We start from the raw sequence: 273098 nt of genomic DNA, 5'->3' as shown, positions 1-273098 counted from the left end.
TCACGTGATTTCTGGATTTTGCAGCGAACCTGACAGCAGTCAGGTCTAAAAGAGTTGAGTCAGATTAAAGTAAACTTTCCTATTAATGTGTTTATTTGTTGTCGTCTGGGGTTAATATAATGCAGGCAATTTCAATTTATATCAAGGGCTGAGTCTTTTTTCCTCTAATACACAACTACTCAAATCTTCATTTACATACACATTTAGCCATTAATCAGTCGAAATCCGAAGTTAATTTGTGCACAAAAAAGTTTAAAAACAGGACACCAAATGCAGTGAAAACCTTGAAAAAAAACCTTCATAAAATCCTTCTTTGCTATTTTCCCCCAGTATTTGTTAAAACACTAAAACGTGTACCATTAACAACATTAAAGAGTTCCCTCCCTCTGCTCATGTGATGTAATTTCATAATTAAATAAGACTTACTAATTTTTTACATGTAGTTTATATTTTTAAATGTGTAAAAATCACCAGGCAAGTATCGGGATTTTTATATAAATAATCACAAATGTTTTTCTCTGATAGCGCAGATGTTTTTATTAAAAATACTCATATTTAGATCACTAAGCAATCTTTAGGTGTATTGTGCAGAATAATTATATAATATAATAAAATTTAATATAACGTAATATAACATAATATATTACAATATAATATAATATAATATAATATAATATAATATACTGTAATATTACATTTTCATGCTGCCGAAATATAAAACATTAGGGATTTGAAATGTTTGCTTACATTTTCCTGAAATTACACAGAAACTGAGGAAGACTCACAACGTTAAGAATATGCACACAAGTGCATCAGTCTGCAAAAAAAAAACAATTCCTTCACTTCTCTGTGCCTGAAGCCAGTGTTGGCATGGCTGTAAACCTTGATTGCTGTTTCTTGAGGAATTTTAGTGAAGACTTTCTGACCCAAGTGTTCGTACAAACATTTTAAAGGCTCTGATAATGTGTTGGATTGGACTGAGTTTTACAATATATCACGCGCTGTAGCTGATTGTTAAACAGCCTTATGAGCCAATATAGTGTCATTCAAATGACCAAACTGGTGTAAAACAGTAAATTGTGTCAAAAAGCTTTAGTTCGATGTTAGAGAGGAGTAAATGAGTGTGGATATTGACCTTGTGCATCACATGTTAGGAAGGGTTTGTTTTAAAAACTGCCCATTTATCTACTTCCTGTGCTTTTGTTCTTTCTTATGCAGCAAAGATGAAACCTCCCTATCTGCCTACAGGCTGACAGCATCAAAGCTCAGAAAGGCTTTAACTTGAAGTGGATCTGTGTGTCTGTTTGCTGCTGTGTTGTCAAGCATTTAAAGGGCCTGTGTCAGCTTCAAGTGTCTTCTAAACAGGCAAGGTCAGAAAGTCACAGTAAGTGTCTGAGTGAGAGTGTGGATCTATTTTTAAATTCTGAGGAGGAGAGCATGAGCCTTGACTAATGCGTGGAGCAGCAGATCCTTTTCCGCACAAAACTGCTCATTTCATGTCATGTTACCCTAAATAACGTTGCCAAAAAAATTGAAAAAGTCAATTGTAAAACCTTTAACAGAATTAGCAAACACTCGTCTTTGAAAGGATGGGCTCCTTTCAAAGACGACTTTTGAAAACAGAAATGCAAAGCCAATCTAAGTTTTGGATTCTTTTCTCAGGTTTTCTGATTAGGTACAAGGTAAATTCCATACTATTGGAAAGAGTAAAGTATCACTGCGTTGTGAGAACAGGTTTCATTGACCTGTGTGATAAAGTGACCCTTTTCTTCAAAGGCTCTTTCGCAACGTCCCACTGAGGACTTCAGCAGCCGTGTCATCTGGAGAGGGACCGTGTTTATTTGTCAGTGGCGGCTGAGGTGTTAGGTCAATACGGCTGCAGTCGATTGATAGAAAGAGTGGAAAGCACGGGAGTTGCGCTTTCCCACACAACCAGGTAAAAAGACTTTGAAATAGGAGCAGCCTCTGAAGGTTTGTCAAACACTGATCACCTGATAAACCTGCCAGAAGCCACTCTCTATCTGTAGAAACTTGGTATTTTTCGTGCGTGCTTTATAACAAATCTTTGAAAGACTTTAATCCTCCTTCTGTGTTCCATCAGCAGCGAAAGGAAGACTTAGATCAAGGAGTTCCTCCCAAATCTGTTTAGGATGACACATTAGAGTGATGGATGAGTAAAGCGTGGCAGAGGAAAAGATGTTTGTCTTTCAGTCTTTGTGTTTTAGGACCGGCCTACCCCCTGGGGCTACTGTGACATGCACATAGACACCTATCAGCGTTGCCATCTCTTTACAGTACATCTGCGTCAGCAGTGAGCTGAGGCAGGTGCATGAGAAATGGAGGCGAGCTGGGTCCTCAGCCTCAGAGATAGGGGCTGCGGAGCCGGAGGTAAACAGCTCCCGCATGGACGCGTGAGAGTCTCTATTTCCATCTGTTTTTATCACCTCTGGAAGGTGGAACGTTGAGTCTTCCCACACTTTCCCCCTGTCCTCACTTTACCTGATGACACAGTTGACAGTTAGCCAGAGAGCAAAGGCAGCCAATTATCAGCTAAAAATGAAAAGTCGACTTTTAGAAGAAGCAAACAACAACTAAACTTCTGCTTCTTTCTTTTAAAACAATAAATCACCTGTCTGGTCTCCAGCTGGAAGATTGACAAGTTGTGCCACATGCACACCGGACATGTGATCGCTACGTTCAAGAACGCTCCAAAAAAGCATCCTTTGCGACACGATACTAGCGCATGTACTCATTTTTTTTTCTTTCACAGCTCTATTCCCATTTATGACAGACTTGGTGTCATATAAATCCGGCTGGGCACAAACCACAGATATTAATTTCTCCTTCCATCCATTCATCCATTTTTTTCCGCTCATCCGGTACCAGATCGAGGGGTCAGCGGTGTAAGCATAGATGCCCAGACTTCCCTCTCCCCGGCCACTTACTCCAGCTCTTCTGGGTGGAGGGGAGGGTAGTCTCCAGCGTGTCCTTGGTCTTCCCCAGGGCCTCTGTCCACTGGGACATGTTCAGAACACCTACCCAGGGAGGTGTCCAGAAGGCATCCCGGCCACCTTAACTGGCTCCTCTCAATGTGGAGAAGCGGCTCTACTCCAAGCTCTCTCCAAATGACCACCCTATCTCAGAGGGGGGCCTAGACACCCTACAGAAGAAGCTCATTTCGGTCGCTTGTATGAAATATTTAGGCTTGTGTATTTTGGTCAAGACCCAAAACTCTTAATCATAGATGAATATTGGATTGAAGAACGACCGGTAAATTGAGAGCTTTGCTTTCTGGCTCAGCTCTCTCTTCACCACAACGGACCTGTGCAGTGACCTCATAACTGCCTGTAAATCTGATCTTCCCTCACTCGTGAACAAGACCTCAAGATACTGAAACTCCTCCACCAGGGGGGAGGAGCACTCCACCCACCCAGAGATTACACACTACCTTTCTCCAGTCAAGAAACAGACTTAGCGATGCTGACCACTATTCCAGCCGCTTCACACTCGCAAACTGCCCCAATGCATGCTGGAGGTCCTGGCTCTATGTAGCCACCAGGACTACACCAATTTCAACATGAATTTTTTCTTCATGATCAATTTTCTAACAGTTGGCACTTCAGTGTTTTGAAAAGTGAACTACCCACACGTCGCAACCAAATCTGAGTCCCTGATCGGTCAAAGTTCAACTGATTTAACTGATGCCGCGTTCAATAGCTATTTTGTACGTAGTGCCCGGAAATGGCCTTAAAAACTTGCGTAGGGATGTGTGAACATGGACATTTTGAATGCGCGAGTTTTGAAAGCGGTAGTCTGAAATGCTCATTAAGAAGCATTTATATAGGCGTTTCTGAGCCCGGTGTGAACGATGAATGCCAACGAGTTAGCAACGTCTGAATTTGGTTTGTACGTTGACATTTATTTGTAAGCTTTCCTGCTTACATGAATTTTGACACTTTTGCTTTAGTTTGACTGTTAAAGGTTCAGAAATGATGCAAACGCTGTGACATCACCATAGAGGTGATACCTTCGCTCCATAGTACAGCCACTATTACAATGAGAGGTTGACCTTGCCTTTGGCCTCTTGGCTGTCTGACAAAGCAATCCCCATGCTGTAGTGCAGTGCAGCTGTCCTCTAAATGAAAGTAGCTGAGAGGCGAAGGGCAAAGAAGCCTATGGAATATCAATGTGTGATGCTCTCAATTAAGATTAAAGCTTTGAATGGAATCCTATGGAGCTGCTTCACTAAGAAATGCTTGACATTTTACCCTTGCTGACTAGATAAAAAAAGCATCATGCACTACCAGTACCACTACCGCCACCTCCGTCACTAACTAGCTGCCCCTCCACTCCACAAAAACACCCTCAGCTATCCATTCTTTCTCTGAAGCCTTTCTGTAGATACTGAATAAGGCTGAAGTCACACTTCTGAGAAGTAAGTGAAATGGATCATCTAACTGCTGGTGGATGATAAGAATACTGAAATATGAAAAAGAGCCAGGATCAGCAAAATGACAAACCCACAGGCTGGGAGTAGGGTGTATGTGAGGCAGTCATGATAAACCCTCAGAGACAAATTCCCTACAGCTACAGACACAGAAATGAGCAGAGGAAAGAGTGTGGCAGAGAGGGAAGCACAAGAAATGCCTGCCCATTTTTAAACGGATGTTTAAAATAGAGCCTGTTCGTTTGCATACATCCACTCTGTTCTAAATAAAGAGGGGACTGGCTGTGCTATAGTGATGTGTTCAAAAATAAAACATTTTTTTATTCCAAAAGTCCTTCAGTATCTAGTTGGAGAACGTACAAACAAAGCTGGGGGACTTGTTCCTGGCTCACAGTTCCTTTTATCACATTCTGAGCTGAGATCCGAGAAGCATTTTGCAACGATTCAGCAGATATTTGAATATGAAACACATGCTGGTGTTTACTTTGAATGTGTTGCACATTTCTCGCTGATTTACGCAGATGATGTTGTTGCTTGCATCCAATATTGTGAATGACGGTGCCATCACATCCGAGTATAACAGGCTACACCTTTTGGGGGGAAAATACAAGTTATTTAAAGTCCCACTCCGATGTAAATTGTGTTTTTGGTGTTTTTAACATGTTCTTAAAAAATTAACCCGTAAAAACCCTAAACTATATATATATATATATACTGTATTTGACCACAACCCAAGTGCAGCACAGAATCCATATCTGATCTGTATCTTTTACAATAATGTCAGCATGGGTTCTTATGGGTTAACTGTGTTTCTGAGTATTTCTTTATTAAAACGTTGGGAATCGGGAGCAGATGATAAAAATGCTGTTTGAAAAAGCTTGTAGCTGTTGCGCACAAGCCACAATCGATGGGCCACAAGCTCCCCGCTCCACTCCATTCTGATGCATCCACTTGCAGACAACTAGATCCATAACGTCTTCATTTTCCTTGTCTGTGCTGAGATCTAGCTACGACAGCTGAGATATTTCTCACCATTTTTGTGAATGTTTGGTTGGAAGATAGTGGTAGAGAGTGTAAATAAAGGGATGATGGGAAATGAGAGCAGGCTTACTCCACACCAATCGTCCGAATTACTGATGAATTCCTGCTCGCTGCAGAAACAATTTCCTAGAAAAAGACACCGTTTTTGTTGGGGGTTTTTTGCGAAAAACGGCATAATCATAATTAAAAGACCACTGGAAACACTTACAATCGATCAAAAGATGATTGCAGTGGGAGTTTAAAATGAGTATTTAATCCCGGACTCCACGACAGCGAGGAACACAAACCTTAGTAGAAAACAATGACATAGCCACTCCAGGTGTAGCTGAGCAGCTCATATAGGGCTGATTTAATGTTCTGCTGCTAAAAGTAAGAAAGCAGGGACCTGCTATGAATACGGCGTGGAAAATGAGATCAAAATGGAGCTGAGCGTGTAAACTCCACCCTTGATAAACAGAATTCCACATCACGCTCCAACTCTGCAGTTAACTGAATCAATGCAATTCCACTTGTGCTGATCTTGCAGACTGAGCCCCTTCCCCCCATTCTCTAGATTCTCTATCTCTCTTACACAGTGTTACACACACACACACACACACACAAACACACACACACATCTGTCTCCCTCCCCACACAGGTCTACCCATCGTAACACATTAGCAACAGAAGCCATCACACAATCAAGACAAGGCAGCGTATGAGACGTCAGGCCAATTTGTTTCTTTCTTGGAGCTACATCACATTAGCCGAGTGGGTATACCCTTGAGCCTCATCCAAGTTCACGCAGCTGAAGCTCGCTCCAGGACAGAAGGGCAGCGATGTCAGCACTTTGCAGACAGCCGCTGACATGTATCCAGCAGACTGACATGTATGAAAAAAAGCCTGATGGTTCAAATACACATTTCTTTGATTTTCACAGAGTAAAGCGGGGTGTTTGCCGAGGTCGGAAACAAAGGAGTTCCCTTCAGTCAGAGGTCAAAACATGGAACAAAAGGCAATAAAAAGAGGTTATAGTAATTATGCTCCTTAACAAATTTGAAACGGCTCCCTCCTTATCCCCCTAGATTAGAAGACAAATGTGACCGAGAAATATCCGTCGATATTTCAATTATCTGCCGTCTGTCTTCCCTAATTAAACATATAAGTGGCCGTCAGAGCACTAATGATAGCTATCATTTTACCCATATATTCATCGGTTTCTGCACAACCACCACTTGACCCTTGGGTGGGTTGACCTGGCTTTTGTACCTCCAATCTGGATGTCGCTCCTCTCCGGATGTGTCTCTCAGCTCTGCCAAAAACAGTTGGAGGGAAAAATGCAATTATTACAAGATTATCATACTGCTTCCGTTTGACTTTTCTGACTGAATTCATGAATACATATGAATCCATCTTGGAACTCAATCTGAACTCCCCCCTGCCCGAACACCCCACCTCTGTGTTTGGCTGGTGGCAGTTTCTTTGCTCCTTTAAAGTGTGTTCTTACAGAGGGAGTTAGGAGTTTCTCCCCCTAAAAAACTAGACCATATTTCACAAATCTCTTTGCATAATTTGTCTGGTGTGGGGGGAAAAATAACCAATCTAAAATTACAGAATTTCACAGCAGACCTGTGTGACAGATCTGCTTTTCCTGATGTCAGGTGAAAAACTTTGAAATGTCAGAGGAAACACAACTTTTGTTTTGGTTGATGATGGGGCTTTTTGGAAGCAATATTTTTGTAAAAATACATTCTGTGGAAAAATTGGAAAAAAGGGCAAACCATACAAAATTCAAACTCTTTGTTATGATTTCTTCTGTGTAATCATTACTGATAAAAAGGGTTAATTTAACTATTTGCTGGATAAATGATGAACATTTAAAACTTACAGGTAGCAATGATTGAACCTTTAAAGATCCACTCTAATGAAAATTGTGTTTTTGGTGTTTTTAACATGTTCTTGTAGCATTTTCTTCATGATGGAGGTCATATATTAAGGAAATTAGGCTAAAAATTGCAATTCTTAAAATGTCTTCGTTGTGAATCGGGAGCATACAAAAATATGCTTTTTGATAAACAGCTTATTTGTGACATAGCAAATACTTTGAGTGGGCCACAAGCTCCCTACTGAGCACCATTCTGATGCATCCACTTGCAGATGTAAAGATCCATGTTTGTCTTCGTTGTTCTCGTCTGAGCTGGCATCTGACACAGAACTATACAGCTGGATAGTTCCAATATTGCCCACTATTTTTGTTGCACTGGTTACGTTACGTTGGGGTTGTAAGGTACCGTAAGCTAGCAGAAGCACGAGAGAGCTCTCAGCAACAGGAAGAGGGGTGGGATTGTTCTGATGTACCCATCCCGCCCACAACTCACACATTTTTATTGAACTATGACCCAGGCTTTTTTATTTTGGGGGAAAAAAAGCATTAAAAAGACCAAGAGGGACACTTGAAATAGCTCAAAAGATGATTGGAGTGGGACACAAACTTATAAGAAAGTACAGACATATCAACAATAACAGTGAATTTTTATTGCATGTTAGTAGTACAGACTTCTAACATAGTGTAACCAAAAATGTATTATGTTCCATGGTGAAACATGTACACTCCTGTGACATTTAGACAGCCAGAATGTCAGTTTCCTCTTCTTGCCTCAATTCCCAGCAAGAATAACTAAATCTACCTTCTCTTCACCCATGTCTCCCAGCTCCTCAGGAATCTACCAGCGTAAATATTGAACCAGGAGGTCTGAATTCTCCATGATTTCTCCATAGTTTCTGCCAGGCTTTCTCCCTCCCATACACGTGGTACTGCCTCGCTAGGAGGATTTCTGGGTGACATGCTTTTAGCTGCTAAAGAAATCATATTGTTGTCTAGTATTTGGCAAAGAAATGACAAACTGATACAACAACAAAACAAGTATTACTGCCAGAAATAAGGGAGGTCTCAATCATAGAGTTTGCGGACTCAAAAAACATGCACTTGTGCTTGTACTTCACCTGACTGTGGCAGCTCACAAACCAAATGTAACAAGTCTATAGTTTAGAACATTTTCAGAGTTCTTCTGTTTTCTGGAATGAGTCACAGGAGCTTATCTGTCTTCCTACCTTCAAAACAAAACTCAAAACCTATATGTTCAAACTATCAATGTTTCCACCACCGCTTTACTTTCTTTCTCTGTTAATTGCTTTTAAATGTTTAGGAACTTGTCTTTTTGTACATTGTCCTTGAGGACCATGAAAGACCCTTTAAAAAATATTATCATTATTGATTTTTTTTAAATATCCTTTTGTTGAAAGCCTTAAAAAACTTTTAAAGCATAATATTGTCATAAAGTGGTCACAGAATAATCATAGATATCTCAAAAGCTTTCCTCACCATTCTTGATTTGAGTTCCTTGAGTCAAAAAAAAGAAAGGTAAGAAAACTGTCCTACTCTTCTGATCAATGACCTGGTCCTTAAAGATGCGAAAACTGGCATGTTTGGTCCTCATTTGAACTTCAGCATAGTTTGTTTCCACGGAAAGTCAGGTTTGTTTGACAGCTCCAGGCTAACCTAAGCTCTGTTGTTTACTGCAAAACAGAACAGAGGTTTTTCTTCTTCGTGTTCTTTTTTTCCTGTCCTAGTATCAGTTTCTTCAGGGATTTTCTTTCTAACCTTTTTTTGCTCTCCTTGAGTGTTGTGTTCTCTTGAGAGTGCTGTGTGTGAACACCTACCCAACCAAATGAAGATTCATCTGCTCCCTGCCAGCAAGGCCAAGTGGGCCTCATATGGTTTAAAAGTGGGCAGAAAACGTACCCCTAATTGGGTTTGTCTGTAGTTTCCGTGGGGCCCCACATTGGCCAAAGTGGGCACTCAGTGGGCTGGCTGCAGCCAGTACTGAACTTTTTTCTTGTCTGCACGAACCCAGAGGTGGACAGCGTAGAGCTCTGCTGTCCACCAGGCTGATTTAAATCACGGAAACTGCAGACAAACCCACTTGGGGCCCACATTTAAACCATATGGGGCCACTTGGACTTGCTGGCTGGGCTCTCACAGCACATTCAAGCCTGCAGGACCATCCTACTGTGGAAGCAACCTAAATCGTGAGGAACTGCAGACAAAAACAAGGAAGGCTGTCGGTTATTTTGCTGAATATCCACCATGTCACTGTTAAACTTTGTGGATCACTAGAGTAATCTGTTGAACTGACTTGAGATAACTCTTAACCCTTGTGCTATCTTAGATGACCCCACCCTTACATTGACGTGTTATCCCTACCATGACAAAGGTGGATAAAGGTGGAAAGATTTCATGTAATCATGGACACCAGTGAAGATCACGAATCATTGAAAAAAAAGGTTCAGCGCACTGTCTAGAGGGTTTAGATGACCCAACTCCCAATGTTAAAGTGCCTAGGATAGTACAAGGGTTACATGAAGGATTGTGCTGTGACTCTCACCTGTTAGGTCACACTGACAGGATCAGAATAGCATTGTTCTAGTGTGTGCTTCCAAACATGAAGTGCAGACATGTTATGGCTAGATCCCCCTGTTGTCCAAATGTTTACCTGTTAGAGGAGGAGTTTCTGTTTCAGCTTATTTTTTGATACTTTTTGATTCTTTGAAGTCCCCCTCCGATGAAAATCATGTTTTAGCAAAGTTTTTGACATGTTTATGTGGCATTTTTCTTACAAAAGAGGAAAAATATAATTAGAAATCAATTCATTTTTGCCTTTCTGAGCATTTCTCCTTTTAAATCGCTGTCAATCAAACTGTCGCAAAGACGCTCGGTTTGAATTAATGAGCATTTGAGATGTCACAACGGCCCAGGAGCACGGGCGCATGCGCATTGCACAAGTTCCCTGATCTGCTCCATCCAGCTTGCACATCAGCTCAGGTGCGGGAGAAGAGAAGATGGCACATTGCTGCTTTCCCTGCATGCATTTTAGGTGCGACCAAGGCCGTACAGGTTTGAGCCAGATGCCAGCTCAGCCGAGGAAGACAAAGACGTACATTTGTCTGGAAGTGGATGCTTTGGACTGAGCAGTACAGGGAGCTTGTGGCTCGCTGACAGTGGCACTTCTGTCACAGCTACAGGTTATTTTCAACATAATTTTGTCGTCTGCTCCTGATTCATAACGATTTCAATAAAGAGATCCTCAGAAAAACAAATTGAATCTTAATTTTGATTTTAATGCTAGAAGAACACGTTAGAAATACCAAAACATTACTTTAATTGGAGTGGGTCTTTAAGGAGTTTTATCAATCATGGAACTAATAAATGTATTCATAAGTATTTTTTGTATGGAAATATACTATAATTTTATGACAATTGAAATGTAAAGTTAGTTTTACGTTTTGGTAAATTTATGTTTATAGAACCGATAGACGTTTGTTGTTTACAAGGACCTAAAATAGTGACCACCATGTTGATGAATAAGCTTTTTTAAAGTTTGGGGATTTCTGTTCAGGCTTATTCCATTTATGAGTCCAAATTTAAAGGACTTTTCAGGATTTTTTATGTTGATCCAAATGCTGACTATCAGTACCAATTCAATAGCCAGTTTATACTTTTCGTCAGTGTCCTTTTTGGACACTTGTCATTTTTTTTACGATTGTGTGTCTGAAAAAAAGAAAATGAAAGTAAGAACACAACTAGTATAACCAGGAAGTTTTCTTTATTCATTTTATCTAAGACATGTAGGTATTTTTCACAAATAATATTATTTTCATATGGATAAAGAATGCTTCTGGCTTGTTTTGACTTCTGTGATTTGTGAATATGGTTTGGTTGGTGTTAATGAACTTCTTCATTACAGTGTAGTGACTAACAAACAGATTTCTAATGCTTTGTGCTGCAGAACCATTGAAGTTGAAGCCAATAATATTTTTGTGATTATGGTGCATGCACTCAGTAGTATAGTTCCTTAGATTACATAAGATAGTGTAGCATACTTCCAAAGGTCCAACAACACCTGTTACCATTCCCCAATTGCCCGCAAAGCACCCTTTGGATTTCACCGCTACTTCCCTTAATAGCCCATGCTGATGGATCATTTAAAAGCCAGCTGAAACAGACAGATGGGTAATGGATTGCAAGGCAAATCATTGCTTCAATCGATGGAGGACATACATCAATAAATGGATGGAGAGCAGATGAAACAGACACCACAGCTAAAGTGGAACAGCAGAGAGCATTAGAGTGTTGTGCACACAGAGGAGAAGGCTTAATACAAGCCTCCTCTGGCTGATAAGGTGTCCTTTTGAATAATGCAGACCACAAACTGAGAGTGATAAGCTAAACTTCAGCTTTGCTGCTCAAGAGGCTGAAAGATTTGCTCATTTAGTGCCCACAACACACCCTCCATCTGCCATACACTTGAATCCAATCGATCCATGGACACAAACATGTGACAACCTCCAAAAAAACAAAACACAAAGTCCCAGAAATCCTTTCTGTACTCCGAGATGACACGTACAAGAAAACACCAGGACCAGGATGTCTTTTGCTCTGCTAAACAAACTGTATCATTATTGATATGAGGGAGTCTTACATTCTGAGCTAATGTGTTGGGACACATGGTGTTATGGGGGAGCAGCTCACCACAAGTGCTGAACTTGAGCTGGACTCAGGTGGCGCTATGACTGAACTCTGACTCATCTCTGCAGCACCGGACGCTCCGGACCTGTGGTTGAAAGCCTCCCCCTCCTGTGACATCCACATTTGCAGCTGCGAGACTGCACTTGGAAAAAACGAAGAAATAAAACGTATCTGACGTGGTGGGAAATCACAGTAGTTTCACTTGTGTAGTAAATTTCTAAAGAATGCTTAAGGATGGTCACTAAGTAGCAGCTGCACACATCTAAAAATAGCACCCAGGCTGCTGCTGGACACTGACTCAAAGCTGAACATGCAGCTTAGAACAGAGAGCCCATCAACAAACAATACCTTCCACCTGCATTAGTCTGAGTGTGCCCTCGCATCAGCATTACAAAACAGGAAGTTGTGCAAGCGGCGCATCTGCACAAGTCACTGCTTCTGATTCACTCGGCCAAACAACGGCCGAAACCCGACCACAACATTTTATTCTCAACAACTGAACTTTTCATTATCACTGAGTGGTGGCCTGAGGCAGAACTCTCCCTCCTGATGGAAACAAAGCTGAGGTGGCACCAAGAACATTTACTCATTATGACAGGCAGAGTTCAGCAGAGTGGGGCTCAGCACATTTTATCTGTGTTTGCTGTTAGTCAGGATTGCTCCAACTTAGAGAACAGACTGAAATTCCTTCATCCAGCCTGTTCGTGGTGATAACAAACCAACCACAGATGTGTGCATCTGGTTCCGCACACCTGCTTGGGTGTTCCACAGGGTCAAGGCAATAGCTTAATTTGAGGTTTGGAAACATTTCGAGATGCCAAACGACACCTCTGGGAGTCAGCTCTGACTAATGAAGGCCGTGTGATCAAGCCTCATAGCCGTCAGCCATGTTTGCCGTAATAACAAGCTTTTTGTCCAAACTGAAGGAGCCGTCCAGCAAGATCCGATGTGTGTGTCCTGTGCCAGATGACAAACTGCTCATGTATTTCAAAGCTTTTGCACATACGCTGATCATAGTGGCAGAAGTCTGCATCTCTAGCAGAGCTCCAAAGGGGCGTACGGAAACACACACATGATGATGGATGTAAATCCAATAATCAATTGTGTGGCGAGTGCTGTCTGTCTGCATCATCCTGATCCGTTTTGTCCCGTGAGACACTGCGGGCTGGTGAGGTGAATGATAGGGAGGCTGGTCATAAAAACTACTGTCTTCCTGCAAAGATTCAGGCCTCACAATCCCATGATTGATTGAAGAAACGAAAGTGAATTTGACACCACTTTCACAGACACATTTTCACACAAACATATGCAACTGTTCGTGCAAAAGCTCCATTCAGGACATTTGAAAGGAGGCATACAGGAAAAGAGGGTGGGAACACCCCATGGAATTCGGGCAACGTCACACCTGCTGTCAGGGTTACGGACATCCACAAAGATATTACCCAGCATGCCACAGAAAACTTGGCACAGTTATCCACTAATCATAAACGATCTGATGAGAAACAACAAAAAAATTCAATGTGCACATTTTGATAATGTGAAACACAGATAAAAGCTATGTTGTCGATGCAAAGAAAACCAAATATGACAGATTTATGTTGAAATGGATGTGGAAAATACTCTTATGTTACAGCAGGAGCATCAACACTCCTCATTGGGAGGAACAGGCTTGTTAGCTGAGGGCAGGGCTCTCTCTGGTGGCTACTCTCAGCAAGTGATGAAAAATGTTCATCTCAACTTGGATCTCAGTGCACGTGCTGTAAAAAAGGCTTTTTTAATTAAGAGAAAGAGTTAATCGCAGCTTTCGCTTTTCTAATTGTACCATCTATTCCCTGAGGTGGAATATCCCTGTGTCTGTGCTCCACTGAGCTGAGTTAAGGCTGAGGAGCAGGCCTGTGCTGCTGAACGCCCAGCACTTCCTTGATTACCGTCTGCAGCAGCCAATTAAAATCAAATACCATTCTCTCCCATATTACCGCCATTGTGCTTACTGGAGATCAATTCCCCTCAGCTGCACCATTTTACATATTGAAAGCGGCGCTTTTGATGTTTGCTTGGGTGGAGACGCCCTGCTGTTCCTTCTTCATTGACATGTTACAATTCTAAGACTGTTTAGGTTTGAATGCTGTATTTTTCACAAAAATGGGTTTTATTCAACCATTAAATACGTGTTTAGCTGTAATTATTTATCATGGTGTTTCGGTGGATTATTCTACAATAATCTCAAATGTAGCATTTGAGGGTTTTTATTACACAAAATATGCATAGTTGTCACTATATTTCCAACAGTAAAACTGATATAAACTCAGCTTTTCAACTTAAATATTACATCTTTTGAGTAAAAGTACAAACTCAAATACAGAGAATATTGCAATTAAAAAAAAATTCATTTTAGTCTCAATCAACACTGGCATTTTTCTATTGCAATTTTTATTATTATTCTTATTCTAGATATTTAACAACCCTTTAACCCTTGTGCTATCCTAGGCACTTTAACATTGGGAGTGGGGTCATCTAGACCCCACAAGACAGTGCGCTGAACCTTTTTTCTTCAATGATTTGTGATCTTCACTGGTTTCCACGGATGACATGAAATCATCTCCACCTTTATCCACCTTTGTCATGATAGCAATAAAACGCCAATGTTTATCTTGACTCCATAGGATAACACAAGGGTTAAAGCTGCAGTTAATATAATATTAGCAGAAAATCATTAAAACGTCAAATGATTTTGTTCTTTAAAGACCCACTCTGGTGAAAATGGTGTTTCTGGTGTTTTTCATATGTTCTTGTGACTTTTTTTTTTTAACTTGTCCCGTCTAACAGCTGAACACAAAGATATAAGCTGAAGGCCTCTTGTGTTGGACATAGTTCACTGTTACAAGGGGGGGTTCTGGATTTTCCATTTCTGGATTGTGTATTTGGATTTTGTAATTTAGGCTAAACTTTATTTATATTCATTATATTTGTCTCCTTTTTTTGTTGTTGGACCGGACAGAAAAGAGGAAGAGGGAAGAAGGGAGGGATGTTAGAGATGGGGGGTAAGGGCACAGAAGAAAGGGGGAAAAGGGGGGTTAAGGAGATCTGGAGGATGATTACAGAGGTGGTGCTTGGGGGGTAAAATCATTAAGCAACAAGATGTTGGAGGATTATCATCATTACTGTCTGGTGTAAGTGTTAGTTAAAAGGGGCGGGGCCTCTGTTACAAACATACCTGTCGGCTCCAAAAATCTTCACAAACAAATGCATTCAAACCAACACATGTGAAGGATTTAATTCTGTCAAACCTACTATTCGTGCAAAGGTGAGCTGACACTGTGCTCAGGTGGCTGTTTATGTTCTGATCGTGGAATGCCAAAAGAGGGAGAGTGTCTGGCCGTCCCCAAACCAAGACCCCCCCTGAAGCGGTAGCCAGGGCCCCCTGACACCGGCATTGTATGGCAGGTAGAGGGAATCCGCCGACCGGGCAGTCCAGCCAGACACATGGACCAAAACCCACACCACAGGGACACGGACACCCCCTTGGCTCAGTTGTGATATGATCCCCGATTCATAGTCCCACCAGAGAACTCAGGGATCCTTGTCCCTGTGTGGAGAAGGGTCTGCCCGGCCCAGAAGGCCAGTATCAAAGGGACAAGTCAAGAAATGTTTTCAATAATTTTAAATAAACTCTTCTGCACTACTTTTGAATCAAATTGTTTTGTTTCAGGCGGCAAATTAGGAAAAGAAACAGTTTGAATTTGTTTGAGCTTCACATTTGAAAAATCAGTTTCAAATTAGTAACAACTGTGCAATAAACACATTTCACAGCCATACCTTGTACTAAAAATTTTGACAAAGTTAGTCAATATTGTTTGTTGTATATAAATGTATATTTTTAAATATACAATGTCGTATATTTATGAAAAACTTCCAAAGATTTATCCCAAAACCTCTATTGATAACCTGTCTCCTAATACAAACAGATCTTTTTTTTAATCTTTATTCATAAATTATTAACCTAAATTTTAACCAGCAAGACTCCTGAGATTTGCTGAGAGCAGCTTGCTTTATTTAGATCACAAATTAACCAAACAAGGGGGATGTTTAGTCTTCCAATCATCTTCTGTAACAGTCTATGGTTCTGCCAAACTCTATAAATATTCAGTGGATTTTAGACTCGATGCCAGAAGAGTGATCTTTTATTCAACACAATGACTGGGAGAAAAGAAAAACTCTGAAGGGGCAGCAGGGCAGTTATTGAAAGGGTTCTTCTTTGTCCAGTAAAAGCTGTGGGACTCACAAACAGACATGTTGGAGGTGGACCTCAGTGAAGCTAAATCCTGCCATCGTTCACCGACTCCTGCTCCATCTTCGTGAACTGAAACCACATCCACACATTTGGTCTTCTCTGGTTAAGCATTACTCACATAAAACTTACTGAGTGACACATTTATAAGCAAATGCTTTCTAAGCATACCTTTAGTTTTTATTATCTACAGCAGGACCTGAGCTTGAAAGTCCTTTTTTTTTCCCCCCAGCTCTTTCTTCTCTGCCAGTGTTTGTTTAAATTAATCTGCAGACCGTGAATATAAAGAGTAGTAGAAAAGCGAGCGCTGATCATTTAGAAAAGCCATCTGTGTGTGTGTTTAGCACTTATTCTAATCTTTGCTGGTAATCCACGGCGCAGCTCGTTCTCCGGATTCAGAACGAGCAGAAACTGTTTGAGGACAAAACTATGTGACGGCATCTTTTTTGCTTCAGCACAAAAATCATCTGTGCTGTTTATCACAGGTTTGACGGCACTACATGTTAAAAAAAAGTGAAGATAATGCAGAGAAATACTGTTTTATTTTTCTAAGGCACAGTGGTTCTCAGGTGAGTTAAAGAAAGCATCTTGGTACATTCTCTCAGTACAGCAGATTCTAAATAGTGTCATCACTGCTACAAAAAAGACAGCTTTGTCTTTGGCCACTCTCAGTAGGATTGTAACATTAAATGTCATCAGGACATTAGATAGAAAGGAAAAGTTTGGAAAGTCTGATAAAAAAGAATTTGACTTCAGAAACCGAAAACGTTCCTCTAAAAAGGCAGGAATGTTGCAACAGCTATTCCCTCGCCACGCTGCAGCTCCCAAATCCCTGAAGACCAGCTAGTGTGCACATCTGGCTCTTGGCCACGTGCCCGTGCCCATGCTGTCAACAGGCAGTCTGGGATTTGGCTCCTGCAGACGCTCTTTGTGTATCCTCTGCCTGCGGCCTTCGAGCCCCTGAGTCAGATTGGTGACATCGGCCAGCTCTGGCCTCTGCGACAGGGCGGTCACCATGTGTTCCAGTTTGGAGCGGATGGCAGAGTAGCGGTACCGGCGCTCTTTGGTCAGCTCCAGGAAGCAGTCCTTTAAAGTGGTGTCTGGAGCTGCCTGGGTGGCCGAGACCGGCCCGGAGGAGGTGTCCTGGACCGGTGCTGTGCTCGCTGACGTCTGCTGCGTGAGCTGCAGGTCAGTCTGGGTGTCGCTGTCGGTCACTGACTGGCTGGTCTGCGTCGAGGCGTGGCAAGAGATCCCCTCGTTTCCGGAGAGCAGATCTGCAGGGCAATGCAGCGTCGTGCAGCCAGCAAGGATCTTCTCCTGCATCTGCTGCTGCTTCAAGTCTCCATCCATAGAGTCGGAGGCGGGGCCGGCCTTACGACAATTTACAGATGCGCCGTCAAACTGAGGCTGCAGTGCCAGTGTTCGGGCCTTACGGGAGGGCGTGCTGGTGACGCAGACTGGTTCGGCGTGTCTATCTCTAACCACGTGTGGGGATGAGGCCACTGACGGTTTGATGAGGAGGGGCTCGGAGAGGCTGCTGCCACAGAAACTTAAAGGTCCACGATTATTTACAGGCAAAGACTGGGCGTAAAGAATGCGAAATTCCTCATCAAACTTCTCAGAGATCTGACCAGAGAGTTCAATCAGGTTACTGCTGTTCAGTTTGCCATCAGACCAGTTAAACCTGCATCAAATGTAAACAGAAAAAGAGCAGTGAGAACAAAGATTACCCAAATAAAACACGCAGAAATCAGGTAAATAATTCACATTGAGCAAGGATGGTATCATTCCCATAAAGGCTATTCATAGTTTATAGAAACTTTTGATTTTTTTTTAAAGATTTTAAACCAGAGTGTTAACTTAAAGACCCACTTCGATGAGAACATGTTCCTGTACACATATTTAAAGAAAATTAAGATTAAAACTGCACGTCTAAGTCTTTATTTAATCAAATCATTGTACATCAGGAGCAGATGAAAACATTTAGTTTGTAAAAGATCATAGTGTTTGTGATTTAGAAACTATAACGGGTGGGGCACAAGCTCCCCGCTCCGCTACTTTCTGATGCATCCACTTGTAAACAAATAGATCCTTGTACGTCTGTTTCCCTCCTCTGAGCTGGAATCTGGATCAAAACTGAACGGCTGGACAGTTTCAATATCGCTCGTTGTTTTTGTTGCACCGATAATGGGGTTGAGAGGGGCCCTACGCTTGCGGGAAGAGTGTGTAAACAGAGAGCTCTCAACAACGGGGAGGTAAAGGGGGGCGGGGTTGCTTTCTATCGAGGCAAAAAATGGCATAATCATAATTAACAGCGTCCACTGAGAACACGCTTAACCCATTAATGCAAATAAGTATCAAACAACCAGAACCTACTTTTAAGCAAAAAAAGGAGATTTCTTTTTTCATAGCTGGAGATAAATTCAGGCATCAAGGAGTTAAAATAATGATCAGTGAGAGTCTTTAAGGAAAAGAAAAAAATCATATTACTTGTTTTTTTTTTAATTAAAATAATAATTTCTCTCATTTATAAATCTGAATTCTTACATTAGTGAGATAAAACATAATTATTTTTTTGCAAGAAGAAAGGGGAACAAAACTGCTTTAGAGAAAAAGCAGTTCTTGGATTTAATCCGTTTATTATGTGTTCTCAGTTAAAAAGTTGATTGGATTAACTGTTTGTTTTTTTTTAAACTGTGACACTTACGGCAAAAAACCCCAGCAAATGAATTAGTAATAATTGAGCTGAAAAGCTTAAACTCTTGCCTGTAGGAACCTGTAGCCACTCTGTTCCCATCGATCAGCATGAACCTCTCATGAACCTCCCCGGTAATCCTGGCTCCAGATCTCATGTAATAAGTTGTTCCAGTGATGGTTCGCACTCTCATTAGCTGCAGGGATTCAGAAACATTTTTAATTGGTTGCCATCTGATTCTCGCGCTGCGCTCCACAGAGCCACACCCCGTCTAACCATGACAACCACTCACATGAAGGTCGTCCAAGCGAATGCCGAGGTTCCTGCACATCTTCAGGAAAGCTGGAGTGCATGATTGGTCGAGCAGGATGTAGACGGGGACCCTGCGGGCTGTGCAGGCCTCCTGAAGGTCCCTGAAGATGTCCAGGTCTGTCAGGGCGTCTGTCACGACGGCTATCACCTGCAGTGGAAAATTTGGAAGTAATATAATCAAATTGGTGTTCAGGCTGCGGCGCAGCACATGACTGCGCTTTTGTGGTTATTAAACACAGGGCCTTATTCAAACAGAGTTGTGAATCTCAGTCAGACACACTCCCTGTAATGTGTGCGTGCTGATGAGCTTTCTATTGACTGGGGCCTGTTGCCATGGAAATTGGCCGCAATGCTAGGTTAGCAAACAAATGACTTTTTTTTGGTTGTTGAAGAAAAAGTAGATGCACTGAAGGGATTTTTGCTCTTTTATTCTTCCCAAATCCCCCGATTTGCTTTTTCACAGGGAGGAGTGGAATTTCCCAGAATGCCACAAAGAGAGCACACCAAGTTATCTTTGATTTACTGCCTCAGTCAAGTGTCATCCACATGCTGCTGTCAGGAGAACCCACATTTTTGTGGATGATTTTATGGTTTCTTATACTGCTAAAGACCCACTCTGACCATCTTTTGATTCATTTTCAAAGCGTTCCTTGCGGTCTTTTAATGATGATTGTGGTTTTTTTTTTTTTTTTTTAGCCTAAATCAAAAAACCTGTGTCGTTCTCAAGGACATAGTTTCTGCAGCAAGGTAGAAGTTCATTAAAAATTCATGTCTCCGTTGGTGCAGAATAAGCCTGCCTCTGCTTCCCATCATCCATCTGTTGTGGTCTCCCGCTAGCTTAAAGACATTCACGACCCCAATAGGGTTGTGCCGATGGACGATATCATCGTCCATCGTGATGGGTGACTGACATCCCGATGGAGAGACCACCATCGTGATGCCACGCCCCCGCCACGTTGCGCGTCGACACCATAAGCCGCGGTTACACGTACAAAATATCTTGATGGGATCAATGGTCGGATTAGAATCCAACCGTGTACATGGGCCCAGAAAAATGTTTTCAGAATATAAAAACGTTCACTAAGGTCACAATTTCGGTCGGAATAAATCATTCGCACACGCGCAGTATTCACACATGCGCAGTTTGAAAACCGGAAGAGGATACAACTTCCGCCGAGCGGCTTTTTTTCCAAACTTTATTGAATGTAACGATTCAATACAAAACAATAACAGCGCCGAGCGGCTATATACATTGACATGTCAGCTCGGTAAAATACGAGACGATCTTCTAAACGTGCTTTTAATAATGTTACGGTTATTATGAAACACCTCTTCGCTCATCATTTGAATTTTAATCCGTGTGGTCAGTGCTTTTTCTGAACGTAGCCAGGATTAGCAGTATGCTAACACACGGGCTAACAACATTAGCTTTGGAGCTGCGGGACGGATCGCAGTCTTAAATCTCCCACACATACCGCTCATGTACCCCCCCCCCCCCCCCCCCTTCCCATCAAACATAAAGCTGTAAATCTGCCCTCCGCCGGTCCACTTCGCTAGTTTAAGTGCAGGAGCGGACCACTTCTTTTCTATTTTGTTTGTTACTTTTTCTGTTAAAGTCACTTCCCTCAGTTTATACTGGATCATCGCGGATTAACTATTAGTTGGGAAATAAAATGAAAAAAGCAAAATAACGAATAGCAGTTATATAAGAACGAAAAATGTAAAAATACCCCCCCCGACGATGTCATCGTCCATCCCGATGGTTGACAGCAAACATCGTCAACGGCCAAATTAGGGGACATCGCCCAACCCTAGACCCCAACCTAACATTACCGGGGCAACGAAGATGGGGGCCAATATTGGAGCTATGTAGACGTCCGGTTGGGATCCAGATACCAGCTCAGACGTGAAAAACAAAGACGTACGTGGATCTATTTGTCTGCAGGTGGATTCATCAGAATGGAGCGGAGCAGAGAGCTTTTCTGGCTCGCCATAGTAGCTTCGACGTCACTCCTACAAGCTTTTTCCAGCTGCTTTTTCACAATTTAAAAATAATTAAGAGAAAAATGCTTTAAAAACATGTTGAAATCACAGTTTTCGTCGAAGTGGGTCTTTCATGGAAATAAACGGTGTACTTTTGTGTTTTTTTAGTGGAAGCGTGGGACGTTTGAGGCGAAGCTTAGTGTTAATTATGGCGGAATATTTACACAATCACACACAGACATGGAGTAAAGTCATGATGTAAACAATAAAATACACAGACATTCATACAGAGAGAATGCACAGTTTGATGTAGGGGAGCAAAAGCAAGTCAAGGCACATCTGGCACGCAGGTTCCTCGCAGGCCTAAGGTGCAGTTAAAGCTGCAAATCACATTCAAGTGCCTCTTTCAGAAATCATTCTTTTCCAAACATGACTTGTTTAAAAACAATGGAGGCGAAGTTTGCTTTTTCCCTGCAGTTTTTTTTAACCCCGTTGTTGTTGAACTACCATAGCCAAGGTCTGAGGAAAACCACAACAGCTTTGGGATTTAGGGAAAAAAAAGGTGTAACGATTCATTTTACCAATGATTTCATTCATATAATTTGTGGTTGATGATCTGATTCATAGTCGGTATTGGTCTATTTTGATCCGATTCATTGACCTAAAATGGATCCAGGACATCTTTAGTCAAAACTTCCACCAGTGTGACTCGGAGATAAATTCCTACTGAACAGTCCAGGTGAAATTTTTCTTGCAATATGATCAAGTGTAAGTTAAGTATGTGTACGAACAAACAAGACTCAATGGCAAATCCATTCACATCTTAGTTTCCTAAAGTTCAGTCCACTGCTGTTTTTCCACATCAAAATAATACAAATGGAACATTATTAGAACATCCTAACACCTCAAAGTGTTTCTACACATGATGATCTTTTGCTGCCATCACGTGTGTGTTGTCCGCTGTGATGTACTGTACAGTAAAATGAACCTACTGTACCTCAATCCAAATGCTATTTTCCTATGGGGACATAATCGATTTATTTCATTATGAAACTGCGTTTAATGCTATGGGCCGGTTAGATTAACAACTTGCCTCAGACAGATGGATCTGGGTGGATCAATCGATCAGTTTATCCATTATTCGATTGATCATTACATCCCTAAATATCCAGGTATTTATTTCTGAGTGATTCACAATAATTTTTGGCTAAAGATGTCCTGGATCGATTTTAGGTCAGTGAATCGGATCCACTAAATCGTATTGTCAACCACACGATGATTAGGGATCGAGTCGTTGATCAAATGAATTGTTACACCCCCACTGTAGATAGATGAATAAATCATCATTATTTAAATGCAGTTTGATCAAAGACTGTGGGTTGCTTTTACCTCTTTGGCGCTTCTGATCATGCGCCTCGCAGCCTCCTTGCAGCTGTAAATGCTCTCTCCGTAGCTGGGCTGGAAGTGCGCCACGGCCCTCGTGACTCCCCGGTAAGACCCCGCGGTGAAGGCGGGCCATCCGATCTCCAGCAGCGGCGGCTCCACGTCAGACACGTCGGGGAAATACGTGACAGAGGAGCAGTCCATCGAGCTGCAGAGCGACTGCTCCAGCGCCGGGTCGTCCCCGTGGAGCGACACGCACCGCGGGGGCACGGCGGCGCTCCCGATCGCCTGGATTTCATTATCCGACAGAAAGTTGGGAATCCTCTCCCGCTTCAGGAAGTCCAGAAAGTTGTCGATCCCTCCTGAAAGTAACTCCTCCAGAGCCAGCCGGTGCCGCTCGTTGTACAGCTCCTGTAGGTTCGGCCCGTCGTTCTTGGCGTGGTTTGGACCCAGCCTCAGTGGAGAATCATCTATAATCTGCGACAGCGCCATCACACCTTCTTCTTCTTCTTCCTGACAGGTAACGTTTTGACCTACGGGGAGAACATTTTTGTATTTTTACGTTTCCCTCCGTTCCCTCTCGTCCTGAATTCCTATTGGACGTTTAGATGTTGTCAAACCAGAATAGCGTCTTTGGATTGGCTGAAATAGTTGTCAGTCACGCGGGACTCATCTCTCATTGGCTCATTCGGAGGCAAACAAGTCTCCGCTCTGCTCCAGTCAGGTAATTCATGAGTAGCAAAGAAGGAAGAGCTCTCACTCTGACGTTTTTTTGGTAATCTCAAGAACTAATCCAGTCACCTCCTACCTGTCTTTGTGTGGAAAAACAAGCTACGAAAGGTGTTTAATTTAAAACGTCTGCTTTAGAAAATCCAGCTAAATTATTAATAATTGAAATACGTTCAATAAGACTTTTCCACAAGTTATTACAAAAAATAATTAAAAGCAATTATGAATGAGATAACAAATGAATCTGTCTGAGCAATTTTATCCAAGTTCTCAAATCAGTAGATTCACATTGTTGTTGTAAAGGAGAAACCTTTTCACCACTTTGTAAATTAATGGTTTGAAAAACAGCCACGGTTAAGTTAAAGACCCTCTCCACTGAAAATCGTGTTGTTGGTTTTTTTCCATGTTCTTGTGGCATTTTTCTGATGACGGAGGACATATATTAAGAAAGGTCATCTTAAAATTGCATTTATACGTATTTTTTTTTATTCAACTTGTTGTGAATCAGGGAAAGACAAAAAATGCAGTTGGAAAAAGCTTGTAAGTGTGACGTAGAACTCCCTAAAGCAACCCAAAAGCTCCTTACTCTGCTCAAGTCTGATTCATTGTAGAGGACTAGATCCATTTGCATCCTCGTTTTCCATGTCTAATCTGGCAAATGGTCCTAACTGTACAGCTGGATAGTCCCAATATTGCCCACCATTTTTGTTGCACTGGGAATATTAGGCTGGGGTTGTGAGGGGCTGTAAACTAGTGGGAGAACATATTAAACAGATGGATGATGGAAAATGAACTGAGGCGTACTCCCCACCAACAGTCCCGCCCGAGACGAGGTAAATTCCTAATCAACTATTACTGCTCTGCAGAAACTATGTCCTAGAAAACGACACAGGATTTTGATTTTGCCTAAAAACATCATAATCCTGATTAAAAGACCACTGGAAACGATTTAAAAACGGCTCAAAAGATCATTAGAGTGAGACTTTAAACAATCTCATTCAAAAGACTTGTTAGATTGGTCAGTAAAAAGATTTTATTCGGTTAAGGCTAGCTTCTGCTTGGATGGTTATGTTTGCTCCATTTGGCCACAGATGGCAAACAATTTCATATGTATAACTAGACTTTGCCCTCACTGATTTACATGTACTCCACTGAAGGTCAAAAGCATGGGCTTAGTTTTTGTTCTGCTGGTAGGTGACTCATTCTCTTCATGGATAATCTCTCCTTGTACAGCTACAGGCAACGTCTGAATTCAGCCAGGAGGATCAACTGAGAGGGAAGAGCAGATCCACCTTCCCTAAATATACGAGGCACGTAATGTTCCTGCACGTTCATCCAACCCAGAAGACATTAACGTTATATTGAGGATGAAAGTAGAGTGGGTTGTTCTCTCCACCCACCTGTTACACTCATCACAGCCTGATGCACACATGCCAAAATTATTCACAAAGGTGGTTGATTGGTGATGTCTGTAACAACTAGAGGGGAATTAATTTTGTTTTTTTTAATCAAAATAAAAAAAATGTTTGTCTTTTTAATAGCAAGTATAGTGTTGATTATTTTCCCTATAGCGCTTCTGTTTGTGCGCTTTTACGCACGGCAGGCCTACGAGGTCACGAGGGTTGCGGACGCAAAGTCGCACTTCTTTCATACAAAACAAGCATCAACTTAGAATTTATATTTCTTTTAAGAGAATCTGTTATCCTGCGCTGAACTCAGAGTCTGGCAATAAATTACGCTACAGCTGCGGCGCATCTGTCCAACTCACCCTGCCATTATGAGCCTGTGCGTAAACGGCTGTTTTAAAACGTGTCGGCTGACAGGCCTGAGCCTAAAATGAATATTTCCCCATAACCATAGTAACGCATCAGGGAATTGTTTGGACTCTGGATACGGCGACCATTTACAGAAAAAGTAAAATAATTGGTTGAGCATTTTTTGGGTGGGCGGCGCTGCAGTTTTCTGACGCGCAGCGATGTACCCAAATGTGCACTGAGATCAGCCTATACCTTCCTCTTTTTTGTGATAACACACACTCACGCACACCATCCCCGCCCCTCTCCAATTTTTTAGATGAAAGGGCTTTTGGATTTTGGATGACGCTCCGCATCACGTGTTCATAGGAAATACACTCGCTATGATTTTTTTGGAGCTCCCTCGTCCTGCACTGTCGACCATAGTTTCTTTTTTCTTCTTCTTCTTTTTGCCGTCTCCGTACAGCTGAGAGGTGGAAAGGTAATGTTACCTTACCGTGGTCACTGACGGGTTCACGCCAGTTCACCGGGTTCACTTAAGGAGAGCTCCCACCTCCTGTTCGACTTCTTCCAAAAGCGAAACGATCGGCGCTTGCCCAGAATAATTCATTTATAGATTAATGTCGGATTCCATTTTTCCCCACCGACCGCTGAGGTAAGAACACATCCACTCTTCCCAAAAGAAAAATGCCAAAAACCCTCAAACCGCCCGGTAACCACGAGGTGCGATCCCAAAAGTTGTTTACTGAAATTGTATATCGCTGTTGCGTTTTCATCTGGCGCTGTGGTGGAAGCAGTTTATATGAAGTCGCCAATGTATAAAATGGCGACAGTAGGTGGAGGAAGGGGGGTGGAGGTTTTTTTTGGGGGGGGGATATAAGGTTATGTGTGGAGTGCCCGATCGCTTTGGGCTCCGCGCGTGTTTCCCTGACAGCCTCGTGAACGGAGCCAAACGGGTTAACTCGTCAGTTGGTCCACAGCGGCGGATCCTCCGCCGGGCTGGACGTGCGCTCCTCTCGCGCTATACTATGTGGCGTATCTGCCAATTTTTATTGCACAACACGCGGCATTTCCACACTGCGCTCGCGCGTGAGCGCTTTTTAGTTGAGAAAGACTTTTTTAAACTGTTCAAAAAATACACTTTACCAAAAATACACTACCAAGTTGTTGGTGCAAAAATAGACAACTATCAATTTCCATCTAGTGATCGCTCACAGATTTCTTCCTCGTGCCAGAGCGATAATAAGGTAGGCCCGTGTCTCTGCGCGCAGGATTCATTTCCCCCCCAAAATTTCCTTGTGTTCCATCCAACATGCGCCGCTGCCACACGCGCGCAGGAGCTCGCGCGCCTGCAACAGAGAAGCTGCACCTTTTGTAGAATTTATATTTTTTAGCAGCTAGTGTGATGGTGTGGCACATTCTCTATCTGTTCGTAAATATTGACCCAGCTTGATTGCCATGTGTCTCCCTCTCCCTTCCGGGGGGGGGGGGGGGGGGGGGGGGGGGGGGCTCTGCTGCTGACTAATGCTGCCTGAGTGAATCATTTGTGGGTCCAGTGTCCAAAAACACAAAGCCTGCTCCAAATCATCCAAGCAGGCAGCTTGAATCACTGCTAAATTTAGGATTTTTTAATGGCTTAACCATGTAATCTTGTTTAGGAGAACTTGGGTCACAGAAATGACTTTGGAACTGTTCTACTACCATGATCCACAGAGAATTGGTGTTTTGGACCGTGGGTTCCCATAGCATAGAAAGCACAGTCCAGGCTTCATTCCTACGATTTCATATGTAAAGTGCAGGCAAAAGACAAAAAAAAAGCTTTTTCCAGACCAGGTTGGCCCGTGGAGGTTTTCAGCAGGATGCTCACACCGGGGGAATGTGAACTCCCTTTTTGTGGATCCCTGGGAACGGTCCCTTCTCGGAACTGCTCTAATGAGGCCAGACATATTGCCTTTCATCCTGCACTCCTGCAATTAGACGCAGCTCATAGTTTTTGCTATGGCCAAAGCAAAGTGTTGGTAAATGGGGACACAAATGGTCAGCAGAATCCACTCCCTGTCCACAAACATGCCAGACGTACCTGGAAAACAGTTCTGTCCCGGTTTTGTTGTGATTTCCCTGTTGTTGTGTGACTCCCACAGCTCATAATGAGTTTGGTGCCAGAACACGGCCAAAAAAGGTCATACGGTCATGATTTGGAGATTTAACTGACACAGACTAAAACATTCCTTGAGTTCAGAGGAGAAAAGGAGCTGTCCAATAATATCCAGATCTGCTTTAGAGCTGTTTTATGCAAACATGATCCCTGGTGGCGAAAAACCTCTTGATCCTCACTGAAAATTCTCCCCAAACAACAGCGAGTCCTACTTTTCCTCTCAAAGAGCTCGGCGTTCCACACAGGTTTACTTTTATTCTGGTCTTTCATCCTTTTTTATTATTGTTGCTTTTGTCATCGGACCATATTGAAGCTCGGTAGCTGAAAAGCTCTGCTACACCAGCATATTTGCACAGTTCCAGCCAAAAGAAAAGTCTGTTCACTGTAAAAAAAAAAATAAGCAGAGAAAGAAAAAAACCTCAGGGCTACTGGAGGGTTGTGGGGGGGCTGCCTCTTTTTCTGTCCCATGCAAGAAAGGTTTGGTCAGCAGGAGCTGGCATTTGGCAGTCTAAAAAGGCTGTAATGTCAGCCATTTTAGAATGGACAGTACCATGTGCCGCATGCCGCCATCTTTCCTCCTTTTCTTCTCAAGTTGCTTAATGAAAGCCTGTTGTCTTAGCTTCAGAATGGAACAAAGTTATTCATCCAAATGACCGTGAAAGGATGCACGGCTCAGACTTTTTTCCCCCTGCATAAACAGTTTGAAGTCATTCGTTCTTGCAGATAGAAGGTTAGAAGAACCATGTGAGATGTCAACAGTGACCAAAAGCGCTGATGTTCAACAGAGTTGCCCCGACAGACAGAGTGCTGTAGATGTGCTGTGAGATGGTTTAGCTCCGAGGCCTCGTCTCGCCTTAAACACAGCTGACTGGAGGTCACTCGTAGCCCGTTGAGCTCCATTATTATGCTGCGCCTCCATAGTACAACCATGAGAGAAGGAAAAATGGTCAGAGAGAAGCTCAAAGATCGCTTCGTTGGGGTGGGGTGTTGCAGATTAAGTTTGTTCAAGAAATTGCGTGTGTTTTACAAGGTTCTGTGCAAGTGACTGTGCCGCGTGGTGGGCAAGGGGAAGAGAGGGGTTGCCATGGCAATGTTAACACATGAGTGGCACCACCAACCAGTCTCCCGGTGGACGAGGCTGCATTCGTGGAGGTAAGGGGGGAGAGCGTGTTTTTGTGTGTTATGGGGAGAAGGGCAAACCAGCAGGCAACACCTGCGTCTCAGACGGTGGGACTCACACAAGCACGCCCCCTTGAAGGAAACAATGAAGACAACACCCGAAATGTCCGAGATTGTCCTGAGCTGGTCAGACGTGAGGGCCCATCGAGCTCTGCAGCGATGACCCCGATCATCCTGAATTGTTTTTTTTCAGCACCACCGGAGCTCGCCACTTATTCAACGCTCCTGAAAGGAACCGCAGGATGGGGCAGGAGGCACCCAAAAATGAAACAGTCCGTCATCAAGAACCTCGCAGCTCCACATCACGTTTTCCCTCATAGACGTGGCGCCATTGTTCCCAATCTCCCCCATGCATGGGGCGGTAATTGTTCCCTTTTTTTCGCTCATATGTGGTGTCCAGCTGATCCACTCACATGACGTTAATCTGTGTAATGGACTTGGATTTGGCACAAAATGATACAAAGAAACAGATTTTTTGATCATTCAAATCCATTTGCCAGGAGTTTTCCCCAAAATGCCCAACGCCTTCATTTTTCTCTAAAAAAATTTTTTTAAGAATACAGCCACAGATCAATGTCAGAGCAGATTACATACAAAACAAATGTTGTCATCAGTCAGAGGATTTCTGCTTTTATTTATTTTTCAGCTCTTCCGTCACTGTCACACTCTCCTTGCCAGTTACCCAGTTCAAAGGGAGCGATTTCAGAGCGGTGCAGGTGCTAAATGTTGTCGAGGTGAGGAGGGAGAGTGTGTGGTAGGGTGTGTGCGCCCGTGCGGTGTCAGCGGGGAGGAATATTGGAGCGGCACAGCCTGTCATTATCATCAGTCATTCTCTCACTTCAGTACAGAACATCTGAGTTTTGTCTTCCTTTGTCCTCCCTCCTCCCGCAGCCTTCACGTTCTCATTCATGTGACAGGCGGCACAACAAAAACACCAATCTCTGTTTGTTAATGTCAGCTGTAGGTGACCCAGCTATCTTGCAGCGCCTGAATTGGTGGACTGTTTTGAATTAAATTTTAATGTCTAGCAGCCACTTTGCAGCCTCGCCTTCCTATTCTGCTGGTAGCAGCTCACTGGAGATTGGGCTTGTTTTTTATGTTGTATTATTGTAATTACTGCAGCAGCTTATGAGGTGATGAGGGGAGGGAAGCATGCTGCTTTCTCTTAATTGATTTGGTCAAATGGGAACAACACACTCAAGAAGAAAAGTATAGAAACCTTAATTAAATATTAATGATATGTTAATATCATTTTTTCTAAGAAACAGAAAGAGGGGGCACTGGAAAATCAAAAACCTGTTAATAAATTAGGTGGAACCCCATCAGAATTTACACAAAACCTAATCCCATTTGTTCTGAAACGCTTGTTTTGAAGAAGTTGACTGGCTGAAGCTTGGTTTGCGTCCAGAGAAAAAGGTTCTCCCTGCTCCCGCTGAGCGTGGGTGTTCAGAAGGCTCGTCTGAGAGCTGAGCCACTTCTCCGTCACTTCAGATGCTGTGCGGCTCCTCCGCTCGACTCTGCTGGGATGAAAAGACTTTCTTCCCTGTGTGTCACAGAGCCACGGCGAGGACATACGACACACCAGGGCGGCGATTATTTGAGCGTTGTCTACCTTGTAGCTGAAACACAAGGCCTGGCCTTTCAGAGGAAACCATTCAGAGGCTCTCTGTCTGGGAAGCTTTTGTTTTGTGTCTCATCGCACGTCGCTCTGGCCAGATAAAGCCAGCTATTCTTTTCATAGGTGACCTGATTCCTTACATAACCTCGCCCAACGTTTGGCTCATATAGGGACTTCTCATGCGGAAAGTGGTGTTTCGTGGTTTCTTTACTGAGACATTATTGTCAGTAAATAACAGATTTGTCATTATCTGTATTTCGGACACGCAAGTTTTCATTTCTCTCATTCACCAGAACGAACTCGGGGACCCCTTGTCCTCAGCAGGGGTTAACAGGCTGAGCTGTCAGACGATATCATGACCTCTCTGGCGGCTAAACGTACAGCACATGCCTGCGTCTGGATGTAGTGAACCAGGATTACTGCATAAGATGCCGATGACCCAGTTATTTTTTTTAGTTTCGTTGGTTTTTTTTCCCTGTCACAAAGCAGCATCAGTCAGTAGAAATTAAAAGAAGGCAGCTAACGGGAGGGCATCGCAGTTTGTTTTGGATCATTGTGTACCACTGGGCAGTCATTTGACGGTTTTAATTCTGGAACAGGTTCATCTTTAATTTACTATCCAGCTGGCCATGGTGAACACACACACGTGGATGCAGTAAAACGAGTGTTTGTTAAAGTGTTACTCAGAGTCCATAGACATTGTGGCCAAAAGGAAATTTTTAAAAAATGGTCAGAAAGTATGTGAAAGGATTTTCTTTTTGACCAGGACGCCGGGGAGCAAGATAGCGAAGAATGCTGAATTTCAACACAGAGCAGGTTTGTAGTGGTGTTTTTGTTGAATTTAAGCGGTAGAAGATTTTCCCAGGGTTGTAAGCTTGCAGGGTGGTGTGGAGAGATGCAGGGATGAGAGTCTTCAGCGCCACACCATACAGCAATGCATCCCCTGACTCTGAAATGAGGACGAGAGTGAAATACCGAGGCTGAGCAAGAGTGCAAGTGTGTGTCAAAGGTTCACGCAAAGGGCACTGGCTGCACAGCTCTGTCTCCACTCGTTTTGCTTTTCCACCCTCGTTAGTTTTACACCCTTTCCAGTATTGAACAACTGAAATCTTCACCTCGGCGTAACCAGACAGAAAGAGTTTTTTTTAAACAATAATGTCAAAAAGGTGATCTATAAGACTGCAGCGGCGATCCACATCGGCCCTCAGCGTAGCAGAAAAAGCTTGTAGAAGCTGTTTGCCAATGGGTTTGCTCCCTCATTGATCCGCATGTTTTGTTTGTATGAATGCATCTCCATGCTGCTTGCTGAACAAATGTGCGATGACGCCGACAAAGCCGGCAGCTTGTTCGTGGCTTCAGATGTGTTTGTAATGTCTTTATGAGGAAATCAAATCCTAAACTGCGCTGTTGTCCCTCCAGCTGCAGCAGTAACGCACACCCGGCACTACAGCCATCCAGCTGCCGTCTCCAACTCTTTCTCCAGTAGATGCAGAGCATCTTCTGTAGAGTGAAATGCTCATTTACAGTCATGCATCTTTTGTGCGCCTACTTCAGAGCAGAGGAAATCAATATCCAGTGCTGCACTGCCTGCTTTAAGACAAACATAACAGTCAGGTTCTTGTAGGCAAACCCTGGCGCATATTTCCCATGCATGTGAGTTGTTAAGACTAAAGGCATTTGGCACGATGATGGAGAACATCACGCTCGATAGGTGTGAAATCTCAGAGCGACTCTGTGAAATGCATTTATTTACTAGCATTAAGCCTTTCCAGAGGACGGACTGGGCATCACCTGATCCTTTACTTCTGAGCAGCATTTAAATGATTTTATGGCTGCAATGAAGCTAAAAATAATTCTGATGTCACATATCATTAGAAACTAGAGAGGAGAGTCCTTTGGCTCCAGGGAAAAAAACAAATATCACAGCCTGTCATTTCTGGCTCTGCGTGATTGGTACAGTCTTTTTTTTGTGTGCGAATTCATAAAAAGTGACGGCTAAACAAAAGTCAAAGCTTCACGTAGATCGGCAGGCAAAACAACTCGGAGCCAGACCAAAAATGAATTTTATTTCAAAGGAGCTTTGTGTAGATTACCTTGACATGTTTAATTAGAAATTTTAAAAGCGGAGCTTTGTGTCGTTTTAGTGTAGAAATAACCTTGTGCAAAAATTGTGGCTTGTTTTATTTTTTGAAAATGAGAGTGAGTTTTATTCAACCTTCTTTTGTGCAGGCATTGGTGACCTTACTTTTTTAATTAACTTCAAAATACTTGTTTTAAAGAAAAGGACTAAATTCTTTTAGTTTGATGCTTTCATTACAGTTTCATTTAAGATTTCCACCCACACACAGATCGCTGTTTGTGTGTGTCCACGTGTGTGAAGAAACTCACTTCCTCCACATCTGGCTCAGTGTAATATCTTCAAAAATGCTTTTTTGAAAAATCTACTTTTAACATGTTAGGTTCAAAAAACATAGCTACTTAGAAATTAATTTATAAATTAGCATTTTTGTGCACTGATGAAACTAAGATGTACCGAGCCACTTTTATCTAACAGCTAGAACAAGCTTTAATTACTTCTCATTGCATTTTATGTCATTTAAAGCTTGCTTTTAATGACAGCCTAAATAAAGTAACAGTGTTCTCAAACATCCATCTGTTATCACTCAAGGTTTCGAGGTTGAGTCAGAATCTATGGGTTTTTAGAATTTGAGCTAAGTCTTGATATTACTTTGAGGTGAGAATCTGTATATAAAAACTGGACTGAGTGACCCCTCCCCCTGGCGTTCCAAACAGAAAGTACCACGAAAGTTAGTGGCGCCTGCTGGTCCCCACATCCAACGTTCAAAACGGTTGATTGACATATTTTGTGTAGCTCGCTCTCAAGTGGTAGGGGATGTGGACTTCCAACAAGCTCACCCTTGATTTGTGTGATTGGTTGCCATAGAAACAATGACTCAGACCGACTCGAACCAATAATTTCTTACTGAAGTCGTTTAGCTCCAAAAAAATTTGGTTGTAGGTCATTTTATATGGTTGACTTCAAACTCACACAATCCAGTTCTCAAATACAGTCAATGGTGAGAATTTGCAGCATTTCTAGTGAGTCCGATTCTCTGAAGATGTAATGTTTCTACGTAGATCTTTAGTACATCCACATCTCTGACTGCAGAGATTAACATAAACCTTTAAAACTCAAGACATATAGTTCTGAAATCTTATCTCTTTTCCTGCCAAAGATTTAACCAAAAATACAACTTCAATGTGGACCTTTTGTCTTTTATTGCTCCAGATTTGTATCCTTTAAGACAAACTTCACTTCCATCTGGTTCCTTTCACCCATGCATTGAGCCCAAAACAGATGAGTTGTAAATCGAGTCTAAATGTTTCCCCTCAAAAATGAGCTGAGTCTGCAGATCTGGAATCATTGGGTGGGAAAGACCAACATGTTACACTAAGACTAATTAAAATAGGCACCATAGCCCTAATTTAAAACCCTGGAAAGAATTGGCTTATTAGTTTAAACTGTGGAGATCTATTTAGGTGCTCTAGTTACAAAACACTGCATCATCTGTATATGGCTTTAATTTTGCTCTAAGGTTAGAGATCAATATCAAGCATCTCTTGAATTCATTTGTTGGACTTTTAGTCTCTCTCTGCTTTTTTCACCAGTTTTAGATGCTTTTAGAGCTTTGGTTTTTATCATTGAGTGCAATTAATTAGTCTAACAACTACACAGGTTACCTTTTTCCACTTCTACAGCATATGCACATTAATGTGAGGACTGATCTAATTTGGCAGCACAAGGCAAATATGAGGCTCCCCATGGGAGCCAACAAACCACTTACCTGTTCTGGGTGAAACCAGAAGTAGCCATCCTTTGCCAGAACTAAAGCTTTTACAGACTGACAAATAGGTATGTGCATTTCTATTAGAGTGCTTTTTTTTTAAAGATCTTCATTTGAATTCAATTTGTTTTAAAGTAATTTGCTGAAATAATTCATTAATCCACAGAGACAAATTATATTATAATAAAGTCAGATGATCATTTATGATCTAATACATGAATCTTTGTCTAACTTGTAGGAAAAAAAAGGGTAAATGACTCAAGTTATCACCTCCAGGAGATCAGAGGAGACATTTCTGTTTTGTTGATCCCTGAACTACTAACATGAACATTTTGAAGCACTGTTGAGGCCACGCCTCCAGGTAGCCATAACAGGTGGAGTTTAATTAGTCTTATTTATAACTGAACTAGAAAAACAACATCAACGGGGGACCTTTCTGTGTGGAGTTTGCATGTTCTCCCCGTGTATGCAAGGGTTTTCTCCAGGGTCTCCGGCTTCCTCCCACCATCCAAAAACATGCTTCATAGGTTAATTGGTCACTCTAAACTGTCCATAGGTATGAGTGTGAGAGTGAATGAGTGTGTTTGTGGGCATTCTACCCTGCGACAGACTGGCGACCTGTCCAGGTTGTCCCCTGCCTTCGCCCACAAGTGGCTGGGATAGGCTCCGGCAGCCCCGTGACCCAGAAAGGGAAAAACGGTACAGAAAATGAATGAATGGATATAACTGAACTAAAGCGAAACAAAAATTATGTTTGTGTTAAAAATGGCATAATAGTATATGTTTGCTAACATGTTTGTTTGCGGTTGCTGCACCTACACTGTTAATGTAAATAATAAGATTTGCAATTAGGATTTGACTGATGTTTTATTAGACAGCATGTGGGATTTTTATGATGTAATTTTTCAGAAGACGAATTTACTATCTGGATGAAAGAGCAGTTTTATTATATTTATTTAACAAAGCATGACTTAAAGCATTCAAAGACACACTCCAATGAAAATTGTGGTTTAGGTGATTAAAAAAAATACATAAAGAAAATGAAGCTTAAAATTGCATTTCTAAGTCAAATCATTGGGAATCAGGAGCAGACTAAAAAAGTGCAGTTGAAAAAACCCTGTAGAAGTGACATAGGTGCTACGACCGGAAGGCCACAAGCTCCCTGCTCTGTTTGATTCAGATGCATCCACTTGCAGACAAATAGATTCATGTACGTCTTTGTTTTCCTTGTCTAAGCTGGCATCTGGCTCAAAACTGTACGACTGGATAGCTCCAATATTGCTCACTATTTTTCTTGCACTGGTAATTTTGAGTTGGGGGTGTGAGGGCCTTTAAGCTGGCAAGAGAAGGTCTAAACAAAGGGATGATGGGAAAATAAGACAGGCTGGCTCCATGGCAGTCCCGCCCACAATTTAGAGGGGGATTACTGAAGAACTCCTGCTGCTCTGCGGAAACTATGTCCTAGAAAACAACACAGGTTTTTCAATTTTAGCGAAAAATGTCATCTTTATAGTTAAAATACCACTGGGAACGCTTTTGCAATAGATCAAAAGATGATTGGAGTGGGACTTTAAGTGTTTGTGATGCTTGTATTCCAAACCTTCTGCAATTGATTCACTGAGCAATAATGTAATTCACACAGAGTTTTGGGTGAAAAGATTTGAATTTTTGTGTATGTTAAGTAGCCCAAAGGGGGCAAAGTTTAAGAATAAGCAATGCTGATAATCCTTTGTTAATGAGAAAAATCTGTTTAAAAAAAGGAAACATTTTAAATCTTTCCTTAGAGGATGTCTTTGTTAGTTTTTGCAGCTTTGCATGGAGATAATTAAATGTTTTGTGCACTCTTGACTTATTTGTTTCAGCTGTCTCTTTGTAACAGAAAATCTCAAAAGATTTTAATTGTTTTCTTTTGAAAGTCACATTTAAAAAAAGAAAAATCTCTTCAAACAAAGCAACAGTATTTGAGATACTTTGACATTGTTTCAAGAGATTTTGTTGCATTTTGTAGTTATTTTAAGCAAGCATATAATTAGGAGTATGTAAAAAGTATAAAGGTACAATAAACGCAAACAAAACCCATCAATCCTAAATGAAATTGAGCCTTAAATGCTCTAAAACTAGGCAAACGAAGGTAAACATCTGCAGTATGGAGGCATGTTCACCATGATGTTTAATTATAGCAGGTATGAGGGGAAAAATGGTTTTACACTTTCAAAATCTGACTTTCTGGTTAGATATGGGTAAAATAAAGCTTATATAAAATATTTTTTCTGTAATTGTTGTCCTACTGTGTATCTCCAGCTGTCACAGTGTGGGTGTGCTGACAGTTACATGCTCCCTTTTTGTGCTTGTTTCTTGCAGGTTTACACGGAGCTACCGATCCATGTGACAGCAATCTAGACGTGAGAGCAGGCATGAGGAAACACTGTGATATCATAGTGGCCGGTCCATGACGCTAAGCTTCATTCAGCCCTCTCCACAATCCACCCACCCTCTGTTCTCATCCCACCAGGCAACCAATCGCTGGCAGTCCCATTCACAAAAAGCTGCACTATGGCCAGCAAGAGGAAATCCACTGTGCCCTGCATGATACCATCCAAATCCAAACATTTGCGTGAGGAAATCATTCTGGGCTCACTTCCAGAACTCCTACCAACAATCCCAGAGGACAGCATACTGAGCATCTCCGGAGAGGAGACAAGCCACGTCTCGAGCTCCTCCAGATCAGAAAGTGGCAGTGAAACACAGAAAGGAGGTACATACAGCTGTGTGACCTGCAGGTTTGAATCCAGAGATCTGAACTACTTTCTGGATCACATGCACAACTGCCACTTAGACTTCAGGGCCCAGCCTACCTTCTACTGCCTAAACTGTAGAGTGTCAGTTGTGCGCTTTGAGGCTCTTGCGCTACACAATGCCAACTCCCATCCTAAGATAATGGAGGGCTTAATTACTGCTTCTCTTAGTGTCAACAAGAGAGATGGAGTCACAACTGTGGAGCAAAGTCTGTTCACGGACAGCGGAGAAGACTACAGAGAGTCTGGGATCTCCCTTACCAAAACACCAATTGCAAAGATGATGAAAGGCAAGGGGGAGCACAAAAAGATTGTGATTTCTCACACTGTGGAGGTACTAAAGATAGACATGGGAAAGGATGTAGATACTAATGTGCCTGAACTCCAAAATGGGGCTCTCAGTTTTTCTGGTGCCCCAGCTATGCCGAGGAATGCCGTCAATCACGTGGTTACCTCGACCGCGCCCGACCAAATCTTTCACCAGCACAGTCCCTCCCTTTACTCCTCGCTTTCTTCTGACTCCATTAAAGATCTTCCAAAGGTGATGATCCCTCTCAGCAGCATCCCCACCTATGATGCCGCCATGGACACCAGCAGCTTTCTCAAGACATCCTTTGGCAAGTTCCCCTACCCGACCAAAGCTGAGCTTTGCTACTTAACTGTGGTTTCAGAGTTCCCTGAGGAGCAAATCAAACTGTGGTTTACGGCCCAAAGGCTAAAGCAGGGCATCAGTTGGTCTCCTGAAGAGATTGAAGAAGCCAGGAGGAAGATGTTCAATACTGTGTTCCAAGGGGGCGCGCCTCAAAAGCAACCTGCTGCACCACGACAGGGCAATCACATTGTAACCCACCACACTGCTCATCCAGGCTCCAAAGGACCAAATTTCCAGGTGACCAAACTTCCATTCGGTAATGTAAAAGCAAGACCCGTCGGAGCCACGCAAGCCAGCAGTTCAACCAACGCCCATGTTACGCGGGTCTCCTACTCTGCCCCAGTGGCACCAGCCATGTTCCCGTCTATCATCCGAACAGCACAGGTACAAAGCAAGAGTACTGAACCCACCGTGGAGCCTGACAAGAGCAACGGCCTGGAGGCGGCTGGAAACAGCGGTTGTGTCAGTAGCACCAGCAGCAGTCGAAGCAGCAGCAGCTGCAGTAGCAGCAGCAGCATCAGCAGCTATTCCGGCATCAACGGTAATGAGGCCATCGCCAAGAAGTGCACGCACAGCAGCAGCCCAGCCGACGGTGCGAACTGCATGGCCCCCAGCAATAACTATGAGCACTGTGTCTATGACAACAACAGCAAGCCAAACATCAAAAGCAACAGCTCACTGCTCGGATCCAGCAGTTCTAACGGTGCCACGAGTGAAGCGAACAGTACAACCACCAGCAAGCCCAATCCTAGCTGCAACAATGAAGACAGCGGACCAGAGCGGGCTGACAGCAAACCCAACAATGATCCAACAAAGACCAACCACAACAGTATTAGCACCAAATCAACAAATGACAGCATCTCTAACCAGAACCACACAAATGAAAGCCTGACTGAAAGCACCAGCACCAAGGTTATCACCAAAAGTAACTCATCCATCACGGATGAAAGTAAAAACAAAGATTTTTCCACAAAAGGCATGTCAATCTTACAGCAGCTCATTAAGGAGGACGACCAGTTTATTGGAGACAAAAGCCTTTCAGAGCTCAAAGGTGACCCAGTGAAGATCAACTTCAAAAGGCTGAAAATGAATAAACCAGAGGCTACATCGGACATCAATCATCAAGAACACAAGGCTGATGTTGAGGTTTCGGCTTGTCATTCCTCCTTCTCCCCCCCTTGGAGCAACAAGACTCCCCAGCAGCTGCACGTCCTCCGACAAGCTTTCTCCAGCACCCGTTGGCCCAGCAGTCTGCAGTACGAGGAGCTGAGCATTCAGACAGGCCTACCCAAGTCCGAGGTGGTGCGCTGGTTCAGCGACAGCCGATATAGCTACAAGAACGGACAGCTGAAGTGGCTGGAGACCTATCAGCGTCCACCTTCGGAGTCAGAAGATACAAGTGGCCACAGGGAAACCGAGGCTGAAAAGGGCTCGGCGGCAGCTTGCAAGGAAGTCATAGGTGAAGACGCACAGCTAGAGGCGGAGCCAAACGCTGGGCAGAGGGCCGTGTGGCAGGATTCGTACTCCCCATTGCCGGTTCTTACAAGGTCAGAGGGCAGCAGTGCACGAGCTGAGCATTCCGCACAGCTGGGAGTCCCACAGGATCCCTGGGCAGACAGAGGGGAGGATCTCCAGCAGCAAATGGCAAATGAGTCGCTCATCGAACCCCAGCGTGACACCAATCAAGACAGGTACTTGAGTTGTGGCATTTTACAAGCTTGGTGAGGTGGAGCAGTCAGCTCTGAATGTGAGCCAGGTGGAGCAGCAAAAGCATGGCATGTTTGTCGAGTTGCTATGAGATGTACATTAGGAAAGGAAGCAGAAGTACAGGTACCCATGCTGAGGAGCTTATTCAAGCAATCAGAGGTCTCTGTTTAGGAGGCTATTTTTAGAGAAGCAGGAGTTGGAGCCACTGAATTATAGAATGAGAACTTGTGCTAATACGTGTGAATAAATCTCTCTTGTGTTTAGTAAAATAAAGAGCCCAGGCAACACACACAGGCCTGATTGAGTACAGCAATACTAAACAACCAGATTCCTCCTGCTGCTTCCTCACAATTTGCATATTGCTTGTTTGTGTATTTTATCAGAGAGCACCTAAGGATGGAGCTGCTGGAGGTGTGACGAAGAACAACTGAGCAACGTGATGCCGGAAAACTGGTTTTGGCCTCGGGGTCCTAAAAACAAAAAAACAAAAAAGAACAAAGTGTGTTTGTAATGACAGCAAATGTGATTGTAGCTGGACCGTTTAACTCTGACTGTAACTGTGAATACCCCCACCCTTCCTCCTCTTCTTCCACCTGCCATCACTTCCAGCCATCGTCAAAAGAAAGAACTTTTCACCTTCAAGTCCTGTGATGTTTAAGGCTTTTACGCTTTTTTTTGTGGTCGTGTGGGGAGGGTGCACAATGAGGTCAGCGCGAGGGATCAAAGAAAAAGACAGAAAAGACGCACACTGTCTTGAAAACTGACTTGAATGAAAGAAGACAGCTTAGGATGGGGCAGAGAGGGATTGTTTTTAGGCAATAGGGAGAAATTATTATAATATATATAAAAGTGTATGTGTGTGATGGAAAATGCACTATAGATAATGGTTTGTACTGACTGGACAAACACGCGATGTGTCAAAAATGTTATTGTTAGAATTGTAATATTTTTTACTTTTATTTTTTTTTTTTTAGCAAAAAGTGTTTCAGCACTGCCTTGAATGACTTTTTCTGTTTGGTTTTCAAACTATCTACTCTTCTATAGTCACTGTTAAGTCCAGATGCAATCAAACATGTTTTTGGATCTGTATACAGTAAATGTTGATCACTTTGCAGTTCAGCTACATGCAAGAGGCTATATACAATGCACTAATGAAGACAGTGATGCTAAAAAAAAATAAATAAAAAAAAATCCTGCTTTACTATTGACTGCTCAGTCAAAATCAATACACTACACTGCCCTGCAAACTGAACAGACAAGCCTGTCACGCTAATGTTGCCTTACTCAGCTCCATCTGTGTGTTTCTATGACCTGTTTGTCCATAACCTTGCTTTTCAGCTACTGTGCAGTCCAGATATGTAGGAGGATGAAAAAGAAAAAAAAAAGTACATGCGAGTTTATTGGTGGTTATTGTTAGTCTATTTCTGTGAAAAGAAAAGAAAAAAAGCATAAAATTTGTGCTGCTTTTGTACAGTTGGAGATGTTTAAGCTGTAATCATTTGTAATGGTGATGCTGGGAAGAAAAATCCTCAAAAGCAAAATTCTCAATTTGAACCCAAGACACAGAGAGTGAGACATTGTGCTAGCTAGAGAGCCAAATGAGCAGATCTTTACACTCCTCTGAATTTTCTTGTTTATATAAACATACATCCACTACATGAATCCTATTAAGCTGCATCTTTGTCAAGCTGCTAATAGCGAAGAACGGTGCTATACCATCCAAAGTGAAATTGGAGTCTGATCTCCTACCAGCAGTGTATGCACTTGTGTCGAATGTTGAAAATTTATTTTGGTTTGACGTCAATGGAATCTGGACTTGCGGTGTAAATGATCACAAAAAGTTTTTATGGAAGTAGTCTGATCGTAGAACACTGTTGTGTCGTCCTTTCTACAGCTCTGAATCTTTACAGAATAAACTAAATTCTCACCAACCACTAATGTCTTATTCATTTGGGAGCTGGAATAAATATGGTCAATAAAGTGTTTGGGAACCTGATGGTGTGTAGCCCCATCTGCTGGTGAAAATGTGTCATTACATTCGCTCTTGTTTCCATGGGAGACAAAATTTTAAGGTTTTACACCTCAGTGTTAATTATGCAGTCAGCAAAAACCCAGCTTTAGACTAATGAAGCTCAAAATTCTCAGGCAGGAATTTTTCTGAGGAAGAAGAACACACAACATTTACCTCTAAGAATTTATTCATTGTTTTCAACCGACCGCAGAAACTCAAAAACATAATCAAAGGCTATGACAAAAAAGATAAAACAGGAGTAGGATGTTGACTTTACAGCTACTTACATCAACTTTCCTATAAGAAGTGGAACAGAGTGGAATAAAATGAACCTGTAATTCACATTAAATGTTAAATTATTCAATCATAACACAATTAAAACCTGCCAGCTCTGTAACAGTTTGGTGAACTTTTTTTTTTTTTGGCAAAGTTAATATCCCTCACACCCTCCCACCAGGAGGCAAAACACTTCCCATTTACTCACCTTAAATACATTTTGACAACATGACTTTCAAGTAACCTACGGGAGTCGTATTGTTCTCTGATCATTAAATTACCTTAAAAAACCCGATGATGGGAGATTCAAAGAGTGTTTGCAACTCAAGGGATGAACATGATTGGTTCACATTTTCCGTGAATGAAGTCCCTGATAATAAAAAGCGGTAAAATGAAATATTCACATTCTGCTTGCTTAAGAAAAAAAAAAAAGAAATCTTGAAATGGTTGCATTAATTTCCCCTTTGCCTGCCCAGACATCCTCTTTCATGCCCAACAATTTCAACAATGTCCAGTTTAAAGTATTGACCCAGACAGAAAGCGTTTATGGCAGAGCGTCTGATACACACATACACATACTCATGCATACACAAACGCACAAAAAAAGCTCACATTTACATTTCCTTGAAAGGCGTGTGGGTGAAGTTAAAGAAGTTTTTTTGATTTTCACTTCATCTATCAAAATATAGAATTCATTAATAATACATGGGAGGGCTAAAATACAGAGCAAGTGATTGAAGGAAAAATAAAAAGGTTAAAAAGCATTTTATTTTTGCTTGATAAAGCAGTTATAGGACCACAGAGTTCAAATCTCAGGCTTTGTCCCTGAGAAGGGACAGAGACTAATGTCAAGGAGTCTTAGAATTATACCGATTCGCAGCGGCAGACATAGCTTAGCCTTGTTACCCGAGCTCCAACCAGATATTTAGACTATCCACCAAACCACTCTCATGTTATAATGACCAGATCCTGCTCGTCGTGTCACTTCAGGTCTTTTTTTTTTCTTGAACAAACTTCAAAATGTTTTCTGGGATTTGGCTATCAAGTAAATCCATCCATGTAAGCTAAAAACATGTATTCAATAATAAAAAAAAAATCATCAGTTAAACTGGGGTTTAAAACTCATAGTCTTCATCTGCCATGTCAATGGCCCAGGCAAACTTCTCACGCTGGGTTTTGTTGTAAATCTTCTCAACGGGTATACCCCACTTCTTGCACCTACAAGACCCAATGACATTCATATTAAAAAGGCAAAGTGTCCCACTGTGGTTCACAAAAGTCAATTGTAGCAGATCTTACCATGCCACAGATATGCGTGGATCCAAATAATTGAGTTTGGACGTTCCCAGGGCAATCTGCTTGTTCTCTTCGCGATCGGTCGCCTGCACTTCCAGCTTCATGAGCTGCTCCTCTATCCTCTGAACTGCCTTCCTCTTGCTCTCTACCGCTCTGCAACAGAATACAACTCAGCAACCATCCAAGTATAATGCAAGAATAAATTTTAAAAAAAAGAGGTACAGATGACTCACTTTTTTGTTTTTTCATCTTTTCGTACTTTAGCATCAGCCTTGGCGCTCTTCAGTTCTCTCTTGGCATCAGAGAGCTGGTCCTTTTTAGCATCAATCTAACAGTCAAAACAGTTTAGTCTTAGAGACGTTTCTGAATGTAAAAAATCAGCTGTGTTCCAATTCAACACATGTTCTTTAGGAGAAGTTCAGCTTTCTAGCTAGACAATTAGCAAACGCACGCCAACCCGTTGTTAAATTAGACAAAACAAAGACAGAATTTTTTTTAACCAACAAACAAATCCTCCTTTCACTACTTACAATTTACAAATAAGTTATATGTTTTGGTATGCATCCCAACCTTTTCCAGACTAAAAAAAAAAAAGACGGCTAGCTCTTCACCTTTGCTTGCAGATTCTGCATGGATTTCTCAAACGTCTTGGGTGGAGCCCTCTGATGGTTACACAGGATGGCCACGGCTCTGTTGGCCCTGTTGTAGGACAAGATCTTGGCTGGAATGTTTTCATCCGCTGCATCAAACAGGATCAGGTTTCAGGTTTAGAGAATTGTTGAAAAGGGGGTGAAATTAAGTTGAAAAAAACAATTAGTGTTGCACAGCCATTGTTAGAGAAAAAAAAACAACTCTGGTGAGAACATACCAGTTGTGAGCTCCTTCAGCTGTTGCTGCAGGGTGATGGATGCGTTGTATGTACGGAAGACTTTAGCGGTCAAACCGTCCATCAGCTCCTGAAGATGCTTGTTCAGAATAGAAGTCTGCAGGAAAACATGCGTGTTATTACCTGTAATCTTTCTAAAAGAAAACAGGAGCATAAAAAAGAGTTGTTTTTGTGTTGGGACGTACGTTCAGCCGATCGAACAGGTCGTCATCCGGTTCTTTGTTTTCCATGAACAACTGCAGATTCTTAAACACCTAGGGAAAAAACAAAACAAAAAAGCAAATGATGCATAAATGTAAAGTAGTGACAGTGATGATGTTCCAAAAAAGAAAATTAAATTCTCACCCTTTTCTCTACTGGAACTTTGTTGTAGTAACGGATGGAGTCTTTACCCAGGAAGTCGAACTCCACGACGTACTCTTGACCTTCATTTTCTGGATAAAGGTTGATGTGTTCAACTCTCAGCGAGCAGCAGCCGACTGTGTCTGCAGTCTCCCCCTCCTCCTTCTCATTACCCGCTCTCAGAGCCAGCTAGTAAACAGAAGAACAGAAGGCGTTAACTTTCACTGAGCCCAGTGATGAGGCCCCTACTAAAGTCAAAAGAAAGGAATCAGTCTGACATTTTTTGTGTGGATTTAAAGCTTCATACACACATTTGATGGAAACTTTCAAATCAGAAACTCGTGTCTTCACCTTGTCAATGAAGTAGAGTGCCACAGCCCGCTGTCGGACCCTCATCTCCTTGGACTTCCAGTCTTCTCGGTATTGAGCTCTGATGCGGTCCACACATTTCTTCAGCCTGCGAGCCGTTTCATACTTCTGCCAGTCCTTCTCTCCCTGCACACAGAACAAGCATGAGGGAACACGATGAGAACAGAGCTTTTGTTTTTAAACTCTGTAAAAACAAGTTACACAAATCTAAACAATAAAAAGTAGCATTTTAAATTACAGTAGAGCACATAGTTTAGAAATTAAATACACGAATGTGACACCAGATAAGAAAATTACACCAAATGGTACAAACATAGAGCCTAACAGCATTCTAAAAATCAGACGAGAACATTGATTTTCCTACCTTTATTCTAGAGCTGGGGTTCAGCATAATGTATTTGATAGAACCTTGAATGTTTTCTGTCCAGGAGACCAGCCAAGTCACTTTGTTGTCATGGCGAACTTCTTTCCATTTAGTACCAGGGGGTGGTTCGGGGCACTTTGAGTCCCTTTTTTGAACAAAAATGATAAACATGCAAACGTTATTGTTGCGGAGAGCTTGACAGTTTATCTGTACTTGCTCTTAATGCTCACTTGCTGCAGTTGATTATGATGTCTTCGGGCCTAATACGACGTTTCAGCATTCCCATTTTCGGATGGTCTCCCCGACCACGAAACAATCCAGGGGGCTCAATACGGAAGTTAGCGATGCGTTCTTTGTGATTGTCCATAATACAATAACCATACTTTTGCAAGAGGCGCTCATTTTCTTCTTTTATTTTCTATGGGGGAAAGAAAGCACTTTAAACATTACCTGAATAAATTAACAGGACACTTTTTTTTTTTAACCAAAATGAATAAAAAAAACATTTATAAGAACCAAAAATGCCAGAGATTTTGTTTTTATGGTTTAAAATACGGGCAAATAAGAAAAAAAGGATTTCTTTTTCTCTGCTAAAGACATTTTCATTTCTAGTTTTCAAATAAATAAAATATCTAGATTGTGGTTACTTAAGTAGCAGGACTATCCTGTTTCGTATCACCAAAAAGTTGGTATAGCCTTCCATTTTTTGATTTGTGAACCGTGTATTGAGATCATGTATGAATCATGTAAGAGGCAAAGATACAAAACCCTAATGGACACAAATACAGGAACCAGCAGTTTGAAAGGCATAGCTGTCTTTGTCAACTGTGTAAACATACTACTACTAGAGAGTCGGAGTCCCTTCTTGTTTTTAAACTATCCCAATTCTTGATTACACCTGGTCCAGGTAATCAGCAGTACGTGGAGCAAAAACAGGCCTGCAGTTTGACACTCCTGCCGTAGAGCACGGCGTCCTTACACAGATTTTACTGACCTGTTTCTCTTCTTTTGACATTGCTTTTCTGGCTTCAGACTGTGCTTTGAAATACTCGCTCATCTCCGTGAAGTTGCACTTCTTTAAATCTGTGATTGTGGCTTTTTCCTCTGCTGTCATTTCCTGTGAGGCAAAAAGAAAAACAAAGAAAAAGGTATTAGGACATCTTTATAGCATCAACTGCACCAGTATTCACACAGACGCAGGATTTTCCCTACCTTTCGCCAATCTTTGAAGAAATTTTTGCGAAAAATATCTTTTGTTGTGTACTCATGATCTAGCATTTTGGCAAAAAAGGTAGCCACTTCTTCAGCTTCTGGACTGAGCCTCATGGGTTTACCTAAGAGCAAAACAAATAAACCGAAGCAAACAACATCAGATGTTGTAGGGCAGTTGGATATTTAATACTTTACACAAAACTAGTTACCATCATAATAAAATTTAACACGACTAGGAAGGGGCTCGTAGGGGGGAGCAAACACTGGGCCTTTGTGTTCGAGAAACTTCCACTTGACACCGTCTGTGTATCTCTCCTCCTCCCACCTGTAATAAAACAACAATCAATTTGAACACAATAACGACACAATTTTCTCTCTAAAATGTGAAAAACAAACCAACAAAATGGGGAATTTAAACTCACCATTTCCACTTCTCCTCTGGTTCTTTCTTTGCTTTCTTTTTCCCATCTGTTACTTCTTTCTGAGTTTTTGTTTTTTTAGGCTTGATGTCCTAAAACAAGAAGGACAAAGTAATCAGGTTGTTTACTCCAAAAGTGTAAATATGAATAATAAACTGAAGCATTCGCTTACCCCCTCATCTCCTGGTTTTCTTTTCTTGACCTTTTTGTCGTTTTCAGTCTTTATTTTCTTGGGTTTGAATTCAGAGCTGAAAATGTAAGATTGTGTTACAGCTCTAAGAAACAAAGTTGTTGGCTTGGGTGATTAAACAGATGTTAGTTTATAAAACCAACAAGAATCAGACAGTCTGGGTAACTTACTCGTAATCCTCATCTCGCTCTCTCTTTAGGGACTTTTCGTGTTTGGGAGAGTGGTAGAAATCCTCCTCCGGCTCAGACTTCACATGCAAAGGGCTGAAAATCATTCAAAAAGTTCAAATGTGGTACAGTCACGTGATCCGCCATAATTACAAAAAACAAAACAAATAAATACCAACCTGACAAATCCATTTTCTTTTTCTTTTTTGACTTTATCATTCAGCAATTTGATCTGAAATCAAAAGAATACGACAAGAAACTCTCAAGAGTCGTAGTCACTACAAAGCCAAATACTGACGTTAGTTTCCTATCTTCAACTTTTATGACCCAACGTTGCTGTTGGTACATGATAAAATACAGCTGCAATGAATTACTGACAAAAGACCAGAGCCGTTCAGATAACATTCCACACAGTCATTACCGTGTGTTGCGCAATGACTTCTGTCCGCTGGGTAGAAATCACTTCAAACACGTGCTGCATTTTAAAAAATCACTTGACAACCCCTCAAGTTATGAAATTCTGTTTTTACTGTTATTACAATACAACCAAATGTCTAGCTGCATTTTCCCTAGAATACGGAAGTGTCTGATCGCTCCAGCTTGACTTACCTTGTCTTCTTTCCTCTTCTCCTTGTGCTTGTCTTTGTTTTTCTCTGTACTCCCATCTTTGTGCTTCATTTTCTCCTTGTCTTTGTATTTTTTGTCTGATGGGTCTTTGTAATCGCTGCAGAGATGCACAGTGTTATTCTTCAGACACACACCCACACCCACACCTATGAGGTGGACATCCTACCTGTTGCCATGCTTGGATTTTTCTTTATCCCTCTTGTAGTCCTTGTGTTTATGTTCTTTGTACTTGTCTTTATGCTTGTGAGAGTCTGAAAGAAGGAAACAAGATAAAAACATTTGTACTGGCCCGATCAAACAATATGGTTTCCAACTTATTCATATTAAAGGAGGAACCACTGATATCACTCTTAATCAAGTCTGTGTACAGAAGCTACTCTGACTCATAGCACAGAGGGATGTTTCACTTCTGATTGCACTTTAAGTTGCAAAACTATGCTAATGTCATAAAACTATTAATATCTAATCATGATCCTAACTCAGCCAATGCAAACCTTAAAAGGTGTTTCTGTCTTATTTATGTCAGTTAATTTAATTAGTATCACTGTTCTCGACCATAAAACACCATTTATGTGGTATGAAGTGTGTGGCGACCGCTAACAGATGTTTGGAGCTACGAATACCTCATTAATTATTAGTAAAACAAATTTATTTGGGTTTTTTTTAATAAAAGGGACCTTAATGTTCTCTAAATTTTAGAAACAAAGAGGTTTTATTGGATAATGTAGGATCTTTTAGTTATTTTGATCATAAAGACTTTAAAATAGCTTCTAAATCATCAGTTGAAATATATTTTTTAAAGGTTATACCTATCCATGACAGCTTTACAAAAAAAAAAAACAAGGTTGGCTTATGATTTAGAATAAGGAATTCATTTTTAAACAAAAGATTCAATGCAAAAGCCACAATGTGTCACGCTAGCATCACGCTAGCAGCGCTTTTATAAAGTTGTACTAAAGCATGTCCTCCTGCCTTCCTTTGAGTCTTTACAAAATTTTGAGCCACAAGGCAAGTTCAAACATGCGAGCGAACAATATATGCATCAACTTAAAGACTGAGCAGAAGAATACATGGATCTCCTCAAGAACAAGCAATTCCTCTCAGTAAATAAAGAGCAGAATCTACCCAAATTAAAAGCTTGAGATCAGCACACCATCCTAAAACGTTAAGGGGGTCAAAGCTTCATTTTGTGGTACAAGCAGTTATCACTAATACCAACCTTAAGCCTTAACAACAGGGTTTAAGTAGTAATAACCCATATTTTACCACAACATGCTGCAGTACAAAGTCAAAATATTTAAATGAATGCAAGTCATTCAGTCTCAGAATGAATGAAGCCAAAAACTTAAAATCTTGGAAGTGGACTGCGTTGGTTAAGTTTTTTATTGTTGTTTATTCCTCAAAACTGTAAAAAAAAATTGAGTGAGGTACTCATGTCAGAATAAATTTAAATGTCTTCTATTAAAAAAAATGTATTTGCATTTTGTTTACAATATGGCCAGTAACTGATTTGTTCCAGTGTTGGCCAACCTTCAAACATTTAAAGCAGTTTTTTATGTAAAAAAGAAAGAAAAAAATAAATTAAAAATTAAAAAAGAAAGAAAATATGTTAGAATATTTAAAGCCACAAGTTTTCTCACATCTGCTCATATTGCCAGTTTTTATTCAATGCTCCTGATCTTTCCTGCGAGCAAGAGCGAATATAATGCAGTTTCTATATTAAAACTGTGCATTTCTAACATTGATAAAGGTTTTTGGCTGCACTAGTAAGGGTTTGTTTTGAATTCATGGGCATGGATCTTAAAACTATCAACTTTCTTCAAGGATGGGGGCTGTTAACTTTGTAGTTAATAAAAGAGTGGACTAATCATTGAATTAACCTTATGGATCAAATGCACGGAGAGCTCATGCTATCGCCACACCGCACCGAGCCTTTGCACTCATTCCCACAGCTGTCTCCGGCTCACAGACTCGGTTTAGGTTGAAGAAGAGTCGGGCCGCTACACCGAAAAAGAAAATGGCGCAGAGACTAAGTCCTCAACCCCCAAACCCTCACTTTCAGCTGGAAAATGAGCCGCTTCAAACGCATCAACAACAACTTCCGTTGGGGCGAACTAATAAAACACGTCGAGTTGTGCGGCATTGTTGATTAAAAGAGAAAAATTAAGATAAGGAAATGATTTTACAGGGCCTCGCTTTTGAACAATAGGCGCTTGTGAGTGAGACACAGGACTTAGTCTCTGGACGCCATTTCGCTCTACTACGGAGAACTGACATGATGTTCCGTTAAGTCCGTTTAAACGTCAACATTTTTCGTGTTTATACGTCGGCAGAATGTCAAACTTACCATTGATCCGGGAGCCACCCATAATCTGGAAATCAAAAACAGACGAATGTTACATTTAGTAGTGTGTTAGCTTACTAGCCGGCTACCTAACTTTGAACTTGCTGAATGGCAAAGCGACAGTTTGCTAGCTTCCCTGCTAGCAAAGCTACATCGCTACGCCGCTTGATAACATGGCTTAAAGGCTAATTTGGAAGCCGCTAAGGCTAACATTGCTTTGAGCTAAAGCCTCAAGAGTACGTTGCGTTATCTCAACATCTCTGTATAACAAGACTCAGCAAAACGTTCAGTGGTAGTACTTTTGTCTTCTCATTCCCCCCAACAAGGGACACAACTTTTCAAGACGTTCTAAACGCTGAAATAGGCAGATTTCCCATGACAGCCGGCTACCGTGCTAGCTGCTATATGCCGTTAGCCGAGGTACCTCTCTCTGTCAAACCTGATCAAATACATGGTGAAAAGCCTGGTGGTACACTACCAGATTTGACACAATGAGATACACCACAAATTACCTGGTCTTCGTTGTGGGAATGGTCCCCACTCATTTTCTGAACCTTGTTTGGATAAAAACAAAAAACTAAATAAAAACCACGTATGTTCTCACACACCGGTGAGTAGATGAAGGCAGAATGAAGAAAAGATGGGGTTGTGCAATCGGCTAAGTTCTCATTGTATACCAGTGCGCATGCGTGGTAATTTAAATGGTGTGGAAAGGTGTAGCTCCTCCTCTTTTTTAAAACACATTGCTCTAAACAGCATCTGGCCGACAAGTCGGTACATCAGCGTGGTCCACGTCAGGCTATCCACCGTCCCACGAGGGATAATAAGGAGCACGGATGGAAAAAAAACTAAAAACAAATAAGGAGCACGGAAATAGGACAACTACAAACTTCTAGCAATGGTCTTGACTGGTAAATTTGATTTATTTACATTTAAGATGCTCACTAAAAACCAGTTTGTCCCTTATAATCCTTCTTGTTTAAAATATTTACAGTTGAGTTTCGTACGATTTATAGTTTATAGTCACATTTAGATAAATACAGGCCTATATGCTTTAATTAAATATAAATACATCAAAGTATGTGCACTCAAAAACATAGAGTACAATCCAAAACAGCCACCAACATGAAAGTATCTGTCAATTTCAATTTATTTCTTTTCCTTTTACAAAAACAAAAGATTTTGTACAAATTATTTTGCAAAGGAAATGAAAGGGAACAAAATGGTCAGTTTTTTTTCTGTCCCAATGACATTATTAAGAGAAGTAAATTTAAAGTAAAAAGAAAATATTGTACATGTCTGCAAACATACAAAAAGAAGATAATGGTAAAAGGTACTGTACCTAAAAACACATTTCTCCTTTAGGATTGTTTATCGTTTACATCACGGTATTCTGTACGGAATGACCCTTACAGTGGCAAGTTTATGCCACTATGCCACGTACTTGGAATTTAGCTACATGGTTTATTGTTGTATTTTTTAAGCAATTTTTTCCCCAAGTTTTTTTAAAGGTGATTTGGTTTCTTTAATCAAGTGGTTTAGGTTGTTCTGTATCTTGACTTCTTGAAATATAACCTATGGTAAAGCTTATGAAAACCCCAAATTCACCATATCAGAAAACAAGAAAAATACAGTCTGGGAGATTTATTGTTTAGAAATCTCTGTGTGACATTGTAACTAACTCAGCAACTGCAAAGGTCTGCTCGGCTTCTTAATGATTAGTTATATGAAGTACGTTTTGGGCATGAAAATTTAAAGTTACCTGAACACAATGTACAGTTTTAAAATGACAGCCTCCTAAGTTACAAATGAAAACAATAAATGTCATAAATAGCATAGGGATGCGGCAAGACTGTAGATTTGATAAATCCCAAGATGAGGAGAGAATGGTACAGGAAAAAGAATTTATTAAAGAAAAACTGAATGCTCTTCAAGAATAAAACTTCACCTTTGAGGTAGATTCGCACATATTTGGCTGGTGTTGAAGTCAGAGCTAATGCCACTGTTAAGTGACAGAGAATGGCTTTTCTTGAATTACCAGGTTTTTCCACTAGAGGGCGCCATTTCACATTAAAATACAACATTCATTTTAACCTGAGCTTTCACCACCAAGTCTCCGATTTGTGCTGAAGTCCATAAAACTAAAGACAAAAAGGATTAATAATTGGAATTAAATCCTAGTCCCTACATATTTATCCAAATAAAATCAAAACTTTATTTGTATAGCACTTTCCACTCGTGCTACTCACAGTGCTTTACATAAAAACATTATGTAAATTCTTTAAAAAAAAAGAGGCAAATATTTTGTACACACACAAACACACGATGGTAAAATGATGCAATGTAGAAATCTGGCTTTGTACTGAAGTGGGAAACGATAATTTTGGGACATGTTTACATCAGCGACGCCCCACTCAAGGTCACAGAATACACTACCACAGGACCCCCTCAGATCTAACCATAGGAGCCAGACCTGGGAGATCCCTTTGCAGTGACCCCATTCACTGAGAAGGATCAGTCACTGATGTTAAGGATTCATCTGAGGAAAACACTGGAGTTACAAACAAAATGAAAAAGGAATTTAAAAAAAAAAGTTAACAACATATAAATGACCAGATAAGTAAATAAATATACCTTAATAGACAGATTTACATGAGTAAATGTGAATATAATTAGTAAAATGAGAACATACATTAATTAACATATCAAATTAATGTCTAAATTTAAAGCTAGACTAAAAGGGCCATCCTTTAAAACCATGAACAGCCTCTCTGCAGCCATGAGGCTCTCTGGGAGTCTGTTCCACAAGTGAGCTCCATAAAAGCTGATAAGGGCTTGCCGTATGTTTTAGTTCTGACTTTTGGAATAACCAAAAGGCCAGGACCTCAGGGTCTGCAAGGGTTCATACATTAAATCATATCAGATAAATATGAAGGCCCAAGATCCTAAAACATTTATAAACCAACAAAATAACTTAAAAATCGATTCTATTTACATATCCTTTAGAAAAATAGTACTACCAAAGGGAAGATGGCAAAAAATATAGCCTTCTGCAAAAAAGAAAACAATCCATCTTTAATCTGCCACATTTGCTGAACAAATATTAAACAAAGCTTTTGAGTATTTTTACATTGAGTTAGAGGGATTTTTTTTTTTTTTTTTTTTTTTTTATTTATTTGTTCCTTTCATGAAAATTAATGTTCAAATGTTTACATGTTTGTCTTACATATTGAACATTTTCATGATTGGAAGGGAGCAGAATTGAAGAACACAATTCTTATAATTATCTGCTCCCTTTTAAACATTACATTTACATTTCTCACACCATCACCTGTGCTCAGATTTCACAATGTACAGTTCCACTACACAGTAAATACATTCCATTCATTTAATACATACATTCCAAAAATTGCATTCAACAGTCAAGTTTGTACAAACTAATTTGTTTAGCTTTATACATGCGTTTAAATTTAATAATATTTTGACAACTTTTTAACTGATTCTCCTGGGAATTCCACATTTTTACCCCTGCTATAGACAAACACTTTTGCTTTAATGTTGTTCGAGCAATCTGTTGTTTGAAATCATATTTTCTCCTATGATTTTCATCTCCTGTGGTAAAAATAAAAAGCTTTTGTAGGTCTTCTGGTAAATCTCTGTTTCTGGCTTTAAACATAACTAATAAGGTCTGCAATTCAATTAAATTTTTAAGTTTTAATAAGCCTGACTTAATAAAAAGATCATTTGTGTGGTCTCTAAAATTAGCTTTGTGAATAATTCGAATAGCTCTCTTCTGTAGTAGAATTAAGGGCATTATATTAGTTTCATATGTATTTCCCCACACTTCAATACAATATGTGAAATAAGGTAAAACCAAAGAGCAATATAACATGTGCATAATATGACATGGTAAAACATATTTAGATTTGTTCAGAACAAAAAGGCTCTTGGCTACTTTATTTTTTACATAAAATATATGAGATTTCCATGTTAATTTGTCGTCCAACATAACCCCTAAAAATTTAAATTCAGACACCTGTTCTATTTTTATATTGTCAATGGACAAAGTCACTTCTGTTCTGTTTTTATTACCAAATACCATAAACTTTGTTTTTGTTAGATTCAAAGATAGTTTATTGTAGTCAAACCACATTTTGAGTTTTATCATTTCCATTTCAATACTTTTAGCTAAGGTTTTCAGATTATCCCCAGAACAGAAAAAATTAGTATCATCAGCAAATAAAACAAACTGTAACAACTTAGAAATATCACAGATATCATTTATATATAAAATAAAAAGTTTAGGTCCTACAATTGAGCCTTGTGGGAGTCCACAAATAATATTCATAAGATCAGACTTCTTACCTCCAAACTGTACATATTGTTGTCTGTTTTTTAAATAACTGGTGATCCAGTTCAGGGATAAAACAGGTCTACCCTTAGCTGCAGCTTTGAACCTTTCCAAAGAAATGTCACAATATCAGTCAGATAGGTGCCAAACATTTTCTACAGCTGAAATAATATAGCCTTACGCCATAGAAAATACATTAGTTTAAATTTGATTGGAGTTAAAGTAAATTTGCATTCATACAGACCAACACAACACAAATATAATCTGCCATTGCATTTATTGAAGAGATTTTTACAAATAACCACAAGGCATGAAATTCAAAATATAAACACCATCATTCGTACACTGTGGGTAAACAACAGCTCAGAGTTTAACTCAAGCAAACAAAAGACTTTGTACTGCAAAATGTACTATATTTTTATACTATACTAAATATTGTATAATATGTAAATCCTCTTTCTTGTGTAATAGTGTCACCATCCATTCAGTTACTGGTGTCTGGATGTAATAAAGTGCATGAAGTGAACACACATATTTAGTTAAAGACTGTTATGGAACATAGTGTCCTCGTCCTTAAGTGCCTTTAAGATTCTTGGTTGTTTGGCTTTGAAGGTGGTGCGTCAGTGCTCTGGTATAATAACATGTAAGAATCACACAGCAGCCTTCGCACTAACTCTGGAGCCTGAAGAGGATTGGATCGGGCCTGCTCTTCTTCTGACTGACACAAGAAGTCTCCGAGCTCAGGACAGGCTCGGATCTCGGGAATGTTGTAGCCACTTTGATCATCACCTACAAGAAATAGTGGCCTTAAAATTAGAGATCAGCTCCGAAGGAGATAATAGTCACAAGACGTCAGAGCTGATCTCAACAGAGCCTCTATTGGAGTCTGTCAAGGTTGAACATCAGTATGAACTTCAGTTGAGCAAAATTATTTTTGCGTGAACGTCTTCAGGTAATTGTGAAAGGCAGAAATATTACTTACCACATCTGTCGGCCATGCTGTCGAAGAATACCCACGAGTGAGGTTCAGGGCCATATTTGACAAAGGACACATAGTGGCTGGTCTGAATGCAGAGCACAGCAAACAGCTGCATGGTGTGCCTAGGCACAGGTGTGTCTGCATCTGCTGGAACTGTTACTGCACGGGGAAAGTGACTGCACCGAGACGGATGGCTGTGCACCTAAAACCAAAACATTATAAATGTTTCACTGAAAACTCCTGGTATCTCAAACAGTTTTTATGCACACCTGTGTGTTGCAGGTAAGGCAGTATTGTTTGATCCTCCCTGGTTGCAGCTTGCGATCTGGGAGACATTGAGGACACTCAAATTCTGCCAAATGTCCACAGATGAAGCATTCCCGTGGAGCTGTAGGTAGAAACCACAATTTTATAAAACAGCTGTCCAAAAGTCCTCTTTTAAACATGTGTGGATTGCAGGAGTTCCTCACAATTGTGTAGAAGATCTGTGATGTCCAGCTCCATAGAAGGAATGATGTGGGAAAACATCTTGTACTTATTTCCAAATCTTGGCATCTGAATTATCAGACAGGATGGCACCTGGGGGCAAAAAACATGGGCATGTTGGTATATCTACAAAGAGAAAATAAAGATAAACTCATTCCAACTTATTTTCCATAGAAGAGAAAGACTTACCATTTCAAATTTAAGGTCCTCTGACATGCATGATGTATCCAATAACTGCTGGACTGTTGGAATATGCTGAAGCTGCTCTTTTTCAAGGAAGATCTGGAGGGTGTTGGCCCCCTGAGAGGTTTCACCTTCTGACCTAAGGTGACAAAAACATTTAAAAACCTAAATAAAAGCAGTAGGCTGCATTCATGGTGGATAAACACATACCTGAGCTTGAGTAGTGGCTCTATGCACAGCACCTTCTGAAAGAGAACGCTGATGAACTCCTCTGGGTCTGTTGGGAAGCAAGACAGAAGTAAGACCTTCATCCTTTACTGCATGAAGAAGCCTCACAATTTCTGTTCACCTTTTTCGTCTGTCCTGAAAGTGTCACAGCCAAGCTGTTTTCGAAAATTCATGACACACTCTGCAGGCACAAAGCCTTGTCTGCAATGAATGCATCAGTTATCATTTAGCAGACATACTGGTCATTATGAAAAAGCATCAACGTTACAAAGTTCTTACCTGCGTAAACGATTGACTATAGTTCTCAGAGTGCAGTTTAGAGGTTGCTGTGGTTCAGCAGGCTTCTGGCAGATCCGATCCACAACCACAGACGAACTGAACAAACTGTGAAAGTAATAGTAGAAAGTGCGTTTTACTATTAGACAGATTTATGTGAATGTTCACCTGAATACGGTTAATTTCAAAATATGATAGTTTTCCAACATGTATGAAAAACAGGGCTTTGCACCATGTGGCCTGAATGTTGATGAACTGGTTTTACCTGAAGAGTGTCGCATCCAGGTAACAAGAATTTATGTGGCCCTGTATGCCCTTCATTCTACCCAAAAACAACGACAGTGCTTTGGATTCTGGAACTGGTGGTGCGTCTTCCTCCAAGTCCTCATTTAGAGGAACTGAAAAGTACAAATAGAAAAGTAAAATTTCAAGAATTGACGGACAAACTTTAGTAACACAACAAGCCTTACAGAGTGACGACTAACCAGCTTTTCCAATTAAATCAGGCTTTTAAACATGTTTTTATTAATTTAAAAAAAGGTTTGTGCCACTGATGTCACTTTCTCGGTCAGAATTTTCATATTGCATAACTGTAAATGATACAGTAATAGAACGAGATGCTGTCCTTAACCTGAGCTTTAAGTAAGGATTATCCACAATACTAGCACCCTCATAAAATCTACTACATCCATTCTTGAGGTGGAGAGGAACATTTTTCAAAGTTCTCCAACATGATGTTTGGTTTTTTAATGGACTAACATTAAAAAGCTAAACTTTCAACAATCAGGAGCATTTTGTGCGGTGACACTGAACTTTTTTTAAAAAGGACACAGCGGTGGCTAACCTGGAGGGATTTCGGTGACTTTGTGTTTCTCTGTTGAGCAGAAGAAGCGGCTGTCAGGGCTGCACTTTGAGATGGGAAGAAACAAAGCTTTATTGCTCTCACAGGTGAAAAATCTCTGGCCTCCGTACTTTCCATCAGAGCAGCCATCGACCTCGTAGTCCTGTTGAAAAAATGAATGCAAAGTCATCTTCCCACTTGAAGTTGACAGTCAGTGTTTATGAGTAAAATTCCAGTCAATCACCAGTTCAATCCCAGCCCACTCTTCTGTCATCTCTTCTGGGATCCCGAGCCACCGGATGACTCCATAAGCTGTGATCCCACCGTCGGAAATAACCTCTACCATGGATCCCACCTCCAGGCGCATCTGAGAGGAATCTGTTTGCTGGTTCTGAACATCCCTCTGCTCTCCGTGGTTCCACACATCTTGCTTTGTACAGGTTTCCACGTTTGGCATGGACTGGATGCGAGTCAATGTTTTTCTGCTTAAACCTGAGAACAGGTGGGTGACGTGAGATGACTTGCACTTTGAAAGTCATTGACATTTGGTTTTAGTCCCATCGCATGTTGCTAATCTCCTGTTAAACACTGCATGTCTAAAAATGGAGATTTACAGATTGCCCTAAAGCTTCTTATGAGCAAAAATGTCAAAACATAGAAGAATCTTCAGTCACATTCCAGGACAGCAGGACTTGTTTTTCAAGCACTCTCTCAAATCACGAGTTTTCATGTTTTCAAAGCTCAACTTGCTGTTTGTGGAAAAAGGAAGGGATCAGACCCTCTTGTGGTGAAAAATGTACTGAATTTTACGCAATAAAGGGAGTTAGTTAGATAATTTTTAAAACATTTCTAACTAACACCTGTCTGGTCCAACAAGAAATGTATGGTAATATTAATCAAGTTTAGCCTCAAATACAAATAGGGGTTTATACAAATAAACAACCTGGTGTGTCTGAACATCCATATCACCCTATAGTAACATCTGTCCAACACAAGAGGCCTTCAGCTCTCATCTGCCGCTAAGCTGCTGGACAGGACAAGTTAGAAAAAGAAAAATCCTCCAACTTACTTCCAAAACTGCTATCACTCAAGTGAAGTTCAAGGGGGTTGGAGTTGGATGGAATCACTTGACTGATGTCTGCCGCACTGAAAAGTTGCACCATAGCAGCTTTCTTGGATGACAAATTATAAACATTGTTCTGTAGGGAGGAAAAGTGGGGGTGGGCTGTTATTATATTGTAGTTTGAAACGATAATGTAAGAAGAATTGCAGGAATAAAACTGTGCATTTTTAAACTAGCCAATCAAAAAGGCATCAAATGTTTCTTATTTATTTTGTACTCTAAATCCAATTCTTAACGGGGTCTTTGGAGATGACAGCAGATATTTCCTTTATACATAATGGAGCTCAGTTAATATTTAAGTGCAATATTATTGTTTTACATTTGACACAAGGGGTGTAAAGATTAATCGACCTAATGAATTTATTTATATTCCTACGTTCCAACCAGATTGATCTCGGTGAGATGAGTTGTTAATCTAATCGACCTTTACCATTAGAAAATTGTTTCTAAAAATATTATTTGATTATATCGATATTGGAAAGTACCATTTGAATGAAGGTACCGTTTAGGTTTAATTTACTTTATTATAAAAACGATCAAGGCGGACAACACACGCAATGCAGCAAAAAAAACATGGAGCCATCATTCCAGTCCAATGTGTGGAAACACATGGAATTTTGCAGAAATATGACCATACAGTGTGGTAGAATCTAAAAATGTTCCGTTTGTGTTATTTTGAAACTAAAATTTGAGTGGATTTCTCATTTATTCGTATTTGTTTGTACACTTATTAATTTGACACTTCTTGGAAGAAATCCTACAAATCTAGACAACTTCACCTGCACTGTTCAGTACCCAGACATTTATTTATTTCTGAGTCACACTGGTTGAGGTTTTGGCTAAAGATGTCCTGGGTTGATTTTAGGTCAGTGAATCGGATCGTTGAAATCGACTATCGTATCGTAAACCAAAATTATGATATGATATGAATGAAATTGTTGGTAAACTGAATCGTTACACCGCTGCACATTCATCCTGAAAGGGAGAAGTAAACAACAACACCCACCACAAATTCCACCTGAAAGCCAAGCATGTGCAGGTCAGCTTTGCTCTCCTTCTTTCCAATTTGCATCAGGTTCTTCACCATCCCCGGCAGGTTTCCCTTTCTGTGCCTGACCACCACCAGGTCGTTCTGGGTAAGAGCGCAGATGGCGGAGAAGAGCCGGACGTTGCATACGAGCTCGTAACGTTTACCCGCACTGGAGATGTAGAGCAGCAGCTGGGCCTGGTGGCGCGTCAGTGCGCATGTGTCCTCCCTGTTCAGGACGCCTCTGTTCTTGGGAGTCCCCGAGTTGCTGCCGCATCCATACAGGAGAACCGTCATCTCCCCGCGCGGGGTCTCGGACTCCACGCGACCAATACATCCTCGAGAAAAACCTTTCCTGGACTTTCCACGAACAACAATAAAAAAATTCTCATTTGCCATGGCTTTGGGCTCCATGCTGGTCTCACCGCCTCCAACTCTTGAGCTCTAATAAATGCCGAGGAGATCTTGTTGGAGCTTTGGAGATACCAGTGAGGCTTTTCGTTACCGTCTGGTGCGTCATGCGCCACAAAGATTGAAACTGGCGCTTGTGTTTTTTCTAAAGATCATGAAGAAACCTGTTTGACATCAGGATATAACAGAACTCCACTCCCTCGAGAAATACACCGCCAATATCTGCTCCTTACAACTTTCCAGTAAAAAAACAAACTACTTTATAATGAAACTAAAACGCTTACTTGCTGTCGGATGCGATAAATGTGAAATAAAAAGTACCAGTATGACTTAATTGCAGCCAAACCAGGTGACTGTCAGCGCAGCACTTCCTGCTGAGACTTTTACTTGGAGGAGGAGGGAGAAGCCACGGACTCAACGCCCACCGCTCCGGGTCCCCGCCCCGAGGAGCGCCTCTGACGGGGGACTGGCCCCGAGCCAGACTGCTGCCCCGCGGCGGAGACATCACCGTTCAATGCGATTCCTCCTGTCTTCGCGGCGTTATCAGGTTCCTCGAGGTCTCCTGATAATCAGCTGAGCGCGTGGCCCGCAGATACTTCCTCGCGCATTCTAAACTTCAGTTAGAGTGGAACGGAGAGATGTCTGGGTTTTTCTGTACATTTCCTACGTCATCATCTGACGGATTTTAGGCCTACTTCTTTGTGGCAATCCAAGAATTTAAAACAGGCTAAACATCTACATTTAACAGCTCAAGGCCAGAGATTTGTAAATTCACACATTTGAGTAGAATTTGCCAAACAAATGAAAAATGCTGAAAATATTTTATGAGTAGGCCTGTAGTACGTTTTGAGTTTGGAAGCAGAAGAGAGTTCATTAAAAAAAAAATCTCACATTTAAGCTTATTTTTCAATATACATAACTGTATACTTTATACAGTTATACTTTGTCTTAAAGGTTATCAAGTAACAAAAACTACACGAAAAACATCTCAAAGCAGGAAATAAATTCCAAGTTTACAGATTTCCCCATGAACAGAGAAACTGGGAGCAAAGAGCTCAAATCAAACCAGGATTATGGAGAAAATGCTTTAAGTAAACCCTGCAGACTATATAAAGCAAAATATAGCAAGTATACTCTAACTTTCATTTTCTGATTTTTGACGGCTGCCTGCTGGACAATATTCACAACATGTAATATGAAGCACACCTTTATTTTAATTTTTTTAAATTAAATTGCAGTCATTTAGTTTTTGGTTCAGTTGCATTTCAAGATGGACTTAGCTGGTTGAGTTTTAGTTACATTTGCTAATGCCCCTGATCAGTCCTTCAGGTTAGTTCCTGCAGTGAATAGTTTGTTCAATTGATTGTTTAAACTCTCCAGTTTTGACTGATAACTTTATTATGCCAAGTTCCAGATTTACCATTGGCACCATAGATCTGTTTTTAAAACATTCATGACAAGTCTGTCGTGCTTTTCTTAAGTCCTACATTATGGAATAAGTTCTTTGCCTCCAATTGTTTTATTGTATGAATGTTTTATTGTATGAAACACTTCTCATTAAATGTTAATTATTAGCTGCAGCACAAATACAGAGGCTGATGTTTACAGTCACTGATACTTAACTGGAATGTCCACACAGTCCCTGTCACCCATGCAGAGTCAACATGTGTGTGAATATAGCTTATCTGCAGTTCTTCCTTATATAACAGCCCTTGTGTTATTGTTCACAGGTCATATCCTACAAACAGACACCAAAATCTCAACAACAGGGACCATTTAGAGTTAGCTCATACACATTGGGGGTTTGGTTTTAATTAAATGAGAACAATCCTAAAATTTACACACAAAAAAAAAAAAAAAAAAAAAGTAAAAAAAGCTTGAGGTCATATCATTACGTTTTATTCATTGGACTCTGCTTGTAGAAATTGTCTGCAACTCAAGGGTCACGTAGTCTGTGGTTTGAGAAACTACACGTCTGTTGTAAATGTAGCTGAGAAAAGGAGAATTTGGAAAGCATTACTCATAATTTTTTGGAAATGACGGCAGAAGTCAGCCACCAAGAAGGATGTCACACTTACAGTCAATACGGCTCACGTTGAGTGTGGAGTCTTCTTAAAGGGAGGCTGTCGTTTTTCTCTTTATGGAGGAACAGTACATTCACCAGCATCTGAAGAGCACAGCCCACATGTGGATCAGTCATCGTTTCATTCCTTCAAACCTAAAACTAGTTGAGGTCACACCTGTGTGATTTTATTCAGGTGGCTTCGTCCACCTGAACTGCTCAGAGCCATGTAGGTCCCACATACATCCCAGGAAGGCACGAGCATTGCAGGCATTAGAAGAGTCAGAGGCCTCTTTCTTGCTCCAACACGGTTTTCCTGAAACTACATTGAAGATGTATATGAATATTTTATGGATTAAGATCTGCAGTCGTTCCCACCTGTTCAGTTGGAGGTTTTACTGAGGTTTTATTTGGCCAGAAAAAGTCAAGAATTAGGCTGTTGAGAAGAATCCCTGATGGAGTCAGGATCCTGCTTCCAAATGGTCCATTTAAGGAACTGTTATAAAAAATAAAAATAAAAAGTCAAAAGATCTCGTATGAGAGAACAGCACTCTGCCTGGCTGTGCATGCCGTGCATGACCTGCTAGCATGAACAGTAGACTATCGGCAGATGCACAATCACCTTGCAACAGATACCATGAGGTTATCTGGTCCCATGACAACAACTTGTGCAGTCAGCAGTTCTGCTGGGAAGGAGTAGCTGGTGGAGTTGCGGAGCGACTGCAAGTGAATCATCTTGTTGCGTAGGATTTCGGCCTGACTTTTACTGAAAAAAGATTAAAAAAAACAAAAAATATCAATTAAAAGAAGTTCAAGTGCCTATCTAGGATTTAAGGTTGCAATATATATTTAATGTATGGGATATGAGATGTTAAAAGTACGGAAAAGTGTAGCTACGGTGATTGGAGTAATGCAGTGTTTTACTTGAGCATTGAGGAGAGAAGATCATCTGTCAAGTTGTTCCTATGGTCACCTAGTCCAGCAGCCACAGTGAACGCTGTTGTCAGAGCCTTGATTAGGAGGTGAAACAATTTCAATTATCAAAACCATTTTGTCCGTACTGTCTAAACTCAAAATTGAAACCATGTGGATTTAAGTCAGCTATTCAGCAGAAAGCTTTTAAGTAAATATTGGCACGACTCAAGGATGCAACAACCATTGCAAACGCATTTCTATGAACTCACACTTTAAGTGCAAAAATTTCTTCATGTCAGAAATATTGGTGGACCTTTCACTGAACGGCTCACCTCCTCAATCCAGTGGTATACTTGTTTCTCCTTGACACCATTTTCTTTAAAATGGAAACCTTCTAGGAGATTGAGAGCTCCGATCAACAATGCACCAGCAGAAGGTGGAGGAGGGACTTGAATGATGAAGTCTGAAAGTAAAGCGATACAGTTTGTGTTGAAGATGAATTTGAAGTTTGCCATTCAAGTGTCAGTTTTACCCCTGAATCCACCCTCCAGGGCCTGTTGTATCTCTGCAGTGTAGTTGCCCAGATCCTCTCTACTCAGGACCCCTCCGTGTTTTCGCACCTTTGTGAGGAAAAAACCAAAACAAAAACACTGTTTCCTGCCATTAAATGGAACGCCCCCAAAGTGCGTTAGTCACCTCATTCTCCATCTCCTGTGAGAAAGTTCCGCTGTAGAAATTCCAGACGCCAGCCTCCAGGACATCCGCCAGCTCTGGCATCCTCACATAAGAACCAGGACTCAGACCACGGCCTTCTGGGAGGAATACGTCCCGGAAATGCTTGGGAAGCTCTGTACCTTCCATTTTTGATACTGCATCAGCTGCACATGAAGATCATCAAGTCCTAGCATGTCAAACTATTATAAAAAACCCTCATAAAAATTTAACAGATCTACTTTATTTTATTCATGGTTGTGCTGCAGTCCTTTTGCCATTTTTTGCAGACAACTCAAAATGCAAATTTCACTGATCGTCTTGAGAGAGAGAAAAAAAAAAGTTTTATTTTTAAGTTTGCAGGTTAATCTTGCCAAAAACAAGACAAGGGCATTTTCTTTTACTCACCCAGACTATGTGACACATTGAACCCTTCTCTGGCCACACTTGCAGCTCTGCCGACAACATCCTCCCAGAGCAAACTGCAATATTCATGTGGAAATCCATCTTTGACCAAAACAATATGAATTATTGTTTCCATTTTCCTTACCTTCCATACAGCCGATGAGCACGGTGAAACCCCATTAGCATTCCCGGCACTCCCACAAGGAGACCTGCCTACAAATACACTATTCTATGAATGGATATATACAATATTGATAACAAAAATCCAGAACTTCAAGAGGCAGTTTCACGTACTGGTTTGTTACCTTCATCTCTGAAGGATTTTGCAGCATCTCGTCTCTTAATAATTCAGGTGTAGATCCTTGAAAATTTATCACCCTGGTTTCATTCCTTTTGATGTCATGAACCAACATCACCCCCCCTCTACAGACAAACACCAATGAGGATTGGAACAGCTTTGCATATTAGTCTGAAAACAGGCAGGCTGCATACCCCCCTACACTGGACACATGCTGATGAACAATGCCCAAGCAAAGGGCACCGGCGATGGCTGCATCTACACTGGACCCACCATCGCGGAGCACTCCTTCACTGAGCACGGTGCAGCGGTCGTGATCCGATAGCACGCCTTTTATCGTGACCTGCAATGCAGCTGTAAGGACTACGAGGAATGCAATCAGTTCAGATGCACGAGTCACACAGCATACCAAGCTTGCATCCAGATGAATCTGCAGAAACAAAGCAATGGTTACGCCAACTGCAATGACGATGGCCACACTGTATATTTGCACAGGAGTTTCCGGGCTACAGCATTCCTCGTCTGTCTCTTTGAGCTTGGAGAAGCTTTGGTCCGACATCTCTGAGCTTCCAGAGGACATGTCTTTCAACTGGATGGGATCTGTGACAGCAGTAAAAGCATTTGAAAGCATTTGGACTGAAATCTACAAAGGGAAGCATTCTTAATTAACCTCTTAAGACATTAGCTCTTGTTTGATATGCCTTTTTTTTTCTTTTCTACAGGGCCCCAGCCAAGTTTTGGTAATATAAACCAAAACGTGATGTCCACACAAGTGGACGCCAGGTTTCAAGAGGTTAAATTACGCACACCTGCTATTTTCCAAAGACAAGAAAACCTACAGCCTCTTGTTTGACAAGATTAGTCAGTGTACTCTCTTCCCGCTCACCATATTTGCGCTTCAAATCCTGTTTACTGTCATTTGACGGCGATTCATCAGTAAACTCAGACGGACTCTCAAAACTCCTGTAGCTAAAAGCTGTGTGCTTGTTCAGTTTGGTTCCAGCACAGCTCTCCATCCCGTCCAAATCACCTCAAATACAACAATCTCACTTCCACATTAAATGCACTCAGCGGAAATTGAACACAGCAGGCGCAATCACCTCAAAACCAATTAAATCAGCCCGTTTGAGACAATATCATTTTTTCTTTCAAGTCCAGAATGTACAGACAATTTAAAATATATTGGCAACATACTTTATTCAAAACGTTTCAAAATAGCTTACATTTTTTTATTGATAAAAAACACAAACAATACTTTATCGCATCATACAGAGAAATTCATTCCTAATTCAGTCACAAGTTAGAACAATTTCATCAAATTATTTTTGCTCATTTAAATGTATGTGGTTGGACAATAACTTCATGCAAATAATGCCACCAGTTTAGCCTAGTTCCTGATCTCCGACGGCCGTTTAGCGGCTCAGACTGCGAAGTACCGGCTGCTGCAGGTGGAAAGAGGCAGGCCGGACACTTTGGCGAATGCGGTTTTGGCGCTGAATAGTGTTGCGGGACGCACACTGTCTGTCTGCCCTAGCCCTCTGGAGACAGGTTAGGCGTGTCAGCTCCACCAAAGCTTTAGGCTGAAGGAATAATCCAGACACAGCTGTTGCATCCGACACCCTGAAGGGGGGGGGGGGGGGGGGGGGGGGGGGGGGCACATTATGTGAGAAACATAATGGAAATTGCAGGCAATCATGGAAACAATGCCTGGTCATAACATTTGAAATTGTTGCAATATTTTGACAAATAACTCCTTGACACCTCACCTGTCATGTTCTGTGTTTGCAGATGGGTCTTTGAGAAGAGTGGAGGTGGATTCTTGAATGTCAGGTGTCAAAGCATCCTGGATTTCAGCAGAAACTGCCTCTAAAAACACACACAGATCCCTTCTTTGCAACAACTAGTTGGTATTTGTCAAGTAAATAAAGAGTTTTTCTGCAGTAAAACAAATATGACGTCAGGGTATTCCCTAAAACAACTTCACAGCTGAGGGAAATGCAAACACTGCTCAGCATCCACTGGGGATGTTTTTTTGAAAATGTTTCTTCTTTCTTTTTTATTTCTCTCACAATCTTTTCCGCAATAATAAACGAAACGTCTACGTTTACTGCTCCGATGCTCATTACCTTGATGTGTGATGACAAGCCAGTCCTCCTCCTTTCCTTCTCCAGACTTCCCATCTTCAGACTCCTCTTCCTCTCCAAAAAGCAGACGTGCGATTGCTCTTAACATAACTGCTCCTCTTCTAAAAAAATGAGCGGAAAATCTTGAGATTTTAACAAACTTAAGCAGCAGAAGACAAATATGATCACAGATCACCTCCCTCTAGATCCAAGTTAAGTTTGATCACTTTGTTTATGATCCCATGTGAGCCTTTCTTTATTGTTTTTCAAAGTTCAGCAGCATTGAGTCAGCTGACTGAATTGTCCAATGATATTCCTGTAGGATAGAGGAAGGAGGTCAACTCCTCCTTTATTTCACGGTATCGGATCCATCTGTTTCTATTCGGCGAGGAGGCGGAGCTTCTGTGGTATAACATATTCCTAAAAAGGCTATCAACTCTCCATGAAATATTTTAGTTTTACATTGCATCACACTTTATTGTTCGTCAAATGTGTAAAATAAATAAAAAAATGTAACGGTAACTTTTTTCGGCGAAATTACAGACAAATCAACTAAAAACCCAACAAAAGTATCTGACATATTTCAATTTATAAACTGTTGTCTTTTACGATCAAATTGATCGAAAGCAGCAACTGTTGTTTTTCAGTCTATTAAAGCCAACAACACTCACCTGCGATTAAAGATGTGTAGTTTTACTCACAAAATGTGTAGTTTCAGACTGAAAATCTATTTCAGATGCAAAAAAGAAATATAACAAAAGGGACTATATGATAAATTAAAGTGACTTTGTCGGCGTTTATTTCAAATTTTCAACTCCAACCCACCCACGCAGTGGCTCCGCCCACAACAACAAAGCACCAATCAGAGCGCGTTGTTTGGTTTGATTCTTTCAGAGATTAAGCGTGTTTGATAGCAGTGATTCTTTATGTTGCTTTTGCGTTATTTGCGAGTGTTGGCCCGGGAAAGTCCGTTTAGTAGACAGGTTAGGGGTTTGTGTCACCTTTGTGGAGACATCTGAAGACAAAGCAGCAGGAACTGAGAGATTCTGACGCTTTCAGCGACTGTTTAGCTGCTTTGCCTGCGTTTACTCTGTAAATTATGTGATCTCTTCTGGCAAAAAAATATTTTCTTTCCAAGTTGTTTTTCTTTTAAAAAAAAAGTCAAGATCAAGGTCTTTTCCTGGCACCAACTTTCACGTTTCTGATAAGAAACATGAAAACATTTGGAATGAGATATTTCATTTATGATTTTTCTTTACAGACAAATTCTTAAGTAGGCCTAACAAGTCCTTCAGCATTCAGTCTATTTTAAAGGGCTATGTCTTTGATTTAAAACTAGTAGTACCCTGTTACCTTTTCTAAACTTATAGGTTTTAAGAAGAAAAAGGCAGAACGTAGCCCTAAAGATAATTGGTCAATGGGTTCATTAAAAAAAATTTCCATGTTCGACTAACGTTTGAGGTTTTTGGCTGACGTCCTATTGACTGGAAATCCCAAAGTGAAAATGGGAAACGCCTCTGAAAACGGCATTCATTCATTCATTTTCTTAACCGTTTTATCCCTTTCTGGGTCATGGGGCTGCCGGAGCCTATCCCGGCCACTTGTGGGCACAGGCAGGGGGGACACCCTGAACAAGTCGCCAGTTTGTTGCAGGGTAGAATGTCTTCACTCACACACCCATTCACTCCTGCACTCACACCTATGGTCAATTTAGAGTTGCCAATTAACCTAACCTATGAAGCATGTTTTTGGATGGTGGGAGGAAGCTGGAGACCCTGGAGAGAACCCACGCATGCAGAGAACATGCAAACTCCACACAGAAAGGTCCCCCATTGATGTTCTGTTTTTCACATCCCCCAGCTGGGACTTGAACCAGGGGCCTTCTTGCTGTGAGGCAAGAGCGCTAACCACTGCGCCACGGTGCAGCCCTTTTGTCTGAAAACGGCAGAGAATGAAAAAGTAAAGATCCTGTGGGACTTCCAGATACAAACGGACTGGGTGGTAATGGCGAACCACTTGAAAATACCAAGTGATGGCAACGTCAGGAAGAAGGAACATGAGAAACTGAAGAAATTCCAGGGACTTGGGGGAAAAACTTGAGAAGTGCCTGTAGTAACACCTAAACTAGAAGAGTGGATCCCTGTAAAGACCTCAGACATCCTAGTTCGGAAAAGTGCATAGCTAGGAACAGCAGACACTGCGCCAGACACTTAAGCTCCCAGGCTTCTGGTAGAGAACCCGATCACTCATGAACAGCAAGAAGGGATTTACTTGTTGCCTCGTCAGTTCAGCAAATCATTATTGTTGTTGTCTTAGCAAATTATTTTCTATTTTGTATCTTTTTTTGTGTCCCACAAACCCCATAGTTTTCATGCTGTCAGCGGTGTTTATAATGTTTATGTCTCAAGAAGCAAAAAACTAAATATAAATATAAGTTTGACTTGCTGCAAAACACCTTATAACATTAGTTGTCTTTAAACCTGTAAAATGACCTTTTCCAAGTTTGTTTAATGCACTGAAATGTTTATTTTTCTTTCCATTGAAGCACAAATGTAAAAAAATTGATAAAAGGTTTCCTTTGATGTGAGCTGCAGCAAAGAACAATATAATATATTTGATACAATTCTGTGGTGTATTTCTAAAAAAAAAAAATCTTAAGAAAGGAAGGGTTTTTATCTAATAATAACATTTAAATTCCCCAAGAAACAGCTGGAAAACACTAACACTATTACATTAAAAAAATATCTAAAAACAGAATATTTGACTAATACAACTAATTAGGACAAAGTCAAATAAGTAAAAGTAAAACGGGTTAAGTAGGGATGAAAGAGTGCATTTGGGAAGATGTAATGTTATTATTGTTGTTGCCATTGTTTTGTGCTTGTGTAGAAGGAACAGATTACATAAGAATATTTTTTTCTTCAACTGTTCCTCTTGTCCAAAGCATAAAAGAAGGGTTAATGACATTGAACACTTTGTCAACTAGCACAAACAAACAATAAATAAATGAATAAAGTTTGTCCAGATATCTTAATTATTCTGAAAACATATGAAGTAATGTGTTTTCTATATATAATATAAAAATTAAGAGATAATTTATCATCTTTTTATAATGGTTTAGGCTGTTTGTTGATGCATTTCTTTCATTTGTTAAATTGGATGAGGGAGTATTTTTTTAAAATCAATTTTTAAGTTTCTTCATAAACAGGGAAATGTTAGATTCAGATTAAATCACGACATTTTTTTATTGCTTATCTTGGTGGCATCCTTCTGTATTTTCTGATTTAAGTCGAACAACTCATTACTCATTTTCTCCAGGAGGTGGCGCCACAACTCCATAGACGCTGCTGAGATTGATGAACTCAATATTTAAGGTTTCGTTCGGAACAGAATGTGGGAGAATTAGATGACCATGGGAATGAAGTTATAAATATCACTGTGAGGGGTAAAAATAGAGTATATTAATACACATTTATAATGCACAATTTGTGATTTATTTAAAAAAAAGAGCATTAAGGCAGCCTATGTAATCCGAGCAATGACGATTGATTTCTTCTTATGAACTTCTTTCTTTCCAAACTCCCCAATTGCGCACTTTTTTCAGTTTGGTGTTTTTGCAGCAAACATTATAATCTCGTCATGTCAGCTCTGTCTCTTTACATAGAAAATCTGAGTTTTCTTCAGAGCCCTGTTGGATTCCACCGTGAAAACGCTGAGAAGCTCCTGTTTCCCCCCTAAGAAGAGTGTGACGGCTTCTTCCTAAACACTTGTGCAGCGAAATGCGGGGTGGGGAGGGCCCTCGGGGCGAGCACACCCCTACTGCCTGTGTAAGAGCATTTCAGAACAGAGACCAGCATTTAGTAACTCTGCACTAAAGCTATCACTCCGTTGCTGAAGTCCAACCCAGACTCTTAGTTGGACCACAAGAGGATATTTCTGGGATTCTCCAGGACGCGCGGAAAACGACTGGATCTGCTCTTTTCCACCGTGCGTCTTGGCCACGGGTTGTTTTTACGCACGGAGAAATTCCCCTTCCACAAGGACAATGCCTCGATCTTTCTTAGTCAAAAAATACTTTGCTAAACAAAAGCCAAACTACAGTGAACTGGAATGTCAGAATGGTAAGTAGTTCGTTAATACTACTAATAATAGTTAATACTTTTTTTGCCTAAAAAACTGTCCTTGCCTAAGTGAAGCAAACTTCACGGCAAAGCACCTGTTGTGTTATTTTAAGGCGAGTGGAAGAGCATTTTTGAAAGCAGGCGACTCCCAAATCAAGTCGGGGCCCGTTAGATGCACTTTACCCCCTTTCTGCGCGCACACAGAGCTCTATTCATGTTACAAGCCCTCGTGAATACGTGGGAGGAAACAGCCCGTGGAACTTTCCCATATGGCTTTTATTTTATGCTCAGTCAAATCTGAGGAAAAGACATGGATCAGTATGCCGAATAAGTACTGAACAGAGGTTGGCCAGATGTTGGAGGTTTATAAAATGTATTTACATGTTGTTACTGTATTATTTTAAAATTCAGATTTAAATAAGTTGATTTTATATTTATCCAGCTGCTGACTGTGGCCACTGACTGTCCCCCCCTCTTTCAGACTCTTCACCCAAGAGGTATCCTGTTGCCGAGCTTTCATCAGCAGACGGCTCTGCCACCTGCTTCACCACAGGTCTCCTGTGGGACCTGAGTGTCATCCCGGCCCTCTACCTGCCCACCTCTGAATCAGAGCTCTCTGCAACCTCAGCCCCCCTGGACCTCAGCTCCCCATGCAGCCTCAGTAGCAGTGCCAGCAGCAGTGGGGAGGAGGATGAAGGACGCTCCTCAGACCCTCCCAGCCCTGAACCGGTGCACACATACACCCCTCGACAACGGATGAAATGTACTGGTGTCATGGCTCATATCAATCCCCCAGAGGAGGAAGAGAGAGAGACCCACGTCACGGCAGCCAGACCCGCTTTCCTTTGCAAACACTGTCCCAAAGAGTACACCAGCTTGGGCGCTCTGAAGATGCACATCCGCTCACACACCCTGCCCTGCGTTTGCACCACCTGTGGAAAGGCTTTCTCCCGGCCGTGGCTGCTGCGTGGCCACATCCGCACACACACAGGTAAGATCTGAAGCATTACTTATCTCCACACAGTAGAAAACCCCCCCCCCCCCCCCCCCCCCCACATTTTTGTGTTCCACATCTCTCTGCAGTTGTTGTGAGTCAGCAGGTCATTCTCTCATCATTGGAGCATGACAATCAATCTGAAGAACTCTACTCTCAATCAGTAGACATTATCACACAGGGAAGCCCTGTGTAGACTTAGTACTCATTGATCACTCATTGTGTTTAATGTCCCAGCAACAATGACTGCTTGGCTAATTATCTTATCATGGCTGCTGAAGAATGGGGACAGAGGAGGGACAATAAAGCTGCAAAGAATGTCTGAACGCTTGCTGCTATCACTGAGCTCTTGGAGCCTGCAGCAACTTGTTAGCGTGCTAATCTCATTTGGCTCTGATTGAATCATGCTAATTCAGTCAGGTCCTCAGCCCCCACCATCACCACACAGCCATGTGTTTCTTCATTATCTTCTCAATGTGTATGCATGTGTGTGAGGTGTTAATGGGGAGCTTGTGTGAAGACCCTATCACTGCATGAGAATGACCACTGCAGTCAGACGCAAAGAGATCTGCACTCAAGTCAGGTTAATTTTTTTTTTCATCCACTTCTGTACAGGAGAGCGACCATTTTCCTGCCCCCACTGCAACCGGGCCTTTGCTGACCGCTCCAACCTGCGAGCTCACCTACAGACCCATGCAGAGGTGAAGAAATACCAATGTGGTGTCTGCTCTCGCACCTTCAGCCGCATGTCGCTGCTGCAGAAACACAGCTCATCGGGCTGCTGCTCCACCTCAGTGTGAGACCCCACGAGTGAGGAGGAGGAGACTTAACGAGAGCTCAGAGCAGAGGAGGACTCTTGGATGAAGAGATGAGGTCTGCACAGGCCCACTTAGGCTGTTTTGGACCTGAAAAGCCCAATTTTAACAGACCTAGAGGGAACTAAACCCCATTTATGGATCTGACTTTACAAGCCTTTCTGCTTCTCTTTGCCATTATTTTACAGCTGAGAAGCAACATTCATTTTTTACTTCCAGTCTTCCATAAGGGCTTGCGGGAGGACCAAATCTGATCAGAACAATGCAGAAACTCACTTGTTATCAGTCTTTTTTGTTGGTATTGTTTCCATTCCGAGCAGCAAGTATGTTGTGAACTTTTTATGGTAAGAGGGGCCTTTTCCTGTCTCAGTCTTGGTGCCGGTCAGCTCCGGCCGGATCATGGCTTAGACACAGCTGCTCAGAGGTAGGGGTGCGTGGGTGGAATAACTCTCTTGGCGTGTCACAAAAGCAAATGCACACACAGCTGTCTCTGGTAGTGCGGCGCAGATAGATGAGGTGCTAACAGGTGCTGAAGCCATGACCTTCGCTGGTCCAGAGCAGGTGACTTCCACTGCCCTTGGTTTGCTTAAGAGAAAAAGAGGAAGTATGTCATAACAGAAGAATGGCACCAGTTTATGCTTTTTTCACCAGTGAGGATGACTCTAAGCCTCTGTTATGACTACACTCAAACCTTCAATTTAAACTGATGAATTTCAGAGATATAGGAAAATCTGCTCTGCTATTTTCCAAAGAAGATTTAACATGAAATGAAAACAAAAGCCATGCACTCCAGGTTACCACAGTGTTAATAATACCAGCCATATAAAAGCCATATATTTGTGATGAATGTTCCTATGAAATTGTAATGCATTTTCAGCCAAAATGTGCCTTATTTTACCTCATTTGGTAGCTGTGGCTTTAAATTTCTATCACAGTATTAGCAGAAATCCACTCTATTTGTTTTTTTGAACCATAAGAAGGCTGGGACCAAAGAATTTTACAGTTTACACCACAGAAATGTGGTTGAAATGTGATGAAAGCCTTGTAAGATGGACAATACAACAATGAACTTTAAAACTTTCCTAATTATTCTCTGTTGGTTTTTTTTTGTGCAATGATGTGTTATTTCATCAGTTTTTTTGTACCATGCTTGTGTGTTCACTTGTAAAACATGTATGTTGTAACTGACAACTTTTGATTCAATAAAGTAATTTATGTTTATTAAAACGACTTTAGACACTTGTGTAACCCTTGTGCCATCCTAGGCACTTTAACATTGCTGCGCTGCGCTGAACCTTTTTTCTTCAATGATTTGTGAACCTCACCGGTGTCCATGGATTACATGAAATCTTTCCTCCTTTATCCACCTTTGTCATGGTAGGGAGAACACGTCAATGCAAGGGTGGGGTCTTCTAAGATAGCGCAAGGGTTAAGCAACACAACAGTTTGATTTCTGCTATGATATGAGTTTGATCATTAACTGGGAATTTTCTTTTTTCCATCCTATAATTAAAGAAGTTGAAGTGTCCGTTGTTTGGTGAGTAAACTGTAGACGTGCAGGTGAACACAGGGTGTGATGGGCAACCGAATGCACCTGCTTCCAGTTTCCACCTGCCGTCGACTTCACACCGTCACTGAGCAAACATGGAGGGATGTGCCGACGTGAGAGACCTCTGAATTGACATAACAGTTTGAGTGAATTTGCATGTGCTCATTCTATGATTTTATCTGCAGATCTATTTGAGCTGCTTGTGTGTATTTTCTCCTCTTGCTAGACAGTGAGTCAGAGTCTTTCCAGACTGGGGCTTTTAGATTCCCATGGCTCCTCTGCTGTAAGTCAGTAAGGCAAACTACTAGTCAGTTTCCTGCCAGTCCCTCAGTCGGCGTGTGGGGGCCGAGGCTCGGTGAAGAGTGAGGTAAGCTGTTCCACTAACCCTTCCTGATTTTGAGTCAGGGAAATGTGCTCGAGGCAACTGCGGCATCTTCTGCAGCGGGTTGCACCGACTAACCTCAATGCCTAAATGATTCTGGAGCACAAACCAGGCTCTTCAGACAAAGTAGGTTTCACGTAAGCCTAATGATGGAGGTTGGCTTGTGATTGTTGAAGGGGACCTACTGTTCGCAACAAGCAGGTCAAGCTCTGGGCTAAAAGAAATATTTTTCTAAATATTTTTCGATTTAATTCCGCCTTCCAGTGTGGTGTTTGTTTTACCACCAGCTGCGTAGTCTTGTTCAGTCCATAGAAGTTTACATTTGTCTGAGATGAAACTGCAGCTCTTCAGGCGTCTTCTACAGAACCAAAAACACAACACGCTCCCTTTCTTGTTCCTTGGGGAGAGCAGAGGCCTGGATGTGAAATCTGAGAGCATTTTCCTGCTGTGTGCTTTACAGTGCCAGAGCACTCACTGTAATTTACCAAAAGTGGCTGCTATTTATGCCATAAAGCATGTGTTTAACATTCCTGAACCCCGCTGTGTTTGTGTATTCCTTGCTCTCTCCCACTCACTCTCTCGGCTGTATTTCTGTTTATATGTGTGTGTCTGTGTGTGTATTAAGTGGAAACGGTCCCTTCAGAGCGGCAGGCCTTTCCCTCCTCACAGAAGGATCATCTCTTTCTCTCGGAGACAAGGCCAACAGGAAGTGGGAGTTTACATTGGCCTACTTTACCACCACCCCCCACCCCAAAAAAAAGCTGCCTTTTAGGATGAAAAGCTGCAAAGATCAAGTGCTTCATGAGCTGCACTTTGCCACCACCAGCGACACATCCCATCCCCCCCTTTCAGCTGTCCCACCCATGGCTGGTGTCTTACCAAGCTTTCGGGGTGGAGTTGGGTGACCGAGAACTTAAAAGTGGCCTTCGCTGGAGCAGGAGTCTGTGCTCAAGGTTTGTGAGGCAGGAAGGAGCTGTCAGCATCTCCTAAACACAACTCATACTGCACTTATGACACACAGAACCTGGAGAAAACGCTCCCAGGAAAAGCTCTCTTTCCCTCATTGTGGCTCAGTGGCAGACGTACCAGTTTGGGGAACCGCAGGCGTACAATAACATGGGGCCGTCTGCAGCATTTGTATTACGGTAATAATTTTTCTAAGAAAAAAAATCCTTACAGAGGGTAAAACCTCCTTTTAACAACTTCTTCACTAGTCAATCAATAAAATTTTATTAATGAAACAATTTTCACATAAAAGCACAACACAAACTCTACTTTTAAGGTGCGTTCAGGATAAGATTTCAATGTTAGATCAATGTACAGACGTGATCAGAGGTCCAGTGGCATGATTTAAGTCAAAAAATCTGAACTTTGGCAAAGAAGACGCGTCACATCAACCAGTCAGGGATTCAGCTTTGGCACCTAACATGTTGATGATGGGATCAGCGGGTGGAGTCCAAAACCAACACTGAGGAAAATCAGATCTTTCTACTTCTGAAGTTTGGAATGTTTTTCTTTTTTCCACTGAGACAACAGTAAAAAGATTGTCTAATTTTATTCTTGTGCTTGTTTTTCCCTCCCCGGACAAATGTGGGACACCACGTCATCAAACTGGGTCACAAAGAGAGGCTGAAGTACCGCTGAAAGCATCCGTCATTCAGACGCAGCTCCTGCGTTAGATGATGAAGATGGGAGAATCTCTGAATGATCTCATGAACCCAGACATGGAGTCGTGATTACCAATGCTTTTGTAGAGCTCTTCAAAATAAATAAACCGGATCTCTCGACATCATCTGTGTCTTCTATGCGTTGTAAATGAGATATAGTCAATGCCTTTCGTGTAGTGATGAGGCTAAAAAGTGTACGGTAGCTCCTCCCACATTTGGCTGAAGCATATAGTTTATTAACATGTTTTTGGACGAGCACCCAGCAGAGAATTTGACACAAGTTGAAAAGAGGCAGTGGACGCAAATTTGACGCGTGAATCCCATTTGGTGTGAACGCAGCATTACACCGGGCTTGGCGAATTTGTTCAGAATCGTCACACTTTTCTTCCGAAAGTGCTACTTTCACTCTGGGGCGACTTGTATATGTTTATTTCTTCTTTATCACGGATTTTCTGGCTCCTGTGAGTTTTACTCTGGAAAATATATTACTTGAATGATGTAACAAGACAGTAGGCCTACACCATGAAGTGGCATCATTTAAAAAAAAATTCAACCAATTTACCATTTTCTATTTCCACAAATATAGCCAATTTACTATCTTTGCCTTTCCTCTCTCTCTCTCTCCCTCTCTGTCCCTTTTCTTGTTACAGTTGGTTAAGAAAATGAATGGATGGATAGTTTTCTTTTGTTTCCTTTTCTTTTATTGCATCAACAATATAATGATCATTTTCACCGCTTCATCTCACCACTTTTAAACTCTTCAAAAAAGCCTCTTTCTGCTGGCTGGACCAGCAGCAACCTTGCCTATGGTAACTAGCTGTTGAAGGAATAGTCCATTGCTTCACATGGGTGGGGGAGGACAAACACTTTCAAATGAGCAGTATCAATTTACGTCAGCAATTTGTGCTCTTTATGATTTTGATAATAATGCAAGTCAAAATTAGACATGTTTTTTTTTTAAGTGTTCGGCTAGGGGTCTCAAAAGTGTTATTCAGCAACGTTTGCCTAATGGTAAGTCCGCCCCTGTTTTGACAGACTCAATGCAGCTCACATTGACCTGCATACATTTTGACACTGATCTTGTAACTTCCACCTAAGGTTGTTTTTTGCCCCTCTATGCAAGTGGACAAGTCCAATGAAGCACTTAGATGTGTTATGGAACCTGAACAATAGTATCTGTGTGTGGAAAGGGGACTGTCTGGGTGAAAATGAGACAGTTATCCTCAAGCTTTATGCTTAAAAATAAACATATTTCTTAGTTTTAAGAGGTTTACTCCTTGATCACCTCTAACCTGATCCATTACTCCCCCAGCCTCATTCAGCAAGATTATCACCTCTCTGTGTCCATCACCTCACTCCAGTGTTCTGGGTTAAGGCTTTTCCCTCAGTAAGCACATCAGTGAGATCCTCCCGGGTGTTGTCTCACGGTCAAGCACTACAGCACTGATACAAATGTGAGACTGCTGAGCGAAAAACCTTTCTGCTGAGCTGCAAACAGAAACAACAAGAAGCAACCGCAGCATCAACTAAATAATGCCAACGATGGTAACACCGCAAATATGCTTAATGATGGATTTGATCAGGCTGTGGAGTTGCCCCAAGGCTGCATGGGAGAAGTGGTTGGGGTGGGTTGAGTATGGGGGTAAGGGTGCATATTAAAGAGTAATGAATCACACACTCAGTCACAGGGTCGCCGGCTATGAATGTGTTCTCTGTTGGTTTTCCTGGAGCCTGGAGTTTACTAACTGATGACGCAGGCTGGACTTGATCAGAGACATGTGTTGCAGTCTGGACTCCATGCCGGTGAGAGCATAGAGAAAAAGAGGAGGAAAATTGGGGGGGGGGGGTCACAAAGATGGATGGCGCCTGAGTTCTCTGCTTTTCCTGATGGTCCTGGGCATTGCCTCACACTGATGCGATGGGAGGGGAGATGCAGGAATAAAACAAACCCAAACTTTAGCCCGAAGCAGGAAACGAGAGATTGTCAGAGAGTAGCCTGACCCAGCTATTTTAGACTACCATCACTCCCAAATTCTTATGTGACACTGAGGGAGATGATGAGTGATGGTGAGGACAAAACTAAAACAGACTATACTGGAAATTAAAGATGACTTCTAACATGGTCTTCAAAGTTTAAATTATTTCCATTTTGGGTGCATTCTGGCTTATTTGGCACACCTCAAACAAGCCAGTCAAGGTGGGACCAATGCACCTCGCCGTTTCGAGTCACTTCTGATTAACAGTAGTTTGCTAATTCAGATTCACTTTTTTTTCAATAGGTCTCAGTACAAATCTTGCCTCGAGTGACTCTGAAATTAAATGTAACGCTGTTGAAACCAGAACTGGTTTATTTAACGCTGAAGTCAGTCCCTGCCTCCTCTGCTACAGCTGAGAGGCTTTTTAGCAGCTGTGGCGTTGTGCCACCAAACAATGCAATCGCTCATGGTGCTCAAATGAGATCAAACTCTTCTTTAAACAATTTCCATTTGAGGACATGCAAGCATTTCATGTGTCTGCTAATGACAGGACTGTGTAAAAGTTTCAGCTCTTGTTTCTTACACGTCCCTTTCAAGATGCCAGATGTTTTTGTGATCTTTTTTCATGCTTAGTCATTCAAGGGTCAGCGGCTGAACGGGAAGACAACAGCAACAAAAATATAAAGAGAAAGAAAACAGCAAAGAGCTGGACTATGAGTGACAGGAAAAGCGCTTTCAAAAAGCTTAGAGAGCTATTGATTTAGACAACAAGATAAAAAAACAGCCTCTGAAGCAAAAAAGAAACAAAAAAAAAGAGGGATGAGTGGTGACGGAGACTTTTGCACTGTGTGGCTGGGCTCATTGATTTCTGTTGTGTTTTTTCACAAACAGAAAATAAACTGAAATATATGTGTTGCAATTTCTCAGGTTTTCTAAATGGAGCCAAACTGCTGAGTGTTTTTTTCTCTTTGTGCTCATTTTACTGCCTTGTCTTAGTCTTTCCTAGTCTTTCCAAACTGTGGTCAGGTGACTATAGCAAAGAGGTCAAAGTTTACACCTTCGGATGCTTCAGACATCAGGCTAAATGAGAGAACCTTTTGGACTAATCAGATCACATTCAAGTCATAAGAACAACTTTAAGTGAAATTAATTCATCAAATGTTCCAAAAATTTACTAGATGGCAAAAGTCAAAGAGTTTACTTGGTTTGAAAGTTCACTGAAGCATATAGACTCCTTGAAAATCCATATTACAAGCTAAGTTTAAACACATTAGGAGCTTTTTCCAGCCCAACACCTGACACCAGAGCACCTGTTTTTCACCTGAGCATATTTTCCCAGACAAGGTGCAATATGACGTTGAACTGCAGCCTGAGGCTTTGGAATAGAGTTATGAAATAGATCATGTAGATTGGTGCGCACCTGTCAGAACATGTCACAGTGTAACCGTGTGTAAACAGCATCAGTCAGAGTGCTGGGAAACAACACTTGCTCCTTTTTTCTAGGCTTTGATTTGCTGAAACTTCGAAAGCTCTGTGTGAAAAAGCAACTGATTGTTTTAGGCAAGTTGGATCACGCGGAGGATGAACACGCTGCACATGAACATGTCACTAACAGGAAGGGGATTGGTAATTATGATGGAGACCTTAGGTGTGCCACTTCCCATGAACAGCCTCATATGTTCACTTTTGAAACCAAAAAGGGGTTGGAGCTGGACTTGGTGTTTGGCTTAAAGACCCTCTCCAATGAAAATCGAGGTTTTGTTTATTTTTTCACGAAGAGGGATATATATATACATATATAAAGAAAAATAGGCTTAAAATTACGTTTCTGTATATTTCTTTATTTAAATCGTTATAAACCAGAAGCAGACGAAAAAAAATTCCATTTGGAAAAGATTGCAGCAGTGATGTACATGTGTTACTGTCAGCGGACCACAAGCTCTGCTCCACTCCATTCTGATGCTTCTACTTGTAGATAAATAGATTCATGTCTGTCTTCGGTTTCCTCATTATTTATCTAAAAACTGTACGCCTGGTTAGCCCCAGTAATTCTTTCCATTACGTTGCACAGGTAATGTTGTGTTGGGGTTGTAAAGGGCCGTATGCTAGTGGGAGAGCGTGTGAATGGGAACTGGGGATGCTCTTACTCTAGCCAACGTTTCCACCCACAACTCAGAAGTGATATTCTAATGAACTCCTGCCTCCTGCTAAGGAACTTTTTTAATTTAGTCAAAAAATGTCATGAGCATAATTAAAAAACACAACAACACTAGGAACGCTGTGAACTTGACATTAGAGGCTTTCCATTTAGTTGACGAGAGATAAAATAATTACAATACAGGAAATGATTACCTAAGAAAACATTTGTGTGGCTTTAAAGCACTGGTCAAAACGCTAAATGATAAAAATGTGACATTCTCAAAGACACACACACACATGCAGCAGCTGCCATGTTATGAATCCATCCTCCACATCCTCAGATACAAACAGATCTAGGTGAACACGCAGGCTGGAAAGCTGTCGCCTGTGTGGGAGGCCTAAGCAACAGCTGCTTCTGATGGAAAACACCCGATCCAGCACCCCACAGGCCGAGCCGTCATGGTGACACACCGAGGGCTTCCAGCTCCCAAACAGCTCAGAGTCTCCAGAGCCAACCAGTTTTCAAACAACCAAACAGAAATCGATTCTGTACAGCCGAACAATAGACGCTCACAAGCCAGCAAGCAAAGCATTTTTTGCATTCGAAACAGCACACATGCACAGAGACACATGCACACATTGCTGCACATGTTGAAGCCATTATCTCAATGCTTGTTAAGTCATTACTCTGGAGCTTGTTATTTTCTCAAGCAAGAGAAAGCAATCTATCCACAAAGGAGTGCTGAGAGATTTGCCACCCGCCTGAGCCCTGGGATATGGGAAGTTAACCTGAAATTTGAGGAATGTGTTGAGGTCTGAAACCCAAGGAATATAGAAAATGATCATCTTCTGGACTGGAGAAGCTTCTTTCCCAGAGTCTGAAGGCCTTAGCTGCAGCCAAGGCTGCATCAGACGTCCGCTGGGAGAGAGTATTACAGACATTACTGATGACAGCGCAGAAAAGTTTCTGTCCACCAATGGGAAGCAGAGGAACTAACATAGTCTTAGAGCTTTGACATATTCACGCTGGATCTCAGACATCTGGTTTCCATTTCCCTCCTCTCCCAGGACAGTGAATGCTGGCAGTGGAGCTTTTCACTGAGATCGTCTCCTCCACTTCCTGTGCTATCAGTTTAGCATAAATGCGTGCAGTGCAAAGAGCAACAGAAACAATGCTCCGCACACAGAGGCACTTATTAAAGCAAGCAGTGTTCTCTCCTTCGCGGTTTATTTTTAGCTCTCCAACTTCCCACCAGACCTCGACACTACCCTCAGGATTTATAGCAGGAGCACCCTGTGAGCCGCCATTTTCACAGCATCATCTCCGCTCTCCTCTAAAAGAAAAATGAGGCTAGTTGACACACTCTCACCACGCTGCTAATGAGTGACACATGCCCCCCAGCTCTGCTGCTGACACTTCTAGATCAAAGCCCTGGAAGGACTTTTATGCCCCCACATCCTTCATCCACCTCCTTTTTGGCACCAGTGAGACACGTCTGGGAGCTGCCAAATGGAGACACACCTGTCCTTGCCACAGTGAGTGTCTTTTAAAGCCTCTCAGCTGGAGGTGTAATGATTAATCGATGAATCGATTTATATTCCTATGGTCCAACCAGATCACTCTGTCTGAGGTGAGTTGTTAATCGAATAGACCTAAACCATTAGAACATAGGTGTCAAACTCCAGGTCTCAAGGGCCGGCCTTCTCCTGCTAGTTAAAAAAAAAAAATACTGCCTTATCTGCTGCTGATTACCTGGATCAGATATGTTAAGTCAATAAGGAGCTTCAATAGCAGGTTGATTGGAAACCATGTAGGCCCTTGATGCCTGGATTACGACACCAGTGCATTCAAATTTTTTTCTTACACGAAACAATTGATATTGGAAAATACCATTTGGATTGAGGCACAGTAGGTTTTTTTTTAATAAAATGACCAAGTGCATCACAGCAGACAACACATGTGATGGCAGCATAAATGATTGTTACAGTGTGAAAAACAATTTGAATTTAGCACAGACATGTGACCGTACAGTGTGATAGAATGTTCTAATAATGTTATGAAACTAAAAGGTGAATGGATTTGACATTAATTCTTGTTTACTTGTTTGTTCGTACACACGTCTAATTTAAATTTGATTATCTTGCAAGAAAGACTAGAAATCTGGAAAACTTTACCTGCACTGTTCAGTACCAGGTATTTATCTCTGAGTCACAAGTTTTGGCTAAAGATATTCTGAATCCATTTTAAGTCAATGAATCGGATCATTCAAAAGAACCCATATTGACTATGAATCGCACCGTCAACTACAAACTATGATACAAATCGAATCGTTGTTAAGATTAATCATTACACCCCTACTCTTAGTGCCCACTACAGCCATAGATGATGCAAGTACAAACCACTTAAAGTATGTGGATGCACAGATCAAGAGAGGAAATGAAGGCTCACACCAAAAGTCTGGATCAATGATGAATCTGTCACCCCACAAACCCTGAGGCCCTTACTATAAGCTGGACCACTGTTAAAACCTTCTTTTGCAGTGTTTCAGTCCCATCTCACCAATACTAGAGTGGATAGACAGGCTAAAGAGGTGTGGGTGAGGGTGGGGGGTAGCCTAGGCAAAGACAGGAAATCCCAATGCAGCATGAACTGTTTTCCTCCATAGTTCCACCAGAACAGCTCTTTGTAACAGCCCCCCCCCCCGTCCAGCTCTATTGGGCCTCTGTTTCTGACAACCATCCACCACCGCTCTACGAGGCAACCGCACCACCACCAGCGCCGCTGGAAAAGGGAAAAAAGGCCAAAATCTCTGTCTCTCTCTCTCTCTCTCACACACACACACACACACACACACACACCCACACACACACACACACACACACACACACACAGATGCTTGCAGTTCACTCATGGCCTGTTACTCAGCAGAGCCTGGGATTGAGGAGTGAGGATCAAAAGCTTGGGGTTCCCCTCCATCTCAGTCCAGAGTCCCACTGTGGTTAGACCATAGACTGAGAGGCACCTAACTTTACACAGAGCCCCTGAATGTTAAAAACACACGCCTGTGCAAAAGAATAGGCACAGGAATGGACTGAAAATCCAAAATAAAAAAATTAAAATTATCCGACCACCCCCCTCCCCCTTCTTGTCATACATTCCTTGGCAATAAGGCTCAATATCCTTGCAGTATCACTTGATCATTGAGGACGCACATGCTCTTCATGTGACTCCCATGAAGAGACGGCTCTGTTGACTCTCCCTTCTCACTGTGACACACACTCCAAATCATTAGGACGCAAAAACATTTAGAGGAAGGAGAAAATATTAAGTGGTGAGAAAAACAAAAGAGAAAAATATCAGTATTTGAAAGCCAGCCAGAGGACTATACAATGTGGGACAACATCAGATCCAGACACGGCTCTGATTTGTTGCAGAGCAGAACCCAGGATTGTGATTGACTTGGATTTATTTTATGGACCAGTGAGACCCAACGCAAAGGCTGAGGGGCCCAAAAAAATCCCACAGCCTGGCTCTTTTCCTCCCTGAGCCTGACTAACTCAGGCCTGCAGAGGAGGCAAGTGTGAGTCTGCATTGGGTGGGAGTAGGCACGGCACCTTGCAACAGCTGGTCTGAATTATCCGTGGGGTTGGGGGTGGGCGGTCAGAGGGGGTGGAGGGGAGGCGTGGAGACTCCTGGCGCCAGGATCGGGCCAGCAGGTCAGAGAGGATGACGATTACCAAAATACTAGCAGGCAGCCACGGACCAGCGAAACGGGGGTGTTCCTGGCTCACAAAGGTCCCAGCTACAGGATGGGTAGGCAAATGGAAGACCATGGAGGGCGGGTGTGCATGAGCACGACAGAGGGACGCTCCTACTTCCACTTCCTCTGAGATAACCTCTTCCTGTCATTCAGAAACAGGCAGAAATGTCATATTTATACCTGTTAGGTGAAACAGTGAAGCCGTGCAACTAAAGGAAAAGTTTCCAACTTCCAGAGGAAAATAAAGGAAGTACATTTTTTTAAACACCTTTGTTTTCCTGCTGTGGAATACCTAGCAGCTGCCTGCAAGGTGCAGCTCAGTCCTGAAGTTCCTTGTGAGCTTCCCCTCCAGCTGAAAGGAAATTCAAAAACCAGTCAGTGCAGAAACAGGGGTACGGTTCCCCCTAGTGGTAAAAGGTGTAACTTCGGAGTGGAGACATTTCTGAATGAATATCTTAAAGACCCACTCCAATCATCTTTGGATCTATTGTAAAAGCACCCGGGGGTCTTTTAATTATGCCGAATTTAGCCAAAAAAATAAAATAAAATATAAATAAATAAAAGCTTGTGTTGATTTCTAGGACATAGTTTCTGTAGAGTAGATCATTCGAAATATGCAATTTCGTTGATTTTACCGTATTTGAAGTCTATTAATGCCTACTGTTATTTAATTTCTAATTTATTAAAGTACACATTTTTAATTCATATACCTTTGTGAAAAGGGTTCCTAAGATTGTTCTACCTTTGATAGTCATCAGATTTTATTTGTCACCCTCTTGTGGTTATTTCTTTGTGTTATTTTATATTGGGACCCCGGAGAAACCACGCATGCACGGGGAGAACATGCAAACTCCACACAGGAAGGTCCCCCATTGTTGTTCTGCTTAGGGTCCCCAGACGGGACTTGAACCAGAAAGCGCCACTAAACTATATTAAATGATACATGGATTTAATCCAGTGACAAATATGCATCATAATTCTTGCTGTACTTTTTTAATCCAAAATTTTCAACGCTACAAACCTCTTTGAAATCTTCACATTAAATTTTGAACAAAAACTATACAAATGTTGGGGCCAATGTCATAAAATATTGTAAACTGTTGAAGTGCTTGGCAAACAGCTGAGTTCAGAGACTATAAGGGTTAAGATTTTTTTTTCTTCTGTGAGCCTCAATCTGCTTCTGTATCACGATTTTTACAGCAGACAACATAAACAGCAGAAGCAGTATTCTATATTCTCAGTGGTATCTAAATATTAATTATCATTTAGGTTGCTTTACTCAACTTTGCTGTGCTGCCAGCTTGGTTATAGTGGTTTTATGTCTGCTGAGACTTCACCTTTTGTTTGTTTTTTTGCACTAAACCATCATTTTCAGAGACCTGCACCTAGATTTTCTCATGAACAAACTTGTCAAATAGGTGGTCCATCTCTCCTGCGTTTTTTGCCTTTTAACCAGGTCATGAACTTGACTCTACATAACGGAACAGAACCTGGCAACTTGTTTATTGAATTGTTTCCAATAGAAACATGTCGGCAGGACTTTTTTAAGAGAGGCTTTTCAGTCTGAATGAAGGTGTTGGTCATGTTTCTGGAGAGACCTTTTTTTTCAGGCTTGTGATTGATGCTCTGTGACAGCAGAGGGTGGCATCAAGCAGGATCCACACTGTTGGAAGGCACACACTGGCTTTATGCGTCAGTCTCTATTTAACAGACATAACTCATTTGTTTTGGGTGACGTTCAGGTTTTCCTGCCCTCCTTACATAACATCACAGACTCCAGTTTCAGGGGTTCACACTGTTCTGCGGCCTCTTAAAACAGTGCGTGGATTTGTGTGGATGGCGTTTACGCATAAATCAGAAAAGGATGGTTTTCATATTTAAAGAAAGGTGCGATGCGTGCCTTCACGCATGGGTTACAAATACCAACCTGCAGGATGCCCCCACTCCCCATGAAAGGTGAAAGATTTTAAGAAATTGGAATGCAAACATTAAAAAGCAGCTTTGTTGAAGCTCTGCTAAAATCTGAAAATGTTTTTCTTAGAGTTTTAAAAACTGGATCTCGGCACAGCGCGTGGATTTCTGTGTGAGTGTGTTGCAGAAATTTGTCACAATTTGGGGAAACAATTTTGTCTAAAATTCCAGAAACCTAGAGTAACAAAACAACATAAGGCAGAAGTGTTTGATGCCATTCTCGTGTATCATCATTTAATGGAGAAACACATCTGATCTTCTTTATTTGGTGTCCTTTAGCTCTCTGGCGACAGTCAACTGAGTGGGGTGGGGGTAAGGGGGTTGTGAGGACGCTGGAGGGGCAAATCGCTCCATCTTCAGCCCCATGGAGCGGAGCGATCAGTGCGCTTTTAGAAAATGTGTGGTCCCGTTCTTTCATATTAATAAATGACCTCTCAAAGGGTGCAGAACATTAACACATTAGAATAGTTGGAACGCCCTTTTCTGTGAGTCATTTCCCATTTTTGTCACAAAAAGTTTTTAGTTTAGTGCTGCTTCACGCACAGTTAAAATTAAAAACGTGTGCGTCTTCCCCCCATATTCTTTCAAAGTAAAAGTTTTGGGTGCGCACCTTTCCACCTGCTTTACGCAAATTTCTGTGCGCAGAAAGGACTTTGTAAATGAGACCCTTGGCGTCACTGAATCTTACAGTAATTCGGGAGCAATTACTTCACATTTGTGTAATAGCAAGTACAACACCTTTTATTGTGTTAAAGAAAACTTTCAAGACTGATGTGTGGTTTTTTTAAACTGCAATAATGTTTATTTCACAGACATAAATGTGATAAAAATCAATTAAATTGAGTTGAATTCATAAGTAACGTGTTGTTTCAAATAGATTTTAGATTTAAAATTCAATGAAGCTGCTTTATTTTAGGGCTTCGGTAGGGCTTTGACCCCAAGTGAAGTAAACAGAATGTTAAGATCGCACAAAGGTTAATGCAAAAGAGGATGATGGAAAGTCAACCGGGCTGCCAGAGAGGAACATGACTCTCTGCAGAGCTGGTCCTCCTCCTGCTTGTCAGAGTGAAGCAGATGTTTTTCTCAAGACTTCCTTCTTGTTGCTCTGCAGGCTCCACTCATGATGAGCTACATGTTAATGCCTGAGGAGAAAGCTGCTGCTGGGACTGACGTTTAGAAGGAAAAACTATAAGACATGTACATCACAAACATAAGACAATGCATAGAAACTGCAGATTATTTGAATCGTGTACAGAGTGACAGAAACTCATGATTTATTTTTACTGAAAGGAATTATTTTCTTTCTTTGCCCCCCCCGTGAGGATTTGTGCCTTTCTAATTTAGGATTTCTTGCTTTCTAATGGTTCTATTTTCCCCTCAGTCACCGTCACACCAGGTTCCATTTGTCAACTCACCACAGCTGTTTTTGTCGATAGACCCCCAGGTTATTCAAGGCTTTTTTGTTTGTTATTTGATTTGTCTTCATCAGTTTATTCTCTCCTCTTGTTTCAACAGCCAGTTAGTTGAGTTTGGTTTAGTTGTTTTTCTCTTCTTTAAGTTTTAGTTTGTTTGTCTCTAGCACTTGGTTTCTTTAACATAACTAATGAAAAGACGTGGATGTGGCTGCTCTCAGTCATCAAGAAATGTACACATGAAGAAATTAATGTTTTCCTAAAGAAACTTCTATTTAAATTTGTAATTTATTTAGATTTCCCAATGTTCTAAAGTTTTAGAAAAGTTGTTTGTTAAACTGTGCTGCACGGTGGCGCAGTGGTTAGCGCTCTTGCCTCACAGCAAGAAGGCCCCTGGTTCAAGTCCCGGCTGGGGGACATAAAAAACAGAACATCAATGGGGGACCTTTCTGTGTGGAGTTTGCATGTTCTCCCCGTGTATGCGTGGGTTTTCTCCGGGATCTCCGGCTTCCTCCCACTGTCCAAAAACATGCTTCATAGGTTGATTGGCAACTCTAAATTGTCCATAGGTGTGAGTGTGAGAGTGAATGGGTGTGTGAGTGAGGACATTCTACCCTGCGACAGACTGGCGACCAGTCCAGGGCATCCCTTGCCTACGCCCAAGTGGCCGGGATAGGCTCCGGCAACCCCGTGACCCCAAAAGGGAATAAACGGTAAAGAAAATGAATGAATGAATGAATGTTTGTTAAACTAGACAGCTTTATTGAAAAAAATTAATTGTTAAGTAAGAATCAGTTTGGGTTTCGTTCTAATAGGTCTACAGATTTGGCTATAATGAAAATAGTTGAAGAAATTTCAACAGCAATTGACAAAAAGAAATACACAATAGGAGTTTTCATTGACTTAAAGAAGGCTTTTGACACTATAGATCATTCTATCTTGATTTCTAAATTATGTGCATCTGGGGTTAAAGGAATCGCCCTGAACTGGATCACCAGTTATTTACAAAACAGAAAACAATACGTACAGTTTGTAGGTAAAAAGTCTGGTCTCATGAATATTATTTGTGGACTTCCACAAGGCTCAATTCTAGGACCTAAACTTTTTTATTTTATATATAAATGATATTTGTGATATCTCTAAGTTGTTACAGTTTGTTTTATTTGCCGATGATACTAACTTTTTCTGTTCTGGGGATAATCTGAAAACCTTAGCTAAAAGTATTGAAATGGAAATGATAAAACTCAAAATGTGGTTTGACTACAATAAATTATCTTTGAATCTAACAAAAACTAGGTTTATGGTATTTGGTAATAAAGAAAAAACAGAAGTGATTTTTTCCATTGACAACATAAACATAGAACAGGTGTCTGAACTTAAATTTTTAGGGATTATGTTGGACGACAAATTAACATGGAAAATCTCATATATTTTATGTAGAAAATAAAGTAGCCAAGAGCCTTTTTGTTCTGAACAAATCCAAATTTATTATGCCATGTCATCTTATGCACATGTTATATTGCTTTTTGGTTTTACCTTATTTTACATATTGTATTGAAGTGTGGGGAAATACATATGAAACTAATACAATGCCCTTAATTCTATTACAGAAGAGAGCTATTCGTATTATTCATAAAGCTAAATTTAGAGATCACACAAATTAACTTTTCATTAAGTCAGGTTTATTAAAACTTAAAGATTTAATAAAATGGCAGACCTCATTAGTTATGTTTAAAGCCAGAAAAAGATATTTACCTGAAGACTTACAAAAGCTTTTTATTTTTACCACAGGAGATGAAAATCATAGGAGAAAATTTGATTTCAAACAACAAATTGCCGCAAACAACACTAAAGCAAAAGTGTTTGTCTATAGCAGGGGTAAAAATGTGGAATTCCCAGGAGAATCAGTTAAAAAGCTGAAAAATATTATTCAATTTAAACGGATGTATAAAGCTAAACAAATTAGTTTGTACAAACTTGACTGTTTAATAGAATGTTTGGAAAGTGTGTACTAAATGAATGGAATGTATTTACTGTTTATTTGAACTGTATGTGGTGAAATCTGAACAACAGGTGAAAGTGTGAGAAATGTAAATATGATGCAATGTTTAAAAGGGAGCAGACAATTATAAGAATTGTATTCTTCAATTCTGCTCCCTTCCAATCATGAAAATGTTGAATATGTAAGAGAAACATTTAAACATGTAAACTTATTCGACATCAATAATTTTCATGAAAGGAACAAATAAATAAATGAAAAAATGTAATTTTACATTTTTTTAAATCAAATTAACCGGTGCATTTAAAAAAAAAAATTCACATCACTAGGTTTCTTCAGATTAAGTCAAATGAGACCATAATAGACTTGATTTAAATCTATTTAATGTTCTTTTCATTTCTCACACTTTACTAAACAATTTCTAAAGAATATTTGATTTGATAAACAATTGAAAATGTATTTTATATATCCAGACAGTTCTGGACTGTTTCCGACACTGTTTGCTGATGTTACAGTTATTTAGAAGACCATCAATAAGATCTAATAGAGAACAAAAAACTTGGATGAATATTTGGAGATGTGAGTCACAAAAATAAACATAAAAAACAGAAAATGTAGTACTAAAATAACTAAAGTCTAAAAACTAAAAGTAAAATAAAGACGCAGGGCAGATTGAAAGGATTACAATAATACATTCTTTGGGGTAAGTAAAAGCTGAAAATCAGATTTAAGGCGAAAACAAAACAATTGTATTAATTATTAACTAATTACTAATTATCTCCTAATCTTTAGTTTTGTTTTTGCTGTTACGAAGGTTGCTAAAAAGACAATTTTCATGTCAAAAATAACAAAAACGAAGATTTCCCGAGGCAGCTACAAATGAAAACGTTCTATTTATGTTGGAAACATTATTTGTTACACTTAACGGTACGTTACATTTCCAGCTGTCGTCAAACTGACATAAAGACATGTTGAGCCAGCAGCAATCATCAGCTGGTTCCTTTAAATGCTGCGTCTACTGAGAGGGCAGATGAAAATCTGATTTTTAAAAATCATTGGAGCATCAGGACAATCCGACAGAGAATCACATATGTACTAATCCCCAGCAAAACGGAGAAACTACATTTTCCACTTCAGATGTGCTGAATCTTTAGCCGGGAAAGAAAATACTGAAGCGAAATTGCAATTCTTTCATCTGATCCAGGATTTTTGGGGGGCAAATTTATCCCAGCGATTTTAGACATATGAGAGACAGCTGTTTTAAATCTAGAAAATCCGGGTTCTCACAGGAAAAGAGAATTAAATTATCCAGATAAAAAGGTTTAAATGGATCCAAAATAATCTAATAATACACAGCAAAAACAGGCCCCTTTGAAATAGGTCAACAGTTCTTGGAAAATGTCTTTAAATTAGCAAACAAACAAAAAAACAAAAAGAATCTGTAAGAAAATGGTCTTATCAAGAATTCTAATTTTAAGAATTAAAATGTAGTGGCTAAGATGCATTTTTTTTAACTTGTTCTGTCCAACAGCTGAGCAAACAGATTAGAGCTGAAGGCTTTTTGTGTTGGACAGGTTTTACTATCACAAAAAGAGGTTATATAGCTTCGAGAAACTAGAGTGTAGATTTGTATAAACGCCTTTTTGTTGTATGTAAGATAAGATACATTTTCTTAAACTAAATTTATTTTACATCGAAAAACTTTCTTGATGAGAGTTTTTTTCTTGCATGACAGAAAATAAGACAATTCTTCTTGAGAGAAGAGTATTTCTTCAATAAGGCTTTATTAGTCGTCTTGGTCTAAAATAACCCTTTTGGCAGGACTTTTAATGACCTAATTAGATTCAAAGTCTTTTTATGTGGTTCTGCTGAGTCCGTTTGTTGAGACTCTGCCTGATGACAAAGTAACAGTAGTATCAGAGCCTACAATGTGAGTGTGAAACACTTGTGCTCTGCAGTTGCCGCAGGCGACAGTGGGCCGTGGCCGAGGTGACGATGGGGTTGGTGTGCATGTAGGCACTTTGATGCACATGTAGAACTCTGAGCCTGTGTAAAGTGTGAAGGAACAGCCATCTGACTCAACGAAATGCTTCTCATTGTGACAGCAGCTCTGCTAAAACAGCAATTAGTGCAAAGAGACAGAGCGCCGCCGCCGCCACATGCATTTCTGGATGTCTTAAACAACCCCTTCAATGGGACTGGCAGTAAATCAGGAGAAGCCATGACGGATTTTGACAGGGAGTTTACAGAGTCAAGGTCTTTCATGGACAAGTGCCTTTCAAAGTCCTTTTGCTCAAGTAGGATCGCCATTTAGAAACTGCAGACTGGAAGGACGAGACATCAACAAGCAAATTCAACACAAAACAGAACCCAGAAGAGTTGAGGAACACTAAAAACTAACTTTCATCTCACTTTCTTTTTACAAAAATGTGAATATCAGGTTTATAAGTGATTTTCAAATCACTGTGGCCGTTTTTCTTTACCCCAGGTGACCTGCTGGAAGTCCACCCCACTCCTCACGTACTAACAGCCACACGATATAATGGGTGCAGAAAACAGAAAACGACCTTTTTATTTCAGAAAGATAGGGAGACTGTGATTTTACCAAATATTTAGAATTATTTTAATGAGAAGATGAAAGTCTCCATTGCCTCCATACTGTTGCAGCTCAGGAGGGATGTGTAACACTGCCTGTGCGGCCTTGTTAACCCTTTCTGTCAGCTTCATTGAGGAGGAGGAGGGGGCTCCAAAGAGGCTGTCAGTGGGATGCTGGAGTGCGTCAGATTGTCTGCGTTTGGATAAGGCAGTTTGCCCATTGTTTCTGATGCCCCAGCTGGGCCCAGGAATGCCTCCACCATCCCGAAATAGAAAGACAGCTGAGAGCTTCCATGCATACTGAGGGCAGGGCTGGTCAGCGGGGCCCAGGTCCTCTGACCCACGCCATAACTAAGTACAATGAGAGATGGGCTATTGTCTGGAGCGCAGAGGAATTACACTGATGGCTAAAAGACTAATAAGTGGCTCTGCTGTGCTGCATGTATGCGTGCGGGTAAATGACAGGGGGAGTAGCAGAGCAGGGCGTGGAGGGGTAATTGGGGCTTTGGAGTGCAATTCTGCCACGCGCCTGCCTGACTCCACGCCGATGAACCCATGGCTAAGACCTGAGCCCACACAGTTGCTGCAAGGTATTGTGGGCAAGGCGATTACAGAAATATCCACCAGCGATGAATGCTTTGATCCAGAGTGAATCACAGCTTCAGCGCTCAGGTTTAGGTCACTGCTGAAGCTCAGAGCAGGCAACTTCATAAACAGCCAAGAGTGAAGAAAACAGCTGCACATCTAAGAAGACGAAAAACAAGTATCGATCTAACCATAAACCATAATTTAAATTAAAGTACTTCTTAAAATTATAAATTCACACTTTTTTAGCCTTTGATACATTTCTGCGTCTGACACTATTCAAGAGAAAGAGTTTTGGCAGAAAAAACTAAAATTCTTGCTAAAAAAAAGCCAAACAGTTTCACATTCATTGTTTAAAAATTTGGAACGTTTGTTGTCGATAAAGTTTTACACCAGACATGGAGAGTTGTGTGTATGGTGAAAGGCGATGGCTGCTGTCATAATTCCCCATCCCTCTCCATCTTCCTACTTAAGTCTGTTGGCATTCAGTGCACGATGATCTAAAGCAACTGTGACTGACCCCCAGATCAAGCATTCGTGCCCAAAATGTCAGCTTCTTGGTTGTACATCACCAAACTGCCAGCAGACAAATCCCCAGCAGAACAGAACAATCAGATCAGCCGCTCCTTCAATTTCTTTTTTAGTTGTTTCTTTTTTTATATATATAAAAAGGGGAAAAAAAGAATTTGCACTTTAGTTTCAAAACATGAGTAGTAGCCACATCAGGCTCTAAATGATTTTGAGGAACACAGCAAGGAGAGCCTGAGAAGTCAGCTGTTGCTCGGGCTGCAGAGAAATGTGCCGGGACGCCGGCTTTGCACGTCCCGGACTGTGGGGTCTGTCAGGGTGTGTGTGTGTGTGTTTGAGCCGCAGTTTGTGAACTTATTTAAAGCCGAGCAGCTCTGGGGACTTTCGGGATTCATCTCCTCCTCATGTGTTATCAGCATTCCAGCTTTTCAAATAGTGCACCAAGTGACATGGGACATAAACCAGCCTGTGCCTCTGTGAAGTGACTCTTGTCCCAGAATAGCCCGGCCCGCTCTATCAGACTGAAAGTTTCAGCCATCACAGCGGCACCTCTGCGCTCGCCACAGATAACGCTGTCAACAAAGATGGCTGACTCTCAAGTCAAAAAACATCCCTGATAGGAATTTGTTTCCTTGATGAAGCGAAGAGAAAGCCCTTTCTGGAGCGTTTGGAACCAGGCCTTTTGCTAAATTTGGCACAACGGTTTAACGCTCAATTTCCCCATCAGTAATACTGGCTTTGTCTATTCTGAGAAACTGTGGTCCACTCTCCCTCCCCCACTTCCCCGAGCAGCACTGTCACCCTGCTCCCATACCAGCCACCAACCTCTCCCATGAGCTCTGAAGGTCAGACTGGCTGGGGCAGGAGCGTGGACCGTGAGCAGCGCAGAGCTCGCGAGACAATGAGAGGACGGTCCAACATGCAGTGGCATCCGAGTTCATCCACCATCATCTGGCTCTAAAGACCAAGAGCTTCAAAGGAGAAACACGCTCGTGTTCTTCAAAGGCTGCTTGGTTTTTCTTAAACCTTGGGAGACGCTGGACTGTGAAGCCACACTGCCTCTTGCCATCTTCCTCTCTAAAAATAAAATGATGTCTATTTATAGTGGCAAGTTTAATGCCACACAGATCCTGAAATAATCTCTTCTAAAGTTGCCTCATCTGTGGTAGCACACAATAGCAAACATCCTGGCTGCAGCCTGTTAGGCTGGAGGGCAACCTGAGTGCATGGCATCAATGTCATTCTGAGATTCTCAGTCTGTGATCAGGAGCTCTGTGGTTGAAAGAGATGATTAGACTCCTTCTATGAAATCTAAATATATATTTGACCCCTTTCTTTAATTTCTGCTCTAATATTTTATTTTCCTTGTATCAATCCTAACTTTCAGATTACGTCTTAGCTACAACTCGTGACTTAAAGTTCTGTCTATCAAGTTTCAAAGAAAGTAAGGAATTCCTCCACGCTGGGATGCTCCCAGTACAAGGCTCTTCCACTCCCTGACAGTGTGAACGCTGCATGAAATAAGTGGGATACAAAAATAGTCTGCTGGAGTTTAGCGCTATGACAAAAACGCTGCTTTCCTTTTGTGTCAATTGAGACAGGCGCTCAGCAGCCAATGGGCTTCTGAGGAGGTGGCACATGCTAATGAGGGACAAATGTCCACTGACCGTGACCTTGGGGAACGCGCTATAAATGTGTGCACACCTCGGAGGGGCGCATTTCGTTGTGCTTTCTCTCAGATCAACGAACAACGTGTTGTCTCAGTCTGGCCTTCTCTCAAGAGACTCTTCCACGCTCTAGAATTTCCTCCAAGCTACTTATTTCTGTTGCGTCATTTTCGTGTGGTGCCATGATGTTTACGCAGAAGCGGCCTCCTCTGGCCCCTCGTAGTTTCAGAGAAAAGCCTCCAGAAAACAAACTACTAATGGCTTCGTATCTTCTTACCAGAGGAGTCGGTTCTGCGTACAGTCTTGGGGGGAGTTGTCTCCGTGTTTGGACGAGAAGAGTTTGGAGACTCCATAAAACTAAAGAGGACCTGCGCCGCGGGGCGCGCGGGCAGGACGACTCCTGCAAGGTAACAGTGCGCATGTTTCTGAAACGTTTTTTAATATGATGCCTGTCTGTCTTTATGCTTGTTTTTTTTTTTTTTTTACTTTCTATAACCGTTTAGTATTTTTTAAGGAATTCTTATTCTCAATTTATATGTATATTGAAAAACACTTAAAACATTTAACTTGTGAATTTTGAGAAAAATAAAACAAGATCCTTTGAAAAGATTAATACAGTTATGTCACTGGATGAAAATAGTTTTATTTGATCCAGATTTAATCAAAAAAGTTTACAACTGAGTTTGAGTCTAGTGTGAATCTCTGAATGAAGAACAGATTAGCAAGAAAAGGAAAAAAATCACAAAGCAGGAAGGGAGGAAAAGCTTCATCCTGCTACAGACGCTTCTGCTTCACTGTGCATGACCTCGTCCTCCTGTGTGCCATCAGTCTGCCTCAACTGCCTCTGTCCTTTTGAACCTGAGCAGATGCCACTCTGCCACTCCACTCTGGAGACACTGTGAAGAAAATATCTCGTCACTGTTTGTATTTGTCCCCATTAAAGGGATTTTTTTATTTTGTGCATGCAGATCCAAAGTCACTCAGCTCCTTCATGACCACTAAGACCAAGCACTTAGTTTTTTCTGCTTTAATCCGATTTTCACATGTTCTTGTTGTCCTTTTTTGGAAAATTTGTTCTTAAAGAACTGTCAAAATAAAAACGAGGCTCAGTGTTTTGATTGTGTGAGCTCCTAGAGTAACATCTACTGGAAGAAACTGTTATTTCCTCTGTTCTCCAAGCTTCTCTTTTCCTTTAGTTGTCTCTTTTTTCTTTACATTTTTAAAATTTCGTCTATTTCTTTTTTTTCAAACATTTATATCAAAAAGGATGAAGTGACATTGGATTACACTTAATTTAATTTGTCTCCATGAGTTTTTTCAGTCCAGCTCACTCCTGCCACTTTCCTCTTGTTCTGACCATTCTTTTTTTATGCAGATGCTTTTATGAGATAGTTAATTGTTTATTTGTGGTTTTTCAATGTTAAACCACTATAGATATATGAATGTTGAGGTTTGAGGTTCATTTAAAATATCTACTTTCCCTCCTACTTGTTTGTTCACAGGGACGATTTAAAGGCAAAGCGAGAAGTTTGGTGGAAAGTAAATGGGAAAAAAAGTCACTCTAGGCGAGTGAATCTCATGTGTAGGTGAGAAAAAAATCCCACTAAAGTTTCATGTGCTGTATTATTTGTAAAAGCTAACATAAACATGCGGTATACATGCCAATCACATGTGACATATGACATTCATAAATGTACATTTCATACATTCATAATGAAAAATAAGGCCTTTTTTTAATTAAAGGAAATAAAACAAGAAACTTTGATTGTACATAAAAATGACATTAGGAGAAAAATGTGCAAAAGAGGCAAATGAATCTTTGTCTTGTGCAGCAAGGGATGTTGGGATTACTGTCATACTCAGAAAATATTGGTCAAGGGGTCATTTTGGGTTCTTGGGTGGACTAGACCTTTTCATGCAGTTTGTTAAACAAATACGCTTAGTTTTTCTTTTCTACACTGGTTGGTTGAAGTTCTTCCATCTTCAGAGTAAATGAAACTAACCCTGGACCATCCAGGTATTCTGGAATCTTTTTAATCTCTTGTTTTACTAAACATTTGCTTTGTTGTGCAATGACTTTGTTTTTGTCCAAATCTGTACAGTGATTTACCAGAACTTTGTGTTGGATATGAAAATCAATCAGAGCATCACTCACTTTAGTAATCCAAGAAGCTGCAGGAGGAGCTGCGTCAGGAGCTTTTAAAAAAAAAAAAAATCCCTTTCATGATGTTTGTGCGGTCAGGTGCGCACCTGTCCTTGTGTCTGAAGCTTTCTGTGTGAATGACAGGCCCCGTTTCTTCCATGTGTGTATTTTTGTGTGGGTGCTAAAGGTCGCCTATGCTGTGGGAGCACTGGCCAAAGCCACATGTGACTGTATGTTCAAACCGAACGGTGTGCCCCCCCCCCCGGCTTGCCAGGATTCCATATGAGCTCTGAACATCCGTGTGTGTCTGCGATCTATGAGGTGGGTTATTTTTCGCACTATAACAAAAATTAAAAAAAGTCTAGATCTATTGTTAAAGGACTCTTCTAGTTGTTACATTTCTTTTTGAATGCTGCTTGATTTGTCAGCTGTTCTGTTGCTTCTGCATTCCCATCATCACAGTTCAAAGGCGGACGTACCGCTGCCTCTACTCAACAAATACACAGATTTGTTCTGCTCTTCTTGCAGTTTGACCATCTGGTCCAACGCTGAAGCTGTTCATCAAAACTGTGTGAAAATCAGCATAGAAAGTCTCTCATTTTAGGAATTTCTTTGAGAAAATGTGAGTTTCACTTTTTACAACATTGGGATCATGTTATAAAAAAAAATAAATATTTTTTTTTTTAAATGATCAGAACAGGATCTGATAAATACCCGTTTTGCAACATCAGAGACCGACTGTAGAGAAGAAGCTTCAGGTAAAGGTCATTTAGGTACCGGACCTGAATGTGGTCGCTTTCTGACCATCAGTCAGCGCACAGAGAGCCGTCAGAGGACAGCTGGGGCTGAGACAGTTAAGACTTGCAGTGATGTTTAGGGCAATGATGACATGAACATCACTTTAAGTCTGTGCTGACTCTTCTCTTTTTCACGACGGGATTTTCTGCATGCGAGAGAGCCATGGCCGAGCAGAGGGTTTCTGTGGGCATTTACCTCCATAAATAAAATGTACCTGATGCACCCCTGTTATCTTTTCCATCCAGGTAAAAAACAGCCATCAGATACCAGAGAGGACACAGGCAGGCCGCGCTGATGTGCGAAAGCTTCTCTGCGGCTCTTTGGTCAGAATCTGCAGAGAACGCAGGTGACACTCAAAATTTATCTCTACATATTCAGTGTTTTTTATTCTGCTGTTTAGTTTTGTTACTCTAAACATATGACACATTTCAACAGCCAGAATTACCAGCATGGAAAAAAATCATTTTAATCCTCAGAGAATCAATTAATATTTTCCCTTTTTAAAATTGTCATTTCATCTTTCTGAAAGTAAACCTTTTACTTATCAAATATAATTCTAGTTTGGGTTTCTTTGAATTAAAAGACACATGTGGCAAGCAGCTTGATTTTAAAATTTGAAATATTTTTTTTGCATAACTGCTGAGCCTGTTTTGTATTTTTACCTCTCTCATCTTCTTCACAGCAGATTGTTGCCAGCAGCTTCACCAGACAGGTTTACGAGGATGTATCTGCTGAAGATGATGGAGAAGAGGTATGAACAAAGTAAAGAGGAAGACGTTTCCTCCTTTTGCTGTTTTTTGTGGTGTTGAAAGAGTGGAAAATGTGGGGTTGGGTGCAGGAAAGTCCTTGAGCTCTCAGAAGGTCCTCCTGCACCAGTTGCTTCTCCCAACAGGTTTAATCCCACGCTCAGCCTTCCGGGCCTCTGATACACTATAGCTTTGCATTTACTGCCCTACCGGAACACGAGTGGCATGCAAGGGTAATGTTATCGGCGTGTGTGAGGCGTGTGCTTGCCCTTGTTTGGTTAGCGGGCATGTGTGTGGCCCTGCCGTTAATAAGGCCTCAGTTTCTGCCGTGCACACATATCCCATTCGCAGGTCTCTGGCCATTCTCTCTCTACGCTCTTTCTAATTTCAACAATGCAGACGGTGTCCTCAGAGCCAGGTGGCGACATGTGTCAAGTGGCAGCTGCTCAGCCCACCCTAAAAATACAACTTCCCCCCCCTCCCTGGACACTGATGGCCCCTGGCCTCTTTTGTCCGCGGCGCCTATACTTCTAGGCAAATGCATTGATGGGATGCGTGGCGGGTGACAGAGGATTAAAGCCAGTGGGCTCAAAGGGGGCTTCAGTTCACAAATAAAACAAAAATGCTCACCTTTTTAGGGGCACCTGGTGTGGACTGAAGAAAAAATGTGATGAGGCCCCAACACAGAGGCGGGCTCTCCTTTAAGTCCTTGACCATACTGTCCAAGGGTCCCTATTTACATCTGTGAGACCCCGTCCTCGCTGGGACTAAACCAACCTGGCAAGCCTGTGTGGCTGCAGCCATGAAACATCAAAAGCAGCGTTTGGTGTTTGATTTCATGTGATTAAATATAATAGGACTGGTAGCTGCAGAAGAAGTGCCAAAAATTAAGCAGCAAGGAAAAGTCAATAAATAAACGGGGAAAGTCCCACTTTCACCTCCATGACCCACTTTCAGTGAAGGTCCTGTCCTCATCGGAGAGCCGGTACAGCAAAAGTGGAAACGCTTGTTTTTACTTTTATCGAGGTTTCCTTCTGCCTGCTAATCATAAGCAGGAAATTGTATCCATTTTTCTCAACAGAAATTATTCTTTTCCTTTAGAACAGAAGTTATGAAGAAGCAACAGAAATGTATAAAAAAAAACCACTTTTAAAGTCATAAAAATCACAGAAAAAAAATTCTTACAGTCCTTTTTCATTTGACCATTTTCAGAGAATCTTACAGTGAAAGAAATGCAGCTAAAGTGATTGATTCAATATGTCATCCCTCAGCTCCTACCAACTACTGGAAAATAAAACCATACAGAGAATTTATCTACAGAGGGGACTGTTCATGTCAAAAACATTTTCAGGCATGAAGTAGTCTAAGAGTACTACAAGTATACTTAGTCCACACTAAAAAGTTTATTTTCATATACTATCTATATATATTTAAAATCTTCCAATTCAGAATGAAGATTCTGTTATACGTACACAGTCTATAGTAAACTTACTATAGTTATACTCTAGTAAACTTAATAAAACAAAGTTCAAGTGTACTATTTTTTGCTAAGGACCCTTGAAGAAGACAAAACCTTAGACACTAAAAGATGTGAAAACTGGGTAAGATGGAAGTGTAGGGACAGTAACCGAGGAGCTTTTGAGCCAGGCAGTGCTGTGATTCAGCGATTCCATAAAATGAGGTGTGGTGGAGTCAGAGGCCAGGCTTTGCTGGAGTGAAACACCAAAGAGAGGATTTTGGGGGGGGAATATAACTAACCCACAAACATCCAATCTCTGTAGTCTTTCATATTTCAGGTTAAAGTCATATTAATGAGGCACCTTTCAGACACTAAAGGTCTTTGTACGTCGAGGATAACTAGTCATTAACAGACAAGTTCAGGGTTCAGTTTGAAATGGGGGGGAGAGAGGGGGATCGGACTCAGGGGAGCAGAGTCTAAAATGAAAGCTCCTTCCACCACAGTCACAGACCTTCAGAGGTAACAGTGGGATGGTCAGATGAAAAGAAGTGTGCAGGCAAGTGCAGTGACCCCACATCTGTGGGGGAGTGATGGATCAGAAATGAGTGGAGCAGCTGGAGAACAGGTGGATGTTTTCCAGAGGGACACCAAACAGCAGAAAAACGCAGTGAGAACCTTGCTGAGATGAATGAGAAGTTGAGGATTCTGTGAGGGGACAGCACATGAATGTCAACAACCACCCAAACTCTTTACATGGAGGAACTTTAAAGTGAAGTTCATTTGGGGCCAACAAGTAGCCTATCCGTTTAAAGAGGATGTCAGTAAGGTGTGAAGGAGGACAGAGGGGAACTTTGTGTTATTAAAAATGGACGCATCTGTTAAAAAGAAAAAAATGTTATCGTGATTAAAGCTAAAAAGCGTTGGTCCCAGGAGAGAACCCTGAGGAACACTAAAGTTACCGGGATTGTGGGGAAGGCTTCTCACTACATGATCAGGGTTATAAATTCCTGTTTTAAAACCGATTCAACCCGCAGTGGAACATCTACCTCACTTAAACTATTTAAAAATCTAAATGTAACTGTAATTAATCCTCTTTGGAATCCTCTGTAATGTCTGATGTTTTTACGGCAGGGAGCACAGAAACGCTAAGCTGACCAAGTCGGTTCCAGCAGGACCCCCGTGCTGCAAACGGACCTGTTGGTGGAGCACAGGTCCACGGCTGGAACCAAGGAAGTCACCCTAGAGGACATCCGGCATCCACGTCCAGATCCACGTCCAGTCGTGTTCATGGACCCGATTGGATGACCTTTAAAGGAAGCAACCTGCAGGCTTCTAGAAACTCTTATTTCACAGAAAATGTCATCTTGGATGCTAAACTCTCATAGTTCAGAGTCTCTCTTACAGCTGGTTTGTAGATTACGAGAAAGAAAAGTTACAGAAGTACATGCTGTAACATGCTGACCTTTGACACCAAAATAAAACATTTCATCTTTAACTATGACTCTGTTTATTTCATTTTACAGAGAACAGCTGTTAGAACAGAAGAATTCGTTTTTTTTACCCGCATGAGTTTAGTGTAAATGAAGTTTTGCCAAAGGATGTCATGTAAAAGCCGAAGAAACTAATCAGAGATTCACACGAAAACACAATTAAGCTGCAGATTTAAATCTTTCAAGTGACTCAAACAAAATATAGAAAATAATTCTGGAACGACAAAGTCGCTTCATCTTTTAGAAAAACTCATCCAGAGATGCTGAGTTTGAATTTGGATGCGGTGATGATTTGATTTTTGTTGCATTGTAGCAGATTTCTTTTTCTTTTCTAAGATCAACACATTCATGCAGAGGACACGACCCAAAACCGTCCCCAGAACTCTGGCAGAAAATGACTGAGCAGAGTCTTATTTTAGAGTAACACCTGCATAGTTTATTTTATCCTATTGCATTTCTTACAACATCGGAACTTTTGTTACAGAGTGAAAATATTTTTAATTAACAAATGAAATAACATATTTAACAATAAAAGTCATTGCTCTGTGCTAATGTTTCACTTCACGCTTTTTCCAGAGTTAAAATCCATCATTTTAAACAAACCAGCAAAGTAACTTGGAAAAAGCTATAAATGATTCCCTGGGTAAAGCTTTTAAAGCCACAACAGAACGAATGGTTTTTTGGCGCGAGGAACACTGTAAGCTGGGCCTCGAGTTACCTACATGTGCCGAGTGGAGCCAATCAACTACAGCCACCTGCAAAACCAAGCTTCAATGAAGGGGCCCTGCAATTCTAATATGATTCTGTTTTCCACATGTGAAGAAATGGAGTCAGCACAGAGGATGAGGGTAGTGTGAGAGGGAGGCTGGTGGCTCCCAGCAGCCCTGTGATACACCACCATCCAGCACATCTGAATCATGATCAGGTTTCACAACTGGTTCTTATTTCTGATTCTTCTATTTTTGGACATGTTATATAAATTTTCGTAAATTTTCCTAAAGCAGAAGACCAACGCACGTCAGAACCGTTTAACCATGTGACCGATCCAAGCAGCTTTGCTCCTCTTCTTTTCAAAATCAGGGCGTAAATTAGTGAGAAAACCTTTTTTTTTTCCGGCGAATTCCACATCTGCGTCGACAGCCTCCATGCGAAGGTACGGATATCAAGAAGGTGAGGTTTTACAACCACGGCGCGGTCACGGAGCGCCCACAGGGCCGTCACCGCTTCTAGGTGTCCAAGCTCCCCGCAACCGTCTGCTCCGTCCCATTCCTGGAGCACAGAGTTCACAGGCTGGAGCTCAATCCTCCAGCAGGTCCCTGTCCAAATCCTCAAAGGGCTCATCGATGTAGCGGACTATAGCGCACAGAGAAGTCCTGTCCAAGCCCAGAAGAACTGACACCGTCTCCTTCCAGTAGCTGAAGGGGATGCAGGAGCTCTGGGGGGAGAAAGCAGGGGTTTCACAACAGCACCAGTATTATCTGTCAGTATTAGACAGAACAAATATAAACTGTTCTAAAATGGAACATAGAACATAGATGTGTTGCACTACGTGAGGCAAAGCGAGGTCACACCAGACACAGACTGGTTTTCTGAGTCTAAATCACAGATTTAGGCACATTTGGAGAAACGGTTATTTTATGTATGCAGAAAACATCTCAGATTTTTCAGTTCATCTCCTGACAAAAGAACAAAGACATAAGTATTGCGTCTATATTTTTGTTCAGTGTAGATTAGGAAAACTGTTTTTCAGCTTAAACCTGTTTATAGTCTAATCTTCTTCCTCTTTCGGCTTTTCCCATCGGGGGTCGCCACAGCGAACAAGTCGCATGGTAAACTTGGCAATGTTTTACGCCGGATGCCCTTCCTGGCGCAACCTTCTCAAAGCAACCGGGCTCGGGACCGGCACAGAGGTAGAGAATGGAACAGGGAACAGCCCGGATTCGAACCCTGGTTTCACGGACGGAAGGCGCCGCAAACCAGCGCGAGCTAAACCGACTACCATAAACCGGCTCCCATAAACCTGTTTATAGTCTAATAATTGTGGAAAATGTACATAAAAACTGTCAAACTTCCTGATTAAAAAAATAAAATGACTGGAACATTTAACAGCCAACGGAAAGAATAAAAAGAAGAACTCAGACGGCAACACAAAATGTAAAATATATTTTTAGCAAATACTTGAAAAGCTTCTCGGCCTAAGCAAATTTAAACAGTGAATTGAATTTAAAGCAGCTGATTGGGAGGGTGGTTGAGAGGTCGCCTGGAGACAGGTGGAGTGTGGGTTTGACTCCACAGTTGGGTCAAACAAATGGGACTTAAAGCCCCCCAGCTGGACTGTCAACAATAAAAGTAGGATTGGGGGTTTTAAAATCAACAAACAGTCCCTGAGTACAGCAGTGACTGCAGCTTCCTGCTCCCCCTAGAGAGGGGGAGTTTTAATGTAGATTTGATCTCAAAGCTGTAGCTGTCACATTCTTACTGCAATGCTTAAAGCCTCTTAAAGTGTTAAAAATGTTCACCATTAAACAAAAATGCAGCTCGACTGCCTGTTTAGAGTGCTCAAAGTGCCGCTCAATGTGATCACCTGACACTGAAAAATACGACGCTCCTGCTTGCCGCTTTGCAAGTCCTAAACAAAAACGTTGACAGTGGAATGCAGAAATCCAGGTCGGCGACTCACGTTTTCCAGACAGGTGCTGTCTTTGTCCTTGTTGAGGTAGTGGTGCTGCCAGAAGCGCAGCAGGTTGTGAAAGTTGTTGAGCATACAGCCCGGGTACTTCTCAGCGTACTCCTTCTCCCGCAGAGCGTTGAGGTAGAAGGGGAGCTTTGCTTTTCTCCTGGCCAGCATTAAAATAACCAAACTGGTGTTTAAGCAGCTCACGTTTTCCTGCAGACAGATGAGAGGAAGTCAGACGAGCTGCTCGGTCACACTAACCTGCTGAGCTGTGGCTGCAATCATTTAAAACTTAATTAAAAAGTATTATAAGGCAGAAGTTATTTCACACAAAAGCATACATTTTAAACATAATATGTAGAATTTTATTTTTACTGTTTAAAATTTAGAAATTTACAACAGTCTCTGCTAAAACATGTTTGGAGAGAAATTTAAAATTATATTATATTGTAAAAATCTAGTAGTTTGTTTTACTTTTTTGGTGATTTTTAGTAGAATTCATAACTTAACACAAGGATAGCATGAAAACGTGATTTTTTTGTACTGCATTCTATTCTACATGCTAACAATGAGCACTTATTGGGATTTCTGTCCAAAAAATCTCCATGAATACAGAGGAGGATGGAGAAAAGTCCATGACACTGATTTTTTACTACATAAAATAAAGTCCAATTAAATAAAAGCTGTTATATTCAAGTTGAAGGGACTCAAGAGTCACTGCACTGGGATATTTTTAAAACTTGCCATAGATTTCCTGCTGGCATTTGAAGTTTGTGTGACACTTTTCCCAACACGACAACAACGAAGCACATTTCTTTGTAAAGACGTCACAAAAACGAAAGGGAAACTAGACCTGCGTGAGCGTCTGTACGTTGATGATGTTGATGAGTCTGAAGAGGAAGGACAGTCTGTTCTCAACCCGGGCCATATACGACAGCAGCGAGCACTCTGAAAGTACTTCCACCACTGAATGAGGAAGAACGACCCGTCAGACCTCGCTTACACAAAACCCAAACTGAAAGGTTGTTTCGATAAATTTACCTTTGACGTCTTCAGTCTGACTCTCAAAGCGGTCCAACGACAGAACGATGCAGCGCACCAGCATGTTGGAGTCCACCAGAGAGCTGTTGATTTGAGTCAGGAAAGCCTGGAACTAATAAAGGAAGTAAAGGTTACTACTATTTACAACACCTTTCTGAATGAGAAACAAGAAAACACAAGCCCACAAAATACTTTGTGACATAAACAAGAAAAAAAAAACTTTTTGCAGAGTAAAACACACCAAACAGTTCTAAGCTGCAGCACAGATTTAGCAGATGTCTTCATAATGTAATCAGGAAACATAATATTGTATGATGAAAATGAACGTAATACCTAAAAAAACGTATATTATGATTTTAAAATAAAAGCAATGGTTCCCTTAAGACTGAACTGTTTCTAACAAAACGGAGTACTTTCTCATTTGGAACAATAAAGCAGTGACCACAGACCAGATTCATGCTAGACCATCACAAACTGCTGTCTAGGAGGCTGAAGTTGGTGTCTTGATTTTTTTCTGGTTTCACTTAACTTTGAGGAAAATTTTGATCTTTATCCTCTATCAAATTTGAATCTTTTTTACAACAGATTAAAATGCGATAAAGATTTTCTCTTAAACCGACCCTTTACTGTAGAAAGTGTAAACAAAAAAAGGGACACCAACGTCAGCCTCATCCGACTTTTAAGCTGTGGGGCAAAAAACAAAAACAAAAATAACAAAAGCAGCACAAAAACTTGTATTTTCTAAATATGAAAATAGACTCAAATCCTCCCAGTTTACAACTTTATTAGCAAAATTCTTGAAACATTAGAGTCTATGGCTGCACATTATGCAGAGAGGACCCGGTGTGTTTAAAAACTGTCTTAAGTCTATATTTTGGGTAGAACTCCTGGTTTTGTCGGTTAAAGTGTCGGGGCTTTCAACTTAGCTTTTCGGAAGGTAGTTAACATATTTAAGACGTGATCGAGCTGAACGACTTGACATGCTTCATAAGTGATTTACCAACACGTGGAGGACAGAATCTGGCAGTTTAACAAAATAAAACATCCCTCAGAACTAGAGAGCAATGAAAATTAAAATAATCTAAGAAATGCCTTTTTACCGGTCAGTGACTGGGGGTGCTGGTGATTGGATTCAAGGTTGTAAGTAACACAGTAAAAAATACATTTTTTAAAATTACTTTCCAGCAATTTTAACAAAGTAAAAAAAGTCAGTTTTTTAATTTTGAGAAGGAGTTGATTGATACCTTTTCTGGAGTGTTGACATATTTGTTGAATCTTTTGAAGGCGTCGATGTTGAACTTCATGAGCTCTCCCAGCAGGTCAAAGTAGCTCTGAAGGACATCTCGAGAGGTGCAACCGCTGTCTATGATGCAGAACAGGATGTGCTGCCGATAGGATGCAGGCAGACAGTAAGAAGCTGCTCATTCAAAGAGACACTGAGCCCATCGATGCATGTCTTTAATTAAAAAACGGGTTGTTTTACCTCCAACAGCCCTCTCTTCAGGAGAAACATTTGATCTGCATAAGAAGTGGCTCCTCTGAGAAAACTTTCCACAGCCCTCGCTTGCCAGAATCTACACGAAGAGACAAAATACAAAGCGTGAGGCTGGAATGCATGGGTGCTTTCTTGTTACAAACGAAAAAAAGCTAAATGAGGCGGTTCCCACCTGAAGGATGAGTCAGGAGGCTCCCTCTTCATGACAGCAAGGAGCCGTGTGAGGAGGCCCTTTTTGCCGTCACAAACCAAGCTCCTGTCGGTGTTGACCAGAGCCTCCACCTCTGGAATGTTGGCCTTCATGGATATGGCACTCAGTTCATTAAGCTCTTGGCTGTTCAGGAGGAGATACTTATTCCTAGAAGAAAAATAATGTTGGATTAAAACAAAAAGCAAACCGAGCAGAAACATACATAAGAGGGGAAAAAATAAGAGAAAGGGATTGTTACTCGTGGTGATCACTGAAACTTTGAAGAAGTCGCAAGAACTGGATTTTGAAGGATATTTCCTGCATGATAAAAACAAACAGTGTTAGTCATCCCTGTGATCTGCAAGACTCTTCCAAGGTGCAATAAGAGCAAATTTGCTCCATGGAAGGAAAAAAAATTCTACTAGTAGAAAAGTTCGTACTGGACTACAGTCACAGTTCTCATTCTGGCCATGCACAACGTGGTTTGAAGATGTGTATTTCCTCCAGATGAGCTTGTCAAACAGGTTGTTGAGTCCTGGGATGAGCCGAAACTCAGCCAGCATCTTATGAACCTGTGAAGACGCAGAACATCAGTGGGAAACGTAACTCAACTTTGCTTAGATTTGATCATTTTAAACCCTGCGTGATAAAGAAACGTACCTGGTTCCTTTGCCGGCCCATAAGAAGAACGCAGAGCACATACAGAACTTCTACTTTATACATAATTTCATGAACAATCTTCATGGATTGAGGCAGTCTGTGTCTCAGGGGGCTGGTGGCCAAAGAACTTTCATCTGATGACTCTAAAAGAAGTCAAACAAGGAAGGCCACGGTGAATCTCCAGACTTAAATAAAGATGGAGGCTCCATTACGAGTGGCTGCTGCTTCACCTGTACTGCTTTGTTCAGTCTCCTCAGTAGCCATCTGCATGAGGGCATCCAGCACCAGAGCATTGTCCAGCCACGTGTACCAGTCCTCCAGCTCCTGCAGGAAGTTCAGCCCCGTGGCTTCCGACACCTTTCTAGTTGCCAGCTTGCAGAGACGCTCAATAAACCCGGGGATGCTTAAGAGAGTCACTGTGGGGAAAATAATTCTATCTTGTAAAAACCTTTACAAAGTTTTCTTTACAAACACCCATGTGACCATAGCACTTCTTAAATGCCCTACCCTGGTTGATCTCTGCACGTGAAGGGCTGGCGGTCTTCTTTTGGTGTGCATTCTTGGCCAAAAGAGTGTGCTTGTCATCATTTCCAGCATCTGGCTCAGAGATGGTCACAGACAGGATGCGGCAGAAGTTGGCTAGCTGTTGCTGGTCGAAGCTTTGGACCAAACCCGACAGATTAGGAATGCCTTCCAAGGGAATCATCTCCTTCAAATGCAAACAGATACACTTGTCACCAAACTGGGAATTCCATTACAATCATTAAACAGCCACATTAAAAACAGCTAAATTCCCCAATAACCGCGGAAAACAAAATCTTCATTAGGTTACACGAGGTTTAAATGATCAAAATGTTTAGCAGAAAATGCAAAATATCAGAAAATGACAACAGGAACACAATTTGCTTTCTCTCTGAAGAACTCTTCATGGACTGAACGGCAAAAATAAGAAATTTCCTTCACTTGTCATAACTACAGATTGTTTCATCCATACTTAAAGCAATGAGGTAATGTGTTGAGCAGAATGTAAAGATAAAAAGGATGTTTGTGGCTGAAAAGCAAATAACTGTAAAAGGTTTGGTTCTAAAACTGTCAGGCCCTTTGAGGTTGGAGAGACAGAGGATGTGGGATTACTCCCAGGTGTTCCCACCTTTAGGCCAAAATCACCAGAGAATGACAAATTCAACAACTTTGTTACCATAGTAATTTGTATTTTGTACAGCTACCTCAATGTTAAAACAAGTGTTAGCTGAAATTACAATATAAGCACATAAGAATTATTTACACTTAAATATAAGAACATATGATTGCTTGTAATTGAATCTTAGATTTCTGAGTATAAAAGGAGATCGCTGTGCCTAATGTGTATTAAATGTAAACAGCAGACACACTACACCTTCAGGCACCAATGTGGCAGATGTACTTATGGCTACATTTAGTCCTGTCAATTGATTTGATCTTTTTACCTTTAAAACACTCAAGGTTACTGAAACACGAGGAAGATATTAGTTTATGGAAGTGTGCTGCACAGTGCTGGACTTCATCAGTGAGGCATCAAAGCAGCAGATGCACTAACTGCACTAACTCCACTGTATATGAATGTGACTTGAAATAAAAATTAAGATTCATATTAATCTATTGCATCTAAAAAGTGGAATATGATCAAGTTTTGCTATTTGCTATTAGAAGCGCGAGTCTGAGGAAAACTGGGTCATGGATTTAGTGAAGTTACACATTTGAAGATCATTTATGTTTATACATTTTTTAATTGCACCTCTAAGAAAAATGAGCAAGAACGTTGTCAAGCAAGAATGGCTTAAAGAGTAAAGTGACTAAATCCCTAACAGTTTAAAGGGCAATGGTCTACATATATATATATATTTTTTAATAATTCAAAAATAAAACACACACTGACCTTTTTGACTCCTAGAATATCTTCAATTAAGGTAGCAGTCTGCAGAAAGGTCTTTTTGTTTGTCATCAAGGTGAAGAGGAACAGAACAAAGTCATCCCTCGCTGCCAGGTTCTTGGTCACGCCCTCGATCTACAAATTAAGAGTAAACATTTTTCTCAATCACTACATCTGTCAACTTTGCACACTAATTTTGGCACTCTTCATTACAGTTTATATTTGCACACTTGTATATACTGTTTGTTGATATTGTATTACGATGTTTCTTCCTTGCTATTCTTGCACTGATGGCGATGCTTCAACCTCATTGTACAACGGACAATGACAATAAAGCAAATCTAATGTAATCTAATCTTGAACATATAATTTCCATTAAGGTTTTATATTTGCTGCTGCAGATAAAACAAAAACATCCAATGAACATTGATTATGTAACACATTTTACAGTTGGGATGTCTCGATCTGATCACGTGATTGGAAATCAGGCCGGAGGATATAATTAATATATATAGTTAATGTAGGATATTTATCTTATTTTTTCATTATTGTGATCAGCGCTAAATAGTTTGAGCAGGAAACACAAAAACAGTTCAGTTCATAAAGTTAGCAAAATATTCACAGATGCAGATTTCTAGGCCCAATAACTTTCAATAAACATTTACAACTTGTTTTGTCCTAATGCAAACGAGGACCATCAAAACCATTTAAAGTAAAAAAAAATGTTTTTAATGAGAATTAAACAGACAGCTGCAAAGGGAGATATATGATGAAAAATGTTCAATAGCTCTGGAAATACATAAGTCAAACATTCTCTAATGACTAATGATCACATTTTTCTAGTTGATAGCTGCACTATTTTTGCTTAATTGTTCACAGAGGTGCTCTGTCTCAGTGTTGCGTAATAAAAGAAGGTTAATACAATTTTAAAAAAGGGGGAAAACTGGATCTATTTATTATGTTTGTTCATTTTTTATGGTATTAAAGTATCAGATTGGGAGTCTGTTTCAGCAGATACTCAAAATCAAATGACTGAATCAGATCGGGGCCAAAAATACCCGAGCGGGACATCCCTAAAAAAAAGCGAGTACTTACACATATACCGCAGTTGTATAGAACACTTAGACAGTCTTTAACCAAGTCCTCATTCACTGTTGAGGTACAAGCACAGATGTGTCAGCGTCAAGGTAGATTTGGATAAAAATTACATAATTTCCTAAGAGCAAACAAAGAAAAGGTGACAATTCTTCTTACTTTTGGGGGTTTTCTTCTGCATCGATAGTGTGGGTCTCATCAAGATCTCCACAAGCAGCTTAAAGGAAACAAGGTTTGTGGTTATTAGAAATTTGTACAGGCGTTCCGTATAAAACGGGCACACCAGACATCCTGAATGTCTCCAGCATCAACAACAACAAACCACTGAACTGAAAAACCACAAAACTTACATCAACTCCACCAAAAAGGTCAAAAGTGTACATGTTGGGGAAGGTGGATTCCTGAGCAGTTTTTCTGTCCTCTGTAACACAGGTCATCGCTTCAAAGGAGAGCCTTGATGACAATATCTAAAAAAAAAAAAAAAAAATAGATGACTATTAGCCAGTTACTAGGAGTGCAACGATATGCTAAAATCTCAATGTGGTTCGATTCAGAGTTTCTTAGGGCTCGGTTCGATATGTTTCAGTTCGGTACGGCTGTTTAACAAATCTGCCTGACATGAACTACTATTTTATTAACTATTATTTTATTGTTATTTACTGTGTGTGTTTTGCTGTCGGACACCTGAATTTCTCCCTTGGGATATTAATAAAGTTTTTATCCATCTATTTTCTGTATTTTTTCGGTACAAAAAAGGCAGAAAAAAATTACTTGCAAAATGCATTTATTGGTTTTACATAACAATAAATAAAATTGACCTATGATGGTGATCTGCTTACTAAAATAATTAAAACTATTATCTGCCAGGAACCAAAACCTTTGGAAAATCAACACTGGCCTGAAAAATTAACTTGCACATTTATTTTCTGGTAGACCTGATTGTTCCATGCTGATCCTGTGGACATGCGCACTGTCACCTCCGTCACCTAACAGCCGTTGAACCTGAACTGCAATGACGTTTCTGACCGTGGAAGGCGGATCTTCCTTCGGAGTTCACTTCCCCGTTCGGACCCTCCATAACTGAGCAACACAAACTGAGCATGTGTTCACACACACACACACACACACACTTGTACTCTGCGCTAACTCTTTTATCTGTAAAAGCAAAAACAACCTGAGTGCAGAAACCATTGAAAGTCCCGGCGGAATACCGCGAATAACATTCCGCCTCGGCGCAAAGTTAATACATTTGGGGAGAAAAAAATAAACAAACCGAAAAGGTACAAGAGTGAACTGAACCGAAAGTGCCGTACCGAAAGGGTTCGGTCCAACTACGTGTACCGTTACACCCATACCATTTACATTTCTAGATACAAAAAGAAGTGATCAAAAAACAGGAAAGTGCACAGCTCCAGAGGGAAAACAGACACAATCATAAGCATTGTTAACATATGCAGTTTAATGTGTATAAAATTGTAATTTATGAGTCATTCAAATGTTGTGTGTGCTGCTGTTTTTTGGGACATGGTTCAAAATGTCCAGATTAGTGCCATGTGCTTGCCTTGAGAAAGCTGTGGGCTTGTAGAAGGTCACTGTTGGGATGGCTGCTATCATAGAGCTTTTGGAGGAGAACAGGGATGCCATACCACTTGTTGTGTTTATCCGACTCCTGGAGCAGACCGGCTGGAAGCTGCAACACAAAGTTAAGCATTTTTTAAACACTACAGCACAGATATTTTAATAGCATCTGTTTAACTCTTTCTTAAAGACCTGTAAAGCTTTTTTTTTAAATTATGATCAACTTTCGCCCATTTTCACTTCAGTTTTAATAGACCAAATTGTGTTTTAACATGTTACAACCTTCAAAAGCAGTCAATATGTAAAATTGCTACATTTTTCTCAACACGTTTGAGGCGCTACGTCTTGATTTCAAACATGAAATCCAAACTGGTTAATTGACACTGCCCCTTCCAAACAATTTATCACAATTACTTGCAATCAAATGTAAAAAAGGGTCTAGTGTTGTAATAAAAAGGACAGTATTGTTCCAAAGCTGTACAGTGGAGAGTGATGACAAGAAGATAAAAGAAAAGAAAAAGAAAATAGTTACAGATGCACAAAAAAGCAAAAGGGGCATTTTGTATATCTGTATATCTAACAAAATGATCAAACATATTTAAATATGTTTGATATATAGAGCACAAGTGTTTGGGTGTTTCAAAAGTAATTAAGTCAATTAATTTAATTTCTTAGCACATAAATGGTTTAATTTACTTTACTGTGAAACCAGAGTTTAGTTATTTACAAATTTTATTTAACATGACAAATTTTCAGAAACATACATTACTTTTTGTGATACAATAAAAGAACTGACCAGGACAGAAATTTCCTTGGGCTCAGATCCTTGTGCAACAAATCCTGCTGAATTTCTGGACAGACTCTTTTGTAATCTTTTTATTGCAAAAACATTGAAGCACTTTTGCCATTTTCATCATTTTTTGCAATTTTATCAATACTATTTATAGTGTATTTCTTGTTGTGTAAATTGAGTGTAAAACTTCAAAGAGTCTTGTCAAACATTAGAGGACAACCTATAACTAACTGAATAAATAACCTAAGTCATATCCCTTCCTTTGTGCAGTTTAAAGGCACTAGCTACAAGGACAACTGTTTATACAGTCATCTTTTCCTAGGTTTTATCACAACATTCAGGCAAAAGTTAGCAATGGCAAAATGTGGATGTACACAATTGTCTAACTACATCATCAGGGCAGACACACAAGTGCCTTTAAAAGAGAGAAAACTGTGATAAGAACAATAGATAAAGAAACTGGGTATTTAAAATGTGAAGTAGAGACAGAAAAGGCCAAATTCAAAATCTCAACTGTCGACATCAAATCTGCAGTTTGTTTCTCTGCAGTAAATTTCCATTTTCATCTTTTAAATGTAGTGTAGACTGTTTCTTTAGTGGAAATAAAGGTTAAATTAATCCCAAACGGCTACAGCGCCAAATTTACTTGTGGAAACGATAGGTTATGCGGTGAGTGTCTGTTGTTACGTAATCACCTCTGAGCCGTTCAACTGGCTTACAAGACAGCTAGCTAGCAGCAGTTAGCCCGTTTGCTAGCATGAGCATACCCTAATCATCTTCGTTTATGGTCATTACAGAGACGATTCAAGTAATTTAACGACTATTAATTGCTAGATGACGTCCGATAAAAATATAAACACTGACCTGGGGTAGCTGTACTTTGTACTGAGTCTCATATTTATTGATGCTAAGCTAAAAGCTAACAACAAAAGACCGATTAATGAGCGGAGCTATCGGTTTACACCTGCTGAATCCAAAACGCCTTTTAACTGAAATGCTAAAAATGTATTCTGTAATTCGTGGCAACACGTTTTGTTTTATTTGTCGAACGATGTGTGCCCGACTTTAAGCCACCAAGCAGACGATCAATCTCCAGGTTGGACTCCCAAACGACGTCTTGTCTTCGTTTCTGTTCTTCTGCCTGGGCTTGATTCCAAACGCAAGCCCCTGGTTTACATGGATGTTCTTGAACATTTACTTAGCCGTGTTGTTATACTAACCTGAGTCCCTCGACTGAAACCCCTGCCAGTAACTTTACTGGTCGAAAACTTTGTGACGATATTACTGCTGCATTTTCTCAGTTTTCCTCTTAAGCAAGGCGCGTCGAGCCCCACAGGCGTCGCCATCATTTCTTCTTCCTGGACTCAACTGTTTAGGCAGGAAGTGGAAGCCAGTGATAAAGTGCTGGAGGTGATAAAGCGCCCTCTGCTGGCAGATACATATACCGCACACTCTGTTGTTTAGTAACATCACTACTACAACTACTACCACAAATAATAATAAGAAGAAGAATAATGATGATGATAATAATAATAATAATGTTTTTGTTTTAATTTTTGGGTTTCCACTCTATGCAAAATAGTGCAGCATTTTTTTAGTGCAGCATTATTTTTTAGAGAAGTTAGTAATCTTTTCTGATGTCAACTATAAAACACTATTTTGAACCTGACCTGTAATACATATAGTTATTTCTGAAATACCGTCATGTTTTTAAATTGAAGTTTTGAACGAAAATTTGATGAATATGTAAAAATAATGTGAATAATAGTTCAAGCATAGCAGGGAAGGGATTCTATAGGTTTGCTTCCTTCTACTCCTTGGTAAGCAAACTGTTTTTGACAAACTTAACACTTAATGTATTTAATGGATTATGTATTGTATGTATAAGTACAAATACAGTACAGACCAAAAGTTTGGACACACCTTCTCATTCAAATGAATGGGAAGATGTGTCCAAACTTTTGGTCTATTAATGACTATGAGTAATGGCATTATTTACATGTGAATGTATGTGTAGGATAGATTTGGTATATGTATATCCTCTTTTGCTTTTATTTTTTATTTTCCAATTAAATAGTGACTAATTATCTAAAGTTTTATATGTTTAAGTGCAGATGTACATCTCTTTTAAAATTTTTTTCCTTGGATTGCTTAAAATAAATCAATTCTGAAACTGAATTTTTACAACTGAGGAAAACAAAATAGAGATGACAGACGAAAAAGGTTACCCTCTAATTTAGTTGGGTTAACTCCCTACCATAACAAAACTACACATCATTTTCTCATTGTTTTTTATTCATAACATTTAAGTGCAATGTGACATATTAATTATAGTCGGTGAGAAGTTTAACTATTTTTTTTCAATTTAATGATATTTTGGTCATTTTCCCCCATACAAATATGAATCGAATAAATATTTTATTAAAAGAAAACATATTACAGTTTCTGATTTATTAGTTTCTGACATGGTGGCATTATTTCCTTTACCTGGCACTTTTTATTGGATTCCAACAACATAACTACAGTAAAAGTCATATCACAGATATATTGATGACTTAAAATATTTGTAACATTGTTTCCACAATAATTTATAAGTTAAAAGAAACAATCAAAACTGAAAAAAAAATATATATATATTTTCCATCATCAGCTCAAATCTCCTTGCATGTTCAGAAAAACTGTCAGCAGTTTTCAGATCTCAGAGCTGTGTAGTGTCTCAGTTCCCCTTGCTGCTTCCAAACAGTCCTCCAAAGCCACGTGGCCATGCACAGGACCTCTTCCTCTGGCTTGCTTGTGCTACTGTGGCAGACACAGCACAGTACTTCATGCTGTATGTTTGATGTTGTTAACTCAGGGAGACCAAAGGCCTTTCCTCAAGTGTCCCAGCTATGTTCATCGCCCTCTGTCATTTGCAGGTAAGAGGTGATGGCCTCCCTCAGTCCTTCACTCACCAGAGAATGGCCCGAGTCGGTTCTCTTCCTTCTGAGAATCACTGACCTGAAGAGATCAACAAAAAAGGGATGTGCAATAAGAGTGAGTACAAAAAACAAAATGACATTTTAACACACAAAAAAACAACAAATATCTTTGGATTTTAGGTTTTTGCAAAAGTGGTTGCATAGTACAACCAGTCTGAGCATTCTCCTGCTTCCTCTCGCCCAGTGAAACTATCATGTAACCCTTGTGCTATCTTAGATGACCCCACCCTTACATTGACATGTTCTCCCTACCATGACAAAGGTGGATAAAGGTGGAAAGATTTCATGTAATCCATGGACACCAGTGAGGTTCACAAATCATTGAAGAAAAAAGGTTCAGTGCACTGTCTAGTGGGTCTAGATGACCCAATTCCCAATGTTAAAGTGCCTAGGCTAGCACAAGGTTTAATCTGCTGGCAATTTTGTTCTTGCACTCCTCTCACCAGTTAACTCATTGAATCACTTAAACCTGCAGATTGCTTCCTAATGCTTAGAGAACAAAACTTTAAAAACCAGTGACAGGATTGAGTGTCTCTCTTTGCACTACAATCATTAGATTCAAATCCAAAGCAACCATTTCTCACCTGCTTATGTCCTTCCAGTTAATAGTAGGCCTTCTGATAATGTTGGGAACAGGCCTGGGAGTGTCTAACCCCTGGATGAAGCAAGGCGCTGTCAGCTGGCAGCACAGGCCGTTTGCAGACTCTGCAAGAGGAGCCCCAGTTTTCAGTCAGTTTTATACGTTTTGTTGTCTTAAGGCACCCAGAAGAGAGTCCCCGCTTCAGTTCTGACCTGAATAGTGTTCCACGAGGCAGTGTAGGGAGGGGAAGGTGAGTCCTGGAGAAATATAGTACCAGTTGTTTTGGAGGCGGTAGATGCGGTAGTGCTTCACAGGATTCAATCGTGAGGAGTTGGTTCTCATCAAGATGGATAGTGAGTGGCTGTCTGAAGACAGAAATATCCCACAGATGCAGCGGTTAAGATATTTTTGTTTTGACTTGGCTGATCTTTTGGTGTCTCACATGAACCAAATGTCATCAATTTCTACAACTAGTTATCCTGTTTTTCAATAAAAACTTTTTGTAGGACACATTTTTGTTTCTCCACATATTTAATCAATGTTTCCAGAAAGTTTATGGTTTAAAAAGTAGCCTGGAGGAGAAATAGAATTTAGAAATCACAAATGTCTTGTGTGCTTCCTTATTCTATAATCTTCACTTCTAACAATGAACAAACAATGATCAGAACAAATCAGTAATAATCAGACTATTTTTTTCCAACAGGAATGATTTCTTGAGGATAAATTTGCTTCTGGTTTATAAAAGCAGAACAAAAATTAACCTGAGCAAACCTAAAATGGTATGAAAGCACAGACAGGCTCAGCATTCTGCCCCCTTACAATTAAAATAAATTAAAACTTTCACTAAAAAACAGTTCCTTTACACAAAAGGTTACAACAAAGCTCTTACCTCTGTTTGTTTCCGATTCTCGAATCAAAAAGGATCCGTTCTGGTTATTGGGTTTCTGCAGCAGCTCCTCTGCCTTGTACCTGCTGATGCCTGTGAACAGCCACCTGCAACAAAGGACATCACACCTTCAGACTGGGACACCAAATTCTGTCCTGACGTCTGGAAAAACCCATTAGAAGAAGATCTGAGCTTGTTGAGTAGGACTGAGGTGGAGGAGGCAGAGGCTGAATGTGTCACTGGAGAACAAGCATTTGTCTCCACTGAGGAACAGTTCACCTACACGGACAGTATGCCTCATTTATTTTTTTGTGCTCACAACAACAGCATACAGCTCCTCACCTGTGCATCACTTTGGCTGTATAGTTGGTGGGGATGTAGCTATCACGGCCAGTGGTTGAGGATCTCACCGTCATGAAATCTCCATCTCTGTTTTTGTTCCAAAAGAGAAACAAATTTAACGTAGGGTTCTTTTTTTAACTGTGGCAAAACTGAAACCTTACAAGCTGTTCCACTTACTCTGATACGATGAGGAGTCTCTCACCAGCAAACATGGTGGGTTCGGTGTCTTCGAACGTTGGGTAGTCGTGGAGCGATACAATCACATTTTCCTGGAGGACTACAGAGCCACAAAGAGAAGCGGTGAACATTTGATCTGGGGAATCTGTATATTTAAGTTTGCATGTCTGTGTTCTGAGCTGAATCTACCTGGTGAGTCTGATTCAGGTGCATTTTCTAAAACCTCTAAATTTGAGCAACATCTGGTTAAGCAGGAGCCCATTTTTCAGCAATCTGAGACGTCTGCCAAGACCTAAAGAGAAAAAAAACCAACATTAAAATAAACTAACTGGTTGTTGCCTGCTAACTTTGTCACACACAGGGGATGTACATGCGTCATAACAAGGCAACCAAAAGCAAAATACTCAAGGTGTCAAACCACAACAAAAGGTGCTGATATCCTGCGTTCAAGTTCCATGCAGAGCATGGCAGGAATAAGGTCCACATCTCAAAAGGGGAGATTTTATTCTGTTCATGCAATCGTTTTTTTTTTTTTTGCAAAGTTCAATCTGTGCAGCATATTTATACAAGTTAAAGGACATATAACTAAAATCTTGGAGGCAGAAGTTGAGTCAAATGGCGAGCAAAATAAACAAAAAGGTCGCTCACCTTTTGAAGTTCTGCTTGGAGAAGTAATAGTCCTCAGAAATGCAGAGCCACAAACAAATTCCAGGTCTTCTTGTTCATAAATCCGTGTCTGTAGTCACCATAAAGATGCAAACGTGTCCTGCATGTCGGAACTCAGGCCTGCTGAACAGATTGCTCCCCTCTCTGCTCACTTCACATGAAGACTGCTGTGTTTTTGCTGCTGGCGGCAATGAAGGCTGACTGAAGAGCAGAGGTTTCTCGCCTCACATAAATGCATGTCGCGAAGCCGCAGCTTCCTGTGACGCGAAACAGTTTCAACATCCTGGACTGATCTGCAGACAGTTCAGCTGATACTATATCAATTGTTTACAGAATGAAGTGTCAGCGTACGTAAGCACCCTTAATGTTCTTGCCATTCAGAATGATCCTGTTGCACCACTGTGGGGTGGATGTCATAGAAGGTCAAAGGTGAAAATCTGCATTTGAACATCACACCTAGATATCAAATATGCACATCTTCCTTTCCACTCTGATGCTCTCATTAGCTATAGGGAAACTAGAAGTCAAACTTTTGCAGAATCGTGATGCTCCCCTTGCCTCATTCAGAGGTTCACTGATTAAACTGTGTTTTTTTAAGCATGAAGCATCTAACGTATGAAAACCTAACTTAGGCTGCACAATTTGAAATGTCAGAAAAAGATGAAGCGTGATGTTTGTGAGAAAGAGCGGCGTGGAAACGAGAGAAGATCAAATCAGTGCTGAATAAGCAGATGGAAAGTTTGCTATCAAGAATTTGTTTGAGCTGCCAAGTCAATCACATCAGATTGTTTCACGTGTCATGCAGCTCCCAAGATACGTTTTGTGCATTTCAGTCAGACAACTCTTGCAGAAGAACATTTATTTCACGACATCTTTAGGTTTTCACAACATCTTTAGGATGACATTCACAATTTGATTCACAACTTCGTTTTGGCATAAGGCTCCGTTCAATTCCTTGAGACAATTATTTTTCCATACACTTTCGGGTAACAACCCCCGTAACGGAGCCCACAGGTGGAAGCCGGGGAGGAGGGAGGGGCAAAGAATGAGCGCTGAAGGTAAGAGAGAATGAACAATTGTACACCTGACTTAAATAGGACGCTAAGCAGGTGGGTTAATTAACAGACCCGCCCTAGGGGAGTAACCTGCAATTCTGCCGAGTGTCTGCCCGAAATGCGACGAGTCGCTTATTTAAAACAATTCAATGGCTTCATTAGCACTCATTGATATAAACTGGACTAAAAGTGGTGATCTGAGAAGTTTCATGTGGTTGGATTATGTTGCACAGAACCTCCTCACATGCAGAAGACAGGCTGAGGTACCAGACATCCCAGAAGTCTGTGCTGCACCTCTTTGAAGGTACCTAGTTTTCGTATAAGCACTTTATTCTTGTTCCAGTTCGTTCCTTTTCAAGTTTCCTTTTTTAGTTACAATACAGCTGATCTTTGTCTTTTGATGGAGGGCTAAATATAGCCAGCTCATCTGCGACAACAGCAGTTATCACTCAGCTTCGGAAATAAGAGCAAGTGTGGTTGGAAACAACTTCAACCACAGTCTCCTCACTTTTCCACCAACTAGAAGCAGCAGCGGCAGCCTTAACAGATCTACGGTGTGCGTTCTCTCTTAGTTTTATTTATAGAAACACCACAAAGATGTTTACACATACTCAGCTCTGGAAACCTCTAGAAAAAGTACTGACACATGAAGCAGGCGCGTACTTTATTTGCAGCTTTATTCAGAATATAAATACACGGAATCAGCACAGTGAGAAGCACCACTTGAAGGGGGCTTTTCTTCTTCTCACGTACAGTTTCAGCCAAACACAAACATCAGCGCGGTGCAGAAGGACAACGAGAAAGATTTTAAAACCAAATTGTAAAAGAAGACCAAAAAAATGAATGTTTAAAAGTAGCTCTACAAAAGTTTTCGACGTGGTCAGACAGGATCAGTGCTACAGTTTGCAGTGCTACTTTGTGAAATGTCTTGTTTCGTTAGAACCAAGGCAGTGCAGAGGTGCTGCAGGTCCACTCCTGAAGCCACAGTAGGGTCAAAGATCCCTCTTTGCACACCAGGACTACCAGAAAAAGACTGGGGTTTTAACATAAAATGATGGGATGAATGGCGGTCAGTGAAACACACATGTCAAGAGTAAAAAAAGTTCTTAAAACACATCATTTCAACGGTGTTAGGAGGGCTACGACAAAGACAAAAGTGGAAAAAATAAATAAATAAGAGGTTAGATGTCTCAGTTAAATGGTGTTTCCCATTTGAATACACAACACATTAGAATATAGTTATGTCTGACAGTACATTTAATATTATATGCATCTGTTAATATATTAGATCCTTCTGTCACATAGATGCCCTGGCGTTAAGTTGCATCGGAACAAGATTAGAGAGAAGAGGGGGCATATATGTTACTATGAGGGAGTGCAGGGGCGGGGTGGGGGGTTTAACACGAGACCTCCATGGTCTGAGTCCCAGACTGGCGGTCCAGGGCCCCGGCGGAGTTGCTCTCCAGCAAGCTGTTGAGGTTGTTACGACTGCGGCTGGTGTCCATGGAGGTGATGCTGGAAGAGGAGGTTGTGCGCGAGCGAGCCAGGCGGGTCATTCCTGCTGACGGCACTGAGGAAAACAACAACAACAAAAGCTAGCATTACTATTCCACTCACACGGGGCTCAGACTCAGCGTGGGAAATACAGACAAAAACTAAATCCACAAACAAAACAAAACAAAAAAACAAGTGCTTACCATGCAAACACTTCTCAATAAAAGTTTGAGAAATGTGTGCCTCCTCCAGAAATAAATATAAATACAAGGATCCAACTGAGGAACACAACATTTGCAACAGCAGCAGGTCATGCAGCAAAATAGGACACTGACATAAGCAGCATGCTAAAAGGGAGACTAACCTCCTACAGAGAGATGAATGTATGCAAAAGGGCTCTCAGAGTGCTCCACACTTACTGCACCCTCCACCACCAGCTGCTGTTGGGAACAGCGCTTTCTAGAGAATTCTGCATGCATCGACATTCATCCACTGTGGAGCATCACAAAGTTGTTTTTTTGTCTTTTAAGCTCAAAGCCTCCCAGGTTTGGCGGCCGCTTCAAAATCTGGTACCTGATTCGTTGCTCAGGTGACTGAGATGAACGTACGGGACTGCAGGCATTGATTCAAGATGGAAAGACAGGAGAAAGGCAGATAGGTTGAAAAAGGTGTGTTGCTTTACCACACATATAGAAGGGAGGTTTTGGCAAAGCTTGGTTGTGAAGCTGAGGACAAACACGCTCCCCGCCAATAAAAGAAGTTAGAAAATATCACAGCATATGTGTAAAACTATCATGGCGATCAGCCACTGGATTTCACTCTGCAATAAGGTGCTAATGGAAATCAGCTTTAAGAAACATGCTGAGGTGTTAAGTTTTTATTTCCACACTTCCTCTGCATGAAAGCACTCTCTTTTAATCTGCTCTAATCCTGCAGTGGCATTTGCTCGACGGGGGCCAGACTGGCCTTTAAAGCAACACTTTGCTCCACCCGAGGGTCCTTCCCTCAGTGTGGGCTTTGGGAACAACAAAGAATAAAAGAGAAACGAAATCCAACAACAGCAGATGTCAGCTGTGTGACTCAGGCAAGCAAATCCACGTTCCTCCATGGATCATAGTCAGAGGAGCTGGAATGTGCTTGTTTTTCTCAAGCTGACTGTAAAAGCTGGAGGCCTGTTTAACTGGGCACCGTTGGATCTTTGCAGAACGACGTTGCGTCATTAAACAGTTCTGTGCAGAAAAGAGAACGCACACCATGGACACAAAAGAGGGTAATTTTTGACGCCCACTCAAAACTGAACAGGAAGCAGAACGCTCTTCAGCACATCAAATCCATTTTTTTCTCATGCTACAGGCACTTACACCTCACCTACTGAGGGTTGCGAGTACCGCACACTGCAAAGAGAGGAACGGTGTTAGCGTTGTTTGCGTCTCACAGACTGCCTCTCTGCCACCAGGCTGACACAAAACAGAAAACGCCTGATTTCACGCGTCGCTGGCCACAGGCCAGACCCTCGGCGGAGGGGTGTCCAGCAGCCAAAGCCGTCCTCGTTCAAGAGCCTTTTCTCATTGCACTCACGTCAACAGGAAATTCAGTCCTGGACCACAAAAACGTCACCTCCAAGAGAAAAACACACTGATACTGGCTGCCGTTTACTAGTATGAACCGGTTTCAGGTTTAGCCTCAAAGACCAAAAGGGTGAGTTGTTTACTTACTGTAGCCCATGCCCTGAACAAAGTATTTGAATGCCTCAGCAAGCTTCCCAGGCTGCAAACAGATAAAACATTACCGTTAAAATAAATTTTGGACCAAAAAAAGAGTCTTGATGTTTGTAAAAATTTAAATACAAACCTGCACAACTTGAGGCAGGCCTCCACAATCAGCCATCTGAGGGAATATTATAAGAATCAATAAAAACAGGATTTTCAATAGTCAAAGTAAGATTTTTTTTTTGTTTTAAACCACAAAAAAAAACCTCGCCTTCAGCAGTGTAGTCTTGGTGGGATTCAACCTGGAATTGCACTCCACCTAATAAATTAAAAAAGGAGGGAAATTTAAAATATAGAAGTGGGCGGCAATAAAAAAGTAATAATCCACTAACTCACCACAGCCTCCACAGCAGGTGATGTGTCACCTACAACCAGCAGGGCAGGGCACCTGGAGCAAATGAGGACATTTTAATTTCCACACAGACCTCCACATGCAGGAGCAGGTTTCCCCTTTAACACCTACGTTAATGTGTTGACTGTGTCCTCATTCAAACCGACGACGGGTCTCTCAATGCCCAGATCTTGGCGGCTGGTGACAGTTTAGGATGTTAGGGACAGAAGGTGAGTTAAAGTATCATTAAAAAAAAAACTCAACTGTTTGTGAACTTTGGGTTCTGTTTACAGCAAGTCCCTAAACTGTTTGGGTGGTGTCAATAAAATGCATCTTACTATTGGTAGGAGCCACAGAAGAGAGCCAGGTTGTCCTGGTTGATGTCTTGGGCGATGTGAAGGCGATAGGTCTGAATCAGTTCCTGGTTCTCCGTCAGCTCATCCTGGAGAAAACGGAGGACTTCAGTTGATCCGAAATAAATGTTCAAATTTCATGTCCCAAAAGTTAAAGTATACAGATGGCACTTTTTCTAAAATATGGAAGTGAAGTTACTTTTTCAGTTTTGATCTAATGTTTTAATGATCTGTTAAAGTTTGAATGGTTCTAGTCCTATCCACAAAATCTGTGTCAAAATGTTATAAACCCACCAGTCTGTCTAAAAAAAACAATCAAGAAATAATTAGAGAATGTCTGTAACGAAATTAAAATGAGGACAAAGTGTCAAGGGAAATTAAGAAGAGCTCTCAAAGCTCCAATTTCTGTCTGATGACAGCCTGCTCTATTCTGCTGGATGAGGACTCACAGTGCTGAAGTGGTGAGCCATGACGATATCCACCAGGTTACTGGTCCATCCAGACAACTGCAGAAAGCAAAGTTATGGTCATCATATTCGTTTGTGGGCTATATGGGGTTCACTTAGTTGACAGACATTAATACACAGACTACAAAGACAACAACTGTAAGAAACTCTTTAAAAACGACCCAAACAAAGACCGATGAGGCGGTGCAGCTCAATCTGACTAACTCACTCTAGAACAAGAAGGGAAAATTAAATTAGCTGACGCATTAGATTAGCAGACCTGCTACTGAGCTGAAACTAAATAAAAAAAAAAAACTTTAATCATTTTGTTATTATCCAGTGATCATGAGTGGCTCGACTTTTTTAATATAGCACAATTCCCATTGAAGCATACAAAAACCCACAAATATTAATATTATTTACTTTTGTAATCTTTTTAGCCAGCACTAAAAGTTTAAACCGATTTAAACTCGCCTCCTACCTACTTCTTCCCTGAAGAAAATTTTAACCTTTTGGTTCCAAATCCCTGTTTTTACGTGTTTTGTATTCAAATGTAGCAGCTGGAAAACAACTGGCTGTTACATTTTCTGAGTTTCTGCGGTCAGAACAGCTCGTCTCTCATCTGTCCTTGAAGGTTCTGGTCCATCAGCACGAACACTGCTGCTGTTTCACTATAGTGGCCTCGAGGAAAGCACAATGAGGGCAGAGAAGCCGGCTGTTTGAGCTCATTCATCCTAGACGTTTCTACATGAACTGCATGGATGGATGTCAAAATACTTTTTTTGGAAAAACATTTGCATTAGGTCGCTTTTCTGTAAAGAAAGATCATTTTCATAGATGGAGACAGAAAAAGTAACATAGATTAAATTTGGAAAAAACTTGGTCCAGTAGCAGATTTGGAACCCCCAGGAGAAAAACATAAATTAAAAACAAGGAGACCACAGTGAAACATCAATGATTACATCATGTGCAGTTTTAAATTAGTCATTTTATTGTTTAGAGATGGGTATTTTTTATATTTGCAGCATAGAATTAACCTTTTCTAGTGTAGTAGAGACACCTCTATGCCAAAGCTTAAATTCTGACCTTTGAAGCAGCCCAGTCAATCCAGCCTTCAGCACACGGGTCAACGTCGATCAGAACCAGTCCTTCCACCAGGGCGGGGTTGTTCAACTGCGAAGGGTAAGAAGTTAAATGACACCAACAGCAAAGTCTATACTTTTCAAGTGCAATACCGTTTTTTAAAACTCTCATCAGTTCTGGTTTGGTGGATCACGACTTACCACAAGCACTCATTACATTTAAGATCAATTTTGCTGGATGTTTGAATAAGAATTAGTAATTGTGTAGGAGAAAACCAGACAGAAAACATATCATATATCATATATATCAAATATATCTGTTACTTGAATAACGATGTGGGAGACTGAACTTGGAGTCTTGCATTTTATGTCCAGCTTTAGAATTACCAAAAGCTAAACAGATGATTCAGTCATAAGATGAGGATTAGTTTGTTGATGCTGCAGCAGCAAAGGCTGCTTTCAGCTTCAATGCAGAACACAAGAGCCCACAAATGCCGTTTTTCATTTCTACGCCTGCCTTTATTAAACTCCGCTCTGTTATAAATCCTTGAATGATTTCTCGCTCTCCTGACACTTGTGTCTTTCTACTGGATTGTAATTTTTTGCAGCTACGCTTAACTGAATACAGAAAAAGGGCCAGAGTTTGTGTACAGGAGGGACATTAGGGAGGTGATTCATTAGCAGGTAAACAGGCTGCATAGCAGCAGACTGCAGAGGAACCAGATGCCCTGAGTAGGCTGTTTGGAAGGTTTCACCATTTAGAATAACAAGCATTACAATCTAAAAGCCATCAGTTATTGTGGGGGAGACAGAACAGCTTCAGTGAAAACAAACAAACCAATACATAATGTGGTGAGAGTGCTGTCACTGCAGTGCTGCGGAGGACTCACAGCGAAGCGCGTGAGGATGTACGATCCCGCCCCCACGCCGATACCGATCACGCTGTTGATCCTGTGGAAGAACCGGCGGTTAGCGTGGAAAAAGAGACGCACGGCTTTACATCGATTATCGTCCCAGCAGGAGCCCACTCACTTCAGCCTCGTCATTACGGAGGGCAGCATTTCGGAGAGCTCGTCCATGGTCGGGTAACGATAACTGGATAACATGAAGACACATGAGCCGTTTAACATGGATAAGAAAGCTCCAATACAGAAACATTTAATTTTTATAAATAAAAACTCTTGAGTAGGGATATAACGATTAATCAGCTTCATCAATTAATTTATATATCTAGAATCATCCAACCAGATCCAAGTTTTTAATGAAATTGACCTAAATAAATGGATTATTTGAGGCACGGTAGTTTTAGTTTACTATAACGTGAAAACTCTACATGTGACAGTGTGGTAGAATGTACTAATAATGTTGAGTTTTGTATTATTTTGATGTGAAAAAACAACAGTGGGCTGAACTTTGTGAAACTAAAATGCAAATGGATTTGACATTAATAATTGTTTACTTGTTTGCGTGTAAAAATATGTAATCTACACTTGATTATCTTGCATGAAATACAAGAAATCTGGAAAACTTCACCTGCTCTGTTCAGTACCCAGATATTTATCTCTGAGTCACGCTGGTTGAATTTTTGGCAAAAGATTTCATGGATCCATTTTAGGTCAGTGAACCGGATCAATCAAAATGAACCAACACCGAGTATGAATCTTGTCGGCAACCATTAATTAGGATATGAAGCGAATCATTACACCCCCATTAGTTATGCAAAAACACAGAGACACGAACCCGGTGGGGAAGGGGGGTGCGCCCTCCTGCTGGCCGGGCGCGTCTACGTGAACCACTGCAAAGTGCTGCGTGATCTCCTGCATGTCCTCGTAGTTGAAGAGAGTGTTGAAGCAGGATTTATCTGAAGACAGGACAGCAGGATGGACAAAGTGTGAAAGGCTGAGGAGGTTGAACCTGCTGAGCACCAAAGCAGGCCTGTTTGGCGCAGACGGGAAGCACTTGGCACAGCGATGAGCATTTTGAGCTGACTCACGATTGAGGCCAATGTCGTGATAGGTTAGGATGACGGGTCTGTTGCCTTTGGGAACACCTCTCATCGTCACATGAAGAACACCGTGAGGCGTCTCAATGTCGTGCTCCTGCACCCACGAAGGACAAAAACAAACAGGTTAGGGGGCAGAGACCCTTCTCCCCCTTGCTTTTAGAAAACATTTGCATTAAGCAGCCTGCTACAACGCTTGACACATGTTTGGTTGTATCCATAAGTATGTGCGTGTAAGTTGTATTGTGTATGTGTTAACTTGTTTGTACAGGTATGTCTAACAACAATCGAGTGTGTCTGTGCAAAGGCCCCACCCTTTGGACTAACATGTACTCATAAACCTCCAGCATTTTGTTGCTTTGTGGTTTTAATAACCCCCCCCAACTTCTTTAATTATCCTCCAACTTCATCAACCCCCCCCTTTTTTACCACCCCCCTTCTTTTGTACCCTTAGCCCCCGTCTCTAACATCCCTCTCTCTTCTTTTATCTTTTTTTCCGTCCGGTCTAGCAACCAAAATGTATACAAATATAATTAATATAAAACAAAGTTTAGCCTCAAACACGAAAGGGATTTATTCAAATATACACCTCGTGTGTCCGAAGATTTATAATCCATTATTGTAACAGTAAAATTTGTCCAGGCTTTTAGCTCTGATATGTTTGCTCAGCTGCTGAACAGGGCAAGTTTTTAATATATAAATAAATAAATAAAGTTACAGATCAGAGCCAGGAGTAAACTTTATATAATCATCTAAAATCCCTCGTTACTTCCTCTCTGCACGTCACACCAAACAAAACAAAAATAAGTGTAAACAGGAAACCAAATTCAGCATCAAACAAGCGTCAGTTTAAAAGAAAAACCACAAACTCAACTAGTATATGGGGTTGTTCTGTGGGGGAAGTCACAGAAATCAGCACTACAATTCCATTTAGGGAATGACAGTGATTCAAATATCTTTAAACGAAAACTAGAAAATATGACCGACTTTATCACCGCTGCAAAGCTGCACAACCTAGTTTGAGGCATTTAACTAGAATGTTTTTTTTGTTAATGGAAAATACCCTCTCTAGCTAATTTAAAATACATAGATTTGATCAAATGTCTTTATTGAAAATAAATCTGTTATTTCTTTGGTCCACACATCATCTTATCGTACCGAACTCTTCAGCATTTGAAATAATATTTAATGTCCAAAAAAAAAAAAAGAAACTGGAACAAATTCTTAGGAAAACTTTTGTATTTTCTACCCAAAGAATTCAAATCTGTTATAATCTATTTAAATAAAATCCGTTTATGTTTTTTTTAATGTCAATGAAATCAAGAAAACATTTTTTTTGAGACAGAGCTATATTTCGTGTAAATAATATTAATAATTCATAAACTTTAACTGACATCAACAAATCAGAGAAAACAGTGGAATCTAAGATGCTGCCATGAGTGAATGCTTCTAGAAATATCGAGGACATGAACTGGATTTGTTAATTTTTGATGAAATAATTCCAACTGGTGTTGAAAATAGTTGTAAGAAACGAATGGATGCTATAATGTGTTTGAAGAACTGAGACAGATTGCCGCAAAAAAAGGGCTTTTTGTATCCACGCTCTGATGCTGCATTAGCAGGCATGAGTCTGCAGAAACTGCAGCATCGTTTACTTCTGCCCTTTGTGCTGACAGCCCGCAAAAAAAAAAAATGAAAGTAGCTTACAGCAGCACTCCATTCTTCATCCTTTCACAGTTATCAGTTCATAATCCACTGGAAAGTCGATGCAAAATATTCAGACTTTCTTGAGTTAAGCTTTTATGTCATTTAATGTTGGGCGGCCGTGGTGCAGCGGAAGGGCGGTCGACCCATGATCGTAATATTGCAAGTTCGATTCCCGCCTTGCACGCCCATGAGTCGATGCATCCTTGGGCAAGACACTGAACCCCACCTTGCCTGTGTTCGGCAGCAGAGCCGTGTGAATGGGTCTGTGACTGTAAAGCGCTGGGTCTTGTAGTTAGAAAAGCGCTATATAAGTATACGCCATTTACCATAATGTAAAAGACACTGAAGAAGCTCAGTGATAAACAACAATCAGATCTGACAGTCAGGGATAGAAATAAAACACTACAAATAAGATGGAGTGGATCAGGAAATATTCACAGACCAACCATGAGAATCCTCATTTTAAGATATGAATCCTGATGATTTGGAGCTGCAAACAGCGCTTTGCATTATGTAAAGACATGCATGTATGAGCACAGAGCTGTGGGTGGCGCCTGCCAGTTTGCTGGTTATCAATAATATAGCGAGCAGTCCATAGAAGATGAGGAGCTGTGAACCAGCTGACAGAAGGAACCTTCATTTCCCAACGGACAGCCAGCAGCGTTCAGCTCTTCAGAAGAAATGAGGGACACTCGCCACAAATGTGTCATGTGCATCTGCTGTTTACAGAGACCAGGAATAACTGCTTATTCTGAACCTGGCGCTCACGTGAGGCCAAAAACGATTCAACTGCTAAAGGGAGGACAGGGGTCAAGGGCAGTCCAAAGGAAAACTTCATTCTAGCATAGAGCTGCTGCATGCGAGCAGGCCGGAAACAGGAGAGACGGCGGGCACGTTCAAGGTGGGACACAGATTAAAGCTGGGCTGGAAAGAAAGAAAAAAGGGAAGGGTGGAGCTGCAGGGCAGGAAATGGAGCGTGAAAGCAGTGACAGACACAAAACGGGAGGAGGCTCCTATGACTAACAGGAGAAAGCGCCTTCAAACAGAAGGTACACATCACTGTAAATCCTGGCATTTCTCTGGCTAAATAAAGACAGATTAGGATGAAGAAGTGAAGAAGTGTGGGGGAGGGAAAAAAAGACACTTTACATGGCTCCAAGCGTGTGCTTGGTCATGTGCCGAAACACACATGTTTAGGTGCTTTTGTGTGCACAGAAAGCAGACATGGGGTGGGGCAGCAGGACTGGACGGCTTGAGGGAGAAGAGGAGGGCAGCAGACCGGCAGCCGTTCCTTTCTCCACCAACACATTAACAGGGGTAAGTGCTTGTTGATTAGGCTGGAGGATGACTGGTGTTGGTGCACTGGGGGGAATATTCCGTCTAGCGTTGTGCTTTCAGAGAGAGCGCTCCTTTTGATGCAACAGGACAAGTGCAAACTATTGGGGGAGTGATAAAAGGAGGAAGAGCAATGTCATCCTCTCTTTCCTGCAATGCTGTGGTTTTTAATACCTGTGTCCCCTTTTTTTTGCCCCGCCAGCATCAGTTACTGGGCAGTTAATGACTCCCAAGTGCATCCATATAAAGACACATGCAGACACACGCATGCAGAGTTTCCTGTGTGATCATGGAAGGGGGCAAAAACACGGAACCGCCTTCTGCAGCACACATGCATGACCAAAGTTAAGGCTTCTGCAGGGAAGCTTTTCCTTTTGTGCCGCCACAGCGTGCATCGGGGGAAGTGAGCTCCTCCTTTTCTTTAGAGACAAAATGAGAGAACCGCGTGCATGAATGTCACTGATGAACACAACTGCACACACACACACTGAAACACGCGATTATCCCAGCCACCTGAGCAGATCACGGATGCATCTATCCTCATAGCTTTGAAAATTCACCACCACACCCTTGGCAAGTTTACCAGGCTGGCATTCGGTGACCTGTAGGTGAACGAGGACACACCAAACAAATGTTCACCCCATCCCAGCAGACAACCATAGAGGAGAAGCTTCTACTAGCAAGACAGTCGAGATCCCATCAGTTATTCCTGTCCCACAGCCAGCTGCTTCCACCCAGACCACAATACCATCGCGTTGTGAAGCAGAACCTCCTCCCTGCAAGAATCCAGCCAAGTGTGTCAAGTCAGTTTGACACATTTGTCACTCACCACTCCATTTCCAGCGCATGCAATCTGGTCCAGGTCCAAAACAGTTGACATGTTTTACCCACACAGAGCAGGGGAGTGTGTCACGTTAAGTGTGTGCCGGGCAGCTTTAAAGACCTCCAAAAAGAGGTGGAGGAAGAGGAGGAGGAGGAGGAGGGCAAGAAGATGGAAAAGAGGGATGCAGGGTGAGGCGGTGAGAACAGCAGCGGTCACAAGAGAGGAGGAGGGGAAGCAGTGCAAGAGAAAAGGAGCAGAGGGAGCGAGGAGGAGTAAGTTGAATGAAGCAGGAGGTGGGTGGAGGGGCGGATAAGACGCAGAAGGAGCAACAGAGAGACAGAAACAAGAGGTGGGAGAGAGAACCGGAGCAGCGACAGAGGAGGAGAGTGAGACTGCAGTTTGTGCTTAGTAGTCACAGCGCGTTCGTGCATCCACCCTTTGGCGCGTTTCATTGGACTGCAGAGGGTCAGGTGGATGGAAGGAGTGGGTGGAGCTCTGAGGAGGATTGGGAGGGGGATGGATGTATGGAAGAGGGGTGATGGGGTGCATGGATGCAGAGGCAGTCCAGGAAAGCGGGCTGCTGACGTCACGCTCTGTTTTCGATGAGGACGAGAGGTGGGGAGACGACTTCTCCAGCTCTCCCTGGACTGATTTCTGCAAAGAGCAAATGGCTGCTCGCATGAGCTGCCTGCAGATTCCCCTTTCTAAAGAATGTGTACAGGCCTTTAGGAAGTTCGTCTAAAAACCCCACGTTTTTAACGGAGAAATGAACAAAAGATGATTATGTTCTTTCCCAACATGAGGATTTATGTTCTCCAAGCTTTCTCCTGCGTCGTAATCTTTTTCTTGATCGCTCCTTGTTCAGGCTCCTCTTTGGTGCTGGCAGACCGGGGTGTCATTCCTGAAAAGGCTGCTCAGTGTGCCTGATTGGTTGAACGAGGACAGGGCGGGGGCATGTTTGGTTGGAAACTGCAGTTTTTCCCACATTCTTCCCCGTCCTCACCTACAGATGGTGCCAGTGACACGGATCAGCAAGAACACGCAGAGAAAATACAAAGTCATAGCAGAGGCCAGAGTGCTCCAGAGGCCAGACTCACCCCGACAAAGCCCCAGAGCGCCACGATTATTTCTGCATGTAGAATTCAACTCAGAATTTAGAGGAGCAAAGCACACAGGGAACATGCCATCATGCTATGAGGGAGAAGAACTTCTGTCATACATGACTAAACTAAATCATAGAATAACATGAGCTGATTAAGGAAAGAATTTTTCAGAACGTAGGCCTTCATTTGAGCAGCATTTACACTTCATGCTCGACCAAACGGACACTTAGGTCATCTGTCTTTGATATTAATTGCATTATTTTTATAACAGTGATGCTAATGCCTAAAGGCTGTTTGTCAATTTAAATTTTTTTTTTTTTTTGGTCAACTTAAAAAATTAAAAATAGGAAAATTATAAAATCCCCAAAGTGGTCTTATGGCGCCCTCTGCTGTTTTGTCACATCAAATGAGATTTAAAAACAGAAAAATAACACCTGAACAGTAGTAGTACAATGACATAACAGCAACGCACTTGCTTAACTTGATAGAAATACTTTGGAGATGCACAGCAAACTGTCTTGCAGCAGTTAGTATCTAAAGTACACTCACCAGATTCAAGAGCTTTGAGCCGACTAAAGACATAACTGCAGTACACTCCCTAAACATCACCCACCCACACCACCTTCACAGCCTGCCTGATTGCAGTACAGAGACTGGCCTGTAGTGGGAGCGCTAACACCACATGAAGAGCATCTGGACTGTCCTCCAGCTGCTTGAAAGTCACATCTCAGAGCGATGGTGCAGCTCTACAGGCCTCACTGACATTATGCACATAAGGTGTGATGCTTTGCACACAGGCCGCTCCATTTGTGGCTCATTTTACATTTTGTGCCTTCTCTAAATGGACACTAAATTCAACCAGCAGGAAATCCGCAAAAGAGTTAAGAGATCAAGCAGACGATTGTTTTTCAAATCAGTATATTTCACCCAAATGGAACGGAGCATTTTATTTTATCATGTTAACATTTGTGGCTGAATTTTTCCTTTTACAGTCTTTAAGATATATTGACATATCCCCCCAAAGAGTTTAAGAAATAATTATTTAAGGGTTAATCTCAGTAAATGTTAGTGACTTGTGATGAGACTCTTAGAGTTTATAGAAGAAAAATAAAATGCTCCTCACTGCCAATGAATCACAAGCTAATCCGGCTCTTTTGTCATTGTATTTGATCCACAAGAAGGAAAAATAAAATGCATTTTCAGACAAAATCTTTTCACAACCTTCTACAGAAAATAAGCACATTTTGTGTTGATGGTTGTGAGAACAGGAATGCACGCAGAGAGGCGAGTATGGTGTCTGCTTCCTCTGCCTGCAGCAGCTATATTTAGCATCGGTGGGATGGTGGAGGGAGGCGTGGCTGCGGAGGGTGAAGGAGGGATGCAGTCATCATCAAAAACAGCCGTTTCAGAACACGTGGATTATTGTCTACTCGCCATGCAAACCTTTTTTCTAAAAAGACAACCACTAAACCCGATCACATGGAGATCAGTCTATTGCAATGAAAAATGCTGCCGTGAGCTCCTCACTAATTCCATCAAACTGCAGTGTCAACATCCACGATTAATACAGAGCATCAAATGATCCAGGAGGGATTCAGACAGGAATGACGTGCAATGAGGGTTTTAAAGCAGATTAATCCTAAAGACCAGTTGATAAGACTATTTCCATTACATTTAGCAGCAGGATAATCAAATTGTTTAAACTTGCAGATATGTTTCTCCTTGTTTCCTTTTGATATATGTTAACAATGAGGTACACAAATACGACAAAGATCTTTGTCGTAAAACTTGTAATAAAAATAAAGTATAATTTGGATTTTGTCACACTCACCTGACAGTCGAAATCTTGAAAGTTGCGAGCATTCTGCAACAAAAAAGAAAAGAGAGCAGTTCAAATGTTTTACATAGAATTTATGTTTTCAGTTATAATGAAGTTGATTTTTTCCCCACTTAAAATATTAAATGTGCTCATTAACAGATTTGTTTTTACATTTTTCTTTTACAAAGCTTTGGTTGAACGTTCTATTTTAGTTATCGTGATATTTTGAGCTTGTCTTAGATTGTCTTAAATAGAGAACAGTTGTGTTATTTTGCAGAAAAAGATTGTTACACAATAAAACAGCCTGTTTTTTTGTTGCTTCTGAGTGACATGATGACAAAATGAAGCCATGTTAGTCCTGCAGATGCCAACATCTGTGTGGAACAAAGTATGAAACATCAGCGGAAAAACAGCAAATGACTCATTGTTCCCTTTTCTCCATCCGCCTCCTAGATAGAGGAAAACTCCCTGTTCTGGTGCAATTCTGAAACATCAGTTCCACTTAGTCATTTGAAAAAGCTTTTCAAGATGTTCCTTTTAGTTTAGTTTGAACGCTAAATTTTTTAAAAATCCCAGTCGGTCCTGATGGTGTGCTCTGATGGGTAGAATCTTTGCAATTCTGAATAACTATAAAGATAATGAATGGGCTACGTCTTATTCATCATCTTTCCTCAAAAATCTTGTGTTTATTTATGCATTTTTAAAAGTGGACTCCAGGAAGACGAGTCTTTACATTCTGAAAAACTAATGGAAAACCTAAATAAATAAAAAAATAAGATAACACGCAGATTTTAGGGTCATATTACTTTAAAAACAAGCTGGAAAATCAAAACAGTCAGCATTTTGATGACATTTACAAATGAGGATCTAATCTGCAGGTTCACCATGAATAAAAACCCACACCGATGTGGTTTGTCTGTGTAAACCACCAGTGGTTAATTGTGGCTTTGAATGTTGACCAGTTCTGACAAGCAGTTTTAAACTCGCAACACTGAAGAACAAAAGAGACAGAAGAGCTGCACTTCACGGCATTTCATTCAGAATTCAGACAGCGTAGACATTTCCAGCTCTATTAAGCACTTATGGACCCAAAACTGATGAAGGAAATTTGAAGAATACCCCCCCAACAGAATAAAGACGCGGTGCATTTCAGGAAACGTTTTGTTTTATTTTCAGTAATGAACTGATGCCAGAGGGGAATGACAGTCCTTAATACGATTTCTGAGGGAAACATTGAAAGTCCTGATCGTCACAACATCGGGATGCAGACAGCAGTGAATGACGGTAATTACATCCATAAAAGGAAAAGAAAAGAAAAGAAAACCAATCAAGTCTTTAAAGAACTGGCCACTAGGTGGAGTGAGAGGTCAGTGTCCTTTCTCTGGATGATTCTGAGGAGCATTTTCACCTCCACAGTGAAATCTGACAGAGGAGACTGTTGAGGTGGTTTCTGTCAGACCCCACTAAGGAGGTGCGACCCCCTCCACACACAGCAGGTTCGCCATGTTTGTCTCCACGAAGCTCACAGTTTTCCGAAGGGACGATAAAAGTAATTTTCCTCGTCTGTTTGGGTGATCGAGATTCAACATGAAGCCCAATCCTGAATTCTGCTTCCTTCTACTCCAGCCGGGTCACTTGCTGGAATCTTTGAGCAATTTAAAAAGCTGACTTCCCCTCAGCTCCTCTTTTGATCTCTTTGTTCTCGGTGGATTGTCTCCTCAGACTCTTTCACATGATCTCCTCCTCTTTTCTTGCTTCATTTTGCCTCAATTGCATGTTGCATCAACTGACTCCAACCTTTTCTCCTTTTTGCTCCTCTCAAAAGTTCTGCGTGTATGAATAATTCACTTTGATGAATGAAACTGCAGAGAGTGCATTCCTGCTGCGTTAAGGTACATTTGCACATTGGATGCAGTGGATGCTCGTTCACGACAACCATAGCAGAGAATTGTTCTCATCACAGCTCACCTTGTTGGTCAGCAGCGGCTTGATCTCCGTCAGCTGGACGTCCTGCAGCTCATCCATCTTCCCGTCTGCCGTGAGCAAAGGAAAACATTAAAAACAAAACTGTAAATGTGAGGGGCACTGCATTCTCTAAAGACCAATCTTACACCTGTCACTGCCATTTAATTAAATAAATGAACGTTATTTGGTGGGAATAACTCCCTTCAGCCATTAAGGTGTTTTCTGGTAAATATTTGAGGCTAGAAATATTTGATAGTATTTAATGACCAGAAAAAGACTTTGATTTTTTTAAAATCACGCCAAACTAACACACTTCTGAGATCTAATGACTGACACCAACTACTATGTGCAAAACAGAAATTGCAAAAATAAAGTCAGAGGAATTGTTCCCCCTTTATTGTTCTTTAAAATGATTCAAATGTATTCCATCTACGCTGTCAGAGAATGGTTAAACATGTAGTCCATTTTCCCCTCCATCTGTGTTTGCAGGAACCCTTCATGATGCTCTGATGTACAACTCGAACGGCAAATGGGGTCACAGCTGTGACACGCACACAATAACACAAGAGCCAGAGGTCTGGGATGGAGAAGCAGCTTCCAGGTTCTGCACTGCAGCGCCCGAACGTGCACACAGACGGAGATCCGGACGGGTTTGAGGGTTGTTTTTTTTCAGTCTCGAAACTGTTGGACAAAAACTGCAGCACAAAAGAGGGACCTCCTCCCTCCCAGCTTGGTAAAACAGTACCTCATCCTCCTGTTAGCAAAAGGTACGGGCAGGAAGCGGTGTGGAATAACCCGACTGCACAGCGAAGGCTCCAGTTTCAAATAAGAACAGATGGTGACTCTGTGCGTTCTAGGTCGAGCTCAAAGCAGGAAACCAAACACAAACGGGCTGGATGGTCAGGGATGAGCATTCATTAACGCCATGAAACAAGCATGTGTGTGTCTGTGGGGGGGTCCTTTGGTTACTTCAAGTGTCAGTGCAGACACCCCCCACCCCCCAGAACAACCTTGAGCTGGATAACCTTCAGCGGCGGCTGGTGAGCCAAGTTCTAGCGGGAGACAGCCGAGTTGATGACATTACGCCACAGCTCTGTCCAACCAGCACGGCTCTCCTCAAAGTACGACGTCGGCCTGTTGACTTCTAAATCAGGTCAAGGGTCACTGTGCCCAAACAAGAGATTGTGTTTGCCTTAAATCCAACCCCCAGAGCCAGATAACCACAACTGAGAGCTCCATCCTCAAATTACACAGAAGAACTGAGAAAGAAAAATAGAGAAAAGTCCGGTGGAGGAAGCAATCAGATCAGAGGTGGGGAGCAAAAACATGGCCGATAAAATCCCTGCTGAGAAATCCGGCTCAAGGGTGGAACTGAATAATATTTAGACATCTGAACCAGTAAAAAAGAAAAACAAGTACTCTGCATGCTTGAGCGGATTGAGCGGATTTGCCGGATCAATCCAACACTTCCTCAGGCTGCCACCGAAAAGCGGGATGGAGGCGAAGACCGACTTAATTGTAGCCGTCTGGCCGGGTAATTGAGGTGTTAATGAGAGACGGAGGCCAACTGATAGAGTGGCTGGGTGGCTTTCACTGTCCTGACCCTGCTTAATTCTTCCCCCCGTACCCTAATGATCCCAAAAAGGAGATGCTGGTCCCTCCTTTCACCGCATCAAATCACATTTTGCAGTACCCCAACACCCCAGCAGAGACCCTTTTCTCCTCAGCGCACGTCTGCTCCTCTGTTCAGCATGCACTGCTGTTACCATAGAGACAAAACTGGTTGCTGATGTTTATTCTAAGCCGGGATGGACCCCGGGGACCCATGTGAGGCAAGAAGACGAGTGGAATAGTTGGAGATAGAAAAAGGCCCCTTTCAGTCTCACTTTGATGACTCCGATTAGCCCTGACGACGGCTGTGGCGTTACAGCGGCAAAGCTATCCGAGAACAGCAGTGGGTAAAGCCTCAGATAAAAATGAAAGAATCGCAGGGTTTGTCCCACATTAGTTCTGTGTGTAAATATGAAAAGGGGTCGGGGAAGGAAAGAGTGACGGCTGAATGCTCTGTAATGGGGCTGACTGAAGTGGACATTGCACAAGACTTGAGTTTACTAGGTTTTTGCAGCTTCTCACACAGCCTTCCTCATCTGTCCTGCAGGTCCAGTTCCCTGCATGCTGCTTTGCAGTAAGGGGAGCCTCTTCCCAGCTGTAAATATTGTCCCTCACATCAGGGGACGAAAGGCCTGTGGAGAATGAAGAACGGCGTCAGAAGAAAATGCTGCCAGGCTCTTTCCGAGCAGTAAAGGTCAGCTCTCTGCGGCCGGTGGAGGTGGTGCTCCACAGACATGCTGACATAGAAACGAAGATTGAAAGTGTGCGTCAAATTTCAAAACGGGATAACTTGTTTTCCATCCATCGCACTCGCATGTGTGGACACACAGCGTGTGTGCAAACAACAGCAGCCTGCCATAAAACCAGGTGCGGGTTGAGATTGATCGTTACATCTTTCACTCCTCCTTTTCCTCATCATCATCTTCCCAGAATCCTCCATGGCTCACCTCCATCAGGCTGCCTGAAGTTAAACAGAGAGCAGATGTGGGGTCCACCCCCATCGTCCCCTCAAAACAGGTGGTTTTTTTCCTACACTTTCATTGTAAAAAAAGGTCCAAACTCTGTACATAGTGCGGGACTTTCCAGTACCCTGGATTTTACTGCAATGTTTTTCAAATGGCAAAAATGATTTCACGCATCTCTTAAATATGACCATTTGAAGACTATTTGTAAAACCCACTGAGTTCTGATGATGTAAAACTTTGAGGATTTATAAAAAGATTATCACTTGCATTGTACTTGCATTATTTTTAAATGACAAATCCTTTAAACTCAATGCATTGGGGTCTATGTTCAACAGCCTAGTGAATGTTGACGCACGCTATTGTTTTGCAGAGACTTCTGGGAAATTTCAAAGGCGCTGAATTTTCGAATTGTAGATTCGGACGCCTAAAAAAAAAAAAAAAAAGGAGGCGTAAACGCCCTATAAAGTGCTCCAAGTAGTGATATAAATATGAAGGTGATGATAAACATCTGATTGGTTAATCCGTTTCAGTCACACATGTTTTCTTAAAGACCCACTCCAATGAAAATGATGGTTTTGCTGTTTTTAACAAATTTCTGTGGCATTTTTCTAACGATGGAGGACATATATTGAGAAAAATTAAGTTCACAATTTCCTTTCTGAGATTTTCTTTATTCACATCGTAGTGATTCAGGAGAAGATGAAAAAAATGGAGTTTAGAAAAGAGGGCAGGCTTAATCCACATCAACAGTCCCGCCCACAACTCAGACTCACAACCAGTTTCTAATGAATTTCTGCCGCTCTACAGAAATTATGTCCAAAAAAAAAAAAAAAACCAACCACACAGGTCTTTTGATTTAGGCTAAAACTGGCATTATTATAACTAAATTACCACTGGGAACACTTTTACAATAGATCTAAACATGATCAGAGTGGAACTTCAATAAAATTGTTTTATTAAGACATTTCAATTTGTTTTATGATTTTATCTGATCACAGAAACACTATGCTTAAATTATATTTTTGAACTAGTCTCATCTTGGTCCACAGCTCTTCTTAAAGGAGGTTTTGATGATGTTTTTTTCTGGTGGCTGTTGCTTTCTTCATATGATGCGTTGTTTTTCTTGGCGTTTACCTGCCTTCACGTTTACTGAGTGGACTCTGACAGCTGCCAGATGCCTCAGGAAGATGGAATCCAGAGATTCTGAACAGAGACATCAGTGAGTTAACAGCCACTAATGGAGCCTCCAGCCAGTCTGGATTGAGAGGAAGTGTGCAGAACCTCCTCCTGCAGAACCGCAGGTTTGACTGAGACTTTTCCAGAACTATGCCAATGGAAATTTCTCCCCTTGTCGTGGTCATAATCTGACTCGTGTTTACCGTTCTCGTCTGCAAAGGCGGCAATCCGCATCGGAGTAAAGCTAATGGACTGTGACGCGGCTCAGTTCCAGATTAATGTTCCAAGCCGGGTCGTTTGGTAACAGAATTAGAAGAGGAAAAATGCGTTTGTGTGAAATGTCCGCCCCCACTTGTCAGGTCAACAACACATCAGTTTGAGTCAAACGAGGACGCTTTAGAAAAGACTCCCGAGCGAATCTGATCTGGGTTCGTCTTCTTGCTTCCCACTCAGCATCCCCCGATGATAAGATCTTCAAAGTCACACAGAGATGAAGGAAGGCCACACACACTCTTCCTCGCACACTTTCCCATGCTGCATCTCTGCTTAATTACATGACAGATTGCTCTCCTGAGGCTCCTTTTTTCTCCTTACAGGATTCTCCTACTTACAAAAGGGACAAAATGATTTCAGGCCACAATAAAAAAAAAAAAAAAAAAAAAAAGCTGTCTATTTTCGGTAAACATCCCAAAGTTAAGTCGATAAAACCAGGTTTTCAGACACTGAGAGCAATCACAAAGGATGTCAACAGACTGAATTCTAAGAAGAATATGGGATGACCCCAGCAGGCCAACGACAGACACATGTATCACCTCCTGCACAGACTTCTTTCCACTTTAAAAATTGCATTATGAATGTTTAATGCTGCGTTTCTTTAATTACATCAGCCTACCTCAGAAAAGTGAATTTAAAGGGAGACGGAGGCAGAGTCCGGATCCTTCGGAGGGTCGTAACTCGATCTGTGAGTGATAAAACGGTGCAGAGGTCGCGCTCGTGCTTAACATGGGAAATTACAAATACAGGATCAATACTGGAGGATCTGCATCTCTGTCTTCGATCTATGCTCAGCGGCTGGAAGTCTCCAGCAGGTCAAACTGTCTCAATAACTGTATTAGATGAACAGATGCAACATCTCGAGCACCGATGACAGCAACATAGAGCCAAAAAACATAGAGCTGCAGCATCATTTCCAAAAAGAAAACGTTTTTTTGTGTGTGCAGGGATACCATGGAAACCATCAAACCACTTCTCATGGGCTTTACCCTGGAGATGTTAGTCCATCACAGATCCACCGAGAATCCAAACACAATCTTAAACTTTCAGTATCACACAAAGCAACTCAGACTCACCTTCAGCCATCCGGGCTTTAAAAAGCCTCACGATAGACCTTTAAGTATGAAACTCGCCTTAACTGTCAAATAATAGAATGAAGTAAATGAAATTAATCCGAAAGAGAAACTTTAACTTTTTTTTTTTTTGCAGATGAGACCTGAAGCCGACAGTTTCCTTAGGAATTAAGACGAGCAAGGAGCAGAAGATCAAAACACAGACCAAAGGAATCTCCAGTAAGTCATTTAAAAAATATTGCACTTTGAAATTTGGATCCTTAAGGTCCTGTCAACAACCTGGGAAAGGATGACAATCCTAAAACAATGGAAACAATGGAGATAAAGGGACAGTCTCCGGGGTCAAATGTTGTTCCCAAACTAAAAAACCTTACAGGAGTTTTTCCTCCTCTTAAAGACCCACTCCAAGGATTTTAAAAGCATTCGCAGTGGTCTTTTGATTATGATTATGCTGTTGTTAGCCAAATAAAAAAAACATGGTTATTTTCTGTAGTGGCAGTAATTTATTAGAAATTCACCTTTACGTTGTGGGCTCGTAGCAACCCCGCCCCCCTTCCCCTCCGCATTTTGGAGCAGAGCAGGGGGCTTGTGAGAAAGTCTCAGATTCAGTTAAACTTTATCTAGATTGACTCAATACTATCAAAAATTCTTTAAAAAATATTCCAGGAACTAAGTTCTCTAAAAAAATAACTGTTTCATAAACTGTTTATAAAAAAAAAAAAAAATTTAAAGACAATAAAAACATGGAAATTAAATATTTTGCTTCATCAGTTATAACCAACTTTTTGTTGAAAATTACAGTAAAAGCCTAACTTTATTCTTGCTTAATCACAGCATTGATCCAGATTATGTGGGTTTCAAAGGGTAAACTAACCTCCCAATAAAAAGGTATTGTATTGGCTAAAGACCTGTGTGCTAAATGAGGGAAGTTCAACTGTTTTTGAATTTTTTTCAGTTCAAATGTAGGTAAAACTGTAGTATTTTCATGCTTTTTTATAGTATTTATTTTGTTTTGTTTTAATGTAAAGCACTTTGTGTTACACTTTTATATGAAAAGTGCTTTATAAATAAAGTTATTTGACTTGAGTACTCGTAAAAATGAGAGAAAAAGGTCAATTTTATGAATTGGCCAGACATTAGAGAGAGGTGGACTCTGAAACAGACCTGAACCACTGCAAACCCAGCGTCTTAGTTTGTGACTTCTACAGTCATGAAAGCACAGCGTGCATCCCTCTTTTTGTGCTTCAGACGTAATAACATTTATGGATAATTTAGATAATTCCTTCTCAAATATTATTATTATTTTATTACTCAGCAAATATCACATTCATTGTAGTAAATGGAGAGGCAGTAAATCCTCCTATGTTTTATATATCAATTCAAAATATATCATAGCTCATGAAAGACCATGCAAATCCCCAAAACAGCCAAAATCTGTCAACAAATCTCTGCTTTGTTATAGTTTTAATTTATTTTTGGCTCTTTTTAAATTGGTTTTTCTTTTGTTTTGACATCAGTAATTGACTGTGTATTATGTCCGTTGTACAGCCCCTGTGAGGTTATGGTATGTTACAGGTCTGCGCGTTATGAGGTGTGAGGTTATGGTATGTTACAGGTCTGCGCGTTATGAGGAAGAAGCTCACGATTTGCGATGACGATATACTAGAACTTGCGCTACATGAACAAATAGCAAAACAACTAAATACATCATTTCCATTTCACTGCATCAGTTTAATTTAAATTAGAGTCAACATAAGTTAAATTATATTCCAAATGACCCTCGTCTACATAGGAGACATCTAACATAAGGCCTCCATCTGATTGGTCAAATGCATAAAAGGGATTTATTTGATTCGTTAGATACTTCAAGCTGCCATAAGATTGTTTTTACACATTGAAGGTAGTTATTTATTGCAATTTATGCTGACTTTTGCAATTTGCATATTGCCCAGCTTGTTATCGCAATAACGACACATTTGCGATATATTGTGCCGGCCTAGTATGTTATTCTCTTCTGCGAGAGATTGTAAGAATAAAGCCTGCAGTTTGCAGGAGTCAAAAATTTTCTGTCTTCATATGAAGTCAGGCGCCTTCGTCATCTCCACTCTGAAATAAACATCTGTGTGAACAGGTCCACGACTTTAACAGACATCTGTAAAGAAACGCAAATCCACTCCCAGTCAGAGAAATGCATCCGCACTTCCTACCCTAGAAGCCGCTGTGCACCTGCCGTCTCATTACTCTGAGAGCTTTTAAGGATTCAATTATACTTATCAGGGAGGGGGGCACTTTATCTGCTAATGGTCTTGTGAGATTAAAGCAGCAGCATCTGACTTAATTCATTCATAAAAGCGCGTCTTCTGGAATCCTCTGCATGTTATTCTGAGAATGCATGCTTGGGAAAATGATCCGCTCTCACTCAGACCTGCTGTGACCAACAGCCTTTTTCCCACTGGGAGGCTTCGGATCAGCAGACTGGGAGCTCTGCCCGTCCTTTGCTCCAGTAACAGAGAGGGAAGTGATTTGGGGGAGGACAGCCAGGATGAGAATCCTCGCTTTCCATGTTCCTCTCGCCATCAAACGGCATCGCAGAGATGCCAAGACATCTATTCTGGTGAGCTTCATGCATAAATCAAGAGGCAGTCACTGCAATGGTTGCATTTCATTTGTAGGTTAATGCTCAGCGTATTTTGACACGAAACAGAGATGAAAAGGGGAGTTTTTTTTTTTTTTTTTTTTTTTTTTAACTTGTCCTGTCCAACAGCTAGGCAAACAGATGAGAGCTGAGGGCCTCTTGTGTTGGACATATTTTATTTTAACAAGAGGGGTTATTAATCTTCAGACAAACCAAAGGTATGTCTGAATAAACCCCTTTTGTAATTGAGGCCAAACTTTATTAATTTCAATCATGTTTGAAAATCTTTGGTGTTGGGCCGGACGGAAAAGGAAAGAGGGGAAGAAGAGAGAGGGACGTCAGAGAGAGGGGGGGTAGGGGGTGATAATAGGAGGGGAAGGGGGGTAAGACCATGAAGCAGCATAGAGCAGACAGGTTTACTGGTTGTTTATCGTTACGGTACGGTTCAAATGTAGTACAAAAAGGGCGGGGCCTGTTCACACACACTCAAATATTATCAACACACCTGCTAGCCGCAAAAATGTCCACATGTCAACATGCACACAAAACAGATAGTGTTCACGAACGCATACCTATGCCTTTAAACCAACTAGTGTGAAATCTTTCATTCATTCAATCATGCAAACTATTAGTGCAAAGGTGAGCTAACACCTGTGCTCAGGTGAGTGTTTATGTTCTTCTAAAATGGATGGTGGAATGTGAAAAGAAGGAGGAGGAGCGCCCAGCCACCCCCACACTCATACCCCCGCCGCAGCAGCAGCGGCAGCCGGAATTCCCCCAACGCCACACGGGAACAGGCAGGGAACAACCGCCCCCCGGGCGACCAAGACCGCCACCCAGGCCAGGGCCAGCAGGACCGCCGCGAGGCCCCCAGAGCCAGAGAGCAGGGAGGCGCAGAGGGAAAGAGAGCGCCGCCCCAGCCCAGCTAGGAAAGCAGCCCCCCGCCGCGCCGGAAGAGCCCAACGCAGGGCCCCACCGGAGAGGGACGCCCACAGCCCCAGACGAGCACCCCACCACCACCCAGGAGTTCCGGGCATCCCCCCGACCCCAGGTACGAGCCAGGACCCCCCAAGGGAGACCCGCTCCGCACTCCAGGCAGCCACCCACCCGGCCCACGGTTGGTCCAGGTAGGAGCAAGGCAGGGGCCCGCCGCCCCCGCCCAGGAGGGGGGAACCCCGGGGAAAAAAGGGCGGCCCACGAGGGATGTTATAAATATGGCCCGACCAGGCTCGGCCATGTTGGAAGTTTGGCGGGGCCCAGCGCCCAGGGGCAAGGACCAGGACCCACCCCCCAGGGACACGAACACCCCCGGCTCAGGTGTAATATGAACCCCCCCCACCGTGCGGAGAGAGCACCGCCGGGCCCAGGGAGCCGGCACCCAAGGGACACGGCCGCCATCGCCAAGGGGCCCGCACCCCCCACCAGGGAAGGGGTAGGGGACAGATGGACCCAGGAAAAGGGGAGTTATTAATCTGAAAACACGTCATATATATATATATATATATATATATATATATATATATATATATATATATATATATATATATATATATATATATATATATATATATATATATATATATATATATATATATATATATATATATATATATATATATATATATATATATATATATATATATATATATATATATATATATATATATACATACATACATAAGAAATGAAGCTTAAACTGCTTTTTCTGAGAATTTCTGTATTCATATCGTTGAGAATCAGGAGCAGATGAGAAAAATGCTGTTTGAAAAGCTTGTAGATGTGATGTAGGACTTACAGCGAACGGTAAGCAACGAGCTCCCTGCTCTGCTCCATTCTGATGCATCCATGTGCGTCTTTGTTTCCCTCAACTGAGCTGGTGTCTGGTTCAAAACCCAACGGCTGGATAGCTCCAATGTTGCTCGCCATTTTTGTTGCACTAATGTTAGTTTGGGGTTGTGAGCTAGCAAGAGATGGCGTAAACAAATGAATGATGGGAAGTGGGGGCACACCGAAGGTACCGCCCACAACTCAGATGCAAATTTCTGATGAACTCCTGCTGCTCTGCAGAAATTAAGTTCCAGAAAACGACACGTATTTTTTTATTTTGGCTAAAAACGGCATAATCGTAATTAAAAAGACCACTGGGAACACTTTTACAAGAGATTAAAAGATAATCAGAGTGGGTCTTTAAGCTACGGACACACTGGGCATGTATGTCCGTGCGTGTTTAGTGCATTTTTGAACGCACATCTAGTCCATGGTGCTCGCACTCAAGGAGGGAGGAGCTTCTTCTTCTTCTTTTTGTTCTGTTTACTAGCTCATGTTCGCCTACAGTAGGAAAAAGCTTGTTGCAAAAGGTCAAAGCGGGGCAAATCTCTCAAATTATGCTCCCGGCTTTTTCTGTTGCAGCTCTGTTCTGATTTATGAAACAACTTGCTGTCATACATTTCCACCCGGGCACAAACTGTTATATTTCATTTCTCGTCAATTTTCAAGCGGTTGGCAGTTCCGTGAATTAGAAGGAAGGCCATCCATACGTCACTACCAAATCAGAGTCTCTGATGGGTCAAAGTTTAACTTGCAAGGCATGTTCGGTGGCCGCGTGTTTTGTATGTCGAGCCCGAAGAAGAACTTGTGTGAACTTGTGTAGCTGCGTTTGAACCCCAAGGTTTTGCACGCCGGAGCCCGTCCATAGACTTTTCACTGGAAGCGTCCACTTAAACGCGCAGCGGTGTGAACGTAGCTTTACCATTCCCTCGGCTCTTCTCCTATAGCTTTCATTTCTTTCCCCTAAGCCCGACCACAAACAAACTGCTGGCTCTACATCACAAGTTGACAGTGAATGTGCCTGAAAAGGGGGCTTACCACAGACACGAATGAGTTTTTTTGATTCCTTTAACTGCACAAGGCTCTGACCCAGATAATCCTTCCCAATGTGGGAACAGCATCCGCCTGCAGTTCAGACATGATAACACACACCACTGAATCAATAAGCGCTGAAATAGAGTCTGCGGTGAAAGGATGTTGTGGCAGGACAGGTGAAAAAGCGTGTCTTTATGACGGCCTCTGATAAGAGGCGAGTCCTGATGGATATTGGGTGGAACGTCCTGGTGAGGTGTGTGGCCGGCCCAATCTGCCTCTGCTGGCCGGGCCCTTTCTTTCTGGCTATAAATAAGAAGGAATGGCCGGTCCTGTCAGCGCGGCGCTCAGAGCTGCTAACAGAGTACCTGTTCCTGCCTCTGCTGCACTGAGCGGGACGCAGCTCTGCCGGGAATTCCTCTGCCGCCCGCGCTCAGCTTCGCTGACAGCACGCCAACGGCCAAATGATGGAGCAGTCGTGACGGTCCTGCCGGAGCCGTGGAGGCAGCGGTGGATCCACACAAACCACACGCACGCACACACACACACACACACACACACACAACCAGGGAGCAAAGAGGATGAAAACCAGCAGGGCTCAGAGGCTTTGCATCACACAAAGAAGTTTCCACAATGCAGCGGAGGCTGGCCCTGCATGAGTAAGTGTCGAGGTTCCTGTTGCTTCACAGGAACGCGGCGTCTGCTCACAGTCATGCACGTGGTTCAGAGCGGCTGTCACTTTGACTGACAACTCAATCTCCTGCCGAGACGCAGAGAGGAGGCTCCTCCAGCATCCCTTCCTCAGCAGATGTGAGCTGCAGAGGTCGACGGTGTCCTTGGCAACCACTCTGGGGAGCCCCCCCTCCTCCTCCCCCCAACCCCAGCTGAGCTGGTGGCGCCACAAAAAAAACAAACATCAAATGACCTTTTTTGCTGTCATTTACATAAACTCAGTCTCCTTTTGTCATTGCAACCGAGGTGCAGCAGGATGCAACAGTGGAGCATGAAATGAATCAAACAGGTGCAGACGATCCCCCCTCCCTCTGCTGTAAACCAACAATACTGTACTGCAGATGTACAAGTCATGACAAACACTGAGACTCACACTCCATCAAAGAAGGCTTCAAGCCGCTCAGGATCAGACGTTTGAGAGTCTCGAGCTAAAAGACACAGCCTGAGGGAGAGGATCTCCAAAGCAGCAGGGCGGCAACAACTTGAGTGGTAAATATGAAATCTCAGGAGAAGATGAGGAGGTTTGTGATCTGAAACCTCCTTTTTCCTCCTCACACCCTCACTGGAACAGGAATTATGTTAAACAGAAGAGGGAAACACTAAAAGCACTCAAATATGCTGTTGTGAAATATATAGGAGCACGCAGAGAAGTAGGACATTGAAGTAAACCCAAGAACAGAAAAACAAATAGAGATCTGGGAGTCATGCGTGACTCAGATCTCAAATGTGCGCCTCTACTACATTATCACCTGAGCTCTGTGTTGTCCTGCCTCCACCTGCTGCAGTCAGCGCTGATGGAGACAAACAGCAGGGGTGTGATCCAGCAGATGAAGGTGTCTGGAAACGTGTGGACGCTGCTGAGGACTTTCTGGATCTGAGAACAGTTGAAGAAACTGTCAAATGTTTCACGAGGAAACCTAGTTTTGTGTCCTTTTTCGCGGAAAACAAAAAAAGCAGATTAAGGGGGGTTTAGGAGCTGCATCAAACGGGGGTTTGGCTCGGTTAGCGCTCCTAGTGGAGCGGATCTAGAAGAGACGTATCAGCTGTTTGCAAAAAGCTTGTGCTGTAACGGTGGCTCCTATTACAGACGCTGTCCTGTTGCGAAAACACCGTGTTCCCCAGCAGATAAGAGGGTCAGGTTGACATGAATACAGATCCAGGATGTGATACGACTGGAGGACGCTAAGAACAAATTCCTTCCGCTTTTGTGTTCACTGTGTTTAAACTCTGAATAAGAATCCAAACCATGAAGTAAATCTGGATTGTTTGGAACCTGTGCAAACATCACTGCTGCTGTGAGTGAGCATGGAATGGATGTCGTGAACAATGAGCTGTGAGCACCACCCTCCCTCCCCGGGAGATGTCCTGGGTTTTAACGAGAGCTCATCAAGTCTGTGAAAGGATCCACATCCGAATCGAGACCCCAAATCTCAACCTGCGGGTATTTTTAGCTCACGGTGACGGCAAGGGTTTTGTCAGACTGGAGGCACCGCACAGAGGAGAACAAAAACACACCCTTAAAATGCTACAAGACGATTTGAATCCGTGACTTAAGATCAACAGACGGAATAAAGGGGCTGACTAAAGCACCAGAGACGTGCTTGACAAGATAAAGGTCACAGTAGATCAGTAAGGTGATGTGCTGCGAAAAACCCAAACGTGTGGAGGCAGAAAAAAAGCCTAAAGTCGGATTTTCTTTAGCTGGAAAGTGAAAGAAAAATAAAAAATCAGGGTCAACCTGAAACATGAAGCACAGAATGCCCCCCCCCCCCCCCCCCCCAATGAACGTCCAAAAAGCACCGCAGAGAAGAAAAGCATGGGAAAACAGCAGGGATGCACAGCTGGCTACAACCCAGCAACATCTGGGTTGTTTCTGAAAGCCAATAGGAAATTTACGATAAAGGAATCTGTAGAATGACACACGAAGAAGTAAAAAAGTAAAAGCCCATTTCTCTGGGGGGAGAATAAATTGTTCCGTTGATTCGGTAGATCTTCTAAAATCAACCAAAAACGACAAAAAGGAGGTCATTTCAACACATCTGTCAATTTCCCAAGCCTGCCCAATCAGTTTTTCGGGTTGCTGGAGCCTATCCCAGCTCCTGTTGTGCAAAGACGGGGAACATGTTGGCAGCAGGGCGGATTTCTTACATTTATTGCTTAATTTCACACAGTTGTGCTCAAATCTTTTAGCAGGAAATGTCATTTAAGACACAAACAGTTAAAACATAAAACTATTTTTGGCAAATTTAGCACTTGGTTTTTAGGTTTTGAGTGATTGTGGCAGCAGGTACTGAAACTTGAAATCTAATTCATCTGCAGTCAAATTTAAAGACCCACTTTGATGAAGATTGTGTTTTTTGGTGTTTTTAACATGTTCTTGTTGCATTTTTCTGATGATGGAGGACACACATAAAAAAATTGTATTTCTTTATTCAAGTTGTTGTGAATCAGGAGCAGACGGAAAAAAGAAAGCCGTTTAAAGAAGATGCGTATTTTGACATAGTGGATATATTCTAGGGTTTAGGTGCAGCAGGCTGCACATTTGCCCTGCAGAACTGGCAACCCATTTGACAGGGTAATGCTGAGGTGCATGTGAAAGCACAGCACAATGACTGTCAGCGCCCAGGCTTAATTAGTGTCTCCATCCCTCCAGTGAGCAGCAATTCCTGACGTTCATCCCTGACGTTGCTGTAAGAAATCCTCTTTTACACAAATGCAGGTTTCACTTTTTCTGAAGGAGAAAATACACCAAATGAGGATTTTAATCCAGCAGCAAAAGAATCTTAATAGTATCACTATATAACACTTTATTGATTTACCATGCTTTATCCTTTGTGCCATCTTGTGGGGTCCAGAGCCAGTGCCTCGGAGGCACGTTAACGTTGGGAGTGGGGTCATCTGGACCCCACAAGATGGCACAAGGGTTTTTGATTACAGGTAGACCAATTTTTGATTAAAACCTCGAAGACTTAGTAGAAAAATTCCAAGGTCTTAATAATATGCTGTTTTTAGCCAACATCAAAAACCTGTCGCATCCTAGGACATAGTTTCTGCAGAGCAGCAAGAGTGCTGTTGGCGTGGAGTAAGCCTGCCCCCACTTCCTGACATCCATCTTGTTTATAAAACATCCCAACCTAACATTAGCCGTGCAACAAAAGTGGCGAGCAATATCGGAGCTACATCCAGCCGTACAGTTCGGATCCAGATTCCAGCTCAGACGAGGAAAACAAAGACCTACACGGATCTATTCGTCTACAAGCGGATGCATCGGAGTGGAGCGGAGCAGGGGAGCTTGTGGCTCGCCGCAGTGGCTTCTATTCCAACCACATTTACTGTTGGTTCACAACGATTTGAATGAAGAAATACTCAGAAATGCTTAATCATCTTTATACAGGTGCACCACCATCAGAAAAATGTTAAAAACACCAAAAAAGACGATTTTCATCAAGGTGGGTCTTTAAGGTTAATGAATGAATGGTCAACTTTTGACACGCCCACAGAAACCAACCATGAGCTTTCAACAGCAATCGCTCAGCTACAAGCCGTTAACTATTGACCATCGCCTCCTATGTCCTACAGAATTTACAAACTAGAACTTTTTTTAGCCAAAATATTGGGACAACTAAAGCCTAGTTGTAGCTGCTTGTTGAGTCAGCTCAGCGTTGACAGAAAAGTGAGCGAGAGGGAAGCCGAATCACACAAGTGGGTCATTTTTTTGGCCTTAACTGAAGCTCCTTTGTACAGAAAGGTGCTGGAGGACACGACTAAAGGTCACCGCGTCCTTCAGAGTCTTGGTTAATGTGTGAAACCCCCCACACCCCTCCCCCTCTACAAAGGTGTAGGTGACCCCGCCCCTTGCTGAAGCTCTCAAAAGGTGCCTCAGACTGAACACCTGGGTGACCTTGGACACCGATTGTCACGCCCCTCAGGTGTTGCACCTGCGCACATGTGACCTCTCTGATGGTTCAAGTCAAATGACAGAGTTGAATAAATGAAATAAAGACTACGGCAAACAACGAGGGACATACTTGAAACCTAAGCAAAATAAGTAATAATTCATTTACAGAAATGTAAAGTGACATTTCCGAGACTTTATGTTTTTAGTTGCGACATGAGTAATAGGAAGATGCTAGCTCTTTGGCTAACTCTAATCGAGTTGTTCAGATTCTTATGTAACCGTCACACAGGCCCCGTTCCTTTATAATCTGCGGGCTCATCCCATTGTTTTGCCGTTTCCACAAACATTTAGATCCGCAACAGAACCGGGAGGGGAGACGGAGAAGAACCGGCATTAGATTAAGTCGCATCTGTTGAGAAGAGCAGCAGCGGGGAACTCAATAGTCAATTTCCTTAGTTTCTCCCACGAAGGAAGTGACCAATGTTTCTTTTTTTTATCTACCCCCAGCTATTAATGTTTAACCTTTACTTATATATATATTGGTGTATTTGCACTCTAATATTCTACGACGCAGAATAATTTCTGAACACGCAGAGAGAGAGCGACACGAACAGGTTGTGAAATCCAGAGCTCGGACTGAGGTGATCTAATGTGGCATCGGGCACATCTGTACACGGGCTTCCATTCCACCCGGTTTAAAGCTTACCTCGTCCTTGAAACAAATGTCCGCTCGACTTCAGTCACTTCCTGCCGTTAGGTGATGAGCGGGTACGACTCGGTTGAATATCTCGGCGTTAAGAGAACAGCGGTCGTGCCTGCTGCTTCCAGTCAGTATATGTGAGAGCAGGGGCGGGACTACACGCTGCGGCGGAGATGTCGCGGAAGAACCAATGGCAGCGATACGGCCACAGATGGGAGGACAAAACAGGAGGTGTCACTCTGATTAGAAAATAAAGGTAGCTTCGCCTTTAAAACGCCCAACTTCTCCGAATGGAAAAGGAATTTCTTTATCCAAGAATTGCAATTATTGTACATAACTAACACATGTATTAAGTACATTCTTATATGTGCAAGAAATATAGTTCCATGCAATTTCACCATCCCCTCTTGGCTCAAATTTCAGAGATTAACAGATTCCAATTAAATTTCACTCTGGTTGCATAACCTCATGGAAAAAGCCATGCCATAAAAACATTTTTTTTTTTTATCAAAGATTGAATACAAAACATTGGCCTTTAAAAATAAAAAGTTTTCCTTAATTTATTCAATCTGAAGTTCTAGTTTCCACCTTCTGATGGCGTTTCCTATACTTTAAATTAGCACAAACCTTCCACAAAATTTACTTGTCCTGATTTTTGTGGTACTACAACTATAAAAGAACATTCCTGTTTAGATGTACAGCACAAGAAAAAACAAAAACAGGAAAGTCATTAATTACAACGGTAGTTTATTAACGTGTCAAAATCTGTTTGCATTGTCTTGAATATTTTCCCGGCTTCTAAGACACACACATTACACAAGATCTGTGTTTGGGAAAACATTGTCAATTCGGAATACATTTGTGAATGACAATATATAAACAACCAAAATATAGCAAATGAAAAGGGAAGGGGAAAAACCAAAAAAATGTTTGATTTTTTCTACATATTCCATACGGACACAAGATGCTAGTTTAAGAATCCACGTTACTTTTTCTCACTGAATCTCAGATCAAATGCTACAGCGCCAACAAAGGGTCAATTAAAAAAGGGGTACAGTAACTGATAAAACGGGAACATGAATGAGTAGACGGAGAGGAACGGAGGTAAAAACAGAATCTCCTTTCATGCCAGACAAAAATAACTTCACAGTGCAATGAGAAACAAACCCTTCAGAAAATGAAAAACCTTTATACAGGTTCTTTTAACTTTACGGACATTTATGGCAAGGATTTCAACATAGTATGTCAGAACTAAATTTAGTGATGCAGTTGATGCAAAAGACCATTTGAAGATGTGCTCAAAATGCTGTTGCAAAGAGCTGGTTCAGGTACTCGACTGCAACTGGATTATAAAGCTCCTGCGTATAAAGCACTGTGTACTGAGAGAGACGGGCAACCTTAGCAGTAGCTCAGACAAAAGGCAATCGTAAGGTTTGAAGTTGCATTGAGACACACATTAAGAACGTGTATTCTGGTCCACGGGGTTCTCTCCTGTTTTCATGAGGTTATTTTACGTGTTGCATCCTGATCCGCCATGCTTTCCAGATGTTCACACGAACGTTCTATCCGCATGCAGCACTGGATTCTGAAGCACATATGAGGTCAAAGATAATCTGCTGAACCACCTAAATCTGGGACTTGCACTTATGCAGGTATCTTTGCGACCGGTGAGCTTCCGACACATCAGGGTTCCAGCCAACTGTGCAGTGACTGATACTGACGCAGATCTCTAGCGCCCTCATGTGGAGCTGTAGAGGGCAATCTGCTGTACCTTGCCCAGCTGCAAAAGCAGCCGCTTGATGCGCTGTTTGAGCTGAGGCAGACGTGCTAGGGGATCAGGAGGCTCCAGCTCTCCAGTGTAGTCGAGCCAGCTCTCCAGCACTGAGGAGCAAAAGGGAAAAAGTCACGGTAAAGATGAGTTTAACACCATAAGCTTACTACCTCAAAGGCTTCATTTTTACCATCCAACTCCCTCTCAATGAAGTCCATCCTGTGGGAGACCTCTTCCTGGACTGCATCGATGTGATCCAGCAGGTTCATCTGCCACTGCTGCAGCTGCTTGATGTCTCCAGTCTCTGCAGAGTTCCTTCCATCCTCTTTCTCAGCCTGTGACCACAAGCCGACCCCCATAGAAGCCTACACACATGCAAAAGGTCCAACAATAAAAATAAATACTTAACAAACAACAAAACAAAGCCTTTAGTTTACAGTGCAAGAACAAAAATAGAGCATGGAGTTAATCCAGTGTTTTTCAACCAGTGTGTGCTGTCGTACACCAAGTGTGTGGAGGGAAATTGTCCGGTACACAGGTAAAAACATTATTCAATTTCACCTGATTGGTCTAAAAAATATTTATTGCAAAGGAAACCAGTTCTGTGTTTAGCCACACAGGCCCAGGTTTCATATCAATTAGGTAGAATCATTAAAGATAAAACTTTCTTATGTAAGAAACTTTAATAAGACTGAATATTGCTAACACAGACTAGAGATTCATTTTTTTCTTACATTTTGTGATTTTTAACCTGTCAGAATCTATGTATGGAACAGGAAAACATCAGAAATGGGTTCTGTGGTCCATATTGTTAGCACACCTAACTTTCTCTTCAAGGAAAAATGGCTGGGTTCTTTAGGGTTCACAAAGAAATAAAAATGTTTACCTTTGGCTCACAGAAGGTCAAAAAACACTGAATTAATCAATAACCAAAAACCTGATTGTTAAGATTTTCTAGTCCATCAAAAGCCATGAGGATGTGCAAGGCTGAAATGTAAGCACAGTAACCCAAATGACAGGTAATCCTAAATAAGGACCTAAGTGGGTGAGAGTTTCCTGGTTTGTTGCAGGGCCACAAAGACGCACAATCACACCGAACGTACACTTTAGAGCCACCAGCCAACATGTTTTTGGACTGTTGGGGAAGAGGCCTGGAGAGAAGTCCACACAGAAGAGATCCTGCTGAGATTTGAACCCACTGGTTGTCATCCACGTCGCCACTGTACAGCCCCTCATGACAGACTAGTAGGTCAGCCCAATGCCGACTCTGAAATATAACTCAGCTGATGTTCTCTCGCTCGAAGGCTGAATAACTATTCCAAACCTGGATACTTTGGGCTATTTTAAGGTACAGCAGGCCCTCGATTGCTTTAGTTGCGTTCTAAAAACAACATGCAATGGACAAAAATCTGCAAAGTAGTCAGTTTTTTTTATTTTACAGTACCAGTGATTATAAATGTTTTAAGGCTGTAAAACTCCACACTTCACACACTTTTCTCTCTTGTTTAAATTCTCAAAGTTCAAACCCTCATAGAAAAATAAGTCCAGTACTATATAATGAAAACAAAGATGTGCTCACAAATGAAGATTTGGAAAACTGCACTCATTCTGGACAGGAGACATGGCACATAGGAGATTGATTGAATGTGGTCAACAGCCAATCAGGACGCAGAACACAATGCAGGGTAAAAAAAATACTTAAAAAGCATCCGAGAATGCAAAAGGTTAAACGTAGTATAGCAAGGGTCCAGTGTAAAGCTCAAAACAGAAATACTGTTAGTAAAAGTGCTTTTTTTTATTCTGATCAGTGCATGAGAAAACGTAAAATTCTAGGAGGCAGGCTTTAGTGGTTCTGATGCAACATCCCTGTTTTACCCACTTTTACAAGGTGGTGGATGTTTTACTGATGCCTGAGCTCATGACCACGGTAACAATCTCAGTTGTTCCCACCGTGTACACAAGAACCTTCTTAATGTTGCACATTTCTACAGGCTGAATGTAGTCTTGAATTGTCATTAATCAACATTGGAAAACTAAATAAAAAAAAAAAAAAGGGGGGGGGGTGCATAGCCTTGATCCTCAGGCTAATTCTTTATTGTCTGGTTGTTATTAACCTGCATGCCTGAATTTCAGCATCGTGTTTCATTTCACGCTGGACGTCATACCTTGTTGCTGATGCCCGTTTTCTTCGGTTTCTCCATCTCCAGCAGGCTGCCGTAGCACTGCTCCCGTTCCAGCAGCTCTTCTGTGCTTCTCAAACTGTCCTCCAGTTCTGAGCCCTGCCTGGTTTCCACCACCAGGCGCTGCTCCACAGCCGGATAATATGCCCGCGGCTTCTGGTAACAGTGGTCGCTGTTGATGTACGAATCCTGGAAGGATGGGAAAGGGGAGTAGGAGCTGGATGAAGAAGAGGTGGCCGCTGTGGCGGCGCGGCTGAGCTTTTCCAGAGCGTTGGACATTAAGATCTCTCCTCGACTCATGTCCTCACTGGGCGTCACAGGAGACGGGACGATGCTGCCATCTTTATAACAGTCAGGACCGGTCCGAGACCTCTCCAAATGTTTCCACGGCTGACGCCACAAATGTAGGTCAGGGTCTGGGTTGTTCCTAAAAAGGCAAAAACATGTAATTATGGGAACTCTGAACATGGCTGACCTGGCAGCGAAACTGTTAGTTTCAAGCTTGAAACATCAGTCTGGCTTTGTACTCACTGCAAGATGCTCATTTTGAGCTGCAGCCCGTTAAGGACCTCCACCACGTGGTGCACGTCTCCCAACAACTGGTGGGTGGTGGTGATTTTCATAGCATTTTGATGCGAATAGTTCTCTTCCAGGAAGGAGAAGCCGTACATGTGACCATTGGTTAACCAGTCTCGATCGTACCAATAGCGCAGGCTCTGTCTCTGCCCTAAAAGGAACAGAGTTATGAGTGTGTACAGTGCAGACAGCTGTTAGTGAAGCACAAACATAAAGAAACACTGATGTTTTAGATTGAATAAACAGCTACGCCTGACACTCGATTTTCTTCATTTCATCGTCATCGTTCGTCCTGGCTCCATTTAGCTCAATCGAAACTGTCAGCAGAATTTTTGGTTTTGCATTTTGATTTGCATTGGCACTCGCCCACTAAAGCTACATTCACACCGAACGCCATTCACAGATGGAACCCTTTTATGTTGGATGCTTTCCCCCTTCTATGTAGACAAGGGTCATTCGGAGTATAATTTCTAGAAGTTCTGTTGACTCTTGAATTAAACTTTTAAACGGAAATGATGTATTTAGTTGTTTTGCTATTTGGTCATGTATCACATCTCCATGTGAGCTTTCCCACACATCGAGCAGCCCTAAATAGGAATATCTTGAGTTCAGAGATATCATTAGTGTTTTGTTTCTATAGATAGGCCTCAATGAGCAAATGTTTTTATGGCAGAAGATATTTGTTTGTTAGTATTTATATCTTTTGAAATACTTTATATACGTTTTATAAAAAAAATGTTTTGAAGCTTTCCAAAACAATGAATTGTAGGCTTTTATTTTGTTTTTCCTTTATATGGATCCAAAAAGAATCCCAACAGTGAGTTTTGTGATCTGTTGCAGCCCTAACCAGCATTATACTGGGAGTCTCTGAATGATCACTTAACCCCAAACATGTGCCTGCAGACACTTTCGTGGAGCTCTTCACAATAAATAGGATTTCTCAACATCATCCTTCTGTGTCTTCCATTTGAGCAGTGAATTGACATTGTGTTCGTCAAATTCACTGCCTGACACTCGTCCAAAAGTGTGTCCATAAACCTGGTGGATGCCTTGACGCATGTGGGAGGAGCCATCGCCAAAAGTTTTTAGCATCTTTGCTACATGTGAACTTAGCATTATATTCACAGCAATTGATGAAAAATAAAAATAATGCTATAAAAATATACAAATTTTTAAAAGACATCATCACGATACCCAGATGGCCGGGACAATTGGCCAAATCTTGCCCTGATGCATTCATAATAAGCACTTTGAATGAAGCAAACAGCCAGAGCTAGCCGTTTCCTCTACACATGCGAAATGACCGCATTGTTCCAAGTTTAAATGTCTTTTAGCAAATCACAGTTCACTACTAACCAGTTTTAACCACTAAGAGTAACCCCCATTTCTCCACTTTCTAAGCGTGAGAGAACTAGGTAGTTGAGGTTAAATGATTCATGACCAGTTCACGACCTTACTGACACAGCACATCCTAAAAAGTTTTTTTTAAAGACAGGAAGTCGCATCGCGTTGACCAGAAAAAAATTTAAGACCATTCACGACAACTTAATATTTTAGATGGCCTTATTTTGGTCAATTAAATCTAAGACCTTAAAAGATTTCATCAAGGATCCGGGGCCACCCTGTAAGCATTTAAACTGGATTTAAAAAAATAAATTAAAAAAAGCAAATATGACTTAAGGCATGCTACCACTGCTTTGTTCTTCCTTCGTTTACCTGGAGGGTCTCTGCAGATGTAGCATGTGTATCTGTCCGGGACGTTGTCCTCCAGCAGACCCATGCAGGTGCCGTGCTGCCAGCACAAACAATCTTCACACTAACACAGGAGAAACATATTTCACCAACTGAAAGGCCGTGTCCCTTAAAGCAAACCTTTGGAAAAGTAAACTGCCAGCTCACCTGAATCATGAAGTCATTCTCTTCCTCCACTTCACAGATACATCGGACAATTTCTTGATCGTTTGTGTCCACGGCACCAGAGTCTGTGCTAAGAGGTGGAGTAGTGACGTCCAAATCCATGTCGAAGTCATCATCGCTCCACCCGCAGCTGTCAGTGGACCAGTCACTTATGCTGTCCTCGTCTACAGGAACCAACACAAAAGGATTCAGTTTAACCCGATTGAAAACTCTGTTAAAAAAAAGTGAGCTCTAAATAAAATCTGATTTATGTGATTAAGCAAGCAGGAGCAGCAAGCAGCTCAGGCTTCAGCCCACCATGCCTTCCTATGGGAGCGGCAGCATTTGTTTTAAGGTGGAGGAAGATTTGTCACATGGTGGACTGAATCCAGAGAAAACAGAAGAACGTAACAAGAGGAGCCAAAGACGTTCACAGAAAGACACAATCTGCACAAACTAACACACACACACAGACTCTCACACCGTCACAAAGGTACCCACCATCCACATGTATCTGCTCAGAGAAGCTGTGTCCAGGCCTGCTGGGGTAGGCCTCGGGTTTGTGATTGTGTGAGAGGGGGGGTTTGAGTTGCAAATTCAATTTGGAGTGAAGACCCAATACTGAAATGTCAATATTCTCCTCACTACCTGTGTGGTCTGTTAACACAGGGAGGGGGGAAGCAGATGTAGAACAGAGAAGTAAGCTTTGAAAATGCTCAGCGCCCAGGAGGAAAACGTGACAACAAACATTTGATTAAAAACTTCCTTCAAAACGTGTCCTCTAAAACATTTTTAAATCCAATAAAACTAAAAATCCCAGAGCCCCACCCCTTCACATCATTGAAAATCCCCAAATGTTCTCTGTAGATATTATAGTGAGTTAATTCAGTAGTATGCAGGGGTTGGGAGATATTCAGGTTTAGAAGTGTCCTCTACAGATGACAAACTTTGTCAGGAGGATATAACACAAATTCATCAAGCCTCCGGCCAAAGGAAGCCAGGCAGGATGTACAACAATGTCCATGTCAACCCTTCAAATATGTATGTGTGTGAGTGGATGCCAATAAGAGACAGAAAAAAGTATTTTCTTCTTGATTAGTCTGCATTCGAGCGGCAAAACAACTCTTATTATTACCAAAACTTAGGTTCTAAAATAAACTGTGGCTTCTTGAAGACTCAGACCAGCAGGACACACACAGAAGCTCGATCAGCACACAGAAAGGAGTGAATGAGGTGCTTTAACTTTGCACACAATGTCACAGCCAGAGCACATGCAGGGCAGCAGCTTTTCGACCTCGCCCTGTGCCAGGGACCTGGTTCTTACCAGACTTGGCTTTCTTTTTCTTCTTCTTCTTCTTGAGTTTAATGCGGAGGAAGTCCTTCTGTTTTGGTTTCTCCTTAGTTTTGTCTTTTACAGACCCTGGAGACCATTGAGTGAGAAGAATTAAGCCCAATCCAAGTAAAGCCAAGATAATTCCACTGGTACTTGAATAGAAGTGTATCGTACGAGGTCAAACCAACGATGAACAGCATGAAATATGTATAAACAAAATAAAAAAAAGGAATCCTTTTTTATTTAAATAAAAATGACACCCAGCATCATACTGACCAAAGTCAAAGCCACCCTTGTCTGAGTCCTGCAGCTGGCAGCTGATCCTGTCCAGCTGGTTCTCTTTGCTCTTCTCCCTCAGCAGCGCCCTCTGCTGTTGACCATGCGTGCTTACTGCAGGTGGTGCGGATGTGCGCCTGCCAGCAGTCTTCACATCACCACGATGAGCTGCACCCCCCACAGTCGAGTCTGTAAAAACCAGAAGAAAGGTCAACACGGGGTTAAAACATGTTTGGTGAGCCCCTTTTTTTCTTTCAATGGTTACATAGACTTATTCTATTAGACCAAACCTGGATTAACCAGCCTTAAATCTGTGGATTTGGTAAAAATAAATAAATAAATAAAAACTCCATTGAGAATCCCACGACTTATAACTGAAAATACTAGAGAAAATATGAAAAAAGGCATTTGATGAATACAGTGTTTTGTCATTTATCACAGGGGTTATGTTCTAAAAATAACCCAAAATAAGTGACATTTGCAAAGTAGGAATACAGATGTTTTAAGGCTGTAAATTATCTTTAATCCTACACTCCTCTTTAAACACTTTTCTCAGACAGACGTGGACATTTTCACACTTTTCTCGTGCTTAAACTCTCAAAGTTCAAACCTCCTTAGAAAAATTAATCTAATATTATAGAATAAAAAAGATTTACTCGGGATTCAAGATTTATTTAGATTTGGCAAACTGAGCACATTCTGTACAGGAGAGACGGCACGGATGAGATTGATCGAAAAGATAACATATTTCCGTGCATATTTCTTATTCTGATGGTGATCAATGTTTCTTTGACATAAACAAAAGAAATTGTAAAGCATTTCTTCAAATGTATATTTACAGATGTCCATCTTCTTTATTTAAATAAAACTTCACCAAAACAACAGAACAAACACTTAAAATAAATGATTGGAATAATGCTACATGCATTCTTTTTGAAGGATAAAGTGAAGGGAGTTTATTGATCCCACAGTGTATTGTAATAACCTCAAAGAATAGACTTCAAAGCAGCTCTGCTTGTGTACAAGTCTCTCCATGGCCGAGCACCAAAGTACATCTCTGACATGTTAGTGCCATATGAACCATCTCGTACTCTGAGGACCTCAGGGGCCGGCCTCCTGTTGATGCCCAGAGTCAGAACTAAACAAGGGGAATCAGCGTTTCAATATTCTGCAGCTAAAATCTGGAACAGCCTCCCTGAAGTCGTAAGACTGGCCTCTTCTGTCTTCATGTTCAAATCTAGACTTAAAACATTTCTGTTTAGCCGTGTATATGACTGAGAGGTCCTATCTGCACTTTTCTTTCCTTTCCTTCCTTTATTTTTAAATCAATTTTCAATTTTTTCTTTCTTTTCTTTTAAAGTAAATTTTACGCTGATTATTTCTATGATGTATTGTGATTTTAATGCATTTTTCTGTTTTGTGAAGCACCTTGAATTACTTTGGTTACGAATTGTGCTATACAAATAAACTTGCCTTGCCTAATAACAACTGCAAGTTAAATCTGTATCCTCAAAATGGCGATACAGCAGCCGTTTCACCGCATGTACAATACATGCTTTAAATATTCAATTCTGGTTAAATGACCTTTGTGACCCCCAAAATATCGCAAAGCTGAAGAACTTACGCATAGAAGCAGAGATGGTGCGCCTTCTCTTTGAAGCATCCAAAGGAACAGCTGCCGTGTGTTTCTCAGAGGCCCTGGTCTGGACGCTCCTGGTGGGGCTGTGCTTCCCCTCCATAGGTTGCTCCTCGCCGTGATAGTACTTCATGTGGTAATGCAGAAGCTTTGCCTTACGGAATGACTTTGTGCATCCTGGAGCGCTGCACTTAAACGGGTTGTGGTCGAGATTAACGGACAGAACCAGAGGCGGTTGGTTTTTGATGACCCTGTACACTGAAAACAGGGAACAAAAACAGTGGCAGAAAAATATAGGAATGACGAGTGATAATCATTGCTCCTTAAAGAATACTCACATGGCTCTCGGCTGAATCGGTTAGGGTTGTGGAAGCCCTGCTTCCTTACAGCTACACAAAACAAAGACAAAAGTCTAAGGAATATGCCCACATTAAGGAATTGAATGCACTCAAATATCCTGGATTTGTCAATCCACTTCTGATTATTTCAAGTGCGACTACTTACGCTTTACAGGCTGGGGAGGCGGTGCATTGGCCAAAGTCTGGGGGTTCTCCAACTGGACATTTGGTTTCTGCTCCACGCTTCCATTGCATTCTGCGCTCGTCTTTGTGGCGGAAGCCTGCTCTGCTCTTGGTGGGTTCTGACCAGGCGTCTCTGTGTATGGCTTGGCGCATTGCCTGTATGGCTTGATTCCAGTCTTTTCGTTTTCCAAATCTTCCTTTTTCAAGTCTCCATTTAACTGACCGGTGCCTTTGTTTAGATCTTCACCTTTTTCAACCTTCACTCCATTTGTGAGTCCCGTCAACTTTTCCTCGTCCCCAGGCCTGCTATGACCTTCTTCATCTGACGATTCTTCCTCCTGCTTGACAGTATGTGCAGCCTGGAGTTCATCGTTTGTTTTACTGCTTTTGTCGTTTTCCACCTCTTGTTCTCTCCCTTCATCGTCGCTGTTGCTGTCCTCCTCCTGGTCTGACGTGCTCCGTCTGACTCGTTTGTTTTTGGGACCACCATTCTCTTGAGGTCTCCTGTCTCTGCGGCTTGGTGCCCTCCTTACTGTACTCCTTTCTGAGGATCGAGACTTGCCTCCAACTCCACCTCTCTGTCAGCAAAATAAAAGATGAAATTTGGAAAATGGGAGCCAAGAACTGGAAGAAACAACCAAGATATAGATAACCTGGATGATGTTTATAGTAAATAACTTGTACCTCTTTCACAAAAGGTTTCACGTGCATCTCCTTCACCGTTTGTATGACACCATCATAAAACTTCACAGTGTAGGTTGCTAAAAGAGAGAACAAGTTGATTTTTTTTCAACATGATGTTTTATTTAAGGTTCTTTGACCATGTAGATATGCATTTTCTTTGACGGAAAATTAGAAAGCACTTCGCTGTAACTAAAAGCCAAAAATAAGGCTTTACTTTAGAAAGAAACAGCAGAAGTTTATCACTTTCAGACCATTATCAAAAACAGTGCAAGTTGCAGGTAAAAGAGAAAAAAAAACAATCTATGCAAATACTCAACTGTTTTGGACCTCCTTTACTTGGGGATACCCACCATCTTTATTTACTGAAATGACCTTAGCGGGGTAAAAACGGCAGTCGGACCAGCTTGCCAGAACCTTGTCATTCACCTGGAAACCCTGAAACGCAGAAACCTTTGATCACCGTCCAGATCAATGTTTCATTAAAAAATAATTTTCATCTAAACTCAGGCAACCAAAGAACGCATTGTAGGCTTACATGTGAAGACGAGCCATCATACAGGCCCTGCTTTCTCAGTTTAATTCGCTCAACGGGTCTCAGGTAGGGACTTGTCCAATCAAACCACTCGTCGTAGCGGTGGCTCCACTGGCGATAATGGATTAAAACTTTCTCATCTTCGTAATCAATCTTCTCAATATTGGCTGCATACCTAAATGAATAAATGGGGGTTATCAATGATTCACAATTAAAACAATTCTGAGACGGCAGGCACAGTTTTGTTTCTCGTCTATTAATTCACAAATGCAGAAAAAGTAAAAATAACTTGAAGACGAAAAAACAAAAATGCTGTAATAAACAGCTTTACTTGGAGGGTAGTGTGCCTTAACACTCCACTATTGCCAGATGTTACACAAAAACAAACATCACACCAACGGTTCTGCTAATTTCCAGAAAAAAAAAAACATGTATTCTATAATCACAAATTTTGATGCACAGCATGAACAAGTTAGCCGTCCTCTGGGCTTAATTTAGGTCAAAGTTTATTGGATATTATTAAGATAACATGCACAATAACTAACCTGTTATTTTCACCCTTTCCCTACTACAGATACCCCAGGCCCATAAAGGAGATGAGAACTTGTGTAAAAACAAACAAACAGGGGGAAGTGAAACATAACGTGGAATGAGCAAGACCATGACTCACCAGTTTTTGAGGCTGTCTCTGGCCTCAAGCTGAGCTCCCACCTCAAATGTAATCCCTCTTCTGTTAGGGGGCGTCTTACTCATACTGCCCACATCAAGGCTCCCTTCCTGTACACACACGCATACACAAATGTAAACCAACGCAAAGACAAAACAGCACTTGTGTGGCCTTGGTTGTGCCTGTAAGGGACTAATGTGTCCACCAAAAACACTAACGCAAGGTCTTCGAAGAGAACATCTAAGGTCATTACAAAGATGGTGCTATTCACTCAGTCATCGGAGATGCAGAGCGATTCAAATTTAGTAGTCTACTCTGTAACACCTTAAAGACCCACTCCAATCATCTTGCCATCTATTGTAAAAACATCCCCAGTGGTCTTTTAATAATGATTATGCCAGTTTTAGCCAAAGGAAAAAAAAAACTGTCATTCTGTAGGACAATTCTGCAAGAGCAACAGTAACTCATCAGAAATTTGACTCAAAGTTGTGGCACAGGCACAAACTGTTGCCTGCCCCCCACTTCCCATCATCCATCTGCTAGCTTACAGCCCCTCACAACCCCAACCTAACATTACCAGTGCAAAAAAATAAAATAATAGATAGAAGGCAATAGTGGAGCTATCCAGCTGTAGTTTTGAGCCAGATGTCAGCTCAGACGAAGAAAATGAAGGCGAACTGTAATTTACTGAATACAGGTCAGTTTTTTTATTTGCAAGGTTTAGCCAGGGGTACAACTCATGTGATTTTTTTTTAAATAAAGAGGTTCATACATTTGTCATTGTCCCACTAAAAACATCCAGAGGGAACTGTAGGTGTGTGTATCACTATTTGCTATTGACTGCAATGCAGAAGAAGAAGCACCACTCAGTCTCACGCTGGGCTTGGTGGAATAGTTCCAAAGGACACGGAGGATGAAGAATTCAATGAATTTAGTGAACTGAAATAGAACATAAAGAGCATAGTCGATTTATTATGTTCTTTATGTTGTGGTTGTTTTAAAATTCTTCACATATTGCACTGATATACAAAAATCCTCCCATGTTTCATGAATATAAATATCTATCAATGAGTTATTTTGGTGAAACGTGCATATATTCAGTCTATTATTTTCTAATCTGTATGATTTGCCTTTCAAGATGAAATATCCGTTACTGGCCAGCATTTTGTTAAATTTCTCCTAAAAGTGCAACATATATGTTTTTGTCTTCTTCGTTATGCCCCCATACCCCTTTTATGCATCTGCGACTTATAATTCAGAGCACTTTATAGGGCAGAAAAAAATGGTACATGGATCTAGTCGTCTGCATCAGAATGCAGCAGACCCCGCCCAGTGTATTTTCTATATCACAAATAAGCTCTTTTTCAAACTGCATTTTTTTCATCTGCTCTTGATTCACAACAATATTAATGAAGAAATATTCAGAAATGCAATTTTAATATTCATTTTCTTTATATTGGTCTTCCATCTTAAAAAAAATACCATTAGGACATGTTGAAATCACCAGAAACATTTTCTACCAGAGTGGGTCTTTGAATTCAATGCTGGCCAAAATAATTCCACTGTAAATTACCTAAATAAATAAATAAATAACTGCAGGTTGCACGTGCTGCAACATGGGGCTGCATAAAGAGGAAATGTAAAAATGAGTAGTATTTATGTGGCCAATAGCTGGAGAGCCTTGATCAAAACTGAAGAAGAGGACATCTGTGTCTAAATCTGAAAATACCGACTCCTGAGGTGATTCATAGCTGCAGCATCGTCGTCTACATGTATGATTATCCACAGGAAAGGAATCTCCTGGTAAGGTAACAACATGATAAGCGACATTAGGATTGTCTGATGCTCAATCACCGTAAAGTCATATCGCTACGGATAAACAGCGGAAGGATTTATGTAAAAGAAAAAACAACTAAACGATCCCTACAAGGCGTTAAGCGCCGGTCTAATACCGATATTCCAAGTCATTCTGCAATCACATAGGCCTTGGCGGGTCTACTCGGCGGTTCGGCGAGGGGGGGCAACAGCAATCCCGCCTCTCCATTTGCAGCGCAATCACACATCACAAACAACAGGAGGGCTTTAGAAAGACGGCAACAAGCTATAAAAATGGATAAATCTTACTCTGGTCCGGGAATGACTCGGTTCGCCATAGCCGGTGGAGTCTGGAGTAGCTTGCTTTCAGTGCAACCTACAAACCGGATGTCTTCACACCACCCGACCCACGTGTTTTCTGCTCACCCAATTCACGTATAGACACAATAGAAGACAATAGAAAGGGCTGTTGTGGTTTTCTAACGTTTCATGTATGTTTTTCATATGCAAGCACAGAAGCGTGTTGACTTATATAAACTTCAAAACGATACACATTATTTAATATGTGTTTTATTTTATTTTTTGGACCGGGGGCAACCGGTGTGACATCTTCGGAAACAACCATGCCCTGTGGCAGGAAATATATTAATGCTACATTATTAAAAGGTGATTTACTTTAAATATCAGATTAGCTTGTTTTATTTAAAAAATAAAATAAAAAACCCTCCAGTCTACAACTCTATTGTACTTATAGCGCACTTCAACTATTTAAAGCAGTCGCCATCTTAAAATACAAATATCTAAAATAAAAAAAATCACAATGTTTGGCAATTATTACATTATACTGCTGATGACCACTTGATCCGTTAAGGACAGTTTATTGTCCGGTGTTTTATAATCAGAGGGCGTAGCGCGAAGAAAGCACACTGACGTCACGTGCTTTCGACAAACATGAATGGTGGAATGGTTGCCATGGGGGCGGGAGTTAACACTGGATTGGCCAAGTAGCCTGTCACTCACCAAGGCTCGCTGTGGCCTCGCGCTAGGCCTACTTCTCCGTACTTTTCCTACTATGAAAAGAGCGGCATGGAGACGCGAATCAACAAACTTGTCCAACTGAGAAACCACCTAGAGACTTGAAGCAACAGCCCCAACGCGAAGGGACACTGCATATATCTAACTAACCGCCCGAATGCAGCTTGTGAATATGTCAACAGACATTTCTGAAGCTACTTCGTCACGTTTGTTTTGAAGTCCAGAAAGCCAACGTGCGGCATCAGTCAAACCGTTGGGAAGCACTCACCGAGCGGGCCTTGTCACCATATGCAGCCTAGAAATTACGGTGTGGGCAAAATTTTAGATTTTTACCTGCTTTCCAGTCAGTCTTTGACGGGTCGGGTGAAAAATATGCAATATAACCCGTCAAAAGCGCAGGTACCGCTGCCTCCGCCTGGCTGCTCCGTACCACGCAGTTGAATTTCTCTCCCTTGCATGCTCTACCGGCGCGGGCAAAGTAGCGCTACGATGCGCATGCGCGACAGACCGGCCTACGCTGTCATGTTTTCAATGAGAACCTTTCTGTTGTCATTCCATTCCTAAAAAACATGCTTTGTTTATCATTTTGAATGTTTACCAAGAAAAGATATAACTAAAGAAAATACCTATCTTTAAGGATGAAATAAATAATACGTACTATAAAAGTTAGGATTAATCAGTCATATTTTTTTTGCAAATCAGTTGTAAATTAATTAAAATAAAGTAAATACGTATATTTATATAGCAAATTAACTTGTGTTGACATTTTTTAACAAGAGAATAACAAAAAAATTAAATATTTACACTGTGCTGGAAAAAAAAGACAGTCTCATGCCAGAAATATATGTATTCATTATAAAAAATTGTGCACCATTATTACAATACTACATCAAAGTTGTTTACGATGTGATTGCTGCAAGACAATAACTATTGGAAATGACAGTGAAACTGTTCTGTTTACTGAAAATGGCAGTACTCCTTGAATCCTCACACATTATGGTAATGTTCCTCTGTGCTTCCTTTCTGGCTTGAAGAGAAAATGCAGTTGTATATTACCAGAACTATATTTGTGAGGAGATCAGTCTGCTAGACCCCCTGGATTCCCATCAGAACAGTTTTGGTCTGAATTTATGGTGGCTGGGAGGCTTATTCTAAGGAATTGGAAAGGTTTCCACAAGCCTCAATACAAGGATTGGATTGAACTCATGACAGAGACAAGTCTAATCATCGCTAAGATAATCAACGTACAGGTCAAAACAGGCTGAATATGGAGTCGTTTTATGTCATTTATTAGATCACATGACCTGGCTTCCACTCCATAATCTGAAAAATGCTATGTTATTTTTCTCTTGTTGCTTGAAGTGGTTACACTGGTAATTTTTGTGCTGTTGGTGTAAAAAAACAACCAATAAAAGACAAACCATATCCTTTAAATATTTCTACAATTTCTATTTCCCCCCCAAAATAGTTGTAGTTTCCTGAATGTCTTTCCTTTCTCTATTCTTGTCTCAAATCAAAGATTGTTTTTTCTGCATTGTTAGTTTTTTCCTTCAAGGTATTATAGTGTAGATTATGCATACATTTGATAGTAGAGTTTGTGGACTTTCCATTTTCAGCTAATAAATGTTCTACTAATGTGATGGGGCTACAGGCAGACGTTGGAACGTATGAACACATATAGAGCAAAGATTTTGCTTTTTTTTTAAGTGCAGTTTACATTAATTTCTCTTCTGGAATTTTTACTGAAAATCATGTTTTGAAAAATGTAGCCCAATAATCTTTTTGCTGTAGTTTTGGTTACCCTATAAATAAATTGACGGTCCTCCTTCTACAATCCCAATAGCAGTAATAACTAACCATGATTCCATACATTACAGTTGAAGAAACCTTTTATTTATGAATGACTGTCATGTTCAGATGGTAAACACAAAAAAGGCACACATGCACACACAACTCAAGAAGTGGTTTGATCTTTGCTAAATTTAAAAGAAAAGCTGTCACAGCAGAAGGAAATGTTATAGACAATCTTTGCTTTTTACATAAACAGTTACACCCTTTTATTGTTAGAACATACTTAATGAAGGTTAGTCTTGAATACACGCAAAATCTTTATTTACATTGCCAAAGCCTAAGATGTGATTAAAAAAATCTGTTTACATTCTCGCAGTGCTCAATAGTCAAACAAGCCTCAACTGTGACTACATGGGTTCAGTCAAAAATTTAACCACAGATCACGTACAGTCATTATATCCAAAACCCGTTTTTTTTTTACATAAGACCTGAGGCAAAAAAAATCAAGATGGAGATTAAAAACAATTTCAATTAAAATATATTGTACACAACAGAAAAACAGTATTATTGGTTAACTGACTTGACACAGACATCTATAACATGAAATATAATTAAAGTCAACACTCCCATCTAACTTCTATGGTTGTCTATATCTAAATTTGAGAAATATACCTATATATTTTATGAGTTGTGATGTTTCAGAAACAACAGTCATTAAAAATAGTTTGGGGCTCATATTCATATCTTCAATTGTTAACATAGACTTTGTACTTTTTAGGTCTTGCATTATGAAAAATAAAAAAATGATCAGCAAAACAGCACAAGCAAGCTTATTAATAAGATCATTACAAGAGCGGATCTTTTATATACAGTCGATTCTCTGTACATACAAAAAGAAGTGTATTTTATCCCAAAAGTGAATGGAATCAAAATGCTGGTTGTCAAAGTCCTACAATAGAAATTAAGATTTTTACCGAAATGAATTTTTCAAAATCCAATTACTTAATTTAAATTTTGTAATACCTATTCAGCTAGAAACGCAGGGTTAACATGCACTGTATGAAAAGAGATCCATTAAGGTGCACCAACTGGAAGCAGTCACTGTGAATTTAACTAACAAAACAGAGAAACCTAAGGTAAAACATCTTGTCTCACACCAAGAAAACTGGAGAGAATATTGAAAGTTCAAGTTTTTTTTTCATCCTTTTGTTTTAGAAGGTGAAATTTTCCACCCTGGCAATTTCCAGTGAAGCTATAACAAAGACAGTGTTTACGTATGATTGTAAATGTGTAGCGGCTGTGCGTGTTGACAGCGTTTACACCACCCCTTCAATAAAACTGGTGTCTAAGTGAACGATGAGCATTCTCAGGAAGGACATCTCCTTGCGTGTGTTTTCAAAGATGATCCGCGGATCGTCAGAATGGCATCGGAGGCAGTTGGGGGCCATCACCATGGCCAGATTGTTCACATCCATCTTGGTTATGGCAACGTTGGAGGGCTGAGCAAACACCTGGAAGTGTGAATGCAAGGAGAGAGAAAAAAAAAGCAATGAGAGTGCAGTCAAGCAGTTAAAACTTCCCTTTTTGTGACGCAGCTTCATTTTTTGTTCCTGATTTTTAATGCGAACACCTGGCTCTTTAAATATGTACTTATGTTTTAGTTTGGAGTGTTGAATTAATCGATTGGGGTTTTATATATAAATAAACTAGGGTAAAATAAAGTGAGCTTTGTGTGTGACAACACTTAATTACCTGCAGGAAGTGGATAAAATAGCACAGAACGAGCCTATTGAGCTCAGGCAGTAACTGGACCACGGTGATGGCCGCTACTGGGTCGTCACAGTTACTAATGCACTGGTTGTAGAAATCCATGGGGATGAGGGGCTCCTCCAGCTCACGATACCATAGCTTCATTAGGGAGGCTGCATGAGACGGAGGCATCGCTTTAATGTGCAGAATCATCATTTTACATATTTCTGTGCAACCCAAAAATAAAAAGATCATGATTGAAATGTATCCGTCTCTACCTGGAACATTGGGGTCGGAGAGGTTTTCAGGAATCCTCCACTGATCGACTTGGAGCTTCAGTGCATTCACTTCGTCAATGTCTCCAGGCACCCTGACAGATGAATAAAAACATTAGCAAAAAGTGGCCACAAGAGGGCCCTCTGCCTCTGTTTTTTTTCACATTCTCTGTTCACTTATGACATATTTCATTCCTTCAACAAAGTGCTGGCTAAAAGTACCTTGTAATCTATTTGAAGTACTTGAGTACAAAGTACTTGAGACAAAAAATAACAAAGCAAGCTACAGACAACCAAACGACACACTCAGGACAGGGAGATATCTCTCTCCACAGAGAAATTTCTAGACTTTCTGAAAAGGAACAGTTTTACAAACTAGTAGAAATGCTGCAGAATTAAATCCGTTGGAGAAGATCCTAAACAAACAGGAGGTTGAGAGGCTCCCGAGTGCTTGTAAGCGTTACCAGTAATGTAAACTCGTATCACGAAGCATCAAATTAAACAGTGCGGTGTTCAGACCCAAAGCAAAGCTGTGTTTGTTCTGTTTTCGTGTGCTATACACACAGAGGGCGTTTGAAAATAAAGGGATACAGAAGACCACACACACACACTTGTTTATATTCACTGCGAATACAGTTAAGTACACACACACACACACACACCCACACACACACACACGCATGCACTTTTTAACAACACCCTTCTAATTTTTTTCTGCAGCTCAGTTCTTTGCTCAAGCTGAAGCATGCCATTAGCTGAGCTAGGTCTGTCTTACCTGAAGATGCCCTCCGTCTGAGCCCCACCCAGAGCCAGGACATACTGGGACAGCTGAACCTGCACCCAGGGCAGTTTCCTGTCTGGGAAGAGCTCGTTTTGCCTTTCCATCACCTCCTCGAGCGAGCTGCCAAAAAGAGAGGGGGTGATGATGGCTCTTCTGCTGTGGTCGATCTCCTCCAAGGTGGGCTTACGTAGACCCTGCAGCAGGGGGGACAAGATTTAATGCCCAAGAATGCTAGATATTATGCTGCTAACCATAGACATGTCTGCAGCTGGACGACTATGACTAAGCCTTACATGTGACTGTTCTGGTGTACCTGTAATTATGTCTCCCCCTCTGACAATGTTCAAAATTACTCACAAAGGCCACTTATAAACTGAACTGTCCTTTTTTTTTTACTTTGCAAGATTGAACCTTTAGATTTCCTCTATTTTATTAGCTTACCTTTTTCCCACCAGTAATCGCCACCTTGAGCAGCTTCCGATGGCAAAACTTGGCGTATGTGCTGATAGAAAGACCTATAAAATGAAAAGAGAAAAATAATAAACTACACAGGAAACAATACACAAACCCTTATTATATCCTCAAAGGCTACAACTAAAACCCTTAAGCATCAGTCATTACTGAGCACAAAATAATAAATGATTTGAATTCTTTCCCATGAGCCGGGACAGCAATGTTTTTATTTCTCACAGATGTCAAACGATAGGCAGGCAGAGGCAGCTGTACAGAAATGTTTAGTGCGACTTTAGCACACAAGGATTACAGCAAACACAGATAAACTGTCAGGATCACAGGATATTTATTGCCGACGAAGACGAGATTTGGAGACATGATCCAGCTCATTCATCCAACCGGTGATTCATCAGCATGACTCTAAGACCTCAGGGGAGCACAAGCAGCACACACAGGTCCTGGCTGCTCGAAGCCATTACAGCGGAGCTAAGACCTCTTTTAGGAAAAGGTAACCAGAAAGGGGGGATTTTTCTCAGACTGGAAGCATCACATGAACCCAATTCAACCCAAAAGTCTTTATGTCAACGTCTGTGCATCAAAAGCCAACTTTCTAAAATTACCAGCAGATTTCTCTGCTGTGGTAACGTGAAACAAACATTGGCCTCTTTTGAGGTCCACTCTTTTGCCCTTTCCCTGCACCAGGAAGTTTCTTAGGAGAAATGTACTGATGGGATTTATAAAAATGACAAAGACTTTCCCGTGTGTTCCCTGATGTCAGTACGCTGTGATTTATAGCAAACAGGTGACTTCTTTGTAAGCTTGCTGCTGCTCCTAATCTGACTGTATTCTGACAATAATTACCGTATGTCTAATTAGACAAATCATCCCAATAATTTGCTGATTTTCTTAGCAAGGAAAGGCATTTTTTTCTCCTAGCAGAAAAGTCAATCTCTTAAGTGAAATCAAAGACAGCAAAACCCCTGTGCTGTAGTGAGAAGGACAGTTTGAAAGTTACCCGGGATCTATATTTACCTCCCTACTGATGCCCTGAAAACAGCCACAACCAGGCAACCAAAGCCTGGAGGAAATATGAGCTTATTAGGAGCTCGAGTGTACTGTAACAAGAACAGCATGACACCTGTCTATGCAAGGGACTGGAGCTAAGCTTATCAACAAAAACAGCTATTACGGGATGATGTAAAAGAGACAGCCTCTGTCCTCTTGGTTATTTATAAAACTACTGAAAAACAAGCCGCTCTCGCTCTCAACTCAGAAAAGCTTCACAGGCCAAACCAGGATAGACCTGACATGACACAAGGCTTCGAGTTTTAATGAGAGACGTGTTTGCTGCTCTGCTTAGACAAAATGAACACGTTCCAGCTTCTGCCCCTGCCAAACAACTGCCACTTATTGTTATTGGTTGAGGTCATTTTTAAAATGTTCAGTAGGCTTTTAGTCCAGCTCTTACTCAGGTCAAGTTCTTTTACAGCAAAACACTCATTCTGAGTCACAGGAGAGTAATACGCCAGGCCACTGCTGTGGTGACGGTTCTGGCCATATCAACAACAGAGCTGGCAGTGTGGTCTGGGTGATATTAGGACACATGTCGATGAGTCTTTTTAAAGGCCGCCTGACAAACAGGAGACAAAAGTGGAGGCCAACCGACGTCCATTGTGAAACCACACGACCTTCTGAAATTCTCATCCTACGTGTTTTTCCTGCTCGGATGTCTGTGAAACCCATTCCCAGTGTTTGGAAGTACATCAGCATGTACTTATCTGAAAAAGTGCAGTCATCAATTTTCCATCCCACTCACAGTGGTCTCTCTACAGGGAGCAATATGTTTGATATGGATTGCTTGAAGACTAAAGACAACTTCTGAAGAGAGGAAGATAAAACAAAACTAGAACCTCACCCTGGTTTTTATCTCAACAGATCGACCTATTCTAGTGGGAACCCTTTAAAGTCCCACTCCATTCATCTTTTGATCTGTTGTAAAAGTGTTTCCAGTGGTCGTTGAATTATGATTATGCTGTTTTTAGCCCAAATTAAAAATCCTGTATCATTTTCTAGAACAAAGTTAGTGCAGCGTGGCAGTAATTCATCCGAAATTCACCTCTTGAGTTGTGGGCGGGACTGTTGGTGCAGAAGTAAGCCTCCACTGATATCCCATCATCCCTTCGGGTACACTTTCCCCAGGTAACTTACAGCCCCTCACAACCCCAAGCTAACATTACTGGTGCAACAACAATGGGGAGTAAAATGGGAGCTCTTCAGTTTGGAGCCAGATTCCAGCTCAGACGAGGAAATTAAAGCTGTTAATAGATTCATTTGTCTGCGAGTGAATGCATCAGAATCAAACACCCCCGTTCTACTTGCTGCGTCACAATAGATGGTGCATCGTTTCATCTGCTATTGATTCATCCTGATTTGAATGAAGAAATACTCAGAAATGCAGTTTAAATCTGAAATTCTTTTACACATGTCTTCTATCATGAGAGAAATGCAACAAGAACGTGTAAAAAAAAAAGAAAATAAAAACAACCAAAGCCCAATTTTCATTGGAACATTTAAAAGTGGGGGAAAGCCCTGTTCTCAAAGACTTACCTTCATCTTCCTCTGTATTCTGTTTTCGCTTCTTTCTGGACTTTGAATTTTTCTTCATCTTCATTTCTTGCTGTTCCAAAATGAATTGTGTCACTGTGTTACAAAAAAAAGAAGAGCTATTATTTCTGTCTGTAGGACTCAGTTGGTTGTGTTACTGAACCAGGAAATGTACAATATGACAGTGAAACTTTGAAGAACAGTTGTAAGTTGAAAAAAGTAATAAATTGGACAGAAAAAAAAAACATTAAACAAGACAGGGAGGTACACAGAAAGAAAGATGACCCACCCTGTAGCTCAGTCTGAGACTCACATTTCTTGTCGCTGCTGGGCTCCGTGTGTCTCTGGATGTAACCCTCCAGATAGCAGCGGAACTTGGGTGACGGAGCGAAGAAGGCCAAGCTGACAGCCATCAGCTCCCAACCTGCTGCCAAGCTTCTAGGGCTTGCATTGGCTGTTGTTTGTCTTACCAGCTGCACGTAAAGCTCGTCCCGCAGCCCTGGCATGTCCCAGCACTTGGTGACAATGAGCAGGGCGCAGTGGCGGCGGTCAAGGCGCGATGGCCTGTCTCCCATGTAGGCCTGTACCAGCTTAAACATCTCACAGGCTTCCTTTCTGATGGCACGGTTGCTAGTAACCAGCATGGGCTTCTTTATGGATCCACGGTTCCAGGAAAGCATGTTGGCGATGGAGACGCGGCGGCGGAAGAGTCCTTGCGTGTGCATGTTGAGGTGCTTGCTGGCCCAGTCTTCCATGCCCATCTCAGAAGGCGGAGGCTGCCGCAGGGTGGCGTAGGAGAGCTGAAAGGCAGATCCTCCACCTCGTGCCCCTGCCCCATCACCGCCCTCTCTGTTTTCGTGGTTAACGGGGCGATGAGGTCCCAGTGAAGCAGTCCGGCCGTCCACCATACCTTTCTTTTTGCTCTCCAACTGAGCCTGCAGCTCTAGGGTGCCCGCCTGCAGGGGAAAAAGAGGTGAATATGAAAACGAGGAGAAACTAACACAATATGTAGGGAAGTGGAAGAAGCAAAAGTGCAGCATAGGCACCAACTGTGCATGTAGCTGCAGTTTTCAGTAGTTTTCAGTGTCACAGTAAGCGCTGGATTGCCTTGTGCCTACTATTCTCTCTCCTACAGTGCTGGGACTAGGGTGGTGGAGGGGGGACTGTTCCAGGATCTGCACATTCATTTTCTAATCCCAGAAGTGTAACAACGAAAAAAATCTCCTAAAGTCCTCCTGATCCCCAGCATCAGTGGGCACACAACCGCACAAAACTCCATACTTCTTCCTCCTCCAAAGCTTCATAGAAATGACTAAAGCCATTCTCCACATATGATCACTTTAACTTAAGTTGGAAAGTTAATTGTAATAAACAAAACCCTCATAAAAAAGAGAAATTAGTAACCTGACTAAGATGTACTAACAACACAGAGGAAAAAAACATATAATCCATGAAAATGAAAGCTCAACTTCAGCAAAACATAAAATGCACTAATAAGTCTGTGATGTTTTTATTTGGTTGGAGAGAATTTAGATTTGGTTAAATGGGTCAAAGGCCTTACTGATGCAGCGTGTGGTGATAATTCAGTCTTACTGTGGATTTGAACATCTCAGAGTGTGCAGGAGTGATGCAACAGCAGGTCTGAAAAACATTCCAGTACAGACTTAGGGGGCTCTCAACTGTGTTCCTTGTTATGTTTTTTTCGGAGCACAGCTGATAAGCTGCAGTACCAGCCTGCCTCCCTTCCTCCTCTGTTCTACTCTGCCAAACCTGGGCCATATGGACCGCAGCAGCCCTCCTTCCTGACCAAGTGAAGCCATGTCCTAAATCTCTCCGACTTGGCATGTGCCTTGCTGTCCAAGCAGAGAGCTGGCACGTGAGAATTCAGTGCCTGTAGTGCAGGGCAGATGGACGGAGGAAAGATTATGACAGCTATAGCTGAGACAGTGGTCATTATAGTCAGCCACATTTGGGCTGCTTACTGTTTAATGTCTTAGGAGCATTTACATTTCTGGGGTGTTTATCCTCAAGAGCTTCCGTCAGTCTGTTAAGTTTGGTGAATCAAACAAAGGCCTTTTGCACACTGCCAATGGACGTGATGGTTTTCTGAAACAGCAAAGTTTGCTAGAAATAAAATCCTGGATGCCAAAGGGTCTTGATGATGCAGATACCTCCAGATAATTTAGGCAATGGGTCAAAATGGAAAGCTAATTATGTTTGATATAATAAATTTTTCATACCAATTTAATTTGTTTATAAAGTGTCAGTTCCTAACCAAGGTTATCTTGAGGTGCCACAAAAACAACATCAAACACAATCTACACTGCATTCAGTACAGCTTTTAATTAGGACTACATTTTTTTGTGGGAAAAAAAATCATTGTAAATGAATGTAATTATTTAAGCAATCAAATCACCACAACGTTTGATAAATAAAGATCCCCCCCCAGATCCGCTCACTAAGCCCTCCCTGAAATCCTCTCTGGGGAGGCCTACATCACTTTGAAAGATCCTGGTGTGTCAATATTATTCAGAGTACTGGTTTACAAAGTTCATGAAGAAATAAATAATTAACACAAATAATTATATTAAACACAAGTGCATCATACAGTGTGTTGTGTATAAAGTTAATGTGTTGTGTTGTGACCCTTCTGGGCCACCGTAGCATCACCTAGACTTTGGTTCAGTAAACTAGATTAGAGACAACTATCAACAGCACTGAGATGTTTTTAATGTGCTGTCAACCTGGATTTAGACATCTTTTCAATCATCAGTGTTTTGATTTCACTAATCAAAGCACTGAAGTCTCACGCAAAGCTGAACTTAAACTTACAGGGGCAAAGTAAATACTGATTCATTTGAGAGACATTAAACCAGAATGAATGTGTTTAGACAATGGGAAAATAATTATTTTACTAATTTTCTGTTTCACACAACATAAAGGCTTAATAGAAGGTTACCTGTGAGGTTGGCCCTGGGGTCTCTGGTAATGACAAGCTTGCTTGGCTACTTATACTCATCTCCAAGGTGTCCACCTTTTCATATGTCCTTTTCTGCCTCCCTTGTATTTCCAGAGGGGTTAGAGCTGGGTTCCCATAGTTACATGTCCCCTTCTGAGAGCGGGAGGGCCCAGCAACATCTTCTCTTGATAGACATCTGCCTTTCGGTACTGCCCCCCCTGGTCCATACCACCTAAGTGAGTCTGCAGGGGATGGAGTCAGAGGTACAATCCCCTTCTCCTCCTTTTCTGGGTCCAGGCCTGCTCTGACCTCCCTCATGGTGTTGGAACGGCTAACAACCTCCTTCATTTCTGCCATGAGTCTCTCATTTAGGGCGCACAGCTCCCCACTGCTGCCTATTGAGCCCGGCCTACCTCCTCCAGCTACCACCCTCCTTCTGCTTTTTCTTCTCAGACTTGGGGAAGGCCCAGTGGAGTAGCCAGAGTCTTGATAGTTAGCAGTAGCTTGTGGAGTAGATGAGAAGTCCTGAGAAGCCTGGCTGCTCTGTCTGCTGTGTCGTGCATCCATGGCACGCTGTACAGTGGCCTCCAGGACTCGCCAGTTTTGTCTTTTATCCAGTGAACTTGGGCCAGGGGTCACTGTCTCTTTGTCCCTTAGCTGACCTCGAGACTGTTGCAAAGAGTGGGCTTGTGGCTGTGATTGGGTCGGAACAGTGTCTTGTCTGGGTGTAGGAGAAGGGGCATGTGTGGACACCAGAGAGTTGGAGGAGTTCCCCTGCTTGGGATCAATGTTAACCATGTGCTTGATGCACTCCAGGCCAGCTGGGCTGTAGTCAGAGGCAGAAGGATTTCTTCTGTGTCTAGGCCCTGAATGAGATACACCAGGGTGCTGGAGATACACAGGTTTGTGGAGACTCTGAGTGGCTGTCAAACGTGACAGAGATTGTCCATTGCACAGGTGTGCCCCCTCTACCTCCATGTCTGTAGGAGGTTCATCATATATTGGAATGTCTTTAACTGGCTCGTAATAGATCGGAGCAGTGAAGCCATACTGGGGTGAGATGGGGCGGGGTGTGCTCGTCTGTGACCTTTGAAGGATCGGGCTAGGATGGCTACTGTCTGGAGCCACCAAACAGAAGCTGCCATTGCTGGCTTTTCTCAGGTGATGGGTTTGGTGCATTTCCCCAGCTTCTTTGCCAGAAGGAGCAGTTTTATATCCCTGGCTGGAGGTCAGATGTCCTTCTTGGGTCTTATTGCAGGTGGGATTCAGGTTTAAGGCTTTGCTGTGTGCACCGAGCTGCTGTAAGGCTGGGTTGGGCTGGCTACGGTTCATGCTGTTCACTTTCACCAACATGGCTGCTTTCGATCCAGGTGCTGGTTGCCATCTTTGAGAGGTATCCCTAAAAAACATTAAAAGAAATGTGACTTTAATAATAAGCTATACAAAAATATGAACGTAGATTATTTTCCAAACATTTCACAGACATTAAAATAAACTTGGCTCAATTTTTAGTCAGTCATATAACAATGTTGTTAGAGCCACAAAACCATAACTCCAGATTGAACAGAGAATGTGTATTCAAGGACCTAATAATGCATGTGTATGTGTCATTCATGTGTCTTGCAAGTACAGTACAGTCTGTTATCTGTTGTAATATGAACCACAGATTTGCGATCAAACATTTGCCATGTGAATTAGTGAATGAAATCTGGACTGTATCCCAGTAGACCATTATGATGTGAACGAGAGACATCAGCCACGGTCAGCCATGTGAAGCAAAAAGTCGCCCCAAAAATCTTGACTCAACTCCAAAGGGCTTTTTTCCTCGTTTAGGTTGAATAACCAGATAAACATCAGAACCATCAGTCTGGTTCTAATCCCTGCCTTAGACAGCAATCTGCCATCAATCTGGTCACAGCGCTCTGGTCTGCTGCCCTCCACTTTGCTGTCGCCACCATAAACTTCTTCACAAGCTTGTTTTTTAAGTGATAAAAATAAATTTGCCTTGTTTGCCAAAGTTCTATGTCAACATCCTAACAGTAAGGCACACTATAGCTGCCCTATAATGGTATCCAACTACTGCATGTAAAACTTCTCTAAACTGAGTTTACCATCTTAAATGCTTATTAATTTGTTCTTTTTTTTTTTTTACTCAAAAACACTTAACTAGGTGAAAACGAATGGAAACAGGCTTACCTTCCAAAGAGTTCTAAACATCCAGTTCAGTAATTAATTATTTAGAACCAGCTCATCATTTTATAAACAAAAAGGTTAACACATGTAGCATTATAAGGGGTTCCTTTTACCAACAGCACTTTAGTAGAGTTGGGCTGTAACGGCAGGAAGAGGGAGGAGGGATTGATGTGGAAAGACTCCTCCTCTCCCCCACATCGCTGGAACAATGCTGAAATAATTCCCCAGAGGTCCCTCAAACCAACGGCAAACTTCCTTTATTCCTCAGAGCTACAGCTTGACCACACATCTTTCTTTGTCAGGATGCTGGCTGTGCCCCCCCTCTCAGGACTGAGTCACACTATCCCGGCAGTTTGAATGTAAACACACTCATGCTCAAGCAATTCAACAGGTTTACCATCCAGGCAAGCCTATTAACAGCTGGGTCTCAACCACCCAGAACAGCACACAACATGCTGATGATATAAAGCTCCCACAGTCCCCAACACACAATTTCCTACCTATTTGGCTCCCTGACAGACAACCACGTGCAAAGACAAACTCTGTTTGAGTTTATATGGCCGTCGGTTTGCAGTGGGCGGACAGCTGTGAAGCTGTGAAGACATAAAACCACTGTCTCTGATCTCTGGAACAGTACAAGCTTTCTCACTCTGGTCTTATCAAAGACGAAGAGGTGTGACACATGCAACAAATCGTTGCCACCTTGGAAGGCCAGACACAGCTCAGCAAGTGTTTGCCATGTCAGCAGCAGCTCACATAATTAAGATTTCACACATAAAACATCACAAACAAATCAGAGCTCTTTTATAGGGTTTCAATGGTAATGCAGTAGCTCATTAAATCAAGATTAAACAAATGATTTATTTGTTTCTTAATCTTTTTAAAAGGATTTCTGTTGGGTGGATGACAAACTTTATGAGGACTGACCCTGACTGAGCAGTGTCCATGACTTCCTGTCAGTGGAGGTCTTCTGGAGTGTTTCCCAACATTCAATGCAAACAGGAAATGCTTAATGCTTCATGTCAATACTGGGGTAGAAAATGGTTGCATTAAATGTTCCCATTCATATACAAGATATTTTGATATCCTTATGTCTGGGAAAACTAGAATGTTCTCCTTCATGTTTGATTTAAAGACCAACTTCAACGAAAATTGTGTTTTTAACATGTTCTTGTAATATTCTTCTCATGATGGAGGACATATATAAAGCAAATTAAGATTTAAATTTGTGTTTGAGTTTCTTTATTCAAATATGATTGAATTAGGAGCAGACAAAAAAAAGCAGTTTGAAAAGAAATCTTGTATTTGTTACGCATACTACCTAACAATTACCATCGGTAAGCCACATGCTCCCTGTACCGCTCTATTCCAATGCATCGACTTACAGATAAATGGATCCATCTACGTCTTCATTTTCTTAAACTAAGCTGGCATTTGGCACAAAACTGTACGGTTGGATAGCCCTGATATTATTTGCCATTTTTGTTGCACCACTAATGTTAGCTTGGGGTTGTGCAGGACTGTAATATAGTGGGAGAGAGTGTAAACAAAGGGATAATTGGAAATGAGTGATGGTTTACTTCTGCACCAAGGCTACGTTCACACTGCAGGCTGAAACGACCCAATTCCGAATTTTTTGCCCCTAAGCGGCCCAATTCCGATCTTTTCATGACAGTCTGAATGACACAGATCCGATCTTTTCAATTGCGACCCAGGCCCCGTGGGTTTGCCGTCCTGAATCCGAATTGTAGCCGTTCTTTTCAATTGCGACCGCCGTCTGACCGGCCAGGCGACTTGATTCCGAACTGTACGTCATCGACACGCAACAAACGTCATCATTTTGCGTTAAAGTAGGCGGGAACGAGAACGTAAACATCAACCATGGTGGACGATGCTGCTGAGAGCAGTCAGTGGAAGGGAAGCGAGATCCCCGATTGGATTAATATTTGGGCTGATCGCTCTTTTCAGGCCAAACTCCAGGGCTCTTATTGCAACTGGGCGGTTTTTGAAAAATTTTCCAGATAAATGGCAGAGCGTGGTGTTGAACCTTTACCGCGATAACTTTTTTTTCTTTCTCCCCTTTCCACCGTGCTCAGAAGCGCAGGGGACCCAGGCGATCCTCCTCCTCCTCCCTGTTCTGATCCTTAGATTCTCCAGAACGGGTTGATAAAGAGTCCATAGCATTTATTTTGGGGGAAACCTTCTTTTATTACCGTCCTCCGTAACACACAACATGAATGCGCGCCCACACTGCCCCCCCCCTATTCTCTATCGCGGCACGCGCTTGCACACACACACGGGGCGCGCGGGCCCAACACATACACATTTCCATTCCACAACAGTGGGTACAGACGATCCCGACTCCATTGCCTTCTTAAAATGAGAAGATTGTAATTGTGCTGCTCCTTCGTGAAAATAAATTTAATATTACAAAAAGAGCTCCGCTTTTGACAACACTGTTGTTGACATCTGCTCCGCAAACAAGTGACGTCGTTCACCGTTGAGTATTCTTCTGGCTTCTGCGCATGCGGGTCTCGTTTGGGTCGTGTCACGGTCACACTGGAGATCACAAAAGTTCGGATTTATTTGGAAATGTGAACGGTCTAGCAAACAATTCGGATTTTTTCATAAAATCCGAATTGAGCATTAAGCCCTGCAGTGTGAACGTAGCCCAATAGTCCTGCCCACATGTCAGAGGCAAATTTCTGATTAACTTATGCCACTATGCAGAACTCTGACATAAATAACGACACGGGTCTTTAGATTTTGGCTAAAAACGGCATAATCATAAATAAAAGATCACCGGGAAAGCTTTCAAATAGATCAAAAGATGATTGGAGTGGTACGTTAAAAAACTGCCTCGACCTTTTTGCTAGCCTGCCCCTAATTAATTATCAGACTGTTTCTCTGAAATATAAACGTGATAATAAAACAGATTTGTTTTGAGAACTGTGGCACAGCTCGGGGTTTGAATGGAGCCCTTTTAGTTGTTGTAGTCATGCTATAATTGCAGTCATGCTAGGCAAAGTTTCAGTTTGTCTACCTTGCCAAAACTGGCCCAATATATTGGAAGCAAGATTTTAAGATTTTTGATCATACTAATGACGGGTAAAACAACTTTTTTTTTCTTAAATCTACATTTAAGGTTTTTAAACTGACTGCACAAAAAAAGATTCAAAAGTACCTAAAAGTTCAACATCTAAAAGAAAAGAAACAGAAACAGATAACAGCCGCTACAACCGCCAAAGAGGCCATTGCCGGTGGTGGTTTTGGCGGGGGATGTGAAGGAGCTGGATAGTGTGAGTGTGTGTAAATGAGAAGGGTGGGGATTAGTCGTGGGAGAATGCAGCAAGGGAATGAGGGCGAAGGCAGGAATTCCTCTGAGCTTTTTCAGAAGCCTTTGAAACAATGCGGGGAGCCATGCACAATGCATGGCTGTTCAGTCGTCATGGAGACACCTCATGACACTACCAAGGACAGTAATGATCATGGAAAAGAGAAAAAGAGGCAAATATACCCTCAGGTCAGTCAGTCTCCAAATTATATAATCCTTAACAGGGCTTGGTGTCCTTCCATCAGCACAGAAAGTTGTTTAGAAAGGGTGTGTTGCATTGCTAGTAGGCTGCATGTCAGGTGTTGAATGTTAGGTTAAGAAGGGGATTATGCACAACAATTGATCACTGATGTTTTAGAAATGGAATCATTATCATTGGGGGGTGGTGTAATAACTTGCTAAAATTTTTTTTAAAAATGTGCTACTGATTGCAGTTTCTTTACAACAGTTCTTTCATGGATACGTAAGACACCTTGAACAGAGAAGAGCAAAAGTGCATCGCATCCACATATCCATTTACAATCCCTCTCTTTGATAGTCATAGGCTAGCATGCAAAGTCTCGGAGACGGAAAGTAATGAAAGATAAAATAAAGGATTATCAAGAGGACCCACAGCAAAAGTGAATCAATGGGAATAAATGACGTAAATGGAGTTCTTCAGCTCAAAACGCATTAAGTACAAATCCCCAAAGTTGGAAAATATCTTGTCAGTACATGTAAGGCCCAAAAGCGAACTTTGTGATGTTTCAGACTGTTTGATGTGTTTCAACTATTGGTTCAGTCCTGAAAGCAAGGGCTACCCCAATATTGTCAGAGTAAGCCAGCTAACCCCTTCTTGAAAATGTACTTTCGACAAAACACAGCAGATCCAGGTAATCACCGGCTGGGCAGGGATATACCCACAAGACACTGGCTGTCAAGAACAGGAATTTGAAACCCTTTGGTTAGAGGAAAAAAAACGATTGAGGAATCACTAGAGGCAGTGTAGCATAACAAAAACATCAAGCAACATAACAAAATGCCATTACAAATTTGAGGCAAAGCATCCCAGTTTCTCTAAGACTCCTACAGAGAACCAGCTGTCCCATGGCAGCTGAAATGATGAACTTCTTCCTCTGAGCCAACATGTCTGACAGCTGTGCCTGTCTATCGGTCTCATATCCGGGCTGGCCCCATGCGAGGAGTGTTGGACTGGGTCAGAAGATGCTCAGTATGGTCGCAAAGAACAGGGTAAGACGAAACCCAAAGAGATTCCAGAGAGACCGTTCTCTGGAATTTAAAAGCTTAGCTGCATTCCTTTATTCAGGAGAAGTCTGACAATTATTTGACACTTGTGAAAAGACAAATGGAAGGAAAAACACATAACACCAAAGAAAGAACACTATCGTAACAAACAACTCTGTCTTATTAGAGGATTTAACAAACATTATTCAGCATAAACGCATACTCTGATGAAGTGAGTAACCAATGGATTTCAGAGACAGTGCTTTAAGAGCTGTTCTGATTTTTTTTTCAGCAAAACAGAATATTAATTGATTGATTTCTTTTCAGACATAGCCAATAATAAAGGAAGAAGACATTTGAATAGAGGTTTTCCAAACCAAATTTCAAATCTGCAACTTTGCAATCAACCTTTGAAAAGGTCATAAACTCTGCAATTATGTAAAACACAGCATTGGAAGTGGAATGTGATAAGACAGACTCAAAACAAAGTTCAGGATAACAAGCTTAAAACAAATTTTTTAAGGCAGCTTTTATTCCCAATTATCTCGCAACGGGCAGACTTAAAACGACAGCCTTGAAGACCTGGAAAAAATGAGTAGCACTGAATATAAAAAAAAATTCTTCCAGTGTGTATAAAATGTGGTTTTGCTTTAGAGTGGCAGGAGATAAAAAGGATAAAAGACCTCAGCTCCTGCAGTAAACACAATCAGAGTGTGTGATTCATTTGAAAGCTTTATGTGCCCATAGGACACTCTTATTTCCTAAATAAACTCCACCTGTGACACATACCCGTTACTCATAGTAGGGAAAGTTGTTTTTTTGAGTCTTGTTTTTACTTTTGTTTTTGACAGTATGGGTTACCAAAAAAAATTCCTTATAACCCCTTAAAAACAGAAAATGAATGTTTTTTTATTACCTACTAGCATTCCATTTATATGAAATCTATATTCAACACCTTTTTGTAGAATTTTAAACAAACATTTCATCAGAAGGCTGAAATCATTTCGCTCATGGAAAAGCTTATGTTGTCTCTTTGTTGAGCTTTGCTAAAGGGAGAAAACAACGTTGAATTCCTTAGAGTTTCATTTCCTTTTTTGGCACGTTTGTAAAATTGACTTTGACCATTTGAATCAAACTCAGAATTCTTTTTTTTTTACTTCTCCTTTGACCTCTCGATATGTCCAAAGAAAAACAAATCTTTTCAGTAAAGATAAATCTTTGTCTATATGTAATTCAACAAAGGGCAGATATTCAAGAAAGACAAGATTTAATTGTCTAATATATGACAAGACTGTTTTTGACTGAATGCTAGCGCTCAGCGACATTATTTTAGTAACAAATGTTAGGGTACATACATCCAAAAAGTTTCACGTTCCTCCATCAACATACATTTACTTCCCGCTAAGAGAAAGTCTTATGATGACCCTATGGGGACCACAAGGTTTAACTGATGGCTTTGTTCCCCGTAACCATCAACTAGTCTCTGAGGCCAGTTTATTCAGGAGACAAAAATGCTGACAATGAGGCAAACCACACTAAGTCTTTTTAAAATAATTGAAAGTACCCAGCATACAGGCCAAACGTGCACACAGAGATCCCATTTCTCATTTCAATCCCGTCCACACTAGTCTGGTTATCAATGTGGAGACTAGGGCTGCACGATGAGGAAAACTTGCGATATGCGATATTAGTGATCAGTATTGCGATGACGATATAACTTGCGATACTTGAACAAATATCAAAACAACAAAAACATTTTCATTTCACTGCAACCGTTTAGTTTAAATAAGAGTTAAAATATCTTAAATTATTCTCCAAATGACCCTGGTCTACATAGGAGGCCAACATCTAACATAAAAGCTCCGTCCGATTGGTCCACAACCTGAAGGGCTCCATCTGATTGGTCAAATGCATAAATGGATTTCTCCGATTCGTTAAATAGTTCAAGCTGCCATAAGATTATTTAGCACATTTAAGGTTAACCATTTATTGCGATATGGATATTGGACAGCTTGAAATCGCGATAACGATAAATTTGCGATTTATTGTGCAGGCCTAGTAGAGACACATGCATTTTTAAGTTACGTGATATTTAATACAAAGGTACAAAAGCTTATGCAAGACCTATCATCTATAGAAAGAGATAAAGTTACAATAGCTTACTCCTCCAAAACATGCAAAAGATATTCTAACTGTTTAAACTATGGGCACTTACCAGAGAAATTGTACAAGCATTAAGTACAAACATTTCCTAGGACACATGATAGACCTAACTAATGAATTACAGATTTGGCACTCACTTAGTTTGAAATACAAGCATCCTAAAGAGAACAAAACCTGTAACTATGCACAAAAATAAACACGGACACGAAAAGGGATGTGCAAAGAGAAGTGTGTGGGTAAAGGAAATTATTAATACATTTATCAACAGTTCAAAAAACAAAAAGAAACCATTTATCGAAAGAATTTATTAGTACCCATTTCCCAAAAAACAGCATTGTTTTTAGGACAGAAGTAAATAACATTTCCTCTCTCCAAAAAGAAGAAAAAGGAAGAAAACAGAGAGGAACATAAAAAAGGAAATTAGCAATCTATAAAGTATAAAATGTAATTACTGGAATTGTCACTAAAGAGAATCAAGCAAATTTGTAAGCTACAGCAATTATCTTTTTTTTGAGCAACTACTATGTTTGAGTTAAACATCCCAACTCCTTCTTACTTGTCATTATCAATAAACTGGACCCCTTCTGGAGTAAAAAAAAAAAAAAAGATATCCTGAGTTTGTTTTCATCCATTTGGTGCTGACACCTTATCTGCTCAATTTATCGTGGTTTCTAATTACCTGCTAAGAGACGGGGGGGGTGAACATGTAAAAGGACCATATGGCTTAGTGGGGTATCAAAACCATGTCAGCTAAAGAGTGCTCACCCTTCATTTGTGGAACACAGCTGGCCATTGTTTCTAAAAGACAGGAAAGGTTCTGGGAAAGGTTGAGTTGGTATGGGACCCTAAAAGGAGTGTTAAATCTCTCTCTGCACACGGCAAACGTAAGGCACAATGATGTCCAAGTATCATCCAACAGCTACAGCTCACCTCTTAGTTTCTTCTCCACTTTTACATAGCACTTAGGATGTAGATGGCCAAAAGAGAATCCAACCAGCGACTAAGGAGAGTGACCAAGTGAAAACATGCAGGTTTTGCCTTGCTCACAGGCAGCTGGAATGTGGCAGTTCTGTGTGTCATTAACCATAAACCAGTCTATCACATGCTTCCCATGGATTCATTTTCTATGAATAGTGAATTTGATATATATTTTAAGAAAAATAACATGAGTATTGGATCTGAGTAATAGAAGATGGTGGTCAGCACACAGAATGACCCTGAGATGTCCTTGGTGGTCAAGTGCCTGGGGAAACAAAGGTGGCACGTCTGGAATTTTGACTTGGAATGACGAGATGTGGTTTAGATGAAGCCGCAACCCTAAGCACATGACGGGGTGTCTCAATGACTCACTGTTAGGGCCTGTTATGCACCAGTAACTCCAGCTTGAGGGAAAATGTCGTGTTCTTTAATGTGTCTGACCATGTTCCCATTTGGGAGCAATTTGCCAAAATAGCTGGTATGCTTGTATGCAAACTTTGGACATATGAAGAGTTCAGATAAAGGAGAAGGAAAACAAAAAGAATTCTGAGTTTGATTCAAATGGTCACACTCAACACAATTTTACAAACTCGCCAAAAAGAAAGCATTAAAAGGTATAAGGAACTCAACATGGGAGACTCTGTGATGACCAGAACATTTAATCCTTTTTATTCCAGTAACTGGAGCCACTGGAATCTGTGTAGAGGACATGGATGAAAGAGTCTGTTAAATCCAGTTTTGGTTGCATTACAGCTAACCTCCAATGGTGTTAATTTTAACTGACAGAACTGGTTGACATTTCAGCAAAGTTGCCAACATTTTTAGTATGCCGTCCCAAACAAACGCAACAAACATGCTGCTTCTGCCCAGTCCCAGTTTGACACCACTTTTCACTGCCATTATGACAGTTAGTAGTTTATTCAAAATGCCCCTTTAAGCTAAGATTTCTTAAATGATCTGCCTTTTGAATCACATGCAAGTCTTGTCCACCAAGCAAAACTCTGACCAAAGTTTGTCCGCTGAATTTACTTCAATAAGCCTTGAACTGGATGAAGCATAGAGGCACAAAACTGAAGATTGTCTTTTTACCAACATTTTATCTATAAGCATTAGTTTCTAACACTCACCTGTTTGCGTCTTTGCTGAAGTCCTTGCTGTCTTCTAGGCTGCTTTCATCTCCCTTTGATCTGAGATCAACTGTTGGTTCCAGTTCAGAGTTGGCATTTTCTGCGCTGGGTGTCTGGACTCTGGTTACAGGGACATCACTCTCCTGCTCAGGCAGAGGAGTTTGCATCTCCTGACTCCCGGGACTGCCGATACTCCCTATGGTTCCATGGCGGTGCTTCTCGTCGCCCCCTCCAACACGTTTGGCCTCATTGCATCGCTTCATGGCCTGGAGCTGGGAGAGGGGCACTATGTCGGCTCCCTGGGGTCGATGCCAGACTGTACGGGGCCCAGTGGAGTTGTAGTAATAGAAGCGGCCACTGTGGGTGTCAAACAGCTCCCACCACTGGTTACCGTCTGCCTGGCGAACAGGAACACCTGAAGGTGGATCCCAGCCACATTCCCCCGTTGTCAAATTCACATACATGCGTTCGCGGGAGCGCGGCTCCAGGATCTCCACCCAATCAGAGCTGGAGCAGAGGGAAAAAAGGCACAGGGTAAGGCGTCACTTTTAGATGAATGCATCAAAGGGGAATTCACTAACAAGACACAATGCTACCTTAAAGGTCACAGTTACACCTGATTACTACATTTGAATACAGCTTGCACGGTATAACATGCTGAGCGCTTTGTTTATGCCAACTTCCTCCAACAAACTATTTGTGTTAAATATTTGTGTTCTCCACATTGCAACCATCCTCATGTGTATTAGCAATGTCATAATTTCTTGGCAGCAAAAGTGATGGTTAGTGTGTGTTTTTCTTGTACAAGGTGACAGGTGGAAACACACAGTGGGACAGCAGGCATGGAATCAGTGGGCCCCCAAAGAGAGCCATAAGCCTAGAAGACTACTACACACAAACCACAGGGCTTAACTACAGTCAGAGTGCCAGCTCAGCACACATATGCAAAAACAATAGAGACTGTGAAGGAAGGAAGGGTATATAGAGAGAATGGTAGAGAATTTAAAAAAAGAGAGAAAAAAACACATCTAAGACAAATAAGCCAAATTTTGCTATGCTCTAAGAATAAGCTTCAGACATTTACTTTGTGGGGGAAAAAACTATAAAGAACTGGAGTCTTCTTAGTGCTTTATAACCAGGTCAAGCTACTCTTAAATGAGTTCAGTTTGTCTCTTTGATCTAGTTCAGGCCTTAGATGTGCCATCCATTCTACGTGGGAAGAAGGTTGCAGCAAACAGCCAAAAAGAATCTTTTACTGAGGCTCCGCATCACAGCAGGTGTCCCCATCTCTGCATTCACGGAAAACGTCCTTTTTCTCTCTCGTAATGACCACTTGAGGATGCTGGCAAGGTTATGTTTTATCAGTTCTTACGGCCTTCAACCAACCAATTCTTGCTTAGCATTTCTGCAAAGAAGGGCCATTGAGCGGGAATTAGTGTCACAAGAATCTGCTCAAGGTTTGGATGTTTTCCCAGCTTTCTCAGAACAGAAAAGCTTTTCTCTTCCTTGTCATGGTTGTATATAATAAAACTGTTGTCTAAACTACCTGGGATGATCAGAGGGGTAAAGAGGCTTAGCATGGATAAGAGTGTCAAGAATGGCCACCAAATACAAACATATGTTCCTTGTGCTCCTGCCAAACCAACTCTGTTTACACTCGACCTCAGAAATAGACACGGCGGAATGTGGTGCCAAAATTTTTTCCCAGATTTACACAGTCATCCTGTTGACTACACTTCACTGAGAACAACACCTGTTCTTAGATTTAACCTCAAAGCCTTTAGTGAAATACTAGAGGTGTACCTGTTCATCAAGTATGAAAAGTTTTACTTCCAGGCAGCAAACCCAGCTCGTCACACCTGGATATAACAGCCAGGTAAATATAGAAAAAGGACGAAGACAATGTAAAGGCCTTGCGCATATGTTTGTCCATGCAGCCCAGCGATGTCTGCTGAGGAGCAATCTGGTCCGGTCCCTCACACCAGGCCAAGACATTGGAGAACTCATCATGTTTATGGTTTTGGTTTCTCTATTTTCCCTAGTTTCAAATGAGATAGAAACACAACTGTTGACACGTCGCTAAGAAAAGGGGTTTGAGAGTTCCAACCAAAAAGAGTTTCAAGGTTTGAAATCATTTCTCAGATTCTGACATCCCTCTGTCAAGCTTGTTAAAATAAAACAGTAACTCATACTGTCACAAAGTGGATGAACACTGATTGGACCCATAATGATATGCCAAAACAGTTATACCAAACACATTCCAAATCCTCCATCTTACACAGCTCACAATGGTAAAAAAAAAAGACATAACATCTTGGGACTGAATTTCCGTGGCTGTGTGCACAACAGGTCATCCTAAAGGCTCTTTGAAGGTTATAAGGCAGGAGTCATCAACGCATGGTCACCCGCGAGGACAACCTAAAGCGCCCGCAAGGCATGCTCTAAAAATATCACAGATCGCAGTGGAATTCAATATAATTTTAAAACGTTTCATGTTTGGAACAAATTAGGAGTGCAACAGATCCCTAGCCACGCTTCGCGCTCATGTTCCGCAGATAAACAGCCCGTACCCTCCCCGCTCCTCGTGGGCACCTCACACGTACATCATTTAAATTAACTCAATTGGCGAATACACCGCCTTTGATAATGGTGCTTTGAGCTTGAGACGTGATACCTGTCACTGAAGAAGTAAACAATTACTGTATCACAGAAGTGTTAGCTGTGTCTACGAACTGACGATAAAATAAGTTTGAGTGGAGCCGGGGACAGCGAGCAACCAACTCTCTGTGGCGCAATCGGCACAGCACACCACTAATGGTTTGCCATGAGTCGGCTCTTAAAAGAACAAAAAAGTAGCTAGTTGCTATTCAATTGTTTTTCAGATAATGTTCTTATACTTGGTGAAAGTGGTCCGTTTTCTCCTATATCAAGGGGACATATATAAAGACAATAGAAAGTCAATTGCTGTGATCAGACACATTCTAAATGGTGAACCTTCCTCAGAGGTGAAATAGTTCATAGAATTTATATGAGCTATGAAAATGCCAGTGTGGTATAATATGTGAAACATTTTTCTGAGATCAGAGCTATAGGAAATAATTCAACATTTGCAACACACTTTTATGCTGAATGGTGTCTCAAACACCACAGCAGGAAGCCTGGATTTGAGGGTCAACGTTGAATGCTGCAGCTGACAAAGTTAACAGCACGGGGTGCAGCAGCTCCAAATGGACTGCTCCCATTGGGTAAATAAACAACTTTTAGAGCTGAGAACAGGCCTGCTGACCAAGGCTCTGTTGACATGACCAGATAAGCAAAAAAATAGGGCTGGTGTTTAAAATCCCCTTTGAAAGAGCTCAAATATATGTGTGACCAGAGTATGTTTCTGACGCAAGGAGACATGCTGTCCTGATGTCGAAAGAATACGGTTTTCTGAAATGTGTTTTAATTGTTTAGCTCGTAAAACCTTTAGGTACACTTGAGCAGAAAATTAGAGAAGCCATGGACCAACACAGGCCTCACATTGTGCCTGAGGGCAAGACACTGAAGTTCCCATATAGCTAACTTGTGAGAAAACGCTTTATGTGGACCAAAGAAAAAAGATTAGACAGTTTTGTATTAAATAGAGACTAAATCACTAATGGGGCTTTAGTGCACAATAATTTTATTTAAAAAAAAAACAAAAAAAAACAGAAAACCACTTCATAAAAACATTTTTTATTTTTTTATTTCCACCAAATGGATTAATGATCAGGATTAGATCAAAGGATTAACCTAAGTTTAAAGCAAATTGTGTCTTTGTTCAAAGTATAAAATACTGCATCCAAAATAAAATTTGCAGAACACAGAACAGTACAGCAGACATGAGAGTTTAGCTCAGGACTCCAACGAACCAAGACAACCTGCCTCATGCAGCAAATGTTCATACATGGCTTGGAATGTAGTGAGCACCAGCTCAGTGAAGTTAAACTCCAACAGCGATGTTTTATATTGACCCAGAATTAACCTGTTACAGAAAGTCCTATGACTGTGGCATACAGCACCTGATTTACTTCAGGGGAAAGTCGGTCCAGCTGAGGCAGACCTGCATGCCAGAGTCCCAAAGCTACAGGTCTTTGTGGTCTTAAGGCAGCAGCTGCAAAACTGTGAATCAGCTGTGTTACACAGATTTAATCAGGGATGCTTTTACAAGAACTGTTTTTTGACACAAACCGCAAATATTCATTATCATCTTAGTGCAGTATGTTCACCACAGAATAAGTTATTTTAACAATAAAACAAAGAAACGCCTAAAGATTTTACGTATGAAGAAACGAAAAAAAAAATCATAGGCTCCTTTTAATCTACTCCTGCGTAATAACACACTCTGCTCTCCCATGAGACACAAGGACCCGTCTTACATGTGGGTCAAGGACAGGCTTCAGCAGCCAATGGTTATTCCATAAAACTAAAAATAAATCTGGCCAAACTGTAGAGAAAAAAAACAAAAGAAAACCTTTGTAACAAAGACGCCAAAGCTAACACACAGACAAAACACACAACCCATAAACACGTTCTCACTCCCCACATCCCGAGATACTCCTTGTCACAATATGCCAAAAGCTTTCCATAAAAGCAAAACTCCAATTATCAAACCTTGATTTACAGGCAGTTTCAAAAATAACTCAAACTCAGAGCAGTTTCCCAGAGTAAGGCAAACAACGGGAACACAGTTCATGGAATCTGCTCCATTGTTCAAAGCGCACACCAAAGTATAAATGGCGCTTCTCCCAGCAGCTATAAACATGGAGGACTGGACAATGCATTCACTAGAAATAGGGCAACGGACAACCATATGTCATTGTCCAGCTCTGAATTTCAAACAAATTTGAACACTATTGTGGTTCTTGATTTAAACAAAGAGATAAAACAAAGAGGCAGGGAGAAAAATAATAACTAAAACCCGACTTCTGACCTAACGCTAACAGCAGTTTTGAAATCAGATAATTTAAAAAATGTCTGGGAAAACAGCTATATGCTCTAATAAAACTGTGGCATTTCTGACACCTTCAGAAAATAAGTCAAACCGGGTTTGTACTGAATTGGATCGTCGATGAACTTGCTAAAACCAGTGAGCCAGTTAATCTCAAGGTAACCAGAAACCTTTTTTCAGCAACAGATTGCTTTGAGTTGCTGCTTCTGACCAGGGAAAGCAGAATTTGCAAACAGTGCCTGCTATTCACGCAGGAAACCTTAGTACTTTGGTCAGCATGTCCAGCAGCAAGTGCTGAGGTCCACTCTCACTGCTAAATTTACAGAAGTGTTATTTTCTATTTAAAGACCTAAAACAGTATTTCTTCTTGGATACTGGGATAAAAATAAGTGGTCTGAGGATAGTTGGGAAACTTGAATCAAACTACTACGACACGATTTTAACTTTTAAAAATGTTGCAACAAGCAGAAAATGCTGCTCATTTCCTCCCACGGAGCAAGCAGAGGCATGCATTTCAATGTAATGCAGGCAGTCATCTGTCAAAAAAGACATCTATTTGGTTATGGATAAAGCATGTACAAAGTCTATTCAGCATGTTGCTAGGTAACCTGCTTATCTAAATATTGTAAAACAAGAGCAGTATGATCACTGACTACTAAACACTTGGAAGCAGTTTCTGTAGCTGTGACTGAGGGAGTGTAACACTGACATAAGAAGAGCTGTGGCCACAATCAATCCATTCTGGTTTAAAGAGTAATGCAGCTGTACAATACTTTTCAATCTTGGTCTGTTTTCTGGAAAAACAAAATTAAAAAATAAACTATTAGCAAAAAACTGACATGAATAATGCAGACTTAATATCCTTACATTTTCTCAAAATTTGACATTGGAGACAAATTAAAATCCATTGCACCTTAACTATGAATTCCAGTTGTGCTTACTGCCCTCAAATCAATGTTCTGTGCTACACGGTGCTCAAAAAGTCTAGGTACAACTTTTGGAAACTACGAAGCCGCATCATTTGATGGATTGTTGGAGAATTCCTGCCATCATTGTCAGTCAACTCACGGAGTGATGTACTGTGATTCACCATGATGAACTAAAAAAATGACTGCATTGTTTTGCAGTTTATGTGTTTTGAGTTATTGTACATGAGCTGAATAAAGTTCGACTCATCTGTTGTTCTGCACTCACTGCAAAGGCTGGTTGTTGCAGATAGAAGAGGCGCACATAAAGAACAGCAAAACTTCCCATCAACTCCTCTGCCTGACTCTTGGTTTTTATAGGCATTCTGGGAAGTGAAGTCATATCACATTATTGAACTGTTTAGCTTTGCTTAGGGCACCCTATAATCTCATGCACTCAAGGCTCAAAGCCGCATTTCCATTCGATGTTTTGACTCAACTCGCCTTTTGTTAATTTTTCCCCAAAACTTGAGCACCATCTCAAGGTAGGAAAAGTGCTATACAAATTAATGTCACTTACCAATGGGATCTCCTAGTGAATGCACCTTCAAGAGGCCAAAACTACTGGTCAAGGGTCAAATCAGTTAAGTCTGTTTTCCTATATGTTCAATGATGTCTTGATGGTCACCATGGCTGTTTGGTCAAAGCAGAGCTACATCAGAACAGCTTATTAGCAAAAAAGATGTACATTTTTACCATTTTTTATATACCAATAGCCACCTTTTAATGAACCAGTCATTATATACCAATACTGTACCCATTCTATTGTGCTTTTCTAAAAACCCAGAGTACATTTCTTATCTGTTTGCAGGGCTATAAAAGCTGGATCCTCTGGTATGCTTACTGAAAGTGAACATGATTTACACTATAAGTCTTATATTTTGCATAATTAGCCCGTTACTAACTTTGCCCATGCAGTTTAAAATCCTACCATAATAATATATGACAGAAATTCTATACATTGTCATTTCTGTTATTTTTATAAACTACTGGCGCGGGGAGCTCTTTCGTCTTGATACAACAGAGCCACAGCTATTTGAGCAAGTGTTGACATCACCTCAATGAGTGGATAATAGAGGAATCGCTTATGGTAGTATCATGGTGGTATTATCAAGCTGTTATTTTGTCAGGTGTGGAATGAAAAACGGTGTTAAATATCAATTACTGAATGCTGTTTTATTTTAAGAATAAATACAAGAACTCATTTTTAGCTTTTTTTATAACTATGTAGGTGCTCTTTACACAAACAACCTGTTATTAAAAACTTGCTTAGTTACTATGAGAAGAACCACTAAGAGGCATTCGATTTTTTTAAGTAAGCCTCTTAAAAGCTAATGCTACAGTTTGAGGTGCTGTTTACTTTTGCTTATCTTGTTCCATCTTTAACACAGTGTTTAATTCACCACAACTCCAATAAAAAACAGTTTGAAATGCTTATTGTTTTTCATGTGAAAGTTTTAGACCATTTATAACCATTTTAGGAGTCATTTGCATAATTGAGGCATGTTTCCACATGTTTTTCTCTCCAGCTCCTTCACAAATGTGCAGTTGTCTTTGTCAATTTCTCCCTCACTGGGAGTCGACTCTGGCAAAAGGCTTTTTGGGAGTCGTCTTTTACACCTAGACAAAATAGGGAGGCCAAAGCTGCTGCATGTTGGCCAACTTGTGCACCACGGTGGCAAACTGCCAAAAGGGAAAGAGAGGTAAAGGGTTTTAGGGCTCAACAGCTGAGCAGCCAAATGCCTTCCTAGAAAAACTGGGCTGCTTTAAAAGGTCAAACATGAACATTGAGGTAAGCCTATGAGATGCTACTCTATTACCTGATTTGCACTCTAAAAGTAGGATAAACACAAGCCTTTATGCTTGGGCTGTCACACCTTTTTCTTGAAACAATAAAATGTTCAATTGGATGTTGGTATATTACAGAAACTTTATTATATAATTAGATTTGTCTCCAATTTCAAAATGTAATATTAAAAATAACAAATAAAATCAAACTTAAATATTTTTTTTAATCAAACTGATGGTTTCACTTTAAACAGCAGGTGGTTATGAGTCATTAAATATCAAATAAACCCAAAATCTTTCTAGTATCATTAAAGATTGATTATTTATCTGTCTCAATGATTCACTGCAACACAGCCAAACCGTAACAACCAGATGGACCGGTTTACTTTCAACACATGATTCACTGCCTCTATTTACTAAAGTGAAATGGGAGCTAATAAGACATGTGCAGCTAAAAAAATAACAACAAAAAAATACCCATGAACTACTTTTCAATATTTTGCACAACATCAAACTGTAATGTCACAAGAGCATAAAAAGAAGAAGGATAGGAATATCTCTCGCAAAATACAAGCATACAATATTAAAATTAAAACTAGGAGATGACACATTTTGTTTATGTTGTATTTGCCATCCTTACCTTTACTTAAAGGAATGGCTTTCGGTAAAAAAAGAGAGGTATTTTGAGTTTAAGAGAATGTCCTTTGATGACTCATGTCCATATGCATTGTGAGGCCTTTGTAAAGCACCCTATTATGCAGCCTGTGATGGTGCAGAACAATGCAGACCATTGTCAGATCAACATGCAGACACCATTCAGCTAGAACTCTCCATGCTGCCTCCACACAGAGAAGTCCAGCCAATCAAAGCAACACTGGGGAGGAGTCAGAGACATGTGAAGGAAGTCCGGCATGACCTCCTTCAACAGCTGCTATAATCCAGAACTAGAAACAGTTTCCTCAGTTTTTCACTGGATTAGACTCGATCTTGCAAGGTTACAGAAACACCACCAGCTAGCCGGCATTTCCCATACTGCTTTCCAGCTACCAATTTTATATGGCCTTTACGAATACATTCTCAGCTGCTGCAAAATAGTTTAGTGCAGACGAGCAACAAACGGATTTACCTGCAGAGGACAAAAAGGTTTTCGTTGCCCAATAGTTTCAGGGGAACATTTTTTTGGTGCATCAAATAGTTTAGATGCACCAAAGCTAATCCTCCCACACTAGGGGTGTATCTATTCATTTTAACAAGAATTGAATTCAATTTGTGGTTGCCGTTCCGATCCGTTTCATAGTCGATGTTGGTTCATTTTGAACGATCCGATTCACTGACATAGAAATGGATCCAGGACATCTTTAGCCAAAACTTCAACTCAGAGATAAATTCCTGGGTACTCAACATTGCAGGTGAAGTTTTCCAGATAAGCAAGTGTAAATTAAAATTTGTGTACAAACAAACAAGTAAACGGAAAACAATACCACACTAGAATGATGGCTTGATCGTTTTCTGCTGCCATCACATGTTTTGTCCGCTGTGATGGCACTTGGTCGTTTTTACGTTATAGTATGAACCTACAATGTCTCGCATCTCATTATTATTTTTTTTTCATAGTTTAGGTCAATTAAATTGGATTAAGCACCTGCCTCAGACAGGTCATTCTGGTTGGATTGTAGGAATAGTACTTGATTTATCGATTAAACGTAACATCCCTGTCCTACATGTATGACCTCGATTCCTGCACAGGCAGCATTGTAGGCACTTCAACTTGCAATAGTGGAAATGCTAGAAACCTTAAAAACACCACTGAGCTCTAAGACCACAATGGCCAAAAAAAAAAAAAAGCATATATATTTTTAATGTTCCCTAACAAAAGTCCCTGTCTTCCTAAAATCTGCCAAACTACTGAGCAAAATAGCCTATGGTACTTCCCAGATCACGTCAGACTCTAAATGAAGTCAAACATTTGTATGAGAGACTAAGGATGAGATCAGCGTGTTTACCATGGACAGCTTAGATTTGCCGTCCAGCACATCCGATGTCAGAACGTGAACAATGGGGTCACTTGTCTGCACCAGAAAACTGTTTAATACTTGTAATCTGTGACAGTCTAAACGTCATCCTGGAAAAATCACCCCTTTATTTTTAATGTATGTCTATATACGGACACAGCAGAACCTTCCTCATATCAGTTATTTTCTTTTATCTTTGTGCTGCCACAACAACATCATTCATTAGTATCTGGCCTGCTTGTTCAACTCATGAAGCAGTTTGTACATTAACTTGAAGAAGAACGGCGCCTTTCTCTAACCCCCACCCAACTGAAATGACAAACGAGGCCAGGAGTCTGATCGGTGAACAAAAAGATCAGAAAAGAGCCACAAATGAAAATGCAAACAGACTGTCCTGTGGAAGGTGAAGATGACACCTCCAGAAAAATGTCAAAAGTGCAAGATTAATATTGATCCTTGTGCAACAAACCACATATATTGGGCTTTAGTTATATTGATAAAGTGGTTTTAAATCGATAGTATTTTGCAACAGCTTGCTTGTACAACTCTTTAAAATAGGATGACTCACCTCTACTTAAAGTCTATCTGTATGTACCACAGGTTATCATCCCTTCTAATGCTACTAAGTGATGATCAGCACTCATAGCATTACATTCAGCTTTGTGTGTAGCTGGAACTTTAGCCGGGTCTTAAGCTCTAAATGGAGAAGGTGAAAAATACCAAATTTTTAGGATGTGACATTTGGGCCAAATTACCACAACCTCCTGACAGGAACTGCGACGGGCCACAGCGAATCGGCCAGATGGTAAGGCGGGTAATGCATTTAAGAGATGGATTTAATGGACTCAAGAGATTACCTGAATTGCAGGATATATTGAGAGTTTAATCGTTAATTTTAGAGCTTAAAAACAAAACTAAATTCTAGTTTTCATTTTCCAAATGTGTCAAAACCCTTTGCAAGACACACATGCTTACTGTCATATCTCAACACAGACATGTCTGCCCAATGTCAAAGCCTCTACAGAACATGAACGGACATGTCTTTTCAAATAAGCCGAACTGTTCTTTGGTCAGAGAACTGATGGGACAGCCGTCCAGGCAACATCCTACTGTGATCTCCGCTTTTCATATTAACAAGCTCATGAACGGAAAAGACATCTCATGAGGCCGCAGCAGCAAATGGATCATTTCATTGTTTTGGGCATCCTGCATTCTCCGCTTGTGACGCAGGATTGGACAGATAAAAATATGCAGCAGACCGTTGGAAATGGACGCAAGAGGAACTGTGGGAGTTGGGAACGTATATAACCAACATCCGACAGAATAGGCCTCACTTAAGACTTTAAATTAAGCTTTGGGGCCTTTGAAACCCATCTGATGGAAGTGCTGAGTGTTAAGTCAGGTCAAAATGCTAAAGGAAAAAGAGAAAAAATGTCCCAAAAAATAGGTGCAGCAGCTTTGAATTACTACACCTAACTTCTAGGCTAAACATACTTGAATTCAACCTTAAACTACAGAAAAATCTGTAAATGTTCAATTGTAGATAAAGCTACATGACTTTAAAGTCATTATTTCTTAAAATAGATGAAGCCAAAATAAAAGTTTGTGAGGGACCATCTTCCACAGATGAGCGACTTTTAAGAGACCGTGAGTCTGTCTCCAGCAAACGATGAAAACGTTGGAATCACTTGTACAGCCGGCACAGATGGTGAAGACATCCAACATGTGGAGATCAGAGCACGGTGGGAGCTGCAGCAGCAAATGGGGACTGCAGAACATGCCGCCTTCAGCTTTCTTTACTGGCCTCTTAACCACAGCAGAGACAAAAGTTATTCCAGCCAATTACTGGGTGAAATCAAAGGGAAAATGACCAAAAAATAGGGGGCTGGTGGTTATGGAGTTCCAAGGCATATTTCCGTCCCCCATTTTCCTGCTTTTTATGGCAAGTTAAGCTTGTGTTATTACACACAAAAAAAGAGAATAACTTTTAACTTCTTTTTCAAGTTGATGCTGGTCAGCAAATGGGTCGCAATAGTCCGACGTAGCTGTGTCGAAAGTGATGTCAATATTGACGTTTATCAAAACATATGCAACATTTTAGGAATCATATTATTAACTAGGAGAAATACCAGAACATTTATGGGCCATACTAGTCACTGTAATATATAATAAGCAAACAATAAATGGCTAAGCAGACCAATTTAACTCTGGAGAGAAAACCACAGTGAGTGGCGCGGTCTTCGGCGGAGTGATAACGAAGCAGTCGCCGAGCTGCTGTGGCCTCTTCACTTTCCGTGAAAAGTTTGTCCAAGTAAATATAACAAAACAGAGCAAAACCTACCTTTTCCCAGACATGTTCTTCACATTGTAAACAAGCGTAAATAACAAAACAAAACAAAAAAAAGGAACGTGTTTTGTTCCGGACGTTAGCTTTCAGTGCGGACGGGGGAGTACAGGACGGTCCTCCCGGTGCGAGTGAATCCGATATGAAGTCTCCGCCTCCGCGCGTGAGTCATGAGTTGGGATGGGGGTCACCCGGTCGACAGACCTTCACCACCCAGACTCTGCTTCCTCCTGCACCCCTTTCTACTTCCTCTTGCACCCCTTTGTCAGCTGTTTGTATCCTCAGTATTTCAGTTTAACTTGCCAATTCCGGTGTTTTATTGATTGACGAGCTCGTAAGAAAGAGATATAACACACCAGTTGCCGGAAAATAATCCCCAGATCTCCTCCCCCAATACTAAATTTCTGATTAGTTATAGACGTGCCCATTAGTCACGGTATCATCCTGTCACGAACCTAGTTTTATGTTTCTGAACTGAAACACCTGTTTGAATTACAAATGCAATTCCCTGCGTGTGCCGACAGCGACATCTGCTGGACAGGAAGAAGAATACATCTCGTTTCAAAATAAAAGCCTGGTCTGTGTGATTATGGTCAAACAGCACTTTATTCACAGTTTTCTATCAGCAGATCTATGAAAGTGTTTGCAAGAAGAAACGATTTTAACAAAGGCAGTTACCTAAAGTCCACATTAACAAGTCGTGCCTTTTCTCAGGAATAAAGTAGTTGTATTTTTTATGTACTTCTAATCACAGTGAACCCTTTTAAGTGCTTTTATGGTAAATAAGAAACTGACAAACATAGATCTTGGACAATGAGGTTTTTCAAGCTACATTTCCTCATAGGTTCATTTTGTCATCTCAAAATGTATGAGGCGCCTCTTCAGTATTATAAAAAATATTGTAAACATTTATATTAATTGCACAACGTACATTCAGATACATACTATATTGTACAGTAAGACTTGAGTTTTTTTGTGCTGTTATCCTGTAGCACCAAGTAGCAAGCGGAACAAACTCTACAATGTGGTACTGATGACACAAAGGAATACAATGGTATTCATTCCATTTGATCAATGATCACATATTTTGGGGAACTGTATGATTGTGTAATGGTGGACATTGTGGATCTGCTAAAAGTTATAAATAGACCTACACAGAAGTCTGTAAATGTGTGTGGATCATTACAGGCAAATGCTGTCACACTACATCTCACAGCTATGAAGGAAGAACCTTAATAAAGAAGACATTCATCAGTATTAATTTTGCCTGTTTCACAAAAGTTTATGACAAAATCTGATGCATTTCATCATTATGGAGTCCAAACGAGTTGAAACTTGTTGAGGAAATTGTAATGACGATGGCGTAGGTTGACATATAGTTCATCATACAATAGAGCCCCATTTGAAAGCGATAGTCTGGATATTATGTACAAGCTTTGCTGCAAGACTGCATGAAGGTGCCCCAATCTATGTATGATTGACAAACTTGACAGACGTCAGTGGTCATGAGATGTTTTCCAAAATACATGATTAAAGAGTCTTTCGTATTTCCTCCATTTGGATGCACTTCCCAAAGAGCCTTTTTATCTGCATCAAAACCCAACAAACAGAAGCTTAATGGTCCAGTTTCTGGTCCACTCAGATAAAATTGAGGTCCTGGATCCTTATTCTTCTGCTAAAAGAGGATGTTGTGGTTGGTCCTGTGATTCAGATGCTTAACCAACCCAGCCTTCCCAAATTTTCCCCCTGTAGAAATGAAACAGACATTGTAAGTTACAGGTTCAGCACAAAGAATCCATTGGAATCCTCAGCTTTAGTTCTGGTTTGGTTTGACCGACACTGCCAGAAAAAATAACACATGACAACAACAGGACTGATAACAGAACATAAAGAGACACTGCTCTGCTGGTATCGACCTGAGGAGCCAGAATGGAACGGATTGTGGTGCAGATTTGCATGTAGCTAAAAGACAGATGCTGTAAGAGGATACGAACAGCGCTACAGGATAAAGGGGAGCATGGAGACACGAGTAAAGCTTGGCTGAATACAAAAGAGCAGATGGATTATGACAAACTCACAGCGATTTGGAGGAGGGCTTCTTCACTTTTGGCTTCTTTCGACGGTGTACTGGCCTGAGGCATGCACATCACGTACACAGGCGCAGGGCAAATGCATGTGCATGGAAACAGGTATATATATACACACAAAGCGCGCACACACACACACACACACAGGTGTACACACAAACATGCATGCGCACATACACACCGAACAAACAACAAAAAACAAGCAATTAGGCATTGTGGCAGAAACATCAAAAGCTGAAAAGCAGGTAGGGGTTTTAGCCTTTTTTGGTGGCTTCGTCATGCTACAACAGCTTTGACTCTAACAGAAAGGAAGTGTGAGGGAGTTTTCTCCACTATCTGACCCCCCACAGTAGGTAAAAAACATAACCAAAGGCTCACTAGGGAGACAGAAACCTTTCTGAGTTTTTACTGTAAGATGAATTTCCATCTCGAGTGTTTGTTAAAGCAATCAACTCTGAGCCGTTGAGGGGAAGAAATACCTGTATTCACTGAAGTGGTCTCGCTCCTTCCCTCCTGAAAGGAAATGGAGGGAACATTAATCTCTGTCTGAAATGACTGCAGACATGACAATAAATCAAGTTTACCTGAGAGACATTTGACTCACCCTTTTCTGGGTTGCACTGCTTATGGCCCTTGCAGCCCCGTAAATCCATGAGCTGCTGATGCATTGAGTTCAGAGCGTTGCGGTCAAGAGTGCTGACAGCATTTATCAGCTGCAGGAACAGTAGGGACAACATGTCAGAACCTCTGGAAAATCTCTGGAAAACTGTACCCCCTGAGTTCAAATGAATGCACCACAAATCATGGAGAGAGATAATCTCCCAGTGAGATATTTTTATCTTCCTTGATGTTGTTTCTGTACACATCAAATACCTGGTAGGGGTCAGTATTGAGGTCAAAATACTCCAGGAAGCCCGTGGCAAATTCACAGAAAAGGAAGTTGTGTGTGTCATTGATGGTCCTAAGGCACCAGTATGTGTTATTGTTGGCACTGGTGCATGCACAGAATGGACCCACTGAGGGAGGGGTGAGGAAGGGAGGAGTACATTTGAAAAACAAGGGATAGAAGAAAAACAGTCTAAAAATATTGTTTTTACAATATCTGCTTTAGAAAGCATTTCCATGATAAAAAAAAAGAATGTTTAACAAACACTAAATCTTTTTTATAATTTGTTCCTCTTTTGTTTCTCACTTGTCCAGAAGGGGGCAGTCTGCCAGTGATGGTTGTCGTGGGTGAAGCAGGTGAGGCCCGGCATACTGCAGGTGTCATTGTTCTGGAGCCTTTTAAGGAATTTACGCAGTTTCTTCCTGCGTTTCTGCTCCTTCTGGAGCCACTGAGTCTTCTGTTTGGATGGCATTCTGATAAAGAAAAAAACAAGCACACATGTCTGAATGGTGCTGAGTAAAACAAAAAATCTGTGAAGTTTACCTGAGTGAATGCATTTGTGCTGCTTTCAGCCCAAACATGTCTTTATTCTTAAAAAGATAGCTGAAATGACAAAAAACAAACAAACAAACAGATAGAGCAGTTCTCCTTCCAGGTCTCAATCTGCCTCTGCTCAAATCTCACCTGGAGGCATTACACTGACATTCTTCTGGCCGCACCTTTTTCAGGTGGCCTTTGACCTCACGCAGATTCTTGATCTTGGTCTGCAAAGTTTCAATCTGGATGCAGAAAAAACAGAGTTGCTGAAATTTTGTTACATTCTACTGATGATGAAAATGTGAAATGTGTTCTTAGGGGGGGAAAAAAGACATCACCTCATGCTCAATGTGCAGCTTGTGATCTTTCCAGGCTTGAAGGGACTTATAGAGTCCTCCATCACACTTTACTGTAGCATTCATGAGGATGGAGCATCTGCAGGATATTACAGACATGTATGGAACCTGATTTTGAAGACAGTAAATACTTATCTAGATCCTCTCAAGTGATTAATAAAGAAGTAATTTTGACCTCATCACACATGTTACTGAACATTGACAAAAACAAGCATAAAACAAAATAATGAATGGACTTTTTTTTCTCTTGCATCCTCAAAATTATGTCTTGGCTTTTTTATGCTTGATAGCATAAATTGTGTCTTCTGTAAGAAAAGAAGTCCATTATCCGTCCTGCTAGATGATAGCAGTTTCTTAGCACAGACCAAGTGAAAAAGGAATAATTCACAGTCCAGTACAGACAATCTTTGGCATCACGCAGTTTCACTCAGTCAATTCTTTCTCTGCTTTTAAATTTCTAAATATCCCCACAAGATTTCATTGTTTTTACTGTGTGAAAGCCAAACACAAAACAAAACTAACTGGGCAAAAGAAGAAACAGCAGGTCTGTGTAACTTGAGTTTTCTCAGTCTGGTAGGGCTTTTGTCCCAGCATGCAAATGGTCACATCTCCAAATGCAAATCCACTCGTAGGCTAAATTGTTTCCATTCAGTTCGTTTCACTAGCAGAAACATGTACACACGCATCCTGCTCACACACCTGTGGGTGACTTTGAGGCCAGCAGGTGGTGTGAGACTGTTGCTGCTTGTGGGTTTGGCCGCAATTCCATTTCCGCTGATTTCTTCAGGGTCGTCTTCATTCCCTGCTATTCTCCACCTGTTTCTGGTCCAGCTGCTGTTCCTGAGCCCACCGGGTCGGTAGGTCTCTTTAAGATCAACTGCATACAAATCTCCACCCAGCTCATACAGAGCAGAGCGGGCAGATCGCTTCCTTGACAAAGTCTTGATGGATTTCATCTCTGATTAAAAGGACAGAGGAGCAATGCTTTGTGAATTACACATGTGAATACTCTATGCATTACTTTTACATTTTGCATAAATTTTTGTCTTTGTTGCTTTCAATATTCAATCATTATAGACGTGTGCATTTGCGCTTGCTGTCCACTTGATGGCAGCACTGGTCTGTGCTGTTTGTCTTAAATGTGGTTATAAGATGAGAGTGGCCCATTTTGCAGCTGCCAACTAGGCTGTTTCAAAGAATTTGTGTTTTTGTGAAATAACAAACAGAAACATCCACATCTATTGATATCAACAGGAATGACAGCATTGGAGGGAGGAGCAGTGACCTTTTACATGACCATCATCCAACCCATCCACACAACTTTTAATACATTTTGGTTTCTGTAGCAACTGCCAGGAACAAGACCAAGCTGCAGTCTGTCATCAGCTCTGCAGAGAAGGTGAATGGCTGCAGTCTCTCATCCCTCATGCAGCCCGTCCGTCTTTCAGATCAGGAGACATGCAGGCAGGACATCAACCGACCCCCTCCCATCCTGGACATGCAGTGTAAAACTCAGTCTAATTGGATCAGGACCCCCACTACAAGAACAACTTCTTTCTCACTGTGGCTACTTTGTTTAACAGTGACCCAATCACCCTGTTGACCCCCCCCCCCCCAAGCCTTACTCCCACCACCGCAAAAGCTTTACTCCCGCTTACTCCCAGAGCCATTAGTTGACACCAAGCTGCAAAATGTTTATGGTCCCACCGAGTCACTCTTTGATTCTGTGTCTAAAGAAGAACTTACTCTTTTTGTTGAGCAGCCCTTTCTTTTTCAGGATGGATGTCTTGAAGCTGATGTCACCACAGGAACATCCGTCAGAGCTGATTGTGAGAGACAGCTGGGAGGCACTGCTGGCCATCAGAGCCTGCATGCGGGGGGCAAAGAGTCCTGCCATGCCCTTGCACTTATAAAGCCTCAGTTTGCCAGTCGGGTCCTCCACACACTGCCATTTCTAAAGCAAAACAGAAAATGGTTTCAGACTTAATAAGATTAAACATTTCTCTCAAGAAAATTATTCAGAAATATCTGTGCTTTGAGCTCCACTCAAATAATCTTTTGATCTATTGTAAAAGCATTCCCAGTGGTCTTTTAACTATGCTTATGCCGTTTTTAGCCATATTGAAAATAGTTTTTGTAAAGCTGCAGCAGTCCATTAAAAATTTGCCTCTAAGTTGTTGGCAGGACTGTTGGTGCGGAGAAAGCCCACCCCCACTTCCCGTCACCCATCTGTTTACACAATCTCCCACTAGCTTACAGCCCCTTACACTCCAACCTAACATTACAAACCCAAAAATGGTGACCACCATTTGAGACAGATATCAGATCAGACGAGGAAAATGATGACCCACATGGATCCAGTCATCTACAAGTGGATGCATCGGAATGGAGTGGAGCAGGGAGCTTGTGGCACAGTGTTGTAGTTTGTACATAACAACTACAAGCCTGATTCACAGCAATTTGATTAAAGCAATACTCAGAAATGCATTTTTAAGCTTAATTTTGTATATATCTCCTCAAACATCAGAAAAATGCCACAAGAACATGTTAAAATCACCAAAAACTGATTTTCATCTTGTGGTGGTGTTGAGAACCACTGGTATGACAGCTCTAATCCAGAATTCATAATTCACAGGTTTCCAACAAGCTATACATTCTTTTCAAATGTGCACACCAACTAGAAAAAGTAAGAAAACAGAAAGTTAAAATGAACCTCAAGAGTGCAGTACCTGCATATTTTACTGAGTTCTAAATGATCCCCAGATTTGGCTTTACTCTCTTTTGTTCCCATGAATTTTTAATAACCTCTCTTTCTTTAACTCTTGCAGGCCAAATACCTGTCCTGGCTGCTGGCAGGAGCTCTGGTACTCCGCTTTCTGACACAAATCCTTGACCCTCTGGTACTTTGGTAGGAAGTTCTCTTCTTGGGCCATTTCCTTCCCATCAGTTCTCTTGTGTGGAGGCTTCCTGATAGCCCAGAAAGAAAAAGACACCGACAAAGAGATTGATGTGGAGAGAAAACAATGCCTGGAATGAGAACCTGTCTTTTAAAAGGTCAGTCAATAAAACACACCCTCTTTCCACCAGGAAGGAGTCTCGCCATGTTTTACTTTTTCTGTTCAACTGGAACCTGGAATATAAAGGAAAACAATGTGACAATCATGCATGTGGAGGGAAAACATATTCTCAGAACTGTCATTATGCACACACATAAAAAAACAGAAAACAAACAAAAATTTGAGTCTTCTTGTGCAAAATAAAATGTTCAGGTTAATCAAGATTGACTCATTGATTGTTAATACTGACTGTTATTTAGGAAGTGTTGTAGAAAAAGGTGTTTACCTGTTGACTGGGCGGTCTGTGGCCAGCAGCTTCAAGATGGACTTGCCATCCATTTCTGCAGGAATGTCAAGGCCAGCCATGTCCAGCAGAGTCGGCGCAAGGTCAACGTTTAAGACGATGTGGGGATTGCTGCAGGAAAACAGCGCATTTTAGTATGGAATAAATGCATTAGCATTGACACAGGGTTATTGCATCACATCCAGAGAAAAATATCTGAGCTTCAATATATTCAGCAGACAGCAGAAGATTTTCACATCAGAATACCAAATGAGACAAAAGAACAGTCTGGGTGACTCACATGGCATCTTGCTCCACATCAGGTCCTCGTACATAAAACGGGATGCGAATATCAAACTCATACGGCATTGATTTGCCCTTCACCAGACCAAACTGCCCAATATGATAACCGTGGTCTGAGGTGTAAATGATGTAGGTGTTGTCCAATTCTCCAGTCTCCAGCAACATGTTGTAGACCTGCAGAGGACAAAGCTTAATTAAGTCTGTAAGAGACTTCATTACCCTGTCCCAGTCAGAACAAGTGCAAATCTTCCAGGACCAGAAGCTGAGACTGGATTGTGTTTGTGTGTGGTAAGGTGTGTACGGGTGTCAAATCACCTTTTCCACACTGTCATCCACAGACAGCAGAGTCTGCATCCTCCTGCGCTGAAGCATGTTGGTGAACTGCATGTGGACCGGCTTCATGGGTCCTGTGTAACGGAGGATCCAATGCTTGTCTGGGTTTGGGGCGTAGTTGTAGCTGGGGGTTCTCCAGAAGTGAAAAAAAAGATGCTCTTTGAAAAGAAGCTTTGCATTGTTATTACTTTGTCTGAAAGTACACATCAAAAGTCGTAAAATGTTTGGATGAAATATAGTGCAATGTGTTGAGTCAGATTTGGAATTTGCAGTAATGTTCCTGCAAGTACTTTCATGTTTTTTTACCAAAGCACAATAAAGGCAGTTCATGCATTATCAAACTGTGGCCCACATAAACCACACGAAACTCAAAGTGTTTCTATCAAAAGCCTTCTCAGCCTGATTGATGGATCAATTTTTAACTGATATTTGGAAAACAGCTGACTTCAGGGCTTCACTGGATCGATTTGACTCATACAAGCCAAATCTGCTGCAGCTCTACAGCGGAGTAAAGAAGTGCACAAAGGTGGTTCATTCCCAGAGCAGTGAAGGACTTTCACTGCAACGCATTCCTCATCTGGGCCATGAGGACAGAAGGAGATGGAGTGAAAAAAATGAACCAGAAAAGGCATTAAAATCACAGTGGAAGAACACATTTACTGAGAGGGAGAACGCAATTAAAACTTTGTTGAATTAATCTTCCAAAAAATATAAAGGCATAGCGTAAAGATGCTGGTGGGATGCCATGTAGCAGGGTGAGTGTGTGAATGACGGGCTTGAAACTGCAGCCCAGGCCTCAGATGCAGCAACTGATTTAACATCAACTAGCCGGATTGGCTATCCAATTGGGGCTACGGAAAGAGCCAGAGGGTGAAGGGAGAGGGCTTGTGCGTGCCCATGAATCTAATTCATTATATATGCATTAAACATACATCATTCATGCCCCTTTTTGATCTAGCATGGATCATTACTGTAGTAACACTTATGTAAACATGACATGAGCCAAATGAACTGGCAGGATGACTGCTAACATCCCTCTGCAGGCACTGAGACCAGATGAGATAAATAAATCTGCGCCATCCTGGGTCAGGTGAAAAGGATCGTGTCCCCTGACATGAGTCTACACAAAGAAGCAAGAGGAGTTATATCTAACATTCCCTCTTTCTTTTATGTGCATGCATAATTACTCTATCCCAGAACCTGCAAAAGTCTGAGGTCTCTAAGGTTGACTCATTTGTTGGTCTTCTGAGTGTATCTGGTAGCCTTACATGTGCTGTGATGCATTGGGAAAGGCAGAGCTGTACTGTGGGGCAGAGTCCTCTGGACCATGAGGAGCAACATGACTCAAGACCATCATGACGGGACGGTGAGGGTACATCCTCTTCGACATGCGGAAGTAGTTGATGCTGTCGTTGGTTATGATGTCCGTCAGGTAGTCCTGTGGAACATGCAAACATTGTCCGGGAGGCAGTCAGCAGGTTACATTGTGAAGGAAAGTGTGGTCAGGTAAAGCTTTTAGCAAAATAACACATAAAGTCCAAACGGCGTTGTATAACCTTGCAGTGAACTATCCAGTAAAAAAATCTGGATGGCCGGTCGCCCCCTCACATCAGAAATCTGAACAGCATCTCTTTGCCTTGCATCACAAACCTTTTATTTTGTAGGGCAGTCCAAACAGCACATTACCTCACATCAGACAACATTATACTTTTTCCCGACACCTACTTCCTTTTTCTAACATGTTTGTCAAGGTGAATCAAACCTATTTTTTTTTGTGCACCTTGACTTTTTGTGTAATGTACTCATTGTTTTAAAACCCCACTCCAGTCATCTTTTGATCTATCCTAAAAGCGTTTATAATGGTGGTCTTTTAACTATGATTGTGCCATTTTTAGCCAAAATGAAAAAAAAAAACAACCTGTGTTCCTTTCTTGGACATAGTCTCTGCAGAGCAACAGTAGTTCATTGGAAATTGTGGGCAGGACTGTTGGCGCAGAGTAAGCATGCACTCACTTCCCATTGTCCCTTTGTTTACACTCTCTTCTGCTAGCGTCCAGCCCCTCACAACCCCAAGCTAACATTACAAGTGCAACAAAAATGGCAAGCAATATTTGAGTTTTCCAGTCCTACAGCTTTGAGCCATGATGGCAACTCAGACAAGGAAAACGAACACTTGGATGCATCAGAATGGAGTGACGTGAGGAGCGTGTTGCCTGGCAATTGTAGTTTATATGAAATAACTACAAGCTTTTTCCGATTGCATTTTTTTGTCTGCTGCTGATTCCCCATGATTTGAATAAAGAAATACTCAGAAACATATCCATCATGAGAAAAATACTACAAAAACATGTTAAAAAAAACAAACACAATTTTTATTGGAGTAAGTCTTTAACCGAAGCTACTCATCAGAAACCCAGAACTGTTTTTTTATTTTATTTATTTATCTATTTTTTGGACATTTAGTTTCAGAAATTAAAAAAGTTGTCTTTTCCATTTGCTTATCTAAAACAGAATGTGCAATCTGGAATGAACTTGAATTGCAAATAGAAAGAAAAAATCTTTAAAAACACTTTATTTCTCCAGCAAAATAGGAGGGTATAGCCTTTAAGGGAAAAGAGTGCATCAGTACCTTTCTGTAATCACCGCTGTGTTTCTCCCGTACTCCATTTCTGCAGAGGGTGTAGTTGTAAAAGCGAGAATTTTTCACCAACGCCACCCACTCCTTCCATCCAGGAGGCACGTAGGAGCCATTGTACTCATTCAGATACTTTCCAAAAAAGGCTGTGTGGGAAAGATGCAAACAATGTGTTGCAGTTTTCACAGTTTTCCTTTGTATCTGGTAAACCTAAGACTAGAAGTGTATGCTGGGCCTGGCTGTGCTCACCTGTCCTGTAGCCAGAGTTGTTGAGGTGCACAGCAAAGGTGTGAGGCTCGTGGTGCACCTGCCACGAGGGCGAGGAGCAGTTCTCGTTGTTTGTGTAAGTGTGGTGGTTGTGCACATACTTCCCTGTCAGAATGGTGGAGCGGGACGGGCAGCACATGGGTGTGGTTGAGAAAGCGTTTAAAAAATGCGTACCTCCCTTTTCCATGATGTGCCTTGTTTTGTTCATGGCTTGCATGGAGCCTGGGAGGAAAGGAAAGTATAAGGAAGAAAAAGGGGCATTTAGATGAGGGGATTGCAGGGTAAGAGTTAAAGGGCAACATCTAAAAATAAGGGGTCACTGGGGAGGGGGAGTATAAAGCATTTTGAGAGAAGTGAGTGGCTGAGGAATATAAGGGGATCTAAATTACCAAAAATGATAGGCTGTACAGACTAAGTGAGGCTCAAATTGTCTGCGAGATTATAAAAGTAAAAGAAAAGTCAAAGGAAAAGGAGGAAATACATCTTTGTGCTTAAGGGAAACCCACTTAGACTCTGTTTTCTAAAGCTTTTCAGAGGGACTAGGATTGTTTTGGGGAAACAGATGCCTGACCATAAATTCCAGCTTTTCAGTGGGAGTCTTCTCACCCATGATCAGATGAGGACAAAGGATGTCACAGAGGCCATTATGCAGCCACTTCAGCCCAATGTGTTACTAAATGACATGAGCCAGTAGCGCTGTGACCAGGGGTTGGCAAACAGACAATAACAGCAATAGGCCTTCCTCATGTCATGCCAGCAACAGAGTTGGTACATGCAGGCTTGAATGAGCCAGCTGTGACGTTGCCAAAAGACTGCATTGGGCTGACTTTCTTTGTGAACGCAGTTGAATACACGGACAGAATATTCATCCTACGGGATTTCAAAGCAAAACAAACATCTGTTTCACTGCATAAAGGAAACCCCGCTTACCCAGTTCTATGTCTTGATCATCCGTGAGGATGAGAATGATGTTTGGTCGCACATTTCGGATGTGGCGGTCCCTCTGCAAACGGGACCTGAGGCGATATCCGGACAGGTAGCCAGAGCCACTGGCCTCTGGAAGGACTTCAAGCAGGAGAAGAAGCAAAAATAGAGGGAGAGGGGCAAGAAGCCCCCGCCCGGCCATCCCGCTACCCAGCAGTCACCTCCTCAGCCACTTTATTTAAGCGAGTCTGCAGGTTCCTCACACAGCCTATGAAAAAGGACGAGAGAAGGACTGATTAGATGAAAGACACAAACTGAAGCACACACACACACATATGATCTCACACAGGAGACATGCTGGGAAACAGCAGATGCAAGCCTTGTGCAGCCATTACAGGGTGTTCTTCCACATAAATGCACCCGTTTGGGCTGAGCTCAGCTCGTTAATCAATCATTAATGATGCATTAGAGTGGTGTCATTGGCTGGATGTAATCAACTCTAGTGATGAGCACATGGCTGCCAGGCTGGAGCTAATGGGCCTGGGCCCACAGCCAGCAAGAGCCTCACCTCCCCCTGAGAGGGTTTTGTGGACAGACGGGACGCAGGGCAGTGAGGTGAGGAGGAGGAGGAGGAGTGAAGGGCAGAGGTGAAGGAGACAGGGTTAGACAAGGAAGATGGAGACAAAGTTTAACGAGCAGGGTGAGCATGTCAGGAGAAAAGTCAAAAGAAAAGCTGGCTCTAAATTACACCAAGTTAACACAAGGTGTGCACCAGGATGGCACAGAGTGACAGTATAGACTCCAGAGAAGTGCACGCAAATATTACATTTTCTCTTAAACAATGAGGAAAACATATCTTTAAACTTTAATAAATTCAATTGTGTTTTAAGTTTTATTGGCATGTCTGTGCTGCCATTTCTGATCTATTTACAGAAAAAAGCTGCAATTAAATGCAAAACAAAATGTCTTAAGTTTTAACAGAGAAGCTCATCAAAGAGTAGTTTTGAACAATCATGAAAGCCAGTCTCATTGGTTATTATTGTTCAGTAAATGACAAAATGCTAAAAATCCAAGTTACTCATTAGGTTTTTCTGAGAAACTGAATAATGGCTTTAGCACACTATCATTAATTTAAACTGCCCCCTGGGTTTTCTCTGCCTAAATGACAATAAAATCCAACAATTTGTGTTGGGCTCCTCCATCCTGCTCTGTTGTGACTAGAGTGAAGTAACAATGACATCTGAAACAGATTGATTCTGTTTTTCAGGCTACCTTTTTACAGCTTCACCCTTTAGCTACAGTCCTATTTGGGTCGTTTGACAAAGAAAAAAAGTCCTTCAAGCCTTTGTGCACTTCATTTTCTAGGTGAGCTTTCACAAAGACGGCGACCCTACAGAGCTCTGCATCCAGATGGCTAAAAACTGGGCTCACTGAACATGTCGAAGCAGTTAAAAAAAAAAACAGGATTATCAGGTAATGGACTGATAGGATCCGATACACATTCAGGGGGGGTGGGGGGGTCAGCTATGACGGCCTGCTGTGGAAACTAGAGAAAAAAAATCTACCATGACATAAGGTAAAGGTGTAAAACTAAAGAATGTCAAATATGAGAAGTGAGGAAGAAGCCTGTATCACTGTTGGTTGACTCTTTCAAGATCAACTGGAAGTTAGCAATATTAATAAAACTACAGTGCGAAGAGGATTTGAAACTCTGATCATCTTTTAAGCTATTTTCAAAGTGTTCCCAGTCGTCTTTTAATCATGATTATGCAGCTTAAGGCCAACATCTAAAAACCTTTGACATATTTCCTGAAGAGCAGCAGTAGTGCATTAGAAATTCCCCTCTAAGTTGTGGGTGGCACTGGTGAGATGGTAAAACCTGCCCCCCACCAACCACTCCCATTGCTGAGAACTCAGAGCAGGGAGAGTGTGACAAGAGTACCCAAGAGGGCCTGGTTGCAGACAACAGCACGGCGCCATGACATCATTAGCCGGTACTGGAGGTCCGGAACGGGACCGGGAGTGAAATGAAATTTTAATCTTAGTTTTCTTTATATATCTCCTAAATCATCCAAAGAAAAGTGTTACAAGAAACACAATTTTCATCTGAGCGGGTCTTTAAACAAAAAAATTAGAAATTTAACTAATTTGAAGGATTAACCAGAAAACAGAACCGGAAATAACTGCCAATAAAGACTGAAAAAGAGAACAGACATTATCAGGATGGTAAATGAATAGGAAACTAACAAAGCCAATAGACTCCAGAAACTTATCATCCATCCATCCATCCATCCATCCATCCATCCATCCATCCATCCATCCATCCATCCATCCATCCATCCATCCATCCATCCATCCATCCATCCATCCATCCATCCATCCATCCATCCATCCATCCATCCATCCATCCATCCATCTTTCTCCTATAGTATCTTATTACATTTCCTAAACTTACTAAATTCTGTGTCTTCATGTACTGTGTGCTTTAAACTTTCATTTACATTGTTATTATATGTATCATTAATAAATGTACACATTTATATTAATAAATATCATTAAAACCCTGTTTTAATATAAATTCCACTTGAACTCATTGCAGTACAGCTTGAAAAGCAATTCCAGTTATAGAAGTATACATTAATATTTCACCTTTATCTAAAAGCTCATATGAAAACTAGTTTATATAACACGTTTCTTGCTTCAAAATCGCTTTTACATCAAAATGGACTTTGTTTTTAATGTTCTGGGATTTCATCTGACCGTTTTTTGGGAGATAAGCCAGACTTTCTGAAGTTGTGTATAATGTATCATGACACGGAATCACAACAGTGACACACCTCAGTGACCACAATCACATACTCCATCAACAAGCTGCAGCTTCTTTCTACTTTGTCCTGAAAAATGTCAAGGGACTTATTGTTTGTTTGACTGCAGGCCTGCAAGAAATACAGTATAAGACCAATTCAGTCCATGGTAGAATATAAAGACAATAAAAAAGAAGATTGCCCGAGTCTGTTGGGATTTCTGCACAATTTTAACAAAAAAAGCTTTTAGAATCACACAAGAAACATTGTCTGTGCACAAATACGACTCAAATCTGAGCAGTAAATCTAATGTTTAGTAGATACGACGGCACAGAGGATTATGAGAGGTCACCAACTGGATCTAGACTGGGTTTATTCAGCCAGAATGCAGATAAAGGTTGCAAGAATGGCAAAAGGTTGCTCCCACCTGGGTAATACACAACTATCACTGGGAAAAACGCTCAGGCGCATTAAATCTAAAACAAACAGCTGACCGACAGTCACTGACAACTTTCTAACACTAGAATTCCCTCCAACTGCTTTTTCCTCCAGCCTGTTATTGTATTTATTTAATTATTCATTTTAAATGTATTTAAATCAAAATTCTTCAGAAAACATTTCATTGAGTTTAATGATGACTATAAATCTCTTGAATTTAACATGATTTCCTTCTCTGTGGTGTTGTCCAAGTCTTTGTTGTTTAAGTTTCCCTCCATCACAGAAACACTAACTCAAGCATACCACACTCTTTGCACAGAAATTCACACTTACACACACATACAAATCCAATGCATATTTACACGAATTGGGCATAAAAATATAAAATGAATGGAGTTCATTTGCTGTGATTTCTCTTTCCCAGATCTGTGGTTCTACCCTTTAGGAACCCATGAGCTTTGAGCTGCAACACTGTGCTGTTTGATTCATATCTTTTCATATTCTCATTCTGCCTGTCTAAGTTGTTCTTTCATGTCTGGTAAAATAAAATATATATTTTTTTTAAACAGAAAAATAAATGTATATTTGATGTTTATTCTCATCTCAAATTTAAAGTCAAAAATAAATTTTAAGAAATTACTATAAAATTGATATCAATTTTGTGTGAAAATGGAAATCCTCTTCAAGCATGTGCTCCTTTTCCGACAGGCATGCTGAGTGTACAGAATTGGCTTTTGTTTATTGAAAATCAGATGTGGGCGTAACCCAACCGTGACGATTTCTAAATATAGTTTTGTCTCGGAAGAAAGCAGTTCTGATTGTTTTCATGCTGGTCTATCAATAAATAGGAGTAAAAATGCTGTGTTTTTGCCATTCTGCCCATTCTGCTTGACACAATTCCCATGAAGCACCCGTCTCTAACCCCCCCACTCGACACTGAGGGCTAATTGGATTTTTAGGCTTTTATCAGCTCTAACTGACACAAACTGTTCTTTCTTCCCAGCTTGCTGTTTCTCTCTGCCTTTTATCTGCACACAATGTTTATCTCTCTGGGTGGCAGAGGCTGGATGAAACCAAAAGGTGGATTTGTGATTCTGTGACAATGTTGATGTGCGGGAGTGGGAATGCTGAGGTGCACACCTGTTTAGGCGATATTTAGCATCTCAGCCTCCAAAAACCTGACCAGATGGATGTTTTGCATGCTTTCACCTTGTAGTGTGGCTCATAATCTTCATGAAAATTAAGGATTCAGAGTTACATTCTTTGCTCACATCAGGTGTTTGCACGAAAGGGAAACAACAATGCTGACTCAGCCCAAAGAGACAATCTGAAGACATTTAGACAGAAGCAGAGGGAAAAACAAGTAAATATATATCTCTCTGCAAAACTCATTAAAAGCCAGGGGATTAGGTGTGGAAGACCGTGGGAGTGAGCTATCGGAATATGAGATCAGAGGAAATAAGCCTCTAAAAGCAAGCTGAAAGAACAAGGATCATCTGAGGTTATACTAATGCCAAGTGATGTCTGGAAGTAAGAACACAGAGGGAAAGTTTTGTTGTTCAGTCATACGATTGTAAAAAGGCTCTGAGAGACGGCAGCACAGCATCACCTGATGAAAACTTAATGATGCCCATCTTTTATTGATAGGAGGGAGCCAGTTTAGCTCGTGCTGGTTTGCGGCGCTTTCCGTCCGTGAAACCCGGGTTCGACTCCGGGCTGCTCCCTGTTCCCTTCTCTACCTCTGCCGGTTCCAAGCCCGGTTTGAGAAGGTTGCGTCAGGAAGGGCATCCGGCGTAAAACATTGCCAAATTTACCATGCGACTTGTTCGCTGTGGCGACCCCTGATGGGAGAAGCCGAAAGTGGAAGAAGATCTTTTATTGATAGGAGTGAATACTAAATGTAGCAACAACAGGGCCGTCCATGTTACAGCTCGGGCATGATGGTGAGGCCATGGCAAGCGTGAAGGATGAAAACACGCAGATGATTTACACTGCTCAGGAAACTCGCATCTGTGCTGCTCCGTATCACAGTTCAAGTGAGGCAGCGGAGAAGCTGAAAGAGGAGTTGATAAATCATGCAGACTTTTCAGAGGCGTTAATGTACTTTTCCCCCTATAAATAAAATACCTTGGGCTTCAAAACAGGCATCAAGTCTGATTCATTCAATATGCAATCCCCTGAGATTGCGCAAAACACTGACGGAATATAAGAGAGAACTGAGAAAAAAGGCAAATATTACATATTAAAGCAGGGTGAGTCATAGCATACTTGCAGTTTAATCACCACCAGCTCATAATGCATATGAAATATGGAGCCAAGAGCCCACAAGCTTAAAGACACACTCCTGGATTCTTTACCACATTGAAGAAGAAAAAACAGAAGAAGAGAAGCAAAAAGGATGAGAAAACAAACATACAACCCTTGCCACAAAGCCTGCAGAGAACCAGTTCCACTGCAGATGAATTCTTCTGGAACATGAAAACTAGAGGCTTCCAATAAAGGAGAGGACAGAATGAAATAGAATGCAGAAGCCGAAAACCTCCGTATCTCATCTGCTTCAAAGTTGACAGAGGAATTTGCATTTCTTTGTAAAGAAAAACACAAAAGGAAGTGGCCAGGAAAGTTTAAAAGGACACATCCCGTGCTGAATGTGGCCTCCTGAAACATTATCAAGCCAATCCCTTTGGTCATAATTGAGGCTGGCAGGCCTTTGCTGATGTGTGACTTCGTTCCCACTGGCCCAGCCGGCTCTGAACAGAATGTGAAAATCTCAGAGGACCCTTGAATTTACCAACAAAAGTTGGCATTCAGATGCAAATTGTGCAACGACATGCATCTATGTGAGAGTGTGTTTGTGTGTCTGTACGCGAGCAGGCGTGTGTGTATCTTTTAGTGAAAAGAGAGGGTTTGCAATTCTTAGTACTGTATGGAAGGCTTTTTACATGATAATAAGAAGCCATGGTTTGTTGCCATCTCTCATTTATCATTCTCTGTAAAAACACAAGAAACGGGAAATACAGAACAAGCCTCAAAAACGTCATTTTTAATCACGCTTGGCAATCTCATTAAAGGTTAATGTGCAGGATTTTTTTGGAGACTGGATCAAAAACTAGCCGTCTGAGTATTTTCCTGCACTGCAGCACTACACAGCTTGTCTGCAGTTACATTTGCAGTACTGTATATGACTTTTGGTGAACACTGCAGAAGATGTTTTATCCAAGATCTGGTCAGTCATCCTTTACTTGCTCAGTAACTGAAACATCTTTTGATTTCATCTGTTGATCCCTTTATGGCCAATTATTGAAATACAATAAAAACAATTAGACCTCAATAAGAAGATCTGGACTGAACTAGATAAGAATGATCTGCAATGACTTGGATCAGAGGTGGGCACTGATGGCCGCAGTCCTGCATGTTTTCCAGCATACCCTGCTCTGGCATGTTCTAATTGGCTGGACACACCTGAACCAGGTAATCAGTCATGAGTAGGGAAAGGCTATCTTGAAATCATGCAGACACACCGGCCCTCGAGGCCTGGAATTGCCCACCCCTGACTTGGATGGTAAGAACTGGAATATTTTGCTTGTTTTCTTTGTTTCGAGCCCTTTCCTTTTGCAACCGGAGACAATTTTGCACTTTATAAATAAACCAAATTGAAGTGTTCATTAGTTTCCAATATATTGTAGTTTTCAGAGTTTATTGAAGGCACAGCAACATCGCAAATCATCTGAAACGAGGCCAGGGCCCCCGTGGAACTGTTTTTGCCATGGGGTCTGGTTAGAGCTCTCATTTACCGGTACCTAGGAACCCATGTATTACTGCAGGTGGAACTCCCACCTTTACCGCTTTTACAAATAAGACTTTCAAGTAAATGAACGTTTTTAAAAACTCATTTTTAACAACAAATTCTGAGGCTTTTATAGCAAAAGAAAGCCTATTTGACCACTACTGTTAGTGGTCAGAGAGGTATGAACCTGCCTCTGGCCACACAGCTGCCTGCCGACAGCAGGGTTTGTTCATTGCAGCTGCATTTCACACAGACATGGTGCTCCCTTGCATGCTCGACCACTGATTTCATGTGGATATCCCTGAGGTTTCTTCTGGTTTTCAACACATTGAGACAACTGTGTTGTAACATTGGGCTATAGAAATAAAATTGAATTAAATTCAATTCAATTGGGCTGCTTTTATACCCTGGCTACGCTGAGAGTCAATTTTCCAAGTACCGATAGTTGTTCTAAGATGTTATTTCATTATATAATTCCCACAACTGGTTCTCGGATCTTGGACTGAGGTCAAAGGCAACAGTTTTTTTTGCTGCATGGGAAAATAGGTTAGAGGTCACAAAAACAGTAATTTACTTGTATTCAGCTCTCAAATCAGTGTAACGGCAAAACATTTGTATTGTGTATATAATTCCAGAGCACTCCATTTTTATTGTTATTGCAGCATCCCAGTACAGTCACTTCCACAAATGAGAGTTTTGAGGGCCCATCATTGCTCTAAATATGCCTCCAAAATCCTCAAATAATGTTGTGCACACAGGAGTTTATACAGAATCAAAAGGCACCCAGGTTCTGTGGCTACCCAGGAAACCAAAGGTTTGTTTGTTCTGTCAAGGCAGATCAACAACACAAGTTTTTCTTAATTTAACAAAAAACCTTCTCAGATTACCGAACAAACCCGGCGTTACAGCTCACTGGAGTTTGGTAAGGCCTTCGAGAGAGTGGGTGTCAGCCTCGCTATCACACGGTTATTGAACGTTAGCTCACATCCATTTCTGGTCAGATGGATTGTATATTTAATGAACACAGAACTCAATATGTTATTGTGGAACTCTATTTGAAGTCTCTAAGATCAATGAATTTCTAACGGCTTTGAATTAGCAGCTTGAATCAACTATTTATAGACATTGGGTCATTTAATAAACAATCTTTTGGTTAATCACTTAATTCATGCACTGTTGAAATGGTCTTAAAGACCCACTCCCCCTTCCCCTCCCTGATGCTGAGAGCTCTCTGTTTACATGTTTTCCCACCAGCTCAGTCTCTCATACCCCCAATATAACATTACCAGTGCAACAAAAATTGCAAGCAATACTGGAACTATCCAGCCATACAGTTTTGAGCCAGATACCAGCTCGGACGAGGAAAACGAAGACAGGGGTCTGAGTTGGTAGATAACACTTGTAAAAAAGCCAGCCTGCATCCTTTTTCTATGTAGTCACCTGGAAACAGCGGTGTGAAGAGCTGAGCTCCCTACATCCTATATTCATTCCTTAAATATGCTTTGCAGTATAGCAATTTGGTCTAATAACAGCTCAGTGACAAACCACTGAAAGGAGTCAAAGAGAAAATGGTAAATGGTAAATGGCGTATACTTATATAGCGCCTTTCTTCCTACAAGGACAAAGCGCTTTACAGTCACAGACCCATTCACCCAGTCACACGCACATTCACTCACACATTCATACACTGGTGGCGGCTCCGCTGCCAAACACAGGCGCCCGCCTACCCCCAGAGGCAAGGTGGGGTTCAGTGTCTTGCCCAAGGACACTTCGACTCATGGGCGTGCAAGGCGGGAATCGAACCTGCAATCTTACGATCATGGGTCGACCGCCCTACCGCTGCACCACGGCCGCCCTGTACCAGAAAAGTGGTACACATCCTTTTTGGCAGAAAATTCACAACATTTAGTGAGACCAACACTGTTGTCCTGGGTTTTCGATCTGCAGCTCACAGTATGAAGCTTTGATCAAGTCTTCCTTTCATGTCTTTGTGATTGCATTAAAGTTTTTAATTCAACAAATAAATCGTTTGCAACTGCTACTAAATTATTTGCATCTAACTGCTGATCTCCACACTGGCACTGGTTTTAAAACTGCACATTTTTTCCAAGCACGTCTTCTGCCTCGTAGGACTTTTCAATAGTTATGCCTCCTTTTCAGGCTCAGCATAAAGACAGAGAATACTAGCAGGAGCATACTGTTTTGACAGCTTTTAAATTTAAGGAGAGCGAGTGAAAACCTAATACTTCACGACAGAGCAAACGCTGCTATTTGGTGTCAGCTGTTGTCTGCAAGTGTCACTAATCTCAGCTTGTAACCCATGTTGGCATGACTTTAGAGGATTCAACAGTGTTTTCATGCATTATTGTAGACCTGCTGTGTCTCAGATCATCCTTGTAAACATCCTCTGAATTATTAATGGTTGCGTGATGACATCTAAAAACAATGACTCTTTTTAAAAGCTCAGCGGAGTCCAGACGAACATAAACTCCCAAATCTTATTCAGTAATTCTCCAAGCGCCCCTCGGTTGAGCTTATCTCTCATTTGTTCTTTGATATATCTGACTTTCCTTCCCAATAAGTAAGTTTAATAGGTGAGAGTGCCAATAGGTAATTTGAAGGCTGCCCCCATTCACGGCAAAGATTTAATTTAGATTTCCCTCAGGTTTGGATAAGCTCAGCACTCGGCAGACATTAGGATGACAGTCAGAACCTGCGCAGCAGTTTTCTGTTTGAATATGCAGACACAAAAGAACAGTGGTTAGACTTTAAAAGGGGGAATGAGATTTCTGCTGAGATTACATTTCTCCAGTGTAAAATATTTTTTTCTGCAGACGCTATCAAATGCATTTGTGTGGCCCAGTTGCTCTGAGAAATGCACTAGTATTACAGAATCGTAAATGCATGTGTGACTGTGTGTGTGTGCTGTAAATATGTAAATGACTGTGATTCCAGACCCATCTCTGTCAGTCATGTCACAGGAAGTGTTAATTGGATCTCTGACACACCTCCTGAACCTGTGATTTGGAAAAAGAAAGTTCCCATTATTTAATTTTAAACACTTCAGGACATAAAGGCAATATTTTATCCTCATTAAGCCTTTTAGATACACAAACAAAACCCCTGAAACCTCAGGGTTTAAAATGGGCCTTTCCCTGTTTTATGGGAAGTCAGAAAGCAGAGAAAATGAAGATTTAAGACAAAAAAAACATCTTTGGTTCAGCGTAAAAAACGTTATAATCATAATAAAAGACCACTAGGAACTCTTTTAGAATAGATAAAAAAATGATAAGAGTGGGTCTTTACGGTTGTCACAAAGCTCTTTCATTGGTTTAATAGGTCTGGACTATTAAAACACCTACATTTATTTCTTTTGTAGTCAATATTTTTGGACTTATGGGGTACTCTAAAACCCCCTAACAACAAACTCTGAAAATACAGATTTTCCTCTGCGGTCGTTGATATGATGTTTAGTATGTTGTATAATTTTCTGTTCACTTCTTTGACTGTTTTTTTCCAGCATGTGCTTCTGCTACTTAAAACCAAACACCTCAATCCAAAAATAAAAGAAAATCCTTGTCAACATCGTACAGTCTAACGCTACAAATCTGCGATGTCTTATTAAGTTTTCTCCCTGGAACTCTTAAAACTAGATAATAACTACATTTAAAATCTTCTTTCTCTTTCGGCTTTTCCCATCAGGGGTCGCCACAGCGAATCATCCTTTTCCACCTCACTCTATCATGGACATCTTCTACCCTAACATTAGCCAACTTCATGTCCTCTGTTAAGACATCCATGTATCTCCTCTTTGGCCGTCCTCTTGCCCTCCTGCCAGGCAGCTCCATCTCCAACATCCTTCTACCAATATATCCACTATCCCTCCTCTGAACATGTCCAAACCATCTCAGTCTGGCTTCTCTGACTTTGTCGCTAACACAGGCAACATGAGCCGTCCCTCTGATGTACTCGTTCCTTATCCTGTCTAACCTGGTCACTCCTAAGGAGAACCTCAACATCTTCATCTCTGCTACCTCCATCTCAGCCTCTTGTCTCTGTCTCACTGCTACCGTCTCTAACCCATAGAGCAGAGCTGGTCTCACCACTGTCTTGTACACCTTTCCTTTGAGTCTTGCTGGCACTCTTCTGTCACACAACACTCCTGACACTTTCCTCCACCCGCTCCAACCTGCCTGCACTCGCCTCTTCACCTCTTTTCCACACTCCCCATCACACTGAACTGTTGACCCCAAGTACTTAAAATGTTTCTGTTAAATGGTGGAACTTTTAAAAAAAGAATCTTAATAATGTCCAGCAACGCTAATTTCCCCAAGTTTCTTATTTGGATTGTTGTAAGTAAAGAAAAGACAACAATCACTTAACATAACCTCTTTAGATTGACTCAAGTGATTGGACAAGTTCACCTACTCATGCTTACAAGCATGAAGAATTTAATTTACTTTTTCAGCGTTTGTTTCTGCAAAAAAGGTATTCGTCTTATTGCGAAAATAATTTTTTTATCCCAAACACGTGTGTTTGAATGACGGAGCTTTTACTGTCTGTGCTGAAATTTGAACTTTAGAGCTGAGTACACGCTCACCCACAAGGAGGAATCATCCCAGCTTTACCCTTCCACAATCCCCACTTCTCTTTATCTTTTAAATGTTTTCCATGTGAAGGAGGCAGAACGGCAGGTGTGCAGTTTAGTGTGGGACAAAAAAAAAAGAAGAAAGAAATCACACGGGGGAGGACAAACTGTAGGCAGAATGAGAGAGGTAGAAAATGAAAGTCTGTATGATGGTGTCAGATCAGACAAAAGGCCCAGTCATGATGTGTTCTGGTTTGCAGAACAAAGAGCTCTGACAGACTCGCTGTGCCTGCTATGTTGACTATAAATACACACACGTGTGCAGCAGCCAGCGTACACACCAACTATTAGAGAACCTCGTTCTCTGGACATAAAAAGAAATAAGAGTTGACTGGTTTTCTCAAATATTGAATAAATAAAGAGCTCATACGGTTGCTTTGTTCACAAATTGCTCAACCCAAACAAGCCTGGAGGGACATCAAGGAGATTTCACAAACTGTCTCAGTAAAGATGAAATAAGGGTTTGTTGCAGCCTCACACAAAAACAATGTCAAACCCAGTGAGGATGTTTGGTTGACTGAACTCAGTCCTAATCTACCGAGAAGCCAGTTTCGGCTCTCGTTCACACATGTCCACTTTACTTTTGCCTTCTGTTTCCAACAGCAACTAAATGGCATGTGGGGCTTCCGTGGTGGTCTGGGCTTTTTTAGACAGCTTCAGTCAAGGTCCACGGTAGGGTCAGGGCATTTACCAGTCCCCCCCCAAGCCTGCTCCATGAGAGCCTTAAGTGGTGAAAAAGAAAACACAAACAGAGCCCCGATTGTCACTGCCTTAGGTCAACCCCCCACAGTAACCCTCCCCTCCAGAACGATTCTCTGACAGCTAAGAAGTTGCCCCTCTAACTTTTGGGATAAATACTTGTGAAATGGGGGCTTCTTTGTAGTCCACAGCTGTCCTGGTCTTTCCTGTCCTGTTGGAGTTTGGACAGGAAAGTGGTTTTTCTAATGTTACCGGGGGAGCGGCACAAGGGCCAGCTCCTTTGACAAGAGGCTTGACAGCTGAAACAAGTGAGCAAGCTGGTGGACAGAGCTGCCCGCAGAGTGATGACAGTCTCTCATTGGCAGTTATTGACCAGAGTCAAAGCCCCCCTACAATGTCCCATCTCAGCTAAATGGATTATAAACACATCAAGCAGGATTTTCAATTCCATCAAACTAATCATCGTATTAAGACCTCAGGGTATCAAACTGGGCTCTGAGAGACCCCCGTGGAAAAACAAACACCACTTGAAGACCCACTCCAATGAAAATTAGGTTTTTGGTGTTTTTTACATATTTTTTTTAGCATTTTCCTCATGATAAAGGACAGGCATAAAATTGTTTCTCGGAATTTCTTTAAGCAAATTGTTGTGACTCTGGAGCAGATGAAATAAATGCTGTTTGAAAAAGCCTGAAGCTGTGACATAGGTACTACAGTCGGCGGTCCACAAGCTCCCTGCTCCGCTCCATTCTGATGCATTCACTTGCAGACAAATTGATCTATTAACGTCTTCATTCTCCTCATTCAAGTTTTTTGGGTGGATTGCTCCAAATTTTTTTGCCTTATTTGTTGCAATTATTAGGTTGGGGATGTGAGGGGCTGTATGATAGGGAGTGCACAAACAAAGGGATGATGGGAAGTCAGGACAGGCCACGACTCAGAGTTGAATTTCTAATTGAATTTCTACTGCCCCTAGACTCTACTGTCTTAGGAAACACACTGTTTTTTTCCCACCTAGAATTGGCATAATCATAATTTAAAGACTACTGGGAACAGTTTTACAATAGATCAAAAGAGGATTTGTGTGTGACTTAAAGAAAATGCCATTTCGGTGTCAGAAACAACAGTTTGCTTTATGTGCCATTATATCCCTAAATAGTGTTTACTTCTGGGTTGCAAGCTGCTTGCACATTGGTAAAATTAGATCCTGTTCCACAGGGCTTAAAGGTTCTCCTCCGTCATGTTGTATTTTAATTACGTGGAATTTCTTTCCTGCCATCAAGTTAGCAGCTTCACCGGGGACTGCTCCTAATGGTTCCGACTTAATATGGGTTTCAACTTACAGCAAACAGCCTAAATGAATGAAAGATTCAAGGTGAGAGGCTCAGGGTGGAAGTGGCACAGGTGACCAGACCTGCAGATTTCTTTTGAATCTTACAATCAGGTTGGTGCTGCAGTTCTGTAGAGAATCTTCTTTCCTTTTTTAAGTGCACCCCTGGGGAAAGGAAGATGGTAAAAATGCGGTGGTCCTTTCTTGCTTTTCCCATTCTCTGTCCCCGACCCCCACTTTCGTTCAGTGTCTTTCTCCAGGCCTTCTTTGTCAGCGGATTACTGATGCTTTAGAGTCGCACATGCTGATCCTGCTTCCCCTATCGGAACCACACGGTGGCTTAATATGGGAGCACAGAAAAGAGAGCCCCACACAGCGACCTGAATTACGAAGTCTAGCTATGCATGGCCACTTATTTCCCTCCCTCCTCCCTAAGAAACCACCGCAGAGACATTGAGAGGCTGCCGTTTTTCCCAGCGGGAATCTCGACTTGTATGCCAAAATGCAGATTTCCTGAATACAGAAGTAAAGTAAGTGTGTTTTTCAGACTTTTTTTCTTTTGCTGTGTTCTAACACAAACTTTTATTGTGACAATCCAACACTTCAAATACAGACAGCAAACAAATACGGTGGGGTGAGGTCAGAATGCTAGTTCTACACACAAATCTTCCTCAACCCCTTGAGTTGTCACATCTCCACTTCCCCAGGTCAGTATCCTCTTCTCTTCGCCTCATCAGTAGGACAGCTGCTCTATAACCTATCTGCCCATCATGACCTGTGTTTGGGACCATGGGGGGATCCTAAGTGGTCTGTGAAGGGGCTCTCTGGCGTCTTGCCTGCACAGTAATGACAGCAGAGCTGCCAGCAGCCAGCCTAACATCTCTGGAGGTCTTTCTGCGGTGCTACAGTATTGATATTGTATTGAATTGCAAAGGGGCTGGCAGCCTTTTAATGAGAGCTTCAATGGATCCAACAGAAGTGGTTCTGTCTTTACTCTGGGTGATGCTTGTTGCCTGTCCAGCAGGGAGCCGGTTTAGCTCGTGCTGGTTTGCGGCGCCTTCCGTCCGTGAAACCAGGGTTCGACTCCGGGCTGCTCCCTGTTCCCTTCTCCACCTCTGTGCCGGTTCCGAGCCCGGTTTGAGAAGGTTGCGTCAGGAAGGGCATCCGGCGTAAAACATTGCCAAGTTTACCATGCGACTTGTTCGCTGTGGCGACCCCTGATGGGAAAAGCCGAAAGAGACACACACATGCTTGTTGCCTGTCCCAGCATCTCTGACCTCACAGTTTTCTGTGCAACTGGGCAAAAAAGTTGCCGGCAAACTTGCACACATGGAAATGCTAAAAAAGGTCTTATTTTTTAACACTAAATAAAGGTTCTGCTGACCAAAGATACTTTGAATTTAAATAGAAAATTAAAGCCAGAGCTCAGTGTTTAATTGCACTGCAATTAACCGAGTTTACAGCCTTTGTTTTAATTAAATACAGTAACATTAATCACTGGACTGGACTCCAGCCTTCTTTGTTTCTTTTCTCTTGTTTTCCTGCTGAGAGAAACCTGGTTATTGCAGCTTTGCTTTAAAAAAACATAATTTCTGTTTGGCTTCAGGCCTTCTTTTTTTTTTACAAACCAGTGAACTGAGCTCATTATTGCACATTTGTGCTTTGGACCTCTCCATCTCATTTGTGGATGTTACAGTATTCTCTGTTGTTGACATGGGTTGTACCGCAGTTGCTTTATTGACCATATTTAAGATGGAGACATTTTATTGCACTGATGGATTTTTATAATTGATGCACTGCAGCTAAAATAGAATATCTGTTTTTCTTGCTGACTACATTCACATTAAAAACCAGCTTACAAATACATGAAAGCTAAATAAGATTTATGTGAGTTATGATTAAAAAAAGGAAAATGGCTAAAAAAAAATTCCACAGAGATTCCAAGCAACTTAGGAGACAGAATTATTTTTATCAGTTAAAAAAATTTAAATAGGGAGCCGGTTTAGCTCGTGCTGGTTTGCGGCGCCTTCCGTCCGTGAAACCAGGGTTCAACTCCGGGCTGCTCCCTGTTCCCTTCTCTACCTCTGTGCCGGTTCCAAGCCCGGTTTGAGAAGGTTGCGTCAGGAAGGGCATCCGGCGTAAAACATTGCCAAATTTACCATGCGACTTGTTCGCTGTGGCGACCCCTGATGGGAGAAGCCGAAAGTGGAAGAAGTTAAAAAAATTTAAATGTACATTTAAGAAATATAAACTGGAAATAAAAACAATGAAAGGAACCTTCTGATACAAAACTTTCCCAAGAGAAAAATATTCCTAAAATGTAATACTGTAATTATTCAACAACCCAACATTATCTCAAAAGAATTAGTGCTTGGATAATTAAAAAAGTAATACATAATTATTAATGGGTGGATAATCATTTTTTCCAATATTATATTGACCTAAAAATAGTATTAAGAAAGTACGAAAATAACAGATTCTAAATTCTTGAGTTAGCGTAATAATAATTGATGAAGTGGCCGGTGATTATTCATTTGTTTCAGTGTATGTCAATACACTTCATTTTATTGCAAAGTGTCACAGAACAATGCTCTGACACGTGCAGACAGACAGCAGACAGACAGCCACACAAAGTCAATTATTTTGCCTGACCCAATGTCTCTACCTGGAACAAGACTCAACAGAAGAATATGTTTTTTTGTCATTTTGTTGACATTTTTTTTAACTTATATTTGTGCAGCTTTTGTTTAATATTTAATTATCTGTTGCTTTTCTTCATTATTTTGTTCCAGCTTTATGATTAGATAATCACAGCCGTTACTGGTTTTTGTTCAGACTTCCTCAGAATATTTTCAGTTTGTTGATCATTAATGTCTCCTTACTTTGTGATTGTTTTTTTCCGTAATTAATTTTGTTGCTATTAGCTTTTTAGTTTTTACGATTATTAACTATGACAAAACCAGAGGGAGTCAGAGAGTGAATGAAATGCTTCAGCACCTGCTGTCCTACTGTCAGCCTCTGCATCAGAGCATCACCTTTTTATCTCTTCTTTATCTCATCACATGCCTCCATGGGCTCATATCAGGGTGACAGCATTGATCTCTGGGACTTAACTCTCCACAGCAGCCAGCTGTTGCCCCGACTCTGCAGCGGTGATCATGACCCCCAGCAGGTCCCTGGATACACCCCTTCAATTCTGCAGCACTCGAGTGGAAATGAAATCCTGCTCTGTACTCAGAAATGTGATTACTTGTCATGAGAGGCCACTTCTGACATGGTGAGGTACCCATTTACAGTTTAAAATGCTCCCTTCTCACACCTGACGTCGCCCTGCTGGCCCCTCCCATCTCTAAATAAGAATAAACCGGCGCAGCGTTGAGTTCTTCCACATGATGCTGCAATTAGTGCGCGGTCAGAGCGCCGTTTTTCTGAGAGAGTAATCATCTAACCGTCAGCCACTGCCCCCACGCAGCTTCAAACCCTCTCATCACACACATCCATCAGCTACGATGGAAAATAAAGCACCATTGTGGAGTCAGAGGAAGCTTTTCAACCGTGAAGGGATTACCCAGCACCTATGGCTATTTACTGTGGATCACCGGCAGCAAAAAGGTCAATCAGATTCATGAAAAAAATACTGCAGACAAATATGTGCATTTAATGAATGTCTTTGAGACCCAAGATCACTGATACTAGGACCAACAACATGGAGCAGCAAGTGCATAAAATGAAGGGGGCAAAGCCGAACCCTGCTGGTTGTAAAATGGACGGTAAATTTATATGATAAGCACGCAAGAGAGGGATAGACACACCATGCTTAACAGGATAAAGAGGAACAAAGGAAATAGTTTTATTGTTGCAAAAATCCAGTTAATGACCTTAACATTGAAGCCAGATATTGTAAAATTTCAAATTTGCATAAAAACGTCGTATGTGTTGGGCAATAAGGTCTTAGGAGCATGTCAAATGACCAAGATCTGTTTTCTACTGGGTTGTGGAGTAAAACTGCAAAACAATTAAACTTTAATAGTCTGTTTGATTTTAGCACTATTCTGCCGTTAAAGCCGTTTCAGCTGAGCAGAAGCAAAACCTGACCTGCCTCCTTACACTGACATGTAAGAAGCAGACAGTACTAATAAGCTTTGTGGCGAACTAGCTAACTCTTCTTCTTTTGTCAAAAGGAAAACACCTTTTTAAAGCATAACCTGTCTGAGCTTTATTATATTCAGGAAAAATGGCAACAAACAGAAATATAAGGAAAAACTGATTGTGGGAAATCCAGCAAATTGAATTCTGGATGACAGCAATCTTAAAATCCAATTAATGTAAAGGCAGTGGAATCAATATTTTTGTATTTGTTACAGGTTTTTATTCATTCTGACCTTTGAATGTATATGGACTGAGTGACAAACCCCCCCCCCCCAGCAGTTCCAAACAGGAAGTATCCACTAGTTCCAAGAAGCCAAAATCCAATAGACGTCTAATGAAAAATAATCAAATGTTACTTTTGTTAAATGTTAACTTTTACATGTTCTTGCTAATTGTAATGTTTTTCATGACTTTTCTTTATTTTAAGTTTTTGAAGTTATTTACTGGCTAAGCAGAAACCTCAAAAAAGTATTTGGTGCCTGCTGGCCTCCACATTGAAGGGTTAAAACATTTGATTGACAGATTACTTAAATCCTGCTTTTAAATGGTAGGGGTGTGAACTTCCAATAAGCTTCCTCCTGATTGGCGAGAGTGGTTGCCCTTGAAATGTTGACTCAGACCGACTCAGACCAATCCCAGATTTTTCTGGCTCTAACATGGCTGTATACATAACGTATTATTAAAAAATGTTACTGAACTGACCTAATTTTGTTGGACCAGAAGTCAGCCAACAACACATTAAAGAGTTTAGAGGGTGGCACGACAACTCAAGAAAGTACAACGCACAGCACAGTTAAACATACAGTATTGTGTGTCGAATATAATTCGCTATGACACTCAAGGAATTCAGAGGCAGACTGCAAAAGTGATAAACTTAATTATAATGATCCATCTATTTTCTAAACCTGCTTACTTCTGTCCAGGGTCACGTCATTGCTGGAGTCTACCCAGCCACTGTCGTCCCTGGACAGTTCAACCAGCACTTCACAGGTTCACACAGAGTGTCGCACATTTACACCTACGGGCCAATTTAGAATCACAAATCAACCTAAGTAACAAGTTTTTGGGCGGTGGGAGGAAGCTGAAGTGGCAAGAGTAAATGGATGCATGAGAACATACAAACTCCACACAGAAAGAACCCAGCCAGGATTTGAAACAGGACCTTCTTGCTGTGACGCAAGAAGGCTAACCACTAGGCCACCTTGAGGAAACTTGAGGAAAAAATTGCTTCATCAAAAATTGAGGAAATGTGTTCGGGGGCCATAATTTAAGACAAATAGGTATGTAAAACCAATTAAACTGATGGGGTAACGCTTGGTCTGAATTTGCTGTCTGTGAAGGCCTGTTCACACCGGGACGAATTTCGCCGGCGATTTTCGCCGACGTTTAACGCCTCGTGACTAAACAAAGGGCACCAATGAGAGTGTGCACACCGACGCGAAAAAACGCCACGCGCCAAAGCGTCAAAAAAAACAAAACGCCTCGGGTTCGGTTTTTTTTTCGACGCGTCGCGTCGAAATGTATTCGACCAATGAGAATGGCGCTTTTGCACACGTGTCTGGAGCTTCTGAAGTTACAGTAAAACACAACTTGGGGGCGCTCAAACACAAAACTGCCTTGCTGAGCACACATACCAGCGAAGAAGATAGACTCCAAGTAGCGTCTACACTGCCGCGAAGAAATAATGACGGACATTCTAAAATATCCCCGAACCAAGTACCAGTTGGAGCTACTGATGCTTGAAATATTCATGTTTTCTTTGTATTATTCTGACAAGCGCGTAAATACTTGCTCTCTTCTTCTGAGTGAAAAGCGACTTTAAGAATCGTAAAGTTGCGCAGCGCCACCTTGTGTACAGGAGTATTTCTGTTTACATTAAGCGCCATCTAATGTCAGGGAATGAAATTGCATGTTCGCTCGGCTCACCGTCAGCGAAAATCGCCTGGGTGTGAACACAAAAAACGTGGCGAAAAACGCTGGCGAATAACGCCTGGCGAATATTCGTCCCGGTGTGTACGGGCCTTGAGCCTGTTTTTTTATTTACAGTCTTCGCAGTGAGTCCTTTGGGTCTCAGGAATTCGAGACTGAAGGCCCGTACACACCGGGACGAATATTCGCCAGGCGTTATTCGCCAGTGTTTTTCGCCACGTTTTTTGTGTTCACACCCAGGCGATTTTCGCTGACGATGAGCTGAGCGAACATGCAATTTCATTCCCTGACATTAGATGGCGCTTAATGTAAACAGAAATACTCCTGTACACAAGGTGGCGCTGCTCAACTTTACGCTTCTTAAAGTCGCTTTTCCCTCAGAAGAAGAGAGCAAGTATTTACACGCTTGTCAGAATCATACAAAGAAAACGTGAATATTTCAAGCACCAGTTGCTCCAACTGGTGCTTGGTTCGGGGATATTTTAGAATGTCCGTCATTATTTCTTCGCTGCTGTGTAGACGCTACACGGCGTCCATCTTCTTCGCTGGTATGTGTGTTCAGCAAGGCAGTTTTGTGTTTGAGCGCCCCCAAGTTGTGTTTTACTGTAACTTCAGAAGCTCCAGACACGTGTGCAAAAGCGCCATTCTCATTGGTTGAATAGATTTCGACGCGACGCGTCGAAAAAAAAAAACGAACCCGAGGCGTTTTTTTTTTTGACGCTCTGACGCGTGGCGTTTTTTCGCGGCGGTGTGCACACTCTCATTGGTGCCCTTTGTTTATTCACGAGGCGTTAAACGTCGGCGAAAATCGCCGGCGAAATTCGTCCCGGTGTGAACAGGCCTTAAACATTGCATTCCTCAGCAAATGTGGGCAACATGATATGCTGGAAAAGTTTTACCTCCAAATTTGAAACTCAAAGACAAAAAAAAAGCTGTGTTTTGGAACTGTTTGTGTTATAAGATTTCCTCTGAATCCGCTTTTACAGATAGCAGAGCACCAACACTCAGATCACTTTTCAACTGCAAATTTACTCATAGAAAGCTGGGGGTTCCAAAATGTGTTTCTATGAAGACTCAGCTGGGTTAGCCTTCTTAAATATTTGATATTTCAAATATGCATAAATGATTATAAATCTGATTATAAAAGCTTGTTGAAGTGAGTAACAACTATTAGTGTAGTTCACATAGTCTGACGTCAGTTTGCGTCCTCATGTTGTGTTTATTTTGTTGCAGTGTTGATGCCTTCATAGTTTGCATTCTCCCTTGTTAGCTATAGGTGATGCACAACCCTTCTGCTGCAGTGTGGTGTCCATTTATTGCAGCTAATCTGTGACTTGACAGAGCACAAAATGATTCAAGGTAAAACGACTTTAACAAGGATTTTTAGCAGTTTTTTCCTGCTTCCCCAAAAACGCCATAATTCATGTCTTCCTATGCTTGGTGGGCTCTTTTATAAGCACAACTGTTTTAAGGGATATTCGAGTGATTATCCCAACGGCAAGATCAGGGGATCGGAAGAAAAGTCCTTTTGTGGAACTCAGATGAATGCTCCTTTCAGCACCATCAACCCAGATTGCTTAAGTTACATTATGCAAATGATTATGCATGTGGGCAGAGGAGGTTTTTTCTTCTTCAAGCTTTTGTCATAACAGCCGTTTTTTTTCAAATGGAGAGCTGACTTCCCAGCTAGCAGTTGAGGGCTGACACACAGTAAAAGAATGAACTGCTTCTGTGTTGATACTATAAAGCTTGGCTGGAGTGTTGAGTGGCCTCAATGTGTGTGGCGCCACAGGTTGGCACGCTCACAGGGGGTTTTATTGGGGTGCTGTCCTGAGCTTCAGGCAGCATGCCCGATGTTGACAAAGCCCCTATCGCCTGCTGTCAGCCCATTCTGTGTGCACCAGGCGGAAAGAATCAATTAAGCCCAGTTCAAAACAGAGCACTTTAATATTTGACTGTCTATCAGCTGGCAGAAGGCAGGAAGGAGTATGGGAGCAAGCCGACAAGTTCCTGTGTTGTGAACTACAAAATGAAGGTCAAGAATCGGATCTGAAAAATCCAAAGTGGTACCTTAACTTTGGAAGAAATTGCAAGTTATGGAAGGACAATTCTTTAGAGCGTTGAGGTAAAATATCCCCTTTTATGCAGACAGCACCAAAAGCACCTGAGGCAATCAAATGCAAGAAATAAGAAGGGATTATAATGTAGCTCTTCATATGAAAGCTGTGTGCACACTAAAGGTCTTCACAGAGAGGATGAACTGCACCTTTGAAGAGTTTTCTTAAAGACTTTGAGCTTTTATTCCACGCTGGTGACGGCCCCCGGTTCCAACAAGAGGACAGGGAAGAAAGCACAGATGAGCGCTGTCCTCTTGCTGGGGTTTGAAATGGAGATCAGCCCTCAAACAGAATATCTCACCAAAGGCATGTCATTCACGTGTCTGCTCTTACTGGTTGTCACAGACACAAGAAAGAAAGGAAAGAAGAGGTTCTGCTGGTATGAAAAGTTCTCTCGTAAAAAAGTTTTTAAGTAAGGCATATTTTATTTAATAGCAAACGATCACAGCATTGCTGGGAACCCCTTGTGGAGAGATGTCTGTAAATGCAAAAGAGGGGCTGATTGCAGTCTTGCATACTGATGTTTTTGCAAGTGGTAATGAGTCAGCTGTGCACAGCTGTGCACATAATAATGCAAACATGTGTTGAAAGCTGCTGTTTCTGCTGCTTCCCAGCTGTTCACACAAGATGACTTCTGTTACAGCACATGCAACCAACCTCTAACCAGGAGACTTTTGCAGGTTTGGAGAGTTTGCATCCCTTAGCAGTGCTGAAGCTTTCCAGCCAACTCATTAATCCTTGTTTTATCTCTCAAATCTTTTTTCTATCAGTGTTTTTCCCCTAGTTGTTGACGTTGGACTCGTGACCTGTCAGCACATACCGTGTCCACACACACTACTCACATGTTTTCTTTGATCATGACACCACAGGCACAGGAATCTTGTTTGTACTGAGCAAATTGGCATGCAAAATCAAATTAGGCGCGTAAGCATGATGCAGGAGCTTTTTGCAGAGCTAACGCAAATGCTCCCCTGCAGTAAATAAAGTGTTGACAGTAAGTGTCAACACTGCACTATGTATTATTTCCCCGGGGATCTGTGAAATCCACAACAGCAGCAACAAAAATCAGACATATATCTGCTGGGATGATGGGATGATATCCTCAGAGATGTAAAGGTGGAATGGAGGGAGGAACCTCCAATCATTGAGCTCTGTAATTACTTTAAATCATAAAGACGAGGTATTACACTAACACATTTTTGTTGATAAGTATGAATGGTAACAATAAAGACAAAACCTCTATTAACACAAAAGTGAAAAGATGAAAAGAAAGGTTCGGGGTGTGAAACAGCCTTACCTTCTTTTCTTAACAAGCTGCCTCTGATGTTCTCCTTTCCCTCAGAAATCAGCCTCTGCCAGGTTCTGTAACTAAACACAAAGTGAATCAATTCTTGGCAGCTATGCAGCTTCAACTCAGGAACAAAACCAAGGCCAGATTCATCGCATGCTGTTATCTTTGCCATTCCAGCTTGTTTTTGAAGATGTTTAATTATAAATCACGACTGCATTCTGCATTTGTCAAGCCAAGTTCCAAACATGCTTTTTCTCCATCCTGCCCAGGCATCCTCCAGGCTCCCAGCCCTCCCCCTCGTTTAAAGGATGGTGACATGTGTATTAAACCACAACAGAGATACAAACAGGAGAGCAGGAAGATAAATCACTGATGCAGTTATTCCTGTGGTCCACATTTGATCAATGCTGCAATGCCTGAGAAAGTCAGCGAAACCTCCAAAGATGCTTTTATTAGATCTGTGCTGGAGAGGGGAAAAAAAATCAAATTTTTTAAGATAATTACCTTTCAGTTTGTGTGGCATTTGTGATTATATTAATTTTATCTTGTTAGGAGCATGTGGGCGGTGTTTCCCTTCAATCAAACACGTTAACATTCCTCTGATGCCCTCAGCTTGGTGTCAGAAGCTGCTGAGGTACAGAAAATAGCTGTTTTCACTCAGCTCTTTCCCTCAAGCTGCCATTTCACACCGTCTGTACGTCTTCTAAGCTCCTCCAGTTGCGATGTTGTCAGCTTTAAGGAGTAGCTGTCACTTTGAACACCGGCCCAGTCAGATCCAGCTCTGACTGGACAGGTGTCAGGTTCGTCAAACCGTCTTCAATCTTTCAGTAACACATGCAGAGCCATGCTGTTGTTGTATGAAACACAGCTAAGAATACTGGAGGGTCCTAATGCGGACATCGCATCAATCGTATTGCGTCCCTAACGCAATCGTGAGTTTTAGTTCATACTAAAGTCTGTCAGTTTCACTTTCGACCGTCCGCCATAACTGGGATGAGTTTCTGATTCGCGTTTATGCTTTTTAAGCCTGATTGACTGCAGCTTTTTAGTGGTTTGGTGTTTTAGTTGTACTCATATTTGGGGCTCTTTGAGATTCTATTTATACATATAAAACTTTCTTTTTTCTGAATATGCTCAAATCTATATGAATAAATGTGTTGTTAATTAATGGCACAGACAAGACAAAGTAGGTGATCCATCAGGGTTTATTTTGTATTCTAAACGGCTCAACATACCAAATAACTATACCGTTGTCATGGATCAGCTGGCAGCTGCACCCTCCTCCTCCCCCCTCTGTGTGTTCACCTGTTTCTCACAGCTGTTTTCAGTTCCTGATTATGTGTTTGGTATTTAAGTTTCTGTCCTTGTTGTTTTCAGTGTCGCAGCGTCCTGTTTGTTCAGTGTCTCTGATGATTGTTTCCTCGAGTTTTTCGAGTAAATCTTTTGACTACACTACAGTTGGTTTCGAGTCCTTCCTGCGTTTGGGTTTTTCGGTTACGAGCCGTAACAACCGTACTTAAAAACAGAGTTGAATTTGAAATTATTTCCTACCTGCTCAATATCTTCATTGAATATGCAGTTGCATTAGAAAGAAATTATGTAGTGAAAGTTTTTTTTTAACTGATTCAGAATGAACTAATGTCTGACCCCTCTTGTATTTAGAAAGGCCTTGTCTTTGAAATCCTGAGACATGGAAGTGGTAATTTTCTTTATCGCGTTTTCTCCGCCATCCTGTCTATTAATCGCTCGAAATAAGTACAATATGCACGCAATTGTACATCCAATTGTCGATGATGGGATCAGCTTGTGTCATATTTTTTAGCAATTGGTTTTGCGACCTGAATGATCACAAATCAATATGAAGTTTAAACTGTTTTTTTTTTTTTGTCTGGTGTCTCTGAACGCAGCTGCTCTCTGCCAGGAATCAAAGGGAGGTGGGACAGGACACCCATGTCTCTCTGTCTGTCTGTCCATCTGAAGATCTGTGAGAGCCCAAGGTCTCCATCAGGGCTTTTGCAGTGTGAGCTAAATTAATAGGGGAGTAACGATTCATTTTAACAACAATTCAGTTCATATCATAATTTGTGGTTGACGATAAAATTAACAGTCAATATTGGTTCATTTTGACGGTTCGATTCACTGACCTAAAATCAATCCAGAACATCTTTAGCCAAAACTTCCACCAGTGTGTCTCAGAGATAAATACCTGGGTACTGAACAGAGCAGGTGAAATTTTCCAGATTCCTTGTATTTTTTGCAAGATAATCAGGTTTAAATATATGCACAAACAAGTAAGTAAACAAGAATTCATGGCAAATCCATTCACATTTTAATTTCATCAAGGTCAGTCCACTGTTATCAACGGACTATTATTAGAACATTCTACCACACTGTATGGTCACACGTCTTTTCCAAATTCTAAGTGTTTCCAAACATTGGACTATAATGATGACTTGATCATATTTTGCTGACATCACTTGTGTGTTACCCGCTTTGATGCACTTGGTCCTTCGATTTAAAACCTAAAAACCTAACCTAAAAAACATCGATTATAATCGGTGTTATAGTTTCATTTTTAAAGGATTTTATAATGGTGGTCGATTTGATTAACAACTTGCTGATAAGTATAAGTCGATTAGATTATTGAGTAGAAGTCGATCCATCGATTGAGTCAATTAATCGTTACACCTCAATAAATTATTACCATGTTACAGGTATTGAAAGCGAGGGTGGTAATAGATGCAGCAGTGCAAGGACAAGACTAAAGAGCAGAAGCAAGGTTTTACTCTGACAGGATTTTACTAGCTGAAAATGAGGCACACATAGACCTGCAGCATTCAGCCAACACAGCATGGCTGCAAATGGCAAAAGTGATTTCCTCTTTTTTTTCTTCTCTGTGTAATAAAGGAGTGACAGATGTAATAAAAATGAGCAGAGAGGGGACGGAAGAAGGGAGGGACTGGAACAGGCGGTGGGTGACGAGGCAGTGTGACAAGCGTAGCGACTGAGAGAAAATGCGACACCTGGCCTTGTCCTTGATGTGAATAAGACGATGATATATCAAAAAAGTGACAGGGCAGAAAGGCGGTTATTACCCTGGCAAAGAACAAGAAAAAAAGGAAGATGAGAGAAAAGCGGGGACTATTTTTAGCAATGGAGAAAAATTATACCTTTAATTCACTTATTCCATCAATAAAGCATTATCTTTCTGTCTTTCCAGAATTTCTAATACAGAATACAAAATGAATAATTGCTATAAAAAATAAATAAATAAAAGCAATTACAAGATTCTCTTTTTTTCAGCTCTAAATTAGAAGAAGCTCTTTGTTCAGGTTGATCTGGATGAAGTTTTACCAGGGGAGGGGATTAAGCAACAGACTGAGATCCTGTTTTCTTTGATGAGATAGACTCTCCTACTTGGAGAGGCTCTGATTGGTTTCCCTGGGATACCTTTATTGATCATTTAACCTCCAGCCCTGTCTCTTCCTCAGTTAGGAGTTCACTAAACCACGACTCTTGGTAAAGTCCTGTCAGAATGTCAACTTTTTCTCCTCATCTTTGTCTCTGCTTCTCTTTTCTCTTCTGTAAATCCCGACTAAGACGCAAGCACATAACTGATTGGAATGTGTGATAGGATGGGTTTTAATGAATGTTGATGTAGACTAGCCTTTTCTCTGTTAACAAAAGTCTGGAACAGAGAGAGAGCAAATAACTGAACCTCATTGGCAACTCAGTCAGAAGCCAAAATTTATGGCTGAGAAAGAGCCGATCTTCTCTAGATGCAGAAAACTAGGATGTGCCTGTGCGTCAAGGCGAGAGAGATCAAAAGATTCATTAGACAAGACCCAGATCAAACACAGTCAAAGTTGTGTGGACACAGAGGAGGAGTGCGTAAGAGCGAGATTGGTCGACATGAGAGAAATAGATCCAAGCGTAGGAGCCAAAAAGCTGCCTGACTCAGTCTCTTTAATGGGCTGCTCCATACAGGGAATCTGCCAGTTGTTTTATACCCCCCCCCCCCCCCCCAACCAGCTGGATATCAATTTCTTGATCAGTACAGAGCTTGCACTGACAAAAACCTATTCACAGTCACGGTCATTTATGCCCCAATGTCCCTCCGTAAGCCAGTTCAATCCCGCTGCTTTGGTAAAAGTAGGAAAATCCCATTTTAGAGATCTGTAATACCATAAACCTTAATAGGCCTAACAATTTCAACCACACTGTGAGGAGAAAAGGGGTTCTTGATAGCGGAGAGTTGTTGGAGAGACGGGGATGAGCACAGAAAAGGAGAATGTTGGAGCTGGAGCGCAGAAAATCATGAAAATGAAGAAGACAGAAGAGTCCTGGCTGAGCTGAGCTTCCTGTAAGACACCATGACCTGGCACCACATGATGAAAGGTTTTCACACAGAGATCTGCAGGGTACAACTGCCAATGTGACTCTCCAGATCTACAGTCAGCCTGTTGTACAAATTCTCTGTCGCTTCTCTGCTATAAGAAACGTGCTACACCTCTTCTTTGTCCATCTATTCACCTGACATGCTGCCCCTTTTCTTATTTAAAGACTTATTCGGATCATGTTTCAAACTAATTTGAAATTTGATTATTCTGTTTAGCCAAATTAAAAAACCTGCGTCATTTCCTAGGACTTGGAATGGAGCAGAGTCTACGTCACTACTATAAGCTTTTTTCAACTGCATTTTTTTGTCTGCTTGAATAAAGAAATCTTCTGACATGCAATTTTAAGATGAACTTTCTTTTTAAATCATCATCAGAAAAATGCTACAAGAACATCTTGAAAACACCAAAAACACAATTTTCATTGGCACAAAATGAGACAGATGAATGATATTTTTAAGGAAAAGAAATTCAATTGGCTGGGGTTACCGTGTCCTATCATTACTGCTGTGTCCTGCTTTTACTTAATCGCAACATCAATGAGCCACTTAGTGGGCTGTTATACGAGTGCTGTCATCGATTGTTTGCCTAGAACCTGGAAAAGCAGGTGTTTGTTTTGCCTTACTAATGGACGGCGCATCAGCGTGCACTTCAGTTAAAAGCACAAAAGCAGCAGAGACACAGACAGGAAAAAGTAAGAAAGGAAAATGAACAAGATATCAATAAAAACTCTTTACAATTTTCAGCCAGTGTGGAAAAAACGTTGATGGAACCGATTACAATAATAATTAAAATGAGGAGCAATCACATTTTGTGAAGCAGACGGAGGAAAAATGCCTTTGAGCTGGGCTGTCGCCTAGTCCCTGCTTTTAGCCACGGCTGTTAATTCTGTCATAAATTATTCACAGGCGTAACAAAACTGTGACAAAAGGCCACAGTTAACCTCCGGATCTAAACGCTGATAAGATGAAGATTAGAGTCAGGATGTGATATAAGATTCTGAGATATTGGAGAGCTTGAGCAACATCTCTGTGTTTGATATTGCTTGTGAGAAGGGGCCTCCAGCCACTGTCTCCCCTGAGACTGATAGGGCAGTGAAGCTCAGCCTCAGCGGCCAGCAGGGTATAATTACATTTCCCCGTGGGGCACCTCATGCGCAGCAGCTCAGCCATATAGAAGGAAAAGATTGAAATCTTATTGCACTCGCACACAGCAGTTGAATGGCTGTCTATACCTCACCAATGAGAATCACACAGGCTGCGGACCTGATCTAGCCATGACGCAGCACTCATTACGTACCAAAAACTCATTACGTACCAAAATACACAAAAGTACATGTGGATATTTGCTCTGATTAGGCTTTGCTCTCTGAGCACTTTTTTGCCACAGAGGGGTGTCAAAAAGCCCTCCATTTCTCTATCATTAGAATGCAGAGCAGGAGAATGACAGAGATTTAAGGCTGATCATCTGGCGCTGCTTTACGGCAGAAATCTGTGTTGGGAGCTAATTCTTTTAGATAAACAGGAGATTCAGGTAAAAGCTGCTTTCTGTTGAACTAAAGCTTTCCGGAGAGGATTGTGGTAGAATTTCTGCTTTAGTAAACGACCCCCTCCAAAAATGGCTGAGCGGGATAATGTCATATGAAAAACCTGCTTCCTGCATCTGCACTTACCCCAGGTTCTATTCATACTTCAATTTGGGTCAAAGCTTTCCATATTCAGTCCGGAGTATTGACAAAAACAGACAGTTGTTCTGCAAAGGCTGCACACAGTACAGTGTTGCCTTTCCCTTTCGCGTCTGGTGTTATTTTTCTGAATGGGACATTGATCCGGTCACAAGTAAGATCTACGAGGGTAGAAACCAGTGGGCAGCTTGTGGTTTGGCTCAGAAGCCGCAGACTGGTGCAAATGCAGGAATCTCGGCTGTGTAAGCTTTTCTTCTGGCTGCACGCAGGATTGATGAATCCACGCAAACCTTCCTATGGGGACTTCCAGCTAAGTTGAGGCAAAATTGTAGATTTCCAATTTATTCAATTTAGGATTACATAGAGGTAGAGCAGTTGTATTCTGGATTCCAGCTTGTCTTTGGACGAGCCCCATATTGCTGTCGGTGGCGTGGTTATCTCCTGCCGCCATGGGTGAATGGGAATGTGGTTTGTGAAGCGCTTTGGTCCTTGAAAAAAGAGGAAAAAGCACTAAACACACCATTTATTTTATGGTCTTATTGGACACATCTTGTCTTTTCTGTTAGAGAAGATAAAACTGATTAATCTGTAAGGACATGGTAATCGTTTTACGAGAGGTTTTTGTTCATAATATAACAATAGACGCTACGTTGTGAGAAAGAAATTGAAATAGGTAAAGAAAGATGTCTCAGTAAAATAATTTAGCAACATTAGGTTAAGCTCTCTGAATTCAAATCTGATTTAGACAAGGATTTAACTGCAAAGGTCTGGGTGGAAGTACAATGAGCATGCATCCACGCCGCCTGAGCTGCCCGCCGGTCCGTGGAAACCACTAAGAAGTGTCACCTTGGCTGATGAAATTTGCCACCACACCGCCCTCGCGGCCATAAGATGAGGCTGACAATAGCCTTGTCGATAGCATTCCCACTTGAGACTAGGAACGGGGAGCATGTCCTCTGGTTTCAACAACAGCTTGAGTCAACAGTCGGTGCGCAGCATTAGCATACAATACATATTCATGCGAGCCTCTCACCATTTGACTGCATCATGAAGCAGTGCTGCAAATGTTTTCAGCCATTTTTAACAAACAGCATGTCTAGCTCCCCGTTTGTGTCACACGGTCTCTTATGTATTCACAACACGGCAAACAACATCAACAGGTCTCAAGGTCGTCACCCATACTGATGGTGTGTCTCCCTGTGTGTGCGGTGCTCCTGCTCCGAGGAAGAATGTGCGAACAACAGAGGGGAAAAAAAACTAAGAAAACGTTATTTTTCGGTTCACTTTTCAAAGCAACACGTGCACGGGATGAGCATTTTAGCAGCATTTTAGAAAACTGAACCGAAAATCCTTCTCGAATTTGCATAAAAAAAAGGCAAACAAGGAATTTCGTCTTGTATGTTCAATGGAAGTCAATGCAAAACAAAATGCATCTCATCCAGGGTTACTCCCCTGGTATTGGAACAATAATGGGAATAAACCACAGGTCAGAGTGTAACATGCAGTTCAGTTTTACATGACCGTCCACAAAAACAACTGAGCTTCTTCTTTGAGCCAAGTGGCATTTCAAGCGAAAAAAAGAGGTCAGTTGATGGGGGGATTTGAGCATCTATGAGTGTGTTGTGCTAAATAATAAATGCGTAAAGAACAGATCCCTGAAGTTTCTGCTCTTCCTCTGCCCATCAATTCCTTTATCAATCTATATCATCCCTGTAAACAGCATTTGGGGACTTTTGGCTGTTTTTCTCATAAATATTTGAACCTCTGGGTCGGTGCTGCACTCTGTTGCTGTTAAACGCTTTAAGATGAGAAAGCTTTTGACCCGTACGGACAGATTGATGATAGTGAGCACATTTGTTGAGCCTGGCCGTTGACAAAGTCTGTGCGGCTTCCCTTAGGAGCTGAAGCAGCAACTGTTGAAATGACCACACTTAACATATTTAAATGCAGGAGAAACAAATAGTTTTTATAAAAGGCTACAGACTGTTTAAACCCAGGCTAACCCAGCATTCGAAATAAAGTTTTGCTGTTTCAATTTTGACATTTTCTGACTACCTAGAAGCCCTAAGAAATAAATCTGTGAGATAATTCAAAAATAATTGTGTTACAGTTGACAAACCAAGGCAAAGCGCTATTCTCAAACTTAATTCAAATCAAATGAATGGGACATTAAAAGGCAGACTGGGCTGGACAAAGTGGTCTCTCAATGTCTTGGTGTCTTTTTTGAACATTTTGGTGCACATAAACATGAAAAGTAAATAAAAACCTCACAGAGACACAACACGTGGTGACAGTATCCAGCTGAAAAGCAATGAACTTCTTTCACTTAACGAACAGCAAAGGGACCCCTCCCAAGACTGATTCAAAATCCTCCGGAGCATCCACTAAAAGTAAGATCTCATTTTTTTACCCTGATAAGCAGGACCGTTAGCGACATGAATAAATCTTGGAGGGCGAGCAGAATGTATCAGAGCATTCAAGTGGAAACTAGGGCAGAGCTCCAACACTGATGCCCAAAGATGTGCGACTCTGGAAGCAAGTCCTGCGAAAGAACAAGCGCCTGCATGCTGAGCAGAGCAAATGCTGCCCTCTGTCATGTGCTACAGAGAGACATTTCTGCAGAAATTCAAATCCACACACCTGTTTGGCAAGTCTAGTACCATCCAGTCCCTTCTAGCCTGTTCAGATCCGGTCCGCTGTGCTGCTGGAGTGAGGAGCCGCTCTCCCCCCTCACACAACCCAGTGCAGACAGCCCAGTATTATAGATGCACTGACAAGTGAAAGGAGGGAGGTGTGGCTTTGCACGAGATAAATAAAAGGGGGAGGGAAAGAAGGAGGAGAGGAGCTCCTCAATCTTCTATTCAATTTTGCTCTCACTCATGTTTCATCCCTTTTTTAAACTACTTTTTCTCACATTTCTACTTTTTTTAAGGACTTTTTCTCTTCATTTTTATTGTTTTTTTCTGTGCTAGCAAAGTTAGATATTTTTATTTATTTGAGCTTTTCTTCTCCCTGTTTTCATCCTCCCTGTGGAATTTTCTTCCCTTCCTATGCTTTCATTCATAAGCAAAAGGGTAACGCATGCACGTGCGTATGTGTGTGTGTGTTAGTGCATGAGACAGTGAGCCAGGGCAGCTTTGGCCATCTGTTGGAGCCTGTGAGCTTCACCTATTCACACTTTCATTAAAGCAGAGGCACACAGAGCAGCATGAGAGAAAGGAAAAGGAGGGAACCAAGGATCAATCTTAATGCTACAGGGGTTGAGAAGGGGAAGGCATAGCTTGGCAAAAACACACACACACACACTCACAAACATGCTGAATCCATCAGGGTGGTAGCTCTGCAGAGTGCTGGCATGGCCGCCTCTGCTCACTGGGTTCCAGCAGCAAAGGGGAACCGGCTCACAGAGCATTAACGTGCAAAAAACAAAAAAAACAAACGCACACATAGGCAAGCAAAGATTTTATCAACAAAATCAATTAAGACTAGATTTTCACTAAAATATACAACTCTATTGAGTTTTTTCATGCAGAGGTTAAAAAATGGCCTCCCTTCTTTCACTTAGTGCCTCTGAATGGATAATTGTATTAATGGATAATTGGATTAATTGCATTAACTAACATTAAGAAAGGGACTCTTATTATAGAGTCACCAAAAACTGTTTCCTTGTGCAGTTGAGGATGTGAATTTCTCCTAAGACTTGGTGTCACTTCCTATTCTTGACCAGGAGGAAGAAGTGCGGTGGGGAGTGTCAGAGGGCGAAGGCATCCTTCTCTGTCTGAGCCAGCCCTCCCATGATAAATGTGCCTGCTTATCCCTCTGCAGGTTATTCAGATGCAGTCACAGCCACAAGGATTAGTGATGGAGAACCTCTGCGCCTTTTTGCCTTTCCTCCCACCTCGTCTAATCAATAACACTCTGATGTGTTCTCTGCATTCACAAACTTATCCTCCATGGAAATGTGAAAATTGAAAGAAAAAAGAGAATAATCACAAACTGCCTCTCAGTGTTGTTTAGCTTCAGCGTCTGCTATAGATCATCAATCTGTCAGCTTTGCACACCAGGCTGTTTGTGGAACAGCAAAAACAAAAAAAAAAGAGAAATGCTGTTTTAAGAAAATGAGAACATATTTTTCTGTAAGATGCAGAACAAATTCAAAGCAGGATATCTGTATAGTTTTGACGATTACGAAAAATAAAAAAATTACAGTACTTGATGGGGCATTGGGTGCTTTGAACATGAGTCCCAAAAAAAAAAATAGAATATCATTGTCATTTAAGTCAAATGGAACCAAAAGCCCTTCAAAGAATATTTATTTCTGCAATGTATGCATATAAAATGATGCTGGAGACTTTGGGAGTGCCTATATAAAGAGGCATCTACAGCTCTTATATGCTGGATTACAGACTGTACCCCAGGGACGGCCATGTTTTTCCTGAGCAGCGCTGACATGCCAACACAGGCGCCCAGTGACACCACTTAAGCACATGGTTTATTCATGCTTGCACTCCCTCTCACGCACACTTAGCCAGTGTCTACCTGATGACTTCTAAGTGAGTTTACAACAGATCAACAGATGTATCCTCCTTTAAATCTGGGTACAAAAGCCGCATCTTAGCTTGTGCAGATTTATGGGTTTTGCCTGAAAATGGGTTGAAAATGTCCACATGACTGTGATAAAAAAAAGAAAGAAAGAAAATCTGATGCTTTAAAGTCACAGGTGGAGTCCGGACCTTGAAAGCACATTTAGCATTTTCTGTTTTCTGCTTCATTGAATTCAAAGTGGGGAAAAGGGCCTTGTGCAGAACCTTTGCATAATAACAGTGCTGGGGCAGGTGCATATGTAAATATGAAGGATTTCTTGTCTGGTAGAACAGAAAGGCATCTATGTTTTATCATGTTGAGATCTTGTCCTTGGCTGGGAGGACACTGGCACAAATGAATTTGTTCTTCCTTCGTGCCGTGTTTGCCGGGATGATAAAAATATCCCCTGTCAGCTGCTTCATGAAAAGGGGAGTGGAAATGAGGCAGACCTCCTTTTCTTTTATCTGTGAGAGGTTTACTCCTGTCATTTTTCTATGGGGGGGGGGGGGGGGGGGGGGCTGGTTCAAGGCTAACTTCTCCTTACTTTACAGACATGTGACTGCCATTGTTGCCTTTGCTCTTTCTGTAAGTCCCTGGCTGAATGTGTCGATCACCATGACTACATCATGACAGGAAAGGAGTAACTACAAAGAACTGATGGGAAAAGACAGGAGACGACCAGAGGGCCAACATGGAGAGGATTCAAGGACAGAGAATTGACAGAAGTGAGGATGAGAGAAGTTCTGGCATCATGAAACGTCCCTGAAAATAGCACAAAGGCTACTGCAGGTCTCCATCTCATCGCTGAGCACACGGCTTCAGGCAGACGTCACTAAATTTCTGAGCCTCATGCTAAGCTTGTATCGATTTAAATGTACTGCAAACACATTTTCATTGGGAAATAGAGGACCAGCAACAGAAGTAATTAAAGAGAAGTTAGCAGATTATTGTTCCTGCATTTCAGTTCCTCTATTTGTATTTCTGTTGGATAAAATTGTTCTTAATTAGCCAAACGGCTTAATATGACATTATGCTGAATACATTCTTTTCTGAATAATAAAATGGCTCAGAATCTCACACAGTTCCACTGAAAATGATGGAGAATTGTAAGCGACTGGTTATTTTCCTATAGCTGAGGGCTCGGAATTCATAGATACAACAATTCATTCATTAATGACTGTGCCAGTTTTTGAAATGCTTAAATTATTCTGTTGCTGGGCTTTAGGGATGCATTAAAGATGCTCATACCAAAATATAAAAAAAGCAATAACTTTTTGCATTTAACTGAGGTAAACAAGGCTTTGAACCCTCTTACCTGAAAGACTCAGTAATTTGTGGTCAAACCCCTTTTAGAACAACAAAGGTCACACTTGTCTTGTAGTTGATGACCAAGTTTTTGCAAATATCAGGTGGAATTTTGGTCCACTCTTCTTTGCAAACAACTCTAAATCATTAAAATTTAGTGGAAGTCACTTCGAGATTCAGCTTTCTCAATCGGTTTTCAATAGGACTCAGGTCCAGAGACTGGCTGGGTCACTCCATGACCTTGATATGCTTATTCTTCAGCCATTGCTCGGTTGACTTGGCTGTATGTTTTGGGTCCTTATCCCGTTAGAAGACACATCCACAGCCCAGGCTTGAGTGAGGAAAGGATGTGCTCACTCAGGATTTGACGATACACGGCTCTGTCCATCATCCCACGGTGAGGCAGCCCTGTGAGCAAAAACATGTTTCCACCTCCATGCTTGACAGTGGGAATGATGTCTTTGAGGTCACATGCAGCATTTCTCTTCCTCCAAACACGAGGGGTTGAATTGATGCCAAAGAGCTCCATTTTAGTTTCTTCTGACCTCAGCATTTTGCACCAAAAGTTGCCACCTTAACCCCCAACTTCTTGCTGATGGTTTTGTAGTCCATTCTGCTCTTGTGTGGGTCTACAATGTTCTGCCTTAAGGCCCGTTCAAACCGGGACGAATTTCGCCGGCGATTTTCGCCTACGTTTAACGCCTCGTGACTAAACAATGTGCACCAATGAGAGTGTGCACACCGAGGCGAAAACACGCCACGCGTCAAAGCGTCAAAAAAAAAACCCGCCTCGGGTTCGTTTTTTTTTTTGACGCCTCGCGTCGAAATCTATTCAACCAATGAGAATGGCGCTATTGCACACGTGTCTGGAGCTTCTGAAGTTACAGTAAAACACAACTTGGGGGCGCTCAAAAACAAAACTGCCTTGCTGAGCACACATACCAGCGAAGAAGATAGACGCCAAGTAGCGTCTATACTGCCGCGAAGAAATAATGACGGACATTCTAAAATATCCCCGAACCAAGCACCAGTTGGAGCTACTGGTGCTTGAAATATTCATGTTTTCTTTGTATTATTCTGCCAAGCGCGTAAATACTTGCTCTCTTCTTCTGAGTGAAAAGCGACTTTAAGAAGCGTAAAGTTGCGCAGCGCCACCTTGTGTACAGGAGTATTTCTGTTTACATTAAGCGCCATCTAATGTCAGGGAATGAAATTGCATGTTCGCTCGGCTGATCGTCAGCGAAAATCGCCTGGGTGTGAACACAAAAAACGTGGCGAAAAACGCTGGCGAATAACGCCTGGCGAATATTTGTCCCGGTGTGTACGGGCCTTTAAATCCACTGAAAGCTCTTCAGTCTTTGAATGAAGAATTTGGATTCTGACTGATTGATCATGCAGGTGATTATTCAAACAGGTGTCCTCAGTTCTGGTGACAGGTTGACTAACGGGTCTGTGAAAACCAGAAGGCTACCAGGGGATCAAATACTTATTTCCCTCAATGAAATGCAAATAAGTGTACAGAAATCCTTTAAAGTTGATTTCTTGATTTTCTTTGTTATCGTCTCACTGTTTAAATGAATCTACCATGAAGATGACAGACTGCCAGTTTCTTTTTTAGGAGGGCAAACCTATAAATCAGCAAAGGATCAAATATTTCCTCCAATTTCTTTTGCAGTTGTTTTTCAAAACAAAAGTATGAATAAAAATATCAGCCAACAAGTACAAAAATATAATCACAAAACGGATAAAAACTAAAAAAGGGTTAACCCTGTCTTAAATGTTGATGATGTTTCTGTCGAACTGGAGTCAAAACATCGCAAACTGTTGTGACACACATGGGTTACATAAAGCAAAATTTCACTGGGAAATATATTTTTGGTGCTGAATTACATTTTTTATGCTTCCAGGGAATTCAGATCCAAAGCTTGACTGACATGTTTGGCTTTTCTGCATCATGTCTTGTCAGTTAAAAGCGGCTCATCATGTGGATTTCTCTCAGAACACTGTCAACTTTACAGAATAAATAACAACGAATAAGGCCTAACTGATTGCACTGAACTGGGGCATCCTGTCAGGGAAACCAAAGCAGCCCGATCATTAGCCAGCAGGGGGAGGTGTGCTGGAGTCTTGAGTTAAATAAAAACCTTGGTGTATTATTTAGAGCTTTTAATCTGCCTGCACTTGCAAAAAGTGGATAAATATCCCCTGCTGATGTCTTTTGAAGCCACATGTTGACGTCTAGAAAAAAGGAGCATCTTACATTAAGGTGTTAGAAATTATTTAATGATCACAGAACTTTTATGAACACGTGGTTGTTGGGAAAACAGCAACTGAATACATTAAAGTGCATTTTATCTCAACAGTGAGAATTCCTTATTCTAGGTTTATGCTGATGAGTTAAGATGGCTGAAATAAAAAGTCAAAGTTAATTCAGTCTGGCTGTTTGGGAGCTCCAGCGAAAGGATGTGAAAATAAATTGGAAGCTAATTGGATCAGACACAGAAGCAAACACACACTGGCAGAGTTGCACGCTCACTTACACACCGTCTTCCCATCTGTCCATGTGTGGCAGCATTGCAGAGGTTGAAGAACTGCTGGCAGACCGTGGGATCCACAGATCAAAGAGCACCCCCCCCCCCCCCCCACTCCCCAACCCACCCATTGAGCCCTCACGTCCCGAGGAACACAAGCCACTGTGGGCCAAAGCCAGCATCCCATTCCCAGCTAATTAACAAAAACCTTTGGACAGCATGTCATTTGCATTCCTGATGAACAGCATGCACACTGATTTCTCTGACACTTGTTAAGCGGGAAGACACACATTCAAGTCTTTAACACAAATACATTTGCTAAGAGCTGTCTGGGGATAAATTCCTCTAGAAATGAGTTGAATTTTTAAATCACAGCACAAATATGTATGCTCAAAAACACGGCAAAAATCATGTCCTTTGTGTTTTTAACACAAAAATGTGGCATTTTTCTGATTATGAAGGACATATTTTAGGAAAATGAATCTTAAAATTGCATTTCTGAGTTTTTGTTCAAATCTTTGTGAATCAGGAGATCCGCTCCATTCTGAGGCATCCACTTGTAGATGACTAGACTTGGGTACGTTTAGCTCAAAACTGTACTGCTGGATAGCTCCAACATTGCTCGCCATTTGTGATGCACCGCTAATTTTAGGTTGGGGGTGTGAGTGGCTGTAAGATAGCAAGAGAGGGTGTAAAAAACTGATGGATGATGGGAAGTGGGGGCGGGCTTCCTCCTCGCCAACTGTCCCACTCATGAGGTGAAGGCTGTTTGATTTTTGCTTATGATAGTTTAATCCCCATCATAATTAAAGACCACTGGGGAGGTTTTTAAAATAGATCAAAAGATGATCAGAGTGGGACTTTAACTCTCTTTTTTTCTGAACAAACACTCGAAGCACACTTGAAATTTTTAGTCCCACCCAGAACAGACTTTCAATCTCAGCATTCAGTGAGGTGAGAGGGCAACTTGAATTATACATCAAGAGGCTTTAAATGGTTATGTAGATTACGGAAAGAAGTCCTGTTTGCTGTCCTCAATAATTAATTACTTGTTTGCAGCAGAGTGGACATGCCTCCTTTGTGTGCGGCTCCATGTCTGCAAACAAACGCCCCCCTCACAAATGCCTACTTACAGCATGTGAGGTATCCTGGTGAGGTAGCTCCACCTTCATAAAGTCTTTGACGAGATAGCCGATCTGACTAAAAATTTGCAAGTGTGTCTGTTTTTGTGCATGAACAGGCATGCTTGTATGGCTGAAGCCCTGCAGCCACCTCTCTGTGGGTCTCCTGGAAAAGCCTAGTAAGCAAACTACAGACCAGTTGAAAGATGGAGCGGGTCCTTCCACTCCCCTGTGAGAAGCAAGATGATGAATCGAGATAAATCTTGTTTGGCACTTTTATGAAAAAAAAAAAAAAGATTGGGCATGCGGCGGAAAAATTTAACAAAAAGCTGATGCAGCCACAGCAGAGGAGGGCCTATTAGGGAAGCGCTCCTGTCTGTATTCCTGTCCAGCTGGGTGCCACCTCGCCCTTTAATGAGCTGTCTGAAGTCAAACCGGAGAAATACCAACACAATAAATTACCAAGCTTATCGCTTCTTGTTTGTCTCCCTCCAGACACGGCTGAGTAATCTTTCTATCTGGACTCGCATTATCCAGAATGAGATTCTGTCTAAACCACAATCTGTGCAGCAATTTGCATAACTACATTTGATGTTTCCAGCCTAACCGGTGACATGTTTTTCTGCAGTAAATTAGATTTTGGTATTAGTTTCCCGAAAAAAGAAAAAAAAGAACAATTTATTCTTTACTTGGTGTGCAAATCCCATTTAGAAGTGACAAGATAAAATTGTGTGTAAGGGTAATTGTGTGGCAGTGTTTGAATTAGAGCTGGAGAGAAGGTATTTTTGCAGTAAGGAGCTAATCCTCTATTGCAATTTCAGTCAGTGTAGCTCCCCGCTCTGAACTGCTACCCCTGTCATGACAAACCTCATTAAGATAGAGCAAACTAATTCACTTGAGGACAAGAGCTAATTCTTCATATCTGTCTTCTCTTCTTCAGATGAAGAGACAAACTGAAATAGGGTGCGGGGGCGCGTAGGACTGAAGGTAGAAGCTAACGCATTTATGGTAGATTAAAAAGTCAGGAAGAGGGACACATCCTCAAGACCCATTTGAGTTGCTGCTGACAGAAAGAGAAAGTGGAGCTTTTAGACATAGAGCCCACTCTGGACAAAACCGCAGTGTGCAGAGAAACATCTGATTGGTCTATTCCTGATGATTGAGCACCGCAAACCTTTTATGGAGCAGAGAGGGAGAGTAAGAGAAGGATGGAAGGATGGCAAAGAAAAAGAGCAACAGTAAGTCTGCAATGGGCAGATTTCCGTTCATCGGCCCTCGACACGGGTTGTGGCATTTACGGAGAAGAGGCAAATGCCACTGCGATTAATCAGGGCCTTGAACACCAGCTTTGTCAATAGCTTTGAAACATGGAGATGAACCTTTTTCTCTGACTCATCTCTAACCCTAATATTATTATAGTGTCAAACCAGGACGCACGCAGAGAAATGAAAGGAATACATCACTTACGCAGCCTCAGAGTCGGGTCTGCGAGATGCCACATATTTTACTCTGCAGGGAGTTGCAAATTGCTTTTGAATAACCAGAGTCTAATTGACAGGAAAAGAATGTGCTGTCACTTTGCCGGTGCGACTGTCACGAACACATTTTTCATTTTGTACATGGTCCAAGCCATTATTGTTTCGCTGGCCCCAATCCCTCCTCGCTGCAGTGAATATGTTTTAAAATGGAATGTTGTTAGCTGCACAACACTCCCCAAGGGGGAGCAAAACACAAGAACAATTGGCTCATTAGAAGCAGAAAGACGTCAAACCAAAAGATGGCTGAAACAGTCTCAGAGGAGAGACACACAATCAGTGAAGGAAGAGCACAGATGGAAAGATAGGAGGGACAGAGGGAAGACAAAGGGGAGACACACAAACACACACACCACTTAGCATGCACAGGAGAAATCTTCTCTTCACATGATGTGAATTAATAAAGCTCCAGAAAATAAAGCAACCGCTGAGGGAGGCGTCGCGCAAAATTGGATTATAGTAATCCAATAGTAGGAAACATCCACATTGTACCACATAATGTCAAATTATGGCAACTTTATCATATTGGAGCATTCAATTAATGCTTTCTAGAATTAACTTAATTTCAACGACTTACCTGCGGTTTTGACAAATTTGTTGACTTTTCTCCAAATCTTGTTTAGTACATCTTAGTTTACATTTAAAACCAATAGTTCTGCAATCCAAAAGAAATAATAAATTACATTTTTGAGGAAAACAAATGGTCAAAAAATGTTTTGACAAAGGGGTGAAAAAGTTGGTCATTTTTTGAGGTATTATTATCAATGAGTATGTGTGTGTGCGTGTGTGTGTGTGTGTGGGGGGGGGGGGGGGGGGGTTGGCATTGTGCCGTTTTTTTATTTACATATTTGTTTGTTTTGTTCTTTGTTTATAAATTTCATCATGTGAAGCACTTTCAGTATTTTTGGTTGGAAAAGTGCTACACAAATAAACTTTGATTTGATTTGAATTAATTCCTTATGATGGGAGCTGTAGAGAGCATAGTTGCTCATAAGATAAGGCTCAAGACCCATCTTTTTAACCTACCTTTTAGCTAATTTTACTACTTTTATTTTATGTATTTATTTATTTATTTTGTACTTATTTATCTATTTTACCTTGTTTTATAAATTTACATTAGATTATAAATAATGTATTTCTATATTCTTTATTTCAATGTTTCACTTTTAATATTCTTTTTCATATTTATTTCCGGTGCTTCCTCAGTGGGGACCTCTCCCTCTGGGTCGGCTGCTGTTCAGCCGCTGCAGCTCTACATGGGGACCTGCATTGCCGCCTAGCTGTGGTGAGGCTGCTCCCCGCCGCCTGTGATGCTGCATTTGGCTGGTTATGCAGTTATCCACAGAGAGGGAGGTCTAAATTATTAGCGTTTTCAACAACCAACATTTTGTTTTTGTCCTCATCTTATTTCCCATTGTCTATTCCCATCAGGTAGGGGGTGGGAAGTGTGAAAGGGGAGGGGGTTGTGTGTAGGTCTGGGGAGGGGGCTCTATTTTTATATATATATATATATATATATATATATATATATATATATATATATATATATATATATATATATATATATATATTTATATATATTATTATTATTATACTTTTTTTTAATGTTAAGCACTTTGTGTTAAGTCTTTATAGGAAAAGTGCTATATAATTAAAGCTTGATTCAATTTGATGTTTGATATCATTGTTGTGCCCTGGTCTTTTTATTTGAGAGAAGATTGAGGAAGAAACAAGTTAAAAAAGTAAAAACATTTAATAAAGTTTCAAATTCAACTATTTAGGTCAAACAGAGAATTAATCTTACCATCAGCACGCTTGACCAACCCAACGTCTCACCTAAGGAACAAGCTCAGAGTGGCATTGATACAAATTTCCCCTTTTTGTTCTCTCAAGTGGTTAACTACGCCCCGTCCCCCTGTGTGGATCAGTTATCACTGTGTTCGAACCCTGCTGCAAATGCAGGATCTGATTGTAATGGGTTCTATCTGAAGTGTAATGTAGAGAAAAGCATTAGAGAGGGGTCAACAGGTCAATCTTTGTTCATTCGTTCATATTATTAGGCTGTTTTTGGCCAAAATCAAAAAATCTGTGGGGTTTTCGTGGACATAGTTTCTGCAGAGCGGCAGGAGTTAATTAGAAATTCACCTCTGAGTTGTGGGCAGAACCGTTGGCATGGAGCTAAGCCGCCCCTCTTCCCTTCCCCATTGCTGAAAGCTATCTGTTTATGTGATCTCCTGCTAGCTTGCAAACCCCTCACAGTCCAGCCTAATACTACCACTGCAAATGGCAGGCAGTATTGTGGCCATCCAGCCGTACAGTTTAGATCCAGATGCCAGCTCAGACAAAGAAAACAAAGACGTTGGCTGCATCAGAATGGAGCAGAGCAGGGAGATTTTGTCCCGCCCAGTGTATTTTCTACATGATATACTGTTTTTTAATGGCTTTTTTTCCCATCTGCTCCTGATTCACAATGATTTGAATAATATTGAATATGAATATGAAAAATATTGAGTGTGAAAAAGATGAAAGAAATTCTATTTTGAACTTTATTTTTATTTATTTATTTATTTTAGAAAATGCCACAAGAACACCAAAAACATAATTTTCATGGAAGTGGGTTTTTTAACACGAACCAATAAAACTGAGCTTAAAAAAAAGTATTTCCATGAGCTCACAAAAAGATAGACACTCTCATTCTGGATTTTTGTAGTTGACTTGACAGAAGGTACCAAAGTGGCAGCCATGATGTTGTGTTTAACCATGTTGACTAAATTATCACAAATTTTTACAGGAAGGCTTCCTGTAAAAATTAATTAATAACTGCCACTGAATGTAACTGAATGTGGGGTTGGATTCTCCAAAAACAAAATGGTCTCCAAAATCCCCTTAAAAACTGGGTCTCTTTGACCCTCCAAATGGAGTGAGGAAGATGCTTTCTAGAAAAAAGGTGCTAGTGTTGGTTTGAAACTCTAATGTGTACATGCACTAAAAATATAGATTCCAACAACCAGGAAGGAAACAGCCGTCCTCATTCAAACATTATTCCAAGCCTGTGCTTCATCCTCCTGACACGACTGGCAATGCAGTGAAAAGGGTTTCGCTATTCCTCAACTTTCTATTTTTATAATTTCTTTTTGCAAAGGTCCTTTTTTATTTTTTGAAGTCAAAGTTGACACAATCAGATTGGATTACTGTCAGATTAGATGGAGAGAAAAAAATAGTTTGAGAAAGAGACAAAATGTAATCATATCTAAAGTAAGAAAGACAGATCAAGCTGCGATGGAGAAAGATTCATGAATAAATGAGAAGCAACGTTGCGTTCTCGGTCTGACAAACATTTTTAAGAATCCAGAGCATCACTGATAACCAGTGAACATCCTTATCCCTACATAAGAAAAGCTTAGAAAAGTAAAAAACGCTTAAACTACTGACCAGCTGAAAAAAAGGACTCCCAGAGGATAACAATGATAAAAGAACCAGAAAAAAAAGAAAATAACTGCAGGCCTCACGTTATTCTCTATGTGATGGAAAAGCACATGCAGAAAAAAAGAACAAAGACTAATTTCACATTAAAAAAAAATCAAAAACATCTGAATGCTGAATGTTCAACAAATAATATACGTTCATAAACCATTAATTTAAGTAATTGACTGCAACGCAAGAAAGAAATATTTGAAACTTGAAGACCCTCTGCAATAATCTATTGATCTATTTTCAAAGTGTTCCCAGTGGTCTTAAATTAGGATTTTTGCCATTTTTTTAGCCAAAAATCTAAAAACCTGTAGTTTTCTAGAGCACAGTTTCTGCAATGCGGCAGGAGTTCATTAGAAATTTGCCTCTAAATTGTGGCCAGGACCGTTGGAGTGGAGTAAGCCTGTCTAGACTTCCCATCATTCCTTTCTTCGCAATCTCTCCCGCTATCTTACAGCCCCTCCCAACCCCAAAATAACCTTACAGGTGAAACAAAAATGGCAAGCAATTTTGGAGCTATCCATCTGTGCAGTTTTGATCCAGATTCCAGCTCAGACAAGGAAAACAAAGACGTTCGTTTATCTATTTGTCTAGTAGATGCAGCAGAATGGAGCGAAGCAGGGAGCTTGTTGCTCGTCCAGCTGATTATCTTTCACGAATATGCTCTTTTTCAAACAACATTTCTGATTTGAATAATGAACTAGTCAGAAATGCAATGATAAAGGGCCTATCTCATGCAAAATCAACTTTTTTGAGCTTTTAAATGTTATATAATGTTCATTTCTCACTATAAACAACCCCAAAGCCGTATTTTGATCCATTCAAGCTTCTCTGAGTATTCCTCTAAAAAAACACCAACAAGTCCCTCTCCGGTGGGGCCCTGCGTTGGGCTCTTCCGGCGCGGCGGGGGGCTGCTTTCCTGGCTGGGCTGGGGCGGCGCTCTCTTTCCCTCTGCGCCTCCCTGCTCTCTGGCTCTGGGGGCCTCGCGGCGGTCCTGCTGGCCCTGGCCTGGATGGCGGTCTTGGTCGCCCGGGGGGCGGTTGTTCCCTGCCTGTTCCCGTGTGGCGCTGGGGGAATTCCGGCTGCCGCTGCTGCTGCGGCGGGGGTATGGGTGTGGGGGTGGCTGGGCGCTCCTCCTCCTTCTTTTCACATTCCACCATCCATTTTAGAAGAACATAAACACTCACCTGAGCACAGGTGTTAGCTCACCTTTGCACTAATAGTTTGCATGATTGAATGAATGAAAGATTTCACACTAGTTGGTTTAAAGGCATAAGTATGCGTTCGTGAACACTATCTGTTTTGTGTGCATGTTGACATGTGGACATTTCTGCGGCTAGCAGGTGTGTTGATAATATTTGAGTGTGTGTGAACAGGCCCCGCCCTTTTTGTACTACATTTGAACCGTACCATAATGATTAACAACCAGTAAACCTGTCTGCTCTATGCTGCTTCATGGTCTTACCCCCCTTCCCCTCCTATTATCACCCTCCTACCCCCCCCTCTCTCTAACGTCCCTCTCTCTTGTTCCCCTCTTTCCTTTTCCGTCCGGTCCAACACCAAAGATTTTCAAACATGATTGAAATTAATAAAGTTTGGCCTCAATTACAAAAGGGGTTTATTCAGACATACCTTTGGTTTGTCTGAAGATGAATAACCCCTCTTGTTAGAATAAAATATGTCCAACACAAGAGGCCCTCAGCTCTCATCTGTTTGCCTAGCTGTTGGACAGGACAAGTTATAAAAAAAAAAAAAAAAAAAAAAAAAAAAAAAAAAAAACACCAAGAAGACCATTTTTATCTGAGTGAGTCTTTAACAGGCTTATGAAGACTCAACTCATCAGTCAGATGATTGGCTTAAACGGGTTATAAAATTAGGTTAAGCAGCAGCAAGTAGCCACAGCCTTTCTTAAAATGAACATCAGAGCAACTGAAAAGCATGGTGGTGGTAGTTTAATGGTGTGTTCTCTTTCGGATTCATCCCACTTGCTGCAATGGATGGAGGGTGGAATTGAGAATTTTGTAAAGTCTAGAAGAATAATGTGCCTTTCCATCAGATTATGACTCCAACCTCAGAAGCACTAGAGTTAGAAAAAGAATAAAGATCCAACAACAACAAAAATGTCCACATCTGATGTAAAAATAAAAACAAAAAACAAACAACAGCAGCAGCAGACAAGTTTTGAAAACCCTTTCATGTGTCTGAATTAAAACTCTTCTGTAAAGCAAAATTTTTTTAAGACCTTTTACAAAGTTGTGTGAAATGCTCATTGCCAAACATCACAACAACCTAATTGCAGTTGCTGCTGCCAGGAACACCATGTTATCAACTAAGAGAGCAATCACTTTTTCACAGAGGCCCAAACAGATTGCTACCCTTTTTTTGTAATATTGTATAAAAACTGCCTTCTGTATTTACTCAAGTGAATTTTTCAGATTCACTAACTTATTGGATGAATGGTTTACACGACAATTATGACCCAAAAAAAAGAAACGTGGGAAGAGGAAAACAGTTGTTTTCACAGCTCTGCAGCACTGTCTGAGTGTGACTTCACTGCAGCTTCCCAGAGTCGGCGACAGCGGTGTTGATTGGAGCACTGTGTTCCGCTGTGCTCTGATCACACCGTTTAGGCTCTTTGAGGGCGCCTGCTGTGGCTGAGAAGAGCATCAACTTTGATCTGCTATTCTCCCTCCGTACCTTTCAGCCCTGCTGAATATGCAGCGTAAGAGGGACTAAAGTAGGTCACCCTGTGGAAATGTACATTTATGTTACCCCAAACTCAGGAGGTTACATGTAAATGCAGCCGGTTCTCCTGATTTAGTTTAGTTTTTAAGGGGTCAGCCTTTTTTAAAAAGTCTCTAGTTGGTAAAGTTCTTGAGCAACAGTCAACTTTTTGTGCTGAACGATTAATAAATAATATTAATCATTATATAAATTGATAAGTGGCTTAACCCTTGTGCTATCTTAGATGACCCCACCCTTACATGACAAAGGTGGATTAAGATGGAAAGATTTCATGTAATCCATGGACAACAGTGAAGATCACAAATCATTGAAGAAAAAGGTTCAGCGCACTGTCTAGTGGGTCTAGATGACCTAACTCCCAACGTTCAAGTGCCTAGGATAGCACAAAGGTTAAAAAGGCAAAGGTGTCTCGGATCCTCTCCCTCAGCAAGGATCATTTGTATCCTCGTCTTTTGTGGAAAATTTTTAAGTTCGATCATGACATGTCAGGCAGAGATCCTCCCCCTGCGGTGTTTCAAATCTGTACAAGAGTTACAGCTGGATTTAAGTTTCCCAAATGTATAAAACAATCAACAGATATCAGAGAATGGGATCAGAGGAACCCTGGAAGTTTGGGGACAGACGGCAGCCGGATACAGAGCATAATGGAGTATGGTGAGCATCTCCTGAGGTGAAGTGGTAGAGCGTTTGCTCCGAGACTGGGAGGTTGTGGGTTCAAAGCAACAGTGAGGTTATACCAAAGGCTAAAAATGGGGCCCAATGCGTTCCTGCCTGACAGTCAGCAACAAAGGATAACAGTTCGCGGGTTAAACCACCACATGAGTGTGGCTATGACTGGAACGCATCTCTCCACCTGGCTGGAGAACATATCTTTCACTCCCAGGTGTTTGGCAACTTTAACTTTAATTACTTACAATTGTATTCACAGACTCAAAAATCTTGAATTTTTTTTGTTTAAAGGCCCACCAATTGTGTTTTTGGTGGCGTGTTTTTCTGATGATGGAGGACAGCTTAAAATTTCACTTCCACGTATTTATTAATAAAATCGTGGTAAATCAGGAGCAGATGAAAAAATGCAATTAGAAAAAGCTTGTGGGTGTGACGTCGAAGCTACCATGGCAAGCCTCCAGCTCCCTGCTCCGCTCCACTCTGATGCATCCACCTGTAGACGATCTATTTATGTCGTCGTTTTACCTACTCTGAGCTGGCATCTGGCTCAAAACTGTACGGTTGGATAGCTCCAGTATTCCTCTACATTTTCCTGCACCGCTTATGTTAGGGTTGGGGGTGTGAGGAGCTGTAAGCTTACGGGAAAGCGTGTAAACAAAGAGATGTCAGGAGGTAGGGCCAGGCTTACTCCAAACAGTCCCGCCCACAAATGAGAGGTGAATTTCTAATGAACTACTGCTGCTCTGCAGAAACTATGTTCTTGGAAATTATAGTTTGTGTTTTTATGTTGGTTAAAGACGGCATAATAATAATTACAAGACCACTGGGAATGCTTTAAAATAGATAAAAAGATGATCAGAGAGAGACTTTAGCTAATGTTTAAAGATCCATTTTAATGTCACTTTGTTATCTCAATCTATCAGGTTTTGGCATTCGATCTCAATAACATGCCTTTTGATCCCTGTTTCAAACTCCAGATCCTTCTTTTTTCTTTTTCAAATATCTAAAAATTTGAAGATTTGAAGATTTGGCTCTGGGGGCCTCGCGGCGGTCCTGCTGGTCCTGGCCTGGGTGGCGGATTTGGTCGCCCGGGGGGCGGTTGTCCCCTGCCTGCTGCCGTGTGGCGTTGGGGGGTTCCGGCTGCCGCTGCTGCTGCGGCGGGGGTATGGGTGTGGGGGTGGCTGGGCGCTCCTCCTACTTCTTTTCACATTCCACCATCCATTTTAGAAGAACATAAACACTCACCTGAGCACAGGTGTTAGCTCACCTTTGCACTAATAGTTTGCATGATTGAATGAATGAAAGATCTCACACTAGTTGGTTTAAAGGCATAGGTATGCGTGTGTGAACACTATCTGTTTTGTGTACATGTTGACATGTGGACATTTTTACAGCTAGCAGGTGTGTTGATAACATTTGAGTGTGTGTGTGGACAGGCCCCGCCCTTTTTGTACTACATTTGAACCTTACCGTAATGATAAACAACCAGTAAACCTGTCTGCTCTATGCTGCTTCATGGTCTTATCCCCCCCCCTCCCACTATCACCCCCCCCCCCCCCCATCTCTAACGTCCCTCTCTCTTCTTCCCCTCTTTCCTTTTCCGTCCGGTCCAACACCAAAGATTTTCAAACATGATTGAAATTAATAGTTTCGCCTCAATTACAAAAGGGGTTAATTCAGACAGACCTTTGGTTTGTCTGAAGATTAATAACCCCTCTTTTAAAGTAAAATATGTCCAACACAAGAGGCCCTCAGCTCTCATATGTCTGCCCAGCTGTTGGACAGGACAAGTTTAAAAAAAAAAAAAAAAAAATTTGAAGATTTGTCCAGCGGTGTCAATAAACTAAATCTAAAGTGCTGGTTGCACATTTGTGTTTTCGCCCATAAAAAAATGAATTACCTTTCATAGAGTTCTAGTCACTGCTCATGTCCTTGTCCCTTTATTAAATTCTAATGCACCAAAGAAAGTTACAATTAGCGTGTAAACTGAGGCAAAATCTGGAATTAACAGGCTTTGATGCTAATTCCTTTTTCAAATGGACAGGTTCAAAAGCTTTTAATTAAATACAAAATTTTTTAATTTGTATTTCTGAAAAACTTGAAATGGCGTATAGCATTGACAATGCTCTCCCAACAACAGATGCTATTCTGAAATGGAAATGAGGTCACCATAACGTCTGTCACCCCATGTCAATCATGTCGTGTAGCCAATGGGCTCGAAGCCCCACCTCCACAAAAAGTTAGGAAAGTTACTGGAAAAACTAAAATTCTGAACTCTACTATAAGTTGGGAACTGAAAGCAAAGAGAGAGAGAAATGAAAAGAAAAAACAATAGTTGAAAATACAAAACAGCAGCTGTTACAACTAAACATTTAGACCAAAAAACATTTGGTCACAGATTTAGGTTTATAGTTTTTTTTAGTTCAAATTTCAAATTCACTTTTTTCCCCCTCATTTTTAACATTTCTTTTGAGTTTAAAATATATATTGCTCAATTTTTAAAATAATTTTTACTTTCAAATTTGTAATAATTTCTTTAAGCTCATAGTGTGTACTTTCGAGTTATTTTTTTATATTTTTAAATCTGGTTTTTCATTCACTTAAAATGAATTGATTGAAACGGAAAATCCAAGAAAACCAAGTCAAGCATTGCATCAATCAATACTACTTTACTACTGAACATAAACATAACAACATTGTTGTGGAATACATTTTTTGAAGTCTATACATGTAAATGCAAAAATGCTTTGAAACTAACTTTGCCTCTGAACTGAAAGCCAACTAGACACAGTGGTGCAGAAGAACAAATTGTGTGCATTAATTTGTTCTTATTGAAAATCAAATAAGAAACCACTATTAACTCTAACTGTTTGCACTTTTCTTCAAACCCAAAGTGTCACAATGGAGGGGAAAAACAGCCGCATGTGGCTCCTGACCCTCAGGTTGCAGACCCCTGCTTTATTCGGTCAATTTTAAAAGTTTATTTTAGAGTCAGAAACTGTGAATGTCACCTAATTTTAGAGAAACTAAATATAATAACCTCCAGGTTCCAAGCATATCCTCCTAATTTAGATACAAAGATGAGAGAAGTTAATGAATGTTGCCGTTTCTTCAGTGTTTTACCTGTAAGTCCTTAGCCTTGACCGAGGAACAACTTCAGCCATTTTTGTCGCGAGATGTCAGATTTCTTGTGTTCACATAACTGATCCAGACACTAGATGGCGCCACGAGCTCGTTCTGTTCCCCGAGTCTGAGGGAATCTCTTCAACATCGGGTGGGACTGCTCTTTTGTGATAAAACTGTTTTCAGTGAAATTTGTCGAGAGTGGGAGTTTCTTTAGTTTTTCTTTAAGTTTTTTGACAATGATACCTCATATAAGTTACTTTTTTCATTTCATCTATACCAATTTGGAATTTATAAAGGTAGATTCTTTTTTACATTTTTAGAGTTTTACCATAAATTAGCTTTTTTCTAGAAGTTATATAATAAATGCACATTATTTGCAGCTTTTTATGACTCCTAAAAAAGTTGTGACTTAACTCTTTTCTTTGGTGAAAAAAAAGAGCGCCAATGTCAAAAACTCACAGTTTATCGATTTCAATCATAAAGCAAAAGGTGTAAATGAGATATGACAGCAGCATCTGACATCCATTGCCCTGGAGGCCAAATGTCTGTTGGTGTGTGTACATGCGTGTGTGTGTGTATGTGCACGGGTTTGGCTTACATAAACTCCTCCAAGAGCCATGGGAGAGTAGGAGAAAGAGGAGTGCAGTAATAACCTGTGGATCACTTCTCCCTGAGTCAACATAAAGACTCTGTGTTTATTTTTCATTAATTCTCCAAACCCCTGAGCTCCTGCAGATGAGGCCTCCTACACACAAACAAAATCTCATCCAAACAACATGCTCCATTTTTACGGCCGTGCATCCTGAAACCATGCTTCCTTTGCGAACGCTGCATGAGAACCAGGCTGTTTGCACGGGCTCCCAGTTTTCTCATGGGCACAGCAGAGATCTCACAGTTTGAACAACAGGCTACACCCTCAGAGAGAAGCCCATGATCTCTTTAAGTACGTCTCAGAGAATTGTTGTTGCCATTTCCCGCAGAGTTGTTATTACAGGCATTAAGGTGAGTGTGACAAAGGTTTGGTGAGATTACGGATGGCAGCAGCAGCTGGATGATAGATGGAGCCTAGCTTGTTTCATGTGCTGAACTGAGCGGATCAACTGTTAGGAAAGGCTAACCATAAGTGAAAGAGAGTCGGCAGAGAGGAAAGTTGAGTGAAAGTTTAAGTGCCACCTGCAGACAGCAGGGCTTTCACATTGCCGTAAAAAGCCTAGTTAAGGCAGTTTGTTACAAACCAAGTTAACACACTGAAGCTGTTTACAACCGGAGCTGATGCTCTGTAAAGCTTTTTACACAGTCGCTACGACTCACTGCTTTGGCACATACCACCACCCATCCACACATGAGCTGCTCTGGCAAGGCCTGGTGAAGTAATCACCAAAAATAAAAAACATCTTCAGTGACAGCATTCAGCGAGTTTCTCACCTAATGAAAGCTGCTGAAAGCTGATGAGTTCACAGAAACTGCAGAACAGCTGGATGGGTCATATGGATTTGAATGCACTTTATAATTGAAAACCTTTTTGTTTCTATTATTAAATTCATACTTTTATCTGTGCTGTCATTTATAATTTAGGATTAATTTTTACAAATCTCTAAGGAAACTGTTTTTATCTGTTTGTCAATGCGAGAAAAGTCCGTTAGACATACGTAGAACAGTTGTGAAAAGCCATAAATTTGGGTATGCATCTTGCAAAAATCACGCGCAATTGCATAAGATTTACGTCATAATTGCTTATAAACTACGTTAAATATGCATGAATCAATAATAATATTAACAGATTAGATTTATTTGATTTTGGTGATGGTAACTACAAATGTAGCCTAAGCTGCCCTGGAGCAGAATGACAGAGGTGTGGCTGCCAGTTTGCGCCTACGGCCCCTCTGACCATCATCAGCACATTCATACACATTCACACACCAGGGGAGCCACACTGGAGGCAGGGAGGGTGAAGTGTCTTGCCCAAGGTCACAACGACAGCTGGCTGGGGGAGCGCCGACCCTTCGGTCTTTGGACAACCTGCTCTAACACCTGAGCCACTGGCGCCCGAATTGCATAATTCTCAACTGATTAAAACTTTTGAACATCTCAAAACCGAATTCACATAAAGACCCATCAGCTGAAACCCTCGACAGACATCTTCGTGCATCGACGAATGGCGAATGCAAGAAACACTCGTGGATTACTTTTATCATGCAAGTATCATGAAAGACCAAAATGTCTTACACGGAAAATGCATAAAATGTACGTACCGGCTGTGTGACACGGCCTTAAACTCTTGAATAGCAGCAATCATGAGCAACTAGAAGTCCTCTATTAAGAACAATTAAAAAAGGTGTTGCCTAAATTAGTAGACATTTGCTGAGTAATTTAGGCAGATCCTGCTATTATAAAGGGCCAACAATCCACCAACTTTTGAATTAGCCTTTTTAAAATCAACAAGGAATAAGACCTTCTTAAAACACAGCAGATGGCATTTCACAATCCTGACACCAACAGCAAGATACAATTTTTTTAATCCACTCTTTTGCTTTTCAACTTAAAATATATTTATTAAAACAAAAGACTTACCATGACCTACTTTCAATAGAAGCCTATATCTTCTCCATGTGCGCTGAAGCCTTTTTTAATGAAATGCCTTTATGTAATTTCTTGTGACTGTAATCCTCTTCAGGAGCAGCGTTTTAAAAAATATCCATGGAAAAAAAGGATAGAAAAACACAACATGGAGCTTTTGACATCACTGAGTTGGTGTTTGTTTCACAAAACAGTGACCACCTTTATATATTTTTTACCTTCTTGAAAGTAAAACATAAATTTATCAGGATTTAAATGTGTCAGAAGGTTTCAAAAAGAAAAGACTTTTTGACTTTCAGAATGAACATTAGTTTGAGTCAGTAAAAGAAGTCCAACACTCTAAAAATTATAGAAAAAACTGCAGAACTGTGCAGTCGTGTCCAATAAGGGGAAAGTGCTATGGATCAGGAAGGAAAAGGCTGACAGTGACATGATAGTTACCTGAATACAACTCATACCAGATTCTAATTTTAATGTTATATTTGGATTATGTGCATTTATCAATTTAAACATGTTATCACATCTTTTATGACCCATAATACTTGTGCCAGTACTTTTCCTCATAAACTTATCATCACATGACCAGAAATCAGATTGCATATGTACCTCTTTCCACCTGCACTGCACATTGATTGCTCCTTTCATACCTGCATTAAGCCTGTGTTTAGCTAACTCACCAAACACAAACACAGCTAATACAGTTCATGCGCAGCGCTGTGACGGCAGGGCCTCTCCCAGCGGGCCGTTGGGCTGACTTTGTGTTGACAGCGGTGTTGCCGTTGTGGGCCTGATGATTCACACACACTGTAGCGCCTGTTGGCGAGTCTCCACTCACCGGTCGGCCTCACACGCCCATTTGGCTGGTGGATGTCTTGTGTGGGGACATAGGAAGGTTCAGTCAGTTCTGCAGATTCATGAATAGATTCTTAAGACTCACACACCTTGGTTGAGCAATTCCTGTGGGTTTCACTGGAGCTCTCAGCCTTCAAATGACAAAGCATATTCCACTGCTCAGATTAGTCTACGTAACAGTGACTGGCATTAACTCATATCTATCAGCGAGAAATATTGTTAAGAGAGTTTAAAACCTCCTGTGTTGTTTAGAAAAGTTCATTTTTGATTTTAGGTCACCTTCAGCAGATGCATAAAAATTGTTGATTTCTCAGCTGCAAGGCTCCCACAGAAACATGACTTTGGTCATGTCAGATACTCCAGTCTTGACACAGGTGAGAGCTGCATTGATAGTATGCACCTGAAACCTGAAGAGCTGATGTCACATTTAACACTCAGGACTTAGTTCCCTTTGTCTTTTGCACAAAAACTCCTTCCCTCTCTTGTATCCGGTGTTATACTCACACACCTTACTGTCTGTATCCATTCTGTGACAAGAAAAAAAAAAGAAAAGGCGTCTGGAACCGGAGATGTTCCAGGTGGGGAGAGAATGTGTGAAGTTTAACTGCTGTGAAATGTGAGGGGACCAGGTACATTTCTTCCACTGGCCTCCAAGGCAGACGCTTAGAATTGCTTCCCAGCTCTAACATCTTTCTTCACTTCTTTTTATCCAGATTGTTGGAAAAACTGTTCCTTTTTTAAGGGAAAGAGGTTACAAACGTCAACAAAACTTAAATATTTTTTAAATAACCTTTAACAAGACAAAAAAACAAACAAAGAACTACACCTAAACTTGAAAAAAACTAAAACCAGAAAAACTTTTAAATGTGGGACAACAAGAAAGGTGACATACAGGTTCTGGCAAGGAGTAACTGAAACCGTGGACTTAAGTATTCTGTTAGATATTTCAACAGAAAACAGCTGTGTTGACTGAAACTGAAGCCTGTGGTGATCAGGACTCTGGGAAGCAGAAACAAAACTTGATCTTAAGAAAAGAACAATCTAACAGGTAAACATGACTAAAACAACTAAGACAACGAAATAAACAGAGAGTGTATAAAAAAGCCTGAACTGGGATAGTTAAAAAGGTTTTTGTTGTAAAAATTAAAACTTTCAGTTTTCATTTAGTCCATTATTTTGCAGAACATATTTTTGTGGTTTTGATCATTTCCTTAGATGGCCCCTAAATTATTGATCCATCACAGTGTTTTTCACTTTCAAAGTGTTTCCTGTGATAATACCACCAGCAGAATCAGTGGTGATAAGCTTCCTTTGCTTTAGCTGTAGCTGTTGTAGCCTGCTAAAGCTAATGTAGTTTACACAGTGTGCTAATAGGTAAATCCACAGGTATTTGTATTTCTTTCCCCAATGACTGTAAGTACATTCCACTAAAACGTAGTTATTGTCATGGTGCCTCTGTCAGCTCTCCTCCCCCTCCCCTCTCTGCTTGGCTCCTAATTTATCTCAGCTGTGTCCACTCACCTCATCACCGACCAGACCTTCGTAAGGAGATCCAGAACCAGCATTCATTGCCAGTTGGTTGCCCCTGATGGTGCTTAACCTGGTCTCATGGCTAGTTCAGTCCAAGTGTTCATGTTCACGTCTAACCTTGTTATTGCCTCACCTTCAGGACATTCTAACCACGAGTGGACACCTGAGTCACCAGATCACCTGGGCCACAGAACCTCTCGGAACCTCAAGAGCCTCCAGCCTCGCCACGAGCCCACACCGACCTTCAGCCTCGCCACGAGTCATATCTACTACAAGCTACTTCACCTGCTTCGCTTCGGCCTCCAGCCATATCAAGATCTCAAACAACTCATAACATTAAAACTTTACTTACCTATTTACTCACCTTGTGTTTTTCTTCCGGGTTCCAGCGCCTGGGTTTGCCTCGCCTAGCTTGCCTTGACAGATTTAGTGGAATGTACTGAAGTCCGCTTTCTCCGCTGTTTACTTTTTTCAACCATTTATGAAATTAACGCAATTCCAGTGGATTCTGAAGCAGAGAAGCCAGCCCTATGCTTATATGCAACACTGTATGTTAGTGATGCAATCAAGGTAAATCAGCTGATTCTATCATGGAGAAAAGCAGCTTCGGCTGACATGCAAAACTTTACAACAGCATTGTGATGCATCTTGGTGCAAAGCCAATGTGAAAAGCCGTTTTTCTCTGCAATCAGCTGATATCGGCGGTAGGAGAGTTGTGTTATGTCAAGGACTGTGTGTTATTTAGGTCTCGCCAGCAACATTTATAGTGTTAAAATGAACCATTCTGATGAAATCTGCAATGGAGCTGAGTTTTAAACTAATAGTCTTGTCATGAACACAAGAGCAGGGTTAGAAACTATGATAAAGAATAGTGACAAACCTTAGAAATGTAGTTCTTTAAAGAGACCGAGAACTGTTTATTCCTGTCAGGTAGGTTGACACGTTTGTTTGGATCCATGTTGAAGCTTTCTTTTGTTTTTTTTGCCGTCTTGAAATGCAATGGTCCATTTCCAGTCTTTGTTTTGGTCTGCCTTCATTATTACTGAATCACAGAAGTCACTTGAGACTGAGAGTGCCCCTGCTGTTCAGGAACTCATGATATCTTAGCCAACATGCAGGAGACAAGGCTTGGTGGCAGAAACTTAAAACATTTAATAAATTAACTTCAACATGAATTTCTAACCAAGGGAGCAAAAGAAGGGGGACAAAGCAGATTATCCGACAATAAAGAACTGAAGACCAGACACTAATGTACACTGAGGATCATTAACACAAATCAAGACAGCTGTGGATGATAGACAACCAAAACCTTATGTGATTGCCAGAAGTAAATACTCAGTCCTCACACCTGCTCCAGTAAGAATGCCTGTGGTTATCAGACCAAGAAACTAAAAGCAACCACTGTATGAACTTTGGTATATTTCCAACCTGTGTTTTGCTATGTTTTTAGGCTCTACATACAAAATTTGCATCCATTGACCACGCATTGAAAGTGAAACCAGTTGAACTTTGACCAATCAGTTGGTAATGACATTTGGGTACTGTCTTTTTTATTTACAGAAGTTCCAACTGTTAGAAACTTGGGCATGAAGGAGAAACTAATAACTGCTGTTTGTGCCAGGCTGGAATGACTTGACACCGAGTCTTTCATGTATCGGAATAGAGCTGTGAAAGAAAAAGCCTGGAGCAGGATTCATGAGATTTGCCTCCTTCGACATTCGCACCAAGCTTTTTCCAATTGTAGATGTCCTAATATCGGGTGACAAAAGTCCAATGTGAACCCCATATCCTAAAGAACCCATGTCACATTCCCGATGTGAACGTAGTATGATAAGGCATCACCCATTCATCTGCTTTCACATACAAAGCTTTGTATACTTTCACATACAAAGCTAATCAGTATACAGTACCCCATGGTATTTAAACAGTAAAAAGCTCTAATAAAACAAGAAAATATGAAACTTTTGTCTCCGTAATGGCAGGGGGTATGTTTTTTTTAACCTTTTATTCTTCAACAAGTTTATTAGGCTTCCTAATTCTAGAGAAATTGACAGGAGAATGCATTTGCATTTGGTCAGTAAGGCTGATTGCAAACTTGAGAGGTGAGAGAAGACGTGTGCATGTTTATGTTTGAAGAAATAAGGCAGAGGGAGGGAGGATGGAGAACAGGAGTGTCAGATTGGATGACTATCTATGTCCTCACCAGGAAGAACAGGGAACATGTGGCCTAATAGAAATCAACAGGACCCATCATTAAAGGCTGTGTGTGAGAGCATTAGGTATCATGTTGATCACAGCTGTTTGTTATGGATGTAATAGCAGAGATGTTTATATGACCGTGCTATGGCCCAGAAGCCAAGTTCTCAATTGGTTGAAAAACCACTCGTGGGGTCCCCCTGTGAACATTTGGCTCTGGTTTTCACAGGCAGAGGAATAATAATCCCATCTATGATATCTTCCATATGCGCTTAGTGAGAAGCTGTTTTAGGACTTTTTTGTCCTTCATCAAATGCTCTTTGGGCAAGGCGGAGAAAGATAAAGACAAGAAAAGTGAGTAGGAGGCAAGCAAACGTGAGAGCTGATCTTAAATTTCAATTGAGCTGTGGCAGCTACACAAACAGTGGTGATGAGGGGGCAGCAGAGACGGAGGCATAGATGCATGGATGTAGTAAGGCGGAGGGAGGGAGTGAGGCGCTCAGCAGAGCCACTCAGTCTAGACTCCAGATGTGCAGGCAGAAGCAGTGTGGCTGTTTTGGCCCCCACCAGGCTGCACTGGGAGTATCCCCGGCACATGTCCCCACGCCGCCTGTAAATCAGCCCAGCCAGGCCTGAGGCAGGATCGCAGCCACAAAACCCCTCCACCCGGACCCCCAAAACAGGCCGGCCAGCGACAGACGGACGCCGATGGGCCCGTTGTGCCGCGTTACGCCTATAACAGCCTGCCTCACTACTTGTGCGAGATGGAAAGTTTGAAAAGTTACCGATCTTTTCCATGTTAGCCTTTTTTGACTCGTTTATACCTGCATGTTTGGATGCTTGTGTAGGTGTTCCTCACAAATACAGATGATGCTGAGCAGCGTGCAGCCACCTACAAATCAGTGAAGACTGCAGCTCTGTGTCATAAACGCTTCTCCTCATTTAGCTCCACCGCAGCACGTCTGCTCCTCAGCTCCCTAGTCTCACTGGCACCAACAGTTCTCTACTTCCCATACTTCAGATCAACTCCAACATCCACAGAGGACTTTCACACAATTACAGATTCCTGCTGCATGTGCGCATTGGTGTGTGCACGTAACCCTTGCCATCAGTGCTGCACACATAATTAGATGTTGGATTGAGAGGCCAATCCCATATATAGTAAGCAATGCGGCCCTCAAATATGCTCCTTTAACCAGATTCTTTATTGTGCTCCGTCTGAACTATTTCAAAGGGGAACAGAGTTTCAGTGAGACACTGGGAACCATTTGACACATCCAAACCCACGGCAGCAATAAGAGCAGAAGAGGCGGAGGCCCGGGAGCATTTCTGAACCATTATGCAGCTTTTGTTTAAAGTGCTAAAGTCAACGCTCAGCTGTTCAAACAGGTAGAAGCACTGGAGTTGTGTTGATCAGGCTGCAGACGTCCTCTGAACAAACAGGTGAGCTATAGGGGAAAAAAAAACTGGAGGTCGTTGTCTGTTTGTGTGTGTCGCTCAGCCGTGACTGGACTCATGAAGGGGAGTCTGCTTCCCTGTGTGTGTGTTTGTGTGTGTGTGAACAGGTGAGCAAGCCACCCTTTTTGGGCCAACAAGTGGCCTCAAACACTGTAACTGAAACAAACAAATACACCCTTGTCACACAATCTCATGCGCTCAAATCCCAGCTGATCCTCTTAAACATACCTCTCTTTGCTGACGGCGGGATTCCAGCTGGAGCAGCGATCACATGCTTCTTTCCTGAGACCACACCATTTTATGTGCAAGCGTTGTGTGTCTGTGTGTGTGTGTGTGGGTGTTTGCACAGAGTGCATCAAGAAAAGGACCTTCAGTGGGAAGCCACAGTTTACAGTTTCAGGAATTCTCCTGGACATTTGATGTTGAATTGGCTCCAGAATGGTCACTGTGAGGAAAGTGATGTGCAAAACAGCACAGACCTGGAACTGAGCTGTTATCAGAAGCTGACATTACATGATAAAGCGTGCAAGATTCAGCAGCAAAGAAATTGATGGCCTGTTCAGAAATGCTGTAAAGCTGTGGAGGTTTGAGCATTTTCCCACTTTCTTGGACAAAAAACGTTGAGATGGTGTCTTTTGGGTCAAATTAAATAATCATTATTCAATAGACTTCAGGGATGTGAGAGAAGTTAAATGAGTCCACACCTGCAGTTTTTGACTGTAAGAGAAACTAAATTGGCTTTTCTGAGACGTCACCTGAGAAAACATTCAAACATGTTTTCTGGCTTGACCTGCAGGACAAAAAAATCCACCTGTGATGTTTAAGACATGCTCACAGTGATGGATCTTACTTGAACTGTTTTCACATTCTTCTATCTAGAGTGTGGCAGAGAAATACAAACTGTTAAATTAATGAGGTGAAAGAAGCAGTTTCTGGGAACCTCAAGGTGCATTGGTGAAGCTGCACAAATCTTTCAGACTAAGAACACGTTTTTCTTTTTATATATTTTTTAATTAAAGGGTGTTTTAACACTTGCTTTTCCTTGTTTCTTTTATACAGACAGACAGACAGACAGACAGACAGATTTTGCGGTCTATCATTTTTGTAGGTTTATCTCTGTGGAGTGTACCCCACCTTTGCTTACAAAGGTTGGCTCCTTCAACCCTATGACCCCAACAGGGATTTATCATTTTTGTAAGTTTATTGCCGGTCTGGTTTGTGGTCACATTGCTGTTTCTTTATGATCCACTAACAGGTGTGTGTAAAGTGAACATGTTGTCCCTTCAAGTAAGTTATTTTAATCTATTTTAGTTTTTATCCCTCCCTTAGAGACATAAGAGAAAAAAACTCCTAATAGTGTGAACTATTGCCCTCAAAACCACTTCGGCTGGATCTTTCATGAGCAGTTCTCTCTTTTCTTTTTTTTTAGCCAGGTCCAGTAGTGGTGGAGAGACTCCATTGTCTGCAAATTGTCTGGAATGTGAATGAAAACTGTGAAAGACAACTGGGAATAAACATCTGTGCAAGTTTGTAATTATATCTAAAACTCATAGTTTAATTTAAAAAGTGTGTATGTTTGAAAAAATTTAAATGTATTATATAGTTGAACTTTATATAAAAAGGTTTTGGTTGGTTTTACCAAGACAGTTTCCAACTTTTTCGTGATTTTTCATGATAAACATATTCATGTCTAAAAAATTTTTTATTCTTTTGCTAGATGGGACTAAGATCTTTATTATAATTATTTTTTTTATTTTTGGAACATGTTTTTGGATTCACACTAACTTGAACTGCACCAGGGATCACTTTTGGGTTTAAAGGGCAGTCTTCACATTTCTTGAGATTATCCTCAGCAGGAAACCAACAACACAGCCAATAAAAAGATAACAAATAAAAAAACACATTTTCTAATATAGTTTCTTTTAGGTCAGATTGTTGAACCTGAGTAACCTGGTTAGGCTGAGTAACCAGGAACTTCACAGAACACAAGACATTACCTGCAGTGCAATACTTGTTTGAGATTTCAGAAGCAAGAAACTAGAGTCTTTAGAGAACGATGGAGTTGCAGGTTGCAAACTACCTAGACTTTTGTCATCATGTGTCACTCATGTGTCAGAAAAACACATGATTAGTTTTCATCCATCCATAAATATTCAGAACTCCCTGAATCCCATGTGGGGACACAGGGATTCACAGGGATTTGGCTGGAGCCAACTCAGTTACTGTTGGGCATAGGCCGAGTGCACCCTAAAAGGTTCGCCAGTCTCTTGTAGGACCACACAACCACCCACACACATGCACACTTAGGGGCAGTATTTCTAATGTCAATTAACCCTGTGACGCATGAGCTTGGACTGTGGAAGCCAGGGTGCCTGGAAAAAAATCCATGCATGCATGCACGGGGAGAACATGCAAACTCCACACAGAAAGGACCTAGCCGGGATTCGACCTGAAGCCTTCTCGCTGTGAGGCGAGAGCGCTAAACGTTACCTTTAATTTTTGTTTTGTTAATGAAATATAGACAGTGTTGTCGCTGACAATGGTGATTGCTTACTTTTACTCCACTGTGAGTTCAGTCAGATGACTCGCTGCATCACTGGCAGGTGTGCCCTTAAGCAAAAATCAAATCCTGTTAGCTGAACTGAGGGGCCAACACAGGGACATTTTCAGAGTGTTGCTAGAGATGA

At 41.3% G+C, this 273098-nt stretch overlaps 12 protein-coding genes, 3 long non-coding RNA genes and 1 other non-coding gene across 56 annotated transcripts; 5 read left to right on the top strand and 11 right to left on the bottom strand.

The window, feature by feature from the left end:
- Positions 1–16864: 16864 nt before the first annotated feature.
- Positions 16865–23206, bottom strand: fam83d (family with sequence similarity 83 member D). Its single transcript, XM_004069089.4, has 4 exons — positions 22721–23206; positions 19329–19496; positions 19108–19232; positions 16865–18025 (listed from the first exon to the last, which is right to left on the bottom strand). Exons 1-4 carry the CDS (start codon positions 23204–23206, stop codon positions 17185–17187), a joined length of 1620 nt encoding a protein of 539 aa, XP_004069137.1. The 3' UTR covers positions 16865–17184.
- On the top strand, positions 22880–41082 carry zhx3a (zinc fingers and homeoboxes 3a). 3 transcript variants are annotated; one of them, XM_011475405.3, is made up of 3 exons: positions 22880–23234; positions 36356–39132; positions 39532–41082. In XM_011475405.3, exons 2-3 carry the CDS (start codon positions 36548–36550, stop codon positions 39563–39565), a joined length of 2619 nt encoding a protein of 872 aa, XP_011473707.1. In that variant the 5' UTR covers positions 22880–23234; positions 36356–36547; the 3' UTR covers positions 39566–41082. The 3 variants fall into 3 exon arrangements, with proteins under 3 accessions (XP_011473707.1, XP_078803707.1, XP_004069136.1); XM_078947581.1 differs by lacking the exon at positions 22880–23234 and adding an exon at positions 25539–25678; XM_004069088.4 differs by lacking the exon at positions 22880–23234 and adding an exon at positions 25713–25852.
- A 246-nt stretch (positions 41083–41328) lies between these two features.
- Positions 41329–50327, bottom strand: top1a (DNA topoisomerase Ia). Its single transcript, XM_023955155.2, has 21 exons — positions 50164–50327; positions 49655–49679; positions 47474–47558; positions 47290–47404; positions 46860–46912; positions 46684–46776; positions 46496–46571; positions 46327–46415; positions 46114–46229; positions 45905–46026; positions 45687–45809; positions 44923–45110; positions 44693–44837; positions 44311–44454; positions 43963–44148; positions 43803–43871; positions 43600–43714; positions 43343–43470; positions 42965–43059; positions 42735–42884; positions 41329–42653 (listed from the first exon to the last, which is right to left on the bottom strand). The coding sequence occupies exons 1-21, from the start codon at positions 50194–50196 to the stop codon at positions 42551–42553; spliced, it is 2253 nt and encodes a 750-aa protein (XP_023810923.1). The 5' UTR covers positions 50197–50327; the 3' UTR covers positions 41329–42550.
- Positions 50328–54262: 3935 nt separating this feature from the next.
- Positions 54263–59955, bottom strand: cyld2 (cylindromatosis (turban tumor syndrome) 2). Its single transcript, XM_020703460.3, has 13 exons — positions 59125–59955; positions 58065–58194; positions 57240–57487; positions 56999–57158; positions 56420–56552; positions 56158–56262; positions 56000–56079; positions 55861–55927; positions 55657–55789; positions 55452–55560; positions 55251–55369; positions 54985–55183; positions 54263–54791 (listed from the first exon to the last, which is right to left on the bottom strand). The coding sequence occupies exons 1-13, from the start codon at positions 59557–59559 to the stop codon at positions 54586–54588; spliced, it is 2124 nt and encodes a 707-aa protein (XP_020559119.1). The 5' UTR covers positions 59560–59955; the 3' UTR covers positions 54263–54585.
- Positions 59956–61341: 1386 nt separating this feature from the next.
- LOC100820718 (glutathione hydrolase 7) lies at positions 61342–64993 on the bottom strand. 7 transcript variants are annotated; one of them, XM_078947585.1, is made up of 16 exons: positions 64834–64993; positions 64467–64547; positions 64357–64379; positions 64142–64290; positions 63955–64072; positions 63795–63862; positions 63653–63726; positions 63230–63411; positions 63066–63153; positions 62866–62996; positions 62543–62628; positions 62241–62384; positions 61997–62114; positions 61797–61940; positions 61635–61723; positions 61342–61546 (listed from the first exon to the last, which is right to left on the bottom strand). In XM_078947585.1, exons 1-15 carry the CDS (start codon positions 64961–64963, stop codon positions 61637–61639), a joined length of 1623 nt encoding a protein of 540 aa, XP_078803711.1. In that variant the 5' UTR covers positions 64964–64993; the 3' UTR covers positions 61342–61546; positions 61635–61636. The 7 variants fall into 7 exon arrangements, with proteins under 7 accessions (XP_078803711.1, XP_011473701.1, XP_078803709.1 ...); XM_011475399.4 differs by having other exon boundaries at positions 64357–64547; XM_078947583.1 differs by having other exon boundaries at positions 61797–61934; positions 64357–64547.
- Positions 64994–69764: 4771 nt separating this feature from the next.
- snai1a (snail family zinc finger 1a) lies at positions 69765–73227 on the top strand. The gene is made up of 3 exons (XM_023955153.2): positions 69765–70191; positions 70673–71182; positions 71801–73227. Exons 1-3 carry the CDS (start codon positions 70116–70118, stop codon positions 71983–71985), a joined length of 771 nt encoding a protein of 256 aa, XP_023810921.1. The 5' UTR covers positions 69765–70115; the 3' UTR covers positions 71986–73227.
- Positions 73228–94286: 21059 nt separating this feature from the next.
- LOC110015165 (uncharacterized) lies at positions 94287–100872 on the top strand. Of its 4 annotated transcripts, none has more exons than XR_002873304.2 (7): positions 94287–94638; positions 95734–95817; positions 96562–96695; positions 96903–96996; positions 97418–97518; positions 97855–97923; positions 100509–100872. It is a non-coding gene; the product is annotated as an uncharacterized LOC110015165 (long non-coding RNA). The 4 variants fall into 4 exon arrangements; XR_002873306.2 differs by having other exon boundaries at positions 97858–97923; positions 100509–100733; XR_002873305.2 differs by lacking the exon at positions 96903–96996 and having other exon boundaries at positions 94427–94638.
- mir499 (microRNA mir-499) lies at positions 97208–97304 on the top strand. The gene has a single exon (NR_107093.1). It is a non-coding gene; the product is annotated as a microRNA mir-499 (primary transcript).
- A 405-nt stretch (positions 100873–101277) lies between the features above and the next one.
- Positions 101278–113735, bottom strand: trpc4apa (transient receptor potential cation channel, subfamily C, member 4 associated protein a). Of its 2 annotated transcripts, XM_078947580.1 has the most exons (19): positions 113523–113716; positions 111493–111621; positions 110867–111011; positions 110282–110398; positions 110091–110148; positions 109932–109987; positions 108843–108971; positions 107435–107636; positions 107158–107343; positions 106928–107070; positions 106708–106839; positions 106527–106585; positions 106250–106435; positions 106066–106156; positions 105827–105967; positions 104583–104694; positions 104395–104507; positions 103548–103754; positions 101278–102302 (listed from the first exon to the last, which is right to left on the bottom strand). In XM_078947580.1, the coding sequence occupies exons 3-19, from the start codon at positions 110894–110896 to the stop codon at positions 102165–102167; spliced, it is 2100 nt and encodes a 699-aa protein (XP_078803706.1). In that variant the 5' UTR covers positions 110897–111011; positions 111493–111621; positions 113523–113716; the 3' UTR covers positions 101278–102164. The 2 variants fall into 2 exon arrangements, with proteins under 2 accessions (XP_078803706.1, XP_004069134.1); XM_004069086.5 differs by lacking the exon at positions 110867–111011 and having other exon boundaries at positions 113523–113735.
- A 968-nt stretch (positions 113736–114703) lies between these two features.
- Positions 114704–118077, bottom strand: sla2a (Src like adaptor 2a). Its single transcript, XM_004069085.5, has 8 exons — positions 117914–118077; positions 117455–117557; positions 117266–117365; positions 117089–117175; positions 116750–116853; positions 116073–116225; positions 115865–115985; positions 114704–115299 (listed from the first exon to the last, which is right to left on the bottom strand). Exons 2-8 carry the CDS (start codon positions 117525–117527, stop codon positions 115176–115178), a joined length of 762 nt encoding a protein of 253 aa, XP_004069133.1. The 5' UTR covers positions 117528–117557; positions 117914–118077; the 3' UTR covers positions 114704–115175.
- Positions 118078–119633: 1556 nt separating this feature from the next.
- ndrg3a (ndrg family member 3a) lies at positions 119634–151362 on the bottom strand. 7 transcript variants are annotated; one of them, XM_078947576.1, is made up of 18 exons: positions 151144–151291; positions 146176–146294; positions 135219–135283; positions 133263–133295; positions 126455–126560; positions 126202–126322; positions 125494–125556; positions 125352–125412; positions 124466–124552; positions 123383–123439; positions 122919–123022; positions 122713–122778; positions 122586–122637; positions 122461–122508; positions 122332–122367; positions 122196–122247; positions 121054–121092; positions 119634–120556 (listed from the first exon to the last, which is right to left on the bottom strand). In XM_078947576.1, the coding sequence occupies exons 3-18, from the start codon at positions 135273–135275 to the stop codon at positions 120384–120386; spliced, it is 1155 nt and encodes a 384-aa protein (XP_078803702.1). In that variant the 5' UTR covers positions 135276–135283; positions 146176–146294; positions 151144–151291; the 3' UTR covers positions 119634–120383. The 7 variants fall into 7 exon arrangements, with proteins under 7 accessions (XP_078803702.1, XP_078803705.1, XP_011473694.1 ...); XM_078947579.1 differs by lacking the exons at positions 121054–121092; positions 146176–146294 and adding an exon at positions 121849–121874 and having other exon boundaries at positions 151144–151362; XM_011475392.4 differs by lacking the exon at positions 146176–146294 and having other exon boundaries at positions 151144–151362.
- LOC144992203 (uncharacterized) lies at positions 129368–136627 on the top strand. The gene is made up of 2 exons (XR_013656078.1): positions 129368–129487; positions 135705–136627. It is a non-coding gene; the product is annotated as an uncharacterized LOC144992203 (long non-coding RNA).
- Positions 151363–151867: 505 nt separating the features above from the next.
- phf20a (PHD finger protein 20, a) lies at positions 151868–166615 on the bottom strand. Of its 17 annotated transcripts, none has more exons than XM_078947565.1 (18): positions 166393–166532; positions 165334–165442; positions 163213–163319; positions 162546–162717; positions 162328–162460; positions 162011–162087; positions 161310–161904; positions 161144–161194; positions 160794–161063; positions 159170–159358; positions 158885–158980; positions 158062–158217; positions 157564–157745; positions 157381–157480; positions 155620–155815; positions 155074–155515; positions 153099–153273; positions 151868–153018 (listed from the first exon to the last, which is right to left on the bottom strand). In XM_078947565.1, the coding sequence occupies exons 3-18, from the start codon at positions 163293–163295 to the stop codon at positions 152876–152878; spliced, it is 3060 nt and encodes a 1019-aa protein (XP_078803691.1). In that variant the 5' UTR covers positions 163296–163319; positions 165334–165442; positions 166393–166532; the 3' UTR covers positions 151868–152875. The 17 variants fall into 17 exon arrangements, with proteins under 17 accessions (XP_078803691.1, XP_078803694.1, XP_020559111.1 ...); XM_078947568.1 differs by having other exon boundaries at positions 162361–162460; XM_020703452.3 differs by having other exon boundaries at positions 162328–162445.
- Positions 166616–167930: 1315 nt separating this feature from the next.
- On the bottom strand, positions 167931–200291 carry arhgap46a (Rho GTPase activating protein 46a). Of its 3 annotated transcripts, none has more exons than XM_011475391.4 (10): positions 199769–200291; positions 187691–188197; positions 176672–178070; positions 174002–174668; positions 173716–173808; positions 171097–171170; positions 170650–170849; positions 169878–169969; positions 169603–169772; positions 167931–169361 (listed from the first exon to the last, which is right to left on the bottom strand). In XM_011475391.4, the coding sequence occupies exons 1-10, from the start codon at positions 199780–199782 to the stop codon at positions 169167–169169; spliced, it is 3411 nt and encodes a 1136-aa protein (XP_011473693.1). In that variant the 5' UTR covers positions 199783–200291; the 3' UTR covers positions 167931–169166. The 3 variants fall into 3 exon arrangements, with proteins under 3 accessions (XP_011473693.1, XP_004069269.1, XP_078803689.1); XM_004069221.5 differs by having other exon boundaries at positions 174026–174668; XM_078947563.1 differs by lacking the exons at positions 187691–188197; positions 199769–200291 and adding an exon at positions 178868–178987.
- Positions 200292–200358: 67 nt separating this feature from the next.
- On the bottom strand, positions 200359–243498 carry sulf2a (sulfatase 2a). 5 transcript variants are annotated; one of them, XM_004069084.5, is made up of 22 exons: positions 243352–243498; positions 234637–234707; positions 211445–211706; positions 210497–210736; positions 210242–210393; positions 208881–209050; positions 207595–207745; positions 207278–207453; positions 206980–207108; positions 206711–206767; positions 206475–206604; positions 205384–205591; positions 204337–204595; positions 203620–203716; positions 203429–203523; positions 203288–203347; positions 203051–203217; positions 202732–202874; positions 202463–202571; positions 202338–202371; positions 201850–201903; positions 200359–201517 (listed from the first exon to the last, which is right to left on the bottom strand). In XM_004069084.5, exons 3-22 carry the CDS (start codon positions 211638–211640, stop codon positions 201487–201489), a joined length of 2658 nt encoding a protein of 885 aa, XP_004069132.1. In that variant the 5' UTR covers positions 211641–211706; positions 234637–234707; positions 243352–243498; the 3' UTR covers positions 200359–201486. The 5 variants fall into 5 exon arrangements, with proteins under 5 accessions (XP_004069132.1, XP_011473684.1, XP_011473685.1 ...); XM_011475382.4 differs by having other exon boundaries at positions 234637–234701; positions 243352–243491; XM_011475383.4 differs by lacking the exon at positions 201850–201903.
- Positions 243499–263609: 20111 nt separating this feature from the next.
- On the bottom strand, positions 263610–268098 carry LOC144992344 (uncharacterized). Its single transcript, XR_013656226.1, has 3 exons — positions 267638–268098; positions 265317–265358; positions 263610–265246 (listed from the first exon to the last, which is right to left on the bottom strand). It is a non-coding gene; the product is annotated as an uncharacterized LOC144992344 (long non-coding RNA).
- Positions 268099–273098: the final 5000 nt, after the last annotated feature.

The sequence above is a fragment of the Oryzias latipes genome, chromosome 5, assembly GCF_053564925.1.
Source record: "Oryzias latipes strain Hd-rR chromosome 5, Olatipes_Hd-rR_3.1".
NCBI lineage: Eukaryota > Metazoa > Chordata > Actinopteri > Beloniformes > Adrianichthyidae > Oryzias > Oryzias latipes.
This window is presented reverse-complemented; position numbering and strand designations above follow the sequence as displayed.

What these genes read in the sequence shown, in the direction of transcription:
- trpc4apa (XM_004069086.5), bottom strand. Translation starts at nt 113,651, where the DNA reads ATGATGGCGACGCCTGTGGGGCTCGACGCGCCTTGCTTAAGAGGAAAA. An exon ending in GCAGAAGAAAACCCCCAAAA is followed by an intron (nt 109,988 to 110,090) that starts GTAAGAAGAATT and finishes GTACCTCAACAG; the next exon opens with TGAATGAGGACTTGGTTAAA. An exon ending in ACGTACAGACGCTCACGCAG is followed by an intron (nt 103,755 to 104,394) that starts GTCTAGTTTCCC and finishes ATCTGTCTGCAG; the next exon opens with GAAAACGTGAGCTGCTTAAA.
- LOC100820718 (XM_011475398.4), bottom strand. Translation starts at nt 64,963, where the DNA reads ATGGAGAGCTGTGCTGGAACCAAACTGAACAAGCACACAGCTTTTAGC. An exon ending in CTTCTCTCCTCAATGCTCAA is followed by an intron (nt 62,385 to 62,542) that starts GTAAAACACTGC and finishes ATCTTTTTTCAG; the next exon opens with TAAAAGTCAGGCCGAAATCC. An exon ending in ACCTGAATAAAATCACACAG is followed by an intron (nt 61,724 to 61,796) that starts GTGTGACCTCAA and finishes TGTGCTCTTCAG; the next exon opens with ATGCTGGTGAATGTACTGTT.
- snai1a (XM_023955153.2), top strand. Translation starts at nt 70,116, where the DNA reads ATGCCTCGATCTTTCTTAGTCAAAAAATACTTTGCTAAACAAAAGCCA. An exon ending in TGAACTGGAATGTCAGAATG is followed by an intron (nt 70,192 to 70,672) that starts GTAAGTAGTTCG and finishes CCCCTCTTTCAG; the next exon opens with ACTCTTCACCCAAGAGGTAT. An exon ending in CCACATCCGCACACACACAG is followed by an intron (nt 71,183 to 71,800) that starts GTAAGATCTGAA and finishes ACTTCTGTACAG; the next exon opens with GAGAGCGACCATTTTCCTGC.
- cyld2 (XM_020703460.3), bottom strand. Translation starts at nt 59,559, where the DNA reads ATGGAGCCCAAAGCCATGGCAAATGAGAATTTTTTTATTGTTGTTCGT. An exon ending in AGTCACCGAAATCCCTCCAG is followed by an intron (nt 56,553 to 56,998) that starts GTTAGCCACCGC and finishes TGTACTTTTCAG; the next exon opens with TTCCTCTAAATGAGGACTTG. An exon ending in GCCTTACCTGCAACACACAG is followed by an intron (nt 55,184 to 55,250) that starts GTGTGCATAAAA and finishes TTTTGGTTTTAG; the next exon opens with GTGCACAGCCATCCGTCTCG.
- zhx3a (XM_011475405.3), top strand. Translation starts at nt 36,548, where the DNA reads ATGGCCAGCAAGAGGAAATCCACTGTGCCCTGCATGATACCATCCAAA. An exon ending in CGTGACACCAATCAAGACAG is followed by an intron (nt 39,133 to 39,531) that starts GTACTTGAGTTG and finishes GTATTTTATCAG; the next exon opens with AGAGCACCTAAGGATGGAGC.
- arhgap46a (XM_011475391.4), bottom strand. An exon ending in TTCAGCAAAGACGCAAACAG is followed by an intron (nt 178,071 to 187,690) that starts GTGAGTGTTAGA and finishes AATGTTTTTTAG; the next exon opens with GGATACCTCTCAAAGATGGC. An exon ending in ATTTTATCCACTTCCTGCAG is followed by an intron (nt 169,362 to 169,602) that starts GTAATTAAGTGT and finishes TCACACTTCCAG; the next exon opens with GTGTTTGCTCAGCCCTCCAA.
- fam83d (XM_004069089.4), bottom strand. Translation starts at nt 23,206, where the DNA reads ATGGCGCTGTCGCAGATTATAGATGATTCTCCACTGAGGCTGGGTCCA. An exon ending in TTCGCTTGGACGACCTTCAT is followed by an intron (nt 19,233 to 19,328) that starts GTGAGTGGTTGT and finishes GAATCCCTGCAG; the next exon opens with CTAATGAGAGTGCGAACCAT. An exon ending in GTGGCTACAGGTTCCTACAG is followed by an intron (nt 18,026 to 19,107) that starts GCAAGAGTTTAA and finishes CATTTGATGCAG; the next exon opens with GTTTAACTGGTCTGATGGCA.
- sla2a (XM_004069085.5), bottom strand. Translation starts at nt 117,527, where the DNA reads ATGGGCTCCTGCTTAACCAGATGTTGCTCAAATTTAGAGGTTTTAGAA. An exon ending in ACCTGAATCAGACTCACCAG is followed by an intron (nt 117,366 to 117,454) that starts GTAGATTCAGCT and finishes GTGGCTCTGTAG; the next exon opens with TCCTCCAGGAAAATGTGATT. An exon ending in ACAGCCAAAGTGATGCACAG is followed by an intron (nt 116,854 to 117,088) that starts GTGAGGAGCTGT and finishes CCTTTGTTGCAG; the next exon opens with GTGGCTGTTCACAGGCATCA.
- phf20a (XM_078947564.1), bottom strand. Translation starts at nt 163,295, where the DNA reads ATGAGTAAGACGCCCCCTAACAGAAGAGGGATTACATTTGAGGTGGGA. An exon ending in AGTAAAGGAGGTCCAAAACA is followed by an intron (nt 162,088 to 162,327) that starts GTTGAGTATTTG and finishes TCTCTCTTTTAG; the next exon opens with CAACCTACACTGTGAAGTTT. An exon ending in GAAAAAGAAAGCCAAGTCTG is followed by an intron (nt 158,218 to 158,884) that starts GTAAGAACCAGG and finishes CTGTGTTAACAG; the next exon opens with ACCACACAGGTAGTGAGGAG.
- ndrg3a (XM_011475392.4), bottom strand. Translation starts at nt 135,275, where the DNA reads ATGGATGAGCTGCAGGACGTCCAGCTGACGGAGATCAAGCCGCTGCTG. An exon ending in ACATCCTCACGCGCTTCGCT is followed by an intron (nt 124,553 to 125,351) that starts GTGAGTCCTCCG and finishes TACCCTTCGCAG; the next exon opens with TTGAACAACCCCGCCCTGGT. An exon ending in TTGACTGGGCTGCTTCAAAG is followed by an intron (nt 123,440 to 124,465) that starts GTCAGAATTTAA and finishes TGCTTTCTGCAG; the next exon opens with TTGTCTGGATGGACCAGTAA.
- top1a (XM_023955155.2), bottom strand. Translation starts at nt 50,196, where the DNA reads ATGAGTGGGGACCATTCCCACAACGAAGACCAG. An exon ending in ACCCCAGCTCTAGAATAAAG is followed by an intron (nt 44,455 to 44,692) that starts GTAGGAAAATCA and finishes TTCTGTGTGCAG; the next exon opens with GGAGAGAAGGACTGGCAGAA. An exon ending in GCTGAAGGAGCTCACAACTG is followed by an intron (nt 43,471 to 43,599) that starts GTATGTTCTCAC and finishes TGTTTGATGCAG; the next exon opens with CGGATGAAAACATTCCAGCC.
- sulf2a (XM_004069084.5), bottom strand. Translation starts at nt 211,640, where the DNA reads ATGGCCGGGCGGGGGCTTCTTGCCCCTCTCCCTCTATTTTTGCTTCTT. An exon ending in CCTGCCAGCAGCCAGGACAG is followed by an intron (nt 205,592 to 206,474) that starts GTATTTGGCCTG and finishes GTTTTGCTTTAG; the next exon opens with AAATGGCAGTGTGTGGAGGA. An exon ending in GCAGTGCAACCCAGAAAAGG is followed by an intron (nt 202,372 to 202,462) that starts GTGAGTCAAATG and finishes ATTTCCTTTCAG; the next exon opens with GAGGGAAGGAGCGAGACCAC.